This window comes from Bufo bufo, chromosome 11 (genome assembly GCF_905171765.1).
Source record: "Bufo bufo chromosome 11, aBufBuf1.1, whole genome shotgun sequence".
NCBI classification, from domain to species: Eukaryota; Metazoa; Chordata; class Amphibia; order Anura; family Bufonidae; genus Bufo; species Bufo bufo.
Window position 1 is genome coordinate 29453036 of NC_053399.1, and position 263600 is coordinate 29716635.

Here is a 263600-nt window from a genome sequence, read left to right on the forward strand (position 1 = left end):
GACCATAACGGAATTTAGAATCCATAACGCGATTCTTCGATAACCTGAACTTTAGACGCCGAACTTAAAACACAAGTTCGCTCAACACTACACATATGTTTTAGTTAATGTCGTTTAGCACATTAGCAGAACTATATTTTAATAATCGCCTACACATGTTGATATTGATTAGCCAATTGTGTCAATGCCCATACAATGTGCGTGTTCCTTTTATAGAAGATACTTCTGGCGTCCCAAGCACCCGTGTCACTCCTAATCCAGCGAAGAAGAGCACTCTATGTCCCTGTTGCGGCTAGAAAACAACATCAACATCGGGGGTTGTACAGACATTACATGGCTCAAAAGCTGCCTTTCATCATGGGTGATGTCACACACGAAGCAAGAATGCTTGTCGCATAAGTGGTGTGATAATGTGTGTAAATCCCCCTCTGTGGATGTTGATTTCGCCACAACAGGGACATACAATGCTCTTCTTCGCTGGATAAGTAGTGACACGGGTGCTGGGGACGCCAGAAGTATCTTCTATAAAAGGGACACGCACATTGTGGAGACTGATACAATTGGCTAAACCTTTTTTTTATTTCGAAATATTAAAAAGTGATGAGATTTTGTCTTATAATTTGCACATGCACTTTGGCCTGTATTGAATTCCTAGATTTGTCATCTCTGAAACATACTATTTTTCGGGAATTGTGTATGGTTAGTTGTGTTTTTTTTTTTCACAGTCCGTAAAGTCAAAACGCGGTGGCAGTCTTGCAGGGACCAGTTTCGCCGTGAACTGTCATCGGCACATGGCCACAGTGGGGATGGGGGTCGAAGAAGAGGCCATACCTCTATACCCGACATCTCCAATTTCTTAAGCCTATTCTGGATCTAAGGCTGTAAGAACATACTGTACTCGGTGTGTATAATGGTAGTGCATATTTATTGTTTGCAAAGGATGGGTTCAAGTAGTAAAGGTGACTAGTCCCCCAAACGTTCAATTTATTGAAGCACAAAATGTCATCCTCTTAGGCAGGAATGCTCAACCAGCGGCCCTACAGCTGTTGTAAAACAACAACTCCCACAATGCCATGCTGTAGGCTGTGACAGAATGATGGGAGTAGTAGTTTTGCAACACCTGGAGGGCCGCAGGTTGAGCATGCCTGTTTTATATAGTGGTGTTTGGTCCCTTTGTGAAGTGTCAGACTATTGTTTTTTGACAAGGGAAATGACTTTACTACTAGCCAGATATATAATGTCAGATTAATGACGTGTGTATAATTATAATAATCTCTCTCCTAGAACCATACACAGCCCTGAAGATGCAGAAGACCAGGCCCAGTCGTCATCAGAAGAAGCTGCTGTGGGAGAAACAAGTCAGGAGCAAGAGGAAACCCAACCATTGGCAGAAGATGAGTCAGCCATGGAGCCAGCTGGGGCCACAATAAGTAGCCCTGACCCCCAAACAACACAGCCAAGTTGGAGAAGGGGGGCAAGAGTAACTCCTGTCTCTGGCTCAGATCCTCGAGCAAGACTAGATGGGGAAATCTTGCAATATCTGAGCCAGAGGAGTGAAAGCGTCAAGGAGAGGCTGTCGCGTGGCCTATCTCCCCTGATCCAACATTGGCTGGCCCAGAAATTGCGACTGTATGTCAGCGCAATGTCCACTGTCGCTGCGATCATGGATTCTCCTCTGGACCAACGGGAATTACATGGATTCCTGGACACCATGAAGCAACGTCTAGTGGGCATAGAAAGGGATCCCCAGCCAGGCACAAGTTCTTCTTAGACTAATCCCCAGCCAGGGCCTAGTTATGGCCATCCCCATCCCCAGCCTGGCTTTAGTTCACAGCCCCTGTATACCCAGGACCTTGAGCAAATGTGGCCACAGCCCTATTTCCGCCCACACCAAGATTACCACCCCCAAGGCCCTGTTGGTGGCCCTTTCACCAGGGATGTATTGGAACTTTAATTGTTGATGTTGTTGTTTTTATTTTGATAACTGCTGAAAGTAAAGCAACTTTTTATTTTTATTTGTAAAAAAATAATTTTATTAGTTTAAACATAGTTAACATGTCTTTTATTGATGTTCACATATATCCAGTACACATAACTTATTACAAGTTGCTTCTTGAAACAGTTAAAAAACTTTATTGAAAATTTGGTACCCAACATTCATTTACAAGTAAGCCCATGTATAGAAAGGCAAAGTTTATTAAGATATCAGATTTTTAGGTTCACTCATTGTAATATAAGCCCCATACACTTATGGTACCTTGGACAGTGCCTTAAGTGTCAGTTCGTAGCTAGCGTTTCCAGGATGGGCAACCTGCTGCAACACATCTGCATACAAAATAATACTCAAGCACTGGTGGTGAATAATAGCTGTAGGGTGTCAGGCCATGATGGGCTTTGTACTTTGCAAACAGCTTGAGGGGTGCCGTTTACGCATCCCTTGAGTATTGGTGAAAATAATTCAAATAAAAAATGTGGGAGATAATAATTCAAATATATTTGGCCAGATTGACAAATAACACACATCAAAATACATGTTTAATGTGGTTATAAAAAACCTAAAAGAGGTATTAGAGGATTACAGTAGGGCAAAATATGTCTGTGTATAAACATTATGTATATACTTGGACACATTTTACAGTGCTCTTGCAAACATATTTTGTCCTCCCATCAATCCCACGTCAAGGGTCCTCTTTGTCTTTGAGTCCCCACACTATCTTTCAAAAATAAAATGAAACCGGTCTAAAAAAAATAAAATAATTGTACACAAAGTCCACATGTTGATAGTCTGCCCTGAACTGCGTCCATCTGCCACGGTAATGCACCCTCAGGGCTAGAGAAGTACTCGGCCTAGAGGTCTCGAACTACAAGTCCTGCAGTTCCATGCCGGCCATGACGAGTCGGGTCCAATCCTCCAGATGATCAAGAATATGTACCCGTTTCCTCCAAACTAGCATCTGAGGGAACATCCTGAATCCTGACGAAGTTATGCAGGATCACACATGCTCGAATAACTAAAGTGGCATTTTCCGGGGCCATCTGTAAGGATGACAGGAATACTCTCCACTTGTTAGAAACTCACACTTGACATACCGACAGGCTCTTGTCAGCCGATAGTTGAATATACGTAGTTTGTCATCCAGGTCGTGTCTGGGGAAGGGTCGCATGACATGTGGGGCCAAAGCAAACCCTTCATCAGCCACAATTACAAACCAACGGTGCCGGTGGTCCCGCAGAACCGGGCAGCCTTCTGGCCTCTGGGAGGGCAAGATGGTTGGCACAAAGTTTCTCACTCCATCTAGAACTGAAAATGCGCGCATCTGCAGTGCTCCCATAGGCCCCAATATCCACAATTACTAACTTATACGTAGTGTCTGCCAAAGCCAACAGCACTACAGAAAAGTATTGCTTATAATTGTAGAACCGCGACCCAGAGTGAGGCGGCTTCTTAACACGTATGTGTTTGCCATCCATTGCCCCTAAGTAGTTTGGAAACTGCGCATAAAGATGAAAGCCGTCAGCAATTCGGATCCAATCCTCAGCCTTGGGCTCTGGCATCACTGTGTTTCGGCGTCGCTGCCAAATCACTTGACATGTTTGAAGAACAATTACATTACCAATGAGACATATTTTCGAATCAAAACACCTAAACAAGACTACATTCCACTTACCTCAACGTCACAATGAGCAGTTCCTCAGGTGAAATGCAGCGCCTCATATTTGTGTCCTGGTGTGCGAGTCCAGGATGCAGAGCCGCTAACAAAATGTCAAAGCTGCTCGCAGACATACGATAATACCGATGAGATTTATCATGATGCTGTCGCAGATCCATGTACAGCGTGTGGAAGTGGCCCTTCCTGTGCCGCTGCGAGACAATTGGGTGAACCCAACGCCTCCTCCTCTGTTCCTCCTCCAGCATAGTTGGCGCCGAGTATGCAGCCAGCACAAAAGAGCCTCTTCCTCAGAGTCGTCAGCCATAATACAACCAATAGCAAGAGTGAGAAACCAATGCAAAACGCCAGCTTCAAAGCTGCTGAAAATGGAGGGTGGCGTATCACATGACCATTATATATAGGGGGTATGAAAAATGGGTTGAGCCTAAAGTTTAACTCATTCATGGTTACATTTCATGTCCGCAAAAAATACAACAGCAACTGAAAACATACTGAAGCAATACGGACCTTTTTTTGCGGAAAAATGGAACGGAAACACAAAGGAACACAAAAACGGATCAATTAAAAAGGGACCGCAAAACCATACGGCCGTGTGAACAAGCCCTTATGCTGTGGGGAAAAACACTTGTAATCCGCAATGTGCGCAGGAGGCCTTAGAACTAGCTTAGTATTTAGAATTCTTCCTTCCAGACAAGTGTATAGGTCTCTATTCAGACGCTGGGTTCACATGTGACTGAAAATCCAGTGGAAAAATTTGCTGCAGTTTTTGTTGCAAAAACCGCAAGTATTAGATGTGATTTTTGCCACAGAAAAGCCAAACGGACTTCATCCTCGCCATTGCAAAAGAAGAGATCCGCAGCATAAATGGAGATGCTGCAGATTTTAAATCTGCACCACAGGTTAATTTTACGTTGGGATTTTTGTGTGCAGTGCGTGAATGAGAATTCAGAAATGCTCAGCCGCTGTGTTGGTACTGTACAACGCTGCGGATTTGCCACACGAAAATCCACGACAGCAAATCTGCAGCTAATTAGGCCCAATTCACATAACCCCATTTTCGTTCTGCATTCTTCATGGATCTCAGATGGACCCATTGATTTCTATGGGTCCGCAAAAAAAAAAAAAAAACACAGTACACAGTGTGTCCGCATCTGTATGTCCGCTCCACAGTCCTGCAAAAAGAGAATTGTGTACAAGAATAGTCACTGTTACAATGTGTCCGCCCAAACAATTGATGCAACACGGATATCGCATGGATCTCATCCGTATTTTTTGCGGATCGCAAAATACATAGTCACAATTCAACCCGGCTTAAAGTATAAATGTGTGGAAACAAACATATCGGCGGAGATTTACCAAGCCTCCTACGCCTTTATTGTGACGTCAAAAAGTTGCACATTTTTGCGCGAGCCTGCTAAAGGCTGAAACTTACACCAGATCCTAGTTGCTGTGCGCCTCTTAATAATTTTGGCATATCTCACACCATCGCAAACTACATCAAGACTGGTGATTAAAATGCCAGTATATTTCTAATATTTTATTAGTAAATCAAAACCCCTTTTTTTGGGGGGAAAAAAAAAAGACACTAATTTCTAAACCAGAAGATTTTTATTTACAGGAGTTATAAAGAGAGATATAACAATGTGAGACATTCAGCACAAATAGAACATTCTTAGCAGCTTTATATTATTTAGAATTACCATTTATATTTATCTGGGACACAAAATTCTTTTACCAGCAGATACAGTATTTAGGGACATCATGTGTATCCGTTATCATATAGTAAGTGATAATCTCTAATAAAGCTAGAACCAGCCCTGTACCCTACATGGATCCAGAGATCTCCACATTCATTGCTCTGCTAGATTTATTTCAAGCTGGCAGCTCAGGGGGGGCGTGTCCTTTTTTCAGGGCGGGTGCACTTTAAGCTGCAGCTCTCTCCCTATAACTGTCACAGCTTTTAACTGTGGAATTGACAGGTGAAGGATGGAGCGGAGGACGTGCATCCGCCTCTGCAAGGTGGACAGAGAAATAAGGATAAGAACAAACAGCAGGAGAAGCTATAGACATTTCATTGATTAACACAGTGGATATTTTAAATTTGTAATTAAGAATAGAAATTCTATATAAAAACACTGGTAAATGTCAATACACTAGTACGCTATATATCACTCTTTACTGATTGTTTAGATCATTTCTCTCCTATGTATGTACTTTATTTTTTATAAAATCTTAAAGGGGTTGTCAGTAAAGTAGCTGATCAGTACGAGTCAGAACACTGGGACCTCCCACGACCATGAGAAATGGGGGTCCTGGAGTCCCCACAAGCGAAAGGTGCAATGGTCACATGGGCCACAGACACAATAGATTGAAGTGGATTCATTGACGTTTATGGGAGAGTTTCTTAGGCATGCTCTGTGTCCTGTGAAGAGGTCAGGAGGGAGCTGATAACCTGAGATATCATCCATTGTGAATGGTGGATCCTGTGCGCGCGCGCGTGTGTGTGTGTGTGTGTGTGTGTGTGTATATATATGTGTATAAGTATAAAAAAAAAAAAAAAAAAAAATTATATATATATATATAATGATCCACAATAGGTGGATCTATCTATCTATCCATCACTGTAATCCTGACTGTGATGATAATGAAATGGCTGCTGAAAAGTTATCTGTACAAACCAAGAAGATGCACCTATTATTAGGCTTAGTGGCCAGTGCAATTTTTGTTTTTAATATAGTGATATAGAAAATTAAAAAGCACATCATATGTATAACATAAAAACTTGATTTCCACAATTGGTCATTTTCTGATACGTTCCCTTTAATGAGAGCATAAGGCACTATTTCTAACTGCTAGTTTTGGGCTTCTTCTGCAGCGCACCTCAGATCATACAATGTCATGGTTTATCTCTGCAGTTGGGAAGGTTTACTGAAGAGATTAATCCCTTTATTTTGTGTTAATTCCCTTTCTGGACACTTCAGCAGAATGGAGTACAGACTCTGTAGTGACTCAGTGACGACGGACTTAGAAGTAATTGGAAGCTCTTCCCCAATACAAATGACAAATGTTAAAGCAAATCTAAGACCATAAACTGTTTGTTAATGGCGCGGACGGATTGCAAAACAAAAACCAACTTAGAATTTACAATGAGGCTTAAAATTAAGCTGAATATTTAGCAATAGGGTTACCTAATGGTGTAAAGATCTCAGCCAGCCTTAAAGGGGTTGTCCAGGATTTTAGTATTGATGGCCTATCCTCAAGATAGTTCCTCAGTATCTGATTGGTGGGAGTCTGACACCCGGCACCCCCACCGGTCAACTGTTTCAAGAGACCACTGTAACTGGTGGCCTCCTCATAGCTTACCAAGCACATGCCGTACATTGTAGAGAGGCTATGCTCAGTGTTGAAGCCCTGGCCCATTCACTTGAATGGGACTGAGCTGCATATAGGTCATGTGCATAGAGGCACCACCTCCTCTTCAAACAGCTGATCGGCGGGGGTCCCGGGTGTCTGTCCCCCACTGATCAGATATTGATGACTTATGCAGATATCAGTATAAACAAGCTGCACAATCCCTTTAAATAAAAGCACCCACTACAATACTTGATTTACCAGAACACTGATGGAGGGGCTCATTTCCTACGCCTTAGGCCTCTTGTACACGACCTTATGTATTTTGCAGTCCGCAAAAAATACAGATAACATCCGTGTGCATTCCGTATTTTGCGGAACGGAACAGCTGGCCCTTTGTAGAACAGTGCTATCCTTGTCCGTAATGCGGACAATAATAGGACATGTTCTATATTTTAGCGGTACGGAAATGGAATACACACTGAATACCTTCCTTTTTTTTGTGGACCCATTGAAATGAATGGTTCCGTATACGGTCCGCAAAAAAAACGGAACGGAAACTGAATGATAATACGTTAGTGTGCAAGAGGCCTTACTCCCTTATAACCAGTTTGTATTCATTTTACTCTTTACATCATTGCTCGCTGTCTCCAGTGAAGCTCACAATCTAAATTCCCTATGTCTTTGGTGTGTGCGAGGTTGCAAACATAAAATAGACATAAAAAATAACTACATGTATAAAACCAAATTGAAAATTTTAAAAAAGAGAAAGTTAATGAAGGCACTTAATTAAAAGAACAAGAATATTCTTTACAACAGTGGTTTGCAACCAGCACCTGTTGTGAGACTACAACTCCCATCATAACCTGCAGTAGCTGGTGGGATATGCTGAGAGTTGCAAATTCACTGCATATAGTCAGCCACAGTTTGCAAAGGCTTGACAGAACCCATATAAATTTAAATTTTTCAGTGATACGAGGAGGTATATCTAAGGGTAGGGTGACGTAAGTCACGGCCAGGATAGCAGAGTAGCGGAGATCCCATAGAAATGAATGGGATTGCTGCACGAGTCCCAAAGAAAATCCAGAGATTAGTGCAGCGATCCCATTCATTTCTATGAGGTTACCGCTACTCTGCTATCCTCACCACCTTCGCCGTACCCTCAGGCTGGGTTTTCATGCATTTTTGGAGCCACAGGTAAAACCTCCCAGCGGCTCCAAAAACGCATCCAAACTGTAGAGTAAAAACCCAACCTCCTGGCTAAATTTCTGCAGTATTCCACACTTGACTCTCCCCTTCAGCCCTCCCTTTAATAAAACGGAATTACCACTCCCCCATATTTTAGGCTATGACAAGTTTACTTTCCCAGAAGACCCGTAGTGTGGACGAGAGTCGTGCTTTCAACATAAACTGTTTCTCAACCAATTTCCCTCCTGAAACTGGATATCCTTGGCTGTAAATCGTTGCGCATTCTGTTCAAATGTAAACTCTGGCGTGATCCTCTCATTCATTGTAAGCCCAGTTCACGGCAATTAGTGTTAAACTGCAGGCACCAATACAAATACCAAGAACAACCAGCCCACAGGCCTGGGAACACAAGAGAAAACAAACACAAATTAGTACTTGTGGAAGGAATCAATTTTCACTATGTGAGAACAGCCCATCATTCAGGCTTCAGTTCAGATGATTTGCGGGTTGGGGAAAACAGGTTGGCGATGGCTATTATTATGTGCAATTGTTCAAAAAACCTTCTGCATGCTAAGAGCACAAAGCAGGTTCATGCAGGCTGTTGTGAAAACTGCTTAAAGTGCCTGTCCCATTACAAGAACTTATTCCCTGTAAGTGTCTAATCGGCGGGGGTCAGACTGCTGGGGCTCCCCAAAGATCACTAGAATGGGGACCCATGTTCCCCCGTATGAATGGCACGACGGACACTCATGTGCTCTGCTGCTTCACCCAATCTATGGGGCTGCAGGAGATAGTGGAGTACAAGCGCTCAGCCTTCTCCACAAGTCCCACAGAGTTGAATGGTACGGGGGGGGGGGGGGGGGGGGAACACACACGTGTGTCTGCTCCATTCACACTGAGGAACACAGGCCCCAGTAGTAGGACCTCTGCCGATCAGACACATCCCTATAGTGGATAGGCAATAAGTTGTTGTAAACCCCTTTAAAACATAACACTGTACATAAATGACCAAGACCTGTATGATACCTGTGATATATGCACAGAAATGCATGTGGATGTGTCCTATAGGCAGGGTCGTCTTTAACAAGGGGCAAAAGGGGCAGCTGCCCCAGGCCCAGTTGCTCCTGGGGGCCCAAGGCAGCTGCCTCTTGAGCCCTGCTGGCCACTGCCCCGGGTGGGTGTCAGGCTGTCAGCTACACAGGGGGGTGCTGCCAGTGGCGTAGCTAGAAATGACTGGACCCCACAGCAAATATTTGAATGGGGCCCCCTCCCCCAGTAATTTTTTAGCAACCCCTTCCTTTCATGCTGCCCCCATTCCTGTGGCTAGTAAAGATCGCTCTCTCAGACCAGGCCCGGCAGCTGTTCCATCCGTTTTCTACACTGTCTATACTGTAACTGTATATAATTTCATTGTGTAATACTGTTGAGGGGGCCCTGACAAAATCTTTTAGTCCTCCTCCTCCTCCTGGATGGGCCCCCTTCTGGGGCAGGGCACCAAAGCACCTGCTTCCCCTATAGTTACGCCCCTGGGTGCTACCATGCCATGCCTGCCATCACTCCAGGCAGCGAACTGTGAGAGCTGTGATTCTCTTAGGAGAAAGGACCTTAGATGACATCATCACCATGTGACCAGTAACCTAGCAATATTACTGGTCACATAGCTATGAGGTAATCAAAGGTCCTTTCTTTCTACCAGGAGTGTTGCTGCAGGAGAAGTTTGCCTTAACTGTGGAGCTTTTTTTGTGAAGATTACATCAGGAAAAGGTGACAGGGGCTGGTATACTAATATACTGTAAGCTACTGTATAGTGTGGGGTGCTGTATACTGTGGGGGCTCTATACTGTATAGTTTGGGGGGCTGTATACTGTGAGGTGCTTTATACTGTGAGGTGCTGTATAGTGTGGTGTGCTATACTGCTCTACTGTATACTATGGGGTGCTGTATACTGTGAGGTGCTGTATATTGTGGGGTGCTATACTGCTCTACTATATACTGTGAGGTGCTGTATACTATGGTGTGCTATACTGCTCTACTGTATAGTGTGGGGTGCTATACTGCTCTACTATATACTGTGGGGTGCTGTATACTGTATAGTGTGAGGTGCTGTATACTGTGGGGTGCTATACTGCTCGACTGTATACTGTGGGGTGCTATACTGCTCTACTGTAAACTGAGGTGCTGTATACTGTGAGGTGCTGTGTACTGTGGGGTGCTATACTACTCTACTGTATACTATGGGGTGCTGTATACTGCGGGGTGCTATACTGCTCTACTGTGTTGTATACTGTGGGGTGCTGTATACTGTGGGGTGCTGTATTCTGTATAGTTTGGGGTGCTGTATACTGTGAGGTGCTATATACCGTGAGGTGCTGTATATTGTGGAGTGCTATACTGTGGGGTGCTGTATATTGTGGGGTGCTATACTGCTCTACTGTATACTGAGGTGCTGTATACTGTGGGGTGCTATACTGATCTACTATATACTGTGGGGTACTGTATAGTGTGGGGTGCTGTATACTGTGGGGTGCTATACTGCTCTACTGTATACTGAGGTGCTGTATACTGTGGGGTGCTATACTGCTCTAATGTATACTGTGGGGTACTGTATAGTGTGGGGTGCTGTATACCGTGGGGTGCTATACTGTTCTACTGTATACTGGGGGGTGCTGTATATTGTGGAGTGCTATACTGCTCTACTGTATACTGTGGGGTGCTGTATACTGTGGAGTGCTATACTGCTCTACTGTATACTGTGGAGTCCTGTATAGTGTATAGTTTGGGGTGCTTTATACTGTGAGGTGCTAAACTGCTCTACTGTATACTGTGAGGTACTGTATACTGTGAGGTGCTGTATACTGCGGTGTGCTATACTGCTCTACTGTGGGGTGCTATACTGCTCTACTATATACTGTGGGGTGCTGTATACTATAGGGTGCTATACTGCATACTGTGGGGTGCTGGGGTGCACTGTAACGCTAGGGTGAGCCGAGCCCCGGTCTCCTTCCTGCAGAGCGGTGCCCACTTCCAGCCTGAGCCCAGAGCCGCTGGAGTCTTCAGAACTGGAAGTATTTACAGTCATTCACTGTACTCTACCAGGTGTGTGGATTTTTTTTTTGTGTGTGTTGTGGTGGAGGGCGTGATTGCATGCTAGGGTGTGGGAAGGAGGGATCCAGGGGGCCCAAAAAATTTTTTGCCCAGGGTCCAATCAATATTAAAGACTGTCCTACCTATAGGAGAGGAGGTTATTTGCAGCCTTAGGAATCTGTCAAAAGGTAATGGAACCCGATCAGACAGAAACCTTGATTCTAGTGGTGGGTCACTTAAGCCTCATTCACACATCGGTGTTCCACAGATGTGTGCTGTACGTGTTCTCAATGTACAGCACACGTCCCCATTCATTTTAATGTGTGTATTTACACATCCGTGTTTTAGCACGGTCCGGTTTTTTTTAGCACGGATGCATGCTTTATTTTGTCCGTGTTCACAGATCCATCATGCCTATTATAGTCTATGGGTCCGTGAAAACCATGGATGCCATCCATGTTTCACGGATCATTAGGAAGAGAGGCTTTGAAAATTATTTTTCAGCTGTTCAGTGTCAGTGAAACACGGATGACTCATGGGAACCATCACGGATCCATCATGGACATTTTCACGGAGGCATCACTGACCACCTTTTCACAAATTTAAGCACGGACATGGACGTGTGAATGAGGCTTTACCTGTTTTATTGCTGGAAAAAAAAAAAAAAAAAAGTTTACTAGGTAAGTGGAAGCTGAGCGTGGAGTACTCCTAGCGGCTCCCCCTGCCCCCACAAAACTGGTTGATAGCTTTCTCCTTATTACTGAGCATAGAGAGAAAGCGGTTTATCTGCAGCAGATGGGCTGGGGCACCAGTACCTCATGAAAATCAAGGACTTTACAGCTTGCAGATCACTGAGCGGCCTCCTGACTTCAGAAAATGCAACAATGCACTTATACAGAGAGTGCAAGTAAAGCTAAATTAGGAAATGTTTCCATGTGGTCATTCTGCTGCAGATACCATTATCACTATGCCATGGCATCTACAGTGTTAGGCCTCATGCACACAATTGTATTTTTTTCCCCCCCAATCTCATCCACATTTCTTGCGCATTGGATTAATTTCAATGGGGCTGCAAAAAATGCAGACAGCACACCAAGTGCTGTCTACATGTCTGTCCCGCAAAAAAATAAAATAGAAAAATCTCCTATTCTTCTCCATTTGGCGGACAAGAATAGGATTTTTGACAATGGGGCCGGTGGAAAATTGTGGGATGCACATGGCTGTATCTGTATCAGCAAAATACATATGGTTATGTGCATTAGGCCTTAAAATGGTTGTGATCGGAGTTAATTCTGTTTCCAATAGGGCTGTAACGATTACTCGATTGGATCGAGTAATTCAAGACAAAAAAAAAAATCCTCAATGCTAATTTTTTGCATCGAGGATTCATTTGTGTCATGTGACCACGGAGCGCGAGTGAAGCGATTGCTGTTACTCACGCTCCGTGGTCACCCGCCGGCCTGCGCTGCTCTGTACTGTATCCTGACACATCGTCAGGTCGTAGTGCACGTAAGCGTGCACTATGACCCAACGCTGTGTGACATCAGGACTAGAGAAGAAGACAGAGGAGCTGTGGAGCGGCACACCTACAGGAGAGGTAGGTGTTAAACTGGGACTGATGGCTAGGAGCGGAGATGGTGGCACTGGGGGAGCTGAGGACATAGAGGACTACTGGCATCGGGGGGTGACGGCACTTGAGGGAGCTAATGGCACAGAGCTGATGACAATGGGGGAGCTAATGGTACTGGGGAGAGCTGATGGCACAGAGCTGATGGAACTAGGGGGAGCTGATGGCACTGGAGGGTAGATGATGGCACAGATGACTAATGGCACTGGGAGAAGCTGATGGCACTGGGGGTAACTGATGGCATAGAGGACTGATTGCATTGGGGGGGGAGCTGATGGCACGGAGGGGGGGGGGTCTGGTGACCTTTTATAAAGGAAAACGTTCTATTAATTAGTGATTTCTTATTAGAGTACTCGATTCATTGTTGGATTCATCGATAGAATACTTGATTACTAAAATAATCGATAGCTGCAGCCCTAATTTCCAACCGTTACTGCAGGAGCCGGCCTCAGTGAGTGCTGTGCTCCCATGGCGTTCGGGTCGCCTGATATGGGTGAGGTGCATACTGATCACTCGTCAGTGAAATAATTAAACTGATTAATCGCCCAGCCCTACTTATACAATAACACTATGGCGATGCACATGACATTTTACAGACATCAACCATGATGGGTACTTCCTCAGTGGTCTAGCACAAATCATGCCTATGTTGGTAGAAGATCTGTGGGGATGACGTCACACAAAACGGCTATAAATGTCTGAAATACGTGTAGATGATTTTGACCATCTTGGCCGGCGATCATTTAGAAATGATACATGATGGTTTGTGAGGGCCAATGGCAGATGGTTGGTTGTTAAAAATGTGATGTGTGAAGGGTTTTTTGGACGGTTTGTCAATACAAGTGAAAATACAAGTGTATGGCATGTAAGGTAAACGTATAAAAAAATTACATCAAATTCATTTGTTCTCTGTAATTTAGACTAAAGGACTGTCAGCAGGGTAAAGCAATGCTACAAAGCATTTGCTCTTGTACCAAGGCCAATAAAGGGGTCTGCCTCAACAACAAGGCAGAGAAAACTAGAGACAAGAAGCCTTCGGCCTCTATTAGTGGACAGGACACTGTAGGACGTTACATAAACATGTAGCTTGGGAATATGCCCACCAAGTTATAGTGGCATATTAGAAACAGGGAGGTTATACAGAAAACACAACCGGAAGAAGAAATCCACATACCCCAAGTTTCTGCCGGGATAAGAAGTCTTCAAAGCTTAACTTCAAGTAAAACATCCCAGGAAACACAAACAGCAGACATGTTGACGTGGTGGATCCTAAACAGGCGAGAGAAATATCTGAACTGCATTTCTCCAAAAATACAATAGACTTCACGTATCTGTATAATGCAACTTACAACTGTCTGGGATGAGCAATGCTTAATCATAATGGGCATAATGCTGTGCTGATTGGGTATTTAAGCCCACTACTTCAGTTTAAATGGGAACCACACAGATCTCCTAAGGGGAACCGGTCATGTTGGCAGGGTACTATGCACAATATATGCTTCTAGTGAATCTCGCTCTATTATCATTATGTTAGTTTTAGGTCCAAAATTCTGTGCTGAATTACATCTTCATATATAACGGTCAGGGCTCCTTTTATTTCTGATAGACAGAGTTTTAGTTTCTAGATGCCATGTATAAGTAGAGATGGAAAACATAGGATGCTGGCTGCCTGCAGACACCACTAGGGGGAGCTCAGGTGCTGCCAGAATGTTATTTTACATCTAGTAAAGTGAATTGGGCTCTGTTGACATCTGCATCCTGGATGAAAACCATTCCACAGAGCCAGGTCCGTCGTGTAGCTGAAATCAACAATACCTAATAGACTCCACTGATCGGGTTCCATCATAATGTCTATTGTTTTTCCGAAAAAATAATAAAATAGATCAGCATACTATGCATTTTTCCTGTCAAATGTGAGAACATTAGAGCTGAGCGAAGCGAGCTTAGAACGTTACATCCGAAGTCGCTTCGTTCAAAACTTTGGATTAATACTGTACAGTATTAGAATGTATGGGCTCTGATGAGCCGAAGTTAGTTATTTGCAAAGTTGCGCGTGACTTCGTTGATTAACTTTGGTACCTCGGAACCAAAGCAGAGTTCGGCTTCAAGTTTGAAAGTGGTTTTCCACTTTAAAAGTCAATTACCGAAGTCACGCGCGACTTCGCGAATAACTAACTTCGGCTCATTGGAGCCCATACATTCTAATACTGTACAGAGATGGATCAGTTTCATAGGGACAAATGTGCTGAGAGATGCCCTTTACGAAAAAGTAGGAAGACATGTGAAAGTGGGGCAGCTGCCGTAGCAATCAATCAGGTGGATGCTTTAATTTTCCAAAATGCCACTAATGCCAATAATTTAAAAACAAGTTACTAATGTCGCCTCTACCAATCTGTGATGCCAATTAGGAAATGAAACTTTTAAAGTTTATTCTTCTCCACCTGTATACGTCTGCTTTAGTAAATGCTTCACTATTCCCTTTGTACACGCCCGACACTGGCCGATCATTGCTGACCGTGTCAGACTGTGTACGGAGAGACACCACATTGACAAGGGGAATCGCCTAGATGTCAATTTATTCATACGTTGCCAGGAGGAATTAAAGAGGATCTGTGCACTGCATGGTACAAGAGGAGATTTTGAAATATTTCATGATGATTATAATTATTTACTAAAACAGCCTAGAGGTCTCCTTTAACAATATACAGATGTAGTGAAAAAGAGATCAGAGTGGGTTTTCGGTAACTTACCAACCACGCCAAATACATTCCTTATGTCCGGAACATATATGGCCAGAAGTACAATAATTATATTAAGGGACAAAGTCGCTATTGTGTGACGGAGGCAGGAGAATCGATGGTTGGAGAAGATCATCATCAGCAAAGCCTTTCTTGCCTAAAAAATTAATAAATAAAAAGGCAATTAATAATAATTCTTCAAAAGGTTTCCAATACAAATAAAAGGACTGCGTTACGTACAGGAAAATGAATGAGTGGCACGGTCAGCAGCACGGAAAGCAGGATGAAGAGCCGGACGGTTATAATCAGGAGATCACTTGGCAGGAATCTGCTGTAACTTTGTAATAGTTCAGACTCCACTTTGTCTGCAATGACATAAGCGCACATTATATTTTAGGTAGTCGCTGGCACTGCTTTGGCCTCTTCCACATGTCCATTGTTGGTCCGTGTGTCGGTTTTCTATATCTATATTCCACATGCACGGCTAGGCTGATTTCCAGGGGGATTTCCAAAGCATCTGCTTCAAAGGGTCAGTAAAAACCACCGACAGAACACAAATGCCATCCGTGTTGTGCCTGTGGTTTTCACGGAGCCATAGACTTCAATGGACATGTTTGGTCCGCATCACAGACCAAAGTGCATGTCTCCATTGTTTTCCGGGGGGTTGTGAATAAGTACATTAAAATAAATGGATACATGCTCTATCCGAGGACAAAACGGACAGCACACGTCCGCGATTTACTTAGGTGTAGGATCACCAGTGCACAGCTCTGCTACTAGACAATCAAGGACTGCTTCGCTTCGGTTGTACTTGGCAGCTTAGACATCACTAGGATTGGATGGAAATAAAGATTCAATCAAATCAATATTTCTGAGAATGGTGGCAATCTAAGTAAAAATACACCAGGGGCATTTATTGTGAAACTGTCCTAATAGGATTGCACACCTTGACGTTTCTACGCTGCCCTCGCCACTGCGGAGAGTTGGAGATGTGGAGGAGGAAAGCCATCAACCCCAGCAAATTCACTGATTTATCCCAGCTTCCTGGTGTAAATGATAATTAGGGGTTGGAGTAGATTTTGGTTTAGGAGGATGCAGCTTATATCCGACGAGGTCTGCGCCTCGTCATAATTTAAGCACATGCTCCGGCAGTGCAGTGGATATCAAAGGCTGGCATAAAATGCGTCACAAAAGTGATCACTTTCTAGAGCGACTGGGGTACAGCACAGGGTTTAGCCACCGATAAGTGTGGGGGGGGGGGGGAGGTCGCCCTTTTCAGGCGGTTACTCCACTTCTAGGCATTGTAGGGGATGATTTCCCTAGTCCATGACTTACAGGTTACTCCGTCGTCCTGTAAAGAAAATCTCACATGAACATATTCGGTACGGGAAACCGGCTCCATGTGAGAGCAGTATATCCCGGGCTGAACACTGCCGTGGGTTCCTGCCAGACCTCAGATCTACTGAACTGTACTCGCATAATGATGTGAGATTTCTGTTTAAGTGCACGGACTGCCAGAGGATGCGCCACATTATAAGTTAGGAGCGTCCTCCAGCAGCACAGAGCAAAAACCACTGGTCTTGATAAATCTCTCCTGTGTGTGGGGACCTTTACAATCCTCTATTATAAAATCAATACTGTGTTTTAGCTATGGCCATATTTGCTTGCTGATTTTGCGTTTTCTATAAAAAAAATTTTTAAAAAAAAGCTGAACGTGAAATTAATAAAAAAATTTAAATGCACTAATACAATCTTAGGATAATTGTAGATATACTTTGTCGCTAAACAGAGGTGCCAAAGTTCAATAGGATGACAGACAGAAAATGAGGAAATCTTGACTATGCCAGCAAATATTGCAGTGAGTACCTACCATAAAAAGTAAGGTAACCAAACAGTGCGGAAATAAAATAGATAAGAAAGCTTAGAGATATTCCAAGGTTAGTGACATTCTGCATCCGGCTCTTGGAGGGGCTGGTAAAAAAAAAAAGGACAAAAAAGAAATGTATTTGAAAGGAAAGGCCTCATCCATTCTGCTGAGCTTCCAATATAAGGATATCATCTAACACAATGCATTACATAGATATATACTTGGCCGAGCTGGAAAATGGCACACAGCCGTGACCTATTACATTCATGCTGTACGTGCTTTCCTTCCCAGCTCCACATAAGAAAATCACAATAATTTGTCCAATTATCCATATCAAAGCAATATCGTGTTCATCCTCTCATCCGACATCTGTTTTAGTAAAAGCTTTTATTCCCCATAAAATAGCAATTTTCTTAGAACTCTACTGTCCCTCCTTTATTCCACATGGCAATGTATAAATAAATTGACAACTGAGCATGACCATTCCCCTCGTCAGTAGAGCGTATCCTGACACTGCCACTGTCGGCACTGGTTGGACAGTATCAGAATGTGTAGAGCAGGGATCAGCAACCTTCAGCACTCCTCCAGCTGCTATGAAACTACAACTCCCAGCATGCACACTTACTCAGCTGTTCATGTACCTTCCATAGAAGTGAAAGAAGGATTCTGGGAGTTGTATTTTCTAAACAGCTGGAGTGCCGGAGGGTGCAGGGGTACACCCCATCAATGACGGAATGCTAACATGTAGCTGTCAATGTAATTTTACAGTTGCAGGAGGAAGAACAGAGGGATGGCATAAAACTGTATTCTGAAAAAAAATGCTCCAGAAAGCAGTATTTGTTAAAATGGCAACACGTGGTTTTCTACCATATTTGTTCTCACAAACAAAATCCAGTCGTTTTTGTTCTCACAAACATCGACTTAGGATAAACTAAAAGGCAATTTATGGAATGATATCAAGGAGTCCAGTCGCCGAGTAAACTAGCAGTAGATCACTGACTTACTCACCTCTTAAGCTCACAGTAAATGGGCAAAACAGATGTATGGCAGAGAAATGAGAAAGCCATGGTGGGTAGTGCAAATGAGCTCTGAAACGCAAGACAAGAATAAAAAATGCAGCCAACAAAAAGAATAATGAATCGCATGAATAAAATTACAGTGAGACTGTCTTCAGTACACTGAGGAAACGGCTATTTGGTGAAATGAATGTAGTCCATTTAGGTACCCAAAGACTGGTATATTGTGGTCCATAACCCAGCGCCTCCCACCACAGTGCACAGGAGGACAGCCGAGGACTGCGTTTCTACTGAGCCTATTAGTAGAACATAAGAGTTGTAATACAAGCTAATAATGGAAGTGGCTGAAACTGAACATGACGACGCCGAGCTGCTCTTGGGGAAAGGCTGTACAGCGGCCCCTCAAGTTACAATATTAATTGGTTCCAGGACAACCATTGTAACTTCAGTAATTGGTTCCAAAGCCCCAAAATGTCATCCAAGATGAAAGAAAAGGAAGATTTAAGAAAAATAAGCAGATAACAAGACATATAAACCAAGTCCTTACATATAACAGTCAGGAATAGCTGCTAACTAGTAACTAATCCAGATATTTTACCAGAGAAGTGACCTTGATTGGTTGGATCTGAGGCATTGTATGTGGAGTCTAGTTTAAACTTATGATGGGTCAGAAAAGACCATTGTATGCTGAAAATATTGTGTCCTGAGGGAGCACCGTATATACATTCTACCTGTACAGAGTCACAGGGGTTGGCCAGTTTATGGGGAACTTGACTAGACCTGTCCAGCAGCAGCCTCCATAGAACAAAACTGCGCATGGCTTGGTTAACTGGTGCATGCGCAGTGCCTCTAATGGTCAGGTCTAGTCACACTCCCCTCCATCAGCAGCCATATTGAGGGAAGAATCAATTATGTTTACACAGGAGCCGGCTGTCAGCAAAAGGGGCCGGGGCTGCAATGAAGGGGACAGCCTTTTAGTCAGTTGACATTTCTAAAAGTTACCATAAACTAGTCAACCCCTTTAAAAAGGCACCCGTCATGTTGAACATCGCATCTGAGCAGAAAGCAGGTTATAGACCAGAATGAGCTGAGCAGATTGATATATAGTTTTATGGGAAAAGATTCAGTAACAATTGTAATTTTTCCATTTATATTCCTGCTCATTCTGCGCTTTGGAGTCCAGAGGCGGTCCTATCAGTGATCGGCAGTCTTCCCTCTATGCCTGTGTATACAGAGATAGCTGCAGTCCTATCAGTGATCGGCAGTCTTCCCTCTATGCCTGTGTATACAGAGATAGCTGCAGTCCTATCAGTGATCGGCAGTCTTCCCTCTATGACTGTGTATACAGAGAGAGCTGCAGTCCTATCAGTGATCGGCAGTCTTCCCTCTATGCCTGTGTATACAGAGAGAGCTGCAGTCCTATCAGTGATCGGCAGTCTTCCCTCTATGCCTGTGTATACAGAGATAGCTGCAGTCCTATCAGTGATCGGCAGTCTTCCCTCTATGCCTGTGTATACAGAGATAGCTGCAGTCCTATCAGTGATCGACAGCCTTCCCTCTATGACTGTGTATACAGAGAGAGCTGCAGTCCTATCAGTGATCGGCAGTCTTCCCTCTATGCCTGTGTATACAGAGAGAGCTGCAGTCCTATCAGTGATCGGCAGTCTTCCCTCTATGCCTGTGTATACAGAGAGAGCTGCAGTCCTATCAGTGATCGGCAGTCTTCCCTCTATGCCTGTGTATACAGAGATAGCTGCAGTCCTATCAGTGATCGGCAGTCTTCCCTCTATGCCTGTGTATACAGAGAGAGCTGCAGTCCTATCAGTGATTGACAGCCTTCCCTCTATGACTGTGTATACAGAGAGAGCTGTCAATCACTGATAGGACCGCCTCCAGGACTTCACAGCCCAGAATGAGCAGCAATTTAAACGGATAAATTAGAAGTTATGTAATTTTTTTATTTTTACCATAACACTATACATCAATCTGCTCAGCTCCTCCTGCTCTATAATATGTATGCTGCCTGCAGATTACTTTGCATTTTCATGGTGACAGGCTCCCTTTAAGCTAGCCCTAGACATAGCTGTCAGAAGAACACTCATTCATCTGACTATCACAAACATGGAGGCTTATTCTCCTCTTTCAGGCCGTGGGCTTACCTCACCAAGGTCGGCTTACACAGTCTGCTGCCTGACCCCACCAGGATCGTCTGGTTTGGTTTTGCCCCCTCTTTAGTGCATGAGCACAGTGAAGTGGAATATGGATGGAGCAGTGGTCACATGCACTGCTGCTCCTCCATTCAATATCTATGGGACTGACTGACACAGCCATGCTTTGAGTCCCACAGGGCACATGCTCGACCGCCGATCCATTCAGCTCGGGATCCCCATTCTCTGTGGTGATGCCCAGACATGATCAGGTATTTTCTCATGATACATTTTCTTCGAGGGCTAACTCCTTTAAGGTCTTCTAGCAAAGCTGATTAACTCAATAATGAGGCATACACAATAGTACTGTGAACTTATACACCTATTCCTTTTATCTGGCAGCAACTGGACACAGACACTGGACCAATCTCTACCAAACATCAAGAGGACCTGAAGGCATCGCTTCCAGTTCTTTGACAACCTGTTGCCAGAGGATCAGAAGGTTGTAGCGGATGGAGTTATCCAAGAAGCTTTAGCATCAAAAGGTAAGCATGTAACTTCAAGTGGCTATCCTATGAACCTTGTCTGCTAGTCAATCATTTTTTGACTAGATAAGCACTTTAAGAAACCTTATTTTTGGAGAAATTAAAGGGGTTGTGCAGTGCTGCGCTATTGAGGACCTATCCTCAGGATAGATCACCAATATCCGATCGGTGGGGGTCCGATTCCCGGCAGACGTTTGAAGGGTAAGCGGCGCTTGTGCATCCTCTTCAAAATGACCTGCGCGTTGTCTCTTTTGCAGAGGCGGCACAGTGTACAACTGCTCGTCCTACCATAATGTTGCATTTGTCAGCAGAGTCACAGATATGAGGTCTGTTACTCTGTTAGGGCTAAACAAAACGTTCAAACCATACGAAAATGTACGAAAATAAACAATTAATAAGGTAAAACTCCTGAGCTGCAACAAATGGCAACCTTAAGACTATAAAAAGGGAAAATAAGTTGTAAAAATAGCAAGACAAAAGAAAAACAAACACTTTCACACTTGGCCTATCTTGATGTGACACAATCTCTGCAGTTACCATGCACAGGTAGCTGTATCCCAGATAACGACCAAGGGCAGACACTTAACTTTGTTGTGCTTGTAACCCAATACCGCTATAAAAGCCAATGGGTAAATCAAGCTTGACAAGAACAAGCATCCTTGGATTACATTTTTAAATGTCCCCAACATTTTAAATCCCACCCGTCGGTCATCCCTGGTGTAACCCAACTCTCCCATGGGGCCTATTATCCCCTTGAATGGTGCCAGCTTTTGAAGATCAGAAGATCAGAGGGTCTCTGATCCTTCTGACTCCATATCAGTCCATCAATATTGTTATGCCAAGGGCCTCTTAAAATGATCTATTGGAGGGAAATACAGCGATTAGGTTTCTACATTCACCAGAACTCCTACTAGATCACAGTTATACATGAGTAAGCTGCAGACGTACTGTAGGAACAAAACTCTCGAGCGTAAAGGCTCTGCTGCACCCTTATTGTATGATTTTCGGGAGAAAGCATTGGGAAAAATCTGCCGCAAATGGTTCAAAGAAAAAGTGTAGCAGTTGCCTATGCGAGCGAATCAAGTCTTCTAAGAAATGAAAGTTGTTGTTTTTTTTTTCCTGGACCAACATATCGAGGACCTATCCATAGGATAGGTCATCAAAATAAGTTGCAGGTAAGTATGAACCTTCTATTTATGGAGGCAGGCTGCGGGCATTAAATAAAGTCTTTATTCCCGGAGAACGCCCCTTTAGGCTACTTTCACACTGGCGTTTTGGTTTCCGTTTGTGAGATCCGTTCAGGGCTCTGACAAGCGGTCCAAAACGGATCAGTTTTGCCCTTAATGCATTCTGAATGGATAAGGAGCCGCTCAGAATGCATCAGTTTGGCGCCGTTCCGCCTCCATTCCGCTTTGTAGGCGGACACCAAAACGCTGCTTGCAGCGTTTTGGTGTCCGTCTGATGAAACTGAGTCAAACGGATCCGTCCTGGCACACAATGTAAGTCAATGGGGACGGATCTGTTTTCACTGACACAATCTGGCACAATAGAAAACGGATCCGTCCCCCATTGACTTTCAATGGTGTTCAAGACGGATCCGTCTTGGCTATGTTAAAGATAATACAAACGGATCCGTTCTGAACGGATGCAGAAGGTCGTATTATCTGAACGGATGCAGATCCATGACGGATGCGCACCAAACGCGAGTGTGAAAGCAGCCTTAAATGTACATTTCCTATCTAGACGCATCTCAAATGTACAAACATCACATATAACTTGGAAACTCACCTCTTTAGAAAATTCAAAAAGTTTTGGTTTACATTCTGAACTGTTTGAAATCTATGAAACAAAAAGATAAAATATTACAATTAGGTCGAGCAGGAATAAATATCGTAATATGAAATTTCTCCAACATAGCACCTCTCCAGAAAGACATGAATGGTGGCTAGAACAGACGGCATTAGAATAGTTGTCTGCAATGCATTTTCTGGTAGTCTAGAACAAGACTTATTGGAGGAGCACTAAGGGGGGATTTATTGAGCTCCTGTGCCAGAATAGTGGATCCAAAAAGTCAGAAATAGTTGCACAAGAAAAACATTAGCATTTTTGTGCCCTTTTATGACATGCTCCCCACTGTTCAAAAATTGTGTGGCAAGGAGCAAATTCAGGTGCACAGACCTGCTAAGATGCGAGGAAGTAGAGCCCAATGGGGACCAGAAAGGGTAACCTAATTGCCATGAGTCCAGATGCTGAAAGCCTTGGTGTTCAGATAATAGTCAGCAGAGGTGGCTACAGAGTCACATGCAGTTTATGTTCCCGTTTCCAGTGACTCCTGATAACTCTATGACAAACAAGTGTCCAGAATTCAGTGAGGCAGTCGAGGATTGTTGGTACACCGTACTTCTGTCCAGTTAAAAGAACTCAGTCACAGATCACTTGTGTACTATGAACCCCAACCTCAGACTGTACAGGTTGGCACAGGAAAAAATTGCTGCGTTTAATGGGCTGTTTAAAAGCCAGAGAAGTTCTCTGTTCTGCACTAATGAAGGGCGATCACCCTGAACCAGCTGTCTGAAGACGAATGTCTGGTGTGTTTCTATAATCCTAAATTATGTTACAAGTCCTGTTTTGAAAAGGTTGGACACTAACCATGTGGATAAATAGAACTGTAAAGAAAGCAATAAATGACAAAAATAAAGCATATAAATCACTAAAACAGGAGGGTAGCACGGAAGCACTGAAAAACTATAAGGAAAAAAATAGAACATGTAAAAAACAAATAAAAGCGGCCAAACTAGAGACCGAGAGATTAATTGCCAAAGAGAGTAAAACTAACCCTAAAATGTTCTTAAATTATATAAATGTTAAAATGTATAAATCTAAAGGTGTCAGCCCTTTAAAGAGTAATGAGGGGGGAGTTGCAGAGGGACGAGGAGAAAGCAAAGCTGTTAAATATTTTTTTCTCCAATGTATTCACTGAGGAAAATAAACTGTCAGATGAAAGGCTGAATGTAAAAATAAATTCCCCATTTAAAAAAAAGTGTCCTGTCTGACCCAGGAAGAAGTACAACAGCGACTTAAAAAGATTAAGACAAATCGCCAGGACCAGATGGCATACACCCCCGTATCCTAAAGGGAATTAAGTAATGTCATAGCCAGACCCTTATTTCTGATATTTTCAGACTTTATACTGACAGGGAATGTCCCACAGGATTGGCGCATAGCAAATGTGGTGCCAATATTCAAAAAGGGTCCAAAAACAGAGCCTGGAAACTATAGGCCGGTAAGTTTAACATCTGTTGTGGGTAAACTGTTTGAAGGTTTTCTGAGAGATGCTATATTAGAGCATCTCAATGGAAATAAGCAAATAACGCCATATCAGCATGGCTTCGTGAGGGATCGGTCATGTCAGACTAATTTAATCAGTTTTTATGAGGAGGTAAGTTCTAGACTTGACAGCGGCGAATCAAAGGATGTTGTGTATCTGGACTTCTCCAAAGCATTTGACACTGTACCACATAAAAGGTTAGTATATAAAATGAGAATGCTCGGACTGGGAGAAAACGTCTGTATGTGGGTAAGTAACTGGCTGAGTGATAGAAAACAGAGGGTGGTTATTAACGGTACACACTCAGATTGGGTCACTGTCACTAGTGGGGTACCTCAGGGGTCAGTATTGGGCCCTATTCTCTTCAATATATTTATTAATGATCTTGTAGAAGGCTTGCATAGTAAAATATAAATTTTCGCAGATGACACTAAACTGTGTAAAGTAATTAACACTGAAGAGGACAGTATACTACTACAGAGGGATCTGGATAGATTGGAGGCTTGGGCAGAGAAGTGGCAGATGAGGTTTAACACTGACAAATGTAAAGGAATAATGCAAGTCACCCGTACATACTAAATGGCAAAACACTCGGTAACACTGACATGGAAAAGGACTTAGGAATTTTAATAAACAGCAAACTAAGCTGCAAAAACCAGTGTCAGGCAGCTGCTGCCAAGGCCAATAAGATAATGGGTTGCATCAGAAGGGGCATAGATGCCAGTGATAAGAACATAGTCCTACCACTTTACAAATCGCTAGTCAGACCACACATGGAATACTGTGTACAGTTCTGGGCTCCAGTGAACATGGCAGACATAGCAGAGCTGGAGAGGGTCCAGAGGAGGGCAACTAAAGTAATAACTGGAATGGGGCAACTACAGTACCCTGAAAGATTATCAACATTAGGGTTATTCACTTTAGAAAAAAGACGACTGAGGGGAGATCTAATTACTATGTATAAATATATCAGGGGTCAGTACAGAGATCTATCCCATCATCTATTTATCCCCAGGACTGTGACGAGGGGACATCCTCTGCGTCTGGAGGAAAGAAGGTTTGTACACAAACATAGAAGAGGATTCTTTACGGTAAGAGCAGTGAGACTATGGAACTCTCTGCCTGAGGAGGTGGTGATGGGGAGTACAATAAAGGAATTCAAGAGGGGCCTGGATGTATTTCTGGAGCGTAATAATATTACAGGCTATAGCTACTAGAGAGGGATCGTTGATCCAGGGAGTTATTCTGATTGTCTGAAGTGGGGAAAATTGGCTGCTACCTCAGTTTTTTTTTTCTTTGCCTTCATCTGGATCAACTTGCAGGATGACAGGCTGAACTGGATGGACAAATGTCTTTTTTTGGCCTTATGTACTATGTTATATGATAGCTGCCTTTCAACAGGCGGTGCCAGAGCCTTTCATTTTTCTTCCAGGCAGGGTGCTGAATCTCCTTAAAGAGACCAGTCCTGTATTAACACTTACTGGGAGTACCCCATGGTATGGAGATTTACCGGCAATGCTTCAGGGGAAACTAGTATTAAAGAGGCATCTCCCAAGAAAAACATCTCGCCAGCGCCACCTATTGGAAGTGGCTCCCTATAAGTCAAGATCCGACTTTCCAAAGTGTCTTGGGTTTCGACAAAGGAATACAGCCAAGCCTGATATCCATCTGTAGACAGCTGTTTCGGGGTCCTTACCTCTAACCAGGCATGGGATCCAGCCGGTTCTCTCCGGTTCTGCCGAACCGTTTGTTAAAATTACAGCAGGTTCGCAGGACCGGTGAGAAGCAGGAATCCCGACCCGGTTCTGACCTGTAGCATAACATAAATCAGTTTCAAAACCCGGATCCAGCAGCCGGTCCCCCGCATGCAGCAACCTTTTTTTTTTCCTTTTTTTTTTGGGAAATCACTTACTGCTGCCGCAGCGCCGCCGCCGCCCGCCCCCAGCCTGCGTGTGCCAGCCTCTCCGAGTCATGGCAACACGGTCACATGGCTCAGGCTGCGGGGGCGTGACTATTGAGTGAGCGGCGCGGCGGCGGCGGGAAGCAGCCAGGGACTGTCTAGATGCGAGCTGACTGACCGTGTTGTGTCTGACTCGCACAGTCCTAGACACAGCCGTCAGCAAGATTGAAGAGTCGCAGCCAGCAGGAGTCAGGACAGGTCAGGTCGTGTTAGGGTAGTGACAACATGGATGGAGGGGCCACGGGGGGAGAAATGTGACAACATGGATGGGGGGGGAGAAATGTGACATCAACATGGATGGAGGGGGCCAGGGGGGAAGAAATGTGACAACATGGATGGGGGAGAGAAATGTGACATCAACATGGATGGAGGGGGCCAGGGGGGAAGAAATGTGACAACATGGATGGGGCCAAGGGGGGGGGGGGGGGGGGTGGAGAAATGTGACAACATGGATGGGGGGGGCCAGGGGGGGAGAAATGTGACAACACGGATGGAGGGGGCCAGGGGGGGTGAAAAGTGACAACATGGATGGGGGGGGAGAAATGTGACAACATCAACATGGATGGAGGGGGCCAGGGGGGAGGAGAAATGTGACAACATGGATGGAGGGGGCCGGGGGAGGAGAAATGTGACAACATGGATGGGGGGGGGAGAAATGTGACAACATGGATGGGGGGGAGAAATGTGACAACATGGATGGGGGGGAGAAATGTGACAAAATGGAGGGGGGGAGAAATGTGACAATATGGATGGAGGGGGGGGGAATTTGACAACATGGATGGAGGTGGAGAAATGTGACAACATGGATGGAGGGGGAGAAATGTGACAACATGGATGGGGGGGAGAAATGTGACAAAATGGAGGGGGGGAGAAATGTGACAATATGGATGGAGGGGGGGGGAATTTGACAACATGGATGGAGGTGGAGAAATGTGACAACATGGATGGGGGGGGGAGAAATGTGACAACATGGATGGGGGGGAGAAATGTGACAACATGGATGGGGGGGAGAAATGTGACAAAATGGAGGGGGGGAGAAATGTGACAATATGGATGGAGGGGGGGGGGGAATTTGACAACATGGATGGAGGTGGAGAAATGTGACAACATGGATGGAGGGGGAGAAATGTGAGGGCTGATGTGACACAGGTGATTTGACAGGGAGGGGTAAGAAATGTGACATTGAGGGGGTGAAATGTGACATGGGGGGCTGATGGCTGACATGGGGTCTGATCTGAGGCATTGGTGGTCTTATCTGAGATCTGATTAACATTGGGGGTCTGATTGCTGGTCTGACCTGATGGTCATCTTCCTTGGGAGATACATCTTTGCATTTTTCTTATAGAAGAGAGAGGTAATTTACAGACTTCCCAGAGGAGCATTGCATAGCTTATAACACTCCTCATGGTGATGGGGAAAGAGAAGGAGAGCATCATGGGTAGGACCGCACAGAAATGTGTAGATGTATTGAATAGTAGCTGCTCACTTTACGTTGTTGATCTCGGGCACAACAGCCAGTAGCCCTGGGTGAAGGGTTGCTTCTGCTGCTGCTCGCTGTCCTACCAGTCCATGGTAGTGGCCAGAACTGTTGCTGAATAGGTCAGTGAGAAAAAAAAAATGGGAGCTGATGGAAGCGCTGCCAAGGAGGACAGCCCAGAGGAAAATTTAATGCGTTTCGGAATCGTACTGATCCCATCGTCATGTCAAATTTAGTACCATTCGTCTTGGCTGTGCTCCTTAGCATCTTTTTTTTTTCTTCTCACTGATCTATTCATATGCCTACTAGGTGCCCTTCATAACAAGAAATGGTACAGAACAGAGCCATGGATCATGAGAAAAGAACAAGTGATGTATTATAGGGGCACTGTGCCTGGCAAATTTTGTATGGGCATTGCAGTAGCAGTAACTACTTTTTGGACAATGTTAAACTATTTTATATTCCATGCTATGCAGAATCACGTTATGGATAATTCTGTGTGGCAGTACAATGGAATAATCTGCGTTTATCCTTAAAGGGGTTATCCCATGACTAATGTAAAAATTTAAAATCAGACATCATATAGTACATGGCAACCTCTGTCTAATAAAGCTAGAACCAGCCCTGTACCTCACATGGATCCAGAGATCTCCCCATTCATTGCTCTGCTAGATTTGGCTCAAGGGGAGTGTCTTTTCTGCTGCAGCTAAGGGGGCGTGTCCCTGCTCTACCTATCACAGCTCAGGAGGCAGTTGAAGGATGAAAAGGAGCATGTGCGGCCATCTCAGCGAGCAGGTCAAAAAAAAACAAAAAAAAACAAAAAAAAACAACAAACAGCAGGTGGCGCTATACAGATCCACTCTATTGAATAACACAGTGGCAATGCTAAATTTTTTATTATATGCAATTACAGAAGTATTCAGATCCAGGTGCTGGTGCAGGTGGGACAACCCCTTTAACAAAACTACCATTCTGCTTACACTTCTGCTTGGACGTTGCACTGTGAAATAGCTGGAGCATGGTGCCACTTGGTAGGATTGATGTTTTGGCAACAATGTGCTGTGGGCACTACAAAGCTGAGACAATCAGGAGGTCATTGTTAAATCTGGTGTAGGGCTGCAACAATTACTCGACTAAATCAAGTAATTCGACACCAAAAAACCTTGATGCAAATTTTTTGCATTGAGGATTAGTTTGTGTCACGTGACCACGGAGCGGGAGTGAAGCGCTTGCTATTAATCCTGCTCCGTGGTCTCCGACCATGCTCTGAATACTCACTTTTCCAGCAAGGGGCCTCCGGACACTCCACAGCACGTCCATGGTCCCGCGCTGCACTGACCTTCTGACATACGCACGCGGTGACCTGACGCGCTGTGTGACGTCAGGCGCAGAGCAGCGCTGAACGATGGAGGAAAGTTAAGTTGGTGCGACTAAGGCCGGGGGGGTCCGGTGTGCACAGCATCATATCAACCAATGACGCTGTGCACTCTGGGTGTCAGGAGGAGCAGGGGGGGAGAGCTGCTGGCACAAAGGGGGGGGGGGGGGGGGAAGGGGAGCTGATGGCTCTGGGGTGGTGGAGCTGATGGCACTGGGTGGGGAGAGCTGAAGGCAATGGGGGATTGGAGCTGATGGCACTGGGGGGAACTGATGTACTTGGGCTGATCGCACAAGGGGGGAACGGAAGGCTGTTGGGGACTAATGGCAGGGGGTCTAATGAGTTTTTATAAAGGAAAACAGTCTATTAATTAATTTTTTCTTATTAGATTACTCGATTAATCGCAAAAAATAAATCGATAGAATACTCCATTTCTAAAATAATCGTTTACTGCAGCCCTAATCTGGTGTTCCCTAGAGAACAAGATATAGAATTTTACAATCGGGGTTGGGTTTGGAGGAGTAGGGTTTACATCCGATTGGCTGGGGAACATGCTTCTATGCTTCCTTGGCTGAAGTTCCGGATTGCAGCTAGCTGTCCCTGTGGCTCCTAAAAGGCAGTTAGCCTTGTTCTGCAGTATATACCGTCAAAGGGGGGTCAACGGCAGCTGAGTGGTCAATGTTTCTGATGGATTAGGTTAACCATGGTCCTGTCGCCTTCAGTTCCAACCTATTTCACATTTTTTTTCTATCTGCCATCCTCAGTGCGCAATCTTACCTCCGCGTATGCCAAAGTATGATTCACAGGAAGAGGGCATGGAATGTACCATTTTTTAATCACAACCTGAAAACCAAACAGACAGGTATTAGGATCTGGAAAGCGTGGTTAGAAATAAAAAAAGAGACCACAATCAACGAGTCATAACCTGCTCAAATATATCAGAGGCAATGCAGGTGAACACATGGAAATGCCACGCATACGTTTATCTGATCCTGATGCAGCAGTACTAAAAAGTGAGCAACTTTGCATGCCAACAGGCAATACTGCTTGCAGTGGCTCATCTGATCATATATACCCAATCTTGCAGCCATTAACGTTCAATACACAAGCATACATTATCAGTGCAGACAAGAAACCTATTACACTTGTTGAGTCATGTACCGCCATGCCCCTGCTGTCAGTGCTTAGAAAGTTCCCTGCTGTTATTTTGTATATGGCACTAGATCACCTTGAAATGACTAATTCACCTGCCTCTTCAGTCAATTTATATTTGGAAGGATGCCATATCAAGATCCCCCGGGCTGCTCAAGGCCACATGACAAGTTATTGAGACTTTGACATTTTGTGGAGGTGTACCCACCACTGGGGTTGGCTTTTGTTTCAATAAATAGTTTGAGATGAGGAAATCACAATTTCTGCTTCTACTTAAATGCCCAACATTCATGATATAAAATTGCCCCAAAAGGTGTACATAGCCTTTAAATCACATTTTTAGGTTTTTAAATAATTTTTGGTGATCTTTTTAATTTCTCATGTCAATATCTATATTTAAAACAAAAAGCATAAAATCCTACAATTTTTGCGCTAGCCATTAATCCTAATAGGCGCCACTTTACTGCAGTTATCTCCTTATCATTACAGCCAGGATTAGAAATCACAGGTAGCAGCGCAGTGTATAGATAAGACAGGATCCTCTATTCACAATAGGCGATCATCAAAGCTCATCTATTCTTTCCCTGTACAATGACCTCTGCACAGGTCACACAGCATGCCTAGAAGACTCTCCCATAGAAGTCAATGAGGTCCCCTCCAGACCATTGTGTCTATGGCCCATGGGACTGCCGTAAAGCAATTTTTTAAATGCTTTCTAAATGCTGATGACAACAGCACAGGCAAGATGGCCGCCCTCATAATCATGTCCAGGAACTAGAACAAATAAATCTGTAATCAGAAAATAAAAACAGAAGGATAGGGGCCAAACCCCCAAAAAGGTGCGAAATCTTGTGCCACCATGATGTGCCCCAAACTTTGCATTTTTTTTTTCGGCCAGTTTTCTGGCATACAGGAGAAAATAAATGCACGCGCCCCCCCCCCCCCCCCAGGGTGCATATCAAGTTATTGAACTCAATTGTGGTGTAATAACAATATAAATCCATATGCAGTATGTGGTGAAGGGACGAGGTAGGGGATATTCTGTAAAATATAATAATACTAAAAAGGAACCACTGTAAGAATAGGTATTATGAAACTAATCAGCCCAGAATTCCTGACCTATGGTGGACATTCATGTATGGCTTGTGAAATAACACACAAGCCAACACAAGAATGGATCAAGACACGTATATATGAATCTAAGGAGCCTTGTGGAAAAGAGTACTGAAATGGAAATCATCATGCAGCACCACAAAAATACACAGAGGACACAATTATTCCAATTTAGAACAGCCGGCAATATTCAGAGCCAGTAGAGAAGTACATCCATCCTTCCTTACAGCTGAGGCAGGAGGAACCGTCAAGATGAGTGCTGCAACCATCATTGCGAGTCTTGGTGGTCCGGCCCATTTCTCTGGGGTCATGGATATACCAGATTTTTGGCATGTCCATAGAATTTTTTTTAGCGATCTACAAAACGGTTTACTGATTGATTGCTTGGTAAATAATGAAATCCCAAAAATTTGGCTTTTGTCATGTTCCCCGAGGTGTGGGCTGAACAGCGCAAGTAAAATTTCATCCTGGCAACGATAACACGGTTCCTTCAAGGTCTTGAAAAATCTCCATCCACACGCTGTACAGATGTAAACAATTCTCTTCTACTCTCACAAACACCAGACCTTTTGCTTATACTTCTGGTTAATTATATTACAAAAAGTCGAAAGAAACCCCTGATGTAGAAGAGGGGGTGTTGAGGTTTTTGAAAATATGTTGAAATTCTAAAATTTCCAGAAGGACAAGCGTATTGTTTTCAAGTCCTCTTTATTTTAAGCTTGTAAAAAAAATTATTATCCTGGAGATGATGGAGGTATAGAAAACACTTAGATTTCTCTTGGAACAGCTTTTTTTTCCTGTGGAAGCTCATCCTATTGAAATATGGGCTCCCAATTGAAACTGGGCCTACAAAAAATAAATAAAAAAATTCTACAAGCCAGGCTGCAAAACACCCCGACACCCCCCAGACACCTTCTAGTGATTCAACCAGACACAAAGTGACATGTGAACATCCTAATAATATCCGCACTGAGGTTTCACGTCAGAGTCAGCCATCTAATCTGGCTGGGAAGCGGACATGGCATGCTACGTCCTACTGAGAACCACCCGGCAGGAAGGGTGGCCCAATCCTCCAGATGTGCAAGCGCACTTTTGTATCAGATATGACCACATAAAAAATAAAAATCACTGTGCAGGAATATCTACATTACACATAATTAAAACCATATTGAAAAGCTGAAAGGATAGCACCATAAATGACCCATTGTGGTTGTATTCCACAGCTGCACATAGTGCTCACTGTATTCCCAGTTACACTATGGTTTATACACAGTAGCAGGCGGTACCCAGATAAATGTGCTGGGATCTACTCCCTTTTTTTCCCAGACAGGAGTGTGAGTGGTAATTTAGAAATGGCAGCTGAAAATCATACAAAAATGTAACCCAACTAAAAAAAAAAAAAAAAAAAAAAAAAAAATTTAAATTGACTGTCCCCTGTGCTTTAAATTACTGTTAACTCAAAACTACTAATCTCTATGTCCTCCAGTGCTGGAATCCATTCTTTAAGATGACCACCCACATTAGATTGTCAGCTGAACCTGCTAATTTGAGCAGGGATGACCAACCCTCTAATGTGTAGGGGGCGTCCTGACATTCTCCCAAATGCCGATGTCTGGGAAAAGAAGGATCGGGCAGATGGAATACGACATGCCCAGTCCTTCGGTTCTCAGGGGAAATAAGTCACTGCCAAAGGGGCCTTGCAACATTTTCTCCCCTTTCCCCAGGCACAACATTTGCATGCTTGGCATGTGCATCAGAGGGTTGGGAGGAACAGCTGTCAGCCAAATGCGCATTCAGCTGACCTCTATGAAAAGTGCATAGCCAGTGACCTCCCTATCTAACCATTTGCATAGACACATAGCTGTGGTTCACCTGATTTAAAAAGCGGTTATCCTTTTCTTAGGCCTCATGCACATGACCGTATGTGTTTTGCGGTCCGACAAAAAAAACGGATGACGTCCATATGGCATCCGTTTTTTTTTGTGGAATCATTATTTTTGCGGATCCATTGTAATAATGCCTATCCTTGTCCGCAAACTAGAAAAAAAATAGGACATGCACTACTTTTTTTGCGGGGCTGCGGAACGGACATACGGATGCGGATAGCACGCGGTGTGCTGTCCGCATTTTTTGCGGACCCATTGAAATGAATGGGTCTGCATCCTATCCGCAAAAAAAAAAAAAAAAAACGAAACTGACACAGAAACAAAATATGTTTGTGTGCATGAGGCCTTATCTGAGGCTCCATTCCCAGGTTATGCTAATTTTTTATAATATGCAAATGAGGCCTTTGGTGCAATGAGGGCATTACCATAGTTTGTGTTGCACACAACCTCCGCCCATTTCTGTGGAGAGGCCCTCTCTGGCTGCTTTGTCACTGCCTGGACCCCTGTCAATCAAAGCAGTGAGGAAGGGGCTGACCACAGAAAGGAGTGGAGCTTGGGTGCTGGCTCCTTAAATTGCACCAAAGGCCTAATTTGCATATTAAGAAAAATATAACTCGGCAACGGAGCCTCCGATCAACAAAAGAAAAACAGCGTTTTAATCAGGCGAACCACAGCTATGTGTCTATGCAAACGGTTGGATTGGGAGGTCGCTGGCACGCATTCCTTATAGAGGGAGTCTGTCAGCAAGATTTTCTATAAGTAACCTAGCATAATGGTGGGTAGGGCTTCATAAAATATAAAGGATTAAAACGCTACCTTTTATTGTGCAAACCCATTGCTGCATCGGCCCTAAAGTCACTTTTAATCCAATATGCAAATAGACTCCTAAGGGCACGGAGGGTGGGCCATAGCCATCATCTCCAAAAAAAATAAAAATTGCTCACTGATCACTTGGTGGAAACACCAGAATTCTGGCATGGGAAAAAAAAAATGTTGCGCGGTGAAATTTGCGAGTTTTTGGCCCTAACGCCACTTTTCAGAAGAGGTATGAAAAGGAAGCATTGCAAGGGCGGCCACAAGGCCAGACACATCTATTCACACCATTCAACCCAGGGCAGCCAGAGGATGCAATAAATTCATGACCACAAATGTGTTGCACCCTCCGGCAGCGCAGAGGGAATCAAGACCCGTGCGTAAAACCTTACTTTTATACCCCTACACATCTACCAATGCTCCTTGGGGAATGGGGGGGGGGGGGTCAATATAGATGATGGATTCTTCAAATTCAAAAATAAGCGTGCACGGAGAACTAAGACCAAAGTACATAGCTTTAGATGGGATTTACAAAATCTCTTCTTTTTATGTACAGACACAACTGTAATGGGAGAAGCCCGCTGCATCCTCCCCTCGTACAATTTCACACCTCAGATCACAGCATTCAGGCCATCAAATGGGTGCTATACGACTCGTTTTAAAAAAGGTGACACAGTTGGGTACGACCCAAGTCAGAACTTTCCCCCCTTCTATTTTTGCAAGGTATGAAATTATATTTGTCCTCTACGGGTACATAAAAATCTAAAAGACTTCCTAAAACTTGATTAGGAAAATTTATTTGTGCGTATTATTTTTCTCCTCAAACCACAGTGACCTAAAACTCAATCCAAGACGTGTAGGTGATAAAAAATACATTAGGAGAAAAGGGGGGGGGGGGGGGGGGTATTCAGCACGGACTCATTAAAGAAGTGAAAAGGGAGTAAGTCATTTCGGCCACTTAAGCCCCCCGAAAGAGTTATTTTAGGGACTTACCACAATGGCAAAGTAGACCATAAAGAAAAATGACAAACTACTTGTGTAGCCAAGAAAGCCTGTAAAATAACAGTAAAATAAAAAGCAATTTATATGGAACCTGATCTTAATGCAGAGCTAAGGTTTTACATTTCTGGCATGTTTTATTTTACAGTGCGTGGTATCTGGAGCTTAAAGCTCAAAATAACAGCCTTTCCCAGTGCCTGTCACAGATCATTCATGTCGTTTTTGTAGGGCCGAATTAGGACGAGCTTTACCGCTAATGGAATGCCATAAGTAAAAGCTGCCCTTTAATGTTCTCCTGTAAAGATTTTATTTTTGTATAGCAGACAACATACTACTGCAACCTAAGTAATGGCTTAACAAGCCAGGCCCCCTGACTGAAACAAATTAAAATATCCCATATGAAATGGGGTCTAATGACTTTCTACTGGGGCCCCTTTCCTTTGCTATCCCTTGCCAGCCTATTAAGAGGGGACTGTTTCCCCCTCATCCGTAGATTTTTTTTCTTTTTCCTTACCTATTTTGGGGAGCAGCGCCAATGGGAGTACAACGCACACAGCTGTAATTATTAACAGCAATCTACCATCCAGGTACCAGGCCCTGAAACACAGATTTATACATTTTACTACTGGATATTAAAACGAGCACAGCCCCTATATGCGTAAAGGGTTGTGTCACTTCTTCAGCAAGTGGCGTTGATCATGTCGAGAAAAGGTAATACAAGGCACTTACTAATGTACAGTCGTGGCCAAAAGTTTTGAGAATGACACAAATATTAGTTTTCACAAAGTTTGCTGCTAAACTGCTTTTAGATCTTTGTTTCAGTTGTTTCTGTGATGTAGTGAAATATAATTACACGCTCTTCATACGTTTCAAAGGCTTTTATCGACAATTACATGACATTTATGCAAAGAGTCAGTATTTGCAGTGTTGGCCCTTCTTTATCAGGACCTCTGCAATTCGACTGGGCATGTTCTCAATCAACTTCTGGGCCTATTCCTGACTGATAGCAACCCATTCTTTCATAATCACTTCTTGGAGTTTGTCAGAATTAGTGGGTTTTTGTTTGTCCACCCGCCTCTTGAGGATTGACCACAAATTCTCAATGGGATTAAGATCTGGGGAGTTTCCAGGCCATGGACCCAAAATATCAACATTTTGGTCCCCGAGCCACTTAGTTATCACTTTTTCCTTATGGCACGGTGCTCCATCGTGCTGGAAAATGCATTGTTCTTCACCAAACTGTTGTTGGATTGTTGGAAGAAGTTGCTGTTGGAGGGTGTTTTGGTACCATTCTTTATTCATGGCTGTGTTTTTGGGAAAAATTGTGAGTGAGCCCACTCCTTTGTATGAGAAGCAACCCCACACATGAATGGTCTCAGGATGCTTTACTGTTGGGATGACACAGGACTGATGGTAGCGCTCACCTTTTCTTCTCCGGACAAGCCTTTTTCCAGATGCCCCAAACAATCGGAAAGAGGCTTCATCGGAGAATACGACTTTGCCCCAGTCCTCAGCAGTCCATTCACCATACTTTCTGCAGAAGATCAATCTGTCCCTGATGTTTTTTTTGGAGAGAAGTGGCTTCTTTGCTGCCCTTCTTGACACCAGGCCATCTTCCAAAAGTCTTCGCCTCACTGTGCGTGCAGATGCGCTCACACCTGCTTGCTGCCATTCCTGAGCAAGCTCTGCACTGGTGGCACTCCGATCCGGCAGCTGAATCCTCTTTAGGAGACGATCCTGGCGCTTGCTGGACTTTCTTGGACGTCCTGAAGCCTTCTTAACAAGAATTGAACCTTTCCTTGAAGTTCTTGATGATCCTATAAATTGTTGATTGAGGTGCAATCTTAGTAGCCACAATATCCTTGCCTGTGCAGCCATTTTTATGCAACGCAATGATGGCTGCACGCGTTTCTTTGCAGGTCACCATAGTTAACAATGGAAGAACAATGATTTCAAGCATCACCCTCCTTTTAACATGTCAAGTCTGCCATTTTAACCCAATCAGCCTGACACAATGATCTCCAGCCTTGTGCTCGTCAACATTCTCACCTGAGTTAACAAGACGATTACTGAAATGATCTCAGCAGGTCCTTTAATGACAGCAATGAAATGCAGTGGAAAGGTTTTTTTGGGATTAAGTTAATTTTCATGGCAAAGAAGGACTATGCAATTCATCTGATCGCTCTTCATACCATTCTGGAGTATATGCAAATTGCTATTATAAAAACTTAAGCAGCAACTTTTCCAATTTCCAATATTTATGTAATTCTCAAAACTTTTGGCCACGACTGTATGTTGATCGTCCATATTGTCTCCTTTGCTGAACTGATTCATTTTTCCATCATATGATACACTGCTCGTTTCCATGGTTATGACCACCCTGCAATCCAGCAGTGGTGGTCGTGCTTGAACACTATAGGAAACAGTGCCGGGCTCTCTGGTGGTCGGGACCCTGGAAGCACGTTTGTGCAGCAGCTCCCGTCTCGACCACCTCGTAGTTGCGCTACAGCGGTGGTCGTAACTCCTGAAAACGAGCAGCGTAATGGAAAAATGAATCTGTAAGATAATAGGCATGCTGCCCACCGTCTTTACAGAAACTCGCATACTTTTTTCCCACATGTCGAGATGCTTTGAAAGCCCAATTCACACACATTGCATTATCATTTCTTGTGGAAAACGCATCGAAAGTCCGTCACATCTGAACGAATCCTAAAGTTTCCATGTGTGGCGAACATGAATCAGAGCATTTCCTTTGGTGTCAGGTGTGGTAATATAAAGACAACACGTTTTTCGTGATAAAAGCGATTTTTTTAATAGGGAAAGTCTTTATAAAATATAATGCTTGCCTACTGGAAGCACTCACCCACTGTGGTCACCGGCCAAGAACCCGGCGATAGCGGCTGGTAACTCAGATTTGATAATGAACAGGTAGGATGACATTGCTGCAATAAATGCAAAAATTTGTGGGTTAAGGTCAAACATTTCACATACACTTGAGTTTATAGAGACATTAGGGATCATGAATAGTAACTTCTATTGGTGTAAGATTAGAGCAAACCATGGTGCACACAGTCTGGACACGAGAATTCTTCCCTTTTCTCAAATATGACATAAAATGTATAAAGGTGAATTTCCACACCAAGATATTTTCAGGTTATTTCAGTTTGCAGTTTTTTTATGCAGTTTTTGTGGCCAGCTTAATTTAGGTTTAACATCTGCAGTATTTTATCCGTCCGTATAGCAGTATCCATGTAGAAACCTGATGGACACCTGGTGGTGTCTAGAATATGCTGGATCTGGCTATTCCAGTATTCTGTTCCGATGCCAGAAAAGAAAACAGGAATTATGTGAATTTACAGAAGAAGGAAAAAAATTAAGTGATGTGTATAGGCCACAGACAAAATAACTTTGATTCAAAATATATGCCAATTTTATTACACACTCAGTCTTAGGTTAAAAACAATTAAAAAAGGACAAAGTGTAAGCATAAATCTGGTGTGGTGCCACATAAAGTACCAAACACTACTCCCTAGTATAATATGCACACTGGATCGTATACAATAGTAAGCAATGAATAATTGTGAGCTACTGATCACATCAATCGGGGTCCTAACCCCCTGCATTTCTCCATGCAGTAAGGGTCCATTCACACGTCCGTATGCGTTTTGCGGATCCGCAAAACACGGACACCGGCAATGTGCGTTTCGCATTTTGCGGACCGCACATCGCCGGTGCTCTCATAGAAAGTGCCTTTACTAGTCTGGAATTGCGGACAAGAATAGGACATGTTCTATTTTATTGCGTAACGGAAGTGCGGATCTGGAAGTGCGGATGCGGACAGCACATTCCGGCCCCCATTAAAAATGTATGCGGACCCATTTTGCGGACGTGTGAATGGACCCTAAGGAGAAGTTTGAATGGGTGGCCCTGCTGCTCTAATTAAGATTTATGGGGCTGAGTGTCTTGTAGGTAAAAGGGGCAAGGGTTCGGGACCCCCATTTTTGTGATCATGGTGCCCCCAGTGATCAGAATTTTTTTGCCTGTGGGAAAATCCCTTTAAAGCTTGTTTGAAGATGCTGTGCTTTTGTTAGCACTGCACTCTCTTCCTAGGCCTAGGTGCAGCCTGATCCCATTTAAGTGAATGGTCCTGGGCTGCAATACCAAGCACAACCACTATACAATGTATGGCACTGTGCTTGCGATGCTGTGAGGAGGCCGCAACCTCTTCAAACAGCTGATCTGCGGAGGACAGGTCATCAATACTCTACTCCCAGAAAAACCCTTTAAGGTTGTGTAAAGGGTTGGACATGGTACAAGATAGCCCCCTACAGGTGGTAGCTTGTCTAGTTATTCCTACTTCTGGTTTGGAAAAACCCTTAGAACATGAACCAATCATCTGTTAACCCTAAGGCCACTTTCACACGGGCGTTGCGGGAAAATGTGCGGGTGCGTTGCGGGAACACCCGCGATTTTTCCGCGCGAGTGCAAAACATTGTAATGCGTTTTGCGCTCGCGTGAGAAAAATCACGCATGTTTGGTACCCGAACTTCTTCACAGAAGTTCGGGCTTGGGTTAGGTGTTGTGTAGATTTTATTATTTTCCCTTAGAACATGGTTATAAGGGGAAATAATAGCATTCTGAGTACAGAATGCTTAGTAGGTGATCAATTGAGGGTTAAAAAATAAATAAAAATAATTAACTCACCTTCTCCTCTTGTTCGCGTAGTTCCCGTCTCTCCTTTACTTCTCAAAAGATGAACTATCGGCTAAAGGACCTTTGGTGACGTCAGATCACATGCTCCAATCACATGGTACATCACCGTGGTGATGGACCATGTGATTGGAGCATGTGATCTGACGTCACCACAGGTCCTATCCGATAGTTCATCTTTTGAGAAGACCGGGAACTACGCGAACAAGAGGAGAAGGTGAGTTAATTTTTTTATTTTTTTTTAACCCTCAATTGACCACCTACTAAGCATTCTGTATTCAGAATGCTATTATTTTCCCTTATAACCATGTTATAAGGGAAAATAATACAGTGAATAGACTGTCACCTAGCAACCATGCGTGAAAATCGCACCGCATCCGCACTTGCTTGCGATTTTCGCGCAACCCCATTCACTTCTATGGGGCCTGCGTTGCGTGAAAAACGCAGAATATAGAGCATGCTGCGATTTTCACGCAACGCACAAGTGATGCGTGAAAATCACCGCGTGAAAATCACCGCTCATGTGAACAGCCCCATAGAAATGAATGGGTCGGTATTCAGTGCGGGTGCAATGCGTTCACCTCACGCATCGCATCCGTGCGGAATACTCGCCCGTGTGAAAGGGGCCTAAAGGCCGCAGCCAGCAATTCTAGTTTTTCTGCACTGTTGCTGCATCACATGGAGCTCAATTAAGTCAACCGCCTGTCAGTGTAATGCACAGATGAGCTGGATCCAACATCCAAGTAAATAAGAGATCCGAGCGGGGATGGGTACACCAGGCACTAATATAGCACATAGATAAAAACACACAGTACAACTACCAAGAGTCCTACCTACCATAGAGACATACCACACAACTGTTATAAGACCCAGGGCTGAACTGCTTGTCTTGTTCCCGACAGATTTACTGCATTTTCAGGCAGCCACCAATAGATGGAGCTCAGTTCAGATTTACAGCTTTCACTGATAAAAATGGTAACTGTATAAATTCCTACGCACTGAGCTCCCCCTAGTGGTGGCTGCAGGCAGCCAGTGTTATACTGTATAAAGGGAAGCTCTATGCATTTATACTAGCTGTCTGTTGTAAATACATTGAGAAAATAGGTGTGAGAATGAGCGCCATATTTATGAAGCACCGACATAGAAGTTGGATAAAGTGAGACAGAGGGAGGGCGATTTTATTTTATTAAATAATTTTTAGTTAATAAGCTTAAGTCTCTTCTACTTTCAATAAAAACATTTTTTTTTTTAATTTGACAGAAATTTGGGGAGTCGCTCTTTACATTCTGCGTTTCCTGGGAGTGATTGAAGCATGCATACTAGGAAGTTTTGCTGTGGGGCCCAAGGGGGTGTGTGTACGCCCCTGCGAACACCCCATAGGCTGATCTGCAAGTCATCTAATCTGTGACAACCGCTGTAATGGTGGCCATATAGTTATATGAATTTTTGACTGGACCAAATGACTCACAGAATTAGGGTCCATTCACACGTCCGTATGTGTTTTGCGGATCTGCAAAACACGGAGACCGGCAATGTGCGTTCCGCATTTTGCGGACCGCACATCTCCGCCACTCTCATAGAAAATGCCTTTTTTTTGTCCGCAATTGCGGACAAGAATAGGACATGTTCTATTTTTTTGCGGAACGGAAAAGCGGATCCGGACAGCACATTCCAGCCCCATTGAAAATGAATGGGTCCACACCTGTTCCGCAAAATTGCGGAACGGATGCGAACCCATTTTGCAGACATGTGAATGGCCTCATGCACACGAACCTATGCGGAAGGTACTCAGTGTGCATTCCGTTTCTGTATTTCCATTCTGCAAAAAAAAATAGAACATGTCCTATTATTGTCCGCATTACAGACAAGGACAGTACTATCCCTACTAATAGGACATGTTCTATTTTTTTGTGGAACTGTTCCATTAGGGGCCAGCTGCTCCGTTCCGCAAAATACGGAATGCACATGGATGTCATCCGTATTTTTTGCGGACTGCAAAATACATACGGTCGTGTGCATGAGGCCTTACAGATACGTTTCTACATCCTCTCTCCGAGCTTTACAATAGGATCCATTATGCTTTACCCTAATGTAAGAGCATTTTAATTATGTTTTCCTAAAAGTAATATTCATTAGAAGTTGAAGGAAAGCAGAAACCTGAGAATGTTATTTTATGTGAAATGTGACTTATTTGAATGTTAAATTCCTGATAACTACTGGAAGGTCAAGTAAAAGCAGTTGCTGGGTCAATGGAAAAAATGAGATATTCCTGAATAATTGAGAATCTCTCACGCTTGGAAATATCCCACTGCCATATGGGGCCACAGGAATATAGCGCGGCTCAGCACCTCATCGCTCTGGTGCGGGGAGCAGATCAGCTAACTAAATAATAGAGATACAGGTGATTATGAGCAGGAATAACTGGACTCCCTTCTCTGGGACCTCGCACTCAACTCTTACCCAACTGGAAATACATAAGACAAAACCTAAGGAAGTAATTGTAGTAAATAATCATATGGCACTTCGCATTTCTCTTTTTTTTTTTTTGCGGTTTGGCTATGCACCTAGACATGTGAACCTAGCCTTAATGTGTCCCTCCAGTTGCAATCTCCCACTCAACATTAGTAGAAAGACGCTACAGTACATTGGACAGTATTGGGGGGGGGGGGGGGAAACTAACTCTCCTTAGGGAGAGAGCACCTTAATCAGTGTGAGGAGACTTCTAGGCCATACATGCTCCTCTGGAATTCTGGGAGGGAAGGGATGCAAATGAGCTCTTAACAAGCTCCGCCTCTAATGCCACCAGATGTAAGGCAGCTATCCTATAGGTCAATGTTCAGCTCCTAAAATAAGCCTTGAGACATGACTTGGATATTAAATAAGCCAGCACCTCATCTGCAGACAGCTGTTTCGGGGTGATTGCCCCTCATCAGTGCAGAGCAGAGAGTACTGGCTTAACCGGGTAGGAGGCCTGTGTCCGAGCAAGGGGGGAACTAACTCTCCTTAGGGCTCTTTCACACTTGCGTTGTCCGGATCCGGCGTGCACTTCATTTGCCAGAATTACACGCCGGATCCGGAAAAATGCAAGTGAACTGAAAGCATTTGAAGACGGATCCGTCTTCAAAATGCGTTCAGTGTTACTATGGCACCCAGGACGTTATTAAAGTCCTGGCTGCCATAGTAGAAGTGGGGAACGGGGGAGGAGTATACTTACAGTCCGTGGGGCTCCCGGGGCGCTCCAGAATGTCGTCAGAGCGCCCCATGCGCATGGATGACGTGTCCATGTGATCACGTCATCCATGCGCGTGGGGCGCCCCGATGTCACTCTGGAGTGCCCGGGGAGCCGCACGGACGGTAAGTACACTGCTCCCCACTACACTTTACCATGGCTGCCAGGACTTTAGCGTCTTGGCAGCCATGGTAACATTCAGAAAAAGCTAAACGTCTGATCCGGTAATGCGCCGAAACGACGTTTAGCTTAAGGCCGGATCCGGATTCCTTTCAATGGGCATTAATTCCGGATCCGGCCTTGCGGCAAGTCTTCAGGATTTTTGGCCGGAGCAAAAAGCGCAGCATGCTGCGGTATTTTCTCCGGCTAAAAAACGTTCCGGTCCGGAACTGAAGACATCCTGATGCATCCTGAACGGATTTCTCTCCATTCAGAATGCATTAGGATAAAACTGATCAGGATTCTTCCGGCATAGAGCCCCGACGACGGAACTCTATGCCGGAAGAAAAGAACGCAAGTGTGAAAGGGGGAGAGAGCACCTTAATCAGTGTGAGGAGACTTATAGCATTGGACAGTATTGTTACGGTGCTCACAGGAACATCCCCAGGGAGTATCTGCCTTTCCACACTTGGTGTCAGGTCAGGTAGGAGGCTATAATTTGAGGGACACTTAAAGGGGTTAACCAACGCTTTATAACTGATGACCTATCCCGAGGATAGGTCATCAGCAACTGATCAGTGGGGCTCCTGTGACCGCCGGGACCTTCTTACTGCTTACCCTAGACCAGTGACGTCGCGACCATAGGTTACGTGGCCTAGGCTCAGCCCCATTCCATTGACACCCAGAGGATAGGTTATCAGTTACAAAGAGTCTGATAACACCTTTATAGATGCGACCGCACGGTATGATCGCGGTGTTCAGCCAAGCCACGCTCATCCGTGGAAAACTCCTGCTCCCTTTGGTTGCTGCGGGTCGCCATGGCTTGGCTGCATGTGGCCGGTCACACCCTGAGAACACCTCTGTGTACATGCCCTATTGGGGTATAAACATGCAATTGGCATAGCAAGGGGTCCCTCCATATAGCCTTTGGATGGCAATTCACCTGAATGACTGCATGTCCCTGTAGTGCCCGCTGCAGGGGAAATAAACCAGCGGCATCTTCCCCTGAAAATCAGCTGTTTGCTGGCAGTCTTGGCACCCTGAAGGCCCTCGTATCAAATGGGTTGTCTGTTATTGAGACAACCCCTTCCAAGCCCTCACCATTTATCAAGGCTCTCCTGATGGAATGGTCTGCTACATTCTCAGCCACAATTTTTGCAAGATTTTATTTTTATTAAAAAGAAAATTGAGGGGGGGGGGGATATTCAGTGCTTTGCATTTTCTTAAAGTTCACTTCCCTTGGATTTCCACAATTCCCTAATCTACTCTTCACGCTCTCCTGTGTGTTTGTAGCCGGGGTACTAGAGGGAATGTGGAGTGTTTACACTGAATTAAGGAGACAATCAGACTTTCAGCACTTGGGGGGAGACTGTCAGCTACTTAGAGGATTAATTAGCCATCACTAAACAAACAGATGCACTATGGGAGGAAGTCGCCTGTTTATCCTGCAGCTTTGGGATTCTTTCATTTATATAATAAACATTTGTAGGGCAAGTATGGTGAGGACAGAATGTGTCAGATTCTCTCCTTCTCCGCAAAGTAATGGACTTCCTATGACAGATACATTCTATGGGTGAGGGACCCTAGCGGTGAAAGACGCCCAGCAAAGATGCCATGCACAACCTACTTTGGAAGTGTGCCAGTCATTTTAATACACTCGATACCAAGGCAAGGAAGGAGTTTAGCCAAGGCCTCATTATCCGGCACCCACACAGTATGGGTCCATATGCCCTCCATTAGATGCTCCACTACGGAAGTATTCCCTCTCAGAAGTACTGCGTCATCTGGAGCATCTAGTGCAGGCATGCTCAACCTGCGGCCCTCCAGCTGTTGTAAAACTACAACTCCCACAATGCCCTGCTGTAGGCTGATAGCTGTAGGCTGTTCAGGCATGCTGGGAGTTGTAGTTTTGCAACAGCTGGAGGGCCGCAGGTTGGGCATGCTTGATCTAGTGCTATACGGGGCTCCTCCGTGGATAGGTTATCAGTTACAAAGAGTCTGATAACACCTTTATGGATGCGACCGCACGGTATGATCGCGGTGTTCAGCCAAGCCACGCTCATCCGTGGAAAACTCCTGCTCCCTGCACACAGAACTGCAAAAAATCTACTCGATATTGTACAGTTTGGACTTTTATGAAATCTTTTTTTTTTTTTTTTATCCTTTCTGCTATCCCTGGGAAAGCAAAAGGAATCTATTCGACTCTGAACGCTACAATAAAGAGGACCCGTCACCTCTCCTGACATGTCTCAGTAACTACTTGCATTCCCCGTGTAATAACTATTCTGGAGCACCTATTCTTATGACTCTATGATGTGCCATTCCTCTATTATTCCCTCTAGAAATTAAGAATGAATTGCTAGCAGTTTACAGTGAAGGTCCAGCTGGTTGTTACCAGTTGTGGGCGTGTCCCTGCACGGTCATCCCTGTCTGACATCATCCAATCAGTGCTGCCAGTGTCAGACCGCTAGCAATTCATAACTTCTAGCAGGGATAACAGAGGAATGGCACAACACCGAGTCATAAGAATAGATGCCCTAGAATGGTTATTACACGGGGAATGCATGAAGTCACTAAAACAGACATGTCAGGAGAGGTCACATTAACCCCGTTCCCGACCAGCCGCTGTAAATATACAGCAGATGTCAGGTCTTTTAAAGAGGAATAGAGTGGGTGCCTGCTGTTTTATGCTGAGTACTGACTTTTAACCCCATAGATGCCAAGGTCAATGGTAATAGTATCTTAGCAGTCTTTTCCCTGGAGCTCTGTGCCGCTGGGGACCGAGCGCTGAGATTGCGGGAGCCGTTCGGTTGCTATGACAGCTTCGGGCCTTCTGAAGGCTCCAGGGCCTGCCATAGTGAAGTTCCTATCAGGCCCTGAACACAGTAAATCTCCCATAGGCTGCAGTGTTAAATCAGTGCCGTCTATTGGAGAAGCAATCAGATGATCGTATGTTAAAAGGTACCTGCCTAGGAGACTTAAAATAAGTGAAAAAAAAAAGTTTTAAAAAAATATCAAGAAGTCATACACACTCCAAAATAATATCAATGAAAAATACAGATCGCCCTACAAAAAAAAAAATATAAAAAATAAAATAAAATAAAATAAATATATATATATATATATATATATATATAATGGTTATGGGGGTCTGAATATAGTGATGCAAAGATTTTTTTTTTCCCCAAAGTATTAAAACACAGTACAAACTATATAAATGTGGTATCCTTGTAATCGGATTGACCCATAGAACAAAGGAAACAAATCAGTTTTACTGCATAGGAAACACGGTAAAAATGAAACCCATAAAACTGTGGTGGTTTTTTTCCAGTCTCGCCCTTTTTCAAAAATGTTTTCAGCTTCCCACTACATCCTATGCAATATTAAATGGCGCCATTAGAAAGCACAACTTATCCAGAAAAAAAAAACAAGCCCTCATACGACTAGGTGAACGAAAAAATAAAAAAGTTGTGGGGAAGGGAGGAAGAAAAAACGATGATGCAAAAACAGAAATCAAATTGCTTGGCGAGGAAAGGGTTAAAGAGGTTTTCTCACTACAGACCACTAGGATAGGAAATCAACGTCTGATTGCAGGGAGTACCACCGATGTGTCTTATGAAAAAACTCCTGGGAAGCCAAAGTGGCGCGGTGCTTTTCCAGCACCATGGTCTCATCTCATTAGCTATTTGGGGGGTTACGTCGGCACAAGATACCAAAATCCCAGTAATATGGGGTTGCTCGGTGGGTAAATTCTGATCACCTATCATCAATATCAGATCAGAGAGGGTCCGACTCCAGGCACCCCCACCAGTACACTGCATATCGTCTCGCTTGCAGAAGTGGCGCAGTGTAATTACAACACCACCGCCTCTGCGAGCGAGATGCGTGAAATAACACGTGCCGCTACAAACAGCTGATCCGCGAGCGTGCTGAGAGTCAGACCCCCGCCAGTGTGATATTGAGGACCTATCCTGAGGTCATCAGTATTTACCCACTCCACATCCCCTTTAATTAATGATCACACAAATAACACAATATTCAACCACAACAGTAATATATTACGTCCTGCATTCTCACTATTTATTACTTCCATAGTATACAGTTAATAATATATGATTTCCCTGTTTTCGGTGCTAAGAAAGAGAAAAAAAAATAGCATTTCTTCATTTAGAAATGGCACAATCCATATATGCATGCTGAACCGTGCTGTTCTTTTTAGTGGCACATCCACCTCTGTCCAGCAGATGGCAGTGTGGCATCACATCTACAGGACAGGCATAGCCCTAATTAGCTCACTGACAATGTATGTCTCTTCATCCCTCTTTCATCACACAATCAAGTGCATTTCCAAAGTAAAGCATCAAGTTTCCTCCGCCTGATCATAGCTATCCAAAGCTGTGACAGCAGGGGAGATTTACTATCGCAAGTTCAAAAGTGCGCAGAAGAAGTAACTCATAGCAACCTGTAACAATGTAAGTCAATGGTGACGGATCCATTTTTTTTTTAGGAGCCAACAAAAAAATAAAAAATGGTCACCCATTGACTTTCAATGTATTCTAACGGAACGGATGCATCCTGACGTGCAAAATCAAAACTGATCCGTTTAATTCCAGTATTGAGATCCTCTGCCGGATCTCAATACCGGAATTAACAACGCAAGTGTAAAAAGTAGCCTTAACTAAGGCCCCGATGTTACAGTACATGTAGACATGCCCTGCCGAAAGTTTTACTAGGAGGGATAAAGTAGTTTATCACACCACCGTGCGCCGCTCGACCACTCACCGATTCTGCATTTACATATATATATATATATATATATATATATATATATATATATATATATTTTTTTTTTTACTCCTTCCTAGATCCACAACTTTTTTTAAAAAATGTCTCCATTCACATAGCCGTATGAGGCCTTGTTTTTGCAGGACAAGTTGTACTTTCTAATGGCTCCATTTAATATTGCATATGATTTAGTGGGAAGTTAGAAAAAAAATCCAAATGGGTTGTAATTGGAAATAAAACACAATTCCACAACAGTTTTATGGGTTTTGTTTTCACTGTGTTGCCTATGCGGTAAAACTGACCTGTTACCTTAATTATCCAGGTCACTGCGATTACAGTGATACCACATTTATATAGTTTTTCTTGAGTTTTAATACTGAAAAAAAAAAAATATATAATTTAGAAAAAACTATTTTCATTGCCATAGTCTGACCCTTATAACTTTTTTTTTTTTATATACGTTTGCGTATATCCATATATCTATGGAGCTGTGTGTGGGCTCATTTTTTGCCGGCCGATCTGTAGTTTTTATTGCGACCATCTTGGAGTGTGTGTGACTTTTTGATCACTTCTTATAAAAAAAGTGAAAAAGCAAAAAAAAAAAAAAAAAAGAGGAATCAGGCATTTTTTTTTCAGTTACAGCGTTCACCATACAGGATAAATACCTTTTATATTTAATAGTTCTATATTTTTTTAAACATTTAAACTTTTTTTTTTTTTATTCATCCTAAGTAACTATAAGCAAGCATTAGATTGCTTCTACAATACATTGCATTGAATTGCTGATTTCCCATGTTCTTATGGAGCCCTGCCACCTGCAGAGCTCCATGGGAACCATAACTTTAAAAGCCCTGGATTCTTCAGAGAGACCATGGCTTTCAGAGACAACCAATGGCTCCCCCGATCAGCATTGTTTCAGGCTCTGGGAGCGCAGCGCTCCCAGGATTTCCTCTCTCAGATGCCGTAGTCACATTTGATCACAACATCTGAGCGGTTAGATGTCTGCCGATCACAGATATTAGCCCTGGGTGTCTGCTGTGAGAAAGAGCAGACATCTAGCAGCTATTTTGAAAGCGATGACTTTCGCTGTACATGTACTTGTTGTCAAAGGGTTAAAGTGTACTTTCAGCTATAAACAAGTTTTCAGAAATAAGTACAGGTGAGTTTAAGAAACTTTGTAATATATCTTATTAAAGAATTAGGTTTCCTCCTGGGTTTTTCATGCTGTTTTCCTTCTCTTTCCCTTCACTCGGCCTCCTATCTCTATTAGTTCCTGTCTTGGTCTCCAGCCTTGCACACAAGTCTATGGAAGGATAGGGAGGCTAGCAAGTGATTTATTACCTCATCTGAACAGTGACAGAGCCCTACCTTACTAGATATAGTAGAGACAAAAGTCCTAAGTATAGCAAAGCTGCAGTTTGTGTGCATCGAGCAGCCTCCTCTCTCCACAGACATGTTAAAAGCTCAAAGAAGACTGGTAGAAGCAGATTTTCTTTAATGGGATATATTACAAAGTTTCTTATGTTCACTTGTATTATTCGTTTATAGAAAGTCATTTTATAACCGGAGGCTCCCTTTAATACTATATCCAGTCCAGGGAATCAACTGCAAGCTAATTGTACTAATTGAAAGATACATTTTATCATTGTAGAAAACTATCAGAAGAGGAATTATGAGTTCCTGGTGCATTAAGCTCATGGAAGATTGCCTAAACTGGATTCAATTGTAGCCTTGAGAAGGGTCAGCCTCAGTAGTTCAATCACAACTGCTAGAAAAAAATTTCAGAGCAGTAATGACATTATTATTACACTATAACAAATACAGCTCAAAACTGGATTCACATAGAAATAGCACAGAAACAGAAAAGCAGCAAATACAACCTCTGCTGCAACCACCAACATCCACCCAAGGCTACACTACAGATCGTGTGGTCAACACAGCCTGACAGTGAAAGCCGAGAGTATCGGGTTTCCTATAGAGAAAGGTTGTGGGGGTAAGGAAAGGTCTGCAATGTATTTAACAAATTTAGCGAGTAAGGTGTTAATTAGGTGTCAGCGATTTTGCAAGGAGAGATTATTAACCCTGTTCTTCTACCGGCAGAAACATAAAGGTGCATTTTACAGATTCAGGGTAACGTGAAGGATGTGTGTCCAGTAATGATTAATAGGAGCTATGATTCAATAGGGTTAACAGCGCAGTGGCCATAAAGGAACGTTGAATCAAAGGCAGACAAATTGCGCTAACCCAGCAGTTTACACTCCCGCGGTGACACAGGGGTACGGCCCTGGTCTGAAGTAAGGGCTATTTTAAACCCTGGCGTCACCAGCAGCGTGCAGGCTGTATATCAGTCATTAAGAAATGGCAATCAAAACCAACGGAGCGGGAACATATAATCCTCGCCTGCTGAAATCCGCATTTTTCCATACACATGTGTTGCAAGTGGTGCAGGAGTAACTTAACAGATTTCTGTGGGTTTAGAGAATCGAATTCTACGTAACAGAAATATCGATGTCTAAAATCAAGTTCGAGCAGTATTTTAATGCACCGAAATGTAAAAGCAGGGTTTCAACAAGGGGTTGTGTTGCATTTTTTTTTTACCCCAAGCAGTAGCTGTGAACGGACCCCTAACTAAGACTAGCGCAAAACTGCAGCATGCGCCACAAAATGAGCACAATTTAGCAGTGCAGCGCCGCTCTAGTCCATTCATGGTTTTTCCAGAAACAGCGCCACTCTTGTCCTGGGGTTGTGTTTGCTATTGCAGGTCAGCCTTGGTCAACAGGGCTAAAAGGCAACACCAGACACAACCCAGGGATAAGATTATATTCGCATGTAGCAGAAGAGATGCAGTTTTAACCCACCATAAACTGCTGCTGAATATACCATACCAGATAAGCCTGTATTAGACAAGCAGATCAGCAAACTATTGTCCCTCCCGGCAAGGAGATTGCTGCTGTTAAATGCAGTGATCTCTTCTGCAGCATGAGGAACAGCGATCACTAGGCAGTCGCTCATCCCCATGCTGTCTAGTGGTTTGCCGGCGGCAGATTTCTATTAGACCGCACAATCTGCCGCCGGCAAGCACTGATTTTTAAGCATGCTTAAAAATCAGCCATGCCCCATGATCGGCAGCAGTATCACACTCCAAGATGATCGCTAACGAGCATTCATGCAAAATATTGGCCAGTGTAATACAAACTTTAGGCCGCCTTTACACATGCTGACCTGAACTGAATGCATCAGTCTTTATGCTGATCACAGGGCTATTGTACTGCGCTCACATGATGCGAGTACACTGCAACAGCCGTACGATCAGATCTAAACTGATTGCATCATTGAACTAGTAATAGGATGCAGTCAGTTCGGGTCAGGGGAGCCGTGGTCGGTCTGGGAGATGGGGCCAATACATGGACCAATCACGGTCGTGTGAATCAGCCCTAATACCAAGTCCTCAGGAGCGGCTCTGTGCAGCCCTTCTCTGCCGTGGGTAATAGAAAGCAGGGACTCCCTCATATGCACTAATAGTAATAGCTCAGTGGTTAGCACTGGTGCCCTGCAGCGCTGGGGTCCTAGGTTCGAATCCGACCAAGGACAACATCTGCATGGAGTTTGTAGGTTCTCCCCGTGTTTGCGTGGGTTTCCTCCGGTTTCCTCCCACACTCCAAAGACATACTGATAGAGAACTTAGATTGTGAGCCCCATTGGGGACAGATGGATGCTAATGTCTGTAAAGTGCTGCGGAATATGTCAGCGCTGTATGAGTGCGTAAAATAAATAAATATGGACAAGAGTTCAATCTTATGAAGGGTATGTTAATTATTGACACCACTGTGTGCATCCCTATCTCACCTGCCATCGCTCCACATTAGACGTCCACCAGCAGGATTAAAGGAGAAGCACCTCCTGGACTAGCACAATTCCACTTTTGGTAGCTTACAAATGGGGAATGGAAGGAGGTTTCTTAAGGATAGTGTTGAGAAACTGCTATAAACAATGAGTTTCAGAACATGTGTTTATACAGCGGAACTAATGGAAGCATGCGTGGTCTGGGAGATTTGCCTTTTCCGTCTCCATCGAAAGGAGCCAGAAACTAAATGCCAGCTGTAAAGGTGTTTGGCTTCCTTTTTGTTACAAACGTTCATAAATGGTATTACATGGTCTACTGAATTTGCACTTAAAGTCACACATTTGTCCAAATGGAGGAGCAAGAAGAGTGTATATAACTGAGGGATACAAGGCGTACAATTCTCGAACAATTAAACATGGTTACAAAGTGTTTTAAATAGAAAATAATGCAACTTTGTAAAAAGTGCTGATTACAAATTAAATTTTGTGTCGAGTTCCCATGTGTCTCCATAGTTACAGATTACAATCAAACCCCATGTAGTCGGATCCCGCAGTCATACTCACTCTGTGCTCTTTATCTTTAAGGGGGCATTCACACCACCGTATTTTCGGTCCACATCCGATCTGTATTTTATGTGTATCGGGTGCAGGCTCATTCATTTCAATGGGGCGGCATAAGATGTGCACAACACGCCATGTGCCGTCCTCATCCGTATGTCCGTTCCGCCGCCCCGCAAAAAAAAAAAAAAAAAAATATAGAATATGTTCTATTCTTGTCCATTTTGCAGACAAAAAAAAAAACACAGGTATTTCTAACAAAGGGTGAGACGTGTTGATCTTCAAAATACGGAACGCACACAGTCAGTATCCATGTTCTTTACGGATCCGCAATTTGTGGAACGCAAAATGGATACGGTCATGTGAATGCCCCCTCACCTAGAGAATTAAATAAGTGGGGCGCAGATGGAAGGCAGTATGACTGCAGGATCAGAGTTTTGATTGTAATCTGTAACCATGGGAGACACACAGGATTACACAGGAGATGAAGAAAGAAAATTACAGGAAATTTGCAAATCGAGCTGAAACGATTACTCTATTGAATAAAGTAACGTGACATAAAAGGAGAGGTATTTTATTTCACTGGCGCTGGGGACATGACTAGAAGGGGGCAGGCTGATGGCACTGGGGGCTAATGAGTTTTTATAAAGAAAAACATTCTTTTAATTAGTTTTTTTGGTATTAGAGTACTCGATTAATCAATAGAATACTAGATTACAAAAATAGTCGACAGCTGCAGCCCTAATTGCAAACGTTCTTTATTTTTCTTTTAAAAAACAAAACTAAATAATTGTAATGGTGGACATACCCTTTTAATTGTCACATGTGAAATGGTTTACAAATTATTTTCAGCTATTTCCTATTTCCATATTTGATAGTGGGAAACCAAATTACCATTGCAACTCACGTGGGCTGTCAATAAGCATTTCCTGAATATCAAATGCATAAAAAAAATAAAAAATAAAAAAAAGCTGTTCCTCTGCCACCAGCAGGAAGGTTGCTAGCCTATAAATCAGGCATGCTCAACCTGCGGCCCTCCAGCTGTTGCAAAACTACAACTCCCAGCATGCCCGAACAGCTTACAGCTATCAGCCTACATCAGGGCATGGTGGGAGTTGTAGTTTTACAACAGCTGGAGGGCCGCAGGTTGAGCATGCCTGCTATAAATCAATGTTTGACCTTTTAAACAGACCTTGAGACATAACCTAGTGTTATAGCCAAACCAGTACCTCATCTGCAGACAGCCTTTTGGGTGATTGTCTCTCATTAGGTCAGAACAGAAAGAAGTTACTTAGCTGGGTGAGAAGCCTTTGTAAGCCACTTCTCTCTGCTCTGATGAGGGGCAATCGCCAGCAAAAAAGCTGTCTGCAGATGAGGTATTATCTTAGCTAAAATCCTAAATTATGTATCAAGGACTGTTTAAAAGGTGAACTATTGCCTTACAGGATAGCTGGCTTCCAACTGCTGGCAGCAGAGGCACATCTTTCTTTTCTTCTTTGGAAAGAGAACTAATTTGCGCACCTTTTCCCAGGGGAGAACTACATGGCCTATAAGACTCCTTATGCCTATTAGAGAAATTGTAACCCCCAGATCACTTACTTATCAAGTAATTTATCTCCAATTTCCATATCAAGGCAGATTAGTTAGCAGTGTGATAACTGTTACAGGCACTAGGATTGTGGCCATATTGTTTTTGATCTCTCCCAGACAAAAAAAATGCCTGAATATGGTTTTTGACAATTTGACCGATGAGCAGTTCCCAATAGTAAAATGGTTGCAGCACTTAAAATACACAAAGGATGGAATCTGGCTGATAAATTGTAGTCCTCTGAGACTAGGAAAATAGGCTACGAAACATCAGGCCCGTCTGTGCCATCTCCATGTGGTTTTTGCAACTGATGTATTTACGCGTCGTAACCCATAACCAAATGGCCGGGCACTAGGACATATTGCTTCTGCAAGGTCAAGTGACCACATGACCTAGGATCCATTATGCAACATCTGCTCTGAGAAACAAGCCTGGATTGATGATGTCTGACTTCATCGCGTCTACTAGGGGACGGAGGAAAGATCTCTCAGGGGAGGGAAGAGCAGACTAACGGTTAACAGAAGAAGACCTATTAGAAGATATGCACAACTGCATAAAATATATATATATATATATATATATATATATATATATATATATAATTCCTGCTCTGAAAATGTTAAAGAAAAGCTGCGCTGGAATCTCTACAGCTCAGTGTAGCACATTGTGCTATACAACCAGTTTTTAGACCCAGCTTCCCTAGAATGACACTGATGTAATAGACCTGCCATTGCAGACTCTTATCTTTTCTGTGCTGAGATATATTTAATTCTTCTTGTAAGCATCTCAAAGGGTTTTTAATATAATTTTCTGAAAATAGCACCCTCATGCCTTTTAAATTAAAGTGGGCATGCAAATTACACGAATGTAGGCAAAATCCACCCAAAAAAGGGGGATCCAGGTTCACAGAAGACTGGCTTTAGCTTGGTATTATTTACAGCACAGATGTACGAGAGGTTCTACAACCTTCCAACAAGAAACGGTCACGGATGGTGTACAGGAAACAAGACAATGCAATACAATAATGACTCACTGGATCCACAACTAAGGAACAAAAGGGAGACCCCTACATGAGACCTGTCACTCTCCCTAATTGCTCAGCCTATGCGAACACCCCAAAGGTGGATGGGCGCATATCCACGTACCTCGGCTATCTAATACCTGAAGACCCTACAATAGTGAGGGGGCACGACCACCGGCTCCCTACACTAGACACGGAGGGAGTCAGGGTCACCTGAAAATCCAGCAGACAGAAAATCACAAATAAAGGAACAGCACTTATCTTGCAGAGGACTGGGAAATAGAAACAGCAAGCACACACACTCCAGGAAGTTGTATAAGCCGCAACCTAATGCATCATGGGGAGGAACTTAAAGGGAAGCAATCAGTCCAACTGCATGACAGCTGAGATAGACTAACGAGATGAGGAACTTAACCAAAACAAAGAAACTCAAGGAGGAGGATCTGGAAAGCTCCTGTCAGAGCTTCTCAGCTGTCTGGTTGTGACAGAAACAGGGGAGCTTAAAAGGTGTTGTCTGCTTTGGACGTTTCCAATGCTAAACTGTAATCTGTGGTGGGATTCAAAAGCAAACCAGGGGTCCACTGGCCATAGACCCTACAGGGAAATTTCCTTGTGGGCAGATGCCCAGGGTGCAGCTGAGCCCTCCTCACAGCCGCTGGCATGCTAAATAATGATCTGGTGCTCTCAGCATTAATTGATGTAGGAGCATCGGGTACTTATGCCACCTGGTCGGCATCCACAGATGCCCTCCTGAATTTAACTGTATCACCGTCCCCAGCTCTGCATACAATTATTTTTACCCATTTATATAGCGCTGACATATTCCGCACCATTTTACATTCTCATTACTTGCTGTCTCCAATGGGGCTCACAATCTAAGCTCCCTATATCAGTATGTCTTTGGATTGTGGGAGTACCTGGAAACACAGGGAGAACATACAAACTCCATGCAGATGCTGTCCTTGGACGGATTCGAACCCCGGACCCCAGTAATGCAAGGCATCAGTGCTAACTTAGTGGATAGTCCAAATAATACATGGAAGTGCTTGGTCCTCACATGGCACAGACTCTTTGTAGCCACTTTTAGAAATGATCACAGTCCTTGATAAAAATTACTAAAGTTTACTAAAACTAAACAACTCCTTTAAAAAGGGGTTCTCAGGGAATTAAGAAAATGAAAATACTTAAATATTACTTTATTATACATATATTCCCAAATACCTTTCATTAGTTAGAATGGCTCGTTATGTCTAGGGAACAATCAGGATAAATAAAATGGCCACCGTCCTATTAGTACACACAAAACCTGTCCTAATCACACAGGAGAACAAGTTACTTCAGAACACTGAGCTAAAGAGATGCCGCATCCTCCTCTCTGCTCTGCTCGTCAGGGATTATGATCCTGAATACAGCCAATAAGAACTTCAGCTGAATCTCTGTAAGAATGGAGTTTATGAGGAGACATGAAGTACAGAGAGGATGGACAGGACAGACTGTGGTAATGGACACTGCATACAAGTGCTGCTGCTCATTAGCCATACCCCACCTCCTCTCTGTACTTCATGTCTCCTCGTGAACTCCATTCCTACAGAGATTCAGCTGAAGACCTTATCTGTATTCAGGATCATAATCCCTGACAAGCAGAGCAGAGAGGAGGAGGCAGCTCTTTAGCTCAGTGCTCTGAACTAACTTGTCCTGCTGTGTGATTAGGCCAGGTTTTGTGTGCACTAATAGGACAGCGGCCATTTCCCCCCCCCCCCCCCTCCCTCCGGTGAATGCTCCCCAGACAAAACGAGCAATTATAAATAAATAATGAAAGGTATTAGGGAATATATTTATAATAAAGCAATATTTAATTATTTTCATGTTCTTAATTCCTCGAGAAGCCCTTTAAGCCCTGCACCTTTACTATATGGATTTAACATTTTAACATAATCAAGATGGAAGTGCTTGTATGTGTTTTATATACAGTTCATGTCCCTTTAAATCCATTTTTTTTTTAAGAATATGTACAGTCTGGAATTGACGTTAAGTTTGCATTTTAGCCACGCCATGCATTATTTTAGAATTCCACTTCTAAAAGCAAATCATACCTCCAATGTTCTGAATCAGGATTGTGCTCGCCACTAGGATCTGAACAGAAAAACAACAAATAATACACAATAAGAGGAACAGGCAATTAGGTCTGGATAAAATGAAAGACGGATGGCAGTAACTGCAAATAAAATCCTGTGGTTATTTCCCCTACAACGAAACCCAAATGATCCTGCATTCTCAGTGCACAAATTACATCTGGCTATTGCGGTCCTTACTGGAAATAACATTAGAATTTATTCTGTACTCTAATTATATTGATGATTCAAAATATGTGGTGGGGAACAAATACAGAATTGTTTTCCTAATGCAAAATGGTGTTTCTAAAATCACCAGTTAGAAAATGTTTTTTTTTTTTTTTTAATCAAAAATTTATACGTGTTTGTGTCCACAAGAATAAAACCACAGGGCACTTGGAATTAGACTTTGATAATAAAAAATAAAAAAAAGCTACAAAATAATCGTACCTTCCCAGGCGAGCCGAACGCAAGTAGGCCCAGGTCCTCATATGATGTGACAGCTGTGAATAGTAGAAGAGCTTAATGTATTTTTTTAATTTTATTTTTTTTAGAAGAAACATGTTTGAGGTAAATTTTGGTTTATTTCAACTAAACACTCAATATATCCACTTCCCCTATTGTAATATTTGCAATATCGTAAGTGACGTTTGTGAATGTAATCACATTACTGCACACAAAGAAATCTGACAAAGACACAACAGCTACAAAAAAAATCCAGCTGAATTTTGGTTTCAGATTGTAACATGCAAGTGACTTATCCAAAGTCATGTGTGAATGTGACTCATATATACGACACATTGCACCCGAAAATAGCTCCATTTCAAGCAAGTGACAAGTTACAGACAAATCTCACTTCTTTCTTTTTTGTAACGTAACCAAAGTCGCTGTGTAACCCTAGCCTTTTAGGTTACATTTTTTTGTCCCCCTAGGGCACTTAGGATCATTTATCATGTATACCATAGACTAAGGCCTCTTTTACACAGGCGAGATATCCATGCGGGTGCACTGAATTCGGACCTATTCATTTCTATGGGGCTGTGCACACGAGCGGTGATTTTCACGCATCACTTGTGCGTTGCATGAAAATTGCAGCATGCTCTATTTTGAGCGTCTTTCACGCAACTCATAGAAGTGAATGGGGCTGCATGAAAATCGCAAGCATCCGCAAGCAAGTGCGGATGTGGTGCGATTTTCACGCATGGTTGCTAGGAGATGATCAGGATGGAGACCCGATCATTATTATTTTCCCTTATAACATGGTTATAAGGGAAAATAATAGCATTCTTAATACAGAATGCTTAGTAAAATAGCGCTGGAGGGGTTAAAAAAAATAAAATAATAATTTAACTCACCTCATCCACTTGTGTTCGCGCAGCCTGGCTTCTCTTCTGTCTTCTTCTTTGAGGAAAAGGACCTGTAGTGACGTCACTGCACTCATCACATGGTCCATCACCATGGTGATGGATCATGTGACGGACCATGTGATGAGCGCAGTGATGTCACCACAGGTCCTTTTCCTCACAGATGAAGACAGAAGAGAAGCCGGGCTGCGTGAACAAGTGGATTAAGGAGAGTTAAATTATTTTTACATTTTATTTAACCCCTTCAGCCCTATTGTACTATGCATTCTGTGTTAAGAATGCTATTATTTTCCCTTATAACCATGTTATAAGTGAAAATAAAATCTACACAACACCTAACCCAAACTTCTGTGAAGTGGGTACCAAACATGCCGATTTTTCTCGGCACTTGCGCATTTTTCCGCGACGCACCCGCATCTTATCCGGCCCAAATCCATGACGCCCGTGTGAAACCAGCCTAATAGTTTACCACTGCAATCTATGTAGACTCTGCATACTTCCTATTAAGCCCCGCCTCAGGCTTGCAGAGCAACCAAGTAGCACCCAGGTCAGAGTGAACCCTTTCCCTCTGACTAACCGCTCAGATGGCGTGGTCCGATCACTGCAGTGGGTGTCAGATGTATAACATTGGTTTGGGTCTGAGCCAGCTCCATACACACCTTGTGCACCTTGGAAGTACCTTACATTAGCAAAGTGGTTAAAAGAAGCCTGTCAGTAGTTTAGATCATGATAGCTAGTGCAATCAGCAGTTTAAGGGTTCAAAAGACCAGTACAAACATACCCTTTGTGGAGATTTTATCAGTAGTAGTGTGAATATGAACTTTTATTCTGCTCCTGCAAGTGCCCTCTGCATTGAACGGCTTCACAGCCCTTCCTCTCTACATTGAGTGACAGCTGTTGTGGTCTCCTGGTTGGATGTTACAGCTGTCATTTAGAGCAAAGGGGAGGGGCTGTGAAGCAGCTCAATGCAGAAAGCATGCCACCATGAAGCTCCACCTCCTGGACATTTGTAGGAGCAGAATCTAGCAGGAAAAAACCTCACATTCTCACAACTCCTGATGAGGTATATTTGTAATGCTCTCCCTAGCTCCCACCTAGTGCGGTCAGACTCTTAAATTGGGGTGCTTCACTAGAGGGCCCTTTACCAACTTTATCTACCATCTCTCTCACATACCGATTCCAGCATGTACACCTGGTTAGTCTTTAGAACCTAGGGTAACTGCATACTTAAATAGTATTAGATTCACACTAATGTCATGGCTTCTGTTAATAAAGGTTCCAGAAGAGCTATGCCGGATTATTATTTTTATTATTATTATTTTTTTTATGTCCTGACAAATCTGTCTGGTTTCTCTTCTGGTTCCAGTATTTTTGACTGTAAGAATAGTTCTGCAGATGGAGCTATAATTGCTATAAAAACAGCAGAACTCAAGATGAAAAGCATCAGACCAAAGTGTGAACAGAACCTAATCTCTGAAGGCGCTATACAACACTGTGTAATCTACAGAAGGGGCCCAGAGCCCCATTACTGATGGCAAACCCTGTACCTATATCCTTGCCTAAAGTATTATTTACGAGGCACACGTTTCTGGCAAAGCAGTCAGTCTCTTCCTAGCCTAAAATGTCTGACCCTATTCCTTTTAAATAACAGGTGACCATTTCAGCAATCTGAATACAATTATAAGATGGTCTTCTAGGCTGGATTCACACACATGTTGGGTTTTTCAATTGACATAAATTTATATTGCAAGTGCTTGTAGCATGTTTTTCTGCAGAGTGACAACCCCCTTTAATTTCACAAAGGGTTGTGTGAGCGCATGAGAGGGACAAAGACTTTGTACATAACCTTTGGACAGGAGCATCATCGGAAGGAAATGTCTCCAGGATCTCATGAGTACAAAGCTCATGTTTTTCAAAAGCTTTAAAAGTTTATAGCCTGACCAAAAAAACAAAAACACAAGGAGCCAACAGTAACATAACAGGGTTGTTTTCGTACGGTGCAAATCTAATGACTGATCACAGGCACAGTCACATTTCTGGGCGTCACAAAAACAATCGCTTTCAATATGCACAAATAGGAATAAGGATATCAGAAAGAGGGGCACCCTGCTCAGCGCCTCCCCTCTAGTAGCCAGAACCCTTTACTGGACCCAGTGCGACAATGCATTACAAGGACAGCTTTTCATTTGAATGGCTGGCGGACGTGGCTTTTCACATTGTGGTTGTCATCGTAAAAGTCATGTAGTGGGTAATAGGTAAAAAAGTTCAAAAACTGCTCCATGCCCGTCCAAAAGGTATGGTATTGCAGTTCTGATCCATTGAATTGAATGAGGGTGGTGTCACATGGTCTTTTTCTGACGTTTTGCCTTTTTTGCTGCCTTTAGGCTAAAAGCACACGATCAAGATTTGCGTGCGGAAAATCCGCACCGTAGGTCATGTACATTGTATTCTATGAGAATTTGATATGCTCAATGCACACTATGCAGATTTTTTCCACGCGGACTTCGACCTGCGGTGCGGATTTTAAAATCCGCAGCATGTCAATTTATTTTATTTTTCCTGACCGGATTTTCTCCATTCTCTTAGTAAAATCCACACCAAATCCGCACCAATTGATGCGGATTGACCGCACGGATTTGCCTGCGAACACCTGCGGATTTCAGTGCGGATTCTCCGCACATGAATCCTGAACGTGTGCATGTACCCTTAAGGGTGGGTTCACATATAGGTTTTTAGTGGCGCTTATCTGCATTTGGATTTAGTCACATTTTTTTGCTCCTGCGATTTTTGATGCATTTTTTTGTTTTGCTGTAAAAAAACACCAGTCCAAATATTAACTGAATCTCTATGGGAAATATGAAACGCAGGAGACACAGGTTTTTTTTTTTTTTTTTTTGCTACTGTCATTTATGTTAATTAGGTGGCTCTTATAAGGTCCCTGGCCTTTTTGGAAAAATGGCAGTAACTTTGTGAAGTGCTTAGCATTTAATTTTTTTCTGGCATTTTGAAAAGGTCTCCTCTGTGTGGAAAAAAAACGCCTGAAAACCACCACATATATATACCAGCGCAAATTTGTGTGTGTAGGAACTTTATGCAGAACAGGACAAGTCCTCCAGAGCGAGAGACACACTTTGTAACCACTCTCCACTGTAGTAGGATTCCTGAGCACAGGTCCCCCACTACTAACTCAAATTACCTAATAGGTCATATCAAAATAGGTTTTCTAAGCTGGACATTAGAGCATAATAATTAATAAGGAGCAAATGGCTGCAGTGCACTCTTCAAAAGTACAGAGCTGTCTGGAGTTCTGATAAAGTACCTATATAAATGCCTCTACACAATGCTATTCCAACAGTAGAGACTTTATGTTCTGCTGTATAGGCCCCATGAACACAAGAGAGTTTTCAGTGCGGGTGCAATGCGTGACGTGAACGTATTGAACCTGCAGTGAATCCTGACCCATTCTTTTCAATGAGTCTGTGTACATAAGCGTTGTTTTTCACGCATCAGTTCTACGTTGCGTGAAAAACGCAGCATGTTCTATATTCTGCGTTTTTCACGCAGCCCTGGCCCCATAGAAGAGAATGGGGCTTCAGTGAAAAACGCATCGCATCCGCAAGCAAGTGCAGATGCGATGCGTTTTTCACTGATGGCTGCTAAGAGATGTTGTTTGTAAACCTTCAGTTTTTTATCACGCGCGTGAAAAACGCATTTTACCCGCGCGGAAAAAACGCTGAACAACTGAACGCAGTCGCAGACAAAACTGACTGAACTTGTTGGCAAAATGGTGCGAGTTTCACTGAACGCATCCGGACCTAATCCGTATTGTTCGTGTGAAAGAGGCCTAAGGCTGGTTTCACACGGGCGTTGCGGGAAAATGTGTGGGTGTGTTGCGGGAACACCCGCGATTTTTCCGCACGAGTGCAAAACATTGTAATGCGTTTTGCACGCGCGTGAGAAAAATCGCGCATGTTTGGTACCCAAACCCGAACTTCTTCACAGAAGTTCGGGCTTGGGATCGGTGTTCTGTAGATTGTATTATTTTCCCTTATAACATGGTTATAAGGGAAAATAATAGCATTCTGAATACAGAATGCATAGTAAAACAGCGCTGGAGGGGTTAAAAAAAATAAAAAAATTATTTAACTCACCTTAATCCACTTGCTGGCGCTGCCGGCATCTCGTCTGTCTCCTTCTGTGCTGCACAGGACCTGTGGTGAGCATTCATTCCAGGACCTTTGATGACGTCACTCCGGTCATCACATGATCCATCACCATGGTAAAAGATCATGTGACGTACCATGTGATGACCGGAGTGACGTCATCAAAGGTCCTGTAACGGTACTTAATGCTCACCACAGGTCCTGTTCAACAAAGGAGACACAAGATGCCGGGCTACGCGATCAAGTGGACTAAGGTGAGTTAAATAATTTTTTATTTTTTTTTAACCCCTCCAGCCCTATTTTACTTTGCATTCTGTATTCAGAATGCTATTATTTTCCCTTATAACCATGTTATAAGGGAAAATAATAATGATCGGGTCTCCATCCCAATCGTCTCCTAGCAACCGTGCGTGAAAATCGCACCGCATCCGCACTTGCTTGCGGATGCTTGCGATTTTCATGCAAACCCATTCATTTCTATGGGGCCTGCGTTGCGTAAAAAAAAAAGCAGAATATAGAGCATGCTGCGATTTTCACGCAACGCATAAGTGATGCGTGAAAATCACCGCTCATCTGAACAGCCCCATAGAAATGAATGGGTCGGTATTCAGTGCGGGTGCAATACTGCGCGGATGGAAAATAATAGCATTCATAAGCACAGAATGCTAAGTAAAATGTCCATTAAGGGTTAAAAAAATATAATAAAAAAATTACTCACCTCATCCACTTGATCACGCAGCAGTTATAGTCTTCTTGCAGGACCTGCCCTGACGTCATCGCACTCAGCACAGGTCCTGTTGTATGAAGCTAGAAGGTCCTTCTATTTTCATTCAGCAGGACCTGCGCAGACGTCAACGCGCTCAGGTGAAGAAGAAAGAAGACTATAACGGCTGCGCGATCAAGTGGATGAGGTGAGTAATTTTTGAAATAATTTTTTAACCCTTAAATGCATTCTGTATTAAAGAATGCGATTATTTTCCATTATAACCATGTTATAATGGAAAATAATTAAAGGGGTTATCCGAGTTATGGGGAAAAAAATAAAACCTAACAAAATTAATCAGGATATACATATACATTAGTCAAGCTTGATTTTTTGAAAAAAGAACGATCCTTACACCTTTTCCAGGTTCTGTTATTGCTGTGTTTACATGCAGCAGTAACAACAATGACTCATCTCTCCCTCATGAATATTTGTGGGAGGGGTTGATCTGACATTCTCCTCACCCTGCTCTGCACATAATGGCACTGTTTAGGGGGGAGATCTGTGTGGATGGCACTGTTTAGGAGAGGGGGGGATCTGTGGATGGCACTGTAGGGGGATCTGTGGATGGCACTGCCTGCCATCCACAGACCACAGATCCCCCTACAGTGCCATCCACAGATCCCCCTCCCCGACGCTCACAGCAGCAGTATATTAATAAACTAATCAGTAACTACTTGCTGAGCTCTTTACTTATTATTTGGATATCTCTGAGTCTCTGACTCTTACTTTGTCTTAGCTCCGGTAACAACAGCAGGCAGTGCAGGCGGCGTTCACTCACTGACGTCACGCGCCTGCGCCGCCTAGTGGGAGGAGCAGGCGCGTGACGTCAGTGACAGTGAGTGAGCGCCGCCCCCCGCACTGCCTGCTCTGCTATTACCGGAGTCCGGAGCTAAGACAAAGTAAGAGATATGCGAAATAATGCAAGTAAAGAGCTCACTCAGCAATGCGGCGCCCTGTATATTCTAACCCCCAGGCAAGCGTCCCTGTCACCATGGGAACGCTTGGGGGTTAGAATATACCATCGGATTTGAGTTTTTTACGATCTCACTGAGCTCGAAAAACTCAGATCCGATGGTATATTCTAACCAGGCAAGCGTCCCCGTCACCATGGGAACGCCTGGGGGTTAGAATATTTTATACCATTGGATCTTCTGACTGTTACTCTGCTTGGCCAGCTCGGGGCCCCAACCAGTTCGGGGCCCCAAGCAATTGATTGTTTTGCCTGGCCTGAGGATCGCGCATATGTGATCAGCTATTAGCCGCAGGGAGGAACTTGGAGGTAGCCGCGGCACAAGTGAGGATCGCGCATGCGCGATCAACTCACAGCCGCACGGACTGTAATGCAGAGAGGTGGGGGCGTGGCCAAGGCTGATGACGTTCCGTTTACAGTGCTTAGTCACTCCGACAAGCAGAGAGCTCCATGTCAACGGAACGTCACAGCTGATGACGTGGGCGGTCACATGACTGTTTAGTGTAGCAGAGAAACGGCATAAGATAGGTACAGTAAGTGATTTAGGAAAACTAATGTATAGGAGAAATAAAGCCATAGAGATAAGGTTAAGTTAACTCGGATAACCCCTTTAAGTAAATGGACTTTAATGGGGTCCCGGGGCTCATCTCATCATCTACTTAGCAACCATCCGTGAAAATCGCATCGCATCCGCACTAGCTTGCGATTTTCACGCAGCCCCATTCGTTTCTACGGGCCTGCTTTGTGTGAAAAACGCAAACTATAGACCATGCTGCGATTTTCATGCAACGCACAAGTGATGCGTGAAAAACATTGCTCATGTACACAGCCCCATTGAAATGAATCGGTCAGGATTCAGTACGGGTGCAATGTGTTCACGTCACGCATTGCCCCCGCGCGGAATACTCGCCCGTGTGAAAGGGGCCTAAGGGCCCATTCACACAACTGTATGGGCTCTGTGCCCATGCTGCGGACTGCAAATAGTTGTCCGCAATATATGGGCACTGGCCGGGTGCACTCTGTGCTGCGGATGTGGACCCACTGACTTGAATGGGTCCACGATCCGCAAAATAAGACAAAAGATTGGACATGGCGGAAGCACGGACCTGAAAGCCCACGGAAGTGCTTCAGAGTGTTTCTGTGGGCTTCTGATCCGTGCCTCCACTCTGCAAAAGATAGGAAATGTCCTATCTTTCGCCGTATCTTGCGGATTGCGGACCCATTCAAGTCAATGGGTTCAAACCGCACAAGACCAGTGTCCGTATGTTGTGGACCTGCCATTTGCGGTACACAATACTGGCACGGAGCCCTTACATTCGTATGAATGAGGCTTACGGTCTACATACCACACAACCATTACAAGGCCAAAGCATGTCCTGGCAATCAAGACATTGTCACAGCGTCATGGTTTTAATGGGTTAAATATACCTTCCTGAAGGACATAGATTGGGAGTATATCCCAGTACAGCCCTCAGTAACTTACATGTGTGAATGCACAAACAAAGCAACAGGTGAATGGAGTAGGCAGCCAAGAGGGCGACTGTTAGCAGCAGGATACTAAGGAACAAAGAACAGGTAAGTTTGGTTTTTCGGGTATACAACATATAACAAACACATTAGGGAACTGCTCTATAAGCAATTATCTAATACAATAGTGGAGACTAATCCGAGAACAAGGCTCATGTAATAAGTGGATGGAATGTAGGACTCGTGTCAGATCAGCACAAGATGTTCCTACCCCAGTCACCAGACGGCTGACCAGCTTCCTCTTTCATTCCCTTCAACGGCCGACTCTTTATTAAAGGAAAGCCGAAATATCCTGAATATATCCGGGTAATGATAGGGACCTTAGATGGTGAGCCCCATTGGGGACAGCTTGATGCTAATGTCTGTAAAGCGCTGCGGAATATAGTAGCGTTATATATAAGTGCATAAAATAAATAAATTGTATATTATAATAACCCAATAGACATTACATGCTATTACAGGACCTTGTTGTCTTTCTTGCCCAGCAGTGAGATTTTGGTGGCACAGTGCCAGCCCCATTTACTGCTATACCCAATAATGATGCCTTTAAAGGGGAACTAAACCCTAAACTAAAAATTGTACAAATACTGTAAATTTCATCCATAGTGCACACACAGTTATGTCTACAAGGTGCCGCCGTCATAAACAGTTTAGGAGAGATCTTGCAAAGAAAGCATTTAAGGGGGGATTTATCAAAATCGGTCTTGATGTAGTGTGAATATGAAGTTCCCTCTGCATTGATCGGCTTCACAGCCCTTCCCATCTACGTTGAGTGACAGCTCCAAAAAAATATAACTTCTATTCTCGCAACTCTTGATTACAAAGGGTCCACAAAGGGTATGTTTTGTAATGCTCTCCCTAGCTCCCACCTAGTGCGGTCAGCACAAGATGTTCCTACACATCTCGAAAAGCTTGCAGAGAAAGCATTTGGGGGGAGAATTTATCAAGACCGGTCTTCATGTCCCCTGCGCTGCCGGAGGATGCGCCTAATTTAGGACGAGGTGTAGGCCTCATGATAAATTAGGCCCATTCGCCCGCAGGCCATGCACCATAATGAGATCTACAGCAGCACTGAGCGGTTACGTTATGGCATAACACAGCATGGATACACTTTTCCCTGGCGCTATTCTACCTACCTATTCAGCTACAGCGGCAATGGTTTGACGCAAATCCTCCCGGACTGAAAGGTCTCGTGTGCAGCCGCATTTAAATACAGTCTTGATTTGCATTTGGACCTTGCATTAGAATTTCCTGATTTATGCTCCTTGGTGGGATCCCTATTCTAAGCCCCCATTAGAAATTGCAGAGTGCCACAAGATATCTATCGTTTTGATTCCCCATAACAGTCTGAACATGCTAGGAGTTGTAGTTCTGTCCTCTTTCATCCCTTTCCGTGTAATGGCTACTGATGCCCCATAATAACAGTCTGGACATGCTAAGGCTAGGTCTTCACGACGACATTTGTCGCGCGACAATTTTTATAATGATAGTCTATGGTGTCGCACCGCGACATGCTGTGACTGCGACTGTCGCAAAAAATCCATTCGAGATAGATTTTTCCGCGACTGTCGCGTTGCAGCATGTCGCATTGCGACACCATAGACTATCATTATAAAAATTGTCGCGAGACATTGGTGCGACCTAGCCTAAGAGTTGTAGTTCTGTCCTTTTTTTTAGACTATGCATCCTGATTCCTCCAGCAGCGCCTAACAGTCCCATTTTACTAGCATCTTCAAGCGGACGCCATCCATCTGAAGCAGACGTTGACATATATGTAGTATTCATGTCAAACGTAGAACAAAAACGTGATGTGAACACAGCCTTAGGGCTCATGCACACGAACGTATTTTCTTTCCACTTTCGTTCTGTTTTTTTGCGGACTGTATGCGGAACCATTAACTTCAGGTAATTTATGTGCATTCCATTTCCGTTCTGCAAAAAAGTAGTGCATTATTGTCTGCAAATCACGGTCCGAGGCCCCATTCAAGTCAATAGGTCTGCAAAAAATATGGAACACATCCGTATGTCATCCATATTTTGTGGATCCATACTGTAGAAATGCTATGCCCAGCCCATATTGCTCATGCGTTTGGTGATTAATAAGTTACTTTTTCCGTTCCGCAAAAAAAAAAAAACAATCGCATACGGAAACCATACAGATATGTTTTGTGGAATAACAGAACGGAAGAGGACTTAAATCAGAAAAAAAAAAAAAACAGATAGGGAACAGATCTGTGAAAAACGGACCGCAAAACAACAACGGTCGTGTGCATGAGCCTTTACACGACTATCACTAGAGAAGAAAATCTTTCTAACAGATGGGGAAGGTTTCTGTTACAGAAAGTGTTTTTTCTAACTGACTGTCACTACAGACCCTTGTCTGGGTTATATTTGAGTTGGGAGGGGGATTTATCGTTATAAATTTAGTATTTTGCAGCTCCACACAGTGGTAACCCAGGTTTCCCTGGACTCTGAAAGGCAAATCTGGCACTTTTTAGAAAGGTTTTTCTTTCTTGGTAGATTTTGTATTCTGCAGTCCGACACAGTTCCACATGGTGGTAGCTATGATTCCCCAGGAACATGGACAGCAAGTCTGCCTTGCTATGGCACTATTTAGGAATGGGGAGTGGGATTTATCTTGGTAGATTTAGTATTCTACAGTCTACTATAGCTCCACATGGTGGTAACCAAATCTGTTTGCACAAAGTAACTAGGAGATTCCTTCCAACATAACTACACTCGGTAGACCGTGTGATCCAGACCTAACCCAGCCCCTTCAGTCTACCCTTCTTGGCTTATGTGCATCAGCACGAGAGGGAGAGAAGGAAGGGTAGAACCCATGGCTGCAGCCTGAGAGAACAAGTTTATTTTTCATGCAATTGTGATATCTGATGAAACAAGTGCAAATAACAGACAAATAAGAAGATTGTGTTACGTTTTGTTGGTTGTTCTTTTTTGTGTTTGGATTCTGGCTTTAGTTCCCCTTTAAGTTATGAAGGACATTGCAATGGATGTCAAGAACTTCCCACTCAGTGGCCAACTCCTGTGATTGTGACATACATATTGTTGTAACAGCTTGTACATTTCAAGCTGTAAAAAATGTAAATGCAAAATGCATTGAAATCTGCAATGTACTTTACAGGAAAGAAGCAAAAACTGACCCTAGCAATTCCCTAATAGATCTCTGTTAGGGCTCATGCACACCACCGTGTGTCCCGTGCTGCGTGCCGCAAGAGACGGTCTGCATTGCAAAAAATAGGACACAGGAAACGCTTTGTAGTGCTTCCGATCTGTGCCTCCGCTCCACACCATAGCTCGCGGATTGCGGACCTATTCAAGTGAATGAGTCCTCATCCGTGATAAGGAATTCACACGGCCGATGCCGTACATTGTGGACCCGCAGTTTACAGGCTGCAAAACGGGCACTGGGCACACTCAGTTGTGTCAATGATCCCTAATCCACAGAATGCAGACCGCTGTTTCTAGCAGTCTACATTCCACCAGCAAACCCCCACAACCATGATGCATCAAAAGCAGAAGTTGCTGTGAAATTCTGGTGTCCTAGTTTCTATAGACCCTCTTTCACAAGACCATTTTTTCCCCCCCGTTTACGGGCCATTTTTTGCATTCATTTAAATGGTTCCGCAAAAAAAAACTAAAAAAAAAACTGAATGTACTCCGTATGCATTCCGTATTTCCGTTCCATTGAAAGATAGAACATGTCCTATTATTGTCCGCAAATCACATTCCGTGGCTCCATTCAAGTCAATGGGTCGGCAAAAATAAATAAAACGGAACACATACGGAAATGCATCCGTATGTCGTCCTTATCCGTTCCGTTTTTGCGGAACCATCATTGAAAAGGTTATGCCTAGTCCAATTTTTTTTCTATGTAATTACTGTATACAGTACATGCCATACGGAAAAAACGGAATGGAAACACGGAACAACGGATCTGTGAAAAACGGACCACAAAATACTGAAAAAGCCATACGGTCGTGTGAAAGAGGCCTTACAGCTGTGTAGAAACGATCTAATTTAAATACTAGATAACAAATGCACCTAAATCCAATTATTCCGGTGTTGGACATGGCGTACGACAAGCCAAGAATGCCACTTCCCATGATGGCGTTCATTAAGTTGAACACGGAAAATCCGAAAGATGTTCCAGGGGCCGACCTTCTCTGTGGTCTCTGAAAGACAATGATTACAAGAAGCTTAGCACATGAGAAGAACAGCCTGTAATCTGCGGACAGCAGTCCAGAATCTGAAAATGTGTGTTGTTGGATTCTGACAGTGACACCATAAAGCAGATTTCACACACAGGCTTTTTTTTTTGCATTATTGGCAATTTAGCATTTTTGTTGCTTTTTTTCTTGCAGCTTTTTTTTGTTGTTTAAAATCACCTTCTCAAGATGTTGCATGTAAGGCTAGGTCTACACGACGACATGTGTCGCACGACAGATAGGGCACAACCACACTGCGACATTTGTCATAATGATAGTCTATGGTGTCGCATTGCGACATACTGCGACACCATAGACGATCATTATAAAAATTGTCGCGTGACATTGGTGCGACAAATGTCGTCGTGTAGACCTAGCCTAAGTCTATGGAGAGAGACTTTTCTCTGACTCTATACTAACCATTGGCTGACTTAACTTTGAGAGATTTTTATACCAGAATTGCGCAAAAATTTTGGTGTAAAGTGTGGATAAAAAAATTGTAGAAACAGTGTAGAAAAACAGACCGGCGCTCGCTTGAACGAATGAATGTAGTGATTTATTGTCACATTATAATCTCATGTGACGCATTTCAGCTGTGTTAGCCTTCCTCAGACATGTCCTCAGACACAGCCGAAACGCGTCACATGACATGATAATGTGACGACAATAAATCACTACATTCATTTAACCAAGTGGGTGCCGGTCTTTTTTCTACAATGATGGAAATCACTGAGAGAAAAGGAACAAGCGCAAACATAGGGTGATAAATGAAGAAACTATAAAACCCATACGCATTTTGGGTGCTGCCCCTCCCTTACAGAATGGATCATTCTCTGAGGAAGGCGCAGCAGCCGAAACGCGTCAGTACGGCCTTTACTATTTTCATTTATGTTTTTATTACAAAAGGAAGTGCTGGCCAGCGCTCGGGGCAGGAACATTTTGGACAATCACTTTATTTTTTTAAACCCACACCGGCCAAGTCTGTATGAAACTGGTACATTCTATCAGTAATCTACAACCTGTGGCCAACCAGCTATTGCAAAACTACAACTCCCAGCATGCCTGGCCAGCCAAAGTTGTAGTTTTGCAATAGCCTGAGAGCCACTAAGACCTCTTAGTAGTGTGATCCCATATAGACAGATGACAACTCACGTTTCCCAGCAGTGGAGCGGCCTCCTCCTGAGCAGACACATGGTGTCCATAATCTGTATTAATACTGCGTTCAGCGGGCTGCATGGTAAGAAGCCGTGAACAGGTCACTGATCACACAGCGGTAACATCCCGCTCCGGAACCGCAGCTCATCGCCTCCAGCTTCCTCCTTATTTACTCCAGGCGTCATGTGACCGCAGCAGAGCACGGGACGAGTCACGTGGCTGCCGGCTTTGCCCTCAGTCGCGAAATGATGACGTGACCGCTAGCATGGCGCACCGGCAGCATGAGGTGAGGGGAGCTCTGCGGCAGGCTGTGACACTACAAGTCCCAGCATGACAAGTGAGGCGAGGACACACATGGACTTGTAGTTCCAGCCAAGCATTCTATATACATGTGTCTGTTTATCTGAGACTGCCCTTTATTCGGCTCCAGAGCTGCCTTCAAATGCCTGATGGTTGTTGGTGGAAACAGTCAGCAAGTTTGTTGTCAGACCACGCCCCCAAATAGCAGAGTGGTGCCCCTATCAAGCAGTGGGACAGTAAAAGGGGCTTTTTAGCTGGACTGGACCGGTTCAAAGGCAGATTTTAGTAACATTTCCCCTACTCTGCAGTAAGATTAGTCTAATTAATGACGAGGCGTGAGTTGTTTTTTTTGACAACATTTACCCCGTTTTCCAGGCATAAATGTTAGTAAATTTCCTAAAATCCCCGTCCCACCGAACTGCTAAACACTGTTTAAAACCGGCTGTTGCGCGGTTAGTCAAAAAGAAGGATTTTGCAACTATTTTTACAACTAAAATTGTCGCGTATCTTAAAGATTCCGGAGATTGGCGAGCGCTGTACTCTGCTGCACCCTGCTGCACCCTGCTGCACCCTGCTGTACTCTGCTGCACCCTGCTGCACTCTGCTGTACCCTGCTGCACTCTGCTGCACCCTGCTGCACTCTGCTGCACCCTGTTGCACTCTGCTGCACCCTGCTGTACCCTGCTGCACCCTGCTGTACCCTGCTGCACCCTGCCGCACTCTGCCGCACCCTGCTGCACTCTGATGTCTCCAGAACTCCCATAGAAATGAGTGGAGCGGCTGCGCACATGTGCGACCGACTGCTCCGTTCATTTCAGGGGGCTTCACAGGGTACGGGGCCCCGATTCTTGTGATTGGTGGGGGTCCAATAGTTATCTCCTATCCTGTTGGGCTACTTTCATACTTGCGGCAGAGTGATCCGGCAATCTGCATGCAAACGGACAGCATTTGTAGACGGATCCGGATGCGGATCCGTCTCACAAATGCATTGCAATAATGGATCAGTCTCTCTTTTTTCCCCCCATTTTTAAAGGTCTGCGCATTTCGGCAACTGATCAGGAGTTTTGGACGGAGATAATACCGCAGCATGCTGCAGTATTTTCTCCGTCCAAAACGCAGTTCAGTGACTGAACTGAAGACCTCCTGATGCATCCTGAACGGATTTCTCTCCATTCAGAATGCATGGGGATGAAACTGATCAGTTGTTTTCTAGTATTGAGCCCCTAGGACGGAACTCAGTGCCGGAAAAGAAAAACGCAAGTGTGAAAGTACCCTTAGACGTAACAACCAGAATACCCCTTTAACCACTTCAGCTCCCCTATGGCTTAAACCCCCTTAATGACCAGACCACTTTTTACACTTCTGACCTACACTACTTTCACGGTTTATTGCTCGGTCATGCAACTTACCACCCAAATGAATTTTACCTTTTTTTCTTCTCACTAATAGAGCTTTCATTTGGTGGTATTTCATTGCTGCTGACATTTTTACTTTTTTTTTGTTATTAATCGAAATTTACCGAAATTTTTGCAAAAAAATGACATTTTTCACTTTCAGTTGTAATTAAAAAAAAAAAAAAAACTACATTTCTATATAAATTTTTCTCTAAATGTATTGTTCTACATGTCTTTGATAAAAAAAAATGCAATAAGTGTATATTTATTGGTTTGGGTAAAAGTTATAGCGTTTACAAACTATGGTACAGAAATGTGAATTTCCGCATTTTGAAGCAGCTCTGACTTTCTGAGCACCTATCATGTTTCCTGAGGTTCTACAATGGCCAGACAGTACAAACACCCCACAAATGACCCCATTTCGGAAAGTAGACACCCTAAGGTATTCGCTGATGGGCATAATGAGTTCATAGAACTTTTTATTTTTTGTCACAAGTTAGTGGAAAATGATGATTTTTATTTTTTTTCTTACAAAGTCTCATATTCCACTAACTTGTGACAAAAAATAAAAACTTCCATGAACTCACTATGCCCATCACGAAATACCGCGGGGTGTCTTCTTTTCAAAATGGGGTCACTTGTGGGGTAGTTCTACTGCCCTGGCATTTTAGGGGCCCTAATGCGTGAGAAGTGGTTTGAAATCAAAATGTGTAAAAAATGCCCTGTGAAATCCTAAAGGTGCTCTTTGGAATATGGGCCCCTTTGCCCACATAGGCTGCAAAAAAGTGTCACACATGTGGTATCGCCGTACTCAGGAGAAGTTGGGCAATGTGTTTTGGGGTGTCTTTTTACATATACCCATGCTGAATGAGAGAAATATCTCTCTAAAAGACAACTTTTCCCATTTTTTTATACAAAGTTGTCATTTGACAGAGATATTTATCTCACCCAGCATGGGTATATGTAAAAAGACACCCCAAAATACATAGCCCTACTTCTCCTGAGTACGGCGATACCACATGTGTGACACTTTTTTGCAGCCCAAAAAGGGGCCCAAATTCCAATGAGAATCTTTACGATTTCACAGGGCATTTTTTTATGCATTTGGATTCCAAACTACTTCTCACGCTTTAGGTCCCCTAAAGTGGCAGGGCAGTATAAATACTCCACAAGTGACCCCATTTTGGAAAGAAGACACCCCAAGGTATTCCGTGAGGGGCATGGCGAGTTCCTAGAATATTTTTTTTTGGCACAAACTAGCGGAAAATGATTAATTTTTTTATTATTTTTATTTTTTCTCTTACAAAGTCTCATATTCCACTAACTTGTGACAAAAAATAAAATTTTACATGAACTCGCTATGCCCCTCACGAAATACCTTGGGGTTTCTTCTTTCCGAAATGGGGTCACTTGTGGGGTATTTATACTGCCCTGGCATTTTAGGGGCCCTAAAGCGTGAGAAGAAGTCTGGAATATAAATGTCTAAAAATTTTTACGCATTTGGATTCCGTGAGGGGTATGGTGAGTTCATGTGAGATTTTATTTTTTGTCACAAACTAGTGGAATATGTGACTTTGTAAGAAAAAAAAAAATCAATTTCCGCTAACTTGTGACAAAAAAATAAAAATCTTCTATGAACTCGCCATGCCCCTCAAAAGTGATCTTTTTATAGCGCCGCAGCGATTTTACGGTGTTTTTGCTGTGATAGGGAGAGCGCGGACACGCCCCCTGAGCTGTGATAGGGAGAGCGCGGACACGCCCCCTGAGCTGTGATAGGGAGAGCGCGGACACGCCTCCTGAGCTGTGATAGGGAGAGCGCGGACACGCCTCCTGAGCTGTGATAGGGAGAGCGCGGACACGCCTCCTGAGCTGTGATAGGAAGAGCGCGGACACGCCTCCTGAGCTGTGATAGGGAGAGCACGGGCACGCCTCCTGAGCTGTGATAGGGAGAGCATGGGCACGCCCCCTGAGCTGCAGCAGAAAAGACACTCCCTTTGAGCTGTCAGCTGATATAAATCTAGCAGAGCAATGAATGGGGAGATCTCGGGATCCATGTGAGGTACAGGGCTGGTTCTAGAGATTTTCAAGTACTATATAATGTCTGGATTTCACCTTTTACATCAATCATTTAATAAATGACCCCCAGTGTATAGGCATGATGTTGCTCATGTAGCATGGGTTTTGGGGTCACTGGCTGCATCTTATCCTTTAAGGGCTCATGCACACAGCCATTGCTGTTTTTGTGGTCCGCAAATTGTGTATCCACAAAACACGGATACCGGCTGTGTATGTTCCGCATTTTGCAAAGCAGAATGTCCTGCTCTCTATAGAACTGTCCTTTAAAATGGCCAAGAATAGGACATGTTCTCTTTTTTTGCGGGGCCGTGGAGCAGACAACACAGTGTGCTGTCCGCATCTTTTGTGGCCCCATTGAAGTGAATAGGTCCACATCCGACCCGTAAAAAATACGCTGGTGTGCATGAGCCCTAACAGTGATGTGTAATGTGTATGGGGACAGGTAACCAGGATCGGCCAGGCTGGATTCTATCACACTTTATCCTTTGTTCCTGCCAGAGATAAGCGGTGTCGGGCGGTGCCTTATCTCTCTGCTTGTATGCTTGGCTGTTGTGAAGAGAATTGTGAATTATAATGGATCAGTACAAGCAGGATCACTAGTGCAGTGTGTTTTATATGGGACTTTTGACTTTTATGGCGTATCGCGGGGGGGGGGGGGGGGTGCACCTCTGGGTCTCGTTCCTGTCTCCAGAATGAGGTCCCACGTGAACATAGAGCATACCGTACATGCGCACCGTGCTCTCCATTTGCTGCTATGGGGAGTTCCAAAAAAAACCACTGCTGGAACAGCAGCGGTGGAGGATCGGTGAGGTGATTTATTATTTCTTAGTAATAAATGGCTGCCCTGATGTGATACTTCTGAGCTACAACCTGATTGACTTTAGGCTCAGGCTACACCTAGACTTTGCTGTGCTGCGAGACTGATTTTAACTGTTTTGTGACAGCTACAGTCCACGATGGTTCACTAAGTTGCAGGCAACAATGTTTTAGTTTGGATGACAGCTGTAGCTCTCACTACAAAAAAGTCTATAGCCTGAGCCTTAGGGCTCATACACACAAAGGTGTGCAGACCGTGCCCGTATTTCTGCCCGCCGTCACTTGAATGGGTCCGCAAGATGCGGAGCAGGGGCATGGAGCAGAAGCCCGTTGAGGCATTATAGAGCGTTTCCATGGGATTTCGGTCCATGCCTCTGCACCACAAAAAAAATAGGACTTGTCTTTTTTTTTTTTTGCAGTGCGGGCCGTCTATTGCTGACCAAGTGAATGGGTCCGCATCCACAAACAGCAGCTGCACGGCTGGTGCCTGTGCTTTGCGGACAGCTATTTGCGGTCCTCAGCACGTGCACAGGTCGCGCACATTCGTGTGCATGAGCCTTTACACTTCATTGTGTGCAACTTCATGTGGACTCAAGCCAGCGGCATAAGTTGCTCATACAAGTGCCTTTTGTCATGAGAGTGGTGTGCCGCGGTTGCACTGAGAAACCCTTACCTGCCCCTGGGGTTCCTATGGAATCTGATTCCCTAGTGGCCTAGGCTACTTTAGAGAGAGGTCTCACCCTGCCCTCTGGCGTTGACCCTTTGAATCATCCGGTTTCTAAGGAGTCCAGATGGGGCTTACTTCTACTGGACCCTTTGGCATCATGTAGCCCAGTTTAATTCATCTTCTAATTGTGCTTTGTGGAGGAAGCCTATTCAGGTTGCAGGTTTACTGTAAAGGAAACAATATGCATCAGGACAGGGGTTAAAAACAGCGTGTTGTCTCCCATGTGCCATCTGTGTAATATACAGTCAGTAGAATGCATGCACCTGTGTAACTGTAAAAGGTTTACCTCACATCCTAGATGATACCTGTTTTTATATACTATAGAAATAGCCGCACATACACAGCCATGCTCCAGTACAGTGGCCAGGAGGAAGGCATGCGGAGAGCTCGGCACACTCCCTGAGTTAGCGTACTTTCACACTTGTGTTTTTCACACTGAGTTCCGTCACAGGGGCTCTATACCGGAAAAGAACTGATCAGTTTTATCCCCATGCATTCTGAATGGAGAGTAATCCGTTCAGGATGCATCAGGATGTCTTCAGTTCAGTCTTTTTGACTGATCAGGCAAAGGATAAAACAGCAGCATGCTACGGTTTTATCTCCGGCCCAAAAAACTGAAGACTTGCCTGAATGCCGGATCTGGCATTTTTTTCCATAGGAATGTATTAGTGCTGGATCCGTCCGTCCGGTCTGTGCAGACCAAAAAAAAAAGGTGAAAAAATAAATGCTGGATCCGTTTTGCCGGATGACACCAGAAAGACGGATCCGGCATTTCAATGCATTTTATCTGACTGATCAGGATCCTGATCAGTCTTACATATGCCATCAGTTGGCATACGGAATTGCTTGTCGGATCACTCTGCCGCAAGTGTGAAAGTACCCTTAGTTACTTATCTCCAATAGACTGTAATGGACCAATGTGTCTGCCTATTTTTATTTTTTTAGGGAAGAGGGGGGGGTGTAAATGGTAGATGTTAGTCATGTTATTTCTCTCTTCCCCCAGGCTCATTAGACAGTGCTACCACTCGGCAGTTCTTCTAAACTCTTATGGCTTCATCACCTTCAATAAATTAGTCTGGAACCGATCCAAGCAGTGGTTTTGTGAGCCATACACCTTCAGGACATTCCAGAAACTGAGTGGTTTAGCCATGATGGAAATAAAGGAGAATAGTGAGAACGCGGGATTGTTCTCTCCTAATCCCTCTGTCCGCGGCATGGTGAACCTGGACCGCGACGCCTTCAGTAAAACTATACAGGTCCCTGTCCTCAAAATAAGAAAAGAAATCATCAATAAAGTCATGAAAACTCTGAAGCACAAACTCATCCACCGGCCGCACGTCAAGAGAATCAGTGATGATCCAGAGGATGACAGCATCAAGAATGTTATACTGGACCCCTTCATAGTCACGTCCGAGGACTCATTTGATGACCGCGATCATGAGAGTTTCAAGCAGCTGGACATCAGCCCTCAGGTTGTACAGCTCGATCTGCAGCTCACGTATGAGAATTTTAAGACTGACGAGATCTTAGAAGCTGTTTTACCTAAAGGACAAGATGTCACCTCCGGTTTCAGCCGCATAGGACATATAGCTCATATGAATCTCCGGGATCACCAGCTTCCGTACAAGAACTTGATTGGTATGTATTATAGAGAGCTCCCTGTGCACCCGTCTAGCATCCCAGGAGGTGAGTACATGGGGCAAGTCCTGCTGTGACCACTAGAAGTGAGGACTACTGTTACTGCCTGTTGAGGAATGGGTTTGCAGCATCACTAAAGGCTTTCTGGGTGATATAGGACAGGATTTGAACCAGTTCTGTAAATAATGTAACAAGAATAATTTGCATTGAGTAATTATTAAAAATATTTTTTTTTGCTTGTTAGGTCAGGTGATACTGGATAAGAATCCTGGTCTGACGTCTGTGGTCAATAAAACCAACATAATTGACTCCACGTATAGGAACTTCCAGATGGAAGTGTTGGCTGGCGAGGAAAATATGATGACGAAGGTAATGTAATAATAATTATTGGCCTGATGCATATTTCAAAATCCTCACAGCAGTTCAATTTCTGCACCTAAGAAAAAAGCAATGTGTACATAAGATTTGTGTAATCTCATACACTTTGCTGGTAACGTACTACGCTGCGGTTTTTACACATGAAATCCGCACGGAAAACCTGCACCTAATCCGCACTGTGTGCAGGCACCCTTATAGGGGCAGAAACTGTGAGGCTTCAGTCATCGTATAAATGCTGCAAGCAGTGATGGTCAGTTCGCAGTGTTCGCCAGCGAACACATGCGGGCTGCCATCTTGACTCACCCGTCCGGCGATGCACAGGTAAGCCCTTACTTGTGCCGGGAGCTGGTCTGAAATCAAATGCGGTCACCGGGAGCAGGCGCCGGGGGCCTTCATCGGGCTGTTCTCGGAACTGCCTGCTCCCGGTGACTGCATTTGATTTCTGACTGGCTCGCGGCACAGGCACAGGTAAGGGCTGTCAAGATGGCAGCCTGCATGTGTTTGCTGGCGAACACTGCGAACTGACCATCACTGGCTGCAAGTAGGAACTGGATTCCATCAGGGCAAAGCAACAAAAGTTTGAGGGGAATCGGTTCTGTTCTTGCTATTAAATAAAGGCTTCCTTTACATACAGTTGAACCCAGAAGTTTACATACACTATATAAAAAGACACATTTGCATGTTTTTCTCAATATCTGACATATCAGAATAAGCCTTTCCTGTTTTTGGTCAATTAGGATTACCATAATTATTATTATTTGCCAAATGCCAGAATGAGAGAGAGAGAGAGAGAGAATGTTTTAAGGCATTTTTATTACTTTCTGCAAAGTCAAATTTACATAAATTTCATTAATATTTGGTACCATTGCCCTTAAACTGTATGACTTGGGTCAAACGTTTTGGATATCCTTCCACAAGCTTCTCACAATAGTTGGTCGGAATTTGGGCCCATTCCTCCTGACAAAACTGGTGTAACTGAGCCATGTTTGTTGGTCGCCTTGCTCGCACCTGCCTTTTCAGCTTTGCCCATAAATTTACAATAGGATTGAGATCATGGCTTTGTGATGGCCTTAAGGATGACTTTGTAACGAGTTTGGCAGTATGCTTCGGGTCATTGTCTATTTGGAAGACCCATTTCCGCCCAAGCTTTAACTTCCTGGCTGATGTCTTGAGATGTTGCTTCAGTATTTCCACATAATCTTCTTTTCCCTTCCCCCACGACAGCACCACAGAGAGAGAGGATCCGCCCCAGGGACAGGAAACCTGCATAATAAAAAGGTGGAGCCTCTCTCCAACCTCAGTGGTTTCCTGTCACTGGAGCGGGAGACCTGCAGTTTTCTTTTGAGGTACCACTAGTCTTGAAGTCCCAGAAAATTTCTGTAGGGCTATGTGGTAATACCTGCTGGGGGTCTATCGCCCATAGGTTGGGCTGACGGGACCCTAGGAGCCGGGAGGGGGCCGGGCCCTCTGTCTGGTTCTTGCAGCAGGTGTGTGGGCCCCTCCAGTGGAGTAAGGCCATGCAATGTTTGGAGCCCAGATCCATGGGTAAGAGGAAGCAGCCCCAGGGAAGTTTTGCGTTCCACCGCGTGCAGCCCGGATCCATGGAGGGAACATGTATTCCGGTGCATTCTCCGGCGTGCGGCTCAGACGAGGAAGAAGGAAACTAGATCATGCAGCCCCCACGGCTGTGAAAGAAGGTACTCCTTATAATGATTGTACAAAGCAAAGGTTATAAAGCAAATATTTGTATTATGTGGTTGGTATGAATCTGGCTGAATGCCTCAGGGCCTGTTTGGGGCCTGGTTGGCTGGTTGTCTGCCTCGTGGCTTCAGGGCCTGGTCGGCTGCCTCGTGGCTTCAGGGCCTGGTCGGCTGCCTCGTGGCTTCAGGGCCTGGTCGGCTGCCTCGTGGCTTCAGGGCCTGGTCGGCTGCCTCGTGGCTTCAGGGCCTGGTCGGCTGCCTCGTGGCTTCAGGGCCTGGTCGGCTGCCTCGTGGCTTCAGGGCCTGGTCGGCTGCCTCGTGGCTTCAGGGCCTGGTCGGCTGCCTCGTGGCTTCAGGGCCTGGTCGGCTGCCTCGTGGCTTCAGGGCCTGGTCGGCTGCCTCGTGGCTTCAGGGCCTGGTCGGCTGCCTCGTGGCTTCAGGGCCTGGTCGGCTGCCTCGTGGCTTCAGGGCCATGTCTAAATAATTGACCGCTCATGCAGCAGTGTCTGGATGAATGTACTTGGCTCTGAGTGGGTCTCTATGTGACCTGGGGTGCCGCCATGTCCTTGTGGCGGTGGCTATGTATGCAGGGTGAACTAGTTCTTTGGCTATGCTTGGTTATCATTTTGTAGTTTAATAGTCTACAATAGGCATAGCACTCCAACAAAGCCCTATAATGCTCTTGATGAGGAGTGAGAAGACTGGACCATATTGCTTGAATAGCCTACAGTATAAATGGCGTAGCAACAAAGCCCTATATGGCTCCTGGTGGGGAGTAATAAGATGGACTGGAACATTTAGTCTGGATGGCATCCATGGAGGGAACATGTATTCCGGTGCATTCTCCGGCGTGCGGCTCAGACGAGGAAGAAGGAAACTAGATCATGCAGCCCCCACGGCTGTGAAAGAAGGTACTCCTTATAATGATTGTACAAAGCAAAGGTTATAAAGCAAATATTTGTATTATGTGGTTGGTATGAATCTGGCTGAATGCCTCAGGGCCTGTTTGGGGCCTGGTTGGCTGGTTGTCTGCCTTATGGCTTCAGGGCCTGGTCGGCTGCCTCGTGGCTTTAGGGCCTGGTCGGCTGCCTCGTGGCTTTAGGGCCTGGTCGGCTGCCTCGTGGCTTCAGGGCCTGGTCGGCTGCCTCGTGGCTTCAGGGCCTGGTCGGCTGCCTCGTGGCTTCAGGGCCTGGTCGGCTGCCTCGTGGCTTCAGGGCCTGGTCGGCTGCCTCGTGGCTTCAGGGCCTGGTCGGCTGCCTCGTGGCTTCAGGGCCTGGTCGGCTGCCTCGTGGCTTCAGGGCCTGGTCGGCTGCCTCGTGGCTTCAGGGCCTGGTCGGCTGCCTCGTGGCTTCAGGGCCATGTCTAAATAATTGACCGCTCATGCAGCAGTGTCTGGATGAATGTACTTGGCTCTGAGTGGGTCTCTATGTGACCTGGGGTGCCGCCATGTCCTTGTGGCGGTGGCTATGTATGCAGGGTGAACTAGTTCTTTGGCTATGCTTGGTTATCATTTTGTAGTTTAATAGTCTACAATAGGCATAGCACTCCAACAAAGCCCTATAATGCTCTTGATGAGGAGTGAGAAGACTGGACCATATTGCTTGAATAGCCTACAGTATAAATGGCGTAGCAACAAAGCCCTATATGGCTCCTGGTGGGGAGTAATAAGATGGACTGGAACATTTAGTCTGGATGGCATACAGGAGGTATGGCGCACCAGCAAACTCTATAAATACTTGCCACCAATCTAGAATTCCAAAGCTGAAGGATCCAGGGTGCTCTTTGGACCTCTTGCAGCAGATCCGTGAGCTCCCCCGGGGGATTGATGCCACGGTAGTTTTCCATCATGGACGCCAGATTGCGTGGAAAATTGGAGATTTGACATCTAAAGTTCTTCTGGTAAATGTAACACAGGGCCTCCAGTGGATCTTGGATCAAAGCATCTGTCTCGCAATATATTCTGCACCAAAGGAATCTGTGTTCAGCAATCATCTTCAGTTGGTCATTCCTTGTCAAGATAAGTACTTCTCTAAGATGTTTTGTTAAAATCTGTTATTATTTTGATAAACCCATATGAGATTTCTTTTATAAGATTATGCTAGATTTAAGTATAATGTCCGGTATTAAAATTTCCTGGAATGTTATTGATCGACCCTTTTTCTTTAAGTTCGGACCTCTAGTTCGCTTTTAGATTCCCTATGCTTCCATCTGGGTATTCTTAGCTTTGATTACTTTTAAGCACTTTTGATAAACCCAGGGATCAAAAGGAATAAGTTGCCACTGTCTGGATATTAGGAGATGCCTTATACGTTACCTATGGTTAACTAAGGATTGGAGAAAGCCCTCTGCGCTTTTTGTTCCCTTTTTCTGGCATAAATAAGGGTAAGGCGGCCTCGAAGAGTTCACTAGCCAGATAGCTTAGGTCATTTTTTTTCTCTGGCTTACATCTCTTCTGGAAACATTTCTACTTGCGCAGTCTACCTCTTGGGAGGAGAGAGCTAATGTTTCTATTGTGCAAACCTGTAAGGCTGCTACGTGGTCTTCTCCTTCTACCTTACCGTCTCTATCAGCTCCAGCTAAATTCTGCCTCTGTTTTTTTGTCGGTAAGAACCTCTGCAAGTGGTGCAGAAGGGGTATTCTTCTCTGTAAATACTATCTGTGGTGCTGTTGCGGAGGAAGGGAAAAATGATTACACTTACCCCACGATAGCACCCTTCCTTATTCCCTCCCATATATATACACATATTTAGATGAACTAACCTGGGTCGGAGTCCCTCTCATGCTCCATAACCCACTGAGGTTGGAGAGAGGCTCCACCTTTTTATTCTGCAGGTTTCCTGTCCCTGGGGGAAGATCCTCTCTGTGGTGCTGTCGTGGGGTCTGAAAAATCTGATTACCGGTAAGTGTAATCATAATTTCTTATGAAACTGTAGAAAAGGTAAATTAGTGGCACTACACCAAACCTATGTGCTTTTGGAAATAAATACCAGGGAGTGATGCCTTGCGGTGGTGCTCAGCCTGTAGAAAGCCAGAAGAAGCGCATACACGCGCAAAACGGCTGTTGCTTGATGCTGTGTTTGCACCCCATGCACCCCCCTCCTGCTTTGGATTAAAGTATACCTTTCTACAAATCGGTGAGTGCCGCTCGTTTTGTTTCCCTCCTTTGAAGATTATAATCATCATTTCTATTTCGTCCACCATGACGGCTCTACTATGAGATTGACCCTTAACCTCTGTAGGGGCAGGAACACACAGAGTTTAAAATGCCACCACCCACTCTCACCCTCAGTGTTTCCTGTCCCTACGGGGTCAACTCACAGAGAGCCCTCCTGATGGAGGTGAAGAACATTTATTATTTTTAAAATACCTGAGGATTTGCGTGCTCTTCCTCTGCCCTCCGGCGTTCCAGTCCAAAGCTAGGCAGAGGATACATGTGGAGCCGATCTCGTTCTTGTTTGCAGGAGCCTGCATCTCACAGCGTCGGTCCCCTTTCCCTACATTGAGGAAGCTGACCGCACGAAAAGCAGAAGCATGCTGCACGCCGACTCCTGTAGGAGGCCTCAGCACTACACTCTGCTCTTGGCCGTCAGGAGGCGGAAGGGGCGGAGCTTGGAGGAGCGCACTGTGATGACGTCAGACACCGTGCTGACTATTTGAGGTGGCAGTTTCAAACAAGCAGTGGCACATACCGGTCTTCCTCCTGGAGCATACACACACAGATGTCTGCCCGACGCCTCTGCAGCCCAGATGGAATCGGAAGCCCCCTCGGCTACTCCAACAGTGAGTTCCCCTGTGGGGAAAGGACAAATGATGTATCATATTTTATTGGCTTGTCTATTGATACCTGGCTGCTCCTCTCTTATAGGGAGTTAAAGAGCCCAGAACAAGAACTAAAGTTCAGAGATGTGCGACTTGTAGCAAAAGGCTTCCTGAAAATTATAAAAAGAAGCTCTGCCAAGGTTGCATAAATGATCTTATAAAAGAGGAGCAACCGTCCATTTTATCAGAGGTCAAATCACTTATTCAAAATGAAATTAAGTCTTCTCTGGCCTCCCTCAGATCAATCCTGCCTACACCTCCGGCAAAAAAAACCTAGATTGTCGGTCCCATCCTCCTCTGTTGATCTTGACGCTCTATCAGAGGGTGAAATCATGGAAGATAGTAAAAAATACTTTTTTTCTTCCGAGGATATGGAGGAGCTGTTAGAGCAACCATGGGGATTGAGGAGGTGAAAAAACCAAGATCCGTCCTGGAGGAAATGTTTGGGGGACTCAGAGCCAAAAAATTAAAAGTTTTCCCAATGAATGAGAACCTAAAAGACATGATACTGGATGAATGGACCGACCCCGAGAGAAGACTTGGGGTATCCAGAGAATTCAGAAATAGGCTGTTATTTGACCCAGCGGACGTCAAACTATTTAACGAAACCCCCAAAATTGACATCCAAGTAGCAAAAGTAGTTAAAAAGACTTCCCTCCCTTTTGAGGACTCTTCACAGCTACAGGACCCAATGGAAAGGAAGGCCGACTCTCTTCTAAAAAAAATCCTGGGAGGCATCTATGTTTGGGGTTAAAACCAACATAGCTGCGATGTCGGTTGCTAGATCTATGTGTTTTTGGCTTAACGAGTTAGAAGAACACATCAAAAACAAAACCCCTAGAGAGGATATATTAAACTCTATCCCACTCCTCAGATCTGCCACGGCCTTTTTAGCGGATGCATCGGCGGAGTCGGTGAGGTTCGCCACTAAGGATGCGGCCCTCACCAATTCTGCTAGAAGAGCATTGTGGATGAAAGCCTGGGGAGGGGATAGAGCATCAAAGGCCAAACTTTGCTCTATCCTAGAAAAGGCTGCAGATTAAAAGAAGGGGTTTCCGGAAGAAACTAAAAAGAAGCCCTTTCGTTCCTTCAATTCCCAGACTAGACCCTATAGGGGCAAAGGGAAGGGGGGTAGGTGAAGTTACCAAAAAGGGGGAAAAGGCAGAGGGTTCCTTCTTAACCCCCAGAGTAAGCAGTCAGATAAACAATGACGCCACAGTGGGGGGAAGACTGTGGAATTTTCTGTCCCGGTGGGAATCCATCACCAAAAATCCGTGGGCCTTAAACATCATACGGGATGGTTACCGGATAGAATTTTCCTCAGCCCCTCCAAAAAAAATTCAGAATAACTTCACACAGCCCAAAAATTATAAGGAAAATCTGGCAAGGGGTCCTACAGCTCATAGACTCAGGGGTAGTGACCGAAGTCCCAAGTATGAAAAGAGGAAGGGGTTACTATTCCAATTTATTTCTGGTGCAAAAACCAGATGGTACCTTCCGCACCATTATAAATTTAAAGGGACTAAACAAAGCGGTCACATACAGAAAGTTCAAGATGGAATCCATAACATCCATCATTCCCTTGATCAGAGCAGGAGACTTCATGACGTCCATAGACTTAAAGGACGCGTACTAAACAGCCCCACAAATATAAAAGCTCACTCTACAAGAGCTATGGCTTCTTCGGTGGGCAGAGAAAGGGGGCGTCTCCTTAGACAAAATTTGTAGAGCAGCCACCTGGTCCAGTATAAATACTTTTATCAAACATTACCGCATTAATGCTGCGGACTTGGCCTGCAAGCAGTTGCCCACCCTATTCAGTAATCTGGTAGCTCTCATAGTAGAGCCGTCATGGTGGACGAAATGAAAAAAAAAAACGTAATTCTGTTTCCTTGAGTCCACCATGACGGCCCAGATTCCCCCCGAGATTTAAGGAGGGGTTGAGTATGAATTAATACTCAAAAAAAAATAATATATAAAAGATTTGTGAGACGCACAGGACTGAGGAAAAAGTCTGGAGGAGGTGCTGCCAGTAAAGAGGATCCGCCCTTCCTCTAAAAGTGTATAAATATAGATAAAAAGTATACTGGGCACACCTGCTTATGCAGAATCATACACTTTATTTATACATATGGAACGGATTCGATCAAGCGCAAGTGTGAAAGTAGCCTTACCGGTAATTCTGTTTCCTTGAGTCCATGGCTCTACTATGAGATTAAACCTTGACCTCTGTAGGGGCAGGAACACACAGAGTTTAAAAGGCCACCACCCACTCTCACCCTCAGTGCTTTCCAAATTACCAAGTGGGTGCAGCATATATATATATATATATATATAGATATATATATATATATATATAGATATATATATATATAGATATATAGATAAAAAGTATACTGGGCACACTCGCTTATGCAGAATCATACACTTTATTTATACATATGTAAAATACAATAAATTGTTCTATAAACGCATAATCACAATAAAACCAAATATGGATAAAATGGAATAAAATAAATGACACCCTAAAATCACTGACTTAGCGACAATAGCTAAAAAGAAATAGTGACAATAGCTAAAAAGAATATGACCAGCCGTTGTACGGCTAAAACTGGAGGATAATCAGTCCATATAGAGCAGAAAATCGGGAGATCCCGACTGGTGGCTTATGCTAGTCTAATAACTAGCCTCATAATGTCATATAGGATTCACAGTCCTGGCCCGTTAGAGGAGAGTGAAAATGCTGTGGTTCAGAACAGTTCACTTAAGTGAGTGTATTCGCGGCGTCCCGCTTGTACTCACTGTGCAGTGCGGTTCTTTATGCTGGTAAGCTTGGAGACCAAGAATACTCTCGGATGCTCCTGTCGTAGCTGGATGGTGCTGTGGCTTTCTTCCCGTGTCTTGACAGTCCTCTGGCTACCGCTCCGTAATGAACAAGAGCCGGCAAGCACTGGGACTCAAAGTTCCTTTCCCCACGTCGGCTGGCCTGCGTCACGATCCTGTAAGTATCCACGTGTATTGCGCTTGTAGCCGCCGGCGTGTCAGGGTTTAGTAAGACACGGAATCCTCAGTAGGTTTTAAAGTTCCAGCTTATCCTTCCCTGAGATTACTCTGGGGGTCTCTTCACCAAACGCGTTTCGGGGTACTTGCCCCTTCCTCAGTGGTAGTGACTCCCCCGCAAGTGTCTGCTTTTATAATGCCATACAGATTATAATTATTCAAACAGATGATGATCCTCCTCATTTTCCTCAAAAGCTGGTATGGAGTTGCAATCCATTCCATTCGAAATACAACCTAATTGTCCACAGTAAAACTCAAGTTTCAGCTTGCATAGTACACATTGTTGTTCGCCGGTTCCTATATATACTGCATTCTTGTGTTTACATGTTTATACTGTTTAATTTACTTCATTTGTTTTTCACCCAAAAATATATATATATATTTCGTTGACTTCGTTTATTTTCAATCGAAAATCCCTTGCGGTATCTATGCGATATTAGTTTAATAACCAGGGTATTATAGGTACCAGATTAAATAGCGGTCACTTTTTTCTATCCCCTGTCAGTTACATGTAGCCTCAAAATAGTAAGTTTAAAATACACCAACAGTGGGATAGTCAGGTGACCCTAGTCGATTCCCAGGGATTAGTACAGGGGCGTTAACCCCTTAGTAACCAATGTTGGTTTCAAGTCACTGAATCTTATCTTCCATATCCCACTGTTAATGCTTCCTATGGGGACCATATACATCATTCCCAACGAAAAAAAAATTTTCATTTCTTTTAAATATAATAATTTATTAATTTATTTAATTTAGCTAAAAACATTTTCATTTTTCTTCTTCATCATTTGACAGCCAGGGTGGATTGAGCCTTCCCAAGAATGGGGAATAAGATGTTTGGTGGAGGTCCCCCACGAAGGGCCGAACCCCCCAGGAAAGGAAAAGACCTGCAGGGGTTTTGCCGTCCACGGGGGACATCCACCAGTTTACAGGAATCCGAATAATTCGAATTCTGCGTTCAATCCACCCGGCATCAATGTGTTCAGTTCATATATTCGTTGGGACTCTAATCTGGACATTTTGCTTATATGGTCCCCTCCCCTCCATCCTTTCTCCACCTTGTCGATTGCCGCAAATTTCATGCCTGTCGGGATTTGATCATGCATTAGTTTGAAATGCTTGGATAATGTATGGGTTTCTAGGCCCTTTTTAATGTTAGTAATATGCTCGGAGATACGTTTTTTTTAAAAGTCTTTTCGTTCTCCCAACATATTGACGTCCACATGGGCATTCTATAATATATATGACATTGTCAGAATTGCATGTTAGAAAATCCTTTATTACATGTTTGTGATTGTTAACCGAGGATGTAATTTCTTTTGTTTTCCGGGGAAAAGAGGTGATCCTACAGTTCCCACATTTCCCACATCTGTGGAAACCCTCCATATTCAACCAATTTTGTAAGGAGGAACTTCCTTTGTCTCCTCTTTTTACTGTTGGAGCCACCTTATTCCAAAACAAAAACAAAAGAAATTACATCCTCGGTTAACAATCACAAACATGTAATAAAGGATTTTCTAACATGCAATTCTGACAATGTCATATATATTATAGAATGCCCATGTGGACGTCAATATGTTGGGAGAACGAAAAGACTTTTAAAAAAAACGTATCTCCGAGCATATTACTAACATTAAAAAGGGCCTAGAAACCCATACATTATCCAAGCATTTCAAACTAATGCATGATCAAAACCCGACAGGCATGAAATTTGCGGCAATCGACAAGGTGGAGAAAGGATGGAGGGGAGGGGACCATATAAGCAAAATGTCCAGATTAGAGTCCCAACGAATATATGAACTGAACACATTGATGCCGGGTGGATTGAACGCAGAATTCGAATTATTCGGATTCCTGTAAACTGGTGGATGTCCCCCGTGGACGGCAAAACCCCTGCAGGTCTTTTCCTTTCCTGGGGGGTTCGGCCCTTCGTGGGGGACCTCCACCAAACATCTTATTCCCCATTCTTGGGAAGGCTCAATCCACCCTGGCTGTCAAATGATGAAGAAGAAAAATGAAAATGTTTTTAGCTAAATTAAATAAATTAATAAATTATTATATTTAAAAGAAATGAAAATTTTTTTTTCGTTGGGAATGATGTATATGGTCCCCATAGGAAGCATTAACAGTGGGATATGGAAGATAAGATTCAGTGACTTGAAACCAACATTGGTTACTAAGGGGTTAACGCCCCTGTACTAATCCCTGGGAATCGACTAGGGTCACCTGACTATCCCACTGTTGGTGTATTTTAAACTTACTATTTTGAGGCTACATGTAACTGACAGGGGATAGAAAAAAGTGACCGCTATTTAATCTGGTACCTATAATACCCTGGTTATTAAACTAATATCGCATAGATACCGCAAGGGATTTTCGATTGAAAATAAACAAAGTCAACGAAATATATATATATATTTTTGGGTGAAAAACAAATGAAGTAAATTAAACAGTATAAACATGTAAACACAAGAATGCAGTATATATAGGAACCGGCGAACAACAATGTGTACTATGCAAGCTGAAACTTGAGTTTTACTGTGGACAATTAGGTTGTATTTCGAATGGAATGGATTGCAACTCCATACCAGCTTTTGAGGAAAATGAGGAGGATCATCATCTGTTTGAATAATTATAATCTGTATGGCATTATAAAAGCAGACACTTGCGGGGGAGTCACTACCACTGAGGAAGGGGCAAGTACCCCGAAACGCGTTTGGTGAAGAGACCCCCAGAGTAATCTCAGGGAAGGATAAGCTGGAACTTTAAAACCTACTGAGGATTCCGTGTCTTACTAAACCCTGACACGCCGGCGGCTACAAGCGCAATACACGTGGATACTTACAGGATCGTGACGCAGGCCAGCCGACGTGGGGAAAGGAACTTTGAGTCCCAGTGCTTGCCGGCTCTTGTTCATTACGGAGCGGTAGCCAGAGGACTGTCAAGACACGGGAAGAAAGCCACAGCACCATCCAGCTACGACAGGAGCATCCGAGAGTATTCTTGGTCTCCAAGCTTACCAGCAGAAAGAACCGCACTGCACAGTGAGTACAAGCGGGACGCCGCGAATACACTCACTTAAGTGAACTGTTCTGAACCACAGCATTTTCACTCTCCTCTAACGGGCCAGGACTGTGAATCCTATATGACATTATGAGGCTAGTTATTAGACTAGCATAAGCCACCAGTCGGGATCTCCCGATTTTCTGCTCTATATGGACTGATTATCCTCCAGTTTTAGCCGTACAACGGCTGGTCATATTCTTTTTAGCTATTGTCACTATTTCTTTTTAGCTATTGTCGCTAAGTCAGTGATTTTAGGGTGTCATTTATTTTATTCCATTTTATCCATATTTGGTTTTATTGTGATTATGCGTTTATAGAACAATTTATTGTATTTTACATATGTATAAATAAAGTGTATGATTCTGCATAAGCGAGTGTGCCCAGTATACTTTTTATCTATATATCTATATATATCTCTATATATATATATATATATATATATATATATATATAGATAGATAGATAGATAGATAGATAGATAGAGATATATATATATAGATAGATAGATAGAGATATATATATATAGATATATATATATAGATATATAGATATATATATAGATATATAGATATATAGATAGATATAGATAGATATATATATAGATAGATATATAGATATATAGATATATAGATATATATATATATATATATATATATATATATATATATATGGCTACTTTCACACTTGCGCTTGATCGGATCCGTTCTGAACGGATCCGATCATATTAATGCAGACGGAGGCTCCGTTCAGTACGGATCCGTCTGCATTAATAACTTAGAAAAATTTCTAAGTGCGAAATTAGCCTGAGCGGATCCGTTCAGACTTTCAATGTAAAGTCAATGGGGGACGGATCCGCTTGAAGATTGAGCCATATGGTGTCATCTTCAAGCGGATCCGTTCCCATTGACTTAGGCTACTTTCACACTAGCGTTCTGCTGTCCGCTCGTGAGCTCCGTTTGAAGGGGCTCACGAGCGGAGCAGAACGCTTCCGTCCAGCCCTGATGCAGTCTGAATGGATGCGGATCCGCTCAGACTGCATCAGTCTGGCGGCGTTCAGCCTCCGCTCCGCACGGCCAGGCGGACAGCTAAACGCTGCTTGCAGCGTTCGGGTGTCCGCCTGGCCGTGCGGAGGCGTGCGGATCCGTCCAGACTTACAATGTAAGTCAATGGGAACGGATCCGCTTGAAGATGACACCATATGGCTCAATCTTCAAGCGGATCCGTCCCCCATTGACTTTACATTGAAAGTCTGAACGGATCCGCTCAGGCTAATTTCGCACTTAGAAATTTTTCTAAGTTATTAATGCAGACGGATCCGTACTGAACGGAGCCTCCGTCTGCATTAATATGATCGGATCCGTTCAGAACGGATCCGATCAAGCGCAAGTGTGAAAGTAGCCTTACATTGTAAGTCTGGACGGATCCGCACGCCTCCGCACGGCCAGGCGGACACCCGAACGCTGCAAGCAGCGTTCAGCTGTCCGCCTGGCCGTGCGGAGGCGAGCGGAGCGGAGGCTGAACGCCGCCAGACTGATGCAGTCTGAGCGGATCCGCATCCATTCAGACTGCATCAGGGCTGGACGGAAGCGTTCTGCTCCGCTCATGAGCCCCTTCAAACGGAGCTCACGAGCGGACAGCAGAACGCTAGTGTGAAAGTAGCCTAAGTCTAATTACGTTTTTTTCCTCATGATGCGAAGTGCACCAGTCCCTCCTGCAGCAAAACAACCCCACAACATGATGCTGCCACCCCTGTGTTTCACAGTTAGGATGGTGTTCTTAGGCTTCCAAGCTTCTCCCTTTTTCCTCCAAACGTAACTATGGTCATTATGGCCAAAAAGTTACATTTTAGTTTCATCAGACCACAGGGCATGTCTCCAAAAATGTTGGTCTTTGTTCCTGTGTGCATTTGCAAACAATCTGTCTTTTTTATGTTTCTTTTGGAGTAATGGCTTCTTCCTGGCAGAGTGGCCTTTCAGCCTATGTTAATACAGTACTCGTTTCACTGTGGACACTGACACAATCTTAGGCTACTTTCACACCTGCGTTAGGTGCGGATCCGTCTGGTATCTGCACAGACGGATCCGCACCTATAATGCAAACGCTTAGATCCGTTCAGAACGGATCCGTTTGCATTAGCATGAACAAAAAAAAATAAAATAATTTTTTTTTTTTGTTCATGATAATGTAAACGGATCCGTTTTGACTTTACATTGAAAGTCAATGGGGGACGGATCCGTTTGAAAATTGCACCATATTGTGTCATCTTCAAACGGATCCGTCCCCATTGACTTGCATTGTAAGTCTGAACGGATCAGTTTGCCTCCGCACGGCCAGGCGGACACCCGAACGCTGCAAGCTGCGTTCAGGGGTCCGCCTGCTGAGCGGAGCGGAGGACAAACGGTGCCAAACTGATGCATTCTGAGCGGATCCGCATCCACTCAGAATGCATTAGGGCTGGACGGATCCGTTTGGGGCCGCTTGTGAGAGCCTTCAAACGGAGCTCACAAGCGGAGCCCCGAACACTAGTGTGAAAGTAGCCTTACCAGCTTCCACCATCATCTTCACAAGGTCTTTTGCTTTTGTTGGGTTGATATGCACATGTCGGACCAAAGCACGTTCATCTCTGGGACACAGAACCCATCTCCTTCCTGAGCAGTATGATGGCTGGACATTCCCATCTTGTTTGTACTTGTGTATAATTGTTTGTACAGATGAACGAGGCACCTTCGGGTATCTTGAAATTGCACCCAAGGTTTAGCCAGACTTGTGCAAGTCCACATTTCTCTTCCTGATATCTTGGCTGATTTCTTTAGACTTTCCCATGATACACACTGCTTCTTTGTGTAGCATCAGGTGTGCATTTATATACATCCACAGGTGTGTCTCTAATTAACTCAGATGTTGCCAACAAACTTAACCGAAGCTTCCAAACACATGACATAATCATATGGGCTGTCCAGAATGGTTTACAGGCATAGTAATCAGTGTATGTAAACTTTTGACATTGCAGAAAGTAATAAAAATGCCTTAAAGCATTCTCTCTCTCATTATTCTGGCATTTGGCAAATAATAATAATAATTATGGTAATCCTAATTGACCAAAAACAGGAAAGGTTTATCGTGATTTCAGATATTGAGAAAAACATGCAAATGTGTCTTTTTATATAGTGTATGTAAACTTCTGGGTTCAACTGTAGTTGTATTGGATTTGTGTCGGACAGTTGTATTCCAGATGTAGCACCCTGACCACTGGAAGTACTACTGAACCAAGCTTGCAACACCATAGATCCCTTTAGGCATCTAAGTTTAAAATGACGCTAAAGTTTTTTGGGACTTCTTATCAGAACTGATGTGTGCACAGCTGGCGCCCACTACAATCGCCTACCTCTAGCAGTCAGGTCTTGCGTCCAGTTCCTTAGTGTCTTATCATTTCAGGTGAAAGAAAATGGCTTTATTTATGAATTTGATTTTTCCAAAGTCTACTGGAACTCACGACTCTCCACAGAACATGACCGCATCGCCGGGTTCCTGAAGAATGGGGATGTGGTGTTTGATGTGTTTGCTGGAGTGGGACCATTCGCTATTCCTGCTGCTAGAAGAAACTGTATCGTCTATGCCAATGATTTGAACCCAGACTCCTACAAATGGCTTGTACATAACTGCAAACTGAATAAAGTGGACAAAAAGGTCCAGGCCTTCAACACTGATGGCCGAGAGTTCATCAGGACTGTGGTCAAGGAGGAGCTGTCAAAATACATCAAGTCCTTCTCTACAGAGAGGAAACACCGGCTCCATATTGTAATGAACTTGCCGGCGTTGGCGCTGGAATTCCTTGATACCTTCAGGCATCTCCTCCCTGAGGAGCCTCACAGTGAAGTCGTTTTACCGACTGTGCACTGCTATGGCTTCTCCAAAGACGACAACCCAGAGAATGAAGTAAAAGACCGGGCAGAGGAGATGTTGGGAACAATCCTGAAGAATTGCTCCATCCATCTTGTAAGGAAGGTTGCACCTAACAAGGAGATGATGTGCATCAGTTTTGAGTTGCCTGCTGAGGTTCTATTTGGAAGCCAAACAATTAATGAAGGTGAGTAGTAAGTGTTCAGACTATGCACATGTCTGTATGACTGCCCTGACGCTTGAAGTCTATGGGACTATATTGTATCCATGTATGCCTTCATTATAATGTGGTACAATTTTGTTTCCTCTGGGATTCTATGAGTTCCATGCAATACCTGTGGAATACAGTGCTGGACAGAGGCACCATATAGCGGCACAGTGTGCCTATAGCCTTGCAGTATGGCGTTGTAGACTCAATGTGTCACCATACAGCATCAGTGCACACAGCTCTGCCACGTGCATAAGCTTTTCAAGTGGCCTTGCATTTCTAAAAAGCAGAATAATTTTCCATGGGGAAAATCATTCCACTCCTGTCTTGCAATGTATGACCCATTATTCCCTTGAGTCCTTAAAGGGAAACTGTCACCATGATTCTGGACATGGGTAGCGACCTCTCTATTCAATGCTATAGAACTTCCGAAAATAGCCGAGCGAGCACCATTGCAGTCGCTTCTCCGTTTTCCTGTATACGACTTCCGAAAATAGCCATAGCCCATGCTCGGCTAGTTTTAGAGGTCCCATAATGGTGAATGGAGAGCAAGTTGCTCAAGCACAGCCACCTTCCATTCACCATTATGGGACTTTTGAAAATAGCCGAGCACGGGCTATAGCTATTTTCAGAAGTCCTATACTGGTGAATGGCGTGAAGACTTCTAAAAATAGATTGGAGTATCCCTTTTAAAAGGGACATTTCAGTACAGAAATGTGTACTCATGGCCATCAAGTGGTTAAAAAAAAAAAAAAAGCTTACACTTCCCCCGCCAATCCAGTGTTGCCCAGGTCCCCGCTGCGCTCCACTTTTTTGCTGACGTTTTGACACAGCAGGAAATGGTTATGGCAGGTAGTCAGCAGGAACCTGGGCACCGCTGGAACAGTGGCGGAGGAACAGCAAGGTGAGTACAAGATATTATTATTATTTTTTTTACCCATTTGATGGCCATAGGAACATTTTTACTGTACTGGAGTGCCCCTTTAAAGTGACTGTCAGAGGGCTATTTCTCAATAATAAGTGGCTGCCCTGATGTTTTACTTCTAAGGTGAAACCTGATGCGGTAACTCTATTACTTTAGGCTAAGGCCACACCTAGACTTTTCAGTGCTACAATGCTGATTTTGACTATTAAAGGGGTTGTTACTAAGGCGAGATGAGACAGTCCCAACCACCAGCCAGCCGTGAAACAGCACTCCGGTGCTCGCTGTTTCAGTAGCTCCCATTGTAGTGTATTTCCGATTTAGGGATAGCTTCCTGTGCTACACTGTTTCTGTAGCTCCCATGCACGGCATGAGCGCTGCTGTTTCCTGGCCGGGTGGTGGTCAGGGACTGTCTCATCTCACCTTAGTAATCGTGAGATGAGACAACCCCTTAAGGTGACAGCTGCAGTCCACAGGAGAGCACTAAGTTGCAAGCAACTTAAAGGGGTTTTCTGCTTTCTCCAGATCACCTATCCTTAGGTCATCTATATCAGATCAGCAGGGCCCAACTTCCGGCACCCCTGCTGATCAGCTTTTTGAAGAGAATGCAGTGCTCGTGCGGAAAGGCCATCAATATGGAGAAAGCCGAAAGGTCTGAGGTGCAATACCACATGCAGCCTGCGGACAGGTCCGTGACTGTTTTTAGGGGGAAAAGCAGCCTTGTTTTTCTAGCAATGGACAACCCTTTAATGATAAAGAGTTCAGGAAAAAAGGAGGAAGTAGAATTCAACATATTCTCCCTTGGTGCAGAATAGATTTGCATACGACTGTAGTAGTCACTGCTTCAGGGGCTGTGTAGTTCACACTTAAAGGGGTTGTCCCACCTCTAGGACCCACTTCTGTCTTCAGAATGGGGCCCCTGAAGTGAAGGAGAGCACACTGCACATGTACATTGTCCTCTCTTTTTACTGCTGTGGGACTTCTGTAAATAGCCCAGGTCGCTTAGCTATTTTAAGTGGTCCTATAGCAGAAGAGCAAGTTGTGCAAGAGTGACCCAACTCTTACTGCTAGGGGACTGCTGGAAATGGCCGAGCCCCCGCTCAGCTATTTACGGAATTCCTATAGCGGTGAATGGAGGGTGGGCACATGCGTAGCTGCTCTCCTTTCACTTCGGGGGCGCTGTTCTGGAGATAGAAGCAGGTCCTAATGCTATGCTGTAGTTGTTGGGATGGGACATACCTTGTAAGGCCGCATTCACTTCTCCATCAGAGATGATCCGGCATAAACTCTGCCTTTATGCCGTAAAGCAGCCAGATTACCGTCAGACCTCATTACTGTCAATGGGGATCTGGCAGTGATCTAGAGAATCTGGTGAACCAAAGATGTGAACACAGCCTTAGGGCTCATGCACATGACTACACTGTGTTTTGCGGTCCGCTAATTGCGGAACGGTTCGCCCATAATAGAAACGTCTAATAGGACATGTTCTATTGTTTTGCAGCCCTCACGGAACAGAGCAACGGATGTGGACAGCACATGGTGTGCTGTACACATCTTTTGCGGCCCCATTGAAGTGAATTTGTCTGCGGCTCGGATGCAGAACCAAACAACATTTGTGTGCATGAGCCCTCATTCTGTTCTGCAATGCTGCTGGCGGAGTATCTGAAGAGATTATGCCCTGCACATGGTGCCAGGTTAAGTTTTGTTCATTCTGCATACACTCAGTTTTTATGTAGACATAATTCTGTGTAAATTTGTTTCCAGGTGAACCAGTCTCCAAACGTCCCCGAACAGATGAAGCCTGCAGCGTGGACAATGAGGCTCAAGTATAGCTTCTTGGATCAAGGAGTTTTTATTTTTTTATTTCAATATTCATTCCCAGATAAGTACTAGCCTAGGGGCGTCATTCATTGCTTAATTTTACCTTTTGCTAAAAATAATAAGCCAAAGAAACAATATAGCTATTTACTGCTCCCATCACCAGTTCAGGATAATCTCAATCTCTGATTGTTCACTCAACTTTACTATCATGTTTTGTAGTCTGTTGGAATACGTGTCTGCAGCCATTGACCAGATGTGTACAGTGCTGTCCTGTCACTTGGATACTTCTTTGGAGAGCATTTAGCATATAGAGATGGAAGTTTCACTGAGTGATCTCATACTAATCCCCCAGGTCTTGCTTTGTTCCCCATCATTATCATGTTAGTTTGTAGATCTGCTGGTGTATGACTAGCATGTGACCCCCAACGTAATGTGAACAGAGTTTAAAGGGGTATTCTGGTTGGTTGAAGTTATCCCCTATCCACAGGATAGGGGATAACTATTAGATTGGTCGGGGGTCCTAGTGCTGTACTTGGGGGTCCCTGGATCTCCTATAAAAATGAATGGGGCGGCCGCACGCATGTGCGACCAGTCGCTCTGTTCTTTTCAGGGGAACTGCAGAGGGTACAGGGCCTCCATTCTCCTAATCAGTTGGGGTCTATCCACAACAACCAGAATACCCCTTTAAGCTCTGTTCACATTACGTTGGAGGTCACAAAATTTCAGCAACAAACTTTGAAGGGGTTGCCAGAGAATTGAGGAAACTGTTGTAGAGTGTAAAAAAAAAAAGAAAAAAAGCAGACGTGCTGATTTCAGAATTGCAGTTTTATGGCCTGATTATTACAATGCAGATTTGGTTAGTATTTTGAATACCGTATCAAGAGTGGATGGAAAGAAGAGAAGTACTATACATATTTCATAATATATATATATATATATATGACATATACACAGAAATTGGAAATCTGCAGCAGAAAAGCCTACAGCAGGGCATGGTGGGAGTTGTAGTGCCGCAGGTTGAGCATCCCTGGTCTAAGGCATCTGTTTAATGTACGTGTTTTTTGTATACGTAAACGGATTGGAAAGACGTAATGTGAACCTAGTCTTAGCTGGTACTCTATGATGCTGCTGCTGATTTTCTGTACACAAATCTGTGTATTTGGTCATACGGGCAGATTTCACACTATGCATAGCAAAGGGTGAAATCTGCATCATAAATTGACATGCTGCGGTTTAAAATGTATACCATAGGTAGATAAGATTAGTTAAGAGGACATGAAAAGTACTGCTCCTGCTGCGTCCATACTTGCCCCACCTACAAACTGGCGCTGGTATACACTGAAAGGACTTCAAGGAGTTCACTCATTATGTGCGCAAGCTCAGACATCCTCGCAGTGTATTCCAGGACAGGTTTGCTGGGAAGGGGGTGAATATGGACATACCCTAAATCTTTCCATGATATTTCCCCTGTTTTAAGTCCTAGTTTTGCCTTTAAAATATTGACCAAATCTGCAGTATGTGAATAAGACCCATTAGTAGTAGTGCAATTCTAGCATATTCATGAGCAGTGTCCTTCCTGCTGCTGATTTAGCTGTCAGAGGTTGGCCTGCAACCCATGAACATGCCGGACCTCACATTGTGCTAGGGGTTCCCAACCAGTGGCTCTTCAGCAGTTAGATTACAACTCCCAGCATGCCATGACAGCCAAGCCATGTAAGAAATGTGTTGGTTCCTGCCACAAAGAGAGTTCTGATAAATAATGCTTAACATAGGAATATCCTTTACCTCTTGGCATGTAGGGAGTTTTACAACAGCTGGAAACTACTGCATTAAATGAGTCTGTCACCTCCTTTTTTTTTTTAACCAAAATAACTAATAGCTTTGCCCCACAGAAGATTGCAAACAGTTCAAAAATACCTGTGTCTGCTACTATATTCCAAATCCAGGAAAAGCACTTTATTCTGATGAGAACAGGCCCGGCCAGTTGGGTTTTGCCCTGGGAGCTGTGTTTCAAATGAATAAGACCACCTGCACACATTGCGTGGACTGCATTAGTGTATTACAATGGAATACAGACACAAAGGGGGTAATTTATTATCAGATCATTTTTGGTGCATAGCTGTCGCAAAGAGGATTTGTGGCCGAATCTGTGATTTTTTTTTTCCCCACGCTCATGCCAAGTCTAAAAAAAAAAGGGGGGCAGGCGTCTCATTTATCATTTTTTTACGCTTGTTTTAGAGGTAGAAAATTATCTAAATCTACGCCAGCAAGGGAGCTCGTGTAGATTGACAGGTGGTGGATGCACCTAAGTTATGTAGCGGATCTACCACCAGCTCAAGGGTTATTAAGGCCCCTTTCACACGGGCGAGTATTCTGCGCGGATGCGATGCGTGAGTTGAACGCATTGCACCCGCACTGAATCATGACCCATTAATTTCTATGGGGCTGTGCACACGAGCGGTGATTTTCACGCATCACTTGTGAATTGCGTGAAAATCGCAGCATGCTCCTCTTTGTGTGTTTTTCACGTAATGCAGGCCCATAGAAATGAATGGGGTTGCGTGAAAATCGCAAGCAAGTGCGGATGCGGTGCGATTTTCACGCACAGGTTGCTAGGAGACGATCGGGATGGAGACCCGGTCATTATTATTTTCCCTTATAACATGGTTATAAGGGAAAATAATAAAATAATAGCATTCCGAATAATGAATGCATAGTAAAATAGGGCTGGAGGGGTTAAAAAAAATAATTAAACTCACCTTAGTCCACTTGATCGCGCAGCCGGCATCTCTTCTGTCTCCTCCTTTGCCGATTGCAGGAAAAGGACCCGTGGTGACGTCACTCGGGTCATCACATGATCTTTTACCATTGTGATGGACCATGTGATGACCGGAGTGACGTCACCACAGGTCCTTTTCCTGCACACAGCAAAGGAGGAGACAGAAGAGAAGCCGGCTGCGCGATCAAGTGGACTAAGGTGAGTTTAATTTTTTAACCCCTCCAGCCTATTTTACTATGCATTCTGTATTCAGAATGCTATTATTTTCCCTTATAACCATGTTATAAGGGAAAATAATACAATTTACAGAACACCGATCCCAAGCCCGAACTGCTGTGAAGAAGTTCGGGTACCAAACATGCGTGATTTTTCTCACGAGAGTGCAAAATGCATTACAATGTTTTGCACTCGCGCGGAAAAATCGTGCATGTTCCCGCAACGCCCGTGTGAAAGAGGCCTAAGACTGGCTTCTAAAACTCTGGTCTTAATAAATGACCCCCAGGTATGTTTGGATTGTGTTTGCAGTCTTCTGTGGGGCAAAGCTGTCAGTTTTATTGGTGAAAATGATCAGTTTTGTCTGGAAGGTGTTCGGTAAAATCTGTCCCATTTTGATAGAAAAACAAAAATGTGCCCCTCATGTTTGTTTGTGTACAGCTCCACAATCCCTTCCAGTATTGATTTAGAAAAAAAAAAAACTCGTACAGAAAACCACAAAACTAATAAAACTTTGCTTTATTGAAAAATAAACTGAAAATCGACACCTTCTTAAGAGTAATCCCCATGATATAAATGGAATTATTCATAGCTTCCATCAGACGTGACTTGTTGTTTCAGTTGCTCTGGGCTGTGCTATAAGAGCAGAAAAAAACCAACACATTCCCCGGGAAACACAGCTGTCTTTATTAAAGTGCACAGCAACTTCGGTATGGTGCAGATGGCAGTAATTTTACCAGATTTGCTTGTGTTAGATACTGGTCCTGGGCCAGAGTCCTGTTCTGTCCAGCGCGTCAGCTAATGTGGCAGCCAGAACAGCCCACTGAAAGCGTCCTGCAGTGCCCTATGGCATGCAAGAGAGGAAGTGTAGCCTCCGGCGAGATCCTGTGGGGCAGCGGCCCGTACATGGTTTAGATACCTAGAACAAAGGAGAACATTGTTTTAGCTACTAAATATATAAATGAAATGCTAATTCATGTTACCGGGGCGGTCCAGATGTATACAATTCACATGCCGCCCGTACTCTACATCCAGAAATATGGTTTAGGTTTAAGTCACAATCAGCTTCTGGGGAAGCATCTGATACATACAACTGATTAAAAGCCCATTAGACTACTGTTATGCTTTCATTCTTAACATCTTGGGAGCACTGAGTCATTTACATTGCTTCATAGAACAGACAGACCTACAATTCTGGGGTAGCACCAAGAAACTAAAAACAGATGCATTTCTGGCAGGAGGAGGGGGAGAAAAAACAGGACCACCAGTAAAACACCTTGGATGGTTTAATACTGTTTTGATGCCATCATGCTTGGAAAGGGGCATCCCAAACAGGAATTGAAATTATGATGTGTTAATACCCCTGTGGTTATGTTGCTTCACCTGCGTCTCATTGGGCCACATCCAAGATCCTGAAAGTGAAGTGAGTGGAACCTGTGCGCGGCGGGCCCGGCTCACACTGATAGATATATGTACTGCCAGGAAAGGGTTTATAGATGACGTGTGAGCACCTGACTGGTCACATCAAAGAAGACCTGTCACCCAAAAATGCTGATCTATCAGCACCATGGTATAGAACAGGAGGAGCCCAGCAGATTGATGTAGATTTGTAGGAAAAGATTCAGTAAAACGTGTAATTTCCACCTTTTTCCACTACCTGTGAATACCTATAGGTACAGGACGATAGTGTTATCAGTCAGTGATTGATGGCACCTCCCTCCTGTAGTGATAGGACTTCAGCGCCAAAGACAACCAATACGCGTTACACCTTTCGCTGTCATTCATGAACGGACAGACAGCGCAGCAATTCTGCTGGTGCCTGAAACATCCAAGGAAGGAGTGGTAAGTTGAGGGCCATTGCTGTAACCAGACATAGGGAGGAGCGGTGAGCTCCGCCTGGGAACATCGGCAAACATGGCGGCAGTGGAGCTGAAGTGGTGGACAACTGCAGCCCAGCCTGTAGGGACATTCAGTTTCACATGTACTACAAGGTGACAGCACAGATGTGTGTAATGTATGTCGTGCAGTATATGATCTGTGGGTAATGTATGTAAAGTATAGATGTGTGTAATATATGATGCATGTCTGTGATGTATCGCTGAACAGACTGCATTGACTATGATGGAGTCCATTCAGTTTCTGTTCAGGATCCTGTCTCTTTTACCAGGCAAAGTCCTGCATGTACAGCTTTTTTGTCAGGTCTGTTGGACAGAATCTGTGACAGAGGCCCCGAACTGAGCCTCCAACGCAGATGTAAATAACCCCTTAACTTTATGTAGGCATATCTATTAGACCCCATTCACATGACTGTATTTTTGGTCTGCAGCCGATCTGCATGTTTTGCGGATAGGATGCAGACCCATTCATTTCAATAGGTCCGCAAAAAATGCAGACAGTACACCGTGTGCTGTCTGTCCCATAGCCCCGCACAAAAGATAGAACATGTACTATTCTTGTCCGTTTTGCGGACAAGAAGGCATTGTCACAATTGATCCACACAAAAAATGGATCCAATACGGATGTCACACAGACATCATCTGTATGTTTTGCCGACCACAATACATACGGTTGTGTGAATACACCCTTATTTATAGGAATTACTGCAACTTTCATACTCCATGGATAAAAATATGCCTCAAAAATAGTAAGAGGAGTATTTTTTACTATTCTGGCAAAAAATGTAGTGCGACCTCTGGTTGCAGATATAAATGTAAAAATTACAGGTTTTACTGAATCTTTTCCACAAAAATATAAATCAATCTGCTCAGCTCCTCCAGCTCTATACTGGTCGTAACGCCTGGAAAGGAGCAGTGTATAATGTGATGGAAAAATGAATCCAGCCAGCAAAGGAGCCTCCCTCCCAATCAATGCTTTCACACTTTGGAAGTAAATTTTATTCAAATGATACCAGTTAAAAGCGTATGTCCACCTTTTAGCCTCACTGTGTATAATAGGAGAGATGCCGAATAACCAGCACATATAGCTCTGTATGCAAGACTGTTCTGTCCATAGGAAACATATTTTCTACCAGACCAGGGTGCTTTTACCACTACAATCACTACCTAAAAGGTCACTGATCAGGAGGCATCATTTTAGGCTTTGGCAACACAAAGTTGTGCACAAATCATTGTAAAATCACTGCCACAACAAGCACATGTTTGGTATGGTATACAGTTAAAGAGGTCTTTGTAAGACTTCCATACTGATGACCTATCTGGATAGGTCATCAGTATCTGATAGTTGGGGGTCCGACACCCAGCACCCCCACGATCAGCTGTTTGAGAAGGCTCCGACTCTCCTGTGAGTGCCGTTGCGTTCTTGCAGCTCACCAAGCACAGCGCCGTATGTTGTATAGTGGCTGTGCTTAGTATTGCGCTCAGCCCCATGCTAGAGCTGCTGCATTCTCAAACAGCTGATCAGCGGGGGTCCCAGGTGTTAGACCCCCACCAATCAGATACTGATGACCTATCCTGAGGATAGGTCGGAAAACTCCATTAACTTGCACAGGCCATCCAATGTCTTTAGGTGTTGCACTGGTCCACAGGTAACACTAGAGAGACATTTCTAAGTCTACTTTCACACTAGCATGGTCAGTCCTACAAAACCAGTCCTTGTGATGGCCACATTTCCCAGTCTGAAAACTGCTCCTCTAACCCAAACTCATGGCATCATAATGATTTATGATGCTGTGAGTTCCTGCTTGTGGACTACAGTACAGAAGACCTGTGGTCAGGCAGGAATTCTCAGCATCATATGCCCAACCTGCAGTTGTTGCAAAACTACAACTCCCAGCATGCCTGGATAGCCTACAGCTATTAGGACATGCTGGGAGTTGTAGTTTTGCAACAGCTAGAGTGCCGCAGGTTGATCATTCCTGACTGTTAGAGCAGCAGTGTTCAGTCCGGAAAATGTGTGTTTCCCAGACTTAACAAGCTCATGTAAAACTGTCTTAAAGGGCTTCTGTCACCCCACTAAAGTCATTTTTTTTTTTTTGGGCTAGTTAAATTCCTTATCCTGCGATATATGAAAATATAATGGTCTTACTTACTTTCCTTCAGCAGTTTCTTATAAAAACGAACTTTTATAATATGTAAATTAGGTCTCTACCAGCAAGTAGGGCGTCTACTTGCTGGTAGCCGCCGCAAAAAACAGTCCCCTCGTCGTGTTGATTGACAGGGCCAGCCGCGATCTCCTCCGGCCGGCCCTGTCAGCATTTCAATAATCGCGCGCCTGTGTTGATTCGGCGCAGGCGCTCTGAGATGAGGAGGCTCGCCTCCTCAGAACTCCCTCCGTGCGCCTGCGCTGATGACATCACCGAAAGAGAAGACGTCATCGGCGCAGGTGCACTGAGGGAGCCTCCTCATCTCAGAGCGCTTGCGCCGAATGAACACAGGCGCGCGATTTTTGAAATGCTGACAGGGCTGGCCGGAGGAGGAGATCGTTTTTTTGCGGCGGCTACCAGAAAGTAGATGCCCTACTTGCTGGTAGAGACCTAATTTACATATTATAAAAGTTCGTTTTTATAAGAAACTGCTGAAGGAAAGTAAGTAAGACCATTATATTTTCATATATCGCAGGATAAGGAATTTAACTAGCCCAAAAATAAAAAATGACTTTAGTGGGGTGACAGAAGCCCTTTAAAGAGGACCTTTCACCAGTTTGTACTTTAGAAAAGCGATACCTCACACTGTAGCCCATGGTCAGTAGATGTGATATCGCTAATTTTTTTCTTGATCCGCTCCTCTGTTGCGCCCCTCTTTCTGTTTAGGCGTGCTGTATGCTAATTAATGACATCAGCTTTTCTCCGTAGGCGTTTCTTCTATCTGGCTGTGGCGCTGTCCAATCACAGCGGAGAGCGTCACAGCCATTGAGAAAAAACAGCTCACCTTCTCCCTGGCTGTGACGCGCTCCGCTGTGATAGGACAGCGCCACAGCCAGCTAGAAGAAACGCCCATGGAGAAAAGCTGATGTCTCCTCCCTGGTGTTCCGATGCTATTAATTAGCATACAGCACACCTAAACAGAACGAGGGGCGCAGCTGGTGAAAGGTTAAGTAGCGATGAGCGAACTTGAAATTTTCAAGTCTGGGTTCGATTTGTGACTGAATCACGGACCATAACGGAATTCTATGAAGGAATGCACCACGGAAACCTTTAAGAGGCATTCCGTCATAATAGAAGTCTATGGGCAGCATAACGGATCCGGCCGGTTTCCGGTATGCAGGACAGAACTCCTGCATAACAGAAACCGGATGGATTCACTGATAACAGAATTCAGCCACAACCCAAACTTGAAAACTTCAAGTTCGTTCATCCCTAGTCTTAAAGGGACACTGACAGGGCCAAAAAGCATATTGAGGTATATATATGACCGTACAGGTCTTATAAAGTGTATAAGAATCATGTAAGTATCCCCCCTGTCCACCTTATAACTACAGTAATGTGAAGTTTTATAACCTGCTGAAATCGGGTTCAATCTGCCCAAGGGGCGGTGTTTCACCTCAGCTTGCGCCCAGCCAGCCTCGCCACAACTGCCGTTTGAAGCGCCGCCCAGCTCATCAATATTCACTTCGCTGGGCGGCTACTAGTGTCCCCGGCTATCTTCAGCGCATGCGCCCGGCACCCTCACTGGCCGGGATCGCGCCTGCGCACATTCTCAGAGGCTGCCTCTGAAAATGAGACTGAGACTGTGCGCAGGCGCGATGCGATCCCGGCCAGTGAGGGTGCCGGGCGCATGCGCTGAAGATAGTCGGGGACACTAGTAGCCGCCCAGCGAAGTGAATATTGATGAGCTGGGCGGCGCTTCAAACGGCAGTTGTGGCGAGGCTGGCTGGGCGCAAGCTGAGGTGAAACACCGCCCCTTGGGCAGATTGAACCCGATTTCAGCAGGTTATAAAACTTCACATTACTGTAGTTATAAGGTGGACAGGGGGGATACTTCCATGATTCTTATACACTTTATAAGACCTGTACGGTCATATATATACCTTAATATGCTTTTTGGCCCTGTCAGTGTCCCTTTAAGGGCACATCCACATGGGATGTAGATTTCAAATCTGCACTGCTGGTTGTTTAGGCCACAGTAGCACAGATAAGGCTACTTTCACACTAGCGTTTTAGTTTTTTCCCGGTATTGAGACCCTATGACAGATCTCAATACCGGAAAACGCTTCAGCTTTGCCCCCATTCATTGTCAATGGGGACAAAACTGAACTGAACGGAATGCCCCAAAATGCATTCCGTTCCGTTTAGTTGCATTCCCATACGGGAGAGCAAACCGCAACATGTTGTAGTTTGCTTTCCATCCTGGGATGCGGAGCAAGACGGATCCGGCATGACCCCCAATGTAACACAATAGAAAACGGATCCGTCCCCCATTGACTTTCAGTGGCGTTCATGACGGATCTTGGCTATGTTAAAGATAATACAATCGGCTCTGTTCATATCAGATGCAGACGGTTGTATTATCAGTAACGGAAGTATTTTTGCTGAACCCTGTCGGATCCAGTAAAAACGCTGGTGTGAAAGTAGCCTAAACTGTCATATTTTAACAGACAGTTTTTTCACTGATGCCTTTCTGAGAAACAGATGTTAAAAACGGTCCTATTCAATTGTATGGGGAATCTCGGTCAGTGAAAAGTGGTCAAAAACTGCTGCGTGAATAACCCCATAGACTACCAGACAGAAAACCGCAACATGCTAAATCTTTTGTCTACAGCTAGCAATCTATTGACGCTGACCCTTTATAAAACAACAGGAGGGGTACAACTGAGGTATGTGAAGTGGGCTTCTACCATGGCATCCTAAAAAAAATTAGGAGGGACCAAAACAAATTTTAGCCCTAAAGTGGGTGTATATCTCTTCAAAGTCTGATATTGTCAACACTGGCTGGACAGTAGAGAGACCTCTGTCCCTCACGAGGTCATGGTAATACCCAGTTGTCAATGTATTCATGCATTTCTAGGAGCCTAAATAGATGAATGGTGCAACTTACAGTTGATAGAAAATATGATTCAGAATTGTTATTTTATGGAAATAAAAGCATTTACTATGACGTGTCAGGAGAGGCGATAGCTTCTCTTTAGTCATTTTTTATATTTATTACCAAAAACCCCACTGATGGACGCCCACACTGAGTACATATAGAAGATCTAGTAGGGACCTTCAGATATATTGTGTACACTAGTATTTTACACTCCTGAGATAAAAGTGTAAAACTAATACAGTCCGCATTAAACCCTAAAACTATCAGTCTGGAGCTTCCCACCGGAGGAATTTCCCGTATGGAAAAGACTGAAGCCACTCTTTACTAGCACAGACCACATACAATTTATATGTTCTACAGTCATAAACCTTAATACCAATTGTTCCTGTTCAATCTATCTTTATAGAAACTCATATATTGTGTCCTGAAGTGAACCTCTTCCTTGTGCTTCATTTTCTATTTCTGAAGTGGATCAGAGGCTGCAAATGTCTAATATACTGGATGGAAAGAGGTCAAGCATTATAATAAGATAGTCAGGTCCATAAATATTGGGACATGGACACAATTCTAACATTTTTGGCTCTATACACCCCCACAATGGATTTGAAATGAAACGAAGATGTGCTTTAACTGCAGACTGTCAGCTTTAATTTGAGGGTATTTACATCCAAATCAGGTGAGCGGTGCAGGAATTACAACAGTTTGGATTTTAGACTGGTGTGTACAGTCACCTATTCATTCAATTTATACCTTTACTTTCCAAGCAATATTCTGCAGGACGGAGATCAGCAAACAAACCTCAGTATGAGCCGTCTATATGAACATACTAGAACCTGGGCATTATTCTAATAGCTGATGAGAACCATGTGTGTCTTCAGGAAGCTTCCTTCCCCGTTCCTCCTGCAATCACACTGGGATAAATTAGGATCATACGCACTGTTAGGTGTCTATACAAGACTCCTACTGCAGACTACATTCCAGATTAAAGCACCATCTGCAGGAAAACCTACCTCAGCCATGATCAGTATAATACTGTACAGAGCTGCGGCCGGTATAACAAGTACATCATTAGTAGTAAGCTGGAGGAGGTATGTCACAGTCCATACTAGAAGGCTCTGGTCAACAAAAGACTTGCCTTGTTTTCTGGGATGCTACAGCCGCAGTTTTTAAGGGCAATCCATAGAGTTTTTTTACAACCATATTCTCATTAACAAATAATTAGCCAGTTAAAAGGCCCTTTACCTGGGCTAAGAATGGATGTTTTTCCTGGATATACTTTTTTTTTAAGTCACTCCATGATTTCTGCTTCCTGTTCTATCTCTAGCCATTTCTGTGTGTGGGCTTTTAGTACAGTAAACAGCCTCGCTTAACTCTGTCAGACCATCGCTGTGACCAGAGACAGTCTCCCCCCCCCCCTTTCAATGAATCAACTAGAGCAGTGATGGCCAACCGGCAGCTCTCCCGCTGTTGCAAAACTACAACTCCCACCATGCTCTGCTGTACGCAGTCTTGGCATGCTGGGAGTTGTAGTTTTGCAACAGCTGGAGGTCGACAGGTTGGCCATCCCTGAACTAGAGCATCACACTAGTCACACAAGTGCAATGCTCCTCTGTGGGTATCTTTATCTAGGCTTTGCAAGGGAACACTAGAGATGTCATATTCCAGTGCCACATCGACTATATCTGAATTACTCTTCAGATATCATCTTCCCCTAACAGCAGCAGTAAACTGACAATGGATTACCTATCTATACAGGAGTTTTTCTCTCTTTGCTGACTGCTACAGAAGAAGTGTATTTTGTATTTAATTTTCAATGACGCCGTACTACCAAAATGAAAAGACAATAATACAAAAAATTGATAGAGATATACAGTACAGACCAAAAGTTTGGACACACCTTCTCATTCAAAGAGTTTTCTTTATTTTCATGACTATGAAAATTGTAGATTCACACTGAAGGCATCAAAACTATGAATTGACACGTGGATTATTAATAATATACATAACAAACAAGTGTGAAACAACTGAAAATATGTCATATTCTAGGTTCTTCAAAGTAGCCACCTTTTGCTTTGATTACTGCTTTGCACACTCTTGGCATTCTCTTGATGAGCTTCAAGAGGTAGTCCCCTGAAATGGTTTTCACTTCACAGGTGTGCCCTGTCAGGTTTAATAAGTGGGATTTCTTGCCTTATAAATGGGGTTGGGACCATCAGTGGCGTTGAGGAGAAGTCAGGTGGATACACAGCTGATAGTCCTACTTAATAGACTGTTAGAATTTGTGTTATGGCAAGAAAAAAGCAGCTAAGTAAAGAAAAACGAGTGGCCATCATTACTTTAAGAAATGAAGGTCAGTCAGTCAGCCGAAAAATTGGGAAAACTTTGAAAGTAAGGGCTATTTGACCATGAAGGAGAGTGATGGGGTGCTGCGCCAGATGACCTGGCCTCCACAGTCACCGGACCTGAACCCAATCGAGATGGTTTGGGGTGAGCTGGACCGCAGAGTGAAGGCAAAAGGGCCAACAAGTGCTAAGCATCTCTGGGAACTCCTTCAAGACTGTTGGAAGACCATTTCAGGGGACTACCTCTTGAAGCTCATCAAGAGAATGCCAAGAGTGTGCAAAGCAGTAATCAAAGCAAAAGGTGGCTACTTCGAAGAACCTAGAATATGACATATTTTCAGTTGTTTCACACTTGTTTGTTATGTATATAATTCCACATGTGTTAATTCATAGTTTTGATGCCTTCATAGTCATGAAAATAAAGAAAAGTCTTTGAATGAGAAGGTGTGTCCAAACTTTTGGTCTGTACTGTATATATATAATAAAAATCAATACCTGTTTGTCTGTCCTCGGACACGAAATTTCACACATGTCTGGGGCGGTTTTCATAAAGTTCTCAGCTCTTTAGGACGTACCGTTCTTGAGATATTTCCAAAAAATATGTGCCAATAGAAGCTCGCAGGTCTTTCAGTCTTCACCTCACTAACATACACACAGTCTTACACGAGGTCTCCATAACAACTCAACAATTTTTCTTCACTGTTATAGGTCACTGTTAAAAGGGCGCTGTGGAGGTCACTGTTAAAAGGGATGGGTTGCTGTGGAGGTCACTGTTAAAAGGGCGGGCACTGTGTAGGTTACTGTTAAGAGAATGGGTTGCTGTGGAGGTCACTGTTAAGGGGGCAGGGATCTGTGGAGGTCACTGTTAATGGGTGGAGTGCTGTGGAGGTCATTGTTAAGGGGGTGGCGTGCTGTGGAGGTAAGAGGTAAAGGAGCGGGGCTCTGTGGAGGTCACTTTAGGGGGCGGGGTGCTGTGGATGTCACTGTTAAGGGGGTGGCGCACTTTGAAGGGCATTGTTAAGGTGGTGGAGCACTGTGGAGGTCATTGTTAATGGGGGTGTGGTGCTGTGGAGGTTGGTGTTATGGGGGACAGTTAAAAATTAAAAATGAGGGCTTGGACTGGCCACCTGGGACAAATCCAATAAACAGAAAAACAGACCAACACTTCATACACAGGCAGCACCAGTAGAACTTCTAGTATATATTTAGTATTGAGTTTAACTAAATACCACTTTTTGATGGAAGGGTCCCTTTAGGAAATCAAAATTTCAGCCTGGTGGTTTTTGAGGAGGTGAATATGAAAAGTGTCACTTGGACAAAAAACCAGGGCTGTCGAGTCGGAGTCAATTTTGGGTACCTGGAGTCGGAGTATATGAACCGACTCCGACTCCTACTAAATTTAAATTGGAATAAAAAAAGCAAGTTTAAATGTCCCAATTCAAAAAAAGTTATAATTAATTACTTCACTACTGTAAGAATAAAGGCCAATGCAACACGTTAAGTGACCGTGAAGAAGCATGCTTTTCATATGCTTCACTATATGGCACGCAACGCACAGTTAGGAGCGGCAATACTTATACTTTCCATTGTGTTGTGTTCCGCTGTTACAGGGAACGCAACGCCCATGGTTAACTTAGCCTCTCACTGATAACTAATTAAGTAAATATGTTTTTTGCAGGACTAGAGACACTTGTATAAGTGAAGGGAATGGATAGTCAATAGTTCAAGACTGAAGCTTCATTTGAAAAACTGCTGTCATTCAGCTAAGGCTATAAAAACTTGTAAACAGCTTGTTAGCTTAAAGGGGTTATCCCATCATAATGATCACTGTTAAATCTGTTAATGATTTGACAGTGATCATTTTTGTAAATATATTGGATTAACCAATTTTCACAGTTTAGGAGAAAATTCATCCCCACTTACCTCATTGTTGTCATTCGGTCTTCCCTGGTTACGGCCACCGCTCTAATCCGGAATCCCGGTGGCCACGCTTGCGCAGAAGACTCCTCCTTTTCTCCCGGCTGGGCCGCTCGCTGTCCTGAACGTGCACACTGCCGCGCATGCGCGATGGTGACTTCTTTCTGGCCAGAATAGTACAGAGCCGCGAACGCGCACGCCGGCTCTGTACTATACTGGCCAGGAATAAGTCACCATGGCGCATGCGCGGCAGCGTGCGCATTCAGTCCAGCGCGCGGCCTGGTCGGGAGAAGACTTCAATCAAGATGAAGCCCGCCCCCAGCCAGAATCCAGGAAGTGAACGGCGCGCTGGCAGCAGGTAAGTGTGAAAATGCAAAGTGGGATAACCCCCTTTAAACTTTAAACATGACTATGGGATTCTACTAGGGAAATCATATTTTAAAATAAATGCCCCTTCCCCGATCCTCCCACTGCCCTATCTTCAGCAGAAGATCAGCACACAAAGGAGAAGGCAGCAGCACCATTTTTGAACTGGTAAAGTTCCTGTTCCTGATGTTTATGCCTGCTACTATCCAGCCAATTGATAAAAAAATAAAACTTTGTTGTTTTCATTGTGTTTGTCTTTTGCTTAAACTGTTCAATACAGTAGACTGTTGGCTTCCTAGCCAGTAGTTCTGTGGTAATGACATGTATGTTGCCTTTCTTTCCTTCAAGGAATGTATAAAATACATTTGAATATTAAATACAGAGGAGTCGGAAGTACCAAAAACTGAGGAGGAGGAGGAGCATTTATCTACCGACTCCACAGCCCTAAAAAAAAATCTGTCCAAAAAAAAGATAACTTATTACACATATCCTTTACAGGACCATGTCATATGTCTTTACTCATGCTACAACCCTATAGGTGATAAGCAGTCCTTATGTAGAAACTGTTAGCTCTCAGCTCAGACTATAGACTCCCCCCAACCTCCACATACAGTGGATATAAAAAGTCTACACACCCCTGTTAAAATGTCAGGTTTCTGTGCTGTAAAAAAAAAATGAGACAAAGATAAATCATTTTAGAACTTTTTCCACCTTTAATGTGACCTATAAACTGTACAACTCAATTGAAAAACAAACTGAAATCTTTTAGGTGGAGGGAAGAAAACAAACGAGCAGTTCTGTGGCGTTCAAGGAGACGAGGTCCTTGAAGACGTTTTTTGTTTTTCAAGCCCTTCAGTCTCAGATGCCGTCTGATGGTTATGGGGCTGCAGTCAGCACCAGTAAGAGCCTTAATTTGGGTCGAGGATTGTCCAGTGTCTTGACGGACAGCCAATTGGATCCTCCGGCTCAGTGCTGATGAAATTTTTTTGGGTCTTCCACTTGACTTTTTTGTTCCATAACCCTCAGGATCATTTAAGAAATTCCAAATGACTGTCTTACTGCGTCCCACCTCAGCAGCGATGGCACGCTGTGAGAGACCCTGCTTATGCAGTTCAACAACCCGACCACGTTCAAAAAGGAGAGTTTTTTTGCCTTTGCCATCACAACGTGTGACTACCTGACAGAAAATGACAATGAATCCACATCTTTGCACAGATTTGGCCTTTTAAAGGCATGTGGTCCTAAACTTTTGATCAGCTGAAAAACAGCCTGTTTCAGTTTATTCGTTGTTTTCATTAAATTGAATGCTCAAAAAATGTTTGGTCTCACTCCCATTTCTTCGTGTTGTATGCTGAAGTTCTACTTGGAACCTTGTTAAGATCCAGCCATGCTAAATATGATTTTTTGACATTTTTCAAGTGGTCTTAAACTTTTGATCAGGACTGTAGATGAAAAGACGAGAAGAAAACTGGTCTGGGAGGCTACCAAGAGGCCTACAGCAACATTAAAGGAGCTGCAGGAATATCTGGCAAGTACTGGCTGTGTGGTACATGTGACAACAATCTCCCATATTCTTCATATGTCTGGGCTATGTGGTAGAGAGGCAAGACGAAAGCCTTTACTTACGAAGAAAAACATCCAAGCCAGGCTACATTTTGCAAAAACACATCTGAAGTCTCCCAAAAGCATGTGGGAAAAGGTGTTATGGTCTGATGAAACCAAGGTTGAACTTTTTGGCCATAATTCCAAAAGATATGTTTGACGCAAAAACAACACTGCACATCACCAAAAGAACACCATCCCCACAGTGAAGCATGGTGGTGGCAGCATCATGCCAAGGGGCTGTTTTTCTTCAGCTGGAACTGGGGCCTTAGTCATGCTAGAGGAAATTATGAACAGTTCCAAATACCAGTCAATATTGGCACAAAACCTTCAGGCTTCTGCTAGAAAGCTGAACATGAAGAAGAACTTCTTCTTTCAGCATGACAACGACCCAAAGCATACATCCAAATCAACAAAGGAATGGCTTCACCAGAAGAAGATTAAAGTTTTGGAATGGCCCAGCCAGAGCCCAGACCTGAATCCAATTGAAAATCTGAAGAGGGCTGTGCACAGGAGATGCCCTCGCAATCTGACAGATTTGGAGTGTTTTTGCAAAGAAGAGTGGGCAAATTTTGCCAAGTCAAAATGTGCCAAGCATAACAACATATAGCGCCTTCTCTCTATAAGGAGATAAAGTACAAACAACATATAGTGTCCTCTCTCTATAAGGAGATACAGTACAAACAACATATAGCGGCCTGGCAGAGACCAGAAGGACACTATTCTGGCATCCACTGAGTGAATGGAGTTCTATGGATACCCTTATATGCCAGGAGTTTTTATCAGACTATACGCTAAACATGTGCAGAGCCTATGGGTGCTGTATTATAGATCTGTATAAAATGGGTCCATAATACCGCCACTTGTATGAAAACTTATGATGATTACCCTGTTTTAAAGGGCATCAGTCAACAGATTTGTCCCTATGACACTGTCTGACCTGTTACATGTGCGCTTGGCAGCTGAAGGCATCTGTGTTGGTCCCATGTTCGTCCCATGTTAATATGTGGCCGCATTGCTGAGAAAAATGATGTTTTACTATATGCAAATGAGTATCTAGGAGCAACGGGGGTGTTGTCATTACACCTAGAGGCTCTGCTCTCTCTGCAACTTCTACACCCTCTCCACTTTGATTGACAGGACCAGGCATGATGAGGTTTACACTGCCTGGCCCTGTCAAAATGCAGTTGCAGAGAGAGCAGAGCTCCTAGAGATCATTTGCATATATTAAAACTTAATTTTTCTCAGCAATGCGGGCACGTATGAACATGGGACCAAGCTTTTATTGTCTCCTACTGCTCATATTAGGATGGCACCACGTCCTCGTCTCTCACTCCCACTCTTTATATAATGCCGCAAACACATTCATAAATTATGTCCATTTTAGGTACCTTGGGACGATCCTAGGGAATTATGGGAAGTGATGTCGTGCGTTCCAGCGTGGAGCGCACGCCATCTACCTCCTACACATGTGTGGCCTTACATGTAGGGGTTTCTTCACTCAAGTTTTAATTAGTCTGGACATAAACAGGGTATAAAAAGCCAGTGGGCACAATGCACATTCATCCCCTGAGGAAGCTATTCGCGAAACGCGCTTTGGGGTTTTGAACCACACTGGTCAGTATGTTTATTATTATCAGTACTTCTTGAGGTCTATATGATATTTATGGCACTTGGCACTTTAAATTAAGACTAATTCATTGGATGTTCATGCTTTCCTGTGTATCTGCTGTTCTCCACTGGGAGTTTATGACGTTTACCATAGGATGTGGATTCCATATTTCAGTGGCTACACAAGATTGCCATGAATAGTGGTCACCAAGGAGTCTGTATGTGTGATATGTAACTCTTTGATTGTGGTTCTTTTCATTCCTGTGTAATAATGCCGCCACTATTATTTTTTATTAATGTATTGTCTTACCATGTATTGAATAAAGTATCCCTTTGATTTATTATATGCAGTGCTCTGTGATTTGGTGTGATGGGACACATGTAACAGGTCAGCCAACGGATTGCATTCTGCATTTTTGCGGACCCATAGACTTCAATGGGGCCACGTCCCAATTTTCACTGACAAGTATAGGACATGTTTTATTTGTTTTGCGGGGCCGTGGAAGGGAAGAAAAGATGCGGACAGAACACAGTGTTGTCTGCACCTTTTGGGGCCCCATAGAAGTGAAAAGGTTGGAATCTAATCCGCAAAATCGAGGATCAGATGTAGAAAGAAACATAAGGCCTTCTGAATGAGTCCTAAAATTGTTGGGGGGGGGGGGGCATAATACTTATAATATAATACTCTAAAATATAGCCATATTACAGTCATATTATATAATCTTGAGACTCTCGTGGACATCACTTTATAATGTGAATATTTGCCAGTCTGTTGTGACTTGTACTACAGTTATTCAGTGATGTGAAGGTCAGATCTCTTCTTCAGAGTTTGCTCTTTGCATATGTCCAGCAACTTAAATGGCCTATACTACACCAGGGATCCGCAGCCTCCAGCACTCCAGGTGTTCTGATGCTACAACTCCCAGAGTGCTCCATTGAGTTATTAGAACAGCTGAGCATGTTTGCATGCTGGGAGTTGTAGTTTCACAGTAGCTGGAGTGCTTAAGGCTGTTGATCCCTGTAGTATACCCTCAGTGTTTTTGGAGGGTTGGAGCTCCCTTGGTGTGGCTGGCCTGCAGCCCAGGTACCAGGGGATGTTGAGTAAGTTAATCTCCTGACCCTCGGAGAACGCACTGAAAAGTGCATCTTGTCCTAATCGTGTTATCTCGGATAATAGCAGCGCTGGAGGCAGCCAGCTCCCTGAAATACATTGTCCTGAAGGGTTTTCTCCCTAAATGATTCCGGAATTCATTATCTTTCCATTTTAGTAATGAAAGGTTAATGATTATTTCTGGTAACCGTGATATCACTGGCAGGAAACATTCCTTCAGCAGTGAAAAGCTTCCGCTGTGGAGTTCTGGAAATGGAGCATTTAAATGCATTCCCCAAGAATCAGGACACCTGGCTCCACATTTGTCATATTCCCAAATCTCTCCTCATCCCCCCACTCCATCCTGAGCCAGGCCAGCAGCTGTCACTGCTCTCAACACCCTGCACATTGTGCTAGGCCTGCACTGCTAGATGCAAGGAATCAATCATCCCTTGCAGAAACTCCAGAAGAAGCTGCAAGCAAGCGATTTCACATCCCTCACTAGGAGCCACGGCAAGGACACTGCAGTCTGCTGGATTCCTGTAAAGAGCGTTCCCTGCAGGACTAGTATGGATTACACTGGAGAGACTGCAGAGCTGGATCCACAAATAGATATATGACTAAGGCAGGAGTCACGTGCACTTAACCCTGAGATAGGAGAACATTCAGTGCGGGGCACTTTCGCTCCAGGGAGGGCTTTTAACAAGCTATAAATTAGCAGTTCACTATGTCAGCGAGCTAAGCCCAAAGCAAGATAACTAAGTCTGTATACACTGAATATTCAAGTGCAGGCCATGGTGTAAGGGCCACATTTTATATAAAGGGGTTGTCCGACATCCAATAAAAAACAGCACTCAGCCCTGACATGGGGACATCCCTGAAAAGGTGAGTGCTTTTTGTGCATTTTGAGCACTGTTCAGCCACCATGTCAGTAGGCATGATCCTGTGGACACGCAGGGGTGGTCCGTGGCTATACTGGTAAACGGCCAGTGTTACAGATGGATACCCAGCACTTCTGGATACCAGTAGACCAAGAAGGAAGATGGCTCTGCATTGACATTTTTTTAAGGACAGAGAATTGTTGCCTCTTCGTAAAAGAAAGAATTATAGTTTAAGATATAAATGTACTCATGAAAGGAAAAGGATGACCGCCCATGTATCACACAGTATGTAGCAGTAGTACAATATTATCCCACGCCCATAATACGGCCGCACTGTCGTGTCCCAGGGCTTATGGTGATCAACAGAAAACTGAAGGACTGGGTGTTACAGATGAAAGAAGATGCAGCCATATGAAACCAGCCAATATTTAGCACCAAAACAAAACGGATTATGACAATTGAGTAACGGTAGTATTGTAACCATCACGTCATATATTACTACTACAATACATACATGAAATATTACATTGTTACACAGTTTACATACTATGCGACTACTAGAAATACTACATTAGATTATTCAAATTGTGAGCCGCAACAGGGATCGATGTGACAACAAACTCTGCAACAAACCAGTGACCGTGATGCTTTGTTTGAATTGACCGATACCAATGGTGTTCTGCGATTTGACGCTGCATGGAACGCTGTTCGTCTTGTCAATTGTGATAAAATTTGCAACAGAGCCTGCCACACAAATGTGAACAGACACCTATGCTCACATATATATCATTACGAATATAGCTGGCATCTCCTTTAATGTTTCCAATTATTATAGTTCTCTAGTGCAAGACGAGAACATCCACAGCACTACTATCTGAGAAAGCCCAGCATGCTACAAAGTAAAGCATCAGACCAGGGGAGGATAATAAGACGTCTTCTGCTTGTCTTCTTTTGGATCTACTCCTGGTTTGAGCTTCATTAATACTATCAAGTGTCCCATTCATAACAGTGATTGTGATCATGTGCAATCACTCTCAAAGTTCATAAAATGTTTCCCTAAGGGACTAATTACATTAGTATCTCACTCAGGGGCATAACTACTGCCATAAAGGCTGCTATGGGGCCGCACCAGTAGGGGGCCTGGGCCACTAGGGCACGGCATACCCTACAATCTGACTCCTATGTCCAGCACTGTGCTACTATAGGGCTCTGGTGGACAGAGCATTAACAGTACTGGCAAGCCCCATAGCCAGGAAGGTTTTCTGCTGACCACGTCCCCTTTCTGGCATCTGGACCTTCGGCAAATCAGAGGAGGAAGTGGCTGCCAAATAGGAACCATGACTCTTCTGGTACGGGGGGGGGGGGGGTAGAAGATTGCAGGACCAAAAGTAAGGGGCGGAGCAAGAGAAGCATGGAGGACAAGACTGCAGGGAAGTGAACAGACGACAGGCTGCAGCTGGATTAAAGAGATCAGAGTATGGAGAGAAAACCGTAAGGAGGAAGGGGAGGCCTGGTGACACCGGCTGTGACTGGAAGCATAATAAAATTATAGTATCACATAGTAGTACCCCCCAAACACACAAGAAGAAGAATTGTATGACCATCATAGATCTGCTGGTGACATGTACATGATCTGTACAGTTATCACTGTTATCTGTGGTGTTACATAGGACTGCAATTGACATCTACTATATTATCTATAATAACATCTCTCCTCTACTTTGCTGTGGCGTCCATGCTTTGCATCATATTTACTGTTTTACACTCTTTTCTAAGCATTTTACGCCTCGCGCAACAAGGGACGTAACTTCCTGTGAAAGGGATGTGGCATACTGAGCAAAGGTATGGTCTAAATGCATCTTTGCAGAATCTTTGGCACATTTTAGGAGTGAAACTACGCCAACTTATAGGTGGCGTAAACTTAGACTACAGTGTTTTGGTGGATGGACAGAATTCTAGCATAAATGTGGCACAGGATTTAGGATACTCCAAATTTACAAAAATCCATGCACCAGAATAGTCTAATTTTAAAACTGTGATTTTTATTCTTAGTGCAAAGTACAACAGTAAATCTGGCCCTTTGTGTCACAAAAAAACAGAGCAAGAACTATTTTAATAGTCCAACAAAAAGTTAGGGTCGCTTATCCACCACAAGCACAAAATTGATTAAATTTTATTTTTATTTTTTTTGTACAGTAGGAAATCATACAATTTTCTAATATTCCACAATATGCAGTAGAATGGTATAGTACATATGTCAGTCCTGTGTAATTTATCCATGGCCTAACTAAAATATGGAATAAGTCATGTGACGCTTCAAATCATATAATTAGAGAGATGAGCGAATTTCATATTTTGAAATTTGTTCACGCTTCGTTTGGTGGTAAAAGCAGAATTGCGTTATGGATTCTGTCACCACGGACCATAACACAATTCTATAACGGAATGCCTTTAGAAGCATTCCATTATTCTTTTCGTCATTATAGAAGTCTATGAGCTGCAAAACGCATCCGTCCCGTTTCAGTTATGCAGGGGAGTCCGTGGTAACGGAATCCATAACGCAATTCACCTTTTACCACCAAAGTCTGAACGAGTTTCATAAGTGGAAATTTGCTCATCTCTACATATAATCCCTGACATTCAGTAAGCAGCAGTGTTACATGACATACAAGTTCTGGGTCAACACACAGGACACCTCCATGTGAAAAGTAAATAGGACTTGTGGTGGAATCATGATATTTATTGTGGTTATTACAGTAACTACATTACTGTGTATTTACACGGCTTACCTGTCTGTAGATGTTTTGTAAAATAACAGCCTGTCTCTAGGTGATGTTGTCAGGTTGTTAATAAAGTTTAGTATATAAAAAAACAAAACAGGAAGTAATACTGTATATGTTCTGCTGCTCAATACACTATTATTTACCTGTTAGACACTTGGGCAGTTACAGTAATCGAAAGCCAGTTAACATAATACTGTGACAGCTCACAAGACTGATGCCATGTTTAGTCATATCCAACTCAATTATGGATGCATTTTACAGGACTAATATGGGCCATAACATTATTTTATTTTTTTGGAGGGAGTGACAACTGCATGTATATACACTGCTCAAAAAAATAAAGGGAACACTTAAACAACACAATGTAACTCCAAGTCAATCACACTTCTGTGAAATCAAACTGTCCACTTAGGAAGCAACACTGAGTGACAATCAATTTCACATGCTGTTGTGCAAATGTATTAGACAACAGGTGGAAATTATAGGCAATTAGCAAGACACCCCCAATAAAGGTGTGGTTCTGCAGGTGGTGACCACAGACCACTTCTCAGGTCTTATGCTTCCTAGGTGATGTTTTGGTCACTTTTTAATGCTGGCGGTGCTTTCACTCTAGGGGTAGCATGAGACAGAGTCTACAACCCACACAAGTGGCTCAGGTAGTGCAGCTTATCCAGGATGGCACATCAATGCGAGCTGTGGCAAGAAGGTTTGCTGTGTCTGTCAGCGTAGTGTCCAGAGCATGGAGGCGCTACCAGGAGACAAAATGACCTCCAGCAGGCCACAAATGTGCATGTGTCTGCTCAAACGGTCAGAAACAGACTCCATGAAGGTGATTTGAGGGCCCGACATCCATAGGTGGGGGTTGTGCTTGCAGCCCAACACCGTGCAGGACGTTTGGCATTTGCCAGAGAACACCAAGATTGGCAAATTCACCACTGGCGCCCTGTGCTCTTCACAGATGAAAGCAGGTTCAAACTGAGCACATGTGACAGACGTGACAGAGTCTGGAGACGCCGTGGAGAATGTTCTGCTGCCTGCAACATCCTCCAGCATGACCGGTTTGGCATTGGGTCAGTAATGGTTTGGGGTGGCATTTCTTTGGAGGGCCGCACAGCCCTCCATGTGCTCGCCAGAGGTAGCATGACTGCCATTAGGTACCGAGATGAGATCCTCAGACCCCTTGTGAGACCATATGCTGGTGCGGTTGGCCCTGGGTTCCTCCTAATGCAAGACAATGCTAGACCTCATGTGGCTGGAGTGTGTCAGCAGTTCCTGCAAGACGAAGGCATTCATGCTATGGACTGGCCCGCCCGTTCCCCAGACCTGAATCCAATTGAGCACATCTGGGACATCATGTCTCGCTCTATCCACCAACGTCACGTTGCACCACAGACTGTCCAGGAGTTGGCAGATGCTTTAGTCCAGGTCTGGGAGGAGATCCCTCAGGAGACTATCCGCCACCTCATCAGGAGCATGCACAGGCGTTGTAGGGAGGTCATACAGGCACGTGGAGGCCACACACACTACTGAGCCTCATTTTGACTTGTTTTAAGGACATTACATCAAAGTTGGATCAGCCTGTAGTGTGTTTTTCCACTTTAATTTTGAGTGTGACTCCAAATCCAGACCTCCATGGGTTGAAAAATTTGATTTCCATCTTTTTATTTTTGTGTGATTTTGTTGTCAGCACATTCAACTATGTAAAGAACAAAGTATTTCAGAAGAATATTTAATTAACTCAGATCTAGGATGTTATTTTTGTGTTCCCTTTATTTTTTTGAGCAGTGTAATAAAGGTCTGCAAGCAAAATTTGAAATAGATGTATATTAAAAAAAATGTATAAATTCTTATTCTGTGCATAAATAAATGTAATCATTAAAACCAGAATACCTCTTTAAGGGGTTAAAAACTTTCAGTGGGCCATCTTATATGTATGACTGCTTTCTCCTATTTGCTTGTATCAGGGTTAGGCTACACAGCTATCTTGGTTGTTACCAAGCATCACAGTGCGATCACAGTGTGAAGATAAAAAAAAAAGACAAATGCAAAAAAACTTTTAAAAAATATGGACAACTCCTTTAAGTGATATCTGGCTCAATAAAGAAAAGGAGAAAAAATGACACCAATATAGTCTGAACTGCCAAAAAAGAGCATGTAAAATGTTTTATCCAGTGTTAATAAAAATGTTAGCTGTAAGTCAATAGGCAAACATAAAACGCACTATTAACAGCTACACAGTTATTCCTAAGTGTATTGTTTGGGTCAGCGGGCTCTATATGCCACTTGTTAAAAAAAAAAAACATATGCATACAGGCCTCACAGAAGAGTTCTCATTTATTTGCTTGGTCGGCATGTAATACATTTCCTCTGCATCAGCTTCAGGGAATGTCTCAATCAGATAAGGCTACTTTCACACTGGCGTTTCTGGGTCCGCTTGTGAGATCCGTTTCAGGGCTCTCACAAGCGGCCCAAAACGGATCAGTTTAGCCCCAATGCATTCTGAATAGATAAGGATCCGTTCAGAATGCATCAGTTTGCCTCCGATCAGTCTCCATTCCGCTCTGGAGGCAGACACCAAAACGCTGCTTGCAGCGTTTTGATGTCCGCCTGACGATGCAGAGCCAAACGGATCCGTCCTGACTTACAATGTAAGTCAATAGGGACGGATCCGTTTTCACTGACACAATATGGTGCAATTGAAAACGGATCTGCCCCCCATTGACTTTCAGTGTTAAGTCAAAACGGATCCGTTTGCATTATCATGAGCATGGTAATGCAAACGGATCCGTTCTGAACGGATACAAGCGTTTGCATTATAGGTGCGGATCCGTCTGTGCAGATACCAGACGGATCCACACCTAACGCAGGTGTGAAAGTAGCCTAAACCTCTCAAAGGGCATATTCACATGTAGCAGAAATGTCTGCGGTTGTCTCAATGGGGTTTGCAGAAATCCATACACAAAGTATCCTAATCACAGACCAATTCTGTGTGCCGTATACATCTGCATCCTGCTGCATAGGGATGACTGCTCCTCAATAACGCAAGGGCTTGTAGCCACGTTAGGGTGTTTCATTTTTCCAAAGATGTCATTTTCATATGACTTTGCTCAGTGATGTAGAAGACATATATGCCAATTTCAAGAAAATTGGATAATATTTAGGGGTTGCACACATTGATCACTTTTATTACTCCTCTTACTCCTGTACCTAGGAGGTTGGTTTAAAAACGACTTCAGTTTCAGGATCTGCAAGCAGCGTTTTGGTGTCTGCATCCAGAGCGGAATGGAGGCTGAACGGAGCCAAACTGATGCATTCTAAACAGATCCTTATCCATTCAGAATGCATTGGGGCTGAACTGATCCGTTTTGAACCGTTTGTAAGATCCCTGAAACGGATCTCACAAACGGAATTCAAAACGCCAGTGTGAAAGTTGCCTAACAATTTAGAAACCAAACCTGCAAAGAAAAAGGAAATTAAACGATTAGAGGGTAAAAACCTAGTTTTTGAAGGTAAAGACCTGAGCCATTTCGTTACTAATAAAACAAAGACGTTCTTTGAATTGTTTGGGATCCACGACGTGACAGAATACTGCAGTGATTCTCTAAGAAGCCATGTGAACGCTCTTAAGGTGGTCAATGATACCGCAGAAAGAGGAATTGCTCTGATAAAAAAGTTTAACGAATCGGTCAGGGACGAACAACAAAAACAATTCTTGTTCAGAAAGTCGAGCATCACAGAAAAGTCGTCGCCAAGCTAACAGAAGGGATTGCATCGTTCAAAGCTGATTAATATAACACATGTTTTGCCTATTATACTACCTATTAATCTTAAGTTTGTGATTTCTAGTTTTCCCAATAAAAGTAATTAACATTGAAAAATCTTATTTTTTTGCCTACTTTTACAAAACTGATCAAAGTGTGCAACCTCTAAATATTATCCAATCTTCCTGAAATTTGGCATATATATCTTTTACATCACTGAGACTCGAGGCGTAAGCAAAGTCTGCAAACATTTTACATTTAATTTTTTTCCATTACAAAATGAAACACCCTAAGCCACGTGTCTGGTCACCTCCAGCTGCTTGAGGACACACGTAAGCACGCTATATGAAAATATAGGTATGCAAGAATGCAGCTTTGAATAGTGTAATAAATCATTACTGGGAATTCCTGTGCCAGAAACTAAAAATATAAAGGGCAAGGACATGCTGACCACGTACTCTTCTATTTATGGACAACTACAAGGTAGCTGTACAGAAGCAGACGGACAGATAGACGGAGTCAGGGAGCACAGCTAGAAGGTTCCAGAGTAAATATATATAGACAGATACATGGATGAATGAAGGGCCAAACTGTGTAAGTGTCTACAGAGAGCATAACCTATTGGAAGGATCCTTGTACTATCTTTCTGCGAATATTATGGGCATACAACCACCACCACCATCACAAAGGTGATGCCATCACAAAGAAAAACCTATGGTACCAGCCAGATGCCAGGGAAATTATACAAGAGAGCATCTACAGACTGGCACAAGTACAAGTCAGAATCATGCAAGGGCGAGGAAAACGTCATATAGTTGTTAAACCTGACGGAATATAAGAAGTCACAATGTGCTTCAATTATATAATGATAAAAGAACTAACCAGATCATTTCAGATGTGTGTAATGGAGGCACTCCACTGCAACTCTATTAGAGTGGGTCTACAGTATAATAAAGTGGTGGCAAAGTGAAATTAGGCTGTGGCAATACCCGCTGATGTGAGAGGCGATACTATCCTCTGATATTATGTCATTGTGAGACAACCCCTTTAAACTAGAACCCCCCCCCCCCCCCCAAAAAAAAAAAAAAAAACATTGGCACAAACGAGTCTCTCAGACACAGGAGGCCATAAGTGCCATAGTAGAAGAGCAATCCTGATAACAGGAGAATATTAAGGAATTACAATGGCATGCAAAAGTTTGGGCACCCCTGGTCAGAATTACTGTTAAGCCTCATGCACACGACTGTTGTTGTGTTCCGTTCCGCAAAATGGGGTTCCGTTGTTCCGTGATCCGTTTTTGTTTCCGTGTGTCTTCCCTTATTTTTGGAGGATCACCAGACATAAAGGAAAGTACACGGATGACAATCTTGTGTGCCTCTGTGTTTTTTAGCGGTCCCATTGCCTTGAATGGGTCCGCAAACCGTTTTCCGCGAAAATAATAGGACAGGTTATATTTTTTTGACGGACTGGAACCACGGATCACAGACGCGGATGACAAACGGTGCATTAGCCAAGTTTTCAACGGACCCATTGAAAGTCAATGGGTCCGCAGAAAATCACGAAAAAAGGAACAACGGACACGGAACAAAAAAAACAACGGTCGTGTGCATGAGGCCTTACTGTGAACCGTTAATCCCTTAGTGACAGGGGAATTTTCAATTTTTTAATGTTTGTTTCTCTCAGCCTTCCCAAAGCCATAACTTTTTTATTATTCCATTCACAGCCATATGAGAGCTTGTTTTTTGTAGGACAATTTGTACTTTCTAATGGCACCATTTACAGTTGCGCACAATGTAGTGTGAAGCAAGAAAAAAAATTATAAATAAGGTGTAATCATAAAAAAAAAAATAACAATTCCACCACAATTTTATTGGTTTTGATATTACGAAACGTATGCAGTACAACTGATAAATATTTTGACAACTGATAAATATTTTAATATTTTGGGCATTTTTGCAAGGGGCCATGGCCATGATGTTTATTTTAATTGTTTATGTATTTTTATTTTAGGGAAAGGAGGGTGATTTGAATTTTTATATTTTTTTTAACACTTTTTAATAGTTCCTCTAGGGAACATGAACAAGCAATCATTAGATTGCTTCTCCCACAGACTTCAACGCAGGCTCTCCATAAGAACTAATGTGCGGCAGCCTCATGTCACTCCGGAGGACCGAGGCTGCCACACATTCCATCCAGCTCCGCCGACCCTTGTTAGGGGGAGCTGGTGCACGGCCAGGAGTGCGTGCTCTGGGTTTTTGACCTCACAGATGCTGTGGTCACATTTGACCACGTATCTGAGTTAAATGTGTGCAATCGACGTTATAATCGATTGCATACATTAGCCCTGGGTGCCTGCTGTTTAAAACAGCAGGCACCTGGCGGATGTGGCGCTAGCTACACTCGAAACGTGGCCACTCCATTCATTTCTATTGGAGTTTTGGAGATAGCCAAATGCGCCCTCCACCACTTTCGGGGCTCCGTTTAGGACATAGGTGCGGGTCCCAGTGGTGGAGCGTAGTAAAGGAATGATGCTTGTCAGCCGTGGACTTCCTTACTGCGTCTGCGCCTCATACGTTTTCCGGGTGTTCTGTGATGTATGTGGTAAAGGCGCAGTAAGGAAGTCTGCAGCCGGCGAGCATCATTCCTTTACTACGCCTGCGCCATACACTGAACAGCACGGCGCAGGCGTGAGATTTGTGCCAAAGTCAGAACCAGGCATGATGACATGAACACTGCTTGGTCTTGTCATTCAAGGTGAGCAGGGCACGACAGGAGGAGGGACAATGGAGACTCCATGGAGCCCATTTGCATAAAAGTAATTTTTTTCTCTAAAACGGAGGCACCTAGGAAAAAAAAGACTAAGGCCTCTTGCACACAAATGTATTTTCTTTCCGTGTCTGTTCAGTTTTTTTTTGCGGACCGTATGCGGAACCATTCACTTCAATGTGCTTTGTGGATTGTGCTGTTGGAGGGACACAAGGCAGCATGGCGTGACTCAGAAATCTCAATTATTTGTAGCTCAGCTTAAAAAGGACCTGTCGCCACTCCTGTGCCATTCCATTTCCGTATGTCCGTATTTCTGTTCCGCAAAAAAATAGAACATGTCCTCTTATTGTGCGCATTACAGACAAGGATAGCATTGTTCTATTAGGGGCCAGCTATTCCGTTCCGCAAAATACGGAATGCACACGGATATCATCCGTATTTTTTGCGGATCTGATTTTTGCAGACCACAAAATACACACGGTCGTGTGCAAGATGCCTAACACTGTTAGCTTCAGCTGCCATTAGCACATGTTTAAGGTCAGCCAGTTTGCTAAGCATGTTTCTAATAACAGAAGCCCTTTCAAGGGCAGAGATTTGTCCCTATGTCCCTGTTACATGTGCACTTGGCAGCTGAAGGCATCTCTGTTGGTCCCATGTTCATATGTGTCCGCATTGCTGAGAAAAATTATATTTTAATATATGCAAATTAGCCTCTGGGAGCAACGGGGACAGTGCAATTACTCCTAGAGGCTCTGCTCTCTCTGCAACTGCTGCACCATCTGCACTTTAATTGACAAGGCAAGCAGGTGTGATCACATGTACACTGCCTGGCCCTGTCAATCAGTGGGAGTGTGTCACTGCACTGTGTAAAGACACACCCTTTGACAACAGGAATAATAACACCCAGTTGTCAATATATTCATTTTTCTCTAGGAGGAATAACAGAGGAACACCACAAAGCAGAGTTAAAAGTAAAGATGCCCCAGAATTACTTCATGGGCAATACATGTATCTACTAAAACAGACGTGTCAGGAGTGGCGACAGGTCCTCTTTAAGCTGAGCTACAAATCATTGAGATTTTTGAGTCGTGTCATGCTGCCTTGTGTCCCTTCAACAGCACAATCCACACAGCACAGCCGGATACTGGTTTAGGAGGGCTGTGACAACTGCTGCTTGAAGCACAAGATGTACTTGTAGTAATTACTGCTTGACAAAATGATACCAAGAAGCCTTCCTGACCTTCCCCTCCGGTCTGTGTCACTCATCAAGTTTTTGTCTGTTAAACACGATCCAGTTCTTCATGACATCCATTGTAGTGGTACTGCAGTTATTTCCTACAAATGTCACCAATCTGTTGCCGAAATCTAAACTCTTATACATATATACAGTCGTGGCCAAAAGTTTTGAGAATTACACAAATATTAGTTTTCACAAAGTTTGCTGCTAAACTGCTTTTAGATCTTTGTTTCAGTTGTTTCTGTGATGTAGTGAAATATAATTACACGCTCTTCATACGTTTCAAAGGCTTTTATCGACAATTACATGACATTTATGCAAAGAGTCAGTATTTGCAGTGTTGGCCCTTCTTTTTCAGGACCTCTGCAATTCGACTGCGCATGCTCTCAATCAACTTCTGGGCCAATTCCTGACTGATAGCAACCCATTCTTTCATAATCACTTCTTGGAGTTTGTCAGAATTAGTGGGTTTTTGTTTGTCCACCCGCCTCTTGAGGATTGACCACAAGTTCTCAATGGGATTAAGATCTGGGGAGTTTCCAGGCCATGGACCCAAAATGTCAACGTTTTGGTCCCCGAGCCACTTAGTTATCACTTTTGCCTTATGGCACGGTGCTCCATCGTGCTGGAAAATGCATTGTTCTTCACCAAACTGTTGGATTGTTGGAAGAAGTTTCTGTTGGAGGGTGTTTTGGTACCATTCTTTATTCATGGCTGTGTTTTTGGGCAAAATTGTGGGTGAGCCCACTCCCTTGGATGAGAAGCAACCCCACACATGAATGGTTTCAGGATGCTTTACTGTTGGCATGACACAGGACTGATGGTAGCGCTCACCTTTTCTTCTCCGGACAAGCCTTTTTCCAGATGCCCCAAACAATCGGAAAGAGGCTTCATCGGAGAATATGACTTTGCCCCAGTCCTCAGCAGTCCATTCACCATGCTTTCTGCAGAAGATCAATCTGTCCCTGATGTTTTTTTTGGAGAGAAGTAGCTTCTTTGCTGGCCTTCTTGACACCAGGCCATCTTCCAAAAGTCTTCGCCTCACTGTGCGTGCAGATGCGCTCACACCTGCCTGCTGCCATTCCTGAGCAAGCTCTGCACTGGTGGCACTCCGATCCCGCAGCTGAATCCTCTTTAGGAGACGATCCTGGCGCTTGCTGGACTTTCTTGGATGCCCTGAAGCCTTCTTAACAAGAATTGAACCTCTTTCCTTGAAGTTCTTGATGATCCTATAAATTGTTGATTGAGGTGCAAGCCATTTTTATGCAACGCAATGATGGCTGCACGCGTTTCTTTGCAGGTCACCATGGTTAACAATGGAAGAACAATGATTTCAAGCATCACCCTCCTTTTAACATGTCAAGTCTGGCATTTTAACCCAATCAGCCTGACATAATGATCTCCAGCCTTGTGCTCGTCAACATTCTCACCTGAGTTAACTGAATTACTGAAATGATTTCAGCAGGTCCTTTAATGACAGCAATGAAATGCAGTGGAAAGGTTTTTTTGGGATTAAGTTAATTTTCATGGCAAAGAAGGACTATGCAATTCATCGGATCACTCTTCATAACATTCTGGAGTATATGCAAATTGCCATTATAAAAATTTAAGCAGCAACTTTTCCAATTTACAATATTTATGTAATTCTCAAAACTTTTGGCCACGACTGTACAACTGTCTGCCTTTTCTTTCCAATATCCATAATTTATTATGACTTCACCTCAGAATTCTAGATTGAAAAAGTTGTAAAATAGGGCTTTTGCGACTTTTTGCATTCTTACACAACTTACTCCAGTTTAGTACTGTGGGTGGAAAAGTTGGCATGGTTAGTTATGTTAATAAATTTCACTCCAGATTTATCATTAAGACTTTTTTTAAATTGCAATCTCACTCCAGTAGGAGGATAGAGTAGGAAAACTGGGGTGGCTTTTCTAGACAAAAGTGTTTGGTTTAAGGATGCAACAAATTTATCAAACAACATGTGACATTTTATCAAAGCAAAACTGACTTCAAATATTCCTCTCATGATAAATTCCCCCCAATGTGCACAGAGCCTATGACTGCCTAAAATTGATATGCCAGTCAATACACACCAACTGTATGGGCCCTTAAAGGGATTTTCCAGGTGCGTAATACTGCTGGCCGGATGTAATTCCCAATTATATCATGTTGGAGAGTAGCTACCAATAGCATGCGACCACCAACACCAGAACATGAAGATGTTCAGTATTTGGAGGTGGAAGAAATTTAATCTAATTTAATCAAGGGTATAAAACTAAACCAAATACTAAAAGTGGGGAATGGTCAAACTACAGATAAAAATCATGGCTGTTTTTTTTATTCGCTCTGCAAATTCTCAGCCGCTTGCATCTCGTGCAGGTTCTTGATTTCCTCCTCTTCACACTTTTGCAGACTATTCAGTACAGAAATTGATGAATCCAGACACTGCCTTCAATGCTCAGAGCCGTTCCTCAGCAACTATAAAATGGACCGGACGACTTCCGGTTCCGGCGCTGGGATGCTAGCAGCGGAGTGAAGGAGCTCCTGCACCCGCCCGTCTGCAAAACGAACCCCCGCCTTATTTACTGGTGCGGGAAAGTCATCAGGTTGATACCCAAAGTCTCTAACCGGCCACAGAGCCCCTTACATGGAGCGATATCTCCTGAGGAGCGGCAGCCTGAAAACCACCATGTCTGGCAGCGCGGGAGACACTCAGGGCAAGATGGCGGAGTCGCGCCCTCCCTTACCTGAATCAGTGCCAGAGACGCAGGACAGGGGTGAGTCTCCTGTACAGCACTGAATTACTGCTGTGACACAAGGCATTTATTATAAGTCTCTTGCTATTGAAGTGGCCACTTATTTAGCTCCTGATATCAGGGATACACTAACGAAGACCCTGTCAGCGTCCCTGCAACAGCTTCATGAAACCATACATCAGCATGACGCTAAGCTGGAAGAGTTGGAGCAGAGAACTCAATCTCTGGAGAGTGAAAATACTAAGTTTGCACGCACCCTGAGCGAACTGTCCAAGCAAAATACGATTTTATTAGACAGGGTGGAAGACCTGGAAAATAGGTTGCGACAAAACAATTTACGCCTTATTGGCCTACTTGAATCCATAAAGCCACAGGATTTAAAGGAACTCTGCGAATTAGATCTACCCCGGGTTTTGGGTCTGGAGGGGCACCATAAGGTGGAACGAGCGCATAGAATTGGCCCCTTGGAGGAATCACAATTGAAGAGACCTGGAGTGTCACGCACTGCTCCTCTCAAGCCGCGCCAAGTGATTATGAAATACCTGGATTATTGTGATAAGGAAGCCATACTTAAGGCATTCAGAACCAGGAAAGGTCCCCTTAAGCTACAAGGCCATAATATCTTACTATTTGCGGACTATTCAGCAGCTGTGGCTTAGAGAAGGAGGGAGTTTAGTCAAGTCTGCTCTCTGCTGCATAAGAGGCAAATCAAGTTTCAACTTATGTACCCGGCAAAATTGCGTGTTACGCATGCAGATGGATCTACTATCATATTTCACGAACCTTCAGCGGCGGAAGAAATGATGGACACTTTACAGAACCGTCGGCAGGAGAGGGATACAGAGCACAGAAAGAGATCCGAATCGCCACGTCAAGAAAAATCAGACGGAGAACGGAGAAGGATCGACTCTCAAGAACCCGGACAGGAACGTCGCGACAGAGATCGGCGAACCAGTGCAGGCGTCAAGCACTCTCCCAGGAGGGATGAGCAGTCGTATCCGAGGAGGTGACTGATTATCTGGTAGCATGTGCCTTGGTGAGGCACGTACATCCTTTAATAATTCTGAGGAACTTGACGTTATGGGTGTACCTCTAGTTAAAGTGAGGTTTCACCCTTTAGCGCCAAAGATATGGAGAGGAAGATATTGTTAATTGTCACTGTTGGGGGCTATATGCTCTTGTTATCTGTTCATTAATGTGTTTTGTTGACACTCTTCACATTGCCCCTCGGTATGAGAGGCTGTCGGGTTAGCAGCTTCATGGGTCAGGAAGGAAGGCGGGTGCCGCAACCCAGAAAAAAGGAAGTCTCATTAAATAACTACAGTTAGTGGCTGCTCTAACCATTAGGAAGGGGAATTAGGGGGGTAGGGAGGGAGTTTTTGAACAGGGGTTGGAAGTTCGCTAATTCACACTTTTTGTCCTCTCTGAACGTCTTTTTTAATCTCGGCTACTAGGGAAAGTTTAGGCAAAGCAAAGGATGAAGATTATTTCGTGGACTATAAAGGGCCTGAGGTCGCCACACAAAAGATGGATGATTCTTAGACATGTAAGGAAACTCAAACCTGACATTGTTCTCCTCCAGGAAACTCACCTGGATGAGAATGATTTCGACAGGATGAAGAGGTTATGGGTAGGTACGGTGTTAGGCTCCCCATCATATAATAGGAAAGCGGGGGTTCTAACTCTAATTAATAAACAGCTTAATTGTACCGTTATAGGACATACTGCTGATAAAATGGGCAGATGGGTGCAAGTGCTTATTCAGGTCCAAGACACACAGTACAGTATCTACAATGTATATGGCCCGAATATGAATAATGGTTCGTTCTTTAGAGACCTGAAATCGATGGTGCTAGGTGACACATGTCAGCACAAGATCATAGGGGGTGACTTTAATTCAGTGGTCAGGGGGGCGGACGACAGAAGGCGAGAAGGCGACAGGGTAGGAATAGATGGCCCGCAGGACAACATGCTTCAGCCACTGATGGGGGGAGCTGGTCTGATAGACCCATGGAGCCAACTCCATCCAGACGACTGTAGTTATACTTTCTACTCGAATCCACAATCCTCATGGTCACGGATTGATTACATACTCCTATCTCACTCATTATCACATAGGATGGAGGAGGCGGAGATTGGCGACATTGTTATATCAGACCATGCGCCGATATCGGTAGATTTACTGGAGACATACCCAAGGGGTTAGATTACATCTGGCGCTTTCCTTCTCATTTGTGTGCAAGAGAGGAGTTTCTAGAAAAACTAATTATATGGTGGGAGGAATTTAGGTCTGATAATGAGGCACATTTAGATGACCCAAAGCTATTTTGGAATGCTTCAAAAGCAGTAATAAGGGGAAGGATCATGGGGTATGTGAGTAGCATCAAGAAGGCGGCCCAACAATCCTTTAACCAAACGAGCCAGAAAGTACGGGAAGCTTACTCCATTTTTATGAGTAATCCGTCTGAAACAAATAAACAGAGGTGGGGGGTAGAACGTCAGGCATTTGAAAATTGTGTGAGAGAAAAGGAATCTTTAAAACAGTCAGAAATGGAAACAAAACTGTACAAATACGGTAACAAGTCTGGGAGGCTATTAGCAAACCTAGCCAAAGGGATGAGACCCCCCCCCCCCCCCCCCCCAATATATTGCTTGTTTAAAAGACACTGAAGGTAACTTGAGTCATGATCTGGCGGTAATCAATACTATAGTAGGATCCTATTATGAAGCATTATATAAAGATGAGACACAATGCGACTTGACAGACACTATTTTAAATAGGGTTAAATTGCCCAGATTAACTGAAGAACAGCTCCTTTTTTTGAATGCAAACATTTCCTTGCAGGAATTACAGGGGGCCATTAAACACCTAGGTAGTTCTAAAGCCCCAGGTCCTGATGGATTCACGGGGGAATTCTTCAAGGCTCTTATAGCCCAAGTATCCCCTGTTTTTCTAGAACTGTTTAATGGTGTCTTCCAGGGCCGTATGTCATTAGACAATGAGAATATGTCTTATATTAAACTGCTGCCCAAGCCAGGGAAGGACCCTTTGACACCGGGTTCATACAGGCCCATTTCTTTAATAAATGTTGATGCAAAATTGATGGCCAAGATTGTTGCGGATCGCTTGGCTACGTTATTGCCTCAGTTAATAGGACAAGAACAGGTAGGGTTCGTACAAGGCAGATCCGCAGTGACAAATATAAGGACTGTTCTGACGGTTCTGGACAGGGTGCAACATCTTGCAGTTAGGGGGGAGTTCCCAGCCATGCTCACCCTAGATGCGGAAAAGGCATTTGATAACGTACGGTGGGCATGGTTGGGAGCTGTACTAGATAAGATGGGCTTCAATGGAGCTTTTAGGACATATTTATCCCAGATGTACCATAACCCGAAGGCAAGGGTCTATACCCAGGGCTTCCTTTCTAAACCCTTTTATCTTCAGAAAGGCACCCCCTAGGGATGTCCCCTATCTCCCCTTTTATTTAATCTAGCCCTGGAACCACTTGCTAGAGAATTATGTGAATCCAATGTCTTTGAGGGTATCAAGGTTGGGGGGGTCTCAGGCAAAAGCGGCTTTGTTCGCAGATCATTATAATTTTATTTTTGGCCCGCCTGAAACACCACCTAGGGAGTGTGATAGAGCTATTGAGTGATTTCGGAAGATATTCCGGATACACCGTAAACAGGTCTAAATGTGAATTGCTTCCTTTGGCGCAGGGCGATGATTAGGTCTTTATCAGCTCTTTGGGATTTGGTATTGCTAAACCGTCGACACAACTTACATACTTGGGGATTAAAATAGGGAAATCACCGCATTCCATATATAGACTGAATTACCCACCACTGTTCTCTAAAATTAAAAGGGACCTTGATAGATGGAAAAATCTACCCCTCTCCCTGATGGGACTTTGCCAACTGATCAAAATGATGGGGCCGGCGAAGCTGATATACCCTCTTCGAACTATACCCGTGCTTCTAAGACACGCAGATATTGCAGACCTTGAGAAAAGGTTTATACATTTTCTTTGGGGAGGGAAGAAGGCGAGAATTGCAATAAAAAAGCTGAAACTTAAGAAGGAACAGGGAGGACTTAATTTCCCAGATCTAAGGGGATACAATTTAGCGTGCCTTAGCAGACATATATTAGATTGGGCTAATCTGACATAGTTTTATTCTAATGTATGTATTGAGAGCCAGCTGGCGTCACCGTGGAACTTGATGGCCCTCCTGCACACTAAGATATCAAAACTCCCACATATAGCAAAGCGGTCGCTGATACTCAGACACAATCATTACGTGGAAAAATGTGAGAAAGCTTTTTGGCCTCCCTTATCAGTTTTCAAAACACCTTCCATTACAGGGTAATCCCAACTTCCCTCCTAGACATAGTGAAAAATCTTTTCAATTCTGGGCGACCAGGGGAGTGACAAGGATAGGAGATTTGATACATGAAAGAGAGGCTAGATGGGCATCGCTGGGTGAATTGGAGGAGAAATGGAATCTACAGGGACCAGCTCAGTTTCCTTATTTACAGGTACAAAGCTATGTAAAGTGCTTAATAAGGGACTTATCTACTGAATGGTAGCGGAACAAGTTTGACTCATTTCTGGGGCATAAGAGTAAGTTGTCTATCTCAGGGATATATAACGTACTTAGAGCTACCTGGGAGGATTCTTTTGCTGTGAATTTATACAAAAAATGGGAAACTCAACTAGGGGTGACGGAGATAGAGGCAATTGCTCGGTCAGGTATTCAGGCACTCTATGAAGCAGTCCCTAATGAGCAGATGAGAGAAACCCAGTTCAAGATACTTCATCGGGAAATATATGGGTTTGACTTACAGTCTTCGTTAGCTAGACCCGATAAAATTACCGCGTGTCCTAAATGTGATACGCCAGGGACAGATTTATATCACGGTCTTTGGGCGTGCCCCAGATTGGGCAGATTTTGGTCTCAAGTGTTTTCAATACTGAAACGGCTCGGTAATAGCCGGTCTGAACTATCGCCACTATTAGTTATATTTCAGGCAGAAGCAAAAGAGGCAATGGAAATTGAGGGGGGTAGAGAGAAGAATGGATTGTCTATGCTTGAACATAAGATATTGTTGGAAGCAAAAAGATGCATATTGACACTGTGGTTGTCAGCAGACATCTCCAGTGCTGAAATGTTGCTAGGTCGAATCAAACATTTATTTCATTTAGAATGGCGTGATGCTACCACCAGAAAAGAAATACTGGGGAAAAAACTATACAAAACATGGAGGGTATTTATGTTGCATTATGTTCCTAAATCAGAATATTCCACACTGATGGATCCCTTTAAACTCACAGCATGGTACCTACAAGAGGATTTGAAGGGGGGACCTAAAAGTTTGAATATGGGGTCTTACAAGGGAAGAAGAGTTGACTGGGATATTACCAGAGAAAGAGACAGTTCTGATATAGTGAGTGGCCGAGACGTTCAGGGAGGACAAAAGAGGGGAGGGGGACTGGGTAAGAAGGGCAGTAAAATGAAAAATTGTATGTTTGGCTATGACTGGAATGAATCCAATGCAAATTGTGAATTGAACAAGTATTTGCTTTGTTGAGCACATTGTCTACAATACTGATGTATTATGATTTTGTCTTTTGTCATGCCAATAAAAATTTGGTAAAAAAAATAAAATAAAAATGGACCGGACGCGGATTTTGTGCCGATGTAAATATGAATCTTGTTTAAAGGCACAAACCGCAGGAAATTGTACCAAATGAAAACCATGCTTCCTCCTCATTTCCATTTTGAGGACTGCAATCTGTGGGGCTGGTTATATCCAAAGAATAATAAGGTTCAAATTTTTGTCTGAATAAAGGCTGCGGTTTCCTTGCAGGAGTAAAATGAAGAATGCTTTCATATGAGAATTCTTTTCAGGCAATATTTCACCGGCTTGATTTCATGTGCTATAAACACATAGGATGAGAATCCATATTGGAGGGTCTTATGAGGTGAATAAAACATGTTTGTCATCCACTAAACCTTGTTTCATTAACAGCTCATGTGTTGGATGAGAAAGTCCTTTAACATCTTTTGGTGATTAGCTAAGCTCGAGCCACACGTCCGAATTTTTAATTTCAGTTTTATGAAATGCACTTCATAAAAAATTATTCAAATGTCAAGGCCACATAATACAGGTCCACAATGTCACTTCATTTCCATGGTTAACATCCATTCTCTTGGTTGGTAATAGAGTCCAAAGAAGACTCAGAATAATATATATATATATATATATATATATATACATACACACACATATATATATACACACACACACACACACACACACACACCATATATATATTGTGACACAGTGAGGGGTTGTGTCTGGCAAGGCAGGTATTTTCCTCCCAGCATGTGCGGCTGGACTGGTTTCCAGCCAGGTGAGGTCAAATACCGGACAGGAATTTAAGTGCCGATCCGGGTTTTGGCAGCAACTGGCTGTCCTTAAATAGGCAGCTGGGCTCAGCAGAGAGCTCTCTGTTTTTGGGATCTGAGGCTTTGTGCCGTGCTGGAAAGCTGAGAGCCGCACGCTGGGGAAACAGGCACACTTAAGCCTGCTGTGGACTACTGGAGGCAGAGATGCCAGCAAGGTGCTTGTGGCTTGTGCAAAGTGACATGTTGTTTTGTGCAATTGCCTCAAGTTTGAATAAACACAGACGTTTTGAGTTAAGAACTTGTATTTTGCCCCTGTACTGCGACCACTTACCCTATCTACTAGAGCGAAACCCTACAAATGGTGGAGGATGCAGGCAGGAGCAGTGAGGCTGGCGTGAACGCCAATATTTTTGGTTTCTGCATTTTTCAGGCACGGTTGTATGTCGTACATTAAACCAGCTGTATTACAACTAGTGCCCCACAACAAAATGGAGGCGGTTGTGAAGGCCTTTATGGAGGCTAATCTGCAGCAGCGAGAGACAAATCTGCACCAACGCGAAGCAGGAGACTAACCAGTTGCTGCTACAACACGTGATGGCTTTGCAGACAGCAGGATCCGGGCCGCGATTCCTAAGATGACCCCCGCAGACGACATCACAACCTACCTGGCGATGTACAAGAAAGTGGCCATCAGGGAAAAGCTACCCTGTGACCAGTGGGCTGAGGTCGTTGCTCCATTGCTGGCATCAGATTCCCATGTATTTCGACTTACCGGACGATTAACCGGCCGACTACCAAAAAGTAAAGGGTGAGATTTTGGCAAGACTGGGGGTGAATGTGTTGGTCCGGGTCCAGCGGGTACATTAGTGGGGGCTTAAGCAGGGTGAGCCTGCGAGGACCCAGTATTATGACTTATTCCACCTCTTGCAAAAGTGGCTACAGCCTGATGTGCTGAGTCCCACCGCTATGCTGGATAGACTATTGGCTGATATGATCTGGGGGGCTCTGCCACCCCCTCTCCAGCACTGGATCGGCCAGGTGTCTCCTGGCAATGCCCTAGATATGGTGGACATGGTGGTGCACTACGAGGCCACTAAGACTGTTACAGGGGGATCTTTTGGGAGGGGGGCAGTCAAACACCATAAATCTCTATCGCAGACCCGGCGACTTGTACCAACCAAACCCACCCGGGGTGTACCCTCTACGGACCTGGCTCCGATAGTCTGCTGGCGGTGTCAGGAGCCAGGCCATGAAAGAGCTGACTGTCCCCATCAGGTGGTACCCATGGATACTAACTATGGCTACCGTCAGTCGCTACAGTCAAGTCCATAAATATTGGGATATCAACACATTCTAACATTTTTAGCTCTATACACCACCACAATGGATTTGAAATGAAACGAACAAGATGTGCTTTAACTGCAGACTGTCAGCTTTAATTTGAGGGTATTTACATCCAAATCAGGTGAACGGTGTAGGAATTACAACAGTTTGCATATGTGCCTCCCAATTGTTAAAGGACCAAAAGTAATGGGACATAATAATAATCATAAATCAAACTTTCACTTTTTAATACTTGGTTGCAAATCCTTTGCAGTCAATTACAGCCTGAAGTCTGGAACGCATAGACATCACCAGACGCTGGGTTTCATCCCTGGTGATGCTCTGCCAGGCCTCTACTGCAACTGTCTTCAGTTCCTGCTTGTTCTTGGGGCATTTTCCCTTCAGTTTTGTCTTCAGCAAGTGAAATGCATGCTCAATCGGATTCAGGTCAGGTGATCGACTTGGCCATTGCATAACATTACACTTCTTTCCCTTAAAAAACTCTTTGGTTGCTTTTGCAGTATGCTTTGGGTCATTGTCCATCTGCACTGTGAAGCGCCGTCCAATGAGTTCTGAAGCATTTAGCTGAATATGAGCAGATAATATTGCCCGAAACACTTCAGAATTCATCCTGCTGCTTCTGTCAGCAGTCACATCATCAATAAATACAAGAGAACCAGTTCCATTGGCAGCCATACATGCCCACGCCATGACACTACCACCACCATGCTTCACTGATGAGGTGGTATGCTTAGGATCATGAGCAGTTCCTTTCCTTCTCCATACTCTTCTCTTCCCATCACTCTGGTACAAGTTGATCTTGGTCTCATCTGTCCATAGGCTGTTGTTCCAGAACTGTGAAGGCTTTTTTAGATGTCGTTTGGTAAACTCTAATCTGGCCTTCCTGTTTTTGAGGCTTACCAATGGTTTACATCTTGTGGTGAACCCTCTGTATTCACTCTGGTGAAGTCTTCTCTTGATTGTTGACTTTGACACACATACATCTACATCCTGGAGAGTGTTCTTGATCTGGTGAACTGTTGTGGAGGGTGTTTTCTTCACCAGGGAAAGAATTCTTTGGTCATCCACCACAGTTGTTTTCCGTGGTCTTCCGGGTCTTTTGGTGTTTAGAATGTTCCAAACAGTTGTTTTGGTCACTCCTAATGTTTTTGCTATCTCTCTGATGGGTTTTTTGGGGTTTTTTTCAGCCTAATGATGGCTCGCTTCACTGATAGCGACAGCTCTTTGGATCTCATCTTGAAATTTGACAGCAACAGATTCCAAATGCAAATAGCACACTTGAAATGAACTCTGGACCTTTTATCTGCTCATTGTAATTGGGATAATGAGGGAATAACACACACCTGGCCACGGAACAGCTGAGAATCCAATTGTCCCATTACTTTTACATCCCTTAACAAGTGGGAGGCACATATGTAAACTGTTGTAATTCCTACACCATTCACCTGATTTGGATGTAAATACCCTCAAATTAAAGCTGACAGTCTGCAGTTAAATCACATCTTTTTAGTTTAATTTTAAATCCATTGCGGTGGTGTATAGAGCCAAAAATGTTAGAATTGTGTAGAATATTTATGGACCTGACTGTATATTCAAAACTAACATGTTTCAAAGTAAACAAAATTTGGTGATCACAGACATTATTCCTTCCAGGTTAATTAGTTTGTAGAAAAGAGAATCAGAAATGGTGAAAGAAACAGGTTTTTTTTCTAACCCAAGTCTAAAAATTTGTCCATCCCCCAGACGTACTGTAATTATTTGAAGTAAAATAATCCGCAAGAACACAGAAATAACTCAAGAAGACATTGTCTACTGAGAGGAAATATTTCCAAAAGTTATCTTATTTTTTTACTTTGTGTTTCTTTAGCTATCCACACATTACATTTAAACAACCAAAGACCAAAACAAAAACAAAAAATATATATATATTTTATAACACTCATTTATTTTTTAGATAAATGTCTTATATCTGAAATTATTCATTTTTTTCATGGAGGTAAACATTGGGTTTTCCAACTTTAAATCCCACCCTACAAAAAGAGTATTCTGTATAATTACATTTCCTACAGTGAATGTAATCTCCTGGGTATGCCTTCCAGACTAAACAGCTCCATTCAGCTGCCTTACGTCTGATTGTCGATGAAAGAAACTTGTTTGACAACTGCTTCGAGCAGAAACATATTTTTCCATGATTACATTAAAAAAAAAGTTTAAGGAGTTAAAAAAAAAAAATTGAAAAAAAAGGAAAAAAATGACACAGCCAGACTAGCATTCCAAGCACTGAGGTTCATGTAAGATCGATGAGTTAATATTGAAGTTAAAAGCCAAAAAAAACAATTACTATGGATATTTTGCCGTCATGGCCAGCTTTTGAGGTTAATTTAGTGGTGTGCTCTAGCAGCAGCCAAGTTTTAATATAACTAACTGCACCATGCAAGCAGACTTCCTCTATGCTTCTTTCAACATTTTCCATATTCTGTGCATTTATCGCACTCCTGGGACCCCTTGCTATTACAGAGCCCACACTATGCCCCCAGGTGGGCGGAGGAGAAAATCTCTCCGCTTCATAAGCGGTCTACCTTTAATTTCTAACATCTAATAGCATTGACAGAGAAGTTCAGCTTAAACCCGTGTCCTACAGGGGGCAGCTCTGTGTTATTACTGCCATTGCATTGGTAGATATAGAATAGTTTTCAGGCAGCCATGAGACATGGTTGTTGGCTTTTCTTCATCATATTTTGTGATTTCTCATTGAGAAGAAAACTGACATTTATATGTGTCTGCTATACTTAAAAGACAGCAACATGTGCGGCCACGACCACAATCTGCATGGTTGATATGACGTGACATGTCCGACTACAACTCACACATGGTCCACCATTGGAAGACGAAAAGGACCTCTGTACCTTCCCCTCCCATTCCTCATTCATCCCTTACCCACCATAACACTCACCTATCACATCCACACCTCCTTAATCCTGCTACCATTAAAACTAAAACCTACCACAACAGTAATTTCAGACGACACCACCACCCACGGTTTGATCAGAAACAAAAATCGACACCCGCCATCAGAAACAATATCCATTTTTCCCTCTCTTCAATTTCAACCAAGCCCATTGACCTTCTGGTACACATAGCCACTTCAGACCACCACAGTTTCCTATCCCCATCCATTTCATCACTGGATTACCCACCAGAAGCTAGTCATAGCAATACAATAATCCATAAAGAGGTGCCCCTTGTCCCTCAGAACAAATCTGTTACTATTAATGTGACACCCCCGCCAATAAAGACCTTGTTAGTATTACAAACAGAAGACACACCTTCAGATATCAATAATATTAGCCCCAATAATGAATTTCCCATCATCACACAAGATACTACATCATTGCGGGGTGAATGCACACTCCCGAACGTGAGAGATTATATTGGTACCACATCCCCTTCCATTTCTCAATTCAAAACCAGCGCCCATAATTTTTCCATATACAGTGACTCCATCTCTAGACCGAAACCTTTTTTTAGCACTACCTCTCAACCTCTCAACCGACCGCGCTCGTCCTCTGACTGGCCCTGGCTGCAATTCAAATCCCGCACCTGTCCTCATTCGGCACAAGCGCTCTGAGAGAAGGAGGCTCGCCTCCTCAGCACTCCCTCAGTGCGCCTGCGCCGATGACGTCACCGAAAGAGAGCGAGCGTCCTTCTCTCAGAGCGTCTGCGCCGAATGAAGACAGGCGCGGGATTTGAATTGCAGACAGGGCCAGTCAGAGGACGAGCGCGGTCCCTGGCCCTGTCAATCAACATGAGGAGGGGGCGTCTTTATGAGAGGAGGATGCGGCTGCTACCAGCAAGTAGCCGCCGTACTTGCTGGTAGAGAGGTAATTTACATATTATAAAAGTCTGTTTTTTGATTAATTACTGAACGAAAATGAGTAAGAGCATTATAGATTGATATATCGCAGTATAAGGAATTTAAGTAGCCAAAAAAAAAAATAGGACTTTAGTGGGGTGACAGAAGCCCTTTAACATCTTCTCTGACAACACTTACTATTGTGAACTTCAAACAGATCCAACCAAAAAGAGTTCAGTAGACAACTTAAAGGGGTTGTCCGGGATTGGGAAGATTGCTGTGTGTGGACAACAGGGCCCTAAATTTTACACTTCTCCTACCTTTACCAGACAATTCTTATGACATTGAGAAAATCCCAGTCAGAAGTGCCGTTTTTCTTACAGTCAGTGACGGACCGGGTCCCTTTCTGCCGAGCGAAGCCTATTCTTCCGCCCAGCAGTGAGCCCGGTGACGTCACCGGCACTGATGGGCAGGCTTTAGCGCTGCCCTAGCCAGTAAAACGTCTAGGGCAGCACTAAAGCATGCCCATCAAAGCCGGTGATGTTACCGAACACAATGCCGGGCGGAAGCCTCCACCCGGCAGTGTTGTTGTTGTAAACAAAAAAGCCAGTGCCCTGCGCTATCTAGCGCAGGGCAAGGGAGCGCATCGGAGCATGAGATGCTCCGATGCTAGAATCGGGGGTCTGCCTGGGTGAAAATATGGTTATGTCCAGGTTCAGCTCTAAACCTGGACAACCCCTTTAACACACTAATTGATTTAGGTTATATAAACAAAATTATTACGAAACAGGAGAAAAACTATTTGTCAATCGAACATCCATCCATACTGTATTTTTATTATTTACCCAAAATACACAAATCCCTCACCAATCCCCCCGGTCGGCCAATTATATCCGGAATCAATTCCATAACATCTAATCTATCAGCTTATGTAGATAACCTGTTACAGAAATACGTAGTAGGCCTACCCTCTTACCTCCGAGACTCAGGCCAACTGATTTTGACCATGAAAGACTTTGAATGGGAGGAGAACATAGTTTGGGTAACACTTGATGTAGCATTCCAATACAGTAATAAAATTCCTCTCTACAGACCCATACATGCCTTTTAAACAAAACAGGTTCATCCTAGACTCCATATCCTTTATCTTAAATCATAATTATTACAGTTTTAATGGTGGTTTTTATATTCAAAAACAGGGTACCGCGATGGGGACAAAATTCGCCCCATCCTACGCGAATCTTTTTATGGGAGCTTTCGCAGAACAATTTGGTTTCATGCAACAACCCAATATTAGGTTATATAAACGGTACATCGACGACATTATTTTTATCTGGCAAGGCACACGGAAACTTTTAGATGAATTCATTTTACATATTAACCAGAATGATTGGAATTTGAGTTTTACCGCACAGATTGATACGACAACCGCCATATTCCTAGACTTACAACTAGTAGCTCACAATAATCGGATTGAAACCAGCACACACTTTAAAAGTGTGGATGCTAACAGCTACCTAGACTATAAGAGCTTCCATTATTATAAGTGGAAACGCAACATACCTTATGGTCAAATGAGGAGAATACGCAAAAACTGCTCCAAAGACGCGATAATGAAGGACCAAACCGAAACTCTCAGGTCAAGATTTCTGGAAAAGGGATACCCCAAGGGCCTCATCTCTGATTCAATCCTCAAAATAAAAAAAGAAACCCAAAAAGATTGCCTACTCCCCAAACATAAATCAGAGAAAAAGAAACCACAGACCCATGAAAGAAATAAATAAGATTATAATTTCATTACTCGATACACCTCTTCCCATAATAACACTGGCCAATACCTTTGAAGGACCCGATTATTGGCAGCTTTGTACCCAGATCACCACATATGACATATCGGAGGGCAAAAACTCAAACAAATTGTGGCACCATCCTGCCATAAATTAGATAAATCCACTGCTGAAAACCCAAAACGGACCAAAAATTCGGAGAACCCTAAGGGATCTTATAAATGCGGACATAAATGATGTAAGTGTTGCTTAACAATAGTCAATGATATACAGTATGCAAATATTAACGGATCTGGTGAAAAGATCCCCCTACTCAGACATATGAATTGCAGCACCACAAATGTGGTATACATGCTCGAGTGCCCCTGTGGGCTGCAGTATTTAGGCCGAAACACCTAGAGTATTAGGGATAGGCTGAATTCACACCACTCAAATATGCCAAACACAATGTCTCGAGACACTTTGCGGAGACACATTCAGGTGATGCATCTCTCCTACGTTCAACGCCGATAGAGTGGGTGCCTAAATCCTACCTGCAACTATGCAGAAAGGAAATGTATTGGATATTCCGCTTTAATTCCCTGACCCCCTTCGGCTTAAATGAGTCATTAGAACATAATAACTTCGGGTGACTATAATGATCCACTCTTTGATTTTATGAATCACAACATGAATTAGTGCACCCAATTAACCAACTTGAGATTTTATCAGTTTTTAGTAATTTCTATTAACTTACCAATATATGTATTTTTACATCGAGAGATGTGCAGTTAGGTGCATACAAATGTGTGCATATATATGTACATACATGCACAAATTAATTATAATTATATATATGTATATTTCCCGAACTATACATACTTATTAGGGATATACCTATTTAACATACACATGTCAGTCTTTTATTATGTATTCATTATTATGTATTTATATATTTCTGTATCACCATTAACGGTTTTTATATCTTGTATATAATGTCCTCTGTATAATGATATACAATTTTGCCATCCACAATTGTCATAATGCACATCCCTAAGCACCAATCAATCATTCATTGAACATCATCCATTCCATTGACTTTTACCCTTCTCTGTAAATATGCCCACCAACTATTAGTCAATGAAATATGAAAGTTATGGCATGATGGTGATTTTGAGGCCTCCACCCAATTCTTTACACCCTGATGTCTCTATCTATTAGTCCCCACCCCACGTGTTCGCTCGCTTCATAAAAGACCCTCAAGTTGCATTCTACACTGGAGCACAAGCAGCCCTGAACAGTGCGCTCCACAGTGGAACGCACCATCTTCCTGACACTGGATTACAAATGGCCTTGACTAGTGCGCCCCATAGTGAAGCGCAGTAGCTACCCGACACTTCTGATCTGGTGCGTTCCCCCCGATTCCTCCGATCTGCCAGAGGCAATATCAACCCCCCTCAGAGAAGCCCCCAAGTTGTCCCAAGGAACATCATAGAGACTCCACACAAACTCCTTTTAGAGGAGTCCAATGGATTATTTCATTTTAAAGTGTATTCAGCTCCCCTTCCTTATGCGTCCCACCCTGAAACACAAGGTACCCCCCCCCCCCTTTTCTGGTAACGGTATTTTTCAGAAAAAGCAAAAAATCCAAACTACATAAAAGATTTTCTTTCTATCCAAAACCTGATTATACATGTTCTCCACTGTATCTAAAATTTATTTTATTATATAAGCCCATTCACTCCCTGTGCAGGACCAGGAAATGAGGTCAGATAGGGTCGGCCCCTCTCCAATTACCTGACTACTAACCATGTGCAATAGGTTCCCCTATATAAATGCTGTCACACCATACTGTATTTATGCTCTTGATAAAGGGACTCTTATCCCGAAACGCGTCAAGCTTTTTATTGAAAATAAAGACTTCTACTATACCCAGGAGCCCTCGGTGTCATCTTTTGGGGACCAGAGAAGCTACTTTTGCCACCTACAGGCAACCTCGGCAGGGGAGGTGCAAGTATTGGTGTATTGAGCTTATCCTTTACTTCTCTCCCCGGTAAAATAAGTCCTTTACCATTGCTATGCTACCGATCAATAGCCACGAATTTGACCCATTTGTGGTAATAAGATTGATGTGTATGTATTTTCATACAAGTTTTATGATTGTTTTTAACTACCGTCTCTTATAAATACACTATATTTAACATAATATACCGACTCTCACTTTATGAGATTTATATTATACTTTGGACTCCGTGAACCCTTTGGCTCTGTGGCGCCCCCTTGTTGCTTCCAGGTTTCCCCTCGAAACAGCACCACTTACCGTACCTTTTTTCTCCACCCTACTGTCAGGAATAAGGACCACCTTATCCCTAGTTATTCTAATGTTTGCTGTCATATTATATGTTTTATAGTTATATGTTATAATGTAACATATTCCGGTGTGATTTACATGTATAGAGTGGGTATTTATGTACTTGTATTACAAGGCCAGCAGCCATGTTGGGGGTAATGGATTTATGAATTAGTTAAAAGATAAAGGGAGTCTTTCACCTAAAATGACCATTATGGAACACTAACCCCATGATCTGCATTATAGTCCCCATATTTAAATGCTATTTAGTGTATAGCTGTCCGTCGCCTTTTTTCGCTAAAAAACACTTTTTGTAACGGTCGCGTACACACACACACAGGGGGAAGGGAAGTGACCACTGCGCTCCACCCTTACCCCTGGCCCTGCCTACTTGCATCGCGAGTCCTAATGACAGGGGACAACTGGACGGCAATCCCTAACTTGGAGTAAGTGCAGGGATGACAGACAGACAAACAACAGGACGTGAACGGACCGAGTCAATACCAGGAAAGCTGCAAAGTACAAATGGAGCAAGCAGAGAATTGTCAGGAGAAGCCGGGGTCATAAATACCAGGAGAGCAGAGAAGTACAAGAGGAGTCCTAAGAGAGTAGTCAGGTGGGAGCCGAGGTCACAATACCAGGAAGGATGCGCAGTACAGGAGGATCAGGCAAAAGGATGGTCAAGGAACAGGATCAGGTAAGTATTCAGCAGTCCAACAAATACCAGGAACCTAGAAATTAACAGGCAACCTGTAGCCAGCAGGCTGCCTGTATTTATAGTGGGGAGTGAGGGTCATGTGACGTGGGCAGCGTCACATGACCGACAGACCAAGCAGTCGAGCACCGAGTGATCAGCTCGGCGCTCAAGGCAGACTTAGGAGCAAGGAGCCACCCAGCTAGTAAAGCTGCCCTGGGAATGAGGTCAAACACAGAACCTCATTCCAAAAGCTAAGCAACAGTTCTGCGGGCAATGGGGGACCGAGTGCACCTTCGGAACCCCGTGACACTTTTATTCAATATGTAAATTAGGTTCTGAAGGTGTCCAGGGGCGGCGTGCAAGAGGCCGGTGCCCAGGCCTCTCGACGCTTTTCATATGAAACCCCTCCCCTTTCACCCCTCTGGCCCGCCCTAGGTCCTTCAGAAATCCAGCGCCAGCGCCATTCACAAGATTCGCCACGCCTGCGCACTTCATTCCCCTTTATGGGCAGAGGCACAAGAGCATTTAATGCGCATGTGCCGGCCTGGTGCCTCTGCCCATAATGGGCCATGAAGTGCGCAGGTGCGGCGAATCTTGTGAATGGCGCTGGATTTCTGAAGAACATAGGGCGGGCCAGAGGGGTGAAAGGGAAGGGGTTTCATATGAAAAGCGACGAGGGGCCTGGGCACCGGCCGCTTGCACGCCGCCCCTGGACACCTTCAGAACCTAATTTACATATTGAATAAAAGTGTTTTTTAGCGAAAAAAGACAACGGACAGCTATACAGTAAATAGCATTCAAATATGGGGACTATAATGCAGATCATGGGGTTAGTGTTCTACACTGCTCAAAAAAATAAAGGGAACACAAAAATAACACATCCTAGATCTGAGTTAATTAAATATTCTTCTGAAATACTTTGTTCTTTACATAGTTGAATGTGCTGACAACAAAATCACACAAAAATAAAAAAAATGGAAATCAAATTTTTTAACCCATGGAGGTCTGGATTTGGAGTCACACTCAAAATTAAAGTGGAAAAACACACTACAGGCTGATGCAACTTTGATGTAATGTCCTTAAAACAAGTAAAACAAGTCAAAATGAGGCTCAGTAGTGTGTGTGGCCTCCACGTGCCTGTATGACCTCCCTACAACGCCTGTGCATGCTCCTGATGAGGTGGCGGACGGTCTCCTGAGGGATCTCCTCCCAGCCTTGCACTAAAGCATCTGCCAACTCCTGGACAGTCTGTGGTGCAACGTGACGTTGGTGGATAGAGCGAGACATGATGTCCCAGATGTGCTCAATTGGATTCAGGTCTGGGGAATGGGCAGGCCAGTCCATAGCATCAATGCCTTCATCTTGCAGGAACTGCTGACACACTCCAGCCACATGAGGTCTAGCATTGTCTTGCATTAGGAGGAACCCAGGGCCAATCGCACCAACATATGGTCTCACAAGGGGTCTGAGGATCTCATCTCGGTACCTAATGGCAGTCAGGCTACCTCTGGCGAGCACATGGAGGGCTGTGCGGCCCTCCAAAGAAATGCCACCCCACACCATTACTGACCCAATGCCAAAACGGTCATGCTGGCATTGCTGGAGGATGTTGCAGGCAGCAGAACGTTCTCCACGGCGTCTCCAGACTCTGTCACGTCTGTCACATGTGCTCAGTGTGGACCTGCTTTCATCTGTGAAGAGCACAGGGCGCCAGTGGCGAATTTGCCAATCTTGGTGTTCTCTGGCAAATGCCAAACGTCCTGCACGGTGTTGGGCTGTAAGCACAACCCCCACCTGTGGACGTCGGGCCCTCGTATCACCCTCATGGAGTCTGTTTCTGACCGTTTGAGCAGACACATGCACATTTGTGGCCTGCTGGAGGTCATTTTGCAGGGCTCTGGCAGTGCTCCTCCTGTTCCTCCTTGCACAAAGGCGGAGATAGCGGTCCTGCTGCTGGGTTGTTGCCCTCCTACGGCCTCCTCCACGTCTTCTGATGTACTGGCCTGTCTCCTGGTAGCGCCTCCATGCTCTGGACACTACGCTGACAGACACAGCAAACCTTCTTGCCACAGCTCGCATTGATGTGCCATCCTGGATAAGCTGCACTACCTGAGCCACTTGTGTGGGTTGTAGACTCCGTCTCATGCTACCACTAGAGTGAAAGCACCGCCAGCATTCAAAAGTAACCAAAACATCAGCCAGGAAGCATAGGAACTGAGAAGTGGTCTGTGATTACCACCTGCAGAACCATTCCTTTATTGGGGGGTGTCTTGCTAATTGCCTATAATTTCCACCTGTTGTCTATCCCATTTGCACAACAGCATGTGAAATTGATTGTCACTCAGTGTTGCTTCCTAAGTGGACAGTTTGATTTCACAGAAATGTGATTGACTTGGAGTTACATTGTGTTGTTTAAGTGTTCCCTTTATTTTTTTGAGCAGTGTATAATGGTCATTTTAGGTGAAAGACTCCCTTTAAAGGCTGCATAGAGAGACGAGATGTCTTCCTCATACCTTGGAAAACAGCAGCCTGCTCCCCGGGGGTAGTTAGCACAGAGATGCTAACGAGGATGGGCCCGTTTGCTGGTCCCACTCGGGACAGGAGACAGCAGACTCTCCGGCGACTTGTGTCAGCATGGGGGCTTCCTAACCAGAGCATGAACCATAATCCGTAATCCTTCATAACTTGTTCAGGAGGGATCGGATGTCCCCAAAATCTAGTTCATCATCTCTGGTATGATGGGGGCATCGCATGGACACCAGACATGGCATATCAACTCGCCTTCATCTTCTTAAAATAAGGATCTCATCTTCCGAGCATCCTGGACGTGTAGCGTTAGATATGCTAGGACTCTTAACGATGAGATATGAATTATGAAGAAGGGCTGGGGTCTGTATCTTTACCAGGGCAACTGGGAAACTATCTTTTTGATATTTTCATACCTGTTCCCTAGCTGGCCAGGGGGCCGCCTGCATGGGTAATGTAGCTTGGCCCAGAGGGGCTGAGTCAGAGGTGGGAGTGAGAATCCCCCCCTCAGGCCTGCCCCTGGAGGAAAGGCATAAAAATGCAATCCCTGGATGTTTCGGTGTCACAAAGTGGGAGATCCAATCAAATTGGTTTGTGCACCATTACTCTGCCCAAATCTCCTAGGAGGAAAGGACTTTTACCACACAAATGTTAAGTATAAGAACTTTCTTTATTTTCTCCTTTTTGTTTTACAATTGTTTGCCATTTATGTATGTCTCTTGTTAATAATTTTTTGTAATCAAGTACTGTCTATTTTTTATACATTAAACCTAAAAGTTTGATGGTTTGTCTTGTAACGTTAAGAACCTGTTAGCTCCATGAAGAGTGTGTGTGCAGTCTGAGGCTGTATGTTGTTTTTCCGTGAGGCTTGCTATCATGTGGGTGTCTGCTTCCGAGTGGAACACTCAGGGGTGTCCTGTCGACCTTATAATTGACGGGTGGTGGCAGTGAAAGTTTCCTGTTAGTGCGTGGGTGTGCTTGCAGGTTTCAGGTGGCGATTTATGGCCAAGTTACGGCCCGGCGTAGGGCGTAACAGCGTGTGAGGGCGTGAGGTGAATCGGCCTGAAGGGCTTGGGCAACCCTTGTCACGTGACGCGGTGGGCCGGTCTGGTCCTCGGTACGTGACACCTACTATATGGTTGATATGAGAAAGGTATGACATCCGCTCACAGGTGAAAAGCAGATAGGTATAAACATACTTTCATTTATTACATAATTTCTCAATGAAATAACAAATATTCCATTGGAAGAAATGTCCAGAGCACTTACAAAGAAACATTTACAAGCGCCAACTGGACAGCCAATTATCTGGAAGGGAGCGTTCCTTCCTGAGAAGTGCCTGCTTGTCAGAGGAGGTGAGAGCAGCATTTACATGCAGCAATCCCCTGCACTGTATGTGGACAAAGATTGTTACTGTCATTACTCGACCGTATACAGATTTATCGTTTCTGACGGAGCAGATCGCTGTTCACACAGCACAATCTGCTACCCAGAGACGATGATTTATTTGTCAGCATAAATGATGAATTTAGGGTTTGCTTATTCATCGGGTGATTGGCGGCACCTTTACATGGGCTAATTATTAGGAATGAGCGTTTGTACGTATGAACAGTTCTCCTGATAATAGTCCAGTGTAAAGGGACTCCTTTCAGTGGGACAATTTTCCCAATATGTTTTCTACAAGCGGACAGCACCCAGACTGAACGCTGACCTATTATAATCAATGGGTCACTTCACATGGGCGATTTTCCACACAGTCTGCGCCGAGAAAATTGCTGCATGGATCATCCTGTTACGGGTTTCCTGCAAGACTCATATGGTCAAGTAAATGGGTCTTTTTAAAAACTCATCTATGTTCAAGGTCCGGTACACGAACAAGTTTCCTGTTGTCTGTCTGAACAAAACCTTAAAGGGTTATTCCAATTTGGACATGGATGATAAACATCTGATGTGGAATCTGCAGCCATCTCCAGAACAGAGTGCCCATGATCCAGGGTTGCTGTGACAGCACAGGGGAGAAGGAAGCAGTCTCTCCCTCCCCCCTGTGCTGCTGTGGCCGCTGCCACCAATGAACGGAGAGAGGGGTGAAGGAGGGGCGGGCGCACTGCGCCAGCAATGATAGGACTTTTCCTACACAGAGCGGCGCCCAGCGATGTCCCAGCACTTACCATTATTCCTGGGCGCCGCTCCATTCGCCCGCTGTGCCCCCATTACTGTCTTCTCTCCTGCTCCATATGCCAATTACTATCGGAGCAATGGGGAGGAGACATCAGCTTCTCTAGTGGGCGTTCCTTCTCCCTGCGCTGCGATTGGACAGCGCTACAGCCAGGGGAGAAGGAACGCCCACTAGAGAAGCTGATGTCTCCTCCCCATTGTTCCGATAGTAATTAGCATATGGAGGAGGACTGCAGGAGACGGTAATGGGGCACAGGCGCAAAGCGGGCGAACGGAGCAGCGCCCAGGAATAATGGTAAGTGCTGGGACATCGCTGGGCGCCGCTCTGTGTAGCCTAATACTTAGTCTGGACTCATATAAAGAAGTATTTAACACATAATACAGGAGGCAGGTGCCGGCAGCAGAATCGCATTGCCGGCACCCTGCCCCTGACAGGGAGCTGCGATCAGCGGCAGTTAACCCCTCAGGTGCGGCACCTGAGGGGTTAACTGCCGCTGATCTGCCAGTACCCGCCTCCTGTATTAGGGGTAATTATCATTGGTGGCGCAGTGCGCCCTCCCCCACCTCAACCCCCCACCCCATTAAAATCAGTGGCACAGTGCCCCCTCCCCCCAGTATAAAATCATTGGTGGCAGTGGCCACAGGGTCCTCTCCCCTCCCCCTCATTGGTGGCAGTGGCAGCTTCTAATCGGAGCCCCAGAAGTGTAAGCCTGGGGCTCCGATCGGTTACCATGGCAGCCAGGACGCTACTGAAGCCCTGGCTGCCATGGTAACATCCCTGATGCTGTGCGCACAGAGCACAGAGCAGCAGGGACAGTGTGAGGTCCTATTCACCCTGATGGAGATCTATCAGGGTGAATAGGACAAGAGATTAAAAAAATCCCAGGTTCTGGCCCCTAAGGGGGGAAATAGTTATTAAAGGGGTTGTCCGAGTCATGAAAAAAAAATTATATAGCACAGAAAATCTGATATATAATTGAGCTAAGCAAGTTTTATGCAAAAAAAATATATATATTTCCTCATTTCCCTGGTTCTTTTCTGGCCCTTTGTTTACATGCAATAAAAACAATCTCTGCCCCTCCCCCTGCTCTGCTAAGGGAGTGAATACAAGAGCTGCCCTGAGTGACGTGTCTGCCTGCTGGGAGACTCTGCAGCATGTTGTATGTGTAGGACTACAAATCCCAGCTGTATAATGACACTGCTAAGGGAGTGGATACAAGAGCTGCCCTGAGTGCTGGGAGAATCAACAGCAACTTGTAAGTGTAGAACTACAAGTCCCACTTGTATAATGACACTGCTAATACACATAGGATCTTCCCCCTACCTTCTTGTGCAATGCTCTCTCTAGTATGCCAGCTCCAGTGCCCAGCATGGTCTCCTCACTGCCTGCAGAGCTACCCAGTCTGTGCAGCTGAAGGGGTTAAGAATCCTAGCAGAGAGTAGACGGCAGTGAAGGGGGCGTGGCCAGCACAGTGACTTCTTGTTTACAGGCTTGTAAACGACCTTTATCAGAGCAGGGAGAGAAGCTGACATCACAGGTCATGTGACCCTCAATGAAATCTGAGAAACCAGCCACTGCAGATAAAGTGAGTTAATTGGAAAGCTGTTACATTTGCTTAGTTGGGAACATAGAAAGAACAAAAAAATAACTCGGATAACCCCTTTAAATAAAAAGTGTAAAAAAAAATAAAAAAATAAAAAACCAAAATATTAAGTATGAATAACCCCCTTTCCCAATTTCACATATAAAATGTATAAAACAATAAATAAACATATTACATATCGCCACGTCAGAAAAGTCCAAACTATTAAAATATAAAAAAAATCTATGCGGTGAACGCCGGAACAGAAAAAATAAATAAAAACTGTGCGATACACCATTTTTTAAAATGCGGAATGCACGTGGCTTTTTTGGTTTATTTTTTCGCGTGGTATCGAATGGTATCGAGTATCGCAATACTTTTTTTATGGTATTGAAACCGAATAAAAAATTTGGTATCGCAACAACTCTACTCTGTTCTTAGCATCACTGCATCCTGGCAGGATGTTTACATGCAGAACTTCCTGTTTTGATCAGCTTCCTGCCAGGTTTTCTAACCAAACCCAGCATGCTTTACTCTGTAATGTGGCTCAAAGCTGGCTCCCCCTGCCACACTGTTCTCTCTGCACTATTTATGCTACACATCTCCCCCCCCCCCCCCCCCCTCTCCATGTTAGTTAGGCAGAGCAAGCCCTGTGAAACATTACAGAGCAAAGCATTCTGGGTTTGTTTAGAAAAAAAATATGCAGTGTTTGTGGTGCTCTAGGCAGATAAAAACATTTCTTATGGTATAAAATAAAAAAAGAACCATTATTAATCTGTTAAATACCCCCATCACTCTGATAGACTCCACCAGTCCTGCAGCAATGGCATCCAGTACATTATTCATATGTTCGCTGCAGCCAATCACAACACTGCAAAGGCATCATTTAAGAGAACCTGCCATGAAGCTGGTGATGCCCTCACCGACATTCATTTCACTTCTCTGCTAATGTTCCATGGTTGTGCAGCAATCACTGTATAATCCCGGCACAACAGGCAGAGAAGGGTCTGCATTATTCATGAGCTACCAATTCCTTCCACTCTTCTGCCGCTGATTGACAGTTCCTCCAACGGTAGCATAAACACAATGACAGGTTCTCTTTCAACACTGGGGTGTTTTGCAATCCACTATCCTGATAACCAAACCTCCATCTTCACAACCCAGGAGTGTTCTGAATCCCAAGCCAACAACAACAACAACCATCACTGACTTTGTCTGTGGCATTTTTCCTTCCACTAAACTAGCAGGCCTGTGCTATAACCTCCGTAGCAGACATTATTGTATAAGGGAATGTGTCAGCAATAATTTGCCTATATAACTAATGCTAAGGTACTGTTGTGCACTCAGACATCAAATGAATACCTTTGTTAACTTTATTTGCATTTCTGATCACAAGAAAACGAAGTTTGGAGGATATGCAAATTAATCTCAAAGTGCCCAGTAGGGTGTTTCTAATCTTTCAGCCCGCCTCCTCAGAAAGCCCTTTTCTCCTGTTCACAGTACCTCCCCATGCAATCCTAACTCTGTCCTTCTGTGACGTCAACTCTCGCAGTCTGTCAGGGCCTGCACACCACAGTATACACTAGGGGCATCGGCCTGTGTGTGTACTACTCATGCTCAGCCCAGCTGGCTTCATCACCGTGGAACCACTAGAAGTGAAATGACAACCATCTCTGCGGTCCCATGGTGAAGCCAGGGGCACAAAGCATGTGCAGCACATACAGTGAGGCTGATGCCCACTGTATGCACAGTGGTGCACAGGGCCAGACAGACTGTCAGCAGAGAGGTGACGTCACAGACAGAGGGGGAGGGCATCAGCGCACAGATTTAGGGGCACATGGGAAGGTACTGGAGCAGTAGAAGAGGTGGACTTAGGCTCTTTGCAATATTTGTAACACCCTGCTAGGTACTTTGAGATTCATTTGTATATCCTGCAAACTTCATTTTCTTGCAATCAGAAATGCACATAAACAGAACATAGGAATGCATTGAATGATGTCTAAGTGCACAACAGGACCTTAACATTAAATAGGCAAAATATTGGTGATAGATTCCCTTTAAACCTTTGAGAGACAAATAATAGACAAGAGCATATTGTCCCAAAACCTCACTTCACATATATACTTTAAACTTAATGCCAGTAGAACAGCAACAGTACATCCTACGCAGTATCGTATGACCGTCTTCTGCTAAAGTCATTGAAGCTGTTAAAGACTGAAACATTTACAGAGATTAGTTATAAAGGCTACAACTACATTTACCATCTAAAGCCAAAAATATTGTAGTCAAACACTTTCCCAGACCAACATAGAACAACGCCAAGAATTCTTCTGAGGATGAAGATTATCCATTGTTCCATAAAGCTGCAGACAAATAAATACCTTAAAGGGAATGTCATCGGAAAACGACCTATCGTTTATATCAAGTTATTATATTCAACATATTTTAATAAAATGTTTTTTTTTTTTTTTTTTCCATGTCATCTATATTTAATTAATTAATATACTTCCTGGTCTGTAGAAATCACTTCAGTCACTTCTTAGTAGTCATCTCCTTATCATCACAAGCAGGATTACAATGGCACGTAACATACGATCAAACCACTCACAATAGTTTATGAACACAGCTCACCTCCACCCCCTCCCGGCACATGTCACAGGGCATGCCCACAAGTCATCTCCAGACTACAGTCTGGTCCATGTGGCTGCTGTAAAGCATGGCTGCTCTCATAATAATGGACAGCAAAATAGAATTTAAAAAAATTGGTTTTAATTAATAAAAACATGCAAGTGGTACATATCCTTTAAAGAAAACAAATACCGTAGACATATGATAATGCTTTCAAAGATTTACCACGTGGCCAAATGTAGGCTGCCAGAGACTAATGCAGGAGAGTACACAGAAATGTGAGCACTGTCATCTCCATGGAGCAGGAACAGTCTGTCACCGCTTATGAAGAAGAGATGGAGCTTGATACAGTCAATAACATCACTATCAACTCTATGGATCTGTCGCCAAGAGTAAGTCTCACCACCAAAAACACAAGAAAAAGTAGACAGAACCAGTTGACCAGATGGCAGTTGTTCTCATAAACCTTTATGGAGAGCAGGGGTTCCTTGGGCCCACCAGTGGAAATTATTCTCAGGCCTGACCTCTATATCACTAGAAAAAAGTCTAACAGGTTTCAATTCAAAGAAATAGACCCTAGTGGCAAATTACTATCTCCAATGGCAGCTCCAAAAATTTTTTTCTCCTCCTGGACCTTTGGGCCCACTATGGTATCAGAGCCTGGGACCACTGGAGGATCCTTAGGTACTCTTGTGGGCCAGTCCGACGCTGATCGAGTGTATGAAGTGCCTGCCTTGCTTTCTCCTCCCTTTTTCATCTGCCGTCGGCAGTTTTGCTTGGCACAAGGCGGAGGGGGAGTGGGTGTCTCTATACTAATGGAGGTCACAGAGGCGGGACTTCCAGGAAATCAACTGCCGTTTTTGCAAAAAATTATCCCCAGAACATGATATGTTTGGGGGAGAAGACTAATTTACATAATTGCAATATTAATTGCACTTGGTTTCTTTCCTGCATCTCCGCTCTCACGAAGCAGGAATCTCATCATCAAGCAGCATGGAGACTACAGGAGCTCTTGTCACACTTTTACAATATACTATGCATATGATTTTCGACTCATCTGAGTAACAGATACTTCCTCTTCTGGTTCGGAAGAGCAGGTGATTGAATTAACCCTTTCCACATGTTATGTCTATAATCCACATTAAAATGTTTAAAATGAGGGTTCAATAACCACCTAACATCTGGTGTGAGGCAGCTCAGCAAATCCAACGTGGAGCCCTGCAACTATGGGGGTTGATCAAGTATCAAAAGGTCAAGAGTCTTAAAAACAGATGGGAATGGTTAGATCACAGGATTCAGACCATAACCATACTGGATGAACATTTATGTGCCTTGGTCTCAGAAACCGAGAATGGGGGACAAAATCTACATACCTATGCTTATGAGTTACTTTCATAGACAGCTGCTTAAACGGGGTTGTCAAGGATTTTGATACTGATGGTCTAACCTCAGGATAGACTATCGATATCAGATCAGCTGGCGTCTGAAGATCAGCAGTTTAGTTATAGCTCTTCAATGGGAGCAGAGCTGCAGTTACCAGCTTCAACTCTGGACGGAACTGTGTAGTTCCAATACCGGGACTTCAATTAAACAGTTGATTGGCGGGGTGTTGGACTCCTGCCGACCCCATATTGATGGCCTCATCCTAAGGATAGGCCACTACTATCAAAATCCTACACAACCCCTTTAAAGAGGAGCTATCACCAGTCTTGACATGTCTGTTATAGTAACTACTTGCATTCCCCATGAAGTAGTAATTCTGGAGCATCTTTTCCTGGACCTCTAGAAATTTTTGATTAAACAGACAACTGTGTGTTACTATTCACGTTGTTAAAGGGGTGTATCCGTAACAGATAGTTACTGTCAAAACTGACTGGACTGTGTGACACTGTGCAGGGGCACGCCCCAATCTGGTCAAAGCAAGTTGGCAATTCATTCATATCTAGCAGGAACTAAAGAGCAATAGAACAATGCAGAGTTTTACAAAAAGGTACTCTAAAATTGTTATTTTATGGGGAGCACCATCATTTACTAGACATCCCAGGAGTTCTGCCAGGTCCTCTTTAAAGGAGGCACATCGAAGATCACAACTGTCTGGGCTTTTACTGAAAGCCAACTCCCTGTTGTTCATTTACTATAACGGACGAATTATACGGACTCCAAAGAAAGACTAGCGGAACTGAGAAGAAAAGAAATGACACACAATCACCACTGCCAATTTATTCCAGGTATTGTCAGGGGTCTGACCATTGTGGCCGAGTAAAATGCCACCAATGTTTATCTTGAGACAATCCCTTTAAAATATGCCAAAAGACAGCACACTATAGAGGTGACCAAACTTTTTAATATCAGGTGACAGATGGACAAAGCGGATTCTAGAACAGATGGAAGGGAAGTCTTTCTTCTACAACAGTGTTTCTGTCACGGCTTGGTGGTAGTTTGCCGTGACACTTTCGCCGCGCATGATGGTTGCCGGTGGCACTGTGTTGTTTGTTATGCATGCATGTGCACTTCCCATTTAAGGCTGTTTCCCTTCCCTTTTCTGGTGTGTATAGGGTTAATGTGTGTGGCCTCTTGGCTCTTCTTGTTCTGAGTTGTAAGCCTGAGGTCAGATTGTCTTCAGTGTCATGAGGAGATGGCGCTTTCCATCTGCCCAGTCCTTGAGGGCCACCTTATGGGACATACTGTCACGATGGGGAGTGGGGGGAACCCCCCCTTCCCACCGTACAATGTGGGGAGAAGGAAGCAGCTAGGCCTGAAAACAGGGAAAAGGGAGCTGGAAACCAACTAAGCATCCCTAAATCCTATCCCTAACCTCCTGACTGTATGAGCCGCCCCCGATGGTAGGGGGGCTCATACTCGCGAACCCGGGCCCTACTGAGCTCCTCAAGACACTGAAGACAATCTGACCTCAGGCTCACAACTCAGAACAATAAGATCCAAGAGGCCACACCCAGCTCCACCTTGCGCACACATTAACCCCATACACACCAGAAAAGGGAAGGGAAATAGCCTTAAAGGAGAAGTGCACACGCATGCATAACAAACAACACGTTGCCACCGGCAACCATCATCATGCGGAGCGAAAGTGTCACGGCAAACTACCACTAAGCCGTGACAGTTTCTTGAAGATGACCCTAAAAAAAAACACAGATACGATGATCAGCAGATCACTGTGGATCTGACTACTGTAATCTGTGGCCAGCCACACGGCACTACTATTCGAATAAATGGTCGTCCATGTAATGTATGGATGAGCCAGGTCCATCAGTGCGGAAAAAGTTCTCACAGAATATTCTGGTCCTCTCCATAACGTTCATCTGCACTAATAGGGCATATGGACAGGAACTGTCATGGTGAGAAGACCCCTTTGATACTATCGAAACTTGTTTTCTATCCTGTTGACCAAAGCCTAACATTAGCCTGATACATGACCCTTTCAGAATCTCTTTTGGTTTGTGTTCAGAACATGGCCTCATCCATTCGAGTTCATACTTGACTCATCACTTTGTGGCAGTTTTATATCATCATCTGCAGAGAGGTTCCAAACAAAGACAATGCCACCATTACTCAAAGGCCTAGACAAGGTGCTTTTATAAAGAGCCAATGTCTTGGACTTGTATTCCAAATGTAATTCTTTTCATTTTAGTCAAATTCAAATGTACTTTTTTATACTCATGAATCATCCTTAAGAGGTTGGCAAACATCCTCACTAAAGAAGAGTCATCTTCCCCATAAAGTAATCTCGAGGGTAAAACCTCCGACATCTGTAAGCTATTTGGCCAACAATGGGCTGATGGAGGCCACACTTTTCAGACATTGTTTTGTAACCCTTTCCTACATCATTAGCATCAGACATCTTCCCGATGGTTTCCTAAAGATTTACTTTGATCAGAGTGGATATTGTTTTCAGAAACCCTTCATACCGTGGAGAAGAGTCTGATGGTAACAACTGAAGGATAAAATTTGTTCATTTTTGAAGCCATGAACTCAAAAAGGTTCCTGCTATTGACATCTTCTTATTGTACACATACCGGACCAGGTCCAATCACCCATACAACATGTGTCATTATCCTTGTTTTTCTGGGAAGAGGGCATGCAAACCAGCTCTTAACCAGCTCTGCCTCTAATGCCACCAGATGGAAGGTGGCTATCCTATAAGTCAATGTTCAACTTGATTAGAATACCCTCTTCCCAGAATTCCAGAGAAGCATTGCCTGGCCTATAAGACTCCCCGCTCCAATTAGATGCTCTCCATAAGATGATATAGTATACCCTGAATCATTATTCTTGTAGTAACATAAAGCTCCTATACAATTCCCCGAATTGTGATTTCCTACAAATGTAGGGATAACTCCGACTGTAACAGAAAAGAATAGATGCATGTCAGATAATACTCAGATTTAGTGAAATTATTTTACCCACTGACCTCTAGCAGATATTGTTATGAACTGACAATTTCAGCAGATTTTTATAAGGAATAGACAGCATAAAATGGCTAATGTGTGCATAGTTCACACTTACTAAATTCAATTTGCAATCTACTTACTACAATTTCATAGTTTATCCCAGTGGTGGCGAATCTATGGCATGGGTGCCAGAGGCGGCACTCAGAGCCCTCTCTGTGGGCACACATGCCCTGGAAAAAGTCTATGGTGTGCCAATATGCCTTAGACTAAAAGCTTAGCGAAGCAGGCACAGACAGGAGACGCTCCGCTCAGCTAATCCTGGCATAGCACATGGTTACAGGGTACCCGTGTGCTATGCCAGCATTTAGTAAACCTTGTCGGGCACAGGCAGGAGCAGCAATGTGTGCTTCTGCCCGTACTCACTGCGCTGCAGACCCATTCATAAAGTGTACAGCCCGTACTCCGTACACCGCTGAGAAGTCAGCTGTGTGGAGAATAGTGAATTTAAAGCGCACAGGGAAAGGTGTGCTTTAGGGGGAAAAAATTCAAAATCCATAAATAAAGTACATTAGAAAAAGTATTATTAGGGCATTTGGTACATTTTACAAAAAACGATTAAAAGTTTAGTTATTCTTTAACTGCTGCACCAAAGCTTACCTATGCCCTATCCACTGTTGTCAAGCTCTACACAGTCATATCCCTGCGTTTAATCCTGAGAACAATCCTGGGCAGCAGCATTCTGTCCAGTGTTATCACTGCTGCAGCCATGCACTGGTTGCTGCACTCACTGGAGGTAATCATACAAGATGGAACATAAGTAGATGTAAGTGAATAGAGACACCGGTGTTAGCTGTCAAGATGCTAAACAGGGAATATTTGTGGATTTTGTTTTACATTTTAGGCCAAAAAAATAACTTAATAAATTCCCGGAGAACTCCTTTAAAAAGACTTCATTCAAAAGAACGGACCTTGGGCTTCCAGTTATTATTATTATTTTTTCACTTTAGGGTGAAATGCGATTTAATTGCAAGCAAAGTTTAGATTTCTGAGCTCCTTCAGAAATGTTTTCTTGTAGAAACCACAGAACGTGCTAAAATGTTTAGGGCTTATTTTACAAAGTGTAAGGTTGACTTACAAGCTTCACTTACGTCACAGCAAGACTCTGCCCGTCCTACGTCCGACACATTGTTTACTAAACCAGATGTTCTGCAATTAACTATGTGTACATTTGACGCTCGCTTTACTATAGACAGCTTATGTCCGTGAATGATCCCATTCTGTAGACACATGTACAAACAGAAAATACACTTACCCCATTCTACTCAGCACTTCTATTTCAGGGACTGCTGGGCCGTATGTTTCTATGTGAATAGGTCTATAACGATACAAAACTTCTTGCAGTCTTGGAACTGGCACAGAAGAAATATGCTGACCCTACAAATAAAAGAGAAAATAAATGCACATAATTGTTGTAAAAGCTGAATTATACAAGTAACACAAAGGAATTCAAGTTTTGTGGAATTATTATGGTGGGACAAGATGACTACTTATTTTAAGACCTCTTCCCATGGCTTCCAAAATATCAAATTTTAGAAATCAACTCTTCTGTATGCATTTTACTCAAAAGTACGACTTGGCTTTCAGCAGAATGGAGGGGAAAATTCACTACAGAAATGTTAAAGGGTTTGGCCAACTTTTATTGATTCACGGCCAATCTTTAGGATAGACCATCAGTAGCTGATCAGCAGGAGCACGACAGACTGCCCGAACTACAGAGCACCATCAACCCTGTACTGGAGGGAGCTTGTTTAAAGGGGGTTGTGTCACTTCAGCAAATACAATTTATTATGTAGAGGAAGTTAATATAAAGGCACATTATACACTGCTCTTTTCCATGGTTATGACCACCCCGTAATCCATCAGTGGCGGTCGTGCTTGCACACTATAGAAAAAAAACACCAGCCTATGTGCACTCCAACGGTCCTGGTTGCCAGAGTGGCTAACGTTTTTCCTATAGTGTGCAAGCACAACCACCACTGCTGGATTACAGGGTGGTCGTAACCATGAAAAGTGTATAATATAGAAAAATAAATCAAGCCAGCAAAGGAGGCAATATGGACAATCACAATACATTAGTAAGTGCCTTGTATTAACTTTCTCTACATGATAAATGTCACTTGCTAAAATGAGACAAACCACCCCCCCCCCCCCCCCCCCCCCCCCGGGTGCGTTCACATGACTATGTATTTAACAGTCTGCAAAACACAGATCTGCAATAAATATGAGTCAATTTGTTGCATCCATTTTTTTGCGGACCCACTGAAACAATGCCTATTCTTGTCTGCAAAATGGGCACGAATAGGGCACTTCCTATCTTTTTTTGTGGGATTGCAAAATGGACATTAAAATGAACATGCAGATCAGATGCGGAGCAAAAATACAGTTATGTGCATGGGGCCTAATACTGGGGTCATAGTCTGTCTAAGCTACAATTATTTCAAATCACACTGAGCATTTTTTTTTTATTGTATATAACACAAAAGGCTTGTGGGAAGCTCACCAGAATAGAGCACGACCTGCTATCATCCCGTAGCTAATAGTAGTAGGAAATACAAAAAAAATGGTCGGCTCACAAGAAGTCAAATATAACTTATTTATTCTCACTAATGAAATAACAATAACCCTTACGGATCAATCATATGTAGACAGAAGCAATATATAATACCAATGTAAAATGACAAATAAAAAAACATAAAATATCTAAAATTATCACAGTCCCTCCTTTGTAATGAGCTGCGGTGCTCTCGCAGCTCACAATATAATATGGTGACTGCAAACCTTTATAGCCTAGATTATAATTCCCTATGCAAAGTCATCCAGATTTTGAACAAAGACACAGACTTATGCGACTTTCTGGTTAAGTCCAGCATGATTTTGCGGTTATATTTGGTATGTTTGGTAGTTGTCAGTAACCGGCTTAGTATAGTAAATGGAAGTTCACTCACTCGCATATGCGCCACACGGACATCCCATATATGTAACTGTTGTTTAAATGAAGTGCGCTTCTTACCGGGTCCTTGTAACTCGATCCGCAAAGCGATATCCGTTTGTATGTAAGCTACCCACAGACCAGTCTATTAACCCAAAACAAGATCAGAGATCCAACTAACCCCACTTTCGGTACGATCCCTTTTTTAGGCAATCCACAACAGAGAAATCAACAGAATGTAACGAAACTAAATCACAAATTTATAAAAAGAGATACACATCTCCAAAAGCACTCACAACCACACCCACAACAGAAAAAAGATATGCAAGTAATGTTCAAAATACCCAGCACATTCACGTTTGGGAAACAAATTCCTTCAACACTCACGACACCAATGGTACAACAATCAATAATAACCAATGTGACACCTACAGCACAGAATCACATACAGAGGGAACAAACACCCAACAAAAAAAGAGGATACGAAGGGGTGGATATAAACGAAAGCACAAAAATAAAAATATGGAAAGCAGCAGAGACAACATCCTAAATTTGAGTTCCATTAATTTAAAGGAGAGTGAACTCAAACGTCTAAATAAAGGTTTAAAATTCGCACCAAGTGCACCTTTGAGGAAGTTTGATGTAATCGTGGGTATAGGAAAATATATAAAAAAAAATGTGTTGTAAAAAAATACTTTATAAAGAATCCCACAATACAACAGAATCCTCAAACATGTATGTATAAGCACGTTGATTTGAAATTAAAGTCTAGGATGTATCCCAGGCAGGAGATGGGGAAGGAAATGTTGGCTTTCAAAGGGGCAGTTGAAATGGATATTAGAAAAATTAGAACAAGGAAGCGAACAGATTGTAATTTAACTAAAGAGGAGATACAGGCAGTGAGGAACTTACAACAAAACCACCAGATCACGATTCGCCCCGCCGATAAAGGCGGAGCAATCGTGATTCTGGATATAATGAAATATGAAGACAAATGTAAGAGACTTCAGACTTCATAAGGCTCGCTGATGTAAATACTAGATATGAGGAAGAACTGAGGAGTATATGTGAGACAGCGAAAGAGAAGTGGGTCTTGAACAAATCTGAATATGATTTTATATTGGGTACCCCCAAAAAATTGCCAGTCTTTTATTGTATCCCAAAGGTGCACAAAGACCCTATTAATCCACCCGGGAGACCTATTGTCTCCGGTATAGGCTCACTAACGTCCAATTTGTCACAGTCTTTGGATTACATGTTGCAACCATGTGTAAAAGATATTCCATCTTATTTAAAAGGACACCACAACGGTTGTCAATTTATTTGAAAATCTGACATGCAAACCTGGATGGATCATGGCGACGTTGGACGGTAGTTCACTCTATAGATGCATCGACCATGAAGATGGCATACATGCGATAAATACCATATTATCCCAGAGGAAAGATCTTAAAATAGAACAGTTGCAATTCATCTTGGACAGCATTAGATATGTACTAACACATAATTATTTTTATTTTGATTCAAGATATTATTTACAGTTGATGGGCACCAGATTCGCCCCCAGCTATGCCAATCTGTTTATGGCAGCTTGGGAACAAAACATCGTAACACCCAGGCTGGGGTCGGGTCTGGTGCTCTGGCGGCGCTACATCGATGACATCATATTGGTATGGGACAGATCACATGATTTTTTGATGAGTTAAATAGCAATGAACTCAATCTTAAATTCACACCTAATATTAGCACCCAGGTGGTGCCGTTTTTGGACTTAAATATAGAAATTAAGGAGTTTAAATTTTTGTGTAGTACATATCAAAAGGCTGTGGCAAAGAACAGTTTCATTCTAAACACAAGCTGCCACTTACCTCGATGGCTGCTGAATATACCATTCAGCCAGTTTCGTAGACTGAAATGCAACTGTACAGAAAAAGAACAATTCGAATTGGAGGCAACATCTATGAAAAACCAATTTATGGAAAAACAATATCCATCCGCATTACTGGATGATGCATTTAATAGAGTGAAGAACTTAGATAGACGCACATTTTTTGAAGAAAGGGATAAAATAATCAAGGAGAGGAATCATCTAAGCTAGTATTGCCTTTTAATACTGAATATAAAAAAATTTCCACTGTTGTGAACATTGGCATATGTTATGAGAAGACAAAGTATTGGCCACTGTCTTGTCAAATAAATCACCTATTGTCTATACTAGAGCACCTAATTTAGGACTACAGGTAGCCCCCACTATTAAGAAACAAGAAAAAACATCTATAATTACACCTTGAAGTCCTTAAAGGGGTTTTACAGGTGTGGTACCTGTGGTAATTGTAGAACAACAAGGTTCCCCAAAAAAGCTATGAAAACAATTTCCCAAACTAATTCATATGAATGGGAAATTAATGAAATACTATCATGCAATAGAGAGGGTGTAATATATTTGCTGGAATATCCATGTGCAAAACAGTATGAGGGCCGCACCAGTAGGACCCTTAAAATTAGGGTATCTGAACATATAAACAACATTAGGAAGGGCTACGAAAAACATATGCTGTCTAATCATTTCAAAGTACACCACGCCAGTGATCCAACAGGTTTGAAATTTACAGCTCTCCAGTCTGTTAAGAAAGATTGGAGGGGAGGCGACTTCATATCTAAGATGTCAAGGTATGAGTCGAAGATGATTTATGAATTTTCAACTTTGGCACCCAAAGGACTCAATTCAGAACTGGAAATTTTTGGATTTCTATAGATGGTCAGTTGGCAGGTTTACATGACATGTCGACGCCAGGCTGTTTTCCAGCGTGTCGACATGTCCTGCATCCTCCCACCGGTACCAGATAATCCATCAGTTGAAGTAAAGCGGCCAGTGCTAATCCATGTTTAGCAATACAAGGAATGACTTTAATTTAAAAAATGTCGCTGTTTTTATAAAAACCTAATGACATGTTTATCTTATAGCAATTGTTTATATGTGGAGAATAATATAGGCTTATTAAGCTTAACGTAAACAAAATGATTTATTGTATATGCTATATGATTAGAAGTCACGGTCCGGTCCATGTTTTAATTTAAGCTCAGGCTCTATTTAAAGAGCGATATGTCCCCCTTGTTAACACAATTCTTTTGCCACTGAGGAAGAAACCCTTGTGGTTTTGAAACGCGTCTGGTGATAAGAGTGACTGCATCCTTTAAAGACCCTGCGCTATATGTTTATACTATCAAATCCAAAGTGCTACTAAGTACAGAAAAAAAACAACTTGATACAACTTAGCGTCTGCAAAATCCTAGCACGCGTGCGCGGAGTCTCGATAACAGCGAGGAACAACTCGTGGAGCTGTCAGCGTCCGGAAACACACACTACGCAGGCGCGAAGTGCCGCCACCAGTGAAAGAACATCTGTGGAGCCACCGGTGGGTAGCTTACATACAAACAGATATCGCTTTGCGGATCGAGCTACAAGGATCCGGTAAGAAGCGCACTTCATTTATACAACAGTGACATATATGGGATGTCCGTGTGGCGCATATGCGAGTGAGTGAGCTTCCATTTACTATACTAAGCCGGTTACTGACAACTACCAAACATACCAAATATAACCGCAAAATCATACTGGACTTAACCAGAAAGCCGCATAAGTCTGTGTCTTTGTTCAAAATCTGGATGACTTTGCATAGGGAATTATAATCTAGGCCAATGATGGTGAACCTTTTAGAGACCGAGTGCCCAAACTGCAACCCAAAACCCACTTATTTATCGCAAAGTGCCAATTGCCACAGCAATTTAACCTGAATCCTACAGTCCAGTATAGTATATCTTCCATGTACTTTATCATTTAGCTATAATAGCCTGCATCCAATGCGCTGCCTGTGGTGTTCACAGTGCGCCCTGCGCTGATGAATGGAAGGAAAAGTCTAAGGCATATCGGTACACCATGGACTTTTTCCAGGGTGCGGGTGCCCACAGAGAGGGCTATGAGTGCCGCCTCTGGCACCCGTGCCATAGGTTCGCCACCACTGATCTAGGCTATAAAAGGTTTGCAGTCACCATATTATATTGTGAGCTGCAAGAGCTCCGCAGCTCATTACAAAGGAGGGACCGTGATCATTTTATATATTTAATGTTGTTTTATTTGTCATTTTACATTGGTATTATATATTTCTTCTGTCTACATATGATTGATCCGTAAGGGTTATTGTTATTTCATTATGGAGAATAAATAAGTTATATTTGACTTCTTGTGAGTCGACCATTTTTTTGCATTTTTTTTTTTATTATTGCACTGTACTCCTTATGAGGTAAAAAAAAAAAAATTCAATTGCCCTTTTTTTTTTAAATGGAGTCCCTTTCTCTGTACAGAGCTGAGATGCTCTATTAGCAGGATCTGAATTTTCTCTCTGCTCCGTCAGGCAGGGAGCTGACGGCTCCTTATCTCTGATCTTACAAACACTTATTATAGCTCAGTTCTTATCTTAATGATAAGAATGTGGCTTAACAGTTAACCCTTTTTTGACAATATTTTTAATAAAGACCAATTGAAAAATTATTTTTAGTCCAAAATGAGTAAAAGGCAATCATAAAAAAAAATCACCCCCGAAGGTGTACACAGCTTTTAAGCTGGTTCTCTACTGAAAAGGATGTTGAAGGCATTAACCAATGGAGATGTCAATCAATGGACCAGCGCAGGCTTGGTAAGGTCTGAATATGCCCAACCATTGAGCGATCATTAGCATAAGAGGTGGTAGACGGGAAGTATCATGTACAGACAAATAAAGCAGAGTGCTGATATGAATAAAAGCACCAATATCCCATATATACACTGCTCAAAAAAATAAAGGGAACACTTAAACAACACAATGTAACTCCACGTCAATCACACTTCTGTGAAATCAAACTGTCCACTTAGGAAACAACACTGAGTGACAATCAATTTCACATGCTGTTGTGCAAATAGAATAGACAACAGGTGCAAATTATAGGCAATTAGAAAGACACCCCCAATAAAGGAGTGGTTCTGCAGGTGGTAACCAGAGACCACTTCTCAGTTCCTATGCTTCCTGGCTGATGTTTTGGTCACTTTTGAATGCTGCCGGTGCTTTCACTCTAGTGGTAGCATGAGACGGAGTCTACAACCCACACAAGTGGCTCAGGTAGTGCAGCTTATCCAGGATGGCACATCAATGCGAGCTGTGGCAAGAAGGTTTGCTGTGTCTGTCAGCATAGTGTCCAGAGCATGGAGGTGCTACCAGGAGACAGGCCAGTACATCAGGAGACGTGGAGGAGGCCGTAGGAGGGCAACAACCCAGCAGCAGGACCGCTACCTCCGCCTTTGTGCAAGGAGGAACAGGAGGAGCACTGCCAGAGCCCTGCAAAATGTCCTCCAGCAGGCCACAAATGTGCATGTGTCTGCTCAAACGGTCAGAAACAGACTCCATGAGGGTGATATGAGGGTCCGACGTCCACAGGTGGGGGTTGTGCTTACAGCCCAACACCGTGCAGGACGTTTGGCATTTGCCAGAAAACACCAAGATTGGCAAATTCGCCACTGGCGCCCTGTGCTCTTCACAGATGAAAGCAGGTTCACACTGAGCACATGTGACAGACGTGACAGAGTCTGGAGACGCCGTGGAGAACGTTCTGCTGCCTGCAACATCCTCCAGCATGACCGATTTGGCATTGGGTCAGTAATGGTGTGGGTGGCATTTCTTTGGAGGGCTACACAGCCCTCCATGTGCTCGCCAGAGGTAGCCTGACTGCCATTAGGTACCGAGATGAGATCCTCAGACCCCTTGTGAGACCATATGCTGGTGCGGTTGGCCCTGGGTTCCTCCTAATGCAAGACAATGCTAGACCTCATGTGGCTGGAGTGTGTCAGCAGTTCCTGCAAGACGAAGGCATTCATGCTATGGACTGGCCCGCCCGTTCCCCAGACCTGAATCCAATTGAGCACATCTGGGACATCACGTCTCGCTCTATCCACCAACGTCACGTTGCACCACAGACTGTACAGGAGTTGGCAGATGCTTTAATCCAGGTCTGGGAGGAGATCCCTCAGGAGACCGTTCGCCACCTCATCAGGAGCATGCACAGGCGTTGTAGGGAGGTCATACAGGCACGTGGAGGCCACACACACTACTGAGCCTCATTTTGACTTGTTTTAAGGACATTACATCAAAGTTGGATCAGCCTGTAGTGTGTTTTTCCACTTTAATTTTGAGTGTGACTCCAAATCCAGACCTCCATGGGTTAAAAAATTTGATTTCCATTTATTTTTTTTTGTGTGATTTTGTTGTCAGCACATTCAACTATGTAAAGAACAAAGTATTTCAGAAGAATATTTAATTAATTCAGATCTAGGATGTGTTATTTTTGTGTTCCCTTTATTTTTTTGAGCAGTGTGTATAGATATATATATAATACACAATAGAAACAAGAGTTGATACGATTATGAATCTAACTAGGCTGTGACATGATACTCCACACCAATATCAGCCACCACCTCTGACGTGAGTTTTGCCGTTGGCTTTTTCAAGGGGTATGATGTGATCCCGCCCCCCCAAGTTTGTGTTGTAAGGTCTGCAGCACTAAAAGGGGCTATAAAATTTACAAAGGTCATGACAGACATAGTAGTAGCAATGGTTTATAGTGCAAAACCTGCTGACAGGTTCCCTTTAAGGTAACTGTGAACACCGAAAATCTGCAAAGACGGAACATTTGTAGCAATTAAGAAATGAATTAACGGTATTCCACAAAAGTCTCTGAGACTGCGTTTTAATGACAGCCATTAATGATTTCCTGGAAGTATTAGCTTATAGGGTAATTAATCACACAGAAAAGACAACTAGGTGACATAATCCTAGAGGAAATATAAAGTAAAAAAAAAAAAAAACATTTTTATGGTGGGCAGCATACTAACAAAAAGGGGGGGTGGCATACCGGTAGAGGGCAAAATTATATTTTCTCTAAACCTCCATATAACAGGTCACTGGGTCTGCCAATTAAAATGTAGCCAGCCCTGCTAGTCCAATACAACTATCAAATTACAAACAGAAATAAGTGGTTAAAAAGGTTGCAAAGGTACTATATCTACTATACATGAAAAACGGAAGCTCTTTGCGCAAATTGTTCATCAAACATGTGTCCCACGTGTGGCCCATCCACCAACGCCAAGGTCAGTTCTGCAGATGGGTACCTAACACTAACACACCTGCCTCTCCTGGGCCTAACGTAAGTCTACAATGTTCATGGCGGGTAGGAAACCGCACTACTGGAGCACCACAAGTCGACAGGCTAAAGCACTACAGGGGAAGGGAGGCATTCTAATACAAGGGGCACTACAGGGGGGTGATTAATACAGGCTGGAGCACTAACGGGGGAGCGCATTATAATACAGTTCATTACAAGTGGGTATTAATACAGGCCAAAGCGCTACAGGGGCAATTATAATACGGGTGGGGGCATTACACATACTGGCACTACAAGGGGCATTATAATAGAAAGAGCAAAGCAAGGGACACTATAAATACTAGGGGCACTACAGGGGGCTTTATAACTACTGGAGCTACTACAGAGAGCCTTATAAATACTGGGACCACTATATGAAGCATTATAACTACAGGGGGCACAGCAGAGTGCGATATAAATACTGGAGACACTACAGGGAGCATAATAAATAATAGGGTAACAATAGAGGTCATAATAACTAATGGGGACACTATAAGGGGCATTATTACTACTGTGGGCTCTACAGAGGTGCCTTATAGAGGGGCTTTGTTACTGCTGTGGGCACTATAAGAGAGTCTTATTTCTACTGGGAGCACCATGGGAGTGTTATTACTACTGGGGGTACTGTGGGGGCATTATTATTGGGCATTGCTACTAATATGGGGAGCACTATCACTATTGAGAGTACTGTAGGGGCAGTATTAATATTCAATGCAGTCTGTGAGCACTATTCTTGAAGGTGGGAACCTTTTGTATAGCACTATTATTTTTGCAGTATAGCATTTGGGAGCACAGGGGACACAGTATTGGGGGTAACAGCAGGATTACAATGTTGGGGCCCAAGGAGGGTGAGGATAATGGAGAAGTGAGGAATCCAAAATTTCTGTGTGGCAAACTCTGCAGAAACAAGACGCGGCTGAAAGAAGTTGTCATGGTGGTCTGGTCTGAATGAAGAAGAGGAGGAAAGAGAATGTCTACTTCAGATGAGACAACTCTGGATGTAATAGGTATGTGGTTCTATATGCTATTAACAATAATTTTGTATAGTATCATATCTGACACAGCCTGTCAACTGTAAAAAAAAGTTCTATGTGCCGCCCATATGTCCACTGAGATATAGACAGATAAGGTGAACATGAATAAGTATGTTTGCTTCCATATCGCAAGAGATAACTTTAACCCTTTAAAGACTCTGGTATTTTCAGCCTTGAGACAAGGTTAATGTTTAAACCCCCTTTGGATATGGGAAACTATCAAATTACTGAACAACCAATAATGAGGAAAAAACATGCAGTGACAAGACGTGTTAGATAAACAATGTAGAGTGAATAAATGACATGATTGATTGCCTAATTGGCTTTGGCAAAGGCAGAGGTCATTCCTGTGACTTGCAGCCCTGCAGGGGGCACTCAATCACCAGGCTACCCCATAATGACATCACAAGTTCTCATGTCAAGTTTAGTGACTGTGTAAATTAAAAACATAGGAAACCAGTTAAGGCTCATATACCACAAAAACAGATATGCAGGCCCTAGGCAGGCCGACCAAAACTAACACACTGCGCCATAAGGTAAATGGGAATGTCATTAACGCGGCTCCATTTTCAACACAGTGAAACATTATATACCCCCAGAATATTTTCTTTTCCGGACACTGCAACCAAAAACTCATCTATCAACGATACTTTCTACTAACGGAGGGCAAATACGTCAGACACAGCTGTACATGAACCTGCACTTGTAGATATACAGGTAAAAGTCTGCCTTCAAGCACTAATAAGGGGACTGCTTCTCTACATACTTTCATCCACACAAATACGGTATATATCCTACAAGATGTACGCCTACATGGGTAACATTTCGGGGAAAAAACATATAGATATATTTTTTTAAAATCTCTAAAGGTCCTATTACACTTACAGATAATCGCTAAGATCATTGCTAACAAGCGCTCGTATGAACACTCGTTAGCGATGAGCTGTAATACTGCTGCCGATTACCTGATAACGAGCATACGCTCATTCATCAGGTAATCAGAGTCTTTCAATATGTTTAAAAATAATCGTTTGCCGGCAGCAGATCGTGCCGTGTAATCAGCACTCTGCTGCCGGCAAACAATGAGTCTGAATGAGGACAAGCGATGGTATTAGCGATCGCTCCTCCCCATACTGTGGAGAAGATCATTGCATGTAATAGCAATGGTCTCCTCCGCTAACAAGCAGGCAATTGCCAGGAATGAACACTTCCCTCCCAACAATCGCCTGCAGAATCTGTAGGTGTAATAGGGTCTTAATACAGTGGGCAGGGAAATAGGCAGTGAAAAGAAATAAAGATGGCTATTCCTATTACATAGCTGCAGGCCAAAGGCACTGGTTTTCTCCGCTCATAAACATGCCAGCTTGGAATGACAAGAGGGAATAAGCTGGTTGTTAGGCTGCCCCTTACACATTAGATCAGTGGTCAACTTCAAAAGGGTATGGACACCTTTGGGGCAATTTTTTAAAAATTGCATTTTACCCATTTTGAGATTAAAATCATTTTTGGAATTGGTCTTTTTTTTAAAAATTGCAGCAATTTTCTGTGATGCAGGGGTTAAATTTACAGATTATTTGCAGACTGTCACTTTCTGTTTACTGGGATGACAGCTCATTTATAGCTCTTTTCCCTGACCTCATAAACCCTTATTTAAGCCATAGTCTTATCAGTTTGGTAACAATTTAGCTATAATTTGTATTTCTGAGCTCAGGCTAGGAGGTCTATATAAGCCAGTCACTCGACACGAAAGTGACAGTCTGCAAATAGGCTGAGATTTAACCCATGTATCACAAAAAAAAACTGCTGAAGATTTTTCATAAAAACCAATTGCAGAATGATTTTAGCCCAAAATGAGTAGAATGCAATAATTTAAAAAAAACTGTCCCCAAGTGTTCATAGCCTTTAAAGAGGACCCGTCACCTCTCCTTATATGTCTGTTTCAGTAACTATTTGCATTCTTCCTTGTAACAATAATTCTGGAGCATCTATTCTGATGACTCTGTGATATGACATTCCTTTATTATTCCTGCTAGAAGTTATTAATGAAATATCAGCAGAATGTAATACAGGGGCAACTGTTACCAGATTTCCCATGTTTAAAAAAAAAAAAAAACACTCAAGGTCATTACATAAGTGGCACCCTACTGCAAAGACACAATAAAAAAAATTAAAAAAGATTTGTCCATCCATACGATGGTCACATTTCTCTGGGTGGCAATATTTCTTGGGGCCATGTGAAAAGCTTTAGGGCCAAGGGGGCAGAGCCTGCGCCGGACGCTGATGGAAGTGTGAAGCACAGCTCCGCTTCTAGATTAACCCTCTTAGCTTATTTAAGCTAGAAGTGAAGGATCAAAGATGGTCAAGATCGGTGGACCTAAAGCCTCTGACCCGTCCGGTCCATCTAGAAACAACATTCAAGCCGGGGAGATGGAGAAATTTATCAAAAAGGCTGCGACTACCTATACTGCCAGAGAATCCAAGATGGCACCCGGAACGCCGTAAGCAGCCGGACATAAATCTCGCGCCTCTGAAGATCTGGGCAAAGGTAGGGATGATTTCCCAGAGTCCGAGGGCCTCCCTATATCAAGGGCCTTTCTGAAAGAGGCCCTAGCAGAAGCATTATTTTCCCTCAGCCAGGACTTAGCCGAGGATGTTCGACATGTGGGGAGGAGAGTGGAGGCCTTAGAGGAAGCCCAAACTGCTGCCATCCAGCATCAGAGCGCAGTGTCCATGGACTTAAATAAGTGTCAAGCCCACCTAAAAGCTATCTATTTAGCAATTGAAGATCAAGAAAACCGGGGCAGACGCAATAATTTGCGCTTCAGGGGAATCCCAGAAGAAGATGACATCCCGGCCACAATCGTCCAGATATGCCTTTCGCTCCTTGGCCCAGACTCAGCACACAAAGTGCTTCTAGAAAGGGCCCACAGAGCTCTCAGAGCAAAACCTCAACAAGGAGAGCCACCCAGAGATGTGATCTGTAAGTTTCTGCACTACCCCGTTAAAGAGGCCATATTAAATTGCGCCAGAAAAGCTCTAGGGCCAGATTTATCATTACACTTACAGCTTACTCCACTTTTACATATGTTCAAAGTCACTTTTGGCTAAGTCCAGGGTGGATTTGATTTAAATCAAACTGATTTAAATCACAATTTCAAGGGACACTGTCAGGCCTTCTGAGCATAATTAGATCTTTATATGCCCTCCTAGGTCTTTTAATAAGTTTCCAATTCATATAAGTATTATCCCTGTTCGCATTGTAAACCGTGAAAAATAATCTTTATAATCACCTGTCAATCAACTGTCCTTTATGCCCAAGGGGCGTTCTTTGCGCCGCATTTGTGCCCAGCCTCGCCCCAACTGCCGGATCCTTAGCCACGCCCATCTCATTAGAATTCACTTCGCTGGGCGGTATTTTCCTGTCCCCGACATTCCGAGAACCTGCGCATGCGCCCGGCACCCTCACTCACCGGGATCACATCGCGCCTGCGTCCCCTATTGAGGCCGATGACCGTAACTTCGTATTGGGCATGCACGGGATCTCCTAATGTCGGGAACAGGAAAAAACCGCCCAGCGAAGTGAATTCTAATGAGATGGGCGTGTCTAAGGATTCGGCAGTTGGGGCACGGCTGGGCACAAATGCAACGCAAAGTATGCCCCTTGGGCATAAAGGACAGTTGATTGACAGGTGATTATAAAGATTATTTTTCACGGGTTACAATGCGAACAGGGATAATACTTATATGAATTGGAAACTTATTACAAGACCTAGGAGGGCATATAAAGATCTAATTATGCTCAGAAGGCCTGACAGTGTCCCTTTAAATCACTAGTCAGTAAGGCTTGATTTAAATCATAGTTTTCTACATAAAGACTAATTCTTGCTGGTATAACTTATAATATACAAGTAGATGAAGATTTTTAGAATAACAACTTTTCTTATAAGGCTACTTTTACACCTGCGTTCGGTACGGATCCGTCTGGTATCTGCACAGACGGATCCGCACCTATAATGCAAACGCTTGTATCCGTTCAGAATGGATCCGTTTGCATTACCATGAACAAAAAAAAACATTTTTTATTTATTTTTTGTTCATGATAATGCAAACGGATCCGTTTTGACTTACACTGAAAGTCAATGGGAGGCGGATCTGTTTTCAAATTGCACCATATTGTGTCAGTAAAAACAGATCCGTCCCCATTGACTTAGGCCCCTTTCACACGAGCGAGTATTCTGCGCGGATGCGATGCGGGAGGTGAACGCATTGCACCCGCACTGAATACCGACCCATTCATTTCTATGGGGCTGTGCACACGAGCAGTGATTTTCACGCATCACTTTTGCGTTGCGTGAAAATCGCAGCATGCTCCTCTTTGTGCGTTTTTCACGTAACGCAGGCCCCATAGAAATGAATGGGGTTGCGTGAAAATCGCAAGCATCCGCAAGCAAGTGCGGATGCGGTGCGATTTTCACGCACGATTGCTAGGAGACGATCGGTATGGAGACCCGATCATTATTATTTTCCCTTATAACATGGTTATAAGGGAAAATAATAGCATTCTGAATACAGAATGCATAGTAAAACAGCGCTGGAGGGGTTAAAAAACAATAAAAAAATCATTTAACTCACCTTAATCCACTTGCTCGCGTAGCCCGGCATCTCCGTCTGTCTCTTTTACTGTATAGGACCTGTGGTGAGCATTAACTATAGTTCAAGGACCTGGGATGACGTCAATCCGGTTAATCACATGGTATGTCACATGATCTTTTACCATGGTGATTTACCATGGTAAAAGATCATGTAACGTACCATGTAATGACCGGAGTGACGTCATCCCAGGTCCTTGAACTATAGTTAATGCTCACCACAGGTCCTATACAGTAAAAGAGACAGACGGAGATGCCGGCTACGCGAGCAAGTGGATTAAGGTGAGTTAAATTATTTTTTATTGTTTTTTAACCCCTCCAGCGCTGTTTTACTATGCATTCTGTATTCAGAATGCTATTATTTTCCCTTATAACCATGTTATAAGGGAAAATAATACTATTTACAGAACACCGATCCCAAGCCCGAACTTCTGTGAAGAAGTTCGGGTTTGGGTACCAAACACGCGCGATTTTTCTCACGCGAGTGCAAAACGCATTACAATGTTTTGCACTCGCGCGGAAAAATCGCGGGTGTTCCCGCAACGCACCCGCACATTTTCCCGCAACGCCCGTGTGAAAGAGGCCTTACATTGTAAGTCAGGACGAATCCGTTTGGCTCCGCATTGTCAGGCGGACATCAAAACGCTGCTTGCAGCGTTTTGGTGTCCGCCTCCAGGGCGGAATGGAGGCTGAACGGAGGCAAACTGATCCTTATCCATTCAGAATGCATTGGGGCTAAACTGATCCGTTTTGGGCAGCTTGTGAAACGGATCTCACAAGCAGACCCAGAAACGCCAGTGTGAAAGTAGCCTTAGTTGGATTAGGTTGATTCTGTATTCATGTTATAATATTTTTGCTGTGAAGAAGAGGCATGTGATCTCTGCTGAGTCCAATTCAGTTTTGAGAACTGCAAAAGTAAACCAAGCATCTGTGATAATATCTTGTAGGCAGAGAAACTGCCCAATAATCTTACAAAAACCTCTGGAAGAGCATGACATTGTGAATGGATTAATGGAATTTATTTACCAAAAAAATTAAACATATACAGCCTTATTCTACACAATTAAAAAACAAATCTTTATTTCATGATGGAATCCGATTTTATTTTATTTTTTAAATCATTGATTTTTATCCACCATGGCTAAGTCAGATTCATTAATGGTCCTTTAATACTGTGATAAATGTGGTTTGACGGTAGCAGTTTATCCTTCAGTAAGCGGCTTTACAAAAGTAGCACGTCTTTACGAAAAAGTCGCATGTTCTATTAAAAAGTCGCATAAGATAAGCATGGTCCTCACTGTAGTGAAATTGCGCAATTTTTTGTGACTTTTTAAATTGTCGCAATAGTAAATCTGTTTAGAGATTCATTTACATAAGAAAACACACCCACTTTCAGAAAACTGGCGAGCATAACGCAGAGCCAATAAAAGTCGCAAATTTTTGCGCAGTTTTAGCGATTGCGCAAAAATTTGAGATATTTTCACTCCATTATTTTGACTTGAGCTAATGATAAATCTGGCCCCTAGACTTTTCTGCTCAGTTTCTCACAAAGCCCTTTTCCTCCTGTTTTTCTCACTAAGAAAATAATTACTGCACACTTTTGCATGCACAATGCTCAGGCGCCTCCAAATAAAGCCCCTCAGAGAGCGCAGAAGAATCTGTGGTTGGAATATTGTACATAAGACATAGAGTGGCTTTCACAGAAGGCCCGGCAGTTAAAAAAAAAAAGAACTGTACCCAACACAGATCAGAATTTTAGAACGTCTCCTTCTGGAGGGGAATACTGCTGCTTCTTTATACAGAAGACGGTATCGTGGTGTTTAGACAATTGAAAGAAAATAAGAAAACCCCTAAATCTGCAGGAAGACATGCAGCGTTCATACTGCATCCAGCATGTGCCATTTTTTCACCAATAATGGTGATTGTGGTGGGATTCATCACCATTTTTTGAAGATGTAGAGGAAGGTGTATCTCAGAAATGCAGCCGATATACCTAACTACTTTTGGAACTGGCCTGGAGAACCGGCCCCCATTTATGGACCTTAATACCATTTAGGACAAAGGCACTATAGCACAGGCACAGGGGTATTTCGAGATCATCAGAAAAAGAAGGGTCAAGGCAGAGAAATGCCATAAAAGAATCATGAGTCACAACTTATCTAATAAATCCCCACAGACATAAGTTTACAATTGGTCACATTACGCAAGCGGGGTGGGGAGGGAAGGGGTAGTTCAATACTGTGGCCAGTCAATGGCTGCAGCAGTGTCAAATGTTGACACAGGGGACCCAAAAGCCACATCGATGAGCCAGGACCCAGTGGCAGGGAGCAGGCGAGTATGCTTCCCCCTGCAGGTGCAGCCATGAGGTGAGCGTCTGCCGAAAAAAAAAACGGAAGATGAACCTACCTTTAAGGACAGATTTACCATGCATTTTGACAGAGATAATGAGGTCTTGTTTTTCCACAGGACAAGTTATAGGTTTTCTAGACTCGATTTTGTGATACATAAGTTAGCATTCAATTTATGGTATATACATAAAACTATTCAGTATTTTTTCATATAGCCTGTTCACTGTTCATCAATATTACCTTAGCCTTATAGTACCGTTACAGGGATACCAAGTCTATATAGGTTTTCTTTTTTTTGTAAGTTTATAAAAAATAAAAATGGAAATAATAAATTGGTCTATTTCTATTTGTGGTTTTATTTTTCAGTTACATTAAGCTCAATTATGTGTGTGTGTATATATATATATATATATATATATATATATATATATATATATTTTGAAGAAAATCCAGCGGGAGCACCAACCAGGAGACGGGTGCAATGTCCACAAGGGCAACGGCAATGCCCCAATAATGCAGCTTGAGGAAAATAGGACTGCACTCCAGATTAAGGCCTCATGCACACGACCGTTGTGTGCATCCGCGGCCGTTGTTCCGCTTTCCGTTTTTTTTTCGCGGAACCATTGACTTTCAATGAGTCCGTGGAAAAATCGGAAAATGCACCGTTTGGCTTCCGCGTCCGTGATCCGTTTTTCCAGTCCGTGAAAAAAATATGATCTGTCCTATTTTTTTCACTGACAACGGTTCACGGACCCATTCAAGTCAATGGGTCCGTGAAAAATCACGGATGCACACAAGATAGTCATCCGTGTCCGTGATCCGTGTCCATGATCCGTGTCCGTTTTTCCTATCATTTTCAATGCAAACTTGACTTAGTTTTTTTTTTCACTTTTCATGTCCGTGGATCCTCCAAAAATCAAGGAAGACCCACGGAAGAAAAAACGGTCACGGATCACGGAACAACGGAAACCCGTTTTGCGGACCGCAAAAAAAAACGGTCGTTGGCATGAGGCCTAAAAGTGAAAAATAGTGAAGCTTTATTCACCCATAATATGGCAACTTTGCGACGTTTCGGCTCACAAGAGCCTTCTTCCAGCATGCTGGAAGAAGGCTCTTGTGAGCCGAAACGTCGCAAAGTTGCCATATTATGGGTGAATAAAGCTTCACTATTTTTCACTTTTAATCTGGAGTGCAGTCCTATTTTCCTCAAGATATTTATATTTATATTTTTATATATATATATATATATATATATATATTATTTTTAATTTTTTTACTGCATCCACACTATCACCTAAGACAGTGGTCGGCACAGTGCGGCTCGCGAGCCACAAGCGGCTCTTTAGACCCTTCAATGCGTCTCTTTCCCACAGCGACCCATCCTGCACTACAGAGGAATCGAATCTTGCCTGTGGGAAGCATTTGCGTTCCACAAAGCAAGCGCATGCGCATCACAGTAGGGCCTACTGTGATGCGCGTGCGCTAATACTAGTTAGCAGACACGCCCTCTCTTGCTTTGTGGAACGCAAATGCGTCCCACAGGCAAGATAACAGTGGCGTAACTATCAGGGATACAGCTGCTTCGGGGCCCGAGCTCAGAAGGGGCCCGGGAGCAGTCACTGTACTTCGTCACCCCGGGCCCCTGTCAGAGCAGCTGACTTCTCCTGCACCAGGTCCAGAGTCCTGCACTTGCACTTCTGTCACTGACCTGACTGCCGTGTGCAGCCCGCATCATGGACCCATTCACTTCAATGGGTCCAGGATCCGGGATATGAGTGCTACAGAGTGCTTCCGTGGTGCTTCTAGCTGTGCCTCCGCACCGCAAAAAAGTAGGGCCGTGTGCAGCCCGCATCATGGACCCATTCACTTCAGCATGCGCTTCCTTCCTATATATTTTAGGTTTTAAAAATGTGGCTCTCAAAAGAAATTTCAATCGTGGTTTTGGCGATATTTGGCTCAGTTGACAAAAAAATTTGCCCACCACTGACCTAAGACATACCCTTATGTTCTACGGCAGTGAGAGGACCTGTTCAACTGGGCAGAATCTGCTCAGATGTAAGAATGGCAGCAATGATCACCACCAGTCTGCACAACTAGACCTACCCCAGTAATTTGTATAGATGGCATTACATTATCATATCAGTTGCAAAGAAAATATGTCTCTGACATCTGATAATCCAGTATGTCTTAGGCTCCATTCACACGTCCGTGGTGTGTTGCGGACCCACAAATTGCAGATCCGCAACACACCAGCCCGGCACCCCTATAGAAATGCCTATTCTTGTCCGCAGCTGCGGACAAGAATAGGACATGTTCTATCTTTTGCGGAGCTGCGGGACCCGAAGATCAGGGCCGCGCTCCGCAAATGCGGACAGCACACTGTGTTCTGTCCGCATCCATTCCGTCCCCATAGAGAATGAATGGGTCCGCACCCGTTCCGCAAAATTGCGGAAACCGGATGCAGACCCATTTACGGATGTGTGAATGGAGCCTTAAAATCTGACACTTATTTCCAGCAGACAGCTGCAATATAATTGGGTATACCACAAGCAGAAGAATGAACCAATTAGGAAATCTTTCTTTTTATTCTGGGTAGCAAAGTGGCCAAATAGGAAATTTTGATGTCCCCCCCCAAAAAATAAAAAATTTAGAAAATATTAAAGGCATACTCGGCAACAATTGAGTGCAGCGTGCGAATGGCACAACTGAATTATTTCAGGGCATGGGCATGCAGCCTTTTTCTAGGCCCCTCCCCTTTTCAGGAAAGTTCCGCCCCTAGTTGTGAAGCGTCATGTTCCTTCCGATCACATATGGGCGCTGGGGCTGCATCTAATGATGTTGTATAGGGTTAGAGCTCATGAGTTCCTAGAAAGCAGCCCCCCATGACCTGTGTGGGACATTTGCCAGCAAGTTGGCAGGTATGATTAAAGGGGTTTTCCAGGACTTAAAAAGGTTCTCCAGAAATTAAGAAAATGAAAATACTGAAATGTTATATATTTATAATAAAGTTCCAAAATACCTTTCATTAGATATAATGGTTAATTTTGTCTAGTAGGGAGCAATCATTAGGAAAAATAAAATGGCTGCCGTCCTATTAGTGCACACACAAACCTGTCCTAGTCACACAGCAGGACAAGTTACTTCATAGCACTGAGCTAAAGAGCTGCCTCAATCTCCTCTCTGCTCTACTTGTCAGAGATTATGATTAGTGTTGAGCGAAGCCGCTTCGGTCAAAACTTTTTTTGAATGCGGTCTCCATGCAGTATTCAAATGTATGGGCTCCGCCGAGGTGAAATTCATTATCCCCAAAGTCGTGCGAGACTTTATTGAATAACTTTGGACATTGATTATTCAACTTGAAAACAATTTTAAAACTGGGATCCGAAGTTAGCGTCGTGCACTGAGACACATTCAGAAGTGGTGATACCTGTTATGTCAGTTTTTTCATTATTTATATATTTTTATAGGTAAAATTGGGATGATTTAAACGTTTAATGTTAATTTTTATTATTTTTTAAACTCTTTTTTTTTTAGTCTTTTAACAATAACTTTTGCCCCTCCCCTTAGGAGGCTATAACCTGGGATCTTTTGATCCATAGTCCCATTCACCCTAATAGAGATCTATTAGGATGAATGGCATTCTGCCACTCTACCTGCTGAGCTGTGCAGATTACCATGACAGGCCTGGGAAGCTTCAGCAGCTTCCAGGCTGTCACGGTAACCAATCTGAGCCCCGCCATTTCACGGCGAGGCTCCAATTGATAGACAGAGGGAGCCGCATCCCTATGCCTAATACACAGATTCCATGATTGTGGTAGAATGCAGCATCCGAGGGGTTAAATGACCAGTGGTCATTGCAGCTAGGTGTTATACAGCAGACACCTGCGACGTATAGAGCAGGCTCACCGCAGCAACCCGCTCCATACAAGCCCTCAGGCACTGTGACGTACGGGCATGTCACGATGGCTAAAGGGGTTAAACAGTTGACTGGCAAGGGTGCTGGGAGTCCAACCTGATAGCAGGTTTGCCGAGAGAGTGCAACCATTTTTTGCATAAAGCAAAAAAACAGGGCATTCATGAGAGAAACCAAAAAGGGTTTAGGCGCAGGTAATATTTTGTTAGTCAAATCTATACAAAAAGAAAAATTTAAATCCCATTCAGCTTGAGCTGTTTACAATTCACATAGGAAAATAATGCAGGTCCGTCCTAGGTGACCAGAGTGCAGGCTTTCCGTTGCTGGAGGTAACTGCTTGGCTCAGCACAGAGGGGAGATGCATTGATTTTGTATTGGCCTGGCTTTTAAGAGACACGAGTTAAAGCCAATAAACTGGTGCACAACCTATTTCAGAATTTAATGAGCCTTATCAAGTAGAAAAAAGCCCTGTGCACGGAGAGCTGTGCTGTAATTACATTTCCTACTTTCACTGCTGCAAGAATAAAAAAAAACTGCTCTCAGCACTTTGGGAAGTTTGAGGCATCCACAGGGCTGAACATGTCTAACAGAGGCCTCCATCCTGGGAAGGTCCATTATAATCTGACGCCTGCTAAACACATTCGCTTGATTCTTCTGCATTGGATTCATTTATCATTAGCAGTATGGAACAAAGACAGGATAGTCTCATATCACACAGGAGAAAGCGATAAAGAGGAGCCGCCACCGCTCCAGAAATCTCTGTTTTATTAAATTATTGCATTCTCCAGAAAATGACTAGCATCTTTTAAAAAAAATAAAAAACCTGATAAGAATATTGTTTAAATAAGCATTCATGAGGTCAGGAGATCAGAGATGAGAGCTACACATGAGCCTCCAGATGATGGGATTCAAAGAAAACAGAAAGTGACGGCCTGTGAACAGACTGATTTTTAACCATTGTATGTCAGAAACGGCTCAAGATTTTGAATAAAGACCAACTGAAAAAATTATTTTTAGCTCAAAATTATCAAAAAGTAATCATAAAAAATGCTCCTAAAGGTGTACATAGCCTTTAAAGGGGTTGATAACTGTTGGGAAGGGGGGAGTTGGTATCTCTCTCTTCCCTTCTCTCCCCTCAGCAGACCTGCAAAGGGAAGCATACCTACCTGCGTTCTGGTGCTGGGTCCCACTGGTTCCCAGCTCCTTCGATCAGCTCTCCCACTGTCAACAACTGGTTTGATGCCACTGTAGCCAACTGCTGGCCACAGCGGTGACCTGCTCCCCTTGCACAACGTGACCAATTGACATGAAAGAAGGGGAGAAGGTCACTGCTGTGGCCAGCAGTTGGCTGCAGCAGTATCAAACCAGATGTTGACAGTGGGGGAGCCGAGCGAAGCAGCAAAGGCCAAAGAGTGAAGGACCTCGGACCCTGCGCTGGGAAGCAGGTAGGTATGCTTCAGTTTGTTGGTCTGCACAGGAGGGGGACGGAGGTGACCGACCCCTTTAAGATCAGAAGCCATTTGTCTCTTGAAAAAATATTGCACTTGTAGCACTTGCTTTACCAGTAATTAGTGATACAAATACTGGTTGGCATCCCATTTCATCCCCAACCAAAATTTATACCACAGTAGCCCAAATGTCCATGTTCATCACCACCATTATGTCACACAGGGGTTGTAGTGGTTATTATCCTACAATACTGTCTAAGAAGAGGAAAAGGAAAAAAAAGAAAGAAAATCAGAAAAGTAACACAGACCCAGAAGTCGTGACGTCTACAGGTCTCCACTTAGCTGAAAACCGGCCTGTGGTGAAATGCCAGAAATAAGAGCCGAAATGTCTGAGAAACGTCCTGGCGGAGGAAGGCTCGTCTGTATTTCAGCTGTTTAGTCAAATTCAGGCAAATGTCCAGAATGTATTCACTTGTGTGGCTTCTTGGCGCGAGTGTGTAGTTTGGGTATTAAAAATGGTGTGGTTACGATTTCGTTAGACATGTCTAGTGCCTGTGTCAAAAAAACAAATATTCCAAAAAGAAGTTTAAATGGACGGCTCCTGTAATGAGACTACAAAGGGTTGATGGTAACACATACCGGGGGCAGTAGTATAGAAGGAAGGCTGCGTTTAGTTAGACCGGCAGCGTGATCGCAGAGTCTATAGTACTGAAACCTCACACCCCGGGAAGAAGTACACCTAGACACAACCTAACCATTGCTTTTTATTACAGGCTGTAATCCTAAGATTTAGCTTCCACTTTGCCGCTATAATGTCACATTTTGCAGACCCTTTTCCATAACTAGCCGCACCTCACCCTCAATCACATCACCGTGGCCCTTCTGATCATCAAAATGTCCCGAGTGGATTGTAATATCTAACATAGTGGACATAGATTTGGTGCCAATTATTTGCCCCTTCATGACCGACCCCAGGAGCTAGCATTGGAAATAACCGTTTGGTCTCCTGAAGCGGTTCCCAGGCACTTCAGCCCTGATTTTATCAAACTGATTTGGCCTTTATTTCCGAGTAAAATACAACTTTTCGGTCGATTTACTTAAAGGGTTTCTGTCACCCTGCAAAACTAATATTTTTTTTTTTGGATAGTTAGATTGCTCATAGTGCGATATAGCAGAATATAATGCTCTTACTTACTTTCATGCGGCCGATTCTTTATAAAACGAACTTTTATAATATGTAAATGAGGGCTCTACCAGCAAGTAGGGCGTCTACTTGCTGGTAGCTGCTGCAGAAATCCGCCCCCTCGCCGTGTTGATTGACAGGGCCAGCCGTGATCTCCTCCTCCGGCCGGCCCTGTCAGTAATTCAAAAATCGCGCGCCTCGCGTCATTCGGCGCAGGCGCTCTGAGATGAGGAGGCTCGTATCCTCAGCACTCCCTCAGTGCGCCTGCGCCGATGACATCACCGAAAGAGAAGACGTCATCGGCGCAGGCGCACTGAGGGAGTGCTGAGGATACGAGCCTCCTCATCTCAGAGCGCCTGCGCCGAATGACGCGAGGCGCGCAATTTTTGAATTACTGACAGGGCCGGCCGGAGGAGGAGATCACGGCTGGCCCTGTCAATCAACACGGCGAGGGGGCGGATTTCTGCAGCAGCTACCAGCAAGTAGACGCCCTACTTGCTGGTAGAGCCCTCATTTACATATTATAAAAGTTCGTTTTATAAAGAATCGGCCGCATGAAAGTAAGTAAGAGCATTATTTTCTGCTATATCGCACTATGAGCAATCTAACTATCAAAAAAAAAAAAAAATTAGTTTTGCAGGGTGACAGAAACCCTTTAAGACAAATGTATCAATAGTGTGCAACAGGCCAAAGTTATTTTTTGCTCAGCTTCATAAATCCAGTTGTTTGTGGCTGATTCTGTTGTTTTTGGCCTCATTTACCATAATGGATTTTCTCAAAAATTGTCTCAACTGCACCTCACTCCTGAGCTGCCTTAGCTGTGGAGGGTGAAAATAATTCAGAATGTGATAGACTGGCCTGTGCTAAATTCAACAGGTGCTCTGGGCGGCTGTCATAAACTTGTCTCACAGGAAGTTACCTTTCACAAACAAACAAATTTTAAGACAAACTTCAAATTATCCCCTGTTGATAAATCAGGGCCTTCATGTTTTACAGCTGGCACAGGCTTTAAGCTACTTTCACACTAGCGGTAGGACGGATCCGACAGGCTGTTCACCCTGTCGGATCCGTCTTGCCGCTATTTTTACCGTGCCGCCGGACCGCCGCTCCGTCCCCATTGACTATAAGGGCCGCCGGACTAAAAGTACTACACGTCCGACTTTTTAGTCCAGCGGCCTCTCATCGCGAACTGCCGTGCTGTGCCGGAGCTCCGCCCCCGTCCCCATTATAGTCAATGGGGAGGTAGCGGCGGTCCGGCGGCACGGCGAAATAGCGGCAGGATGGATCCGACAGGGTGATCAGCCTGTCGGATCCGTCCTGCCGCTAGTGTGAAAGTACCCTAAATCATACACCCATGGATCTCCTGATCATTTAAAAGGGGTTCTCTCACTTTAGCAAATAGCATTTATCATGTAGAGAAAGTTAATACACTGCTCAAAAAAATAAAGGGAACACTTAAACACAATGTAACTCCAAGTCAATCACACTTCTGTGAAATCAAACTGTCCACTTAGGAAGCAACACTGAGTGACAATCAATTTCACATGCTGTTGTGCAAATGGGATAGACAACAGGTGGAAATTATAGTCAATTAGCAAGACACCCCCAATAAAGGAGTGGTTCTGCAGGTGGTGACCACAGACCACTTCTCAGTTCCTATGCTTCCTGGCTGATGTTTTGGTCACTTTTGAATGCTGGCGGTGCTTTCACTCTAGTGGTAGCATGAGACAGAGTCTACAACCCACACAAGTGGCTCAGGTAGTGCAGCTTATCCAGGATGGCACATCAATGCGAGCTGTGGCAAGAAGGTTTGCTGTGTCTGTCAGCGTAGTGTCCAGAGCATGGAGGCGCTACCAGGAGACAGGCCAGTACATCAGGAGACGTGGAGGAGGGCAACAACCCAGCAGCAGGACCGCTACCTCCGCCTTTGTGCAAGGAGGAACAGGAGGAGCACTGCCAGAGCCCTGCAAAATGACCTCCAGCAGGCCACAAATGTGCATGTGTCTGCTCAAACGGTCAGAAACAGACTCCATGAGGGTGATATGAGGGCCCGACGTCCACAGTTTGGGGTTGTGCTTACAGCCCAACACCATGCAGGACGTTTGGCATTTGCCAGAGAACACTAAGATTGGCAAATTCGCCACTGGCGCCCTGTGCTCTTCACAGATGAAAGCAGGTTCACACTGAGCACATGTGACAGACGTGACAGAGTCTAGAGACGCCGTGGAGAACGTTCTGCTGCCTGCAACATCCTCCAGCATGACCGGTTTGGCATTGGGTCAGTAATGGTGTGGGGTGGCATTTCTTTGGAGGGCCGCACAGCCCTCCATGTGCTCGCCAGAGGTAGCCTGACTGCCATTAGGTACCGAGATGATATCCTCAGAGCCCTTTTGAGACCATATGCTGGTGCGGTTGGCCCTGGGTTCCTCCTAATGCAAGACAATGCTAGACCTCATGTGGCTGGAGTGTGTCAGCAGTTCCTGCAAGACGAAGGCATTGATGCTATGGACTGGCCCGCCCTTTCTCCAGACCTGAATATCCAATTGAGCACATCTGGGACATCATGTCTCGCTCTATCCACCAACGTCACGTTGCACCACAGACTGTCCAGGAGTTGGCAGATGCTTTAGTCCAGGTCTGGGAGGAGATCCCTCAGGAGACCGTCCGCCACCTCATCAGGAGCATGCACAGGCGTTGTAGGGAGGTCATACAGGCACGTGGAGGCCACACACACTACTGAGCCTCATTTTGACTTGTTTTAAGGACATTACATCAAAGTTGGATCAGCCTGTAGTGTGTTTTTCCACTTTAATTTTGAGTGTGACTCCAAATCCAGACCTCCATGGGTTAAAAAATGTGATTTCAATTTTTTAATTTTTGTGTGATTTTGTTGTCAGCACATTCAACTATGTAAAGAACAAAGTATTTCAGAAGAATATTTAATTAACTCAGATCTAGGATGTGTTATTTTTGTGTTCCCTTTATTTTTTTGAGCAGTGTACAAGGCACTTACTAATGTAATTGTCCATATTGCCTCCTCTGCTGGCTGGATTCATTTTTCCATCACATTGTACACTGCTCGTATCCAGGGGTTACGACCACCCTGCAATCCAGCAGCAGTGGTCATGCTTGCACCCTATAGGAAAAAGTACCGACCTATGTGCGCTCCCAAGGTCCCGGCCAACAGAGAGGACAGTGTTTTTTTCTATAATGTGCAAGAACGACAACCGCTGCTGTATCAGCTCTGGAGCGTATTCTCTCATGTTGCCGTAGCTCTCAAATTTGACTCTCTAATTCTGCATTGTACATACAAAAATTGGATCCTATACGTCTGTCCTGTACACATACAGTAAAGATCTGGCGGTTCACATACACGCACAAGAGAATAAACATTTTTTTTCTTTTTTTTTAACTTTCATTTATTTTTTGACACTGCTACTTTAAGAACCCCCTTAAAATACTGTTGAACTGTTCCGTCCCTAATTAAACCGGGGATGCTTCGCAGGCAGCAAATTAGTTCCAACTTACAAAAGCAGAATGTGGCCGAGAACTCTTAAGCCTTTTTGGAAATATCTGAGGAGGAGAGCAGCGTAACCCGTCCACCAGTTGCTAGAACAGATGTGGCTGCCAATCACACACATTTGCTCCAGCACATTCCAAAGTTTACTAATTAATCTCCGGGCTCCATGCTTTTAGCGGCAGTGAGTCTGAAATCATGGCTTGTTTATAACAAGGAAATGCTACTTTATTCTTTGCTGGATTATAAATGTGCAGAATTTCCATGTTGACAGAGATTTATTAGTCACTTTCATTTTTTTCCCTCTTTCATTACAAATAACCCTTTAGGGCTCACGCACATGACAAAGTGGCATGAATGGATCCTGGATGACGGTTCACAGACCCGTACTTGCTCTACGTCGCCATATGGTGCCTCTAAGAGGCATTGTGCTCTCCCCCAGCAGCAAGGCTTCTGTGCAACAACCTGCAATACGGGTACAGTATGGGCCCATAGGGATGCCGTATTATGGCTGCGTGCCTTGCATGCTAGAACTAAAAAGGACATACAGGGCAAAACTCCATGTCTGCTGCAACAAATGAACTATTAATAAGCAGCAAACTACGAAAGTGATTGAGAAACTGCCCAGTTTTATGTTAATATGGTTTATTGTATTGCAATTCCTCTTCTTTGCTATGGAAATATTAATATAAAAGTCAATATACACCTAAATAGATTATAAACCAAAAGCCAGCAGTCTGAGCACTATTCAGAAACCATGGGCTGCTGCAAAAGGCAGACATTGTGTGCAAAGGGATCCACAGAAGATATCCGAGGATGTGCCAGGAGACCTGCTCAATAGGATTCCATGAAAATAATGCACTTTTTTCTTCGCAGCACAAACAATTAAAATTTTCCTTCCCGGGCAGGAAATCGCCCATACGCTTGTCATGGATGTGAAACGTTTGCAGATGGGATGAGAACTGAAGTGAAGCTACTAGGGGGGCTTTGGCCACGTGCGTGTGCTACAATGTGTGTCCATACATTTAGACCTCCAACAGATCATCTATAATTAAAGGGCATCTGTCAGTAGATTTGTACCTATGACACTGGCTGACCTGTTACATGTGCACTTGGCAGCTGAAGGCATCTGTGTTGGTCCCATGTTCATTCCTGAGAAAAATGATGTTTTAATATATGCAAATGAGCCTTAGGAGCAAAGGGGGCGTTGCTGTTACACTCAGAGGCTCTGCTCTCTCTGCAACTCTCCACTTCAGGAAAAATCGGGGCCAGGGTGATGATGTTTTCACTGCCTGGTCCTGTCAATTAAAGGGTACCAGAATGTAAGTGTTCGGTGAGGTGTGTAAAGTAAACCAAAACCTGGCAATAATGGTGTAGACACACAGCTAACACCCTGCTACAGCAGCCCAGAACAGAGCTGTGATCCGTGTTGTTTAACTGCTTAGGTTCCGCAGTTAATGGCGACTACAGTATTTAAGGTGTTAAACAGAGTAACGGGGGTCCCCCTGCTAACCCATCGGCGCCAAAGTGACGCAATCACTGTGTGATGATGGGCTGTCATAACAGTCAGGGGCCCTAACAAAGGACATAGAGGAGATTTCTCTCCTTACAACATTGTACTGAGACCCTCATGATCACTAGAACGAGAAGAGCTCGCATATCGCACTCTCTGCAGGAGACAGACTCAATACAAAGTCTATGGGCCCTTCTCAATTCTGTCCTGTAAAGTCGGCCTGATGACTCACAAAATAAAAAGAAAATATTATTTACACCTTACATTGAACTGGAATTTCTCCCAAACAAAAAAATTAAAAATAATAAAAGCTAAGTAAGCCAAATAAGTAAATAAGCCAAAAGTGAGAAATATAACTATAAATATTCAGAAATATAACTTCTCTCTCAAAACAAACCCTCATACCAGTTACTTCAACAGGAAAAATTAAAATATGTCTCCTGGATGGCAACAATTAAAAAAATGCTTTGTAATTAAAAAGGTTATATGTGTTAGGCCTCATGCACGCGGCCGTTGTTTTGGTCCGCATCCGAGCGGCCGTTTTGTCGGCTTGGATGCGGACCTATTCACTTCAATGGGGCCGCAAAAGATGCAGACAGAACTTCGTGTGCTGTCCGCATCCGTTGCTCCGTTCCATGGCCCCGCAAAAAAAATATAACATGTCCTATTCTTGTCCGCGCTTTGCGGACAAGAATAGTCAGTTATATGTAAAGTCTGCCCGTGACGTTCCGCAAATTGCGGAACGCGCATGGATGCCATCCGTGTTTTGCACACGGTCGTGTGCATGCGGCCTTATTTATAAAAAAAACAGGTTGACGGTTTCTGGATAAAAAAATTTAAGTCACTCCATGAATTTTACTTCCTGTCCTGATTCTTTAAATGCTATGGATACCTTCAGGGGCAATTTTTATTATTATTATTATTATTGCATTGTATTCATTTTCAGCTAAAAATAATTTTTGCATTTGGTCTTGCATTTTTAACAGTTTTTGACATGCAGGAGTTAAATAAGTGGCTATACTAAATGACTGGGTCATTTATGAACAGATATACAGTGGCGTATATCTGGCGCAGATTCTGCCGCACTATGCGGCAGTATCTGCGACTTCTTCCCCACTCATGCCAGGTCTAAAAAAAAAGGGGCGTGGCGGGAAAGGGCAGGCCCGTCTCATTCATCATTTTCTATGGCTGGTTTAGCGCAGAAAATGGTCTAAACGTAAGACAGCTTCCTTGCACCGAAGTAATGTAGAGGCCAGCGCCTCTACATAACTTCAGCGATCCACCGCCACGGCTTACTAAAACGCCATTCTTAAGAATGTGCCCCTACATTTTTTATTCCATGTAACTGCAAAAGTCCTCAAAGATTGTAAGCTCTTGCGAGCAGGGCCCTCATTCCTTTTGTTGCAATTGTTGACCTGTTTGTTGCTATGTTATTGATGACTCTGTAAATGACCCTGATTGAAAAGCGCTGCAGAATATGTTGGTGCTATATATGATTATTATTATTATTATTATTATAATATCAAGGTGCTGGTGTGAAAACTGCTGAATATTTTTCGTGGGACAATCGCTTTAACCCCTGTATCGCAAAAACTGCTGAAACTTTTTAAGACCAATAGCAAAAATTATTTTTAGCCCAAAATGAGTAGAAAGATTTTTTTTTTTAAATTGCCCCCGAAAGTGTTCATAGCCTTTAACTTCATCCTTTGTTTGGACTTTTAGCACAGCAAACTAATTTACACCTAATATCATGAATATTACCTTTCCGAAAACATCTTCCTTTCACAGGAGCAATAAACTGACAATGACAACCTATCTATATAGGAGGTCTCATCATTTGCGTAGCCTGCTATAACTATTTTAGATTTAAAGAAGCACCCCTACAAAATAATTCTCCGGCCCATTAGAAAGAAACACGATGTAAATTGTATTGAAGGCAATTTCTTACCCCTCCCTTCTGGTCCTCAGCTGTCATGTGACCAACACTCGTAACAGGAAGTCATTCCTACTAAAAGCCTTGATGCCACTCTCGTAGGAATGGAGAAACTGACTTCCGATCCACAAGTAAAAGACATTCAAGTGTCAGTCATATGACAGCTGAGGACCAGAAGGGAGTGGATAACTCACAAACACAGCCACTGGTAAAAAAAATAAAAAAAATAAAAAATAAAATTGCCTTCACTACTATTTATATCATGTAGCTTTCTAATGGGTTAGAAAATATTTCTGAGGGAGTGCTTCTTTAATTTTCAATGGCATCGCCTTGCCAAAAGAAAAACAGCCCACTAAAAAACTGTTTTCTATAAATAGTGTGCAATTGAGCATCACAGGAACGCTGGCTCCTTCTTAAACAGCTGACCGGCGGGGCTCCTGGGTGTCGGACCCCTAATGATCAGATACTGACGATATATCCAGAGGATAAGTCATCAGTATGAAAGTCTTGGAAAACCCTTTTAAACTGCATCCAAGCTGACAGGCTTCCATGAAAGCACAAGGCCTGAAGACAGCAGAAGGCCCTAAGCCCAGGTCCTCCCAAGTGTATTGAGGACGCAGCATGAGTCCATACTTCCGATGAATGTCTCAGCCTGACCAAAGGTTTTTGGGTCTAGGAATCTATACAGGATCTATCCAATACAGAACACACACTATGCCCATAATAATGTCATCATGGACCTGGGCTAATGGGTATTTTTCAGCATTTTCACTTGAGTTTTCTGGTTTTCTTCAGGCATCATAACATTTTTTGACAGCACTACTCTTGCTTTAAAAATACAGTAACCTTGTAGAAAACCTGACTAATCCATTAGAAGTCCATGGGATCTGTTGGGATTTGTAGGGACCGGTTTTGTAGGGATTTGTAGGTCTGGCAATGCTGGCACAACTCTATTATGAACAGCCCATGATGTTCGTGTGAACACAGCGTAACCGGGTCCTTTTATAACATGTTTTCAGGCTCTAGCATTGGGGACATCGGCGCAGGCTGAAAACAAGCAGTGACACATTTTTAATGACATCTTGTTACTTGGATTATCAGAATGTTTACTCTGTAACGATAACATGCATAGGAAATACATAGGAATGCATTATCTGCGCACTCATTACGATCTTTCTTAGTATCTGCCATCATATTAACTTCTGGGGAATACCACCGTACAACGCCAGCGATGAAGACCTAACGCTCGACCTCTGCGATGACCTCTGCCTACACACTTGTGCAGTTTACTGGGCTGTAAATCCTTAAAGACAGGTCAAACCTGTTCTTCTTGGCACAGCGCCCTTAAACTGAATACATGGAGATTACTAAGAGGGAATTCAGACCGTTCTTGCACAATGGGCATGTTTCGTGTGCACAGCTAAATATAATCTTGCTTTCAAAATACGAAAAAAAGCTTTTAAATAAACAATTATTTCTCTATTACATCAGAGCGAGGGAATGAGGTTCTGAGACCATTGTTAGCAACGTCCTTTCACTGGAGGATATTTGATTTTCCACAGGGTGAGAGACTCCATAAACTATTCTGCACCATTACAAAGTCAGGCCTACACAAGGAAATATAAAGGTTTTCACTAAAAAAGTGAGGAGCTAAAATAACATTACAGAAAAGAGAGAGATATAGACCGAGCTAGAGAGAGATATAGACCGAGCTAGAGAGAGATATAGACCGAGCTAGAGAGAGATATAGACCGAGCTAGAGAGAGATATAGACCGAGCTAGAGAGAGATATAGACCGAGAGCTAGAGAGAGATATAGACCGAGCTAGAGAGAGATATAGACCGAGCTAGAGAGAGATATAGACCGAGCTAGAGAGAGATATAGACCGAGCTAGAGAGAGATATAGACCGAGCTAGAGAGAGATATAGACCGAGAGCTAGAGAGAGATATAGACCGAGCTAGAGAGAGATATAGACCGAGCTAGAGAGAGATATAGACCGAGCTAGAGAGAGATATAGACCGAGCTAGAGAGAGATATAGACCGAGCTAGAGAGAGATATAGACCGAGCTAGAGAGAGATATAGACCGAGCTAGAGAGAGATATAGACAGAGCTAGAGAGAGATATAGACAGAGCTAGAGAGAGATATAGACAGAGCTAGAGAGAGATATAGACAGAGCTAGAGAGAGATATAGACAGAGCTAGAGAGAGATATAGACAGAGCTAGAGAGAGATATAGACCGAGCTAGAGAGAGATATAGACCGAGCTAGAGAGAGATATAGACCGAGCTAGAGAGAGATATAGACAGAGCTAGAGAGAGATATAGACCGAGCTAGAGAGAGATATAGACAGAGCTAGAGAGAGATATAGACAGAGCTAGAGAGAGATATAGACCGAGCTAGAGAGAGATATAGACCGAGCTAGAGAGAGATATAGACCGAGCTAGAGAGAGATATAGACCGAGCTAGAGAGAGATATAGACAGAGCTAGAGAGAGATATAGACAGAGCTAGAGAGAGATATAGACAGAGCTAGAGAGAGATATAGACCGAGCTAGAGAGAGATATAGACAGAGCTAGAGAGAGATATAGACAGAGCTAGAGAGAGATATAGACAGAGCTAGAGAGAGATATAGACAGAGCTAGAGAGAGATATAGACAGAGCTAGAGAGAGATATAGACAGAGCTAGAGAGAGATATAGACCGAGCTAGAGAGAGATATAGACAGAGCTAGAGAGAGATATAGACAGAGCTAGAGAGAGATATAGACAGAGCTAGAGAGAGATATAGACAGAGCTAGAGAGAGATATAGACAGAGCTAGAGAGAGATATAGACAGAGCTAGAGAGAGATATAGACAGAGCTAGAGAGAGATATAGACAGAGCTAGAGAGAGATATAGACAGAGCTAGAGAGAGATATAGACAGAGCTAGAGAGAGATATAGACAGAGCTAGAGAGAGAGATAGACAGAGCTAGAGAGAGATATAGACAGAGATAGAGAAAGATAGACAGAGGATAGATCATCAGTTTAAACAAAGTGCAGAACCCCTTTAACTCTTTGAACACAATGGGGGTCATTTACTAAAAATGAGCATTTCACATGCTGGTCTCTGTAAAAAAAAAAAAAAAACTAATTAAGAGGTGCAAGCCTCTGTTGCATATTCTGGTGTCTGTGTACGAAAACCGAAACCTACTCCAGCCAACAGCTGGAGCGGTGTATGCCAGTTTTTCTGGCGCACGTGTGGTTAGCCCACACCCTGCCCACTTTTTTTTTTTTTTTTCAAAAAAGCTACTTTTGTCAAAACACAACACTTCCGACAGAATCTGCTACTTTTCTATGACAAAAAACTGGCCATAGAACATTAGTACATGACCCCCAATGATTATTCTAGGGATTTTTAGCTCTGGTTGATGTAAAGACATATTAAGAAATGAATCTGCACAAAGTTGGTGTTTTCTAGAAACATCCTGTCCAAAAGAAGACATGACCCTTTTTGGTCCAGTGCACATGCTAGCCACATATCGGGTGCAATCTTTTGAATGTTTAGAAGTGAGCTAGCCACAGGAGAGAAAACCTTCTTATAAACTGAAGCCATTCTTTTTAGAAAGAGAATGAAAGCTGGACAGTCATATGATATAAACTGCCAGGATAAGCACAGCTTTATATATGGCACTCAGTATCAGGGTCCATTCCATATATTTTCTCATTAAAAAAAAGAAAAAGGACGAGCGGTTTTGAAATCAAATGTACAGGGAATATAAATCAGCTGAGTCCACACATCTCTAGCCCACCCACATTATTATTTCTCAGCTTTTCCCTCTGCAGGAAATTACCGCACACTAATAAAACATCAACAGAGATTCCACAAACCTGGAGTCGCTATAAACGAGACCTAGTGCGAGGTGCTAGCCAAAATCTACACGCTGTAGAGATTACATGATAGTTGCAGAGAGACCAGTCACATACACTGGATTTCTGTTTATCCATGTTTGTGCAGCGTGTCCAGGTCCTTCAGTCTGAGCTCTTTCATTAAAGGGCATCTGTCATCAGATTCGTACCTATGAAACCTATGTGCGCTCGGCAGCTGAAGGCATCTGTGTTGGTCCCATGTTCATAAGTGCCCGTATTGCTGAGTTTTACTATATGCAAATGAGCCTCTAGGAGCAATGGGGCGTTGCCCTTACACCTAGAGGCTCTGCTCTCTCTGAAACTGTCGCACCCTCTCCATTTTTATTGACAGGGCCAGGCACTGAAAACATCATCACACCTGTCTTAGCCAATCAAAGTGCAGAGGGTGCAGCAGTTGCAGAGAGAGCAGAGCCTCTAGGTGTAATGACTAGTGTTGGGCGAGCATGCTCGGCCGAACACCAGTTTGGCTCGAGCATCGCTATGCTCGGCACATCACAGTGTTCGGCCAAATATCGCGTGTGCTCGAGCACAATGCTCGAGTCAGTGTATTTAAATCTAATTTAGCCTCTATTTCTGAAAAGTTTCTGACAGGATTCGAACTCACAACCTTCTAAATTACAGCCAAGAATCTTAACCACTACACTATAGAGCTGCATGGCCAGTTACTTTAAAAAAAATTATAATAAATAAAAAATATCAGACTTCTGCTGTATAGGAATAATTACTACTATCCGGCATTAATGCATTTCAATGTAAAATAATGCAAGTGTTCTGGAATTTGCTGCGGTATTTTCTCCATCCAAAAACCGTACAGTGACTGAACTGAAGACATCCTGATGCATACTGTACGGATTGCTCTCTTCAGAATGCATTATGATAAAACTGATCAGTTTCTTTCCGGTATTGAGCCCCTAGGACGGAACTCAATACCGGAAAAGAAAAACGCTAGTATGAAAGTACCCTAATATTGCACACAGGATTGCATCGTTACCATCTAGAGTTCCTGTTCTGCAATAGACAGTAACTGAGCAATCCAGTGTGCAGTCAGGATGAGCAGCCCAACAGGAATGCTCACCAATGAGGAGTACATGCAGGCACCGCAGTGCAGTGTGTAGAATGGCCACATACCCCTCACCCTCCTAGGCAGCTCAGAAAATGTATGTCCAATTCACATTCTAGGTTGGGTTTCGTGCAGCCATTTTAAATAATTCCCAGAGAACCCCTTTAAAAATGAACTCACACCTATACACTGAAAGTTAAAATCCGTGGTGAAAATCTTTGACAGCTGCGCAACATAATGAGCATAATGCAGATTTTTGAATCCACCACATGCTCATTTTTCCACTCTATATATAACGCTTTTAAAACACCATCCACATGCATTGGACCAGAATCATTCTGTGGATTTGTGGTCTAGAAGACACACTGCAAGACCACTGCATCAGAATTCACCCGAACACTTTTGGTAAGGATGCTTTTTCATACAACTGGGCCAAAGACGTTTCTGTTGATCACCATGTATCCATTACCATTTTTAGGACCAGACATCGATATCCACCATCTACATTTCTCATCTTCAAGCTGGATTTCCATGCCCTTGTAATCACCTCTGGAAGTGATGCACGCATACAGTTCAGCACTTGCACAGCACAATCACAATGGAAACAGTCTTAAGGATTCCTAATTTTATATATAATTCTATAAATAAGCTTAACCCTTTCAGGACCAAGCCATTTTTCACCTTTCTGCCCAGGCCATTTTAAGCAAATCTGACATGTGTCACTTTATGTGGTAATAACTTTAAAATGCTTTTACTTATCCAGGCCATTCTGAGACTGTTTTCTCGTCACATATTGTACTTCATGACAGTGGTAAAATTGAGTAAAAAAAAATAATTTTTATTTATAAAAAATACCAAATTTACCAAGAATTTGGAAAAATTAGCAAATTTCAATTTCTCAACTTTTATAATAGATAGTAATAACTCCAAAAATAGTTACTACTTTACATTCCCCATATGTCTACTTCATGTTTGGATAATTTTGTGAATGCCATTTTATTTTTTGGGGACGTTAGAAGGCTTAGAAGTTTAGAAGCAAATCTTGAAATTTTTCAGAAAGTTTCCAAAACCCAGTTTTTAAGGACCAGTCTGAAGTCACTTTGTGAGGCTTACATAATAGAAACCACCCAAAAATGACGCCATTTTAGAAACTACACCCCTCAAGGTATTTAAAACTGATTTTACAAACTTTGTTAACCCTTTAGGTGTTCCACAGTTTAGTGTCTCCATAGTCTGAGAGCCATAGTTTTTTTTTTTTTGGGCGATTGTCTTAGGTAAGGTGCTCAATTTTTGTGGGATGAGGTGACTATTAGATTGGTACTATTTTGGGGGCAAATGCCTTTTTGATCGCTCGGTGTTGCACTTTTAGTGATGTAAGGTGACAAAAAAAATGCTTTTATTTTATTTTTTGGCAGTGTTCACCTGAGGGGTTAGGTGTGATATTTTTATAGAGCCGGTCGATACGGACACGGCGATACCTAATATTTCTACTTTTCTTTTTTTCCCTATTTAAAAAAATAATAATTTTACTTTATTTTGGGAAAAGGACGCTTTTTTTTTTTTTTTTTTTTACTTGAAACTATTATTTATTTATTTTTTTAACTTTATTTTTTTACATTTTTTTTTTGTCCCACTCTGGGACTTCAACTTTTGGGGGTCTAATCCCATTTACAATGCATCACAATACTTCTGTATTGTGATGCATTGGCTGTAAGTGTATTACTGAATGTAATACACTTCAGCCTGTTTGCCTATGAGATCCAGGGGGCTGGATCTCACAGGCTCTCCCGGAAGGCATCGGGCTGCTTTCCCTGCCATCGGGTCCCCGTCACAGCAGCGCGGGGACCCGATTGACACCCTGCACACATCTGAAGCCCGCACGTGCCATGCAGGGGTTAATGCGCCGGCATCAGTGATTTCACCGATGCCGGCGCATACAGCAGGAGTCCGGCTATCAGTGACTGCCGGACCCCTGCCGCCCGATCAGCGCGCCATACATGTACGGCGCTGGGCGTTAAGTCACGTCCAGTTGCGCCGTAGGCTGGGCGTTAGGGGTTAAAAGTGTTATCCAACCCCTATAATGACCCCCCAATGCCGGGCCCCCTCGTATACATTATACTTAGATGCTATCCGACACCCACATCGCTCCAGATCCTTGCGCGGCTGGCGTTGCTTCACCGGAAATGCTAGGGAGGCTCATCCCTGTCGCGACCTGCTATTGGCTGCTCCCCCCGTCGATAGATGTTTTGATCCACGCGACTGGGAGATGCAGCGGCGACCATGCAGGGATCCGGAGTGACACAGGTGCCAGGGAGCAGGTAAGTATAATGTATACGAGGAACAATGCTAGGGAGGCTCGTCGCCGTCGCAACCTGCTATTGGCTGCACCCCCCATCGATTGATTTTTTTGATCCGCCCGGCTGGGAGATGAAGCGGCGGCTAGGCAGGGATCCGGATAGACACAGGTGCCAGGGAGCAGATAAGTATAATGTATACGAAGGGCCCGAGCATTAGGGGGGTTATTATAGGTGTTGAATAACCCCTATAACCAGAAGATTATTATACACAGAAATCGCTGCCTAGTGGCAGCTGCAAGCAGCCAGGATTTGGATGTTTAACTTTCTAGCTGTGTAAAGAGAAGTAGAAACTTTTGAGCTTGGTAAATACCAGACCCATAAAGACCTATAACAGCACAGAAATTTGGACATATCTAGCTGGAAAAAATGAAACAGATGTAGCCAATTTTATCTTGACTGGCTAAACACATTAACACAAGAAAATCACATTACAGTAAAATGAAAATGACCTGCTGTTAAAATCACTTTTTAATGTTTAACATAATTTTAAAGAATTTTTGATTATGTTATTTTTAATTTTTTAGTTTAACTTTTTATATTTAAACTAAAACCAAAAATCCAGCAGGTTTTGCACTGGCCACTAATAATTGGCGCCACTTCTTGGTTTATACAGATCACTTTACTGCAGTTAACTCATTTTAATGCCTGTAATGATACCACCTCTGTGCATAGATAAGACAGGAACCACCATTCACAAGAGGTGATTGTCAAATCTTATCTATTCTTTCCCTGTACACAGGTCGCAAATCATGCCTAGAAAACTTTCCCATGTACAGTAGGTGTTTGTGACATTGTGTTTTCAGCACGACAGCGTCGCGCTGATACTCGGCGACGTGGTGCCGAGATCTCGCACTCACTGGGATAGCGACAGCACATCCCAGCAAGCGCGTCATAGAAGAGGCGGGAGATCCGACTTGGATTCCCGCCAATTCTACACGTGTGCGGCGTTTGTTATGAATCCTGAGGGGGAAGTCCCCGCCGGATTTTAAATAAAAATCCGGCCTGGGTCCCGCCCTCAGGAGCATACCGGGCCCTTAGGTCTGTTATGGGTTGTAAGGAGAGCCCCCCCTACGCCGAAAAAAACGGCGTAGGGGGTCCCCCTACAATCCATACCAGACCCGTATCCAAAGCACGCTACCCGGCCAGCCAGGAAGGGAGTGGGGACGAGCGAGCGCCCCCCCCCCCTCCTGAGCCGTACCAGGCTGCATGCCCTCAACATGGGGGGTTGGGTGCTCTGGGGCAGGGGGCGCACTGCGGCCCCCCCACCTCAGAGCACCCTGTCCCCATGTTGATGAGGACAGGGCCCCTTCCCGACAACCCTGGCCGTTGGTTGTCGGGGTATGCGGGCGGGAGGCTTAACGGAATCTGGGAGCCCCCTTTAATAAGGGGGGCCCCCAGATACCGGCCCCCCACCCTAAGTGAATGAGTATGGGGTACATCGTACCCCTACCCATTCACCTGCAAGAAAAGTGGTAAAAACACAAATAAACCACACAGTGTATTAAAATATTTTATTTTTCTGCTCCGGAGGCCGCCCCCTGTCTTCTTTATTAGCTCTTTTACCAGGGGGGGCTCTTCTTCTTCCGATATCCCGACGGGTCTTCTCCGCTATCCGGGGGGGTCTTCTCAACTCTCCGGGGTTCTCCTTCTGTCTTCTCCTTCTGTCTTGTTGTCTCCTTCTGTCTTCTGTCTCCGGGGGGGGCTCTTCTTCTTCCGATATCCCGACGGGTCTTCTCCGCTATCCGGGGGGGTCTTCTCAACTCTTCGGGGTTCTCCTTCTGTCTTCTCCTTCTGTTCTTCTTCTGTCTTCTCCTTCCTTCTTGTTGTCTCGGCGCACCCCGATTCTTCTCTCTGTTGTTGACTCGGCGCACCCCGGTTCTTCATCTCGCGAGACGAAGAATCGGGGTGCGCCGAGTCTCGCGAGACGAAGAACCGGGGTGCGCCGAGTCAACAACAGAGAGAAGAATCGGGGTGCGCCGAGTCTCGCGAGACGAAGAACCGGGGTGCGCCGAGACAACAAGAAGGAAGGAGAAGACAGAAGAAGAACAGAAGGAGAAGACAGAAGGAGAACCCCGAAGAGTTGAGAAGACCCCCCCGGATAGCGGAGAAGACCCGTCGGGATATCGGAAGAAGAAGAGCCCCCCCCGGAGACAGAAGACAGAAGGAGACAACAAGACAGAAGGAGAAGACAGAAGGAGAACCCCGGAGAGTTGAGAAGACCCCCCCGGATAGCGGAGAAGACCCGTCGGGATATCGGAAGAAGAAGAGCCCCCCCTGGTAAAAGAGCTAATAAAGAAGACAGGGGGCGGCCTCCGGAGCAGAAAAATAAAATATTTTAATACACTGTGTGGTTTATTTGTGTTTTTACCACTTTTCTTGCAGGTGAATGGGTAGGGGTACGATGTACCCCATACTCATTCACTTAGGGTGGGGGGCCGGTATCTGGGGGCCCCCCTTATTAAAGGGGGCTCCCAGATTCCGTTAAGCCTCCCGCCCGCATACCCCGACAACCAACGGCCAGGGTTGTCGGGAAGGGGCCCTGTCCTCATCAACATGGGGACAGGGTGCTCTGAGGTGGGGGGGCCGCAGTGCGCCCCCTGCCCCAGAGCACCCAACCCCCCATGTTGAGGGCATGCAGCCTGGTACGGCTCAGGAGGGGGGGGGGGGCGCTCGCTCGTCCCCACTCCCTTCCTGGCTGGCCGGGTAGCGTGCTTTGGATACGGGTCTGGTATGGATTGTAGGGGGACCCCCTACGCCGTTTTTTTCGGCGTAGGGGGGGCTCTCCTTACAACCCATAACAGACCTAAGGGCCCGGTATGCTCCTGAGGGCGGGACCCAGGCCGGATTTTTATTTAAAATCCGGCGGGGACTTCCCCCTCAGGATTCATAACAAACGCCGCACACGTGTAGAATTGGCGGGAATCCAAGTCGGATCTCCCGCCTCTTCTATGACGCGCTTGCTCTCCATCGCGGCAAGCCAGCTCGGCGCTGGCTCCCGCGATGGGGCTCGTATGTGCTCAATCTCGCCGAGAAATACGGCGAGATTGACACAAAATCGGGTTCACCTACTGTAAGTCAATAGGGTCCCCTCCTGTCCATTGTGTCTATGACCCATGGGTTTGCCATAAAGCAATTTTTTTTAATGCTGTGTAAATGCTGTTAAGAACAGCTCAGGCAATACAGCCGCCCCCATAATCATGTTCAGCAAGTAGAATAAAAAGTATCAAAAATCAGAAAATAAAAACAGATTAGAAAAAAGAAAAATGTGTTACTATTGAGTTTTAACTGGCAGATAAAACTTTTGGTGACACATTTCCTTTAAGTGACCGTCGGGATATCGGAAGAAGAAGAGCCCCCCCTGGTAAAAGAGCTAATAAAGAAGACAGGGGGCGGCCTCCGGAGCAGAAAAATAAAATATTTTAATACACTGTGTGGTTTATTTGTGTTTTTACCACTTTTCTTGCAGGTGAATGGGTAGGGGTACGATGTACCCCATACTCATTCACTTAGGGTGGGGGGCCGGTATCTGGGGGCCCCCCTTATTAAAGGGGGCTCCCAGATTCCGTTAAGCCTCCCGCCCGCATACCCCGACAACCAACGGCCAGGGTTGTCGGGAAGGGGCCCTGTCCTCATCAACATGGGGACAGGGTGCTCTGAGGTGGGGGGGGCCGCAGTGCGCCCCCTGCCCCAGAGCACCCAACCCCCCATGTTGAGGGCATGCAGCCTGGTACGGCTCAGGAGGGGGGGGGGGGGCGCTCGCTCGTCCCCACTCCCTTCCTGGCTGGCCGGGTAGCGTGCTTTGGATACGGGTCTGGTATGGATTGTAGGGGGATCCCCTACGCCGTTTTTTTCGGCGTAGGGGGGGCTCTCCTTACAACCCATAACAGACCTAAGGGCCCGGTATGCTCCTGAGGGCGGGACCCAGGCCGGATTTTTATTTAAAATCCGGCGGGGACTTCCCCCTCAGGATTCATAACAAACGCCGCACACGTGTAGAATTGGCGGGAATCCAAGTCGGATCTCCCGCCTCTTCTATGACGCGCTTGCTCTCCATCGCGGCAAGCCAGCTCGGCGCTGGCTCCCGCGATGGGGCTCGTATGTGCTCAATCTCGCCGAGAAATACGGCGAGATTGACACAAAATCGGGTTCACCTACTGTAAGTCAATAGGGTCCCCTCCTGTCCATTGTGTCTATGACCCATGGGTTTGCCATAAAGCAATTTTTTTTAATGCTGTGTAAATGCTGTTAAGAACAGCTCAGGCAATACAGCCGCCCCCATAATCATGTTCAGCAAGTAGAATAAAAAGTATCAAAAATCAGAAAATAAAAACAGATTAGAAAAAAGAAAAATGTGTTACTATTGAGTTTTAACTGGCAGATAAAACTTTTGGTGACACATTTCCTTTAAGTGACCGTCCTGGCATGCCTGGAGTCAAGATAATGCTGGCTACATCTGAAGGCACAGTTTAGGCTGTCGGCAGACATTAGATTTACAGAAGGATGTGTTGGAAACAATCTAATGTCCATAGAAATGCAGGTCTACATCCGAGGTCGGCTATGGCAGGGAAACAGATTGCACAAGACTGGAAAAGATAGATGTTATCCCTCTGCTTTAAAGGGAACCTGTCAACACCTTTATGCTGCCCATACTAAGGGCAGTATAAAGTAGTGACAGGGGAGTTGATTTCAAGTGGTTGCCAAGAACCAACATCACAATCATTGCAGACTGGGCCTGGAAAAGAGTCCCGGCCACCTGAGAAGAGTCCTGGTTATTCATGAGTTCCTGCTCTCCTGCCCACCTGCTGATGGCTGACCGTCTTCTACCTAGTTTTCTCTCTTTCTCTCTAGGAGAGAACTGCCAATCATCAGCAGATGGACGGGGAGAGCAGGAGATTAGGAATAACCAGGACTCTTCTCAGGTAGATTTGACTCTTTTTAAAGGCCTGCGCTGCAGTGATTATGATGCTGGTTCTCAGCAACCACTTACTTTTAGCTGATGTGTGACACACCGCTGACATCAGCATTTCTGTCACTACTTCATACTGCCCTCAGTGCGGTCAGCATAAAGTTGATGACAGGTTCCCTTTAAACATTTAACACATAAATGACTTACCATTTTGATGCCAGTAGAAAATGTGACTGCTGGCTTTGACTTCTCTATCTGCACTTCAATCTGGGCGCTTTTGCCTTTGTGTTGAGCCAAGAGGATGGATGCAGGAAGGTGAGAAGTCTCCTGTAGGAGGGAAATGTAATTATCATCTTTGCATTAATACTTGACAAGCATACACAAACCGGATCTAACAAAAATGAAACCTAGATAGCAGACAACCGGCAATCCAGCAGCGATGGTTATGCTTGCACACTATAGGAAAAAGCACTGTCTTATGTGCGCTCCCGTCCACCACAGAGGCCAGTGCCCTTTCCTATATTGTACAAGCACAACCACTGCAGCTGAATTGCAGGATGATCATAACCACTGTATGTGATAAATGCCATTTGCTCAAGTGAGACAACCCCTTATATGGAGCACCTACCAACTGCTCATATAGTAGGAAATATAATAAAAACGATAAACGTCCAGACTGGAGATGAGCGAATTGATTCTAACTAATAAATTCATCTGATTAGTAGGACTTCTTCACCTTCGGCGACAGCCCCTCACAGGTAAGAAGTGCCAATCCACTGCTAGATTCACCAGGCCGGATATCTTGCCCAGCCCTGACAATTTCCTGCTCCAAATAGCAGAGAAAGGACAAAGGCTCTGCTCAGGGACACACGAAATCTTGTGGCAAGTGGGAGCTACTTCACCTGTGGGGACAGACCCTCACAGATAAAAAGTCGATTCGCCCCTCTAAAATAATTTTAAGGGGTTGTTTCAACCCCCCGTTAAGTTTGCAGGAGATGCAATAATCCCCTGATAGCTCCTTTCTACCACGAAAAATGATGAGGGGGGGATCTTTGGCCGCTGCAGGGGAAACGGAGCATTAGACAGAGGCTATTCAAAGTGGCTCAAGTCTGCAAGAAGGGGTCTCAAGTGAGAAATTGGACTTTGAGACAGACTTGACACCTATGAATACACTCCAGCGCTGTCATTAACATGTCGCATCTTCTGTCACTAAGCAGAGGCCTAAAAATATTCGACTGGAGAGTTTAGAAGACTTCCTAAGTAATTACAAAAGGAAACTGTGTAAATCTGATACGCTCTGTTATGCCTAGTGCATGGCCTGGGGGGGAGGGGGGCATGCCACATTGAACTGAACTGGTGTCCCTTGAATTCGAGTGCCATGCAGCGCCCCCTCCGGACCTGCAATAGTTACAGCAGCGATACATTATTTTATTTTTGTAAGGTCTAAAAGTCTTCAAAGAGTGACTGAAAGCCTACCATAGCCAAAAAGGATACATTTGATTTTCCTATTATTTTGCCACTGAAAAAATATATTTTTCACAATGTCAAATCTGAACCTTTTCAGCCAATAATCAACTTGCCTTATAAACAATGGCTACAAAATTAAAATTAATTCTGCTCAACCTGAATCTTGCGGAAAGAGTAATTCTTAATTAACCAGAAAAAAGATAAAATGGTAAAATAAGATTAAAGTGCCAGCACTTTCAAACTCGACATGGATGAATACTGACGGGTGTTAGTCACTGTTAAGTCTTCCAAAATGAAGAAGGCGATCTTTTACTATTTGTTCTGTAATTTGAGATTGAACAATTAAAATAGGATTTCGGCTACGTCAACCGACCGCCATGATAATAAATTGCCAATAGGAGGCCCGGTTAAATATTGTTTAATAAAACAGCATTCACACTGGGCTATACCAGAGGAACTGCTGCCAATAAAAGCAATGAAACAGGGATTTCATTGTTTTCATTCTACATTCCACCATATAGGAGAGAGAGAGAGAAAATAGGGTGAAGAGGAGTAGGTTTCAGGATAATCTCATAAAGCAAAAAAAAAAAATGTTGTCTAAAGATGATGCCCATAAAGAGTTAATTTAGTGGGTCACTCAATATGGTCTTCAGAACTAGACGCTGTATACTGTGCCTAGCATCCAGCTAGAAAGGACATCTGGGAGGAGCGTTGTGAAAAGAGCACAATCTGTGAAATACTCTCAGTGCATTAGGATTGCTGAGAACACTCCTAGCAATGCTGATTGGCTGAGAGCATGTCACAGTCTGAGATTGTTTCACAATGCTCCTCATAAATGTCCTTTTCAGCTGAATACCCAGCAAAACCTGTTAATGCTGATTGACTATCAAGCAAACCATACAGTCCTCAAAGTCTTATTCTGGGAGCTGTTCAAAGTGCGACTGCTTCAAAATATGTAAACATGAATTATTTAAATTAAAGGGTATCTGTCAGCAGATTTGTACCTATGAAACTGGCTGACCTGTTGCAAGTGCGCTTGGCAGCGGAAGGCATCTGTGTTGGTCCCATGTTTGTCCCATGTTCATATGTGCCCGCATTGCTGAGAAAAATTATGTTTTAATGTGTGCAAATGAGACTCTAGGAGCAACAGGGTCGTTGTCGTTACACCTAGAGGCTCTGCTCTCTCTGCAACTGTTGCACCCTCTGCACTTCAATTGACAGGGCCAGGCGGTGCAAATGTAATCACTCTTGCCTGGCTTGTTAATTAAAGTGCAGAGGGTGCAGCAGTTGCAGAGAGAGCAGAGCCTCTAGATGTAAGGGTAATGTCCCCGTTGCATATATTAAAACTTATTTTTCCTCAGCCACGTGGGCACATATGAACATGGGACCAACACAGATGCCTTTAGCTGCCAAGTGCACATGTAACAGGTCAGCCAGTGACATCAGTGACTGTATATGCAAAGAGGTATTTCCCAAGAAAGACATGGGTGCCAATAGTTTAATAATACATATCACTAGCTGCATGCATGTGCTATTCCCAGCACATGTGCAGCTAGTAATTTATGGTGGCCAGCCCCTTTAATATGCATAATTAGCTGGAAAGTGTAATGTAATTATAAGATTAGTGTGCCTGGTGCCACTACAGGGGGCTCGCCGGCATGGACACTACTGACACATACGGACAAGCACTAGCTGCCTCATTTTTACATGCACTACATTACACATAGAGGTAACAGAGCTTCTGCTGTAGTATTCATTGGAGAACGGCAAACAGCATGTGCTCTGTTAGAAGCCTGGACGTCGCCAAGGATAGAAAGAGTTCGGTGAAGGGAATCCATTTTTATTGGCTTCAGTGGTGTAGGTTTCAGGACCACCGAAGCAAGGAAGACATGAGAGATAATGTCACAAGATCTCCATTGTATGAATTCAATAAGACACAAAAAGCTTTTTATCTGGTAGAGTGGAGCCCAGTGGAACGGGTAATTGTAAAAGGGGTAAAACCGCACAGAGCGGAGACTACCAGGGTACTATTTTTAATTGTGTATACAAATGATCTGACTACTCAGCAGCTAATGCACCTTAAATCAATTAAAAGCAGAAGGAAAGTCATGACTGACCGGGGCGGCTGACGAGCTGCTTTCTCTCATTCCCTTGCATTTACGCTTCTAAGTATAAGTCTCAGCTGATACAATTACATTGAATACGTGGGCCACAATTGCTTCATGACAGCAGTATACTGAAATCCTGCATTATAACTTTAGATAAGAAAACAGGACTGGGACACTGTGCCTACTGGTGGAGAGATGTTCCCGGCCCACAGATATGCCAATATCTGCTTATTCATTTACACTGTCGGCTGCTGGTTCCTCTGGATATCAACTGCTATTGCAGGGCTCCAGATGGCGACTAAAATGGTCGCCAATGCGACTTAGAATTTACAAATGGCGACAAGACTTTTTAGTCTTGTCGCCATTTGCGACTAGACCCGCCGCCGCAGCTCTGCTCAATACAGCGGCGGGCACAGCAGATGATAGTTCTCAGCAGCGCAGGAGGAGTCTCTCCCTCCCCCCTGTGCTGCTGCCCCCGCCGCTGCCAATAAGAAGAGGCAGGAGGAGGAGGGGAGGGGCTGTGGCCACTGCGCCACCAATGAAGATAACTGACCTGAAATACAAATACAGGAGGCGGGTGCCGGAATCACATAGCCGGCACCCGACCTCTATGACAGGGAGCTGCGATCAGCTGCAGTTGAGTTAACCCTTCAGGTGCGGTACCTGAGGGGTTAATTGTAGCTGATCGCAGCCCCCTGTCACAAAGGTCGGGTGCCGGCTATTTGATTCCAGCACCCGCCTCCTGTATTCGTATAAGAAACGTTGGTGGCACAGTGCGCCCCCCCCCCCAGTATAATAAACATTGGTGGCACAGTGGGAAGTGCCAATGAGGGTTAAAAATAATAAAAGAAAATTAACTCACCTCCTCCAGTTGATCGCGTAGCTGCCGGTCTCCTGTTCTTACTTCTTTCTTCAGGACCTGTGGTGACGTCACTGAGCTCATCACATGGCCCATTACCATGGTGATGGATCATGTGATGAGCACAGTGATGTCACCACAGGTCCTGAAGCAAGAACAGGAGACGATCAATTGGAGGAGGTTTATTTTTTAACCCTCATTGGCACTGCCCACTGCGCCACCAATGTTTATTATATTGGGGGGGGGGGCACACTGCGCCACCAATGTTTATTATATTGAGGGGGGGCACACTGCGCCACCAATGTTTATTATACTGGGGTGATGGGGGGGCGCACTGCGCCACCAATGTTTATTATTTTGAGGGGGGGGCGCACTGCGCCACCAATGTTTATTATGTTGGGGGGGCGCACTGCGCCACCAATGTTTATTATACTGGGGTGATGGGGGGGCGCACTGCGCCACCAATGTTTATTATTTTGAGGGGGGGCGCACTGCGCCACCAATTTTTGTTATATTGAGGGGGGCGCACTGCGCCACCAATGTTTATTATACTGGGGTGATGGGGGGGGGCGCACTGCGCCACCAATGTTTATTATATTGGGGTGATGGGGGGGCGCACTGCGCCACCAATGTTTATTATACTGGGGTGATGGGGGGCGCACTGTGCCACCAATGTTTATTAGATTGGGGTGATGGGGAGGGGCGCACTGCGCCACCAATGTTTATTATACTGGGGTGTTGGAGGGGCGCACTGCGCCACCAATGTTTATTATACTGGGGTGTTGGAGGGGCGCACTGCGCCACCAATGTTTATTATACTGGGGTGATGGGGGGGGTGCACTGCGCCACCAATGTTTATTATACTGGGGTGTTGGAGGGGCGCACTGCGCCACCAATGTTTATCATACTGGGGTGTTGGGGGGGGGCGCACTGCGCCACCAATGTTTATTATATTGACCTTCTACTATGCATTCTGTATTAAAGAATGCTATTATTTTCCCTTATAACCATGTTATAAGGGAAAATAATACAGTGAATAGACTGTCACCTAGCAACCATGCGTGAAAATCGCACCGCATCCACACAGCCCCATTAACTTCTATGGGGCCTGCGTTGCGTGAAAAACGCACAACATAGAGCATGCTGCGATTTTCACGCAACGCACAAGTGATGTGTGAAAATCACCGCTCATGTGCACAGCCCCATAGAAGTGAATGGGTCCGGATTCAGTGCGGGTGCATTCCGGTATTTTGAATGCCAGATCTGGCACTAATACATTCCTATGGGGAAAAATGCTGGATCCGGCATTCAGGCAAATCTTCATTTTTTTTTCGCCGGAGATAAAACCGTAGCATGCTGCGGTTTTATCTTTTGCCTGATCAGTCAAAATGACTGAACTGAAGACGTCCTGATGCATCCTAAACGGATTACTCTCCATTCAGAATGCATGGGGATATGCCTGATCAGTTCTTTTCTGGTATAGAGCCCCTGTGACGGAACTCAGTGCCGGAAAAGAAAAACGCTAGTGTGAAAGTACCCTAAAATATTAAGTTTAAATCCCCCCCTTTCCCAATTTTACATATAAAATATATAAACAATAAATAAATAAACATATTACATAGCGCTGTCCAAACTATTAAATTATTCAAAAATATCTCCTATGCGGTGAGCATTCGCCATTTTTTAGTCACCTTGTCACCCCAAAAAATAGCATAGGACTGTTCTATTATGGGCCGAATGTTTCATAAAATGCGAAATGCACGCAGCTTTTTTTGGTGTTTTTTGGTTTTTTTTTGCGCGGTATTGAGTATCGCAATACTTTTTTATGGTGACGAAAGCGAATCAAAATTTTGGTTTCAAAACAACCCTACGCCGATCTGATCTGCGTAGCGTTGTCACGATACCAAAATTTTGATTCAGTTTCGATTTGGCGACTAAAAATTTGATTTGGCTCCTAAATTTTTCAGTTCAGGAGCCAATGGCTACTAGGTATTTTTTTTAGGCTGGAGCACTGTATTGCGGAGACAACTCGTCAGCAAATTCACATTTTTGTAAGGAAAATATAATACCGCATGAAGCCTACAAATTAATTTTCTTTGTCTAGTAGAACAAAGTCCTGAGCAGGGGTATCCCCGTAATGGCTCAGTGCCCGTACTGCGGACCGCAAATGCACAGACACTGGCGGTGTGCAGTCCGTGCAGCGGATGCGAACCCATTGACTTGAATGGGACTGTGAACCGCAACATACAGTCGTGGCCAAATGTTTTGAGAATGACACAAATATTAGTTTTCACAAAGTTTGCTGCTAAACTACTTTTAGATCTTTGTTTCAGTTGTTTCTGTGATGTAGTGAAATATAATTACATGCACTTCATATGTTTCAAAGGCTTTTATCGACAATTACATGACATTTATGCAAAGAGTCAGTATTTGCAGTGTTGGCCCTTCTTTTTCAGGACCTCTGCAATTCGACTGGGCATGCTCTCAATCAACTTCTGGGCCAATTCCTGACTGATAGCAACCCATTCTTTCATAATCACTTCTTGGAGTTTGTCAGAATTAGTGGGTTTTTGTTTGTCCACCCGCCTCTTAAGATCTGGGGAGTTTCCAGGCCATGGACCCAAAATGTCAACGTTTTGGTCCCCGAGCCACTTAGTTATCACTTTTGCCTTATGGCACGGTGCTCCGTCGTGCTGGAAAATGCATTGTTCTTCACCAAACTGTTGTTGGATTGTTGGAAGAAGTTGCTGTTGGAGGGTGTTTTGGTACCATTCTTTATTCATGGCTGTGTTTTTGGGCAAAATTGTGAGTGAGCCCACTCCCTTGGATGAGAAGCAACCCCACACATGAATGGTCTCAGGATGCTTTACTGTTGGCATGACACAGGACTGACGGTAGCGCTCACCTTTTCTTCTCCGGACAAGCCTTTTTCCAGATCCCCCAAACAATCGGAAAGAGGCTTCATCAGAGAATATGACTTTGCCCCAGTCCTCAGCAGTCCATTCACCATACTTTCTGCAGAAGATCAATCTGTCCCTGATGTTTTTTTTTGGAGAGAAGTGGCTTCTTTGCTGCCCTCCTTGACACCAGGCCATCGTCCAAAAGTCTTCGCCTCACTGTGCGTGCAGATGCGCTCACACCTGCCTGCTGCCATTCCTGAGCAAGCTCTGCACTGGTGGCGCTCCGATCCTGCAGCTGAATCCTCTTTAGGAGACGATCCTGGCGCTTGCTGGACTTTCTTGGACGCCCTGAAGCCTTAACAAGAATTTAACCTCTTTCCTTGAAGTTCTTGATGATCCTATAAATTGTTGATTGAGGTGTAATCTTAGTAGCCACAATATCCTTGCCTGTGAAGCCATTTTTATGCAACGCAATGATGGCTGCACGCGTTTCTTTGCAGGTCACCATGGTTAACAATGGAAGAACAATGATTTCAAGCATCACCCTCCTTTTAACATGTCAAGTCTGCCATTTTAACCCAATCAGCCTGACATAATGATCTCCAGCCTTGTGCTCCTCAACATTCTCACCTGAGTTAACAAGACGATTACTGAAATGATCTCAGCAGGTCCTTTAATGACAGCAATGAAATGCAGTGGGAAGTTTTTTTTGGGATTAAGTTAATTTTCATGGCAAAGAAGGACTATGCAATTCATCTGATCACTCTTCATAACATTCTGGAGTATATGCAAATTGCTATTATAAAAACTTAAGCAGCAACTTTTCCATTTTCCAATATTTATGTAATTCTCAAAACTTTTGGCCACGACTGTACGGCAAAAGATAGAACATGTTCTATCTTTTAGTGGTGCTGAGGCACAGACCTCAAAGCACATGGAAGTGTTTCATAGTGCTTATGATCCGATCTTTTTGCGGAACGGACATACGGATGCAGAAAGCACATGGATGATTTTACATATGGTCACGTGCATGAGGACCTTTTAGAATTCTGTGGGTGCCATGTTACTGATCTATAGCACACAAATCAATAATAACGTTGTATGCATTAGGCTGCATTCATATATACAGCAGCAGATCTGGCAGGCCGCTCCAGCAGACAGAAGACAGACGGATTTCGCCGTGACATCAGCAGATCAAACAGATCTTTCTCCTTGAAAATATCCAAGCATTGTTGGTATTATTGCATGTTAGATGATTCTGGAATTGACCAAAACCATATAAAAATATTAAAAACAAACATAAAAAGCACAGAAATAATGTTGGCTTGTTTACCAGCTGATCTAACAGCTCCTGCTTGTTCTTCCTTTTCATCATCTGTTGGAGATGCTCTTCTTTCTGCAGAAGGATCTTCCGCTGCTCATTCTCCTGCCTCTCCATTGCCAGAGCCTCCTCTAACTCTTCCTGCTCCCTGGTCTATGAACGAGATAAGGAGATTTACTTACAAAGCACAGTTCACATGGCAAGTAATATGCACTATTGCTGCTACATTACAGATCCAGCCATTACTTTTGTGATGACACGTTTAATTTTATACAGTTATTATTGATTTAGTAAGCTGACTGATGAGCTCTAACATAATAAAGTCTGGCTGTTGATTAAATATCAGGTCTAAAAAGAAAGTAAATTGGTCTTTATATTCATACCCACAAACTCGTTTCTCTCTTCTGCCCCCTCCCTACAGGATTTCTTATAACCGGAACATCATTTATACACATTTTACATTTTTTTACAAAAATCGTGCATCCCCATAGAATATTTGTCCTTTGCAGGCAGTACTTGCCGGTTTATACAGGGCGATGTCCTGCTGACAAAATTATTTTTTGTGCCACATAAATCAATAAATCGCTGGATAAAACAGTTCTGCTACTTTGTTGGGTGATCAGCAGCACATTTGCACGGGGCAATTATCGTGAATGAGCGTTCGTCCGAATATTCGTTCCCGATAATCTTCCTATGTGAGCACAGATATGTATGCGGTATGGTACTTACCATTTTGACCTTGTTTTTTTGAATTGTGTCCTTGTTTTGTTTTTGGTATTGTTCCACTTTTCTTTTGGTGTTGTCCAGATCCACATTATTAGTCAGATTTATTACTGTCCAAGAGAGAGAAAGAAAAAGACATGGAGAAAACATTTTAAAGGGGTTACCGGGCAATTTGATATTGATTAACCGATCAGCTGTTTGAAGAGCCCGGGACGCTTTGTGAGCGCTTAGGCCTGTGACGTCACTGTAAATCTGTCACGTGGCAGTGGCACAGCTTGGTCCCATTCACATGAACAGGCCTGAGCTCCAATACCAAGCACAGCCTCTATAATATACAGCGCTGTGTACGGTGAGCTGTGAGGAGGCCTCTTCGCACAGCTGATTGACGGGGGTCAGATCCCCACCGATCTGATATTGATAACCTATCCTCAGCATAAGCCATCAATATCAAATTCCCAGAGAACCCCTTTTATCATGTCAGGCTAACAAGGAGTTGTAGTATGGAGCCTTTTCTACTGTAAGATCACTTTACTACTAGTCATGTTAACCTTTCAGCTAGCCATAATAAAGAACTGATAAGATGATAAAGCAAAGTACTTTCTGCGTTATATTATTAGCCATTTTAAAAAAAAAGAAGGACAGACTAATGGTCTTTAAAATTAAAGAAGACCTGTCCCCTCTCCTGACATGTCTGTTTTAGTAACTACTTGCATCCCCCGTGTAATAACAATTCTGAAGCATCTATTCTTATGACTCTATGTTGTGCCAGTCCTCTGTTATTACTGCCAGAAGGAATAATAAAGGAATGGAAGAACAAAGATTCAGCGGAGGTCACAACAGACAGCCCACTGGTAATAAGAGAACTTTACTTCTAGAAAGCTGGTAGTTCTAGCTGGATAGCCCCTCTAATAGATGGCCAAGCTATATTCCCATTAAAAGTCTCCAAACTCCCCCAACAGACCTACCTATTTCCTCAATTTCTTCCAAATAATCATTGTATTCTCCTAGAGATGGAAATTCTTCTTCACGCTTATTATATCTAGTGAGAAGAATGGAGAAAATTAAATATAATTCAATAATTCAGCAACATCCCATCAGCCTAATGGATGTCTAATCAATATAAATCCAGTTTATTATATTTTTGCACTGTTAGGTGTCAGTACATAGTGCACGAAATAGAAAGCACTCCAGAATACATTTGCTACTTAGACTTCAGTACAAAATATGGTAGAATTCCAGAGGTACAAGGACTCATACCATTAATACTTACAACATGATATATTTTACATGTACTCAGGTTGTCTCTCACACGTTTATTCACACGTTAACAGATCTATGCATGTGCTGGTAACAGTAGACTTGCACTGCAGATGTCATTTGAAGGGGTTTTCTGGGATTTCAGAATATTAAAATCCCGGAAAACCCCTTTAAAAGGGAACCTGACATCTCTATAAAGCCTGCACCCTCCCCGGCAGTACCTTAAGTACCATTTTTACAGGCCAAGAATCCTATAAACAATTGTTAGCAATTATCTGGCGGTGTATGGCCTCATGCACACGGCCGTGTTCCGCGGCCGAGAGCGTATTACTGTACTGTATTATGAGTGTATTACTGTACAGCAGCGGCGGCATGAAGCGCACGGCGTCATAGCAACCAATGACGCCGTGCGCTCCTGCTGTCAGCAGGAATCCCGTCCGGGTTTCCACGGACCGCTCTCGGCCGCGGAACACGGCCGTGTGCATGAGGCCTAAAGGTGCTGCCAATTACCTGATAAACGAGCAAAACACTCGTTCGTCGGATATTTGGATCATTTGCCGGCAGCAGATCATCGTCTGTAAGGAGCACTCTACTGCCTGAAAACAATGATTCTGTAAGGGGACGAGCAATGGCATTCGCGATCCCTCCTCCCAATACTGTGGAGAAGATCGCTGATGTAACTGACGAGCAGGTGCCTGCAAAATTGGCCAGTGTAAAGGGATGTTTGAAGCTCAAATTATGTTGTCTCCAATACTGTCTTTTGTTGTGGGACCTGATGGCCAAATCTGCATCAAAACAACTTTATTCCCCCAGCTTTGTGTATGTAATTGGGCAGCTTGAAGTCAAGACAGTGGTGGCCTTCACGCTTCAAGTCAATCATGCCGTGCCCTCTATCTGCCTCGCTCACTCTTGATGGACAGCTCTTATTTCTTTCTTCAGGTGCGACGCTCCAGATATCCTGCGCTTGCGCATCCTATTTTGTTTTCAGGGCCTGCACAGTGAGCCCAATTGTAATGTGTTGGGCTTCAGAGGCTCATTGCGCAGGGGCAGACTCCCAAGATAACTTCAGTTTTAAGGTACTGCGGGCTGTTGGAGGGCATTAAAGGGGTTGTCCCACGAAAAATATTCTACAGTTTTCAAACCACCCCCTGGATTTGAATACTTTTGTAACTGCATGTAATGAAAAATTTAGCATAGCCACTGAGAGATTCAATAAAATGTGTCTGTATGGCGCCACCTGCTGTATGTTTTTTTTCTTATTTCTTTGACCTGCTCACAGAGATGGACGCACATGCTCAGTTTCATCCTTCAACTGTCTCCTGAGCTGTGATAATGAGAGCTGAGACACGCCCCCTAGGCTGTGATAGGGAGATCATGACCACGCCCCCTTAGCTGCAGCAGAAAGGACACTCCCCTTGAGCTGTCACCTGATATAAATCTAGCAGAGCAATGAATGGGGAGATCTCTGGATCCATATGAGGTACAGGGCTGGTTCTAGCTTTGTTAGAAAGAGGTCCTCGTGTACTGTATGATGTCTGATTTTCATTTTTTTACATTAGTCATGGGAGAACCCCTTTAAGAGATGCCAGGTTCCATTTAAGTAACTCCACAGCTTACATAGAAAAACTAAAGATTTTTAATAATATGGCGCAAGCATTTTATGTGCAAAAGCACCATAAAAATTAAAGAGGTTGCCTCAATGCGACAAGGGATTGTGCAAAGTGTGCAACCTCATTGGCTTCAGAAATGCAATGGTATGTAATGTTGGATAATACTGAAAGTGCTGTGCCCAAAGCTTTCTTTGCCAATCAGGAAACAAGCCCATGAAAGAGAACTTATTGGATTTTTGTTCATTTATGCATACCGATTTCTGACCAATTTCAATAATTTGTATGGGGTATTCCTAAACGTCCCCTCTGAGAGATATCAGGAAAAGAAGTTTGGACATATTGGGTTTCAAAATGTCCAGTCCTGTTTTTGCCCACAGGTGGTAAGCCATTGCCAGAAGCATCTGGTAACAGCTTGTTCCTCTTCACCCACGGAAATAAACTTACACACTAAAGCTAGCCATACACATTAGATCTATGGCCCAGTTTGCCAATTTTGTGAATTCGGCCAACATGCATGGTATCCTCCCAACCCCTCCCCCCAGGCGCCTATGTCAGGGGGAGATGAGGATCGGGCATGTTGGATTTCAACTGCCCAATCCTTTTGTTCTCGGGGAGAGAAGCCACTGACAGAAATGTCTGCAGCAGCTTTCTTCCCAATCTCCATTCACTACATTCGTGTGCTCAGCCAAGCCGAGGTATGTGAGGATGGGGAGAAATAGCTGTCAGTCATGTGGATATCCAGCTTTGGATACCCCACGTTAAAGGGATCCATCCTAGTGAAACTGCACACATCGGACTCACATTTTTAAGATCTTTTTGCGAATCTCCACTTCCTTATCAATTGTGGGGTCTTCAAAGAGCTGAACTCGAAAGTTGCTTTTCCGGAGGGGGGTATTGCATTCCTGACACGTGCCAGAACCACGAACAAAGAGGAGCTCAACGCAGCTTTCACATCTAGAAAAACGAGACCAAGCAAAATAAAACACACGTGAGAATATATATATATGTATAATATGTATATCACATGACTAAAACTGCCACTGAAAAGGCACCTTGCTATTATGTGCCACAGACTTACCAATCAAAAATTGGAAATTCTATTAAATTTTGGCTAAAATGCATTTGACAACGATAAAAAAATAAACACAGGGCACTTTCATTTTCTAAAGCCAAATGGGATATATGGTTGGAAAAAAACTAAAATAGATGATGAGAATAGTCACAGCACTACAGAATATCTCAGTAACGAGTATCCTTGTTAGGGATCATGCACACGAACGTATTTTCTTTCCGCTTCAGTTTTTTTTGCGGACAGTATGCGGAACCATTCACTTCAATGGGCTGTAGAAAATACTGAAGTTACTCTGTGTGCATTCCGTTTCCGTTTGTAAGATGGCCGTTCCGCAAAAAAGTAGTGCATGTCCTATTATTGTCCGCAAATCACTGTCCGAGGCGCCATTCAAGTCAATGGGTCCGCAAAATATATGGAACGCACACGGAACACATCCGTATGTCATCCGTATTTTGCGGATCCATACTGTAGAAATGCTATGCCCAGCCCATATTGCTCATGTGTTTGGTGATTAATAAGTTACTGTTTCTGTTTCCGATCCGCAAAAAACGGATCAAATACGGAAACCATACAGATATGTTTTGTGCAATAACGGAACGGAAGAGGACTTAAATCAGAGAAAAGAAAACCTCAGATACGGACAAACGGATCCGTGAAAAACGGACCGCAAAATACATATGATCGTGTGCATGAGCCCTTTTTATGTTAATTAGCTGATATAGGCCACACTATTCATTCGCAATTTGTCTAGGCGTACGGCCACACAGTCAGGTTCCTGCATGCCATGTTAGAAGATAAAATCAGGAGTGGATCATAAAAGGAGAGAAAGTATAAAGGACAGATACGACTTCTCTTTTTTGAATTCACTACTGGTTTCAGCTTCTAAAACTGCATGCAAAAACCTGACCGTGTGGCCATACCCTAATGGCGGACATATACTTCCCGAATGTCGGGAGCGAACATTACTACACTCGTTTCCTAAAATCGGCCTATGTGAAGGTGCTGCCGATAACCTCAATCATCATTTCTGGGCCGAGGATTGTGCTGTGTGAACAGTGATCTGCTGCCCAGAAACAATGAATCTGTATGAGGATGAGCCAGGGCAGTAGCCATACAGTGGAGGTGACCGCTGATGAGCAGGCAGTGATCAGTCGGCCATACAGAGGAGGTGACCGCTGATGAGCAGGCAGTAATCAGTCGGCCATACAGAGGAGGTGACCGCTGACGAGCAGGCAGTAATCAGTCGGCCATACAGTGAAGGTGACCGCTGATGAGCAGGCAGTGATCAGTCGGCCATACAGAGGAGGTGACCGCTGATGAGCAGGCAGTAATCAGTCGGCCATACAGTGGAGGTGACCGCGGACGAGCAAGCAGTAATCAGTCGGCCATACAGTGGAGTTGACCGCTGACGAGCAGGCAGTAATCAGTCGGCCATACAAAAGGGGGGGGGGGGGACCGCTGACGAGCGGGCAGTAATCAGTCGGCCATACAGTGGAGGTGACCGCTGACGAGCGGGCAGTAATCAGTCGGCCATACAGTGGAGGTGACCGCTGACGAGCAGGCAGTAATCAGTCGGCCATACAGTGAAGGTGACCGCTGACGAGCGGGCAGTAATCAGTCGGCCATACAGTGGAGGTGACCGCTGACGAGCGGGCAGTAATCAGTCAGCCATACAGTGGAGGTGACCACTGACGAGCAGGCAGTAATCAGTCGGCCATACAGTGGAGGTGACCGCTGACGAGCGGGCAGTAATCAGTCGGCCATACAGTGGAGGTGACCACTGACGAGCAGGCAGTAATCAGTCGGCCATACAGTGGAGGTGATCGCTGACGAGCGGGCAGTAATCAGTCGGCCATACAGGGGAGGTGACCACTGACGAGCAGGCAGTAATCAGTCGGCCATACAGTGGAGGTGATCGCTGACGAGCGGGCAGTAATCAGTCGGCCATACAGTGGAGGTAATCGCTGACGAGTGGGCAGTAGTCAGTCGGCCATACAGTGGAGGTGACCGCTGAAGAGCGGGCAGTAATCAGTCGGCCATACAGTGGAGGTAATCGCTGACGAGCAGGCGGTAATCAGTCGGCCATACAGTGGAGGTGACCGCTGACGAGCGGGCAGTAATCAGTCGGCCATACAGTGGAGGTGATCGCTGACGAGCGGGCAATAATCAGTCGGCCATACAGTGGAGGTGACCGCTGACGAGTGGGCAGTAATCAGTCGGCCATACAGTGGAGGTAATCGCTGACGAGAGGGCAGTAATCAGTCGGCGCAGTGTAAATGTACTTTTAAATCAAATGTATTGGTTTGCTACATCTTAAAGGGCATCTTAAATTGTCCCTATGACACTGGCTGACCTGTTGCACATATCCTTGGCAGCTGAAGACATCTGTGTTGGTCCCATGGTCATATGTGTCCACATTACTGAGAAAAATGATGTTTTAATATATGGAAATGAGTCTCTAGGAGCAACGGGGGCGTTACCATTACACCTAGAGGCTCTGCTCTTTTTGCAACTGCTGTGCCCTCTCCACTTTAATTGACAGGACCAGGCAGAGGAAAAACATCATCACACCTGGCCCTGTCAATCAAAGTGCAGAGGGCGCGGCAGTTGCAGAGAGAGCAGAGCCTCTAGGTGTAAGGGCAAAGCCCCCGTTGGACATATTAAAACTTAACTTTTCTCAGCAGTGCGGGCACATATGAACATGGGACCAACACAGATGTCTTCAGCTGCCGAGCGCACATGTAACAGGTCAGCCAGTGTCATAGCTACAAATCTGCTGACAGATGCCCTTTAAGGGGGTCTGGGTGGTGCACTCACAATTATAATCCAATTACATCATGACTTTCTCAATCCTACCAAACTGTACAACAAAACCCCCTGCACCTGTGCTGACCACAGCACACTGGATTACCTAACGTTACATAACTCTGCCTTTCATATGCTCACAATGACACAAAGCATGGCTTCCACAGACGACCAGTACGCAGATTAATCAGCAGAACACTTCAAAGTGAATGCACAGAGCACGCTTACAATGAGACCGACATGAAACGGGTCTGCACATGTTTGTTTTACAAGGTGTGCTTTCTCTTTTTGTCATTTTTGCACGAATGAAGCATATAGACTGGCAGATGGATTGTCAGTAAATTCTCACTGTATGAAGCGAATCCACCGCGGATCTGGCTGGGCTGTGCGGCGGCATTGCTGCAAGAGTCAAAGGGGGACTCCGCTGCTTTCCACCTATGCACTGCACAGGTGGAAAGCTTTGAGTACAAGCAGCAGCACATATTGGCATGCTCACGGCTGACTCCTGCTGAGGGTTTTATTCCGCAATGTGAAATTGAGATTTCTGAAATCTCATCCACTTTATTGCTACTGTAAATGCTGTGGGGTTTCTGTATGCCATTCCGGCGCAGAGAATCCACAGCATTTATGCCACATGTGGCCATAACCCCACCATTAACTGGACAATGCAAGCAAATCGGCGCAGAAAATCTGCAAGCAATCCTGATCGTGTTCATTTAGCCTTAGGCCTCATGCAAGCGATCATATGTATTTTGCAGTCCAGAATTTGCAGATCCACAAAATATGGATACCGTCGTTTTGCATCCACATTTTTTGCAGGTCTGAATTTTGTGGCTCTCCATAAGTCCATTCTGCAAAAAGATAGAATATGTCAATGGGTCCACACAAGAAAATGGCACATGGACTACATCTGTATTTTGCATACCGGTGGTCTGCAGACCGCAAGACGGAAACGGTTGTGTTAATGTAGCTTAATACGATTTTAACAGGATCAACAGGTGCAGGATTACTGAGAATTCTGCAATATGTGAATGAACACTGGATATAGTTGATAAAAAAAAATGGCTGCACAACATTTTACATACAAACAATAGAGCTGAGAGATGGGGATCATTCTAAATTAAAGTGGTATTATACCTACTATAAATGAAAAATAGAAGCTCTTTGCGCACATTTTTGATCAAACGTGTGTCGGGCCCATCTACCAGGCGTCAAGGTGGCTGTGACTATAAATATGAAAGAGCTAGTCTAAATTTTCTTGTAGTAGATATTGAGTGTATCGCGCCTTTTAGACTGAGCAACGCCCATCTGCCTGGGACTTCTGAGCAGAGTACGTATGTAGCCGGTTCCTACACTGCCCTGAAAATGTAGGCTTAGGTACGGTAAGTCCAAGAAAGGCGGTATATTAGTGTTAGGTGCCCGTCTGCGGAAGCCACCTTGACGCCTGGTAGATGAGCCTGACACAAGTTTGATAAAAAAAAATGTGCGCAAAGAGCTTCTATTTTTCCATTTATAGTAGGTATAATACCACTTTAACGTAGAATGATCCCCATTTCTCAGCTCTATTGTTTGTATGTAAAATGTTGTGCAGCCATTTTTTTTTTTTATCAACCATGTTTTCTTGATGGATATGCACCTGTGACTATGTATATGAATGTGCTAGTCTAAATTTTCTTGTAGTGAACAGCGGATTTAGCCACGATAAAATAATGGTAGCTGTGTGGTCGAGCTGAAATGTTGGACTATCAAAAGCATGATTAAAGGAATTCTACTCCAAAAATCTTTCAGGCTGAAAGGTGGAGTTACACTTTAATCTAACCCTTCTGCAAACATCAATTGAAATGAGGTTTACAATCAATGGAGCTGCGGTATATTTTTACCTTTTTGCTGCATATCCAGTCATGGTGCATAGTGCATGCACCTGGAGTCTGTGCAATTGGTTTTAACCCTCTCTACCTAATATTTTCACCAATGTCACCATTGTGGTTAGAGATGAGCGAATTTCATATTTTGAAATTCGTTCCCACTTCGTTTGTTGGTTAAAGGAGAACTGCGTTATGGATTCGCCATCTGTTTTCATGACTTTGTCCATTTGGAGATCAGAAGCTGAATTGCATACCGTCTTCTACACCAAATGCTGGCCTTATAAAGATGGTGGCGGCTTTCCAGTGACTTAGCCAGTTACTGTTTGTTCCCTGCAGTCCCATCTCTGTACATAGTGTTCAGGCCGAAGGATGGGAATAGCAGGGTGACCACAATTAGAGATAAGCGAATTTCCGCTTATGAAATTAGTTCACACTTCGTTTGTTGGTTAAAGGTGAATTGCGTTATGGATTCCGTTACCACGGACCATAACGCAATTCTATGACTGAATGCATATCGGAATGCCTTCCCCTGCCGTCCCGACTCCCCTGCATAACGGAAACGGGACGGATCCGTTATGCAGCCCATAGACTTCTATTATGACAGAATAAATAACTGAATCCCTCTAAAGGCATTCCGATATGCATTCAGTCATAGAATTGCGTTATGGTCCGTGGTAACGAAATCCATAACGCAATTCACCTTTAACCAACAAACGAAGTGTGAACGAATTTCATAAGCGGAAATTCGCTCATCTCTAATTGTGGTCACCCTGCTATTCCCATCCTTCGGCCTGAACACTATGTACAGAGATGGGACTGCAGGGAACAAACAGTAACTGGCTAAGTCACTGGAAAGCCGCCACCATCTTTATAAGGCCAGCATTTGGTGTAGAACACGTTATGCAATTCAGCTTCTGATCTCCAAATGGACAAAGTCATGAAAACAGATGGCAAATAATGCTGCCTGCAAAACAAAACGTTCTGCCGACTGCTGCTGATCCAGCAGGACCGGGACACGAGTAGACGCAGAGGATCTGACCTGCAGGGCGAGTGCTAGTAACTACTGTAGTAATTGCACAGTATATATAACATCTGCAGAGATACAAGCAATGCAGGTGATGACTCCAAGCTGCGGCACAATAAGACAACTTCATTTGTAAAGATGCCAATTTCAGACCAAACACCGCCCCAAACAGAGGACCCTGATGGGAAATAAAACATATGGGTCATTTATCAGAACGGGTGAACCATAAACCAGTCTCAGCGCAGGTTCTATTTCTTTCCTAAAGGACAAAGGTAGGATCACAAATACATGTTACATACCCAGCATGCATTTAGTACAGGATCTCAGGATGACCCATTTGGATTTCTGCCGCTGAAGTGCCACGGATCTGCACAGGGATCAGCCACCATAAACGGAAAATCCTTTTATGCCTTTTCCATGTAAAATCCACAGAAATAAATCCCATTCTACACTCTATTTCTGATTTTATTTTTTCCTTTTTGCCACCGCAAACAAAAAGGAGCAGACAATTTCTGTAGCAAGTGGAAACCCCATTCACATGTATGTCAACAGATTTGAACCCTGACGTGTGAACGGTCCCTCAGGCAATGAAGATCATTTAGAAAGTTTGGACCGGCAACCCAAGGGGTCCTCCCCTGATCTCCTGAAAGTAACAAATGGCACTCACCTTTCCACCGCTTTCTATCCCTGCAGGACCAGAAAGCGACTAGGTCACGTGACCGCTGTGGCCAATCACAGGCTTCGACTGTCCCTGCGGTTAGAAAAGTATCTCACTTCTGTGAAGTACCTTTCAAGTAGCGCTGGGCGATATGGTCTAAAATCTATAATACGATATAATTTGAAGCATGTGCGATATAACGATATATCACGATGTATTATTTTCTTCTGTATGTATACAAACTACATGGCCAACATCATCCATGTCCCCCAGCCAGCGCCATCAGCCCCATGCCATTGCCATCATCCATGTTCCCCGGCCAGTGCCATCCACCCCATGCCATTGCCATATGCCATAATCCATGTCCCCCAGCCAGCGCCATCAGCCCCATGCCATTGCCATCATCCATGTCCCCCAGCCAGCGCCATCAGCCCCATGCCATTGCCATCATCCATGTTCCCCGGCCAGTGCCATCCACCCCATGCCATTGCCATATGCCATAATCCATGTCCCCCAGCCAGCGCCATCAGCCCCATGCCATTGCCATCATCCATGTCCCCCAGCCAGCGCCATCAGCCCCATGCCATTGCCATCATCCATGTCCCCCAGCCAGCGCCATCAGCCCCATGCCATTGCCATTTGCCATCATCCATGTCCCCCAGGAAGCTCCTCAGCCCCATGCCATTGCCACCATCCATGTCCTCCAGCCAGTGCCATCAGCCCCATGCCATTGCCACCATCATCATGTCCCCCAGCCAGCGCCATCAGCCCCATGCCATTGCCACCACCATCATCATGCCCCACAACCAGCGCCATCAGCCCCATGCCATAGCAATCCATCCCCCAGCCCCGATAGATTCAGGCCCCTGCTAATATATTTACCTTTCCTGCAGGAAGGGCGGCTGGCTGATGGAGTCCGCAGGAGACGGACCGCGTCTTCTTCCCAGCATGCACTAGGAGGAACCTGACGTCACACACAGCGTCAGCCAGCGCGCTGACGATGTGTGCATGCAAGGCCCTGGCCAGTGCAGCGCGGTGCAGAGTCGGGAGGCCACGGAGCGGTGAGTGAGAAGCTTCTTCAATTCACTACCGCTCCGTGGTCATCTATCACGATATGGCGATATAGCTAAAATCTATATCGTTGCCCGAATATATAGCGATAATATCGTATATCGTTTATATCGCCCACCCCTACTTTCATGCCTCTGTGACTCGCAGCAGCAGTCATGTGATTTAGCCGCTTCATGGTCCTGTGGGGATAAAAATCAAAAGGGACCCGGGAAAGGCAAGTGGTATTTGTTACTTTCAGAGGGGAAGATCCCAGGGGTTGTCAGCTCCAACTTTCTAAATTGTCTTGATTGAACATTTTCAACCATTTTGCTGTGGTAGAGTCCGTGCAACCACTGTATAAAACTGGTTGTCTTGCTGCTTCTCACATCAGAAGACATATTGCTCCTGGTTGTGTCGGACCTCCCTCCTCTCAAAGTGGGATATGTCAACATGGAGGACACAGGAAGTACACAGCAGATAGGAGAGTGGATCTGGAGGAAAGCATCCATGTTTTCAAAGACGACAGATCATACAGGCCGTACTGCTGCCGAGTGTAGATAGGGAAAAAAGGGATCACAGGGCAGCCTGCGGGGGGGGGGGGGGGGGGGGGAGATGAATCACATGTAGCGCAAAAGGACTGCACTGCAGACTCTGCAGGGAGGTGAAGGAGGAAACCACTCAATCCTCAGCACCAGTGTCTGTCAGCAAAGTGACCCCACATGGGCTGAAGCAAGAGAGAGTGCACTGATACATGAGAGCTAGAGATAGCAGCAGCATTCTGGACACGCATACCTCTCATCCAGCATGTATTATTGGGAGGGCAGACACTCCAGCCACGAGAACATTGCTTAAAGGTGCATTTAGGCTAGGGCAACATGGCGACACTGGTCACACGACCAGGATCGCAGAGTAGCAATGATCCCTAGAAATGAATGGGAATTCCACGGATGTTGCAAGAAATCCAGCCGTGTTGGATTTCTTGCAACCGCTACTCTGCGATCCTGGCCACGATCAGTGTCGCCGTGTAGCCCTAGCCTTAGATGCCGTGGGGAGCAGCAGATTGTGGGGACAATCGGCTGCTCCTTAAGTGCAGGTGAAGTGCTGCATTTACATGCAGTGATCACCTCCACAGTATGAGATGAGTGATGGCTGCTGCTAACAATAATCGTTCCCAATAATCAATCCGTGCATTACTCGTAACTAGGGATGAGCGAATCGACTTCGGATGAAACATCCAAAGTCGATTTGCATAAAACTTTGTTCTAATACTGTACGGAGCACGAGCTCTGTACAGTATTAGAATGTATTGGCTCCGATGAGCCGAAGTTATTGCTTCGCGAAGTCTCCCGAGACTTTGCGCAATAACTTTATAAATTAATTTATACTGTAAAAAAAAAAACATTTCCCGAACTCGGGTTCGGTTCTAAGTGGCCCCTGCTCCGTACAGTATTAGAACAAAGTTTTATGCGAATCGACTTCGGATGTTTTATCCGAAGTCGATTCGCTCAACCCTACTCGTAACCACTAACACGTATGTCTATTTTACCCATATTAGGCTGGCAGGATTAGCAGTCAGACTTACACATTTCTTGTCTCAAAGGGGTATTACCATTCAATAATACTAAAAGATGGCAAACCATTATGATCTCTGTGAAGTCCATGGAGAGCATCACAAAAGCAAACACGTAATGTGAGCGAATGTACAAATTCCAGCAGATTATACAGAAATATAACAGGAAAGGTAATGGGACACTTTGGGGCCAATAATGGTCTATCATACTTCTTGACTGGATGTCAGGATGACAGAGTTTAAGACAACTAGGTCACCTGAGTGAGGTCATGACCCCTGGAGGCACAAAGATCACCAAAAAGTCACTACAGACTGTACAGCTATGTGTGTGGTAGACATAGCTGTGAAAATAGAAATCAGGTCACACAGGGCAGCGTGTCACGATTTTTAAACTGGCCATATACCTCAGCATCTTGCTTTTTTTTCAATTAAAGAAACCCTACACCAAAAAATGTAAAAGGAGCCTGCCACCAGGAAATTTACTGATAAACCAGGCACAATGTCGTGTAGGGCTAGCTAAGCTGAATGTAAAGATACCTTACACATCAGCGATCAGTTGCATCATTCTGGAGAAAAAGTACTTTGAATCCATATGCAAATAAGCAGTTACAGTAAGTGCACTGAGGGTGGGCCCAAGTCACTCTGTGCACTCTTGTATAGTATACAGGAACCTGGCTCAACCAAGGCAGAGGAAGCAGAAGGCGGAAGGTAGTGCAGATAGACACCTGGTAATGAAACCGGGGAAGGAGAGGAAGGAGGGACTAGAATAGTTCATAAGGACAGGTGTGGGGTAAAAAATATACAAAAACTGGGAAACTGAAACCTCTACATCTCATAAAGGAAACAGGTTCTTGGCAATAACCAAAGACAACTGGTTCAGGACCCGACTAGAGGGACGGCCATACTGGACTTCGTACTAACCAATAGACTTGACAGAACAACAGATGTGAACGTTGGGGGGCACCTGGGAAATACCGACCATAAAATAATAATCTTCAAAATGTCATTAAATTGGCAATTCTTCAGGGAGGCACAAAAATACTAAACTTCAAAAAAGCTAAATTTGACCACAAAATGGGATATTTTTTTAAAACTATCCTAAACTCTAATTGTGAGAGGTACATACCTTATGGGGAAAAAAGGGTGAGGAGCAAGAAAAAAAACTATGTAGATAAATAGAATTGGAAAGTAAGCAATAAATAACAAAAAATAAAGCATTTAAATCACAAAAACATGAGGATAGCGAGGAAGCATTGAAAAACTATAAGAAAAAAATAGAATATGTAAAAGACAAATAAAAGCAGCCAAACTGGAGATACAGAAATTAATTGCCAAAGAGAGCAAAACTAACTCTAAAATGTTCTTCAATTATATAAATGATAAAAAGTATAAATCTGAAGGTGTCGGCCCTTTACAGAGTGATGAGGGGGGAGTCGCAGAGAGCGACGAGGAGAAAGCAAAGCTGTTAAATATTTCTTTCTCCAATGTATTCACTGAGGAAATTGAACTGTCAGATGAAATGCAGAATGTAAAAGTAAATTCCCAATTAAAAGTGCCCTGTCTGACCCAGGAAGAAGTACAGCGGCGTCTTAAAAAGATAAAAATAGACTATTTGCTGGGACCAGATGACATACACCACCATTCTAAGAGAATTAAAGAGGACCTTTCATGGGATTATGGGTTACAAACTGGCTTACCAAATAGGACAGCCCCTACAGATGCCAGAACTTTTGTTTTTCTAAAATACCCCTCTGTTCTGGTGCTGTGTTTGGCACCTCATATGTTAATTCAGAGTATCAGTACAGGGAGGAGGACACGGCCGGGTTTCTCCTTCCCCCTTGTTGTAGAGCAGTCCAATCGCAGCGGAGAGCGTCACAGCCAGGGAGAAAAAAACAGCTCACCTTCTCCCTGGCAGTGACACTCTCTGCGGTCATGAATATCAGATCAGCTCCATGTGAGCACTGCTTCCTCTTCATTACTCTACACTTCATCCTGGAAGTACTCGCTCCATTAAAGTGAATGGAGTGGGTGCTTGTAATTACACTACGCCATCGCTCCACAGGAGACTAGACATAGTGTAATGACCAAGAAGCAGTGCCCACATGGAGCGCTGCCTCCTCATCTCACAGCTGATCGGCAGAGGTCCAGGGTGTCGGATCCCGCCAATCAGATATTGATGACCTATCCTGATAATAGGTCAACAATATTATTGGCTGGACAACCCCTTCAATAAGGCCTAAGACCATGCACAAAGACTGTCAGGTATAGTTAAGGGGTAGGAAAGGAAGATAGATAGAGGTTCTGTTTACTGGGACCCACACTATTCAAGAGAACATGGGTGCCCTGTCCCCTTTTTGAATGAAGCAGAGGTGCAGCATGCACTCTGCCATGGTTTTTCCACGTAGACTCTCGAGTGGAACACCACAGGCTAATACAGTGCCACCAAAGTGTATGAGATTTTACAAATCTCATGTACACTGTGCTTTTTATCGTTCCATGCGGATATTGACCTGTGGTGCGTATTTTGAAATCTGCAGCATGTCAATTCTTTATGCGGTTCTTTTGTGCGGATTTCATCCTTTTCCCTGCAAACCGCGGTTTTTGGATCAGAAACACACAGAAATCAACACAGAAATTTGTGCAGAATTTTTGCAAGACAGCCCGCACCGGTGTGCAGGTAGCCTTAGGGTACAGGCACATGGCAGTGTAGATTTACCATTTTCTGAGCAAATTTGTTTTTGAGCAAAGTTTCTGTACCAAATCTGAACCCAAATCCACACATGCTACTTCGAATTTTGATGCAGATTTGCCCCAGATCTCACCTATTGCAAAGGGTCAAATCTGCACTGAAAATCCACACAAACAACTGATGTCCTGTGGAGTTCAAAATCCACACCACAGGTCAATTTCCAGGAGAAAATTTCCTGCACCGTGTACATGACATTTTAAAAATCGAATCCACCTAGGACCGGTGGTACAATATTCTGCTGTGGATTTTTCCACACAAAAATCCTTTATCATACATACCATGTGCATATACTCTTAAGATTTTCTACCTGAGGTTTATATCCATACCTGTGGCCATCTTAGCGAAAAAAAATGCAAGGAAACGGTCTTAAAACATCACTACAAAAAAGCAGCGTTTGCATAATTTATATTATAATGATAAAGCCACTTATGTATTCACCGCAGCTCTGTTCCACAGCTGAGCCCGTCCCCACTGCTTCTTCTCCTCTGTTGACTGGAAGTATGAAATTCCGTATGTCACGCGCACTTGCTGCAGCCATTAACTGCCCTCACAGGTCACATGATGCTTAGTACATGTCGCCACTGAGGCCAGTGAAAGGCTGCAGAGGTGCATGTAAAGAAGGCGGGAAGGCACATTTCCGGTCCACAATGAACCAAAAGCAGCTGGATTGGAGCATCGGTGAATAGGTAAGTGGTTTTGATTCTTTAGGCTGAGCACTTTCGGAGCCATAAGGCCTCTTTCACACAGGCGTCATGGTTTTGGGCCGGATAAGATGCGGGTGCGTCGCGTTTTGCACGCGCGTGAGAGAAATCGGCATGTTTGGTAACCAAACCCGAACTTCTTCACAGAAGTTCGGGTTTGGGTTAGGTGTTGTGTAGATGTTATTATTTTCCCTTATAACATGGTTATAAGGGAAAATAATAGCATTCTGAATACAGAATGCTTAGTAGAATAGGGCTGGAGGGGTTAAAAAAATAAAAATATATATAATTTAACTCACCTTAATCCACTTGTTCGAGCAGCCCGGCTTCTCTTCTTTCTTCAGGACCTGGGTAAAGGACCTTTGATGACATCACTGCGCTCATCACATGGTCCATCACCATGGTGATGGATCATGTGACGGACCATGTGATGAGCGCAGTGACGTCACCACAGGTCCTTTTCCTACTGCACAGCAAAGATGAAGGCAGAAGAGAAGCCGGGCTGCGCCAACAAGTGGATTAAGGTGAGTTAAATTATTTATTTTTTTAACCCCTCCAGCCCTTTTTTACTAAGCATTCTGTATTCAGAATGCTATTATTTTCCCTTTATAACCATGTTATAAGGGAAAATAATAATGATCGGGTCCCCATCCCGATCGTCTCCTAGCAACCGTGCGTAAAAATCGCACCGCATCCGCACTTGCTTGCGATTTTCACGCAACCCCATTCACTTCTATGGGGCCCGCGTTGCGTGGAAAAACGCACAAAATAGAGCATGCTGCGATTTTCACGCAACGTACAAGTGATGCGTGAAAATCACCGCTCATATGCACAGCCCCATAGGAAATCTCGCCCGTGTGAAAGAGGCCTAACGAAAACTGCTTCAGTGGTCGGACAACCCCTTTAACCCTTTCATGAATGGGCCCAAAAAAAGGACTGAATATCCAGGCAACCTTTTGTGATTTTGCGCACGTGCTGGTTTAGTGACCCTAGGTTTTTTATTTATTTGACTACCAAAATAATTTTTGCGATTTTTTTTACTTGACAGGACTTTTTATTAATGTTTTTTTAGAGATTTTTTTAGGTTTCATTTGGAGGAAAACCGTTAATTATTATTAAAAAGTAATTTTTTAAATTATAGTAACTAACACAAAAAATAATTATTGCAATGGGTTCCCTATTTTGTGACAATCGTTTTCATACATAACATGTATAGGTTTGAGCGAACGGGGCAACTATGGTGACGGTTTCTGTCAGCGACTGCATTTTTTATCTATTTATCTTTTACATTTTTTTGTCATTTTTTTTAAAAGACCTCTGGAGGACCTTTTTTTTTACTGTTTCCAATGTAACTGGGGCATCCACAGGAGCACCAATTACAGGGGGAAACAGCCCCTGTGGGGGCATGACACATAGGCAGAGCTGATCAGGGTCTCCTTAGACCCTGCAGCTCTGCTTCTGCCCCTGCCTGAGACACCCCCGGCGGTCACGTGACCGCCGGGACTAACAGAGGAAGCAGCTCTGTGGCTTCCTGCTCTCCCCCATGCGCTCGTGCAGCACAGGAGGAGGCAGAAGCGGTAATAAACAGCCAGGACCCCACCTACTCCTGCTAGGTAGCAGGAGCTCTAATCCCAGCACTGATCAGCGCTGTCTGAATGTTTATATATGTGCTATCTGCACAGGGCATGTGCAGATAGCACGTATATAAGCAGTAGACAGTCTGGTAGGGGTTAATATGGCATACACGATTAGCAGATTTGCACATGATAAATTCCCCCCAAAAAAAACAAATCCACACCTTGCCCAGGACACACACAGGAAAGGTCAAAATCTAAGGGTTGTGTGAAACAGAAACAAAAAGGAAGTTTGTAAAAAAAAATTAAAAAAAATCTTTAAACTCAACAGAAATGACACGGTTAATAGAGGGACTGCTTGTGGTGGTCTCCATGGTCACCCAATGACTTCTGGTTATAAACCTGCTTTGCTGTCTATCAGGAGCCCAGCGTTTGTTGTTTAAACCTGTTTTCGGCATCTCTGAAGACTGCTGGTTCAGCTGCTAGGCTTTAAAACCATCCACGGACATAAGGGCACGGCAGCTGAACCTGCAGACGGCACAGGGGTTGGAACGTACAGAAGATGCTGAGGCTGCCGGTGTGGTTTTCACGAGTGACGCTACTGCTGGCACCAGCCCCCGACAGTGACTGACTTAAGCGACGAGGAATGCAGTCTTGATAGGGTAAAGCAGGTGTCCGAGTGAATATGACAAGTCAAGGAGCAAGAAGATGCTGTTCATATGGACTGAGCATCATTTGTGGCAATTTATCATGTTTTATTTAGATTTTAACTTGAAATTTCAAAATAGGAAATTCTTTTATATCTTTTCATACACTTATCTCTCTTCCTACCTCCATCAAACCAACTAAGATTAAAAAGGGGTTGTCTGTTTTTTACTATTGATTCCCTATCCTCAGAATAGGTCAGAAATATCAGATCAGCGGTGGTCCGACTCCCGACACCCCCGCTGATCAGCTGTTTGAAGAGAAGGCAGCGCTTATACCAAGCACTGCCTTCTCTGCTCTGTTTACCAGTTCGCCGCTGCAATAGCTGTGGTGGGCAGGTGTAATTACAAGTATGACGTCCCCATTCACTTCTATGGGACGGCTCACTTGAACAGACAGTGAAAGGGGACGCCATACTTGTAATTACACCTGCTCACCACCGCTATTGCTGCGGTGAGCAGGTAAACAGAGCAGAGATGGAAGTGCGTGTATAATCGTCGCCTTCTCTTCAAACAGGTAAATAGAGCAGAGAAGGCAGCGCTGATCGGCAGAGGTGCCGAGAGTTGGACTCCACCGATCTGATATCAATGACCTATCCTGAGGATAGGTCATGAATAGCAAAAAGCGGACAACCACTGCTGATGGTCAGGTACAGTATAGTGAGGTAAAAGGATAAAAAGGGTACTTTTATGTCTTTACATCATTTCTGACATAGTCCAAATACGTGGCCTCAGCTCTATATGACAAGGCAATGGAGGCAATGTATTAACCCCTGCCTTATGTCGCCATGTTCTGTTTTTTTACCCCTTGCCTTCCAAGAGCCATAACTTTTTTATTGTTTTCTTCACACAGACGGAAGAGGGCTTGTTTTTTGTGGGACAAGTTGTACTTTCTAAAGACACCATTTATTAATCCACATGATGTACTGGGAAGCTGGAAAAAATCTAAATGGGGTGGAATTGGGGAAAAAAAACGATTACCACACTGCTTATGCGTTTCATTTTTATGGCGTTTTACATATACATTCGAGTCACTTTATTATGACCGCCAGCTAATATCTGCCGTATGCAGCACGGGCAGCAGCGACTCCATAAGGTCCTGGTAGGTGGTCACAGGCATGTGGAGCCATGCTGACTGCAGTGCATCCCCCAGATGCTGGAGGGTTCCATACAGCAAACACGACCATGTAGGGGGTCCCACAGATGCTCAAATCATGTTTTAATGTTTGACATATTTTTTAAGAATTCTTGCATAATGTTATTTTTCATTGTCCATGTTAATATCTATTTTTTGATAAAATGCTAAAATCCTGCAGTTTTCGCGCTGACCACTATGCCTAATAATAGGAGCCACTTCTTGGTCTGTACAGATCACTTTACTCCAGTCACCTGCTTATCATTACAGGCAGGAATACAATGACAGATATCACCTAACTTTTGGCATTGTTTTTCTTTTCCCTTCCCTACTGCTGCATGTAATGGTATTTAGTCCTTTATTTTTGCTTGCATACGCAATGCAGGCTCCTGCTGGGACCCCCGGCGCAGATGTGCACGTTGCCCTAGGCTGCTCTCACACATAGCATTTCTGCACTTTTGTGTTTTTTTGTTGTGTTTTTTTCGGTGAAAATGTCAGCTCCAGATGTTGGCTTAGGCCTCCTGCACACGACCGTATGGCTTTTTCAGTGTTTTGCGGTCCGTTTTTCACTGATCCGTTGTTCCGTTTTTCACTGATCCGAAGTTCCGTTTTTTGTTTCCGTTGTGTTTCCGTTTCTGTTCCGTTTTTCCGTATGGCATATACAGTATACAGTAATTACATAGATAAAATTGGGCTGGGCAAAATATTTTCAATAGATGGTTCCGCAAAAAACGGAACGGAAACGGAAGACATACGGATGCATTTCCGTATGTGTTCCGTTTTTTTGCGGACCCACTGACTTGAATGGAGCCACGGAACGTGATTTGCGTGCAATAATAGGACATGTTCTATCTTTGAACAGAAAAACGGAAATACGGAAACAGAATGCATACGGAGTACATTCAGTTTTTTTTGCGGAACCATTGAAAAGAATGGTTCCGTATACGGAACGAAAAAAACGGCCAGTAAACGGGGGGGAAAAACGGTTGTGTGCAGGGGGCCTTAAAGAGGACCTTTCACCGATCCTGACATTGTGAACTAAGTATACAGACATATAGAGCGGCGCCCGGGGATCTCACTGCACTTACTATTATCCCTGGGCGCCGCTCCGTTCTCCCGTTATGTCCTCCGGTATGTTCAGGGACTTGGTTATAGTAGGCAGAGTCTGCCCTTGTTCTGCTGTAGCGCTGGCCAATCGCATTGCAGAGCTCACAGCCTGGGAGGTTCTTTTCTCCCAGGCTGTGAGCTCTGCAATGCGATTGGCCAGCGCTACAGCAGAACAAGGGCAGACTCTGCCTACTATAACCAAGTCCCCGAACATACCGGAGGACATAACGGGAGAACGGAGCGGCGCCCAGGGATAATAGTAAGTGCAGTGAGATCCCCAGGCGCCGCTCTCTATGTTTGTATACTTAGTTCACAATGCCAGGATCAGTGAAAGGTCCTCTTTAACCAATTCAAAACTGGGTCATTTACCAACACCCCCCCCCCCCCCCCCCACCTGACCAGGTGCATTTTCCATTTTATAGTACGTGAACCTTTGAAAGCCTTAACTTTTTTTTTCTGTTTGTTTTTTTTTTTTTTTTTAAATGTTATGCCTTATGATACATAGGGCTTTATTTTCATCTCATTTTATTTCAGTTTTTTTTAATTGTTTACACCTAGGAAAATGTAAAAAAATAATAATTGACAGATAGGGCACAACTACACTGCAACATTTGTAGCGCAACATTTTGTTGCACTAATGTCGCGCGACAATTTTTATAATGGCAGTCTATGGTGTCGCACTGCAACATGCTGCGACTGCGACACGACAGTCGCAGAAAAATCTATCTCAAATGGATTTTCTGCAACTGTTGCGTCGCAGTCGCAGCATGTTGCATGTTGCAGTGCGACACCATAGACTGCCATTATAAAAATTGTTGCGCGACATTAGTGCGACAAATGTCGTCGTGTAGAGTCCCGTAGCCTAGAAGCACAACAATTTTTTTTTTATGATGTCTCCTTGACATATAGGGTGTATTGGTTATGGTTGTCAGGCACAGGAGCTAGAAGCTGCAGTGCAGCATGCTCTGGCTTTTTTTTTTTTTTTTTAAATCAATGCTTTATTCCTGTACTGCTCTCCAGAAAAAGCAACATTACAGGGGGCACATACTTTCATGTAGAAAAATTACATATATGCAAAAACTCCAAAATGCATATGCATTCCGTTCCGTTTGGTTGCATTTCCATACCAGAGAGCAAACCGCAACAAGCTGCGGTTTTCTTTCGGTCATGGGATGTGGACCAAGACGGATCCGCCATGACCCACAATGCAAGTCAGTGTGGACGGATCTGTTTAACTGTGTGAAGCCCGTGCCCGTGCTGTGGACCGCAAATCGCAGTCCGCAATGCACGGGCACCGTCCATAGGGCAGGCGCATGGGGATCGCAGACCCATCACTTGAATGGGTCCGCGATCCCTCCGTTCCGCAAAAAGGTAGAGCAGTAGTGCTTCCGTAGTGTTCCATTCCGTGCTTCCGTTCCGCATCTCCGGATTTGCGGACCCATTGAAATGAATAGGTCCTCATCCGTGATGCGGAATGACAACGGAACGGTGCCCATGTATTGCAGATCCGCAAATGCAGTCCGCAATACGGGAACGGGACACCAACGGTCGTGTGAATGAGCCCTAACTCTGACACAATAGAAAACTGATCCGTCCCCCATTGACTTTCAATAGAGTTCATGACGGATCCGTCTTGGCTATGTTAAAAGATAATACAACCGGATCCGTCCATAATGGATGCAGACGGTTGTATTATCAGTAACGGAAGCGTTTTTGCTGAACCCTGCCGGATCCAGCAAAAACGCTGGTGTGAAAGTAGCTTAAAACCTCCATGTGCTAAAACAACTCAAAAAACTCTGAGCAATTCAGTTTTTTGTTTTTTTTCAAAAAAACTGTGTAAAGGAGCCACAACAAGTTTTTTTCTTCATGGTGGTTTTTTGGTCACACATTTTTTCCATGCATTTTTTTCAGACGGCTTTTTTCTTTTCCTAGTCAGAAGTCTATGGGAAGACATCTAAAGAAGAAAAAAAACGTACCCAGACCATGCAACGATTTGGAAACGCGGTGAAACCAGAAAACACAAGTGAGAAAAACACCACAAATAACACACTGCTAGTAGAAGGCATGATAATACCCTATCGGCTTTCAGCTGACATCTAGTCAAAGCAATTCTGGTCAAGAAAAATAACACAGCAACAAACTGTAAAATGGCGCCAAAAATACCAGTACAATGTCTTTCCATGTGTATCGGCTTCTGTAGGACTGACTCCATTGCACCATGCTGGGACTTTTAGTTCTACACATTGTAGGAGGGTACAGCGGCTTTCATGTAACTTATTTTAATGGTGTCCTAATGCGCCATGACGCGACTGGAACACGACAGTCACAAGAAATACATTCAAGTCAGATTTATTTTCGACTATTGCAGTGGAAGCACGTCGCATTGTGACAACATTGAAATACACTGCACGACACACGACACGATGCCCTTTTGTGTTGTGCGACACATGTCAACGCGCAGCCGTACCCTGAAGGTGAAAATACAGAAACATAGAAGAATGTATGTGTGAAGCCTGCCATGCGCACGCCATCGGGGATGTCACGGCATTGTTTTCAGAAAAATGTGGCTTTTTGGAGCAGTTTTCCTTCTATTTTTGCACATTTTCCCTGTATTTTTCCATAATTTTTTCTGACTTATGCACAATTTTCCAGGAATTTTTGCACCGTTTTCCTTGTATTTTTGCACAATTTTGCAGGTATTTATGCACAGTTTTTCTGGTATTTTAGCACCATTTTCCTTGTAATTTTGAACAATTTTGCAGGTATTTATTGCATCTTCCCAGGTATTTTTGCACCATTTTCCTTGTATTTTTGCATCGTTTTCCTCGTATTTTAGCAGTTTTTCCTGTATTTCCCACCCCTTATGGCGCAGACATGGGACACTTCACACATACATTCCTACATGGTTACAGGCGCAGGACACGGCTGCCACTCACAGGGTATGGCCGCACACGTTCACCATCAGCTTCAGGGACGGGTTGCGGTATTTGGTGGTCTTACACCTCGGGCAGCCCTGGTCATCCATCTCTTCTCATTACTCTCCCCAGTTGACGCAGCGGAGCGCTGAGAACACTCTTCCCCCTCAGGAACTGGCATCGGGAAGGTTGGTTCCGCCTGTCAGTCTGTTCCGGGTCCCGGCGGCTTCACTCGGAAGATTTCTTTATGAGATTCGTGTAAAAATGAATAAAAATGGCTGACACCGACAGTATAATGTGTGCTGTACATGTGACGAGAGAAAGTCGTGTTATTTTGCGGACTCGGTTTATTAACCCCTTACTACCGGACGCATTTTGAGCCAGGAGGTTGCCTAATATTACCGAATAAAAAGCGCCACTCTTTGTCTTTGCAGCTCAGTCTCATTCAAGTGAATGCTGCAATACCAGGCGCAGACTGGAGAGGCGCTGTTTATTCCGCAGAAATTGCAGGCTGGCCCTCCCATGTGCAACGGTTTTGAAGGTTGCACTCCACAGGAGGGTCTAAACTTCGCGTTTTTATGTCCAAAATAACCCATTTCGCGCGGTGGAGCTAAACCACGAACGGACACCCGGCAGGGATTCCAGCAGCTTCTGTCCAGACATGTTCTTTCTTGGTACAGTCGTGGTGGCCTCAAACCACCGGCTGCACAGCCTCTCATTGAAAACAATGGAAGAAGGATTCCGCCTGACCGCTGGGTTTTTGGTGTGGGATCCACAGCAAAATTCTGGCATCAAAAGACTCCGTGTGAACGGGTGTTAGGGTGGCAGTCCACTTTTTTTCACTGCTGCAAATCCACCCGGAAATTTTCCTATGAATGTAGTTGCGGAGGTCTGTGGACCACATCTACCTTTAGAACTGGGTCCCCAAAGTGAAGAGAGAGCGCTCTACGCATGTGCGGCCTAGTCTGCATCTACTTCAAAGGGACTTCCGAAAAGAGCCAGTGCTTAGCCGTGTTCGGAATTCCCATAGAAGTGAATGGAGAGTGGCCGCCCTTGTTCACATTCTACGGAGGTGGGACCTGCACAGGGCCGTAGCTATAGGGGGTGCAGAGGTAGCAGTCGCTAACGGGCCCAGGAGCCTGAGGGGGCCCAAAGACCCTTGTGCCACATAGGACACTGGCATTATAGAAAGTGCATACTGGTCAATTTACACCTCTGGCTGGTGGGAAGGGGTTAGGTTAAGAATTTGGCATGAGGGGGTGCCCTTTCAATGTTTGCCTCAGGCAGCAGGAAGGCTATGTGCTCCCCTGCCCCTTTCCAACAAGCACTGAGGGACAGGGGCCCAAGCTGAACTCTTGCACCAGGGCCCATGAGCTTTAAGCTACGCCCCTGGACCTGCAGCTATCCTAGCCATATGTATGAGATGGGCCAACCCCTTAAATGAGGTCCCAAATACAAGATTCTGCTTTATTAATTCCAAATATTTGGATAATGTGAATATGATCAGCTCAGATAGGGTAATATAAAGGGATCTCGAAATAGGGGAAATTTTCCAAAAATTTTCACTGGGGATTGTAGGTCACTAATTTCATCCTTGTGTTTGATTCTGTCTAAGGCCTCATGCACACAACTGAACTGTAGCAGGGTCTGTGCCCATATTGCGGCCCGCAAACAGCTTGAATGAGTCCGCAATTCGGAAGATATGGAGCGGTGAGGAACAGAGGCACGGATCGGAAGCACTACCAAGTGCTTCGGTGGGTTTTCTGTCTGTGCCTCCACACCGCAAAAAAAGTAATGCATGCACTCCTTTTTTGTGGTGCGAACCATCGGATGCGAATCGCAGACGCCATTCAAATGAATGGGCACGTGTCAGCAGACTCCGGGCACATGTTTGGCGCCCGTGCATTGCAGACCGCAATTTGCAGTCCACAGCAAAGGCACAGCTGGCACACTGTTGTGTGCATGAGGCCTAAAGGTGGGACGTTTAATTAGGTATTCTATGCGAGAACAGGCAAGCATGCCGTAATCTCAAACAAGCAGCAAATGGTAAAACAGGCCGATCAACATAACACAGCAGATGAAGAAACAGGAAAGGTCAGCAGCAGATTATCTGGCCATAAGCAGTGCACCCGAACAGGCGAGTGTGTAGGTGTTTTCAGTGGGGAGAGAGGGTGCCTGGGACCAGCTTATCTCATGGGAGAACAAAAGGATGGGGCGAAAAAAATCAATTTCACCCCATCCTTCTATCTTCATTCAGCAGGACCTGCACTGACGTCACCGAGCTCAGCACGTGGTGAACGCAATTACGTCATCAAAGGTCCTTTTGCAGGTCCTGAAAGATGAAGAAAGAAGATGATGCCGGCTGCGCGAACAAGAGGATGAGGTGAGTTAATTATTATTTTTTTTTAATCCCCTCAAGCAACATTTTACTAAGCATTCTGTATTAAGAGCGCTATTATTTTCCTTTATAACCATGTTATGAGGGAAAATAATAAAATGAATAGAACACCTAACCCAAACCCGAACTTCAGTAAAGAAGTCTGGGTTCGGGTCTGGGTATCACATTCAGTTTTTCGTCAAGCGCGGGCAAAACGCATTGCACTCGCGTGGAAAAAACTGAACATTGGAACGCAATCTCAGTCAAAACTGACTGCAATTACGTGCCTGCTCCCGCAATGTACACGCAACGCATCTAGAGCAAATCCGGGATGCCCGTGTGAACGAGGCCTAAGAGCAGTGATGGCCAGTTCGCATTGTTCGCCCGTGAACATATGCGGGCTGCCATCTTTTTTCACAAGTCCGGCGAGGCACAGGTAAGCCCTTACCTGTGCCGCGAGCCGGTCTGAAAACAAATGCAGTCACCGGGAGCAGGCAATTCCGAGAACAGCCCGATGAAGGGCTCAGAACTGCCTGCTCCAGCTGACCGCACTTGTTTTCAGACCGACTCGCGCACAGGTAAGGGCTTACCTGTGCCTCGCCGGACTTGTGAAAAAAGATGGCGGCCCGCATATGTTTGCGGGCGAACAATGTGAACTGGCCATCACTGCCTAAGAGTAGCACAGCATGGAGCACGATCATGTCAACACAGGACCCCAAGACTCCTTCCAGAGGACATGATACCAGTGTGAAGGTGAAATCATTCAACAAGTACCAGAGTGTTTAGTGCATAATGGGTTAACAATGTTATCTCGCAAACTGAACATTGGATGATTAAAGGCTGAAGCACTGGGATGAGCATATGCAAAACCACCACAAATTGTTGGAGAACAGAAAATGTTAAAGTTTTCAGAGGGTGGAGCATAAGCTGAATACCTGTTTTTTGGCTGTTGAATGCTGGAGTTTAGAAGGTTGTTACCTTGTACAGGTAAGTACAGTAGATGAATCTGGTTATGGGGATATTGCTCACTTCTGTGAATTAAAATGAGTTACATTCATCTTTGTGGGTCTTTTTTCGGTGTCATCTACCTGGATTTCTGCAATATAAACCTGCCTTGTGTCATATAATAGAGATTCTGAATTAGATGTCAGCCTCTAAATGTACTATGTATTAATACAAAGTATTATAAAGGTTATCCAGAAATATGGTATTGATGGCCTATCCTCAGGATCAGATGAGCTGGGGTCCGACACCCAGCACCCTTGCCGGTCAGCTTTTTGAAGAGAACGCTGCCCTCACCAGAGCTTTGGTAAGTGCAGCTGCCTTCTCACAGCTTACCCAGCACAGCGCTGTCCATTGTATAGTGGCTGTGCTTGGTATTGCAGCTCAGCTCCATTCACTTCTTTGGCACTGAGCTGTGCATAGGCCAAGTGATCAATGTACGGTGACGTCACTGGCCTAAGTGCTCACGAAGCACAGAGTCCTCTACAGACAGCTGATCAGTGGGTGTGCCAGGAGTTGGACCCCCACTGATCTGAAGATAGGCCATCAATATTGAATTCCTTGGTCAGAATAACATAAGAGTACATTGTACTACATACCTAAACATACAATAAATATATATGTGCCGAATATATTTATATTCAATGTTAAATATGCTTCAATGACAAGTTATGCCCTTTCCACTGGATAGGACATGACTGATAGATAGCGGGAGTCTGACTGCTGGGACCCCCATCAATCATAAGAATGGGGGTCCTGTGTCGTCGCCCCCCCCCCCCCCCCCCCCATATGTATGAACAGCAGTTAAGCATGTGGGCTTCTGCTTCATTCACCTCTATGGGAGTACCCATAGAAAGCTGAGTACTTGCTATCTCCAGCACCTTATGGAGTGGCGGTGAGCATGTTTGACCATCACTCGATTCAAGCAGGGAAATGAGATAATATAGTAAATAGTGATTCAAGTATTGTTCCAGTGTGAAATATGATCGCATAAGTATTTGCCATGTGAAAAGCGTCTACAAAGAGCATCTACCTCCCTCCATTGCACGGACTGCCCACTGACTTCAATTACCTGGACTTAAAAAGGACACGTAGCTCCTTAGCCCTGGAAAATGTATCCTGTTGAATGTTGGAGGGTGAAGTAAATTAGGTTATAGTGCAAATTCTTTATTCTACAAGTTTTCAAGCCCCCCAGGACACTTTTGAAGGGGCCTCCAAGCATCTACAGGCATCTGTTCTTTTGCTGTTGTCACATTCACCCAAATGATCTGCTCAGTGTCAAACAATACACAACATTGCTACACACTAATTACACCTTTCCGCTCCAGCATTGTATATACACATTTTATGTTTAATAGAGTCAGCCTGACACAGAAAGATTCAATTTGCAGCCACCCTCGGGGACCGTACAGGCAAGTCCTCCATTGGATCTTGAGCTCATTATGATATCTAGAACTTTTATTTATTGTGAAGGCTGACACTGGCCACACACTCTCTTCTCCCTCATATGAATTGCAAGCCTAAAATCACTTGATGCTGGGATCAAACTAATTCCCTAATTTAATTTCAATTGAATCTCCTCATATCTCAAACACACACTAAGCAGGCTTGCCAATCGTTCAGAAATTTCTGGAAAGTCCGTAACTTTCCTGTGCCCATAAAAAAAAAATATAGACGTGTCCATGATTTTTTTTGAGGCTGGTAGTACTTGACTAGATTATTTTGGTGGTAATTATAATAATTTTACAGCTCACAGTAAATGCTGGTAATGAGTTCTTATCAGTATATTGAGCTGTAGACGGGTATTACCTATAAGATTTATCATCTATTATGGTATCCAATTTGTCCATAAAAAATGTTGGCTGCCAGTGATTTGGGGGTAAGTTGTCCAGAAAAAATTAAAATTCTGGTTGGCAACCCTAACAACTGAGGACAATGTTTTTTTCCCAGAAACAGTTCTGCACCGGTCTACAAGCTCAGGTCCATTCAATGAAAGGGGTTCTCAGAGACCGGGATCCCCTGTTAAAGGGAATGTGTCATCAAAAAATGACTTATTGGTTAAATCACATTTTTGTGTTAGAAAATTAAAAATAACATTATCAAAAATCTGTTAATAATATGTGTATGTCAATATCTACAGTACAGACCAAAAGTTTGGACACACCTTCTCATTCAAAGAGTTTTCTTTATTTTCATGACTATGAAAATTGTAGATTCACACTGAAGGCATCAAAACTATGAATTAACACATGTGGAATTATATACATAACAAACAAGTGTGAAACAACTGAAAATATGTCATATTCTAGGTTCTTCAAAGTAGCCACCTTTTGCTTTGATTACTGCTTTGCACACTCTTGGCATTCTCTTGATGAGCTTCAAGAGGTAGTCCCCTGAAATGGTTTTCACTTCACAGGTGTGCCCTGTCAGGTTTAATAAGTGGGATTTCTTGCCTTATAAATGGGGTTGGGACCATCAGTTGCGTTGAGGAGAAGTCATGTGGATACACAGCTGATAGTCCTACTGAATAGACTGTTAGAATTTGTATTATGGCAAGAAAAAAGCAGCTAAGTAAAGAAAAACGAGTGGCCATCATTACTTTAAGAAATGAAGGTCAGTCAGTCAGCCGAAAAATTGGGAAAACTTTGAAAGTAAGGGCTATTTGACCATGAAGGAGAGTGATGGGGTGCTGCACCAGATGACCTGGCCTCCGCAGTCACTGGACCTGAACCCAATCGAGATGGTTTGGGGTGAGCTGGACCGCAGAGTGAAGGCAAAAGGGCCAACAAGTGCTAAGCATCTCTGGGAACTCCTTCAAGACTGTTGGAAGACCATTTTAGGGGACTACCTCTTGAAGCTCATCAAGAGAATGCCAAGAGTGTGCAAAGCAGTAATCAAAGCAAAAGGTGGCTACTTTGAAGAACCTAGAATATGACATATTTTCAGTTGTTTCACACTTGTTTGTTATGTATATAATTCCACATGTGTTAATTCATAGTTTTGATGCCTTCATAGTCATGAAAATAAAGAAAACTCTTTGAATGAGAAGGTGTGTCCAAACTTTTGGTCTGTACTGTATATTTAAACAAAAAAAAAGTTCAGCACTTTTCACATTGGCTACTAATCCTAATAATAAGTGCCACTTTTTGGTCTGTACAGATCACTTTACTGCAGTTATCTACTTATCATTACAGGCAGGATTAGAATGACATATATCACCTCTGTGTATAGATAACACAGGGTACACCATTTACAATAGGTGATTGCCAAAGCTTATCTAGTCCTTCCTGACCTCTGCACTGGTCACAGGGAATGCCTAGAACACTCTCCCATAGAAGTCCATGAGGTCCCCTCCAGAGCATTGTGTCTATGGCTCATGTGGCTGCCATAAAGCAACTCTTTAAATGCTTTCTAAATGCTGTTGAAAACAGCTCAGTCAAGATGGCCGCCCCCATAATCATGTTCAAGAAATAGAATTTAAAAAAATCTACAATCAGAAAGTAATATGTTGCTATCTGATTTTAACCGGCAGAAAAAGTTTCAGTGACAGATTGCCTTTAAGAGCACTGGGGTGGGTGCAAAAGTGAAAAATTTTCCCTGACTAAGCCCTGAGAATAGAAGTGTGATACTCCTGGATTGTTTCCTGATATGTCTTTAATTGGGGGAAGTAACAGAAAAAGTAGAAGAAACCTGTGCATTTTTTTCTCCTTATGTCTCCACTTCAGCCCTTATTTGGTTGGGTTTGAAATTAAAGCCATTGGAAGTCCACGTGGGGAAGTAGACTTTAAAGGGTTAATCCAAGTTCTGTAATGCCCCCCTTATGCCTGGGCCCCTCACAGAGGTTGTGACGCTTGGGAGGCTCGTCTCCATCGCGGCCTGCTATTAGCTGTCGTCCCCCCGATGTCGGATGTTTTCATCCGCGCAACAGGGAGATGCAGCGGCGGCCATGCCAGCATCAGAAGCGACGCAAGTGTCGGGGAGCGAGGTAAGTACAACCTCTGTGAGGGGCCCAGGCATATTGGGAGGCATTATAGAACTTGGATAACCCCTTTACAACAATCCGGTGTTTGTAGCCGATCTAATCTAAACACCACTGACATCTACAGTACAGACCAAAAGTTTGGACACACCTTCTCATTCAAAGAGTTTTCTTTATTTTCATGACTATGAAAATTGTAAATTCACACTGAAGGCATCAAAACTATGAATTAACACATGTGGAATTATATACATAACAAACAAGTGTGAAACAACTGAAAATATGTCATATTCTAGGTTCTTCAAAGTAGCCACCTTTTGCTTTGATTACTGCTTTGCACACTCTTGGCATTCTCTTGATGAGCTTCAAGAGGTAGTCCCCTGAAATGGTTTTCACTTCACAGGTGTGCCCTGTCAGGTTTAATAAGTGGGATTTCTTGCCTTAGAAATGGGGTTGGGACCATCAGTTGCGTTGAGGAGAAGTCAGGTGGATACACAGCTGATAGTCCTACTGAATAGACTGTTAGAATTTGTATTATGGCAAGAAAAAAGCAGCTAAGTAAAGAAGAACGAGTGGCCATCATTACTTTAAGAAATGAAGGTCAGTCAGCCGAAAAATTGGGAAAACATTGAAAGTAAGGGCTATTTGACCATGAAGAAGAGTGATGGGGTGCTGCGCCAGATGACCTGGCCTCCACAGTCACCGGACCTGAACCCAATCGAGATGGTTTGGGGTGAGCTGGACCGCAGAGTGAAGGCAAAAGGGCCAACAAGTGCTAAGCATCTCTGGGAACTCCTTCAAGACTGTTGGAAGACCATTTCAGGGGACTACCTCTTGAAGCTCATCAAGAGAATGCCAAGAGTGTGCAAAGCAGTAATCAAAGCAAAAGGTGGCTACTTTGAAGAACCTAGAATATGACCTATTTTCAGTTGTTTCACACTTGTTTGTTATGTATATAATTCCACATGTGTTAATTCATAGTTTTGATGCCTTCATAGTCATAAAAATAAAGAAAACTCTTTGAATGAGAAGGTGTGTCCAAACTTTTGGTCTGTACTGTATATTAAGATTGTCACTTCACTAAAGCTCAGCATTGCGTTACTATTGAGGTGACAGACCTAAGGGACGGGAGATAGAGGTTGAAACACTATTCTTCTGAGCTGAAAATTCATTCCCATATCCAAATAGTGGGCACCGTTGCACGCTTGGATTGTAAGCAGTTAATTTTACTAGTTAAGAGGTGATTGATCTTAGGCTACTTTCACATCTGCGCTTTCCCTTTCCGCTATTGAGATCTGCTTCCGTTTTGTCCCCATTCATTGTCAATAGGGACAAAACTGAACTGAACGTAATCGAATGCACCAGAATGCACTCCGTTGCGTTTGGTTGCGTCCCCATCGCGGACAGAATAACACTGCAAGTAGTGGTGCAGAGCAAGATGGATCAGTCATGACTCACAATGTAAGTCAATGGAGACGGATCAGTTTTCTCTGACACAAAAGAAAATGGATCTGTCCCCCATTGACATACAGTGGTTTTAGAAACAGATCCCTCTTGGCTATTTTAGAGATACTGTAATACAACTGGATCCATTTAGAACAATGCAGACGGTTGTATTATTATGACGGAAGCGTTTTCGCTGATCCATCACGGATCCAGCAAAAACGCTGGTGTGAAAGTAGCCTTAGGCCCCTTACACATTCAGTTTTTTATCACGCGCGTGAAAAACGCATCAAAATACACTGCAACGGCGTGGAAAAAAACTGAACTGAACGCAATCGTAGACAAAACTGACTGAACTTGCTTTCAAAATGGTGCGAGCTTCCATGAACGCATCCGGAGCCAATCCGTCACGCTCGCGTGAAAGAGGCCTTACGCTTACACAGTAAAGGATCTGTGATTACTATCTGTATCTCACAGTTTCACAGTATGTACTCCAGTAATATTAGATTATTTGATATTTGTGGCTGGGTGATACAGAGTATATATTTTAAGTCCACTGTTGTTACACAATATCATTGAGGTCTAATGGGCTATTTGTGACAAGTGATTGGTTACAAAGTCAGCTGCAAATGGGTCAGAGCCTGTGCCCACCTGAAGATCCTCTAATCAGTGTTTCTCAACCAGTAGTTCAGGAACCACATATAACACTCACCATAATGTGCCCCAGCGAGACAAGCTATGTCAAAGCGTTACTGAAGCTTGGCACCAGGATCAAAACCATATCACTGACCAGTATGTTATCTGGTTTCAAGATAAAATTTGGCAAACCAATAGATTGATAAAACAAGCGTTACTTACCAGCTAGATCCAGCAACACCACCCGGGTCCTCCCAGCTGGGATCTGTTCACCTGCTGCAGCAATGAGGTCATGGTGACCACACATGACCACTGTAGTCAATCACAGGCCTCAGCGGCTAACCACTGACACCAGTGATTGGCTACAGCAATCATGTGTTGTTGAGGTGACATCATCAGTACATGAAGAGAACAAAGCTCAGCGGGGAGGACCAGGATGACCCTGCACCCTTTTTCTTTGCATTGTCCACCATCGCCCTGTTTTATTTTTTTACCCCTTTAATACTGGTGTAAGAACCGTGCAGTTTGGTCAGATGTTTCCTATGCTTTAACCCATTTATACCAAGTATGACTTGACTCCAACTCTCAAATCTGAAAGCGGCTTGCTAGCTTAAAAAAAGTTGGGGACCTCTGCATTAAACAAAAAATAATTGCTTGTCTTCCCAGGATGGATGACTGCGTGTGCAGTTCTCCTGGAAACTGCTCAGAATCGAAACAATACTAAAGGAAGGGGAGCAGTGACAAGTTAAAACTTAGCTTTTAATATATGTAGATTCTCCCTAGACAGAGAGTAAAAGACCCCTTTCAAACATAAATAGACACATATGTGTAGGACCTAGGTTGGTGTGATACCAATAATGGCAGCACACCAGGCTAGGTGCAGTCCTCCCTAGGCCTTAGTGCTCAATGATATAGGCACATAGGACAAGTCGTGGAGTCGGTAGATAAATGGTCCGACTCCTCAGTTTTTGGTACTTCCGACTCCAACTCCTCTGTATTTAATATGTGAATGTATTTTATACATTCCTTGAAGGAGAGAAAGGCAACATACATGTCATTACCACAGAACTACTGGCTAGGAGCCGCTGCCTTCTCCTTTGTGTGCTGATCTTCTGCTGATGATAGGGCAGTGGGGGGATCCAGGAAGGGGCCTTTATTGTAAAACCTGATTTCCCTAGTAGAATCCCATAGTCATGTTTAAAGTTTAAGCTACAATCTGAGTTTACAAGTTTTTATAGCCTTAGCTGAATGACAGCAGTTTTTCAAATGGTTTACAGCTTCAGTCTTGAACTATTGACCATCCATTCCCTTCACTTATACAAGTGTCTCTAGTCCCACTCACTGTAGTATATACGGTAATCATATCTAACTGTTAAAGTATTCCAATCATCTTAAATCTAGCGCTGTACTACTTACTACTAACTTCTTGACAGTCAGGAGGCCGGGTGGGCGCTCGTAGCGTAGCTCACTCCGTCACGCGCCTGCTCCGCCCACTGAATGAAGCAGGCACCAGGCCCCGCTGCCATTACAGAAACAGATGCCGGCCCCCATTCACTACACAGGGACACTGTTATGGGGGGGATCTGTGGATGACACATAAGATAAGATGCTATATATGTGTCATCCCCAGATGCCCCCACAATGATCCCCCATAACAGTGCCATCCACATATGCCCCCATAACAGTGCCATCCACATATGCCCCCATAACAGTGCCATCCACATATGCCCCCATAACAGTGCCATCCACAGATGCCCCCATAACAGTGCCATCCACAGATGCCCCCATAACAGTGCCACCCACATATGCCCCCATAACAGTGCCATCCACAGATGCCCCCATAACAGTGCCATCCACAGATGCCCCCATAACAGTGCCATCCACAGATGCCCCCATAACAGTGCCATCCACAGATGCCCCCATAACAGTGCCATCCACAGATGCCCCCATAAAATACGGTAATTAATTATAACTTTTTGTGATTTGGGATATTTAAACTTGCATTTTTTTTATTTATTCCAATTTAAATCTAGTAGGAGTCGGAGTCGGTTCATTTTTTGACGACTCCGACTCCAGGTACCTAAAATTGCCTCCGACTCCGACTTCACAGCCCTGCGTGGAGTCCCTATGTCCCAGTCCCAAAAGAGGGGTACCGGAACTCTGGGGACGCTAAAAAAACAGAATGGTCTTACCGTTTTTTTTGTTGAGACCTTACTTGTTCACAACGTATGTCAGGCCTGCACGTGTGATGGTGGCACGGTAAACTTCTGTGCCCACTACCCTGGACATCTGCAACACGCCGTTCCAGGAGTATTGTGTATCATACTACATGCCTCATTTGAACATTCTTCTATCTTGCACTGCATTGAGGGGCTGTGATATAAGTACCCCCTTCTTTCTTTGGCATATAGCAGGTAGATAAGCAGGAGCTATGTAATACCAAGCCCCGTATCCCCTGACGATTCATGGGGTCTTATGGTTATATTTAGCAGCTTTATGATATGTTGGGCTGATGAAACGCGTTGGAACACGCTAACATATTGCGGGAACCAGTCTCTGGTCACCCTGTTTTAGGGCTTGGTAGGGACTCCTTTTCAGGGCAAGGTTCCGGACGGGGCCACCCCTTGCAGGGCACGGACCCTGTGTTAGGTCACCAGGGCCAAATAGGTCAAGCAGGGCCGTACTAGGGAAAGTTTCTCTTTCTTTGAGGCTATTCTACTACTATGTCTGACCAAAGTCTTGGATGCCTCTATCACCAACTGGACATCCGGGAGTGACAAGCCCTCTGTATGTGACCACCTCCTTCACCAACACACCATACGTTGTGAACAAGTGAAGTCTCAACAAAAAACCGGTAAGACCATTCCATTTTTTTTAGCGTCCCCAGAGTTCCGGTACCCCTCTTTTGGGACTGGGACATAGGGACTACACGACTTGTCCTCTATGTGCCTATATCATTGAGCACTAAGGCCTAGGGAGGACTGCACCTAGCCTGGTGTGTTGCCATTATTGGTATCACACCAACCTAGGTCCTACACATATGTGTCTATTTATGTTTGTAAGGGGTCTTTTACTCTCTGTCTAGGGAGAATCTACATATATTAAAAGCTAAGTTTTAACTTGTCACTGCTCCCCTTCCTTTAGTATTGGACCTCTGCATTACTACATACTGTAGGTTACAGCAGGATCAAATTTTATGGAAATCACTGAAATTTTATAATTGACATTGTAATGTAGAAAATGCATTTTAACAGTTTGATGAACAGAATTATACTGTGGCTCTAAATAATTCATGTTCTTGTATGACTACATTGAAATCATGTACAGTAAATTGCTATGTACGTTCTAATAGAGCAGTCAGTGTGTCTTTGCTAGCTGTATGGGATACAGAATCACAAGCAAGGTATCCTGTTTGACATTGGGCTATACCGCAATTAGTGGTTTAGCCCCATACCATTAATGTTAAAGGAGCAGGAAGAGAGCCTTACCATATTCACACAATGTGAGATGAAACTACCGGTAAGTTTCTCAGTGGAGGAAAAGATAGTATTTGGCTGATGGTAATACTCTAGACATTTTTCATGCTGCTTTAGAAAAATATACACTGATCGGCCTATATAAAGACCTGTGACACCTGTCAAGGGGTGGGATATAATAGGCAGAGGGTGAACAAGGGCCAAATTGTGGTGTCTAGACGACAGGGACACAGAAAGAACAACTGGTGAACTGATGACATTGTCATAGATACCCAAGGCTCATTGATGAGCATGGAAAGTGAAGGCTAGCCTGCCAACTGTAGCTTACTGCTGGCTGTGATATACAGATGTCAGAACACAAAGAAATCACAGTTTGTAGTGTATAGGGGTTGTGGAGCTGAAGACCTGTCAAAGTGCCCATGATGACCCCTGTCCCTGCCAAATTGCCTGTAATGGACAAATATGCACCAGAACTGGACCATGGAACTATGGAGGAAGACGGCCTAGTTTGATGAATCCTGTTCTCGGTGCAGGAGCAATCACTTACCCGAGGGAGAGATGGTACCAGGATGCACAATGAGAAGAAGACAAGATGGCAGAGGCAGTGTGACGTGCTGGGCCATGTTCTGTGGGGAAGTCTTGGGTCCTGGCATTCATGTGAATGTTACCATGCCATGGTCAGGTGAAAGATGAAGGTGCCACAATGCTTTATAGAGCAAATTGCCTCCTTCATGTTTGTGATCAGTGATGCTTCCAGTAGTTCAGACATCTTCCATTCCCATATTGATGGTGCATCAGTAACTATTAGGGCTTTTTGTTTTGGGCAATCAGGTAATAATTTGGCTGTGTGTGATTGTGACATCTTTGTTCTAATAATTGGAAGCATCCAATACTGGATATAGTCTCGGTGTGATGTATGACTAGCCCAGGATACTATACCAGGTACATTCAGCCATTTTACAGATGTAGTAGAGTTAACACACATGCTTTATGAGATGTGTTATCTAAACTAAATGTGTTAAGCAAACACCTTCAATTGCTTTTCAATGGCTTTTGTTTCAAGAAAACACAATGAGTTAATAAATTTGAATTAAGAGTTTGAATGTTAACCCTGCTACATCTGTATATGGTCAAATGATCAATGTACACACACTCCATCTGTCAGGAACTTGCCTAGCCAAGACAATCTGGGCTTTGGCTCAGCATCCAATCAAAAGGCTAGGCTGTGGATTTAAATTGGGCAGTGAGTTATTGCCTGTGATTTTGTATGTGTCCTGGCTCCTGTGCTTTGTGCTACTCTCAACTTGTGCATCTGAACTCCTGGCAAACTAACTTTGGCTTGTTTCTGGATTAACCCTAAGTCTGCTGATTCAGCTTATATTGATTCTCCTGATGAACTGACCTTGGCTTGTTTCTGGATAAACCCCTTGTTTACAGTTTGACTGTATCTGTCTCTCCTGGTTTTGACACCCCTTGCCGACTACTCTTTAGTACCCTCTCCAACCAGTCATACTGGTAGCTCTGCTACTAGTGAGCTCACACCTGTTTTCTGCTACCTTACTTCGCAGATGTAACCTGGGTCCCTAGCAGCCAACTCCACCCTGCCTTGCAGCAGGCTCTGCTGAAAAACCTAGAGACAGCCTTAATTCATACTAAACAGAGTAGTTAGGGAAGGCAGATAATAGTTTTTGAGTTTGCTTTCGGTGGTTCTGAATGGTATCCTATGTATTCCCTTACACCAACTAGAAACAGCTAGCAGACATCTTTGTTCACCAAGGCTGATATTAATCTTATAATGCAAGATTGAATTCAAGGATCATAGGACTACAGAGCAGCAATACAACATTGCTAACAATGGAACTAATTACTAGACATGCTTCCTTCTCAGAATCTGCAGAAATACAGCTAGCCTGAATACAGGGTATCTGAATACATCTGAATGCTAAGCATAATTCACAAAGCTTCAGTAAGTACAGCTATTAAGGTTTTTCTTAAGTGTTTAAGAATGTAGTGAATAATTGTTCTTTCCTAAGTAGTCATCTTCTGAGAAGAAGCAAACCTTTGAATAGCTACAAAAATATATTAAATAACAATGCAAAACTGTGCTAAATGTATAGTCTGTTGCTTATATAGCACCCTGATTTCTCTATATCAGACACACTAGGACCATTCAAGGAATGGGACTGAGCTGCCATACCAGGCTCAGCCACTACCAAAAATACAGAGCTGTGCCTGGTAGACAATAAAGGGAATGCGGCGCTCTTTAAAGAGGTTCTCCACTATGGACAGTGTCAATTTATAAGAAGGCTCCCTTGACAATAATCTAAGCACAAAGTGTCCTCGTACTGATACCCCCAGTGATCAGCTGTAATCTGTGGGGAAACTTGCCAAAAAAAAGTTCATTTTCCCTGCAGCACCACCACAAGTTAAATAAACGGTGCCCATTTACATCAATGGGTTGTCTGTGTAATGTAGGACAGGACAAGTCCTCCAGAGTGATAGAGGCGCTTTGCTAATGCTCTCCACTCTGGCCAAGAGATGAGGATCTTAAGCAGGGAACCCTCTTCTATTAACTCAGAATTCCCTAATAATCACGGACGTGTAATGGTCCATGCACAGTGGCTGCTCCAGCAGTGGAAGCAAAGCCTTTGCGCTTGTGCCGCTACTCAGAGCAGCGGCTCAGCTGTGAAATGGTCAGGGCCGGCTGAGATGTCCGGCCTTGTCAATCGAGCAGCGGGGGGGGGGGGGGGGGGGGGGGGGGGGTGTCCTCAGCTTTGGGGACACGCCATCGCAGGTAGAGAACTCTGCTTGCTGAGACAAATCGTTTCAGTCATCTCTAGCCTACAGCAATGCTGTGTGCATGGACTACCTTTTTATTTCAAATAAAAATACATATATTCATGTATATTTTCCACTATTTGTTCATTGTTTTTTAGGAAATGCATCTTCAGCAAATTACATTTATTATGTAGAGAAAGTTAATGCAAGGCATTATACACTGCCCATATCCAGGGGTTATGACCACCCTGTAATCCAGTAATGGTGGACGTGTTTGCACGCTATGGGAAAAAGCAGCAGCCTGTGCGTTCTGCCGCGGTACTGGCCACCAGTGAGGCTGACGCTTTTTCCTGTAGTGTGCAAGCACGTCCACCGCTGCTACATTTCAGAGTGGTCGTAACCCCTGGATATGAGCCGTGTATAATGTGATGGAAAAATTAATCCAGCAAGCAAAGGAGGCAATATGGACAATCACAATACATTAGTAAGTGCCTTGTACTAACTAATTCTGAAAAGCTGATTTGATAGGCTGGGAAAAAAAATACCGTTGACAACTAGTTCTCTATGGTGAGAGCCCTGTCAACAAATGGGGGAGGAGGGTATGGGGACTGAATGTAATTACATCTGGATTTTTAGGTCTTCAGCAGAGTTGGGTTACATTCACTTGGGCCAGAAGCGGTGCAGCAGGAAGCAAATAAATATTCATTAAAAAAAATAAAAAACATATAAGAACCACAAAGACTTCCTTTAATTACATTTTGGGGGGTCTCGGAATACCCTTGCAATAAAACCTGTGAGAAAACAGCAAAGAATAATGCAGGGCATATGGAAGACTCTTTAAAAAACTTCCATATACCTATACATGAATTACCTTGTATTAATTAATAAAGAGGTGGCTTCCCAGCTCAGGATCCTCCTCCGTGAGATAGGACAGGGAGCTGGTAAATAAGAATCGATATTGAATAATGGAATGCAGATGCTCTAGACATATATTTGTAAAATATATTTTAATAAAAATAGAAAAAAAATGATGAACAAAATACAAATTTACATAAATCAACAAACAATCCCAATAAATTCGAAAGAAAACATATTACACTATTCCAGTTAGTATATAAACTGCAGGCCCTGCAGTTATAAATATTGTGGATCCACACTATAGGTATTAAAATCGCAATGGCATGAACATATATATATATATATATATATAGAGTCTGTATTGTGTTTATACCATCTGTACCGTATCTGGAAGAATATTGTATTTTCATATTGAACTATGTGTAGTTCACCATATATAGTCTTTTTTATACACTAACATCATTAACTGCAGGGCCCGCAGTTTGTATACTAACTGGAATAGTATTTATTGGGATTGTTTATTGATTTATGTGAATTTGTCGTAATTTTTTGTTTTTATTTTTATTAAAATATATTTTACAAATATATGTCTAGAGCATCTGCCCTCTATTATTCATTAGCCTTTTATATCTGTAGAGACCAGATAAGTGCAGTAGCTCGCAATATAAAAAAAAGGACAATGTAATTTTTATTAATTTTTTTATAATTTGTAATTTTATTTTTTAATTAGTCGTATGTTAATCCATTTTTAGGTGATATTTAGGTGAGCCGTCTACTATTTTTTCTAAATAAGAATGGCACTCTGCTTGGGGGAGCTGACCCATCTATATAATTACATGGTTGGACATTCTACTGAATGGTTAGCATGCAAAACTACATTTCACCTGCAACAGCTTCTGAAGGACAAATGTAAGATGAACTGATCCTTAGGGTGGTGCACTTTTGAGAAAGGGTTGTCTCATATTATAGGCTGAAATCACACATGCGGTTTTTGGTGCAGGTTTTGTTTCCATCCTGTAGGTAGCACTTCCTGTTGCCACATTCAACCAACCCCATGATGCACTTCTCCTTCCTCTGCCACAGCTCCACCCCTAACAACACCCAGCTAGTTTATAGCTCCTCCCACCCAGTTACATAGACACTCCCCTATCACTGCCCCGCCCATCACAGCTACATGGACGTGGTCATGTTACCACAGTCCGGAACGGAAGATTGGAGCAATAAAGGTAAAAGAAATACATTACAAAATAACACCTCCCTACATAAATGATTATTTTAAAGGATATTGATGCAAATTAGGAAACCCCTTTAAGACAAAAGCAGCAATACTTTATTTTTACTATCCCTTTACCTTTGCTACTTCAAGTTAGAATCCTATACCGCAAGACAATACAAAACACTGTAAACAAATCTGACCATGCGCTCAACTGTTGTCTGCCACGCTCATCAATTATGCAAAGGCCATGTTAATAAGACATATAAAATGCACCCAGGCATTGTCTCTGTGCATATCATCTTTTATTCAGATGTCACCATAGTAAAACCTTATGACGAAAGCAGTCACTACTTGAGGGGAGACAGATGAGTGACGCGAGTTCCAATGCGAAAATAAATTTACAATGTAATAATATATTTATAGCATAAACATGGTGAAATCGAGGTTACAGGGAAGTGGTGAGACCGATGAGACGAAACACAGTGTCTGCGTCAATATAAGCAGAATTAAATATTAATGGTATTTTCCATTTAATTTATATTACTAAAACTGGATGTGAGGCTGAGGTTATCGATCCATCCTTTGCCAATATTTCCAGAGCAGATTAGTAGGAAATGATGCAGCAAGGAATTGTGAGGGATTCAGGGAAGGCTCTCGATTCCAAAGTCAGCCTGTTGCCACTGCACACTGTAGGGTAGACTGTGATAATACAATGTTTTTTTTAGCGATTTGAAGACAAATTCTTTGTAGTTTTCCTCTCCTTCTGTCTACTAATTGCATAGTTTAGCTTATGGCAGTCTATAATCTGCGAATGAGCCACAGACTATAGACATATGCCTCAAGTCTACAGCTCCATTTTCCTCCATGGTAAAGTTATAATGTACTCTCTCTCTCTCTACGATTTTCCCCAAGGGAAGGTAAAGTAACACTTTTCCCATTTTTGGCCACTAAGGTTCTAATAACGGTGAGTATATGGGATGTTATAATTACATCTGAGCTGAGAAGGGAATCTAAACGCAGAGATAATAAGCAACTTCAGGTCCTCATGAAACTGGCCCTTGAATTATCTTGCGCAACAAGTGGTCAATGGAGCACCCAAACCCCTGGATCCCCTCACACCACCACCAAATATACATTAAAATGCCCACAGGATGTGTGCAACACCAGAAGAGATTGGAAACTTGTGGGTACATCTTAAAAAGTCGATAGGGCAGATAATACCATCTATGCAATAACTTTCTTCTGGTTTCTAAGTGATTAACACATCTAGAAGAAGATGTACTTAAAGAATATACAAAAAAACACTGGTCGGAAGAAAAGTGACACTTTAAAGAGGACATGTCATGGGTCCAGACATTAGGAAATAACTAGCAGGTTATGTAGGGCATAGTGCTGGCATGTAATATAGCTTTCTAGTGTTTCTGGCCGCCCGCTGTGCCCCCGTTCACTTTTCCCGCCTGATATGCTAATGAATAGCATCGGTACAGGGAGGAGGAGACTGCCCTGTTTCTCAATGGACGCCTCCTTCTCCCTGGCTGTAGTGCGGTCCAATCACAGTGGAGAAGAAGGTGAGTTTTTTTTTCTCTCTGGCTGTGATTGGACAGCGCTACAGCAAGGGAGAAGGAGACGCCCATTGAGAAACAGGGCAGTCTCCACCTCCCTGTACCGATGCTATTCATTAGCATATCAGGCGGGAAAAGTGAACGGGGGCCACAGCGGGGGAATGAAGCGCCGGACAGACAACCTAGTAAGCGATATTACATGCCTGGACTATGCCCTACATAACCTGCTAGTTATTTCATAATGTCTGGACCCATGAAAGGTCTTCTTTAAACTGTCTTCCCATTTAATTTGGAAAGAAAACAATTCTGAGCTACAAAAGTAACTGGATTTCCTGACAACTTTTGGAGACGCCCTTGGTCAACAAAGCTGGGTTTGTAAAAAAGGTTTCATATATGGTTGACTGAGAAATGTACAGAGCAAATTAGGTGGCGCAATTGAAGATAGATATAAAAATCTGTTTTTGGGATATTATAGGTGTCCATAATGTTAGAGAAGGGTAATAATATACCTCCTTTACGTCATCAATTTTTTAGTCCCTGGACAGCAACTTTAAAAAAATTATAGGGCAATTACATTTAAAATTTGGTCACTAAGATCAGCTTAAAGTGATTGTCCAGGATCTGGATATTGATGGCCTATTCTGATGAGATCGGTGGGAGTCTGACAACCTGCACCCTGCCAATCAGTTGATACTCCAGCACTGTAAGTCAGTGCCCAAACTACACAGCCAGGGGAGGATTAGCCATAGACCTTACAGGGAAATTTCCCAGTGGGCCGCCTGGGCCCTCCTTATGGCCAGCCAGTGGAATCTGTTGGGGATGTATTTTGTACTGCTGGGGCAGTATTGTGTGATGGACTGTGGTATTTGGCTCTGTTTGGGTGGTATAATGTGCCATAATATGGTATTGCTGGCTCTGCCTTCCATCAATTTGGACCCAAGTACAAAACAGGGGCCACTTTTAGTATTTTTTCCAGGGCCACTTTAAGTTCCCAGTCTGCCCTTGTACCCAGCTCTGTCCATTGTGTAGTGAACCGTGCTGGTAATTGCAATGCTGCTCCCATTAGCTTCAATGCTGACTTTCAGTACCAGAGATACAAGGTAATGACATGCTGGTAGGGGTGCCGGGTGTCAGACCCCCACCGATCTGATGTTGATGGTCTATATACTGAGGATAGACCATCAATATCAAAATCCTGAAAACCCCTTTAGGGGTGCCTTCACACTTCTTGAAAATCAGTTCCATTAATCTTAATGAGTCTTACTGTTTAAACTCTGTGACACACATGTGCTTGCTGCCAAAACTGCCACATTCTTATGAATGGAACTAATTTTCAATCTCAGAAGTTTCTGCAACAAAATTTGCAGCATTGGAAGGCATGTGTAAACCCAGCTCAGCTATACAGAGAAGCGTTCCAAGATCTCAGTTGAGGGAGGGAATTTAAAAAATAATTATGGCTGTCACTATGAAAAGAGGTAGTGTAATAATATAATATACAATAACTAGAAAAGCTACAATTTCTGGGGAAATTGTGTGAAGTGTTCTTGCCTCCTCCAGTAGTCTACAACTGGAGTGGGCAGAGTAACTGCTGTGTGGCTGGAGTAACTGTGGAAAGGCTGGACTGGGCAGAGTAACTTTATGGAGTGGGCAGAGTAACTGTGTGGAGTGTTTGGAGTGAGTAAAGATAGTAAACATTACACTAACCAATTAATTGATCAAATTTATAAAGTGCACATGGCAAACTTGATAGAGTGAGAAATGCATTAAATTATTTATTTATATAGCACTTTTAATTGCAATGTTGTTGCCCAAAGTGCTTCACAGTTACATTAAAACATACATTTATAAAAACATTAGCAGCCGATTTGTGTAGGCGGGCTTGAAAATTAGGGAGTGGTGGCAGTTTAGAAATCATGTCCTGATTTTTCAGCTTTTGTCACTCTGCTGGCTGCTCACACACCTGGGTTCCTATGGCAACTCCCTCTACAGCAAGGGCAGAGAAGAGCGGTTAAAAACAAACTGCTCCAACTTGCTCACTTCACTGGCGGTTGCCATCTTCAAACGGTTGTAGTTTAAAAATTTAAATCCTACACCAAAGAGCTTTATATTGTGAGAATCACAAGACCCAGACCTAAATTTTGATGCATAGTGTGTCTCTGAAATATTAAAAATGAAGGCACAGTCACAGTTTAGAAATTGCCCTTCAAATTTGAGTTGGATAGAGTGGAGCTTCAATGAATGTCAATGGGCGGCGTGAGTTGCAACAAATGGTCATATTGTGAAAACTATCAGGACTATGGCTTAGCCGTGGACATTTTTAGTGGCAGCAGGGATAGCTGAACGTTTTGATATAAGATTTGTGTAGGTGCCAACAATGTTTGGTAACCTCAGCGTCTACAATGTTTCCAGAGCTTTCATTGTGTGGTACAGAAAGATACTGACAAATATTGAATAATGACATGTATCTCTCAACAGATACAGAATCCTCCACCCGGAGCGTACAAAAGAATCCATGTCTGAATGCGCCAGATCTGGCACTACCGTGATTTTCATTGTTGTGCTTCTATGACAAAGCAGAACAGCGAACGCCACTAGCGCAGATGTGAACAAAGCCTAATATACACCACAGCTGCTGCAGAACATTATAATAGTGATGAGAACTACAAGTTTCACATTGTTGGCAGTAGTTCTAGCCAACTGTTCCGACAGTGTACAGCCTCCGGTGCTCTCTGGATACAATGGGGCCTGCAGCCGGCTGGCAGTTCGATAACCTCTAGCAATTCCGGATCCAGAGAGCTCCGGCAGGTTATTCTCTGCTGGAAGTGTTTGCTAGAACCGCTGCTGGCAGTGTAAAACAGGGGAAAATTAATGGGCAATACATGGAAGGGTAATAAAGGAGAGGACTACAACTCCCAGCATGTCCAGGCTGTTATTATGGAACGCAAGTTGACATTATAGGGAGAGGATATAAGAGGAGAGAACTATAACTCCCAGCATACCCAGACTGTTATTGTAGGATATCAGTGAACATTACATGAAGGGTGATACAGTAGGACAAAACTACAACTCCCAGTATTAGGATATTATGGGCAATCCCAGGACACCACTCCTCCGGGCACACACAGAAGCTCCACCCTATGTAGTTTCACTACATTTTCCTCTCCAAGGTTGAGCTTTATCTCCCTGCCCCGATCACATGATGATGACATAATCACAGGTCCTTCAGCTGTAAAACTACTGACTGTACTCAGTATGGCTGCCCTGATCACATACTGATGACATCATCGCAAGTCCTTCTGCACAGCTAGCTAGCTTTTCACATCTAGCTGTGTAATTGGGTGGCGGGGCTTTCCTGCAGGGGCACGCCTTCTTCCTCCAGTGGCCCTATAGAAGCCTCGTGGGCTGCCTCTATTAGAGGTACGCCACTGTCCTCTGCATATCATTAGATACTAATACAAGGTGTCATTCAGCAGGCCTGAAAGTTTAGTTAGATTGCAGATTCAGAACATAAAGTATTACTGAGAATGGAAAAACATTCTCACTTCTCAGACATTCACTGCCCAGACTATATGTTGCAGTACACCTTCAGTACAATAAGTTAGGGCCCTTTTACGCTGGCCACATATCCGGCTAATTTCAGCCTGGCGCCTCTACATAATGCAGGGTTGTTAAGGCCGGTATCTAAAACGCTGGTCTTAATAAATGACCCCATATATTTTTCTCCCTACTTCCTCAGTGGCCCCTATGGTGTGTAGACCTACTTACAATGTTTCTCAGTTTTTGAAACAATTCCGTCATCTCACAATTGCTTAAAGGGAACCTGTCATTGGGATTTTGTGTATAGAGCTGAGGACATGGGTTGCTAAATGGCCTCTAGCACATCCGGAATACCCAGTCCCCATAGCTCTGTGTGCTTTTATTGTGTAAAAAAAACGATTTAATACATATGCAAATTAACCTGAGATGAGTCCTGTCCCTGACTCGTCTCACGTACAGGACTCATCTCAGGTTAATTTGCATATGTATCAAATTGGTTTTTTTACACAATAAAAGCACACAGAGCTATGGGGACTGGGTATTGCGGATGTGCTAGCGGCCATATAGCAACCCATGTCCTCAGCTCTATACACAAAATCCCGGTAACAGGTTCCCTTTAATAATTTCCTTGATGTGTACTTGTATTGTATATGCTGGTAATAATCTCCTGACCTATATATTGATATGCCCGTACATACTTAAATGTGCAAACCCATGTCAAAAGTGTGTCTTTTGGTCATACATTTGGCCAGAATATTTCTTTCAGAGCTTTAGGTCACCTAGTAGTATTGGAGCAAATAACATTTGTCCTTCCGTGAAAGAGGCTAGCAAGCATTGGTCAGTCTCACATGGCTGTTATAGGAGGGATGCAATACCTGGACTCCAGCACTACTGTAAGGGGGCATAACTACTGTGCGGGGGGCACTAAGAGGGCATTCTGCCTGTGAGGAGGCATAACTAGCGAGAGCACACAGTACTGTACAGACAGTACATGGAGAGAAAAAGCTAAAAGGTCGCTCACCTGGGTAAATTGCAATCAGGACGTAACAACCTGAAAGGCCTATGCAGGTTATCGAGGTGCAGTTCACGATCCTTGCAGGGTACCAGTAGAAGAAGAGCAAACAGTAGCGGAAGAGGGACTTGAGAGCGACGCTACCTCAATCCACACAGCGTTACAGTAGAAGAGTTTTATTGGTATCTTTACAAAAAGTTTCGGAAACGGACTGGTCCCGTCATCAGGTAATAACTAGGTGGCTACTACCTGATGAAGGGACCAGTCTGTTCCTGAAACGTGTTGTAAAAATACCAATAAAACTCTTCTACTGTAACGCTGTGTGGATTGAGGTAGCGTCGCTGTCAAGTCCCTCTTCCGCTACTGTTTCACTAAAGTCTGTATTACACAGCCCGATGTGGCAGACAATTGTTGGGAAGGAAGCGTTCCCTCCCGGCAATCGCCTGCCCTCTAGCAGAGAAAACCTATTTCATGCAGCGATCTCCTCAGCAACATGAGGAGGAGGGATCGCTGCTATGCCATTGCTCCTCCCCATGTGGTTTGCCATTATTAGACACCATGATCTGCTGCCTGCAAACGAGAATTTTTTAACATGTCAAAAGATTTGGATTGTTCAATGATCGAGTCAATCCAATAACAGGCCGCAACGGTGACCAGTCTCCCTAGCATGGCGAAGGGGAAGAGGCAGCGGCCGCCATGCAGGGATCCGGAGAGATGGGAAGCAGGTAAGTGTGCTCTAGAGGAGGGGCCCAGGCATTCTGGGGGTCATTATAGGGATTGGATAACCCCTTTTAGGGATCATAAATACTGCATAGAGAGCACTAAGGGGGAATAACTACTGTGTGAGGGCACTAAGTGGGAATAACTACTGTGTGGGGGCACTAAGGGGGAATAACTACTGTGTGAGGGCACTAAGGGGGAATAACTACTGTGTGAGGGCACTAAGTGGGAATAACTACTGTGTGGGGCACTAAGGGGGAATAACTACTGTGTGAGGGCACTAAGTGGGAATAACTACTGTGTGGGGGCACTAAGGGGGAATAACTACTGTGTGGGGGCACTAAGGGGGAATAACTACTGTGTGAGGGCACTAAGGGGGAATAACTACTGTGTGAGGGCACTAAGGGGGAATAACTACTGTGTGAGGGCACTAAGGGGGAATAACTACTGTGTGGGGGCACTAAGGGGGAATAACTACTGTGTGGGGGCACTAAGGGGGAATAACTACTGTGTGAGGGCACTAAGGGGGAATAACTACTGTGTGGGGGCACTAAGGGGGAATAACTACTGTGTGGGGGCACTAAGGGGGAATAACTACTGTGTGGGGGCACTAAGGGGGAATAACTACTGTGTGGGGGCACTAAGGGGGAATAACTACTGTGTGGGGGCACTAAGGGGGAATAACTACTGTGTGAGGGCACTAAGGGGGAATAACTACTGTGTGAGGGCACTAAGTGGGAATAACTACTGTGTGAGGGCACTAAGTGGGAATAACTACTGTGTGGGGGCACTAAGGGGGAATAACTACTGTGTGGGGGCACTAAGGGGGAATAACTACTGTGTGAGGGCACTAAGGGGGAATAACTTCTGTGTGAGGGCACTAAGGGGGAATAACTACTGTGTGGGGGCACTAAGGGGGAATAACTACTGTGTGGGGGCACTAAGGGGGAATAACTACTGTGTGAGGGCACTAAGGGGGAATAACTACTGTGTGGGGGCACTAAGGGGGAATAACTACTGTGTGGGGGCACTAAGGGGGAATAACTACTGTGTGGGGGCACTAAGGGGGAATAACTACTGTGTGAGGGCACTAAGGGGGAATAACTACTGTGTGGGGGCACTAAGGGGGAATAACTACTGTGTGGGGGCACTAAGGGGGAATAACTACTGTGTGGGGGCACTAAGGGGGAATAACTACTGTGTGGGGGCACTAAGGGGGAATAACTACTGTGTGGGGGCACTAAGGGGGAATAACTACTGTGTGGGGGCACTAGGGGAATAACTACTGTGCGGGGGCACTAAGGGGCTGGGTGAGATTGGGCATGTATAGATAGGCATTGGGCGAAGTTAGAAGAGTGGCTTAGTATAAAAAAAAAAGTGCTACAGAGCTAGGCACGTATAGGTATTTTGAAATGTAGAAAAAAAAATTAAACCTATTCCCAGTGACCTAATGATATAATTTCTCATAATAATATAATTTCTTCCAGATGCAAAAACATAATACTGTAATTTTCTGCAATATTCAAATCAAAATGGAGATCAGGTCAACGCAAAACGTCTAACAAGGCCACTGTATAATGTGTCTTCTTAAAAAGCAGAGGGGCCTTCAGACCCCCCTTAGGCCCCAGGGCTGGGGAGTTAACTGCTACAGCCAGGATTCTGAATCAGGTTTATGGTCC

At 43.9% G+C, this 263600-nt stretch overlaps 3 protein-coding genes across 3 annotated transcripts; 1 reads left to right on the plus strand and 2 right to left on the minus strand.

Moving 5' to 3' along the window:
* Positions 1-7402: 7402 nt before the first annotated feature.
* On the minus strand, positions 7403-71690 carry SLC38A6 (solute carrier family 38 member 6). The gene is made up of 16 exons (XM_040411199.1): positions 71510-71690; positions 70194-70324; positions 66088-66161; positions 57792-57844; positions 57324-57363; positions 38201-38279; positions 35852-35934; positions 35332-35390; positions 30152-30217; positions 23023-23073; positions 18535-18614; positions 17530-17630; positions 15900-16024; positions 15672-15816; positions 14096-14190; positions 7403-8609 (listed from the first exon to the last, which is right to left on the minus strand). Exons 1-16 carry the CDS (start codon positions 71591-71593, stop codon positions 8526-8528), a joined length of 1350 nt encoding a protein of 449 aa, XP_040267133.1. The 5' UTR covers positions 71594-71690; the 3' UTR covers positions 7403-8525.
* A 38-nt stretch (positions 71691-71728) lies between these two features.
* TRMT5 (tRNA methyltransferase 5) lies at positions 71729-97990 on the plus strand. The gene is made up of 5 exons (XM_040411197.1): positions 71729-71798; positions 77829-78463; positions 78708-78832; positions 93922-94573; positions 97281-97990. Exons 1-5 carry the CDS (start codon positions 71794-71796, stop codon positions 97346-97348), a joined length of 1485 nt encoding a protein of 494 aa, XP_040267131.1. The 5' UTR covers positions 71729-71793; the 3' UTR covers positions 97349-97990.
* A 2843-nt stretch (positions 97991-100833) lies between these two features.
* On the minus strand, positions 100834-237497 carry MNAT1 (MNAT1 component of CDK activating kinase). Its single transcript, XM_040411200.1, has 8 exons — positions 237347-237497; positions 217198-217350; positions 214495-214568; positions 213536-213639; positions 212819-212959; positions 204359-204478; positions 161479-161600; positions 100834-101248 (listed from the first exon to the last, which is right to left on the minus strand). The coding sequence occupies exons 1-8, from the start codon at positions 237433-237435 to the stop codon at positions 101128-101130; spliced, it is 924 nt and encodes a 307-aa protein (XP_040267134.1). The 5' UTR covers positions 237436-237497; the 3' UTR covers positions 100834-101127.
* Positions 237498-263600: the final 26103 nt, after the last annotated feature.

Coding starts and splice junctions, on each gene's coding strand:
- SLC38A6 (XM_040411199.1), bottom strand. CDS start 71,593: ATGCAGCCCGCTGAACGCAGTATTAATACAGATTATGGACACCATGTG. Junction 35,391..35,851: donor GGCGCTGCTCCCCAAAATAG/GTAAGGAAAAAG, acceptor GTTATTTTACAG/GCTTTCTTGGCTACACAAGT. Junction 14,191..15,671: donor GAATGTATTTGGCGTGGTTG/GTAAGTTACCGA, acceptor TCGCCTGTTTAG/GATCCACCACGTCAACATGT.
- TRMT5 (XM_040411197.1), top strand. Junction 78,464..78,707: donor TCCGTACAAGAACTTGATTG/GTATGTATTATA, acceptor TTTGCTTGTTAG/GTCAGGTGATACTGGATAAG. Junction 78,833..93,921: donor AGGAAAATATGATGACGAAG/GTAATGTAATAA, acceptor TTATCATTTCAG/GTGAAAGAAAATGGCTTTAT.
- MNAT1 (XM_040411200.1), bottom strand. CDS start 237,435: ATGGATGACCAGGGCTGCCCGAGGTGTAAGACCACCAAATACCGCAAC. Junction 214,569..217,197: donor CGCAAAAAGATCTTAAAAAT/GTGAGTCCGATG, acceptor TCTTCTCACTAG/ATATAATAAGCGTGAAGAAG. Junction 161,601..204,358: donor TTTCTACTGGCATCAAAATG/GTAAGTCATTTA, acceptor TTTTATTTGTAG/GGTCAGCATATTTCTTCTGT.